General features: G+C 36.6%; 5 protein-coding genes and 1 non-coding gene across 10 annotated transcripts in view; 3 read left to right on the top strand and 3 right to left on the bottom strand.

Annotated features, from left to right (window-relative positions):
* Positions 1-2,620: 2,620 nt before the first annotated feature.
* LOC131159642 (myb-related protein 330-like) lies at positions 2,621-6,187 on the bottom strand. The gene is made up of 3 exons (XM_058114689.1): positions 5,775-6,187; positions 5,417-5,546; positions 2,621-3,149 (listed from the first exon to the last, which is right to left on the bottom strand). The coding sequence occupies exons 1-3, from the start codon at positions 5,902-5,904 to the stop codon at positions 2,726-2,728; spliced, it is 684 nt and encodes a 227-aa protein (XP_057970672.1). The 5' UTR covers positions 5,905-6,187; the 3' UTR covers positions 2,621-2,725.
* Positions 6,188-85,110: 78,923 nt separating this feature from the next.
* LOC131161069 (small nucleolar RNA R71) lies at positions 85,111-85,216 on the top strand. Its single transcript, XR_009138230.1, has one exon. It is a non-coding gene; the product is annotated as a small nucleolar RNA R71 (small nucleolar RNA).
* A 56,038-nt stretch (positions 85,217-141,254) lies between these two features.
* On the top strand, positions 141,255-242,214 carry LOC131159452 (pyridoxal kinase). 3 transcript variants are annotated; one of them, XM_058114376.1, is made up of 13 exons: positions 141,255-141,525; positions 141,613-141,715; positions 147,030-147,123; positions 147,272-147,376; positions 155,304-155,387; positions 173,124-173,197; positions 179,430-179,494; positions 184,554-184,617; positions 193,716-193,781; positions 196,341-196,391; positions 236,058-236,102; positions 236,187-236,240; positions 241,802-242,214. In XM_058114376.1, exons 1-13 carry the CDS (start codon positions 141,482-141,484, stop codon positions 241,958-241,960), a joined length of 1,008 nt encoding a protein of 335 aa, XP_057970359.1. In that variant the 5' UTR covers positions 141,255-141,481; the 3' UTR covers positions 241,961-242,214. The 3 variants fall into 3 exon arrangements, with proteins under 3 accessions (XP_057970359.1, XP_057970358.1, XP_057970361.1); XM_058114375.1 differs by having other exon boundaries at positions 196,335-196,391; XM_058114378.1 differs by lacking the exon at positions 196,341-196,391.
* A 7,284-nt stretch (positions 242,215-249,498) lies between these two features.
* On the top strand, positions 249,499-250,565 carry LOC131160778 (heavy metal-associated isoprenylated plant protein 32-like). Its single transcript, XM_058116663.1, has 3 exons — positions 249,499-249,534; positions 249,659-249,734; positions 250,030-250,565. Exons 1-3 carry the CDS (start codon positions 249,499-249,501, stop codon positions 250,563-250,565), a joined length of 648 nt encoding a protein of 215 aa, XP_057972646.1.
* Positions 250,566-260,464: 9,899 nt separating this feature from the next.
* LOC131159740 (uncharacterized) lies at positions 260,465-263,069 on the bottom strand. Of its 2 annotated transcripts, none has more exons than XM_058114885.1 (3): positions 262,871-263,069; positions 262,657-262,721; positions 260,465-261,444 (listed from the first exon to the last, which is right to left on the bottom strand). In XM_058114885.1, exons 1-3 carry the CDS (start codon positions 262,957-262,959, stop codon positions 260,654-260,656), a joined length of 945 nt encoding a protein of 314 aa, XP_057970868.1. In that variant the 5' UTR covers positions 262,960-263,069; the 3' UTR covers positions 260,465-260,653. The 2 variants fall into 2 exon arrangements, with proteins under 2 accessions (XP_057970868.1, XP_057970869.1); XM_058114886.1 differs by having other exon boundaries at positions 262,657-262,781; positions 262,871-262,964.
* Positions 263,070-275,959: 12,890 nt separating this feature from the next.
* The window catches only part of LOC131160196 (uncharacterized), a 79,470-nt gene continuing 67,071 nt past the window's right edge, over positions 275,960-288,358 (bottom strand). For both annotated transcript variants that reach the window (XM_058115599.1, XM_058115600.1), the window contains exons 9-13: positions 285,064-285,096; positions 283,799-283,936; positions 283,096-283,152; positions 276,517-276,612; positions 275,960-276,397 (exon numbers count right to left, since the gene is read on the bottom strand). In XM_058115599.1, the coding sequence (XP_057971582.1) occupies positions 276,338-276,397; positions 276,517-276,612; positions 283,096-283,152; positions 283,799-283,936; positions 285,064-285,096 (384 nt within the window). In that variant the 3' untranslated portion in view covers positions 275,960-276,337. The remainder of the gene's footprint in view (positions 276,398-276,516; positions 276,613-283,095; positions 283,153-283,798; positions 283,937-285,063; positions 285,097-288,358) is intronic.

Genomic DNA, 288,358 nt, shown 5'->3' with positions numbered 1-288,358 from the left:
TTGTGCAAGGATGAGGCAGGAGAGACACATGAAGCAAGAGGGGCTACGTTGTAGGAAAGACTTTAGATGACACTTGATTTTTGAAAAAGAAAGAAAAATATTTGGTGTATCAAGTCACAGACAAAGTGGGGTGTCTACACGACAAATCTTCAAAAGGCATATCTAACATCCTTGTATTTTTTATTTATTTTTTAAAAAAAACATTCAAAACTTAAGATTTTCTAAGGCTACTTTTTTCAAAAAGAGTGCACTAGGATTTTCCAACTCTATCCTTTAAACTCTTTTGTGATGACATATCATCAAAGGATTGAAAAAGGGATTTGTTCTATCTCCATCTTTTTGTTTAGCTGCACACACATGCAGTATACAATGGTAATTATTCTCAAGCTTCCTCCCCCCCCCCCCCCCCCTTTACCCCATGGTTTTTCGAAGGATTTTTAAAAGGAGCTAATGAAATGGAATTTATTGATATTGTTTTAAATGCCGCCCCTATGAAAAAAGATTTTTTAAAAAGAAAAAGTTAGCTTTAAGTTTTTGATACAAAAAAATTGAAAGGTGCCTAAAAGTATTAAAAAAGACTAAAATGGATGTGTATTTTTAGTAAATAGATTTACTTTTTTGAAACAATGCAATAGAGTATTTTGTTAGAGAAAAAGTTAGTTTTTAGGTTTTAAAAGTTTCAAACTCTTTACTTCTAAAAGCTCCCGAAAAAGCTAAAAGGCAACCTTTAAAAGTTGCAAAAACTTATTGATGAACATGCCAAACACATTTTTTGCATTCAAAAAGGAGAAAATGAGGCCAAAAAAAAAAAAAACGAGGACCAAACTCACCCTTAGAATGGGTGTCAATAGTGGTACTAGTTGACTAATTTTTCCTCAGAATGGGTAGTCAACCACCTTTATTACACACAATTGTACTCTCGAATTCATTCTTTGTATCGCAAATCTTTTAAAATTTTTCTTTATCTTCTCTTTTTACAAAAAAAAATAAAAATTAAAGTGACGATTTTGCTTTTCAATATTTGTGTTTGCTTTACTTAGAGTCTCTATCTTTCTCTAAGTTTTCTAATTTGGGGATCTCCATGCAAATCCCTCGTCAACATCTTGGACACAATCCAATGTGGACATATATTAATAGAATTGGGTGGCCAAAAGGAGGGGTTTGAACCTTTTATATAGGATAGCACTGGTTGGTCCCCTTCCACTAACTCAACTAAGAAAGAAAATGATGACGAGACCCTTCTTATTTCTCTAACACTCTCACCTACCAGTCCGTTCCAATATATCGATCTTAATCCTTACTTTAACGCTTTATTGACTCGATTGTAGAGCCACCAAGGTCTCCAGTAGAATAGCATCCTTAATGTAAAAGCTCTAGAGGTCAATGGCGGTGATTCCCATGATAGCATCCTCACTTTGGTTTGGTGCAAAAGATGACTGCTTGTTGAAATAAAGGAGTTGGTATAACTTAATGCATTAGCTCCTATAGGAGCTTTAACCCTTCATTGACCATGGTGAATTAAGAAAATTTCCTAAGGCCTTTTGGCTTTGATTTCATTTGGAGGCCTAGATCAAACCTGCATGCTTCCTTTTTCTTTCCCCCATATTTTTGTTCTAAAGAAGTACACTTTGTCAATTATTTTTTCACTTTTTTCTTTTTATAATGAATTTGGATGCATGCATATGCTTTTAAGAGTTTGTGGCTTAGGTATATGCTCTTTAATGGGGAAATCCAAATTCCATGCATGTGGTTTTTGTATCTATGTTTAATTGTTTTGTTGATTTAGTAGAAAAATATTGTTTTTTATCTAGGGTTTTTTTTTTTTTTTTAATGATTACCCATAGTTGTCCTATTCTTCACAGATGGCAAATGAAACACAAGATTGGACACATTTTTATAGCCAATTAGTCTAGTCTAATTCAATCGAAATAATCTTAAGGCCGCTAGCTTGTAATAGGTTCAAATTTAGATAAGAGGGCTAATAAGATTTATCTGGAAATCCTCATTCCCATGAAATTAGGATTGGATGTGAGGCTAATTTTCTAAATCAACCTTATAACAAGGAAAATGAGACCTTTTTTTTTTTTTTTTTTAAAGAATGATAAATTTATTAAAGGAGCGACAAGTAAAAGGTTTAAATCCAATACGTCAACTTGATCAATCTCTCTCTCTCTCTCTCTCTCTCTCTCTCTCTCTCTCTCTCTCTCTCTCTCTCTCTAATCTAAATTCTTTCATTTCTCTCCTTTCGCTTCTTATATGAGTTCTAACTTTGGATTTTCGGAGAGGTTGGTGTGAGATCCTGCAATCAACACCTACATCTACCACTACTCATTCACATTTTTCTTAAAAAAAACCTTGCTTTATTTAAATACAGTCCAATATTATGGATTTTTTAAAAATTAAGAAATTTTAGTAAAGTAAAATCATAAATCCCAAGGTGTGAATTTAGAATAAGGAATTAAAATATGTATAGTATTTTCTATTTTCAATTATATGTTTCAATTAGTGGTAGCAGCATTACAATATAAGTCCTTTTAAGTTGAAAAAAAAAAAGAAGCAAATTGTAAGGCCTTTTTTCCGATGCTATAAATTAATAGGACAAAAATTTACTACTAGCTTATAAATAAATGCTTCTCACTTATTTTTTCACCTTGTCTTGATGTTTTACAATAATTAATTAAGATGATAACTAACGACTAAAACAAAAATAATAATAACAGTCCAATTAGCTAAACAGAAGAAGAGTCGTAGGAGGTGGCTCGTCGGTCCCGACGTCCTCAGCTATTACCAACTTATCAACGATTTGACGCTTCTGCTGCACAGTAGTAGAGAGAGGCTTAGGAGAAGGGGCGGCAATGGTGAGATCGAGGTCAACGTGGGGCGCGGCGGCCGGCGTCTCGTCGTCGAGGCAGCTGGCAGCGTCAGAAATCCTATCGTTGTCGACGGCCGCGCAGGATTTCAACGGCTGGGATGCGTCGTTCATGGAGGCAGAGGGTGGATTTGGATAGGGAGTGGGAAGGGTTTGGTTCAAGCGGTGGTTATTTGGATCAATGCCCATGCTGATGAGCTTTCGCTTGATGTGAGAGTTCCAGTAGTTCTTTACCTCGTTGTCGGTTCTTCCCGGCAATCTACCAGCTATCAGCGACCACCTACCAGCCCATGCACGAACGTTAGACTGCATATATATGTTAATAGTAGTTTCTTTCATTCTTTGCTGAACGTTAGAGTGTATATGTGTTGCAGTAGTATCATTTATTTACGGCTAGCTAGCTAATTAATTAAATTCATACATAGGAAAATTTGTCCTTGGGAGCATCAGTGGTTAGAATTTGTGCTCAATTTAATTTATTGGGCAATTCGGATTCTGTATTCAAATATAGATGCAAAAGAATATAAGATAAGAAATAATGATCAACCTAGCCCCTTTGTACAACAACAACAACAACAACAATAATGGTAAAATTTACTTACATTTTTTCAGAGTTTTGAAAGTGACATTGCACCCATCATGTTTTTCAAAGTACTTTGAAGATTATGCTCTCTTACTTTATAAAGTTAGATATAAAACTTCAATCATGATTTAGTTGTTCAATTCACGGACTTTCTTACAATTAAACTATCTTTGTGATTTTCTTCACATTTGATAATAAATTTATTCACTTGAAGTATTATGTTCTATAACTTGCTTAAACAAATGAGAGTTAGACACACTAAAATATTGTGAGACCCACATAATTGGGCTCATACTTGTCACTTACATGGATCCAAGTGTTTAAGGTAGCATCTTGTGATTCGTGAATTTCAAATCTTGTGTGGATGAACCATTGCTTGTACATATTTCTATATTGCTTGTGTATAAACATATGTAAGTCAAAATGTATATTATTGTAGGTATACGCATGTGTGAATTTGAACATTTTGCATTTCTCTGAATTAGACACATAATAATTAGGCAGGTAGAGTTAGGTTTGTGCATTTCTATGTTAAACTTGAATCTTAAATAGTTTCGGCAGTGCTCGAGTTAGGAAATGTTAGGCTATTCTAGAATATGTTCTACCAACCAGTCATTTATATATAGAGTTAGGTTTGTTCATTTCTATGTTAAACTTGAATCTTAAATAGTTTCAGTAGAGCTCGAGTTAGGAAATGCTAGGCTATGCTAGAATTTGTTCTACCAACCATGATTACGCATCCATAGAAAACATGTACATGTATTTATAGACCCGAGCATGTGCCTAGAACGAGCAAGTCTTGTTAAGAATAAAAGCCTAAATTCAAGCCTACCAATTCCATGAGAATAATTTAATATGCAACAAACACACACACACACACATATATCTATATATAATTTTTTTCACAATTTTAAATTTCATAATATTTCTAATTTTAAATATTTTTTAAATATATTATGGCTTAACCTAGATATTTATAATCTTTTCTTAACCTAATCTAACCTAACATGTCTAATGCTCCGATCAAAAGAGGAAATATCTAAGTACTCATGTTCATGTATGCATATGCCTAGACACAAGTTATGTGGTCATTTTTAGAAATATAAATATAAATATAAATATAAATATTTCAAGTGATAATTATAAATAAATCTATTACCAAATTTGAATAAAAGGGAAAAAAGGCATTTAAATACAAATGAGTTCATAAACTTAGCATTAACTAATGGTAGAAGATTTTAATTTGTCATTAACTAATCAAGGGGTTCTAAATATTTTATTAAAAACACCAAGGGTGCAGTGTAATTTAAAAAAAAAAAAAATCCTAAGACAGTGTCAAGTTGATAAACCCAACATTTCGATTTAAATTTATTATTTTATATCGTTTTAATATTGAGGCCCTATTAAAAAAAAAAAAAAAAAACACTTGGGTACATTTTTAATCGTGTATAATCAACTCACATGCACTTGTAGGGTTTGGTTTGTATTGAGACGTTTAAGCTTCATGAGTTTAAATGGAAAATTGGAAACTAAATTTACAGAATTGCCAAATATTTGGGATAAAAGGTCATTACTTTCCCTTCTTGAGATACAGGAAGAAAATTAAGGAAAAAGAGTTGCATACTACAGGTTGTTCATTAAAATTGTGTTAAGTAGTTAGACTCTACAAAAGTATGCATAGCACGGTTTTCATGAGAGGGAGCATGATATCCTGATGGTACCAAAGTTTTTTTGAATGTTTACTAAGATCCTCTAGGGTTGTTCTCTTAATTAATTTTCAAAATTCATTTACAAATTCCTCTATATTAGAGATCAACTTGTCATTGTTGGGATGAGCTAAAGACTCATATTGAATGATTCTATATGGGTAGTATAACCCTTGAAAGTCATTTCCATTTGAAAGAATGCTACTGTTTAATAAAATTCAGTAGTTAACTAGAATAGGAGAGATAGACTTTGTATACCGGTTGCCAAGGAGGGCGTGGAGCTTGATAATGAGATCTTCTTCGTCTTGTGCAAAGTTTCCCCTCTTAATGTCTGGTCTTAGGTAGTTTATCCATCTCAGCCTACAACTTTTCCCACAACGATGCAGTCCTGATCATCATCCATCCATCCATCAATACACATATACATACATACATACATATATATATATATATATATACATACATATATATATATATATATTCATCAAATTAATTAAATGCAAGAGAACTAATTAGACACGGAGAATGAAGAAGGAGAAGAAGAAGAAGAAGATGATGATGATGATGATGATGAGTAACCGACGATGATGTTATGTAGGGATGTATGTATCTGAACCTGCAGCCTTAGGAAGGGAGCGCCAAGAGCCTTCCCCATGGGATCTTATGTAGTCAATGAGCTTCTGATCTTCTTGCTTGGACCATGCACCCTTGTTGGTCCCTTGTTTATCACAGCACGGCTTCCTCATTCCCCCAAATAAAATTAAGATCTCTCTCTTCAATTAGCAGGTTCTACAACTTCTACCTTCCAGAGAGAGAGAGAGAGAGAGAGAGAGCTCAGACCCAGAAGAAGAAGCGCGCGCACACACACACACATATATGCAATATATATTATTTCTTATACTCATATACTTTTAATGCAATATATGTATAATTTCTGGGTTGGTGATAGCTAATAGAGGCTAAGGGTAAAGAGAAGAAGTTGACCTTGGACCGGTTGTTTCGTCTGTTTAGGTGGGTCACACCCCCTCAGCCCTTCACTGTGCAGCTGTGGGTGTAGCTCTCTCTCTCTCTCTCTCTCTCTCTCTGTATATGTGTGTATGGTCATGCATAGTAGTAGTAGTAGATAAGGTGGCAGGGTGGTGTTGGTGTACGTGTGAGTTCCAATGGTTATTGCTTACCGTTAAGTATGCGTCCCTTTCTTCGCGCGGGTCAACTTCACCAATGCAAGGTAGCTCACAGCATTTTTTTCCTTTTTTAGTTTCCTTCTCAGCCATCCATGCATTGATCCTGTAAATGGATATTGTAGGGCTTCTAGCTCGCGCCCAACCTTGTCTCCAACTCAACCTTGGCTGGTATACCCAATATTAATATTAGGTCCACGAAAATCTATAACTCTCCATCACTCATCCATAATTCTTTTCAAAGGTAATTTGGTTATTTATTCTTTTTATAATTAATTATCTGGTATTTTAGATCTTAGATTTTCCTGCATTGTCTAAACTCATGCAAATATAAGTTAAAATTCAAACTACCAATCAAATGGTGGTTAATATTTTTGCACCCTAAGGAATGGAGGAGAATAGAGAATGGGCAAGTGAAAATTAATTGATGTCCTTGCAAAATAACCTTTTAATTTGTCGTGAAGGCACATCATACACAACCCCCTTAATTAATGTGATTTCAAAATTCATACGTATCTATGTGATGTGTATTACATACTTTCCGTGAGGGCTTTCTATGATATATATTTGTCATCAACTGAATATTTCACATCTTATGAAGGACGTTGCGACATTAGTTGTAACACACCAACTTAACTAATCAACCAAAACTAAATCGCGAATTCACCACATGAATACATTCACAACCATCAGACCCAAAGTATGCAACTCTAAGTAGTAAATAAACAAGTTAAGTGTAAACGCAAGAGTCGTGTGGGGAATGTGAAAACAACACAACACAACACAATTCATTTCATTACGTCTTTATAGGTAATGTGTGTCGTGTAATGAGGAAGACAAGTAGGCCAAACATGTTTACAATTAAAAGGTAACCAATTATAAAATTATTGATGAACATTTACCCTCCTCTAAAGAGTTTTTTTATGCATTCCTAGTCTAACATAAAGAAACATTAATATGACCGAGTAACTCCTTATTTTTTTCCTAGGCATTACTTTACTTAAAATATAATAGGACAAAAGACACTAACTTCTCTTCACTTTTCAAAAATTTTAGGGACCACCCTTGAAGTTTCAAAAATTCTAGGGACTTCCCGATTTGTGTCTTTTTGTGTTGTGAAAATTGAATGCACAGCAGATACAAATGATCTTACAACGCAATACTTAATAGTAAAATATACAGAATCACAATCATGCAAATTATAATGAAAGTAATAACAATGACACAAAGAATTACTTGGTTTGACAATGCTTACATCCATGGGAGCAATCGACAATATAATTTTTACTATCTTGTGTCCAAAGATATGAACATTACAGAGTTACAACATTTATTACAAAGGATTTCCCTCCAAAACCAAACCTGTCCAACATCTCAATTCAAAATTTGAAAACAAACCTTGAGTAACTAAGCCAAATCATCGATGGTTTAATACCGAGAGCAAATAGTTGAAGTAACTGACTCATAATCGTCGACTATTTCACTGCATTGGACCAAATCATCGATGGTTGTAGGGAAACCGTCGATGATTTCCTCATACAAGTTAGCATTCCTAATTTCTTCATGTTTTCTTTTTGTACATGTCTTCCACTCAATATATGAGTCACATATTACAACAATATCTACCTTGGTGAATATACGCCCTTTAGGAGAAAAATTTAAAATATAAACCTCCTGCTCCACCTTGGGACAATAGTTTGGGACTGCCTACTATCTACAATCTGGAGACGAAAACCAAGTCCAAGCAAAGCTTGAACTTGTTCGTGATTGTTTTAACTACTGCCAAAAATCCCGACTCTATTGTAGATAGTACAATTAGAGATTGTACCTTGAATTTCCAACAAATAGGTCTTCCCACAACAACAAACACATATCCTATTGTGGGCCTCTTGTCATTTGAATTCCCTGCATAGTTTGTATCCATAAATCTCACAACTAACGAATCACTTTGTTGCTGCTGAAACACGCCACTACACTATTATATAGGACTTTTGACATATCCCAAACATCACCGTTCGTCCATGGGCACTAAGAGGTATGTTGACTCTTTGAGTCTGATCTCTGTTTTGATGCTGATAAAGCATAAGGTTCTTATGTGTGTTTTTAAGTACTTAAACAGGTTTATATTTTGGCACACACATAAGACAAAGGGAAGATGGAAGCCTGAAGGTCTTACAAGAATACATCAACTTGGTGTATTCCAGTAGAAGAGCGAAGAAGAAGACATTTTCCATTTGATATTGTAAATGAATTTAGTTTTTGGTCTGTAATAATTACATGTCTTGCATGATATGAATGCTATGCTTAAATGACTATAGATAGACCTTACGGACCTAACCTTTCAAGAAAAACCTTTTTCTAAATTATCAAAATCATATAAAAGGTTTTAAAAATGTTTTAAGGTCAAATCAAGGCTAAAAATGATTTTTTACATAGAGCCCGATCAACCAACCACCTCACATTTTTAAAAGCTCAGCCGACTGACCTTCTACTTTTGGTTGTTTAGAAATCCCAGCTGAGCTGCCATCTTAGAAAAAAATAGCATCAGCCAATCGTTATTGTTCACTCAGCTGACTGGTAATTGAGGCTAGCCGACTGAACTAACAAAGGGTTGGGAATTGACTAAGGCCATCCAACCGATCCTTTCCTCATCCAACCGAACCCTTTAGAAATTCAAATCTTTGGCTTGGGTCAGTCGACCGACGATACCCTAGGTTGACCAAACCTCTCAGGTTTTGGTATTTTTTAGCGCCAAAACAAGTTAAAGTTTTAATTAAACAAATTAAAAAATACCCTTTGTGTCCCTAACGGTCATATTTTGGGGGTTCTCTATAAATAGCCCCTCATAACTATTTTCTAAACTAAGGCTTAGATCATAATTCTTCCAAAACATATTGTACTTATGTTGACCTAATTGGTCATAATCCCATTTTGATAATGTCAACTACAGTAGTACTCATGGTTTTCCTTGAGATTGCATGCAGGTTCACTCTACGCATTGAATTGAAAATAGTGTTATATCATGATCGTGTATAATGACCTCAAGGAAGAATAAAGAAGATTATGTTTATTTGTATTTATATTTTTATACTCTTCATTCTGAGTTGTAATTCAATATGGACTATAATATGGTCTGTAATAATCTGCATCATGCATGGTAGGATAGTATGCTCAGGTGGTCGTAGATAGACCATAGGTTCTCACACTTAGTACAAAAAACCCCACTATAGTTCACATGTTATTAGGGGTAAATTTAAAATCAAGGAATGGGCCTTAGGCAAAATTCTTAGAGGCTTCCTACGACCTAACCAAACAAGTCAAATTGTCTCGATCGACCAAAATGTGGATTGGTCAAAAAGTTGACCTAACTTCGGGCGACCGAACCCAAAAAGAACTCCACTGTCCTCGGTCAACCAAACATCCACTCTTACCTTTTCCATCGTCCCCGAGTGCCCAAACTCATAGTTCATTTTACCCTTGGGTGACCGAACTTGGAAGTTCAATAAACTGAATTCTGGTTCAGATGACTGAACCTTGGATAGAATGGAAAATCGCCTCGGTCAGCAAACTAAACCCACATTCAGGCACCCAAACTTCAAAATTCATTTTTCCAGTTGTGTCTATTTGGGGCGACCAAGCCTATGGGCTAGTCAATCGAAACTCTCGGGTTAAAGAAATTATTACCACAGTTAATTAGGGTAAATCAGGGTTAATTTCTTAAACTCATTTAAAACTTTTTTTAATAATTCCTTGTATGTCCCAAACGGTTATAATTTTGGCCTCCTCTATATATATGGGTTCATTTGCAAAAATTAAGAGAGATTAGCATATTTGATTAGCCAAAAACCTCTGTATTTTCAAGATCATATTTTTCATAGTACAAAACCCAAACACTCGTTACTTGTTATTCCTTTGACAAATCCAACTTCCTAAGAGTGTTATTAAGTGATTCATATTGCTAAAACTCTTCTTGTTATAGATTGCTTGTTCTCTTTGTTGAGAGTTATTAGTTAGGGTTTTTTCCCCAATTTAATCAAGAAATCTTTGTGTGGGAAAACCCTTGTAGCTAGTGAGTCTTCGCATCTCTATTGCAAGACTCATCAAGCTTGTGATTTTTGATTTGCAAAATATTTTTCACAAGCTTACATATTGTTTAATATCTCTTGAGCTATTATTGTTGAGAAAATCTTATTTGAGAGATTTTGATTATTCTTATTAATGGAACACTTTGAAGCTTGCTATGATTGATTTACATTGATACTTTGTTTCAAAGATTGTGTGGAAATACACTCTAGGTCTTGATTGCATATTTATATCAGATTGAGTGTTAAACACACGTTGTTAGCCTTGAACATATTTACTATCATTTGTGCTTGCATATTATCTGGACTGTATTGTGGTACATGTTTTCTTGTTAAGAAGCATGTTACTTGTACGTCAAATTTATATTGATTATTGTATTCCAGGAGTTAGCCAGAAGAAGGAGACTTGCCCTCGTAAAGTCTCAAATTGGCTTAAACCCGATTAAAAAAGGTAGATGCACCATCTTGGTAAGGTATTGTATTCGGCATCACTCCACCTGTGAAGTGAGCCTATAGTGGAATCCTTGTACTTGTGAGCCAAGGCGGGGACGTGGGCAGTATTGGTCAAACCCCGATAATATATCTTGTGTTGATTCTATTTTCCACAATTTACTTTATGCACCTGTATGTTTATGTTTATTGTTTAAATATCTCATTAGGATTGTGAATACATAGAAAGACCCTAGGTTTGTGAAATACTACCTGCTAGATTAGTTGAACCTAGGAGAAAATTTTTTTAATCTCCAATTCAACCCTCCCTCCTTTTAGGATTGCACCAAAGTCAACAATTGGTATGAGAGCATTGTTTCCTAAACTTAAACGTTATTTTGTAAAAATATCATGATGGCTGTTGGTAGATCCCCATCTTGTGAGGGAAGGTTAGTTATGATCCCTCGAGTATTTTGCGATGATAATTTCACTGTATGGAAATTTAGGATGACCGTATTTGTTAAAACTTTAAATTGGAGGTTCTGGAAAGAAATTTGTTAGCTCTGGTGTATTCCCAAGAGGGGGATGAATTGGGTATTTAAAATTATCACCTAGGTCAATCGGTTTAACAACAGTATTACTTAATGTAGGGTGTCTATACAATTATAAACACAACCATTCACAATAGTAAAATATAAACATTCATGTGCTAGAATTTAAAATGTCAAAATTAAAAGCACGCACAAGACATGTTATCAGGGTTTGGCCAACTGTGCCTATGTCCCCGCCTCTAGCTCGCAAGCTCGAGGATTTAACTAAAGCCCACTCAATGCGTGGAGCAGCACCGAATAAAATCAGGTCAATTAGCACAAGGCTGACCTCAACCTTTACAAATTCTCCTTGCGGGGCGGAGAAGGCCCTAACAATCCTTACGGGCTGGATTACCGCTCCCTCGGGTCATGCCTGGAAATACAACAGTATTATCTCAATCAAATGGTACAGTAATTATGCTTTCATGTAAAGCAGATATGCACCCAGTACGCGTAGTCACATACACATCAATGATATGAATATAGTGTAAGCTCAGTGATGCAAATAGTTGTGCTATCAACACTCAATATGATATAATCAGCGAAATGCTCAAGAGTGTTCAATACAAGCAATATCTTGGAATTTAAGTAAAGCATAGTTCAGTAGCAAATCAATATTCCAAAGATATGAATCAGATAATCAAACTAGTTCAAGAAGATTTTCTTCAGTGAAATAAGCACAATACTAATTTGAAAATATTTTGCTTGTTGGAAAAATATTTGCACAACAAAAATCAAAGCTATTGGACACTTGGAACAACAATGTAAATATCCTAAGCTCTCTTAGTTTATCCCAACACAAGATTTATAATATCAAAATCTATGGGATAAACCTAAGCTAAACTCCCCAAAAATAATATCACAATCAATCACTCAAATGGGAGTTTTTAGTAAAGTGTAGCAATCACAAGCACTCTAAATATGTTCTCACAATCTTAGAAAATATTAAGGAAGTGAAGATTTGAGAGTATTTGGAAAAAAATTGTATTTTGAAAAGAGATGATTTTTTGGTTAATCAAATTGCAAATTGTTACTAATCCTCACAAATGAGCCTATATTTATAGGCAAGGTAAAATAACCATTTAAGACTTGTTGGAAAATATTAAAAAAGATTCAAAATGATTAAACACACTTAACCCAATTTTACCACAATTAAAATAATTTTAACTCACCGAGGTTCGAGTGGCTAAACAGTGGTTCGATCGCCTGAATAGACATAGTAATAAAAGTCTTTAAATTCAGTTTGGTAGCCCGAGTTTGAGTTTGGTGGCCCGAAACAAAGTCAAAAATATTTCTTCGTAACTTTGGGTGTCCGGTCATAGGTTCGGTAGCACGAACTCGTGTGTTCGGTTGCCCAGGGCTCAATTTGAACTATATCTCTCGGTAGCCCGAGTTGGTGGAATGTCCCTTTCGAAGGGTTCAGGCGCCTGTGGATAGTATGCACAAATATAGTCGATCGCCCAAGAGCCTAAGTCAACTATTGACTTTTCAATAGTTCGGGCGCTCGAGGAGTTTTGAACTCCTAGGGTTCAGTCTCCTGAGCTCTCTCGATTTCCCTAATGATGTTCAATTTGAGTACATTTTTAAAACTCTTGTATTTAGTATGATATATGTGAGAGTGTTGGAACCTAGAGTCTTACTGATCTTACCATATATCCTATATGCATGATATGTAGGTAAGTTATACAGGCCATATCCCTAAGTTACTATTATAGACCCATATTACAATAATTGACTTAGAAATACAAACTAAAGTTTTCAGGGTCTTCATGCTGCTTCAAGTGTCATTCCTTGAGATGCTCATCTAAGCTTGCACAAACACTTGACAACCATCAAATACCTAAGTATTTGTCATTATCAAAACTGGGTGTGACCTATAAGGTCAACATTCTCCCTCTTTTTGATGATGACAAATGCATCATGCAAAAAATTGGGTATAGCCTTAGAAGGCTCCCCCTAACAATGTGCATCATGTAAAACTCTAAATAATTTTTCCTTTAAGTTCAATTCAATCCACTTTTCAAGTTAACCCAATTTTTGCCCTCTCTTATCCATCTCCCCCTTTTGACAACAGCAAAAAGGGCCATAAAACTTATAGCTTTAGGCAATGGGTAAGAATCATGTTTATACAAAAGAAGTTTGGGAATTTTAAAAAATTTCGGCAACATGCCGTTTGAAAATAAGATATTTACCAAAAATTCCTATATAAAAATGACTTGTTTTGAGTTTTAGAATCTAACAATTTATCCACAACTACTCAACTCAAACAGTTCCAATATGATCAATACATAAAACATAAATGAAATCATCATCATGCAAAAAATATGAGAATTGTGCATTGTAAAACATAACCAATTGTTATATTGATTGTTAGACTTTGAAATTATTAGAAAACTCCCCCTTTTGAATATAGCATTTGGGTATGAACAATTTTACAACCAAAGAATATGTCATTTAACCACACAAGCAAGAAAACAAGATACGTTGCATGTAAAATCATTTTTCTGCTAAAAACAAAAATATGTAATATAAATAGATAAATATATATCTCCCTTATGATTTTAAACAAATGCATAGGAGTAGTGCTTGCTTAAAAAAAACTTTAATTCAAAGATCAAGCAAGCAAATTTTTCTGGTGATCATTTAAACACAAAACAACTTTATGACTAGAAAAATTACAACCATATGTAACTTAAAGATAGACAATTTTAAGCGCAACATCATATGGTAAACTTTGAAATCGTTTGTGGCAAAACAATATATTTCAGCTTTAGGATTTTCAATGAGATTAATACATTTAAGCACATGCCACAATACAACTTAAAGCACTTCTAAGCTTAAAAATGGGTGAGCACAACAAGATTGTGATTTTAGTTTAAGGTCTCGCCCCATGAATTTGAATACTAGCTTAGATAAAATGAACTTATACTACTCAAAGATTTAATTCAATAAGCATGCCAAGCAGTATAAGCAATCAATTTAAATCTTTAAAATCAATTATACTGAGTATTTGTCAATTACATATTATCATTTGATTAGTATAGTTGTCCCTATAGATCATAGATGCATCAGAGAGTATATAATGAGACATGCAATAATGTTCATGACCCAAGAACATTCAATATCAAATCATAAGCCTTTAAGCACTGGATATAATGTTCAGGGATTTTTAGAAGAGCCTCAATATTTCAAAAAGTGAAGTGATGCATATAAGTCATTTATGTGTTTTCTATAGGAATGGAGCTATGCTCCTTAAATGCCTGATGATTATGTGAGAATGAAATTTAATTTTTATTGAGTTTTCACTCATCCTTTCAAAAATATTTGAACATTTATTGTATCATAATCATCTTTAGACAAGATTTAACTTGGGAAAATTCTAACAAAAATTCGACAGCATGCCGTTTGTAAATTGGACGTTTTCCCATAAAACTAGTACCTAATAGATTCAAACAAGCAATATATAGTTCAATTTGAGCATGCAAGAAACTATAATCCACTACCAACATGCAATTCTCATCAACTACATCCGTCATATAGGAGGCATTCTAGACTAAGCATGCAATCAGGTAGCAATCAACAAATGATACAAACGATAAACTATCAATTAGAAGATATACTCATTTAACGCATAATGAATAGTAAGAATTCAGTGCTTTTCATATGAAAGCATACGGGCATAATAGATAAAAATAATGAGAGCATTTAATGTATATATATATATATATATATATATATATTCATGAAGAGAAATGCTCCCCCTGAGTTATGCACTTATTCAATTTATGCCTTTTCTTATTTATCTACTTTCTCTAGCCAAGGTTATAAGATTTTTAATAATTTTAGCTTGGCTTTGAATGCTTAGCCTTAGAGAACCAAAAAATCACAAACATTATTTTTCAAGGTCATAAGCCAACCTTGCCTCTTTTCTTATGAATCTCAATACGTGTGAGGGAGGCCCAAGTTCAAATGGCTTTTCATTTTTAATGTTCGTGCATAGATTTCTTAGACATTTGCAATTTCGTATATGTTGAAATTTATAGCAATTATTAGCCATTTAACTTAACTAAAGATATGAAGCTTTAAATGATTTAATTTTAAAATTTGAGAGCTTTGTTTAAGCTGTAAAGGATAAATACTCTTGGATAACAAGATTATCATTAAGCTTAGAAGAGTATTTAGGTGAAGCAGGTCATTGTATAGTATAAGCAGGTTGGAAGGTAAGTCCTAGCTATTTAGATAAAGAGCATTTAGGAGTATATAGATATTCGAAGAACAATGCTCTCTGGAGAATAGAAAGTATGCTTTAGATATGATCACAATCAAAAGCAAGGATACTCATCAAGTGATAGGAAAAGTCTTTGCCGAAAATAATCGTGAAAGGGCAAAGAATTCTAATGGAAGAGCTAGTGAACCAAGATTAGAGGATTTTTATATTTTAAGCTCAAGGGGAATATTTTGATTTATGAGTTTTATTCCCTTAGAGGATGCCTCTAATTTGTTTAAGGCTATGAGAAGCATTCAATATATATTAGTCATTTATGATCAATAGTGCTTTAAGCTTAGAGTGATGACTAACCATTTTATTAGGCATTTAAGACTTACAAGATGAGTTTAGGACAAGATGTTTAAATAGAATAATTTATTTCCTAAAATTCAAACTTGTGCAATGGACAGAGTATGCTTAACTTTAGATATTCATATTTAAACGTGAGTTAAGTATTTTGAATTATTTACCAAGCAAATAATACTTTGTCTATTTGGAAGTGGGTATCATTCAATTATGCTACAACCAAAGTTTTCCTATTTTATCCAATCATCATGATATTTCTTCATTAAGTGATTAGATTGGATATTTTTCATGACATTTCGTATTGGCTAAATTTTCAAAGAGTTTTAAGTACGCATCACTTCCTGAGCCTATAGTCATCACTACTCCTAAGCCTAGAAGCTAAGGATGGATTAAATGATTATGTAATATTGCTTTAGGTCCATTTTTCCAAAGGTCCTATTAGGTTTGCTTTCATGATTATCCATTTCATTTTTTTTTTTTCTAAGCCAGCAGCACCTCTAACTAAACAATTAAACCTGTTGTGCCCTTTTCTTATATGTTGTAAGCAAGTTTTGAATTTTCGTGAAAGGCTATGCTTACTAATCTTATGTTTGCTTGATGAGGCATAAAAGTTTGTATGGGATTTATTATGTGATTTTGAACCTTTTTTGAAAAGATTTTTCTTTTTATGACTTGAGGGTTTATCCTCTCCCATTTCTTCCTCTTGACATATTATTTTCAATATTTTCTTCATGCTTTGCTTCTCTAAGGTGGCATGATAATCTTTTAATTCCTCTAACTGTTTAGCCAACCTTTTGTTTGAATTTTCAGAAATGTTCTATGATAAGACATTCCAACTAGAGACTTATGAATTTTAAATGAATCATTTTCTAGTTGTCTGTTCAATAACATGCTTTCATCATAAAACTCATAGCATGATTCAATACAAGATTTATCTCTATAACTATCATATGAATCATTGCATACAGTATCATTATCAAAAACAGTCAATGACTCATTATAAGATATATCACAAAATTTTTCATAAGAATCATCGCATGCATTAACAACAGAACTATCAATAGATGATTCAGCATATGACACAACATAGCATTCAGCACAAGAATCATCAATCGAGCTTAAGTGAGAATCTCATACCTTATCGCTGATTACTAGCTTATGAGTTACCTCCTTTTCCTAGGTCTCTCCATATCTCTTATTCAACTCAACCCAGATCTCCCTCGCATTCGTACATGCCATAATCTCAAGAAAAATATTAGTTTCTAAAGCACAATATAGCATGTCCATAGCATGTGAATTTGCATGCAACAGATTAATATCATTTTCTACTAGTACACAAATTCCCTTATCAATCACCTTCCAAGTCTTCCCATTCATAGATTTTACAAATATGCACATTCTAATTTTCTAGGTGGTGTAATCAACACCACAAAATAACGAAGGACTAGAAGGTGACTGTCCCTCTCCGAATGGGGATACACCATACTAAGTCATTGTGATCTTTTTGCAAAAAACTTTTAAGTCAAGTGCAACGAGGCTCTGATACCAATTCTTAGCTTTGGTGTATTCCCAAGATGGGGGTGAATTGGGTATTTAAAAATTATTGCCTAGATCAATCAGTTTAACAACAATATTACTCAACCTAGGGTCTGTCTATGCAATTATAAATCCAAACATTCACAATAGTAAAATATAAACATTCATGTGCTGGAATTTAAAATGCGAAAATTAAAAGCACGCACAAGAAATGTTATCGGGGTTCGGCCAATTGTGCCTACGTCCCCACCTCTAGCTCGCAAGCTCGAGGATTCCACTAAAGCCCACTTAACAGGTGGAGCGGCACCGATTAAAACCAGATAAATTAGCACAGGGCTGACCTCAACCTTTACAAATTCTCCTTGAGGGGCGGAGAAGGCCCTAACAATCCTTACGGGCTAAATTACCGCTCCCTCAGGCCACGCCTGGAAATACAACAGTATTATCTCAATCAAATGGTAAAGTGATTATGCTTTCATGTAAAGCAGATATGTACCCAATACGTGCAGTCACATACACATCAATGATATGGATATAGTGTAAGCTCAGTGATGCAAGTAGTTGTACTACCAATACTAAATATGATATAATCAATAAAATGCTCAAGAGTGTTCAATACAAGCAATATCTTAGAATTTAAGCAAAGCATAGTTGAGTAGCAAATCAATATTCCAAATATATGAATCAGAACATCACTCTAGTTCAAGAAGATTTTCTTCAATGAAATAAGCACAATACTAGTTTGAAAATATTTTACTCGTTGGAAAAATCTTTGCACAAAAAAAATCAAAGCTATTGGACACTTGCAAGAACAATGCAAATATCCTAAACTCACTTAGTTTATCCCAGTATAAGATTTATAATATCAAAATCTATGGGATAAACCTAAGCTAAACTCCCCAAAATTAATATCACAATCAATCACTCAAATGGGAGTTTCTAGCAAAGTGTAGCAATCACAAGCACTCTAAATATGTTCTCACAATCTCAGAATATATTAAGGAAGTGAAAATTTGAGAGTATTTGGAGAAAAAGTGTATTTTGAAAAGAGATAATTTTTTGGCTAATCAAATTGCAAATTGTTACTAATCCTCACATATGAGCCTATATTTATAGGTAAGGTAAAAAATATAACCATTTGAGACTTGTTGGGAAACATTAAAAAAGATTCAAAATGTTTAAACACACTTAACCTAATTTTACCGCAGTTAAAATAATTTTAACCCGCCCAGGTTCAGGTGGCTAAACCGTGGTTCAGTCACCCGAATAAACACAGTAAATAAAGTCTTTCACTTCGGCAACTCGAGTTTGAGTTCGGTGGCCTGAAACAAAGTTAGAAAGATTTCTTCATAACTTTAGGTGCTCGGTCATAAGTTTGGTAGCCTGAAATCGTGTGTTCGGTCCCCTGGGGCTCAATTTGAACTATATCTCTCGGTAGCTCGAGTTGGTGGAATGTCTTTTTTGAAGGGTTCGGGCGCCCGTGGAGAATATGCACAAATATGGTCGGTCGCCTGAGAGCCTAAGTCAACTGTTGATTTCTCAATAGTTCGGGCGCCCGAGGAGTTTTGAACTCCTAGGGTTCCGTCGCTCAACCTCTCTCAATTTCCCTAATGATGTTCAATTTAAGTACATTTTTAATACTCTTGTATTTAGTATGATATATGTGAGAGTGTTGGGACTTAGAGTCATACTATGGTCTTACTGAGCTTACCATATATCCTATATGCATAATATTCAGGTAAGTAATACAGACCATATTCCTAAGTTACTATTACAAACCCATATTACAATAATTGAATTGGCAATACAAATTAAAGTCTTTAGAGTCTTAATGTTGTTTCAAGTGTCATTCCTTGAGATGCTCATATAAGCCTGAACAAACACTTGACAAGAATCAAATACCTACATATTTTTCATTATCAAAACCGGGTGTGACCTATAAGGTCAACAATATTGATCAAGGAGATAGTATACTAGTGAAAGTCATTGATTGTGTTGATGTTCCTAAATCTGAATTTGAGCTGAATGATAATGATAGTAACTTAATGCAAATAAATTTTGATACCATGAACACCTTGCCGCATGCTTTAGATTCTAACATTCTCTGTGAGATTATGACATGTAATAATGCTAAAGAGATATGGGAAGAACTTGAAAATAAATATGGAGCAACTACGTAAGAAAAGGCAATCACTCCTTGTGACTCAAGCTTTATAGATTTTGAAGTAGGTAAATAGTGCTTTATAGCTCTAACCAACGATAAAGTAAATTCATCTCCCACTACTTTATTAGATAATCCTGATAATGATTCATGAGATAATTCTAACGATGCATCTGATACTGAATCATGTGATAGTTAGTGAAAGCATGCCTACTTATGAAGAATTGAAAATTGAATTTATTAGAATTCATAAGTCTCTTGTTAAAGCTAATAAAAGATATACTGCTTTGAAAAACAAGTATGAGGTATCTTTAAAAGAATGTGAGTCAAAAATTCTTGTTCAAATGGAAAATCATTTCAAAATTAAATAGTTAGTAAACAAGAATGAAAAATTAGAAAAAGAATCTTCTTATTGCTGAACTTGAATGTAAAGCAAACAACATGATGAAAGAATTTGTTAAATTACAAGATGTTTGCAAAGGTCTTAAGAATTTAAAAATGCAAGATCTGGAAAAGAAAGTAAAAGACCAAGTTAAGATCATCTATATGTTCACTAAAGGCAATGACAACTTTAATAAGTTGTTAGGATCAAAGAAGATGACCTTAGATAAGGAAGGTATATGATATAATGGAGTTAGAAATAGAAGAGGAAAAATATGTACATGGGATACTTTGTGAGAGAGTCTTATCATCATGCTAGTACCTCCTCCAGTCCTTATACCCATACCTATTGTGCATTATGTAAAAAGAAGGGACACACTAAGTTTGATTGTCTATTTAAAAGGAAAGGGGTCAAAATAAAGCAAGTGTGGAGAGTAAAAGAAAAACCTGAATCCATCTCTCCTTGAACCAAAAATGTTCCATGTGTCAATAGGGAAGAATAGGCGGACTCCATAGTCCTTAGGTTTTGTATTTGAATTATAGGTGGTCATGTTATACAAGAAAAGGTCAAAGGAAGGAAAGTCAACTTGGTTTGGTCAGCTAAACCATTTTAGCCTAGACCTTTTGGGCGACCAAACATGAAGTTTGACTGGTATATTGACCACATTCGGGTGGCTAAACATTTTAGTTCAAAACTTGTTCAAGCCACCGAACATGATGCGAGTGACTGAACTGATATTCGGGCCACTGAATCCTTGGTTCAACCTACCAAACTAAAATGAACTATTTTGGTTCAAGCTACCGAGTATTAGGACACTAAAAGACTCTTGAGATTCAGCCAACTAACCCAGTACTCCGCCAACCAAACAGACTTATAATCTGGGGCAATTATTATGGTTCAAGCGACCAAACCACGGTCTATATATATTTTTGCCTGCAAAAATAGTGTCATTTTTTCATTCCTTTTAAGAGATCTTCATATTTTCTCTCCTCCAGCCAGTCCCTACTTCTTTTGCAAGCCAATCTTATCGTAGGAAACCTACTCCTAATCATGTCAAGAGATCACAGGTGCACAGAATCCAGCATTGCTCTTGAGCAATGGTTCATTTCAACTGAGAAAAGAATCAAGTATGAGAGGGTTTTCCGGCTCAAGGAGCTAATTTTTGGTAAAGTTATGGATGTAGAATTCATGCAAACACACTTCAATAACTTGCTTGATATGTTTCGATATCAAGGGTGGTATGAGTTCATCAGCTATCAGCCTACGGGGATATACACCATTCTTGTAGACTAATATTCATTTCTACAATGCATATCTGGCTGAGGCTCTCAACATCCAGAGAGGAGACTTCAACTACCCCAACTCCATCTTGACTTGGATCATCAAGAAGAATTTCACTGCGAGTACATTTATGACTTTAGTTAACTAATCATGTGGTCGATCTCAAACACACACCAAGCTATAGGTCACTGTCTCTGAATGCTAAAATTGTTCACCATCTTATATTATACAATATCCTGCCAAAGTCTAGGTCTAGGGATCACGTCTTTTACTTAGACTGCTTCGTGATGTGGTGCCTATTTACAAGAAAAAAGTTAGATTTTCCTAGATTGATCCTAAAATGGATGTTCATGAAGACAGTAGGAAAGAGGATCATTTTACCATATAGAAGGATCCTAACTAAATTTTTTGTCAAAAAGAGAGTCACTAGGACTCTGTATGTTGTACCACCTTCTCCTCCACGACTCTGAAATTAATGGGCTACGAGCTGGTTGGCAATATGTGGTTGCCTACCATACTCGAGAGTGGACTAGGGCCTTAGGAGGTTCCTCAAGAGCAACCCCATATGCCATCCAATAGAGAACTTATGGTAGCTATCACTGGTCTCACTGCATCCTATGGTGAGTTTAGGACTTCTATCCAAAGTGAGATCAGAGAGGAGGCCTTCTCATTCCAGGTGGGGCATTCCACATTTTATTCAAAGTTCTCAGAATTCCAGTCTATGGTGAGGGTGAACTTCCACATCCTCAGTGAGCGCCTAAGGGAGATGAATGATGAGGATGATGGCGAGGAGCAGATGGAGGTGAGTGGCGATGAGGACGAGCATGATGATGGGGAGACCTAGAGGTGATCTTGGAGATCAACTGCTCTTATATTTTATCTATCCTATCTTTTACTACATACATTTAAGGGTCTGTAATAATTAAATAGCTTTTACTTTTACTTTTCAACTATGCACTCTCACTACACACACACAGTGATACTTATAGTTACTATTATGTGGTGATTGACTTTTGCTTATACTTATATATATATATATATATATACATATACATATATAATGGTTTGATGGCTTGCATGCTTTTATATATAATGTTTGCCTGATTAATGCCTCCCGTATGGCGGATGCAGTTGATGTGTATTACCTGCTGGTAGATTTGGTAAGTTCTCACATGCTCAAAACTGAATGATATACTATTTTCTTGAACGCTTTTTGTGCAGGTTGATATGGGAAATGTCCTATTTACAGACGGCATGCTGTCGAGTCTTTATTTGACATTTTTCCAATATTTTTCAAAACTCTTACTAAAATATTGATGGATGTACATGCAAAATCTGTTTTTGTTTTTTTAAAATTCTTGCACTCAGTTCAATTTAATTTCAAACGTCTGAAACTTGTGCATGTGCTTAAATGTTTTGAAATAGGTAGGTATTCATGGGAAAATTACATTATTAGACAAACTTCTACCGAAATTTTCTAAAATTCACTACACAAATCCTATGTTTTCATAAAAATCTGAACATTTTGAACCTAGGTTGTGTTTCCAGAACATCATCTTTTATGCATAATGAACATTTTCAGTATGATCTATTCTAGCTCACTTTAATCTTTTCACTGGACTTAACTTCAATATTTTATGGAAAATTGTATCCCCAAAACAATAATTGGTGTCATATTTTTAAAAAGGAAATTCTTTTAAAGTCATAAATGCATGAGCTAATGTTAAAAGATAATCTTGTGTCATGCTGTGTATGCTTAAAACATTTGTGTCATTTGCTAAAACTGTAAGATTAAAAAGCATGCACAATCTGAGGGGGAGCCACTTCATTTAGAAATATATGGCTCTGAAATATTAAATGCATCTCCCTTCATTCCTCACTAGAATTTATATCTTGTAAAAATACATAAATCTCAACAATAGCATATTAATCAACAATTGGTATCTTTCATTTTGTGTTGTATGATCATATTATGTCTTTGACTTGATGATTTGGGTGGATCAATACTCAACTGTTTGAGTTGATTGGCTATAAATTGTTGTATATGACTATTGAACTCAAAATAGGTTACTTTGGTACAGATTTATTTTGCAAAATGCTTTATTTTCAAACGGTTTGCTACCGAAATTTCTAGAAATTTTCCAATTTACACCTTATATCTAAATGACTATTACTCTTTTTTTGCCTTCATGTTATAATTATTTATTCTTGGCCCTTTTTTTTTTGTTGCCAAAAAGGGGAGACGAGGCAAAATTTGATACATTTTACATTAATAATTATTATTGAGCATTCAAATCTCTTTATGCATAGAGTCAGGGGGAGCCTTTCTTGACCGTACCCACTTTTGCATTAAGTATTTGTCATCATCGAAAAGGGGGATATTTTTTACCTAATTGGTCATATCCCATTTTGACAATGACAAATATAGTAGTACTGATGGTTTGCTCTGAGATTGCATGTAGGTTCACTCTACACATTGAATTGAAAAGAGTGTTATATCATGATGGTGTATGATGACCTCAAGGAAGAATGAAGAAGATTATGCCTATTTGTATTTGTATTTTTATATTCTTAATTCTGAGTTTTAATTCAATATAGACTGTAATATGGTCTATAATAATCTACATCATGCATGGTAGGACAGCATGCTCAAATGGCCTTAGATATACCTTAGGTTCCCACACTTAATACACAAAACCCCACTATAGTTCACATATTATCAAAGGTAAATTTAAAATCAAGTAATGGACCTTAGGCAAAATTCTTAGAGGCTTCGAGTGACCAAACAAAGCAAGTCAAATTGTCTCGATTGACCAAACCGTGGACTGGTTAAAAAGTTGACCTAACTTTAGGCAACTAAACCCAAAAAGAACTCCACCATCCTCGGTCAACCAAAAGTCCACTCTTACCTTTTCCATCATCCCTGGGCGCCCAAACTCATAGTTCATTTTACCCTCGGGTGACCAAACTTGGAAGCTCGATAAGCTAAACTCTGGTTTAGATGACTGAACCTCGGACAGAATGGAAAATCGCCTCGATTAGCAAACCGAACCCACATTTAGGCACCCAAACTTCAAAAATCACTTTTTTTCAATTATGTTTGTTTAAGCGGTCGAACCTATGGGCCAGTTGACCGAAACTCTCGGGTTGGCCAAATTTTTACCACAGTTAATTAGGATAAATCAGGGTTAATTTCTTAAACTCATTTAAAACTTTTTTAATAATTCCCTTTATGTCCCAAACGGTTATAATTTTGGTCTCCTCTATATATATGGATTCATTTGCAAAAATTAAGAGAGATTAGCATATTTGATTAGCCAAAAACCTCTATATTTTCAAGATCATATTTTTTATACTATAAAGCCCAAACAATTGTTGCTTGTTATTCCTTTGACAAATCCAACTTCCTAAGAGTGTTATTGAGTGATACATATTGCTAAAACTCTCCTTGTTATAGATTGCCTGTTCTCTTTGTTGAGAGTTGTTAGCTAAGGCTTTTCCCCTGATTTAATCAATAAGTCTTTGTGTGGGAAAACCCTTGTAGCTAGTGAGTCTTTGCATCTCTATTGCAAGACTCATCAAGCTTGTGATTTTTTATTTTCAAAATATTTTTCACAAGCTTACATATTGTTTAATATCTCTTAAGCTATTATTGTTGAGAAAATCTTATTTGAGAGATTTTGATTATTCTTATTGGAACACTTTGAAGCTTGTTGTGATTGATTTACATTGATACTTTGTTTCAAAGATTGTGTGGAAACACACTCTAGGTCTTGATTGCATATCTATATCAGATTGAGTGTTAAGCATGCGTTATTAGCACTAAACATAATTACTATCATCTGTGCTTGCATATTATCTAGACTATATTGTGGTACATGTTTTCTTGTTAAGAAACACGTTACTTGTACGTCAAAATTATATTGATTATTGTATTCTAGACGTTGGCCTGAAGAGGGAGACTTGCTCTGGTAAAAGTCCCGGATTGGCTTAGACCCGGTTAGGAAAGTTAGGTGCACCATCCTAGTAAAGTGTTGTATTCGGTGTTGTTCCACCCATGAAGTGAGCCTATAATGGAATCCTTATGCTTGTGAGCCAAGGCGGGGACGTAGGCAGAATTGGACGAACCCCGGTAACATATTTGGTGTTGATTCTATTTTCCTCAATTTACTTTATGCACCTGTATGTTTATATTTTTTGTTTAAATATCTAATTGAGATTGCGGATACATAGAAAGACCCTAGGTTTGTGAAATAGTGTCTGCTGGATTAGTTGAACCTAGGAGGAAATTTTTTAATCTCAAATTTACCCCTCCCCCCCTTCTTGGGATTGCACCAAACTCAACAGTTTAAATTTTTATTCTCTTTTTCATACTCTCACTACAAAAATAAAAAATAAAAAAACAAATTTGTTTTTAGAGACGAAACTATTAGTGACGAATTCAATTTCATCACTAAAAGTGACTATTAGTGACGGTTTTAGCAACCGTCACTAATACGACACTATTAGTGATGGATTTGAAACCGTCACTAATAATTTCGTCACTAAAAATAAAAAATATTGCAGGAAAACATTTTTCGCATAGAAATTATCTCGGAAAATTATTAGCAACGATTTCTACGGTATTAGTGAAGAATTAAGTCCATCACTAAAAGACACTTATTAGTGACGATTAACCATCATTACTATTATTTAAAAAAATAAATAAATAATTAGTTCAAAGTATTAGTGACGAATTTACAGATTCGTCACTATTGGCCCATTATTAGTGACAGATTTGGGAACTGTCATTAATATTTCCATTTTAAAAAAACAAAATATAAAACAAATTTAGTTCAGAGTATTAGTAACGAATTTACAGATTTGTCACTATTGGCCCATTATTAGTGACGGATTTGAGGAATGTCACAAATACTTCAGTTTTTTAAAAATAAAAATAAAAAACTTTTACTTCAGAGTATTTGTGATGAATTTGTAAATTTTTCACTACTGGCCCATTATTAGTGACAGATTTGAGAACCGTCACTAATACTTCCATTTATTTTATTAAAAAAAAAATTAGTTTAGAATATTAATGATGAATTTACAGATTTGTCACTATTGGCCCATTATTAGTGACGGATTTGAGAACCGTCACTAATACTTCCATTTATATATATATATATATATGTTTCAGAGTATTAGTGACGAATGTACAAATTTGTCACTATTGACCCATTATTAGTGACGCATTTGAGAACCGTCACTAATATTTCCTTTTTTAAAAGAAAATAAAAAATTTTGTATTTGAAACTATTAGTGACGAATTTACAAATTCATCACTATTTGCCCCTTCCTCCCAATCTCTTATTTCCCCATTTTTTCCCCCAAAATTTCCCTCCATTATCTCGCAGCCCCTCTCTCCCGATCCTCCTCCCTCCTATTCCTCCTCCCTTCCAATCCTCCTATCTCCGTTGCCATTCGCCGTTGCGTCGCCCGTTGCTGTTGGCTCGTTGTCGCTGTCACAACCAGCTTTCACCCATCGCCATTCGCTATGGAAGTTCATTTTTTATGCATAACACATGCCCTAACAAACATTGCAAAGTAAATTTCTGCGGTGCAGAAATTTTGAAGTCTAGAAGCTGAATGTCCAAGGATGGTTCCATCTTGGCTTGATTTAGAATTTTTGAAATATGATCACCACTCCAAACAAATTTTTAATTTAGTGAATTGCTGCATGACTCTGGATATTCAAGGATCTAGATCCAAATTCGAGGTCCAAAATTCATATTATATGGATTTTTGTCATTAAATATGGATTTGGATTTTGGTGGATTTGGACAAATTTTAATGCAAATATTTATTACATCTTATTCAAATCCAATGCAACTTCAAATTCATATTTTCTCCAAAGATAGGGTAATATATTGTGAATTGCATGTTGGCAGTGGATTTAGGTTCTCGCATGCTCAAACTCACTGGTATTTGCATGATGTGTATTATTGTGATTTGTTTGCTTGAATCTATCAAGTTTTAGTGCAGGAATTTTTTTGGAAATGTCTAATTTACAGATGTTATGCTACCGAAATTTCGTTAAAGTATTCCGGAATAAAACCATGTACCACTACCAAAAAAAAAACACCTAGTTTTTTTGGGCTAGGGGAGGGGGAGCCTAGGATTCTTTAACTTTATAGTTTAATCTCAACCATAATAAAATCCATGAACAAGCACTTAACAAAAATCAAAAGGTTAAACTTTGTTAATCTATCATAATTTAAATTTTAAGAAACAAAGTACAATTTAATAAAACTTTAGAGACATGTTAAATAATTTATCTTTTTTTTTTGGGAGAATTATTAGGCTATACCAATCAGAATTTTTTAATTACACCTCATACTTACTCAAATTGTTACAATCTGATGCAAAACCTCATTGGCGGATGTCAAATGCAGCAATTTCTTTTGGTAAATTTGAGTTTATTGAAGTCATTTTAAAAATGTTTGGTCTCCTTGTGAAAAAAAGGCTATCAGAAAGAAAAAGTTAGATTTTAGTATTTGATGAAAAAGTTGTAAGGTTTTTAAAAGTATATAATAACTAGAAAGAATATGTTTTTTTAGAAAATATAATTAATACATTGGTCGTGCTATAGTGTTAGAAAAAATTAAGGACAACAATAGAAAAAATAATTTGTTCGTGAAAAAAATTAGCTTCTACATTTTCAATTTTTAATTTTGTAACTTCTAAAAAGGTAAAAGTTGAATTTTAGAAACTAAAAAAATTATACCAAAAGTTAGACCTACCTTTATCTTTTAGAAAGGACAAGACAAAAGAGGGGCATCAAACTCACCCTAAATAGTTTAAATGTTTACCTTATTATTTATGAATTAATATATTATAATCATATATATATTAAAATGAAGCGCTCACCTGAGTCATCCCTACTGAATTTATTTGGTTTAGTAAATGAGTTTTAAAATTATATTTATGTTGAACTTTTCTAATCAGTAGGTGTGAATATTTTCTCATAATGTTATTGTTAAGTATGCTCCTCTAAAAAAATTTTGGTTTTCAACATAAATCGTAGGGTTTGTGTTTACTGGCTAATGCCTTCACGAACGAAGCCTCGGGTTGGCTCAAAGCATGGCCACTCACCACAATGCGCTGCCAAGCGGTAGAGGGTTCAAGACCCACCAAGGGGAGAGTCTTCTTCCAAGGGTCGAGCTGTACTGAGTTAGCATAAAAGGGTTTCGAATGAGACAAGAGCACCAAGGGTGACACTTGAGGAAGTGCAATTGCCCCCATCACGTTCTATTGTGCCACCCATTAGAGAGCAGTCCTCGAATGTTACCCCAAGGCTTACAAAGGATATGCCTGCTCATTTAGTGTAGTTCCATACGATTAGGCCGACCATGCCATATGATTGTGAGACTCCGCCTCCAGCGGATATTCTTGCCGATTTGCTACCTCGGGTCCTCAAGCCACGCAAACCACCACCCTCCGCTCTTACCCCTAAATTGCATCATCTTCTAGAGGAAATGACATGGGACCGAGACGCTGCTACAGCAGTAGCTGCCTCGCCTTGCTTGTGTAGTTTCGATTCTGATTTTGACTCTAATTAGGATAAACTAGATGCTTGGGATTTTTTATATGCTTTCTTTTTTGCTTATGTACTGTGCTCATGCACCCTTTACTTTTATTTTATTTCTTTTTATTTTATTTTTTTTCCAGTATTTAGTTTTACCATGCTTTTGATTGGTTGTACGCGTGCTTTGATGTGTTTATCTACATTGTATTGCCTTTGAAATTAATGAAAATACATGGAGTTTTTGATTTCTACCTATATTTTTTGCTTCACTATATTATTACGTTTTTCTAGGTATTTCTGGAATTTATGTGGATGTTACTTACACAGATAAGGTAGGCAGATAAGTGTTCACTTTTTTTTATCCTTATTGTGCATTCATTTGAGCTTGTGCAAGGTTAAAAAATCTTTGGAACAACAAAATATAAAATACATCGTTGAGGAAAAGACAACTAAATGTCATATGAAGTAAACTGCCAAATTAGTTATTGTCATTTATTGTGTTCATTGAAGCTTAGACCCGTTCAAGAATGGTTACTATACATTCATGCCTCATCTTACATATGAGACAAAACAATTATTAAAATTCAATTGATAGTCATACTATGTTGACTAATAATCAATTAAACATGTTAATTATTTGTTTCACTTACAATTAGTAATGTTTCTATTTCAACCATTCTTGGATTGTCCAATGTGGACAGTTCAGGAAATTGTATTTACATTGTGTCATCATTCACGCTTTGTCAATTGTCATTATATATTTCGAATACATCTCTGCTTGTGTTCTCTGGGTGTATAGTAGGGTGTCGTGACAATTTGTTAGTGATGAAAAACTAGCAACATGTTCACTTCTCCCATCTCGTGTACTTGGAAAGCCATGGGGAGATGCTACCAAAATTTATAATAACTGCGACAAAGGAATTTGAGCAATTGATCGCAACGTAAATGCAACATTCCTGAATGGGATAGGATCCTTTCCCTTTAGATGGAAGGTGGTCAATTATAGGATTCACGATGCATGTGTCATAAACATTATGAGAATGTAATCAACACCATTTACCTGCACGTGTTATAGGGTAATTAATGAACATGGATAAGAGTTGGATGAACGCTCGGGGTAGGTTTTTACCAAAATACGTGAAAGGGGTACATAATTTCATAGAGTTTGTGCGTCCTCGTGCAGTCAAAGCCAGTAGAATAAGGTGTCCTTGCAAGAAATGCCAAAACATAACTTTCAAACACATTGATTTGGTTCATACACATTTATTAGACTTTGGAATGGAGAAAAGTTACACAACATGGGTGTTCGATGATGAAGATTACGCAGTTCAGAGCAATGACGATGACGATGCAGATGAGGGGGCAAATATAGTAGGTGACTTGCAAAGGGGGATTGCAATGGACACGGACAATGTCGATGTGTCGCATACTAGTGATGAATCTACTACAGCAGGTACCATACCTTGCGATCATAGTACATTGAATCGACTTGGTAAACCATTTGCTAATCTCGTGAGGGATGCACAAGTGCCCCTATATCCAAACTATAAGAAGTTCCCAAAATTAGAGTTTCTGATAAAGTTGCTTCATGCAAGGGCAATGCATGAGTTATCTCAGAGCGCATTGAACATGCATTTAAGCCTCATTGAGGCGGCACTGCCTAATGGTGAAACACTTCCAAAGTCCTTTTATGAGGCGAAGACATACAAATGTGAATTGGGTCTCAGTTACACTCTAATACATGCGTGTAGGTATGATTGTGCACTCTTTTATGGTTAACATGAAAATGCGAACGAGTGCCCAAAATGTGGTGAATCGAGGTATACAACTAATTAGAAAAAGGGTAAAAAGGTCCCCCAAAAATTTTTGCGATATTGTCCATTAATCCCACAACTACAACCGATTGTACATGTGTACAAAGACTACTGCCATTATGAGATGGCGTCAAGAGAAACGTCTTCCAAATGGAAACACCCTTAGTCATCTAGCAGACTCTGAAGCTTGGGCTGATTTTGATAAAATGCAACTGTGGTTTTCTAGTGATCCTCGCAACATCAAACTTGGCCTTGCTTTAGATGGGTTCAATCCTTTTAGTAACTTGAACCCGTATAGCATGTGACCAGTTATGATGATGTCATACAATATGCCGCCATGGCGATGTGTGAAAGAACCTTTCATTTATATGTCTCTTCTTATTCCCAGACCAAGGGCACCTAGTAATGATATTGATGTATACCTGTGTCCGTTAATTGATGAGTTGAAAGAACTATAGGAAAAAGGGGTGGAGACATTTGATATAGAAATTGGGACAACATTTCGGATGCATGCTGCAGTGTTGTGGGCAATTAACGATTTCCCCACTTACGGCAACCTACTAGGTTGGAGCACAAAAGGTTACTTAGCATACCCAGTCCCTAATAAGGATACTAGGTCCTTATCCTTGAAGCATAGACACAAGTTATGTTTTATGTGTCATCATCATTTTCTACGACCTGGACATCCTTGGAGGACTCGTGGCGTCCAAAGCTTTAATGGAAAACCTGAACGAAGGTTGTAGCCAAAACGACTAAGTGGGGATGAGATATTAAACCAGCTCAGGTTAATCGAAGATGTGAAATTTGGGAAACCACCAACCAATAGAAAAAGTAAACGTGCTGAGTAGGAGTTGAATTGGACAAAGAGAAACATCTTCTTCAAGTTGTCATACTGGAAAGATCTTCCACTATGCCACAACTTGGATGTCATGCACATCAAAAAGAACATTTGTGAGAATGTCATTTCTACATTGTTGGTTATGAATGGGAAGACAAAGGGCACTGCAAATGCTCACTGGGATATGGAAAACATGGGAATATGACCTGAGTTGCACCTATTTCATGGTGGGGACAAACTTCTTATGCCATCCACTTGTTACACATTTTTGAATGATAAGAAGAATAAATTCTTCGAATGGTTGAAATCATTGAAGTTCCCTGATAGATATGCATCGAACATAGCTCGATGCATAAACACGAAGGAAGGGAAGATGTTAGGAATGAAAAGTCATAACTGTCATGTCCTTCTTCAACAGGTTTTACCCGTTTTCCTTCATGGACACTTGACTGAAGATGTTTGCTCGGTGCTGATTGAGTTGGGGATCTTTTTTTGATATTTGTGCTCTTAAAAATTGAGTGTAAACGTACTTGAACGATTAGAGGATGACATCGTGATCACACTATGCAAGCTAAAGAAAATATTTCCGCCATCATTCTTCGATGTCATGGTTCACCTAGCTATCCATTTACCAAGGGAAGCCATAATTAGAGGACCGGTCCAATATCGTTGGATGTATCCTATTGAGAGGTAAATTATAAAGTGCTTCTACTATTTTTGCATATAGGGAATATAAAACTGAACTTCTGGCCCAAAATGAAAGGAATGTCAATGAAAGACATAAGAAGGTGGGAGCCGTGTAAGTAACAAATACTTCCTGAGTACGAAGCAATGTACATTGTCAATGTTGACGATTTACTCATATAAACTCCTATTTATTTAATAGATAAAAGGCATGTATTACAATAAAGAACCAAAGATGAGTAAAGATTTGTACGCATTGGCATGTGGCCTCGATCAATGAGTTAACTACTATAGCGGTTGCATTATCAAGGAGTTACAATTTCATGCAGTCCCTTGAACTGAATGGAAGAACCCAAAATTGTGGAGTTATGGTGCTAGGTACAAAAGGAGATAAATAAATTGACTACTTTGGTGTCTTAGATGATATTATAGAGCTTAACTATAGAGCCAACAGAGTCGTCCACCTGTTCAAGTGTACCTGGTGGGACATTGGCAATAAAAGGACTGAGATAAACACATATGCCTACTTTACCAGTGTCAATTTTAGCAAGACGTGGTATCAAAATGACCTTTATGTGCTAGCAATGTAGGAAGAACAAGTGTTTTACCTTAAAGACACAAAATTGAAGGGTGAATGGCATGTGGCCCAAAAGATTCCTCCCCGAAGTTTGTATGCTATTACAAAAGTTGTAGATGGGGAGAAGAGTGTCAGTAAGGCTGCATTCCAAGAAGATGAGCCACCTGTCAGTGCAGCAGCGCAATTTACTTTCAATGTTGTCGAAGAAGAAGCCGATCCTATACCATTAAATAGGGTTTGTGCCACGGCAAAACACGTAGGGACTACTAACATTACAATTGAACCTTCTATAGACATTCACTTCATCGACGATGAGGAAATTGATGAGGAAATGAAACAGGGGTTGAGTACTATAGTGAAGATGGAGACACTTTAGAAAGTGAGGATGACACCGATATTGAGGACGTATAGGGGGTAAGCATGTTATGTTTGTCACTATGTATCTGACATGTGCAAATAACTAAAAAATATTTATTATGCATCCATCTAATATTCGTACTTCTTATATTTACTTGTCTAATATTTTTTAGACATGGCACCAGGAGGTCGTCATGGTCGACTTCCTTCCAAGCTCTCTGCTGCATGCTTGAAGATGTTCCAACATCCTCGAGACCAGTGGATCCTGTAGGTCATGATGCGGCACCATCATTATCTAATCCATCGGCACCTTGACCAGCATGGATACCTCGGCTTGGGATGACACGCAGGGTGAGTTGCCCACCATGATGAGCATCATTGGTAAGGTTACGATTAATTTATTTCGATGTAAACTATTAATTTTTATTCACGTGTTTGATTAAAACATTGTATTTAATTTAACTCTTCTTTCAGCATCGACATCCACGGCAAGGTCAAGCTGTGGTGTAGCGAAGAACACGGAACTTAAGAAGTACCTACAGAGGATAGGGTAGCATATTATGATCGACATTCCTCAAGGCTTCATCGCCTCGCGTGACGATTGGTGTCCAGCATGGACACGAGAGTTCAGCATTATATTCCGATAGTATGCTCCTATCACCGCCTTTAGCTGGTAGGTGACTAAGGCACAATGCATGGTTCTTTACATGCACTTCTTGGTAAGTAATCCCAAACCTTTAATTTTTTTTTTTTTGAATTTATATATTAGCAAAATAATAGTCTAATATTCTAACTGTATTACCTATGTAGGAGGAGTTCGACATGGACATTCTCCAAGCGGACCATGTGAATAGGCCGATTGATGTCTAACTGTGCAATAAATTTAAGACCTATCATGCAAATGCGTGAACATTTTCATGCGATGGGAGATTAAGCAGAAACCCACCCATACGATAAGATATCCTAAGAGGATTAGGAGGTGACGCATCACCATTTCCACAATCCACACTATTAGGTGATGTGTTTATATTATAATAACTACTTTAAGCTTTGATATGGTTAATAAGAAGTCATTACATCATTTTGTAGGCTATATGTGAAAAAAATGCCGCGAACCACATCAAACTCCCTACGACGCATTGCGGTGGGTCAAAGTTTTTCATAAATCATCTAAAGGTAATTGCTATATATTAGACTATCTAACCATTACCTGAATTAATAGTAATGATGTTTTATATGATAATGTAGCATGATCCCGAGAAGGGCGTAGAGGAGCCGCTACTAGATCTTTATAGGAGAACACACCATAAGCGCTCGGGGAGTGGTGTGATGGTGCGCAGGACAAACATGTAAGTCAAAGAAAATATTTAGTTTCTAATTTTATTCAAAAACATCAAAGTTGTATTCTTATTTCTGCCTATTTTTTATTTTCATGACTGAAAATAGGTGATGATGGTCGAGCTTAGGGATGCACCTATTGCAAAGGGGAGCTAGCAAATGACGAATTACCATATAATGGCTCAACTGCTTAAGGAACGAGCGAGGGGCTGGGTGAAAGGTCTTATAAGTGGATACATTACCCTACCAGCATCATCTTCGATGGGTGCGGCGACTCGTGCTAAGATAGAACGAGTGTGTCGAGATGCCGAGTCTCAGGAGGACAAGATGGTTCTATGGATGCATACAATGGAAATAGAGAACTAGCAATTAAGATACATGGTGTCTAACATCTTGACATAGAACCAGAGTTTGAAAAACATGATGTCTAATGTCTCAACGGAGAACTATAAAATGAAAGACAAGGTCTCCACCATTGAAGCCATGCTCGCCGCAATTCTGAGTAGGCAACCACAGTTCGAAGAAATGATGCGTCAATCTCGACTAGATGATGCAAGTGGCTCCTCTCATTAGAAGGTATGTAAAACGTAATTTCAATATTATGTTGGTAGTTCTGCTGCTTGTTTAATTGTGCTAATTGATTGAATGCGTAGTCTAGAATGCCTCCTGCATAGCAGATGCAGTGGATGTAAAGTGCAAGCTGGTAGTGGATATAGGTTCTCGTGTGCCTTGAACTAAATCATAAATTGCTTATTTGGACCTATCAGGTACAAGTTTTATGGAAAAACATCCAATTTGCAAACGGCATGCTGCCAAAATTTTGGTAGATTTTTTACCCAAAGTAAAACCTTGTACAAAGATGATTATGTTAAAATAAATGATAAAATATTTTTGAAATGATAAATAAAAACTAATTGAATATTAAATTTCATCCTATCATAATCCTTGAATAGTTAGAGGAGCTCAACTCCATCCCTAGAGAAAGAGCATCTCTCTCTCTTTCTCATATGCATCATGCTTTACTTTTTCTTTCCTTTAAGGATTCCTGGAGGGGTAACTCAAGAACTTAGGAGGGTTACGAGGAATTTTCTTTGGTCAGGTGAAGGGGAGAGGAGAGAGAGTTTGGTTAAGTGGGAGGTGGTGATATGTCATTATAAACAGCATTGTAAATTGATTTCCATAATGCATTAAATGATTGAATCTCTTTTATGGATGATTTATATGTTATGTGAATGGTTAATTGTGCTACTTGATTGCATGCGTAGTCTAGAATGCCTCTTGCATAGCGGATACAATAGATGTGAATTGCATGCTGGTAGTGGATATAGGTTCTCGTGTACCTTGAACTGAATCATAAATTGCTTATTTGAACCAATCAGGTACAAGTTTTATAGGAAAACGTCCAATTTATAGACGACATGCTGCTAAAATTTTGGTAGATTTTTTACCTAAAGTAAAACCTTTTACAAAGATGATTATGTTAAAATAAATAATAAAATATTTTTGAAAGGATGAGTGAAAACTAATAGAATATTAAATTTTATCCTAGCATAATCATCGAATAGTTAGAAGAGCTCAGCTCCATCTAGTGAAGCTAGGTCCATAAACCTTAAAGATAATTTCTTGGAGTTCATTTTTGTTTTCCTTTTCGAAACTATTCTTATTTCTTTTGGAGATATTGGAACTATATTGATTGTGCTCTTACGACTTGATTTATCTTTTCTGCAATATCATATATGTGTAGATAGACCCTAGGTTGTGTACTACTGCTATTGGCTTAGCTAAACCTAGGAAGCACTTTTGTGATTTGCAGGTTTGAGAAATGTTCTATTTACAGATGGTATGCTGCCAAAATTTTTTAAAACTCCAACGCTTTCTTAACCTCCTCCCAAATAAATCTTCCGAACACTATAACTTAGCCACTTATGAACATTAAAATCCACTAAAAAATCACAACTCAAAACCTCCTATATATTGAAAACTTTTCTAGTCAAACTCAAATTAGCAAATTAAATCCTAAGGACCAAAGATAGGCTCAAAAATCTCCAACAAACTACAAAAGGCAATCTTAAAACCTTCTAAAAATCATCAACAAAGTGTACATGAGAAATAGACTTCATTCCTACCAAGCAACAAACCTTCCACAAGACCACAAGCCTCACACCTAATTGGCACTCTAATTAAGACATTTACCATCAAAGTGAACAAAAAATGAAATAACATACTACCATGAAGAAAACGGAAGATGTAAACCAGGATTCCACCACTATCATTGAATAGAAGAAAAGCAAACCATAAGTCATTTCCTCAATCTATAACCAAAGCATTTTATGTCCATAACTGAATCCAAGAAACCCCAACTCAATCTATCACAAGCCTTCTCACAATCTAAGTAACAACTTCATGCACAACCCAAGCTGCATCAAGAATGCTTGAGAAGCAACCTTCTAGAAAAAACTAGAAAACCTTAGTCAAAATCTTGTCAAGAGTAGTCACAAAACCAGTAGGTCTGAAATACCTTGATATATCCTTCCTTGTTGGGCACTTATAGAAGTAGGACTCTTGGCTATATCATCATCAGCATGAAACTCCAATACGAGGGGCAAAACCTTAGTATAACATCCTTGACACTTTCCCAACTTAGGATAAAGTCCATCACAAACCCACTAGGTCCAGGAGCTTCATCTCTCCAACTCAAAGATACACTCCCATACTTTTGCAACTGCAAAAGTGGTCTCTAACCACCATTTAGCTTCTCAGAAAGAAAATTCCATTCCAAACCTTTTATTCATAGGCCTAAAGCAATTTTTCTCAAAATCCAACCTTTAATAAAAATATTGCTTACCTCCTTTACAATAACTACAAATTGAACAAACTCACTATTCAAAATCTCCAACTCCCAAATCATATTCATATGCTTCCTAAGAACAGCCACATGATGAAGGAGTTGCAAAAGGCTACAATCCCAAGGGTAGGACAATCTCAACATTCTTAATCTCCAAATCTTAATCTACATATTCCCAGCAAAAAAAAAAAAAAAAAACGACACCAGCTTTAGATACTTTGTGAGGTACCTTTAATCATAAAGATAGTAAAGCAGTGCATTCTTCAACTGTTAAAGCCATGTCAACTTGGTTGAAGGTGGAACAACGATAGTAAGGGTCCCATTTATCAGTTACTATGATGTTGATCAGCTCCATGGATTTATACTAAAATGTTCTTGTAATGGTTGAGTCCTAATCCTAACTTTGAAAGTTTCATTCGTAACCCACGCTTAAGCTAGTATGGTTGTTAGTCATCACCCATCACATGTTATCAACGGGAAAGCATTCAATCTTAATCTGTATATGTATATATATTTATGTGTGTGTGTGTGTGTGTGTGTATACATATATATATATATATATATATGTATGTAAGTATCTATGGATGTATGTATGTGTGTGTGTGTGTGTGTGTGTGTGTGTGTGTGTGTGTGTGTGTATATATATTTAAAGAGATTATAGTGTTTCAAAACTTACTTATTTCTTCTTTTTGTTTGTTTTCTACCACTTATATCTTTCAGACATAAATTGAATTAGTTGAATGGGCCTTTCATTTGACTGCCTAGTCCCTTCACCAAAAAGGGTTTAAACAAATCACCCACTCGCCAGTCTCCACTTAAAAGATCACCCTAGCCTCTAATCCCACAAATAGCTTCCGAGCCTCAACCCTCGCCTCAGCTCTCACAAGCCTTCTCACCTTCATGAGAACTCCTCGAAGGCTGCAATAACCTCTCACACCCCTCCTTCCTCCTCTTTTTCCTATAGCTCATTACTCTATTATCCTCTCTTAATTGAACTTCAAACAAGGGTTTACTGAACGTCAGCTCTCCATTATGCTTTCCGATTGTATATGCTCTTCTGATGGAATATGCCAAGTTGATGTATTCTTGTAAGACCTTCAGGCTTCCATCTTCCTTTTGTCTCATGTGCGTGCAAAAATATAAACCGGTTCAAGCACTTAAAAACATACATAAGAACCTTGTGCTCTGTCAGCATCAAAATAGGGATCAGACTCAAAGAGCAAACAATCTCCCTCTTTTTGATGATGACAAATACACATGAGCAAAATGGGTTAAGCCTGAGAAGGCTCTCCCTACGAATATGCATAACTTAAAAAATAAACATCGTAGATCAAGCATATTTGCGAAAGAGGATATTTAAAATGAATGCATGTAGTTTTGACATTTAAAGCATAAATACAAGATGCTTGCAGCTCAAATATTTAACCCCTTTAAAAATATTTCCCCCTTAAAAAATTTCAAATAATTTTTATTTTTCTCAGAAAACATTCTCCCCCTTTTGTCATTAGCAAAAGGGCTAAGTATTAAAACCATATGAACATTAAAAATTTTGGCTTAAAAAATAACTCTAAGCCAACTATGCAATATATATATATATATATATATATATATATATATATATATATATATATATATATATTGCCATCAAAACACACGACATATGATGGAAAGGACTAGGTTTGAAAATATTTCAATCTAATTAGTTAGCATGCATTTCCATAAGTAATCTGAGCCAGTTATGCAATTCATATTAATTAAAAAAATTTCCCCTTTGATGTTTTCAAAAAGTAGTGGAGATGATACTTGCTGAAAAAGAAACTTTAATGCAAGGCTCAAGCAAGCATCCATATTTTGGTTTGACATTTGAGCACAATTCATAATATACCAAAAAAAAATCAATCATATAGATCCCAAAGATATCATTAAATTTAAAAGCAGGGATCATATGGCAAATCCAAAGAGTATGTAACTAGGTATTATATTTTTCACTTAAAGTAATCAATAAAAATATTACAAATAAGCACATGCCACAATGAATTACAACACAGATCTAAGCCTTAAAATGTTGGTGAGTATATCAAGATGAAATTTTAATTTTAGGTGCTCCCCATTTCAATTTGAATTCTAGCTTAGGAGCAATGAACTGCCTATACTTATCAAAGCATAGATTCAATAAGAGTTTTAAGTCGTATAAGCGGTCATTTTAAATCTCTTCGAATATAAATGTACAGGATAAAGATTAATTTACTCTATTATACAACTAGTATAGTCTTCCTATAGACTGCAAGTGCATCAGAAAAGATATATTAAGGCATGATTTAATGTTCATAGCCTTGAAAACAATCCATATCTGATCATATAGCTTCAAGAGCCGGATATGATGTTCAGGGTTTTTTTTTTAAGAGCCTCAATATTCAAAAATTGAACATGATGCATATGATACCATGCTCTTTCTCTAAGGAAGGCGCTCAACTCCTCTATATTGTTCTCATGCATGCATTCTCAAATTAAGGATTAAGTTTAGTTGTGTGATACCCCATGAAAGAAACACTTAAAAGGATTAGATGTTACTACTCATATCAATAAGGTGCACCTTTCTTTTCAGGAAACTTCTCATAAGAGCTCCATAGTTAAGCATGTTTGACTTGGAGTAATCTTGGGATGGGTGACCCTCTAAGAAGTTTTCTCAAAAAGTGTGTAAGTGAGGACAAAACACACTAAAAAGGACACGTGTTGGTCTATGGAACCAGTCATTAGTCCGATGAGGCCCGCCCTGCTGTTGTCTAGTCTAGGTGGAGGAGGAAAGATGCAGTGCTCCTTGGCAGACCCAGGTTCGGACACCACAAAATGGTATCAGAGTAATTTCCCAACTAGAAGTATGATGAGATTCACATTACCTAGGTTTGGAAATGTGGGTTCGCAACGAGGACGTTGCATTCTGTAAGTGGGGGAGAGTGTGATACCCTATGGAAGAAAGACTTAAAAGGATTAGATGTTACTACCCATATCAACAAGGTTCACCTTTCTTTTCGGGAGCCTTCCCATAAGAACTCCATGGTTAAGCGTGCTTAGCTTGGAGTAATCTTAGAATGGGTGACCTTTTGGGAAGTTTTCTCCAGAAGTGTGTAAGTGAGGAAAAAATAAACTGAAAAGGATACATGTTGGTATGTGGGACTAGTCATTAGTCCAATAAGGCCTGCCCCCTGTTGTCTGGTCCATGTGGAGGAGGAGAGATGCAGTGCTCCCTAGCAGACCTAGGTTGGGGTGTTATGTAACGACCTGATTTTTCATACCATTTTTTTTTCCTTATAAATATATACCATGGAATTTCACTGAATACCTTTTATTATAAATCATACTACCACCATCACGGTCCAGATAAGACCCATGGAACGTGAGACACAATAAACTACCTAAATAGTGGGAAGCAAAATGCATACAACCATATTGATATATATACAATACCAGAGTGTTAGAAAATTTTCCAAAATACGTATACACAACCATTTTCCAAAATATCTTCATCTGGACCTAGGGACTACTCAAAAATGACTTCTTTAAATACTCACGCTATAGATAGGGTAGTACTGTAGTCCCCTCTGCTTGCGAGCCTAATATGCTCCCCTAATTGGATCACCTAAAAAATGTTAAATCACTGAGATGAGACAACGCTCAGTAAGATGAAATATACTATTGGTAGTGTGTGGCGGGTGAGTTTACATGTAAAATCTAATTTAGATCTACCATAAATAAATGAGTCTGAGAAAACACATATAAATATTACAATATAGCTCATACCTATGTTGCTTAACATAAAATGATTTTCTGAATATTCTATTCATAATACTTCTAGTATTTATAGGTATGTCTACAGTTTTTGTAAATTTGGATATATACATATATATATATATATATATATATATGTGTGTATATATATTGTTAGCCTTACAAGGCTTAAAATCTTGTTATCTTGTTTTGATGCTAACAAACAAGTGAAATTTAATGTATTTGTGTGAGTAATGATATTTCAGGGCTTATATATGAGAAAGCAAAGGTCAAAGTGTTCAAGAGGATCAAATGAAGCTTAAAAGAGTCCAAACATGGATTTAAAGATGATATATTAAATAATAGAGAATATGTAGACATGAATGAGTTGTTGAAAGCCAAGGAATACTAAAAGATCCAAAGAAAGGCAAAGTGATAAAGCTCAAAGAAGATGGAAGCTTGAAGAAACAAAACATGAAGACTTAAGAATGAGAAAAGTTTTAAGAGTTTTCATGTAAGTACTTTAAATGTTTAAAATATCGTTTGCAATATTTTGAAGCTCTTAGGTTAACTTCTTGGACCTAAATACCTTTTAAAATATCTGTAAAATAATTTTATAAATTCAAAAATTATTTTAAAAGGGTTAGAATCATTTTTGGAATAAAAAGCACCAAAAAAGGTTTTTCTATTTGTTGTCAATTTTGATACAACCTAATTCAGGTGTATTTTTTACTATCAAAACTTCATTATTTTAAAAAGTGATGAACATTAAAGTTTTAGGATTTTCTCTTAGCTTTCTTTTGACACCAAGAACACCTAATTTGGAGTTATACATAAAAAGGTATAGCTAAAACACTGAAGTAGGGTCACTGCTGTCAGTCAGCTAAACACTGTTCACGGAGGGACTTCAGATGACTGAACAAATGACTTCAATCGACTGAAGATTAAGTTCAGTCAACTAAAGATTTTCTGGACAGAATATACAGCAGGTAGTAGCAGTTCAGTCGACTGAACTTGAGACTTCAATCAACTGAACACTATTCAACGGGCAAAAAATTTAAAACTCTTGTTTTTAAAATATAGCCGTTTGAGTTCCAAACTTTCTAAAATTTTGGGAAACTCTCAAAGAAAACTTTTGCAACATGGAAACAAGTTTGAAAGCCTATAAATACATGGTTTTTCAAATCAAAACATATCCAAGAATTGAAAAATCTGCTTGTAAAGCTGAAAGCACTCTTGTTCTTCCAAAAGCACTCTTGCTCACTCATTGCAAATCTATTTTGCTGAGAAATTCTGAAGTGCTAATTATTCCTCCTTTGAATTCCTCCTATTGGTGAATTCTACACTTGAGCTTCATTGTATTTCATATTGGTATTTTACATTCAAAGTATATAGTGCTGAAATTGTACTAACTTGCTCTTTAGAGAGTATACTTGTATGCAAATCTTATCTTGTGTTTCTTATAGTTCTTTAACGTTCCAAGGGTTGTTTGGATCATTGGCTAAGCAAGGGGACATTGCTTAGAGAGGCGAACTCTAGCCTATGTAAGGAGTGACCGAACGAGGGAATATCGTTTGGAGAAGGCGGGCTCCAGCCTTAACCAAGGAGTGTTGTAATCGGCGTTGTTTCACCTGTCAACGAAACTGAACTAGTGAATCCTTTGCTGGTTTGCCAAAGGCGAGGACGTAGGCTGGGTATAAGCCGAACCTCGTAAAAATCTCCGTCTCATTCTCTCTTTCCCTTACTCTTTATTTTCAGTATATTTAAATTGTGTGGATGGTTTAAATTTGAAAATCATATCAACTACATATATTTGGAAATCAAACAAACTTAAGGTTTAATTTTGATTTGGGTTGCGGAAATTGAAAGGGAGTACGTTGGTTACATCATATCTTGCGGAAACCTTACGGGAGTACGTTACTTGGTTAACATCCCAAAGATAAATTTACCAAGAGTTTATTTGAGTTCTAAATATTTGGAAAGAGTGATTTGATTCATCTATACAGGGCTTTACATCAGCAAACATAAATTTTATTCATTACAGGGCTTGGTTCAAATTTGGCAAATATAAACAAACAACCATCTTGAGTTGCTATATTACCAAAGTGTTGAATACTTTATATCTTGGTTTGGTTGTTCGTTGTTTGACTTGTACTTAGAAAGTAAATTGATTGTTTGGTTTGAAGATTGTGTTTAATTGATTGGTTGTTTAATTAAGTTGTTGTGTGATTGGTGAAATTAAACAAATAACTTAAAGAATTGGTTAAGTGTTTAAAGAAGTTAAGGATTCTTAAAAGAAGTTAAAAGAAAGTTTTAAAACCCAATTCGCCCCCCCTCTTGGGAACTATTCCTAATTTCATATATAATAACTGAGAAAATTTCCCTAAATGGATAACTAAAAGTCATGATTTAACCCCTCATGACAGGGCTGTGCAGCCCGAAGGCAGGACCTATCTTGGCTGGCCGACCAACATAAGTCAACTGAACTCTGAAAGTCAGATCGGCCTCCTCAACCCTAATTGATGGGGAGCCTGTCCACAACATAGGCATGATCAACTGCTGAATATCTACATACTATCAAAGTTATGTGGTTGCACTCTGAACTGAAAATAGCTACGGTACCGTGCTTTGCTGATTGAATCTGGTCCATTAGGGTCTGATACTATATGCATATGTAACTGATATATCTATATTACTGCTTTATCATGATTTTGAAATAACCAAAACACTGTAAAACTAATATAATAATCTGAATAACTGACTGAATATTTAATATGTGTATATCTGAATATCTTACTGAAAATATGGTATTCTGAAAATGCTATAAATATATGTTTCTATACATATACTATAAATAATGGTATCAAGGAAAATATATAAATCATGGTATTCTGAATATCTTGTAAAATTTCTATCTATATGTATACTGAAAATTCATCATTTTATAGAACATATGATTATTCCATGATATTTTTTGTCTAGTATACTGTAAAACATGGTATTTGTAAACTGTATAAATACTGTACTAATATGTTCCAAGTTCATGCCACACAATTAAATAATAAGATTCACATGCTCAGAAAACTATATTTTCTGTTATACTAATATTTTATAATTTGAAAAAAAAAATAATCTAGTAAAACGTATATTTTATACTAAAAACCATGCTAGAATCTCCTAGCATAGCATATTACCTGACTATTTAAACACTACTTGCTATTTACAGTCTCACATGTGCAGCATTTATAACTTCAACATCCCAAGATAATACACATAATTTCCTAATAAAACAAATGAATTCACCTAAATAATTATCGCATATACACTTCCCCAAATCCGCATATGCTCAATTCCTAAACTATAATCCATATATCATTTTACTTGCATTTTTGAAATACCACCCACTAGGGTCCTCAACCCTTACCTGCAGGGTCCCAAAACACCATATTCCTGAAAATATAATACCCTGATTTTACTTCACAAATGAACAAAGTAATACTGAAAATACTCAAATAATCTACTTACCCTGGTTTTGGGATGGTTCCCAAGCTTCTCAAATCAATATTTCGCTCCAGCTATGTTGTAGAAAATCTCCCCAGGATCACCCTGGTAGCTTCTGATCGTCGAATCGGGGAGAGATGAAATCGGATTTTTAGAGAGAAGTTAGAGGAATAGTGTAAAGAAAGAGAGAGAGAGAGAGAGAGAGAGAGAGAGAGAGAGAGAGAGAGAGAGAGAGAAATTGATAAAATGAATTTTTTCATCAAAAATCCATTTTAGGGCTATATATAAAATGTTGTCCATGTGGCCTCGTTGATGAGCCATGTCACCTCATTTACGAGTCCAAGTTGTAGTCTCGTCAACGAGTGCCTACTCCTCATCGACGAGATTCAGGTCTGAAAAATGGCCCTCTCGGTAACTTCTTGTCGATGAGATGAATGTCCTCGTCGACGAAACCAAGAAGGATGCTCATCGATGAGCGCACTGTGTTCATCGACGAGACCCTGTAAATCCCCTTTAAAAATTTTCCTACTTCTCTCTCTTCTTTTATTATTTAACTACTATAATTCTTTGGGTCTCTACATTCTCCCCTCCTTATAAAAATTTCGTCCTCGAAATTTACTATCGGTATTGTACACCATCCTGAGCATAAAACCGGCTACTTATTTTTGTTACTAACCCTCATTTATGGTGGAGGAATATAGTGGTTACATAAGTAGTTCTAGGAGATTAAAAATATACTCATAAAAGAAAATCTCCCCAAACCAAAACTCTACATATCCTATATTCTAAATTACAATTACACATTTGTCACTCTATACTAAACAAAATAAAACCGTTATTTTTTAACTTACAAATCACTACTATACCCCACAAAATAGGTGCGGATATTTATGTATGATTTCTTCCTCAAGCTCTCATGAAGCTTCTTCCACCGCGTGATTCCTCCACAGGACTTTTACTAGTGGTATTTTCTTACTGCGCAATTCTTGTTCCTTTTTGTCTAAGATCTGCATTAGAATTTCTTCATATGCCAGAGCATCATTGAATTCTAATTCTGCATAAATGAAGACATGGGAAGGATTTTGGACATATTTCCTCAACATAGAAACTTAAAATATGCCATGTATTCCAAACAGTACCAATAGTAAAGCTAGCCGATAAGCAACTGACCCAACCTTCTAAAGTATCTCGAACGGGCCAATAAACTTAGGGCTCAACTTCCCATTTCTCCCAAACCTTGTGACTCCCTTTAATGGTGCTATTTTAAAAAACACATGGTCACCCACTTTAAATTCCAATTCTCAGTGGCGAGTATCTACGTAGCTTTTCTGCCGACTCTAAGCTGCATTAATTTTATCTCGAAAAGTCGGACTTTATTGTATGCCTACTACACTATTTCTGGCCCCAAAACTCGCCTCTCACCTAAATCATCCTAGTATAAAAAGAGAACGAAACCTCCTACTATAAAGCATCATGTAAGGTGCCTTTCCAATATTAGCCTAATAGCTGTTATTGTAGGCAAATTCAACTAGTGGCAAATATTGGGTCCAGTTACCCCTGAAATCCAATACACACGCTCATAGCATATCCTCAAGTACCAAAATCGTTCTCTTTATCTGACCATTTGTCTAAGGATGGAAAGCGGTGCTAAATGCTAACTGACACCCCAAAGCCTCCTGCAAGCTCTTCCAAAACGGTGATGTAAAACGTGGGTCATGGTCTGAGACTATCGATACTGGCACTCTATGGGATTGAATAATCTCCTGAATGTATATCTCTGCCAATCTATTCATAGCTAACTTTAATAGGTAGAAAGTGAGCTATTTTTTTCAGTCGATCAATAACTACCCAGATGGCATTCTGACCATGCGGCACCAACAGTGGCCCAGTGATGAAATCCATGGATATGTGGACTCATGGATGTAAAGTGGCTGCAACTGCCCTACCGGCCTCTAGATCTCAACCTTTACCTACTGGCATGTCAAGCATTGTTGCACAAATTCGGCAATCTCCCTCTTCACGCCACTCCACCAAAAATATTCTCGCAAATCCCTATACATTTTAGTACATCCAGGATGAACCGTGTATAGAGATCTTTGAGCATCCTCTAGAATCATTCTCCTAATATCATCATCTGTAGGCACACACAACCTAGAACTGAACCTTAAAATCCCGTTATCAAAAATGCTAAATCCTCTCCCTGACCATCCTGTACTCTAGCTCTTACCTCTGCTAATTCTAGGTCCTCTTCATGAGCAGCTTTAATTTTTCATATAGCGCAGGCTACAAAACTAGATTGGAAATAAGTGCTTGGTGACCATTCTCCACTAACTCCATGCTAAGCCTTTCCAAATCCATCTGAATTGGGTGTTGAATTACTGCTACTAATTGCGCTTTCTAATTTACAACTCAGCACATCAGCCACCACATTTTCTTTACCTAGATGGTAATTGATGGTGCAATTATAATCCTTGATGAGCTATAACCATCTCCTTTGCCGCATATTCAACTCTTTTTACGTGAAGAAGTACTTTAAACTTTTATGATCAGAGAATATCTCACATCTCTCACCGTACAAGTAACGCCTCCAAATCTTTAGTACATGTACCACTGCAGCCAATTCAAGATCGTGGGTAGGGTAGTTCTTTTCATACTCTTTTAACTATTGGCATCCATAAGCTACAACCCTACCATGCTGCATCAACAGACAATCAAGTTCTTTCAAAGATGCATCACTATAAATTACATAACCATCACCTCTAGATGGAATTTTCAGTACTAGTGTAGTGACGAGCCAATATTTTAATTCTTGAAAGCTCTGCTCCCTTTCATCATCCCATGTAAATCTGGAATTCTTCTTGTTCAATCATGTCAAAGGCCCTGATAGTCTTGAGAATCCCTCTATAAACTGACGGTAATATCCTGCCAGTCCCAATAAACTCCTAATCTCCTGAACATTCCTTGGCCTTTCCTAATTCACCACTGCCTCTATTTTACTAGGATCCATTAAAATTTCATCCCCTGATATAACTTACCCTAGAAATGCAACTTTCTCTAACCAGAATTAACATTTACTAAACTTGGCATACAATTCCTTTTCCCTGAGCATCTGAAGTACCAGCCGTAAATGTGTCCCATGCTCTTCAAAACTCTTCGAGTAGATCAGTATATTATCAATGATAACTACAATGAACTAATCTAGATATTGATGAACCACCTAATTCATTAAATCCATAAATACTGCTGGTGCATTAGTTAACCCAAACGGCATCACCAAAAACTCATAGTGCCTATATCTAGTTCGAAATGCTATCTTAGAGATATCTTCTACTTTAACCTTCACCTAATGATAGCCTAATCTGAGATCGATCTTAGAATAGACCTGTGTACCCTGAAGTTGATAAAATAAATCATCTATATGGGGTAGAAGATATTTGTTCTTAATGGTTACCTTGTTTATCTCCCTATAATATATGCACATCCTCATAGACCCGTCTTTCTTCTTTACGAATTGCACTGGTGTTCCCCAGGGTGATACGCTAGGTCTGATAAACCCTTTATTTAATAGATCCTGCAACTGGTCCTTTGATTTTCTTAGTTCAGATGGAGCCATACGGTAAGGAACCTTAGAGATCAGCGTTATCCTTGAAGGTAAATTTATAGAAAAATCTACCTCACGATTGAGAGGCAACCTAGGTAACTCTTCTAGAAAAACATCTAAAAAATCCCTTACCACTGGTGTCCTGTCAAAATTTGATTCATTTAATGACACTTCCTTTACAAAAGCCATAAATCTCATACCTCCATCCAGGAGCAGTCTGCTTGCTTGCATAGCTGACACTAATTGTGGCGAGGCACGCACACATAAACCAACAAATTTGTATTCTTGCTCACCTAGGGGTCTAAAATGACTTCTTTCTGATGGCAATCAATACTAGCGTGATTAGCTGCCAGCCAATCCATACCTAATATTACATCAAACCTCTACATATCTAATATCACAAGATCAGCTGGTAATACTTTCCCTTGAATGGCCACTAGAAAATTCCTAAGTACCTCCCTACGTCTCACAGTAGATCCAGTTGGCATGGCTACACCCAACTCAACATCTAACAACTGTGCTTCAATCCCAGCTAACTTAGCATACCCCAATGAGACAAAAGAATGGGTGGCACCTTTGTCAAATAAAACAATAGCTTGATATGGAAGAGCAGTAAAGATACATGTAACGATGTCTCTAGCCACCTCAGTGTCTCCTGGCGTCAACGCATAAATCCTCACCAGGCTACATTCCTCTGCTGGCCTTCCCGAGGTGCCTGGTAACCTCCTTGGTAGGGTCTGGGAGTTGGAGCCTGGATTGGTTGTCCTAGGCATGCTTGTGCCATGTGGCTGGGTCTCCCACACTAATAACAAATGTCTCTCCCAGCTTGGCACTCTCCTAGATGTCGCCTCCCATATGTCTGACACACAGAGTGGGTCTGCACACCCTGAATCTCATGAGGTCCCGTCATTTGCCTCTAACCTTCCCGTCTCCTCTCCATGGGCCCCAACTAGAACCTATTTGAAAACCCTGAGGCATGGGCCTCTTTCTTTGACTCTAAGCTGCGATGCCCCTCTACATGCCACTCTCAATAACTGCAGCCCTATCTACGACCCTCGCGAATGTCTGAGCTTGGAAACCAATAACCCACTCAAACAAGTTCTACCTCAGGCCTTCTTCAAACTTCCTCGCCTTCTTCTCTTCATCTGGTTCCAAATGTGGGGCAAACCAAGACAATTCAATAAATCGAGCTTTGTACTATGATACTATCATCTGCCCCTGAACTAAGTTCATAAACTCTGCTACCTTTGTGCTTCAAACGATAGCAGGGAAATATCGCTCAAAGAACAGTTCCTTGAATCGACTCTACATCACTGGCACTGGATCCGACCTCTGCTTCTTAATCAAATCGCACTAGTCTCCACTAGGGTTTTTCCTCTCCTATCAATTTGAACGTTGCAAATACTACCTTCTGTTCATTTGTACATAGAAGCACTGTCAATGTCTCCTTAATGTCATGGATCCAATTTTCAGCCACAATCGGGTTAGCACCTCTAGCAAAAGATGGGAACTTCATCCACATAAACTGCTTGATTGTACAGCTACGCTCCACCGAGCTCCTGGCCATCTTAGCCATCACATGCTAGGTGACACTGCACAATACCGCATCAGTATCTCCACCTGCCATATTGGAAGGTCCTGCTCCATCACCCCCAGCATTCGTACCACTACTCCCTAGGTCCATCCTGAAAAGACAAAGAATACTATTTAAGGACCCTATCTCCCATATAGATCTAATTTATTTCATTTAACTAAAATCTTATATTCACTATTAACTATCCTCTCTTATCTAAATTCAAAATCCAATCCTGTAACCTAGACACACGATCCGACAATAGTTTACTATGACTTTCCTAAAATCGTCACCCCAAGAAAGACACAGAAACCGTCATAGAAATCATGTACCCAAACCACAGAAAAAGCTTTAAATCCTTTCCTATACTCTGGTATTACTTTCGCTACACTTTAAAGTCTACAGAACCTAGCAACCTAGGCTCTGATACCAAACTATAACGACCTGATTTTTCATACCATTTTTTTCCTTATAAATATATACTATGGAATTTCATTGTCCTGATACCTTTTATGATAAAATCATACCACCACCATCATGATCCAGATATGACCCATGGAACCTGAGACACAATAAACTACCTAAACAGCGGGAAGCAAAATACATAGAACCATATCGATATATATACAACACTAGAGTATCAGAATATTTTCAAAAATATGTATACACAACCGTTTCCCAAAATATCTTCATCTGGACCTAGGGACTACTCAAAAATAACTTCCTAAAATACTCACCCTACAGACAGGGCAGTACTGTAGTCCCCTCTTCCTACGAGCCTAATTTATTCGCCTAGCTGGATCACCTGAAATATATTAAATCACTGGGATGAGACAACGTTTAGTAAGATGAAATATGTTATTTCTAGTGTGCGGCAAGTGAGTTTACATACTTGTAAAATCTGATTTAGATCTACCATAAATAACTGAGTCTGAGAAAATGCATATAAATATTACAATATAGCTCATACCTATGCTGCTTAACATAAATTGGTTTTTTGAATATTATATTCATAATACTTCTAGTATTTATAGGTATGTCTACATTTTCTATAAATCTGAATATGCATATATATATATAATAACTGAGAAAATTTCCCTAGATGGATAACTGAAAGTCATGATTTAACCCCTTATCACAGGGTTGTGCGGTCCAAAGGTAAGACCTATCTTGGCTGGCCGACCAGGATAAGTCAACTGAACTCCAAAAGTCAGATCTGCCTCCTCAACCCTAACAGATGGGGACCTCGCCCACAACATAGGCACGATCGATTACTAAATATCCACATACTATCTGAGTTATGTGACTGCACTCTAAACTGAAAATAGTTATGGTACCGTGCTCTACTAACTGAATCTGGTCCATCAGGGTCTGATATCATATACATATGTAACTGATACCATATACATATACAGCCGAGTCGGATCTCCTAGGTTCGGGTATTCCAAACCTGGCATAGGGCTTTCTTTTTTTTCTTTTTCTATAAAACCTCTTTTTTTCTTCTTCAGCTTCGACAAGCCCCCGCGCCACTCCTTGCTTCCCTCTCCTCTCATCACGGGTTCCCTCTCTTTTCTTCCTTTCTCCCCTCTCCTTCTCTCCCTCTTTTCTCTCGGTTCTCTTCCCCTTTCCCTCGCTGCTCTCTCTCTTGGCTCTCTCTCCCTCAGTATCCTTCTCCCTCTCATTCCTCCTCTTGTTCTTCCTTTTTCTTCTGCTACAATCTTCAACCTACCCCAACCGAGAACCCTACTGCTGTTGCTCATGAGGAGACCTGAACTCCAGTCCTGCTGTCGTGCCACTGCAGCTGCTCAAGAATAGCTGAGACTCCTCTGCTACTACTGTTGGTCCACATTGCTCCCGCCACCATCCACTCTCAGCCAGCCAAAACCTTGCTACTAGACCACACCCGAAGCCCCTCCTTCCTCCAGACTGCTGCTGGTTACTACCAAGAACTCTAGAAGACCCAAGCCACCAAGCCACTATTCATGGCTGCTGCACAACCTGGCATAACCACCGAGCTCTCTTTTTTTTTTTTGTTTTCTTTTTTTTTCCTTTTCTCTCTTTATTTTCTTTCTTCCCCCCCCCCCCCAAGTGTTGGTTTATTTCTTTTTTTAAATAGTTAGTTAAGTGTTGAGTTTTAAATTTAGTTCTGTTAAAATAATTATTTTTTTATTTTTTTTATTTTGTGAACTTTTATTTGAGTGATATTATTATTAGAGTTTGTTTATTTTTCTCTTAATTAATTTGAGCATTAAGTTTAAATATTACTTGAGTTATTCTTTCTTTTTCTTCTGATCAAAGTTCGATTTAGTTCTTGAAAAAAAAATATATAAAAAGAATAAAATACAAAAAGAAAAAAAAATTGTTTTTATTTCTAGAATTTGAATTAGTTGTTCTCTTTAAGATTTAAGTTTTGTTGAAGCTCGATTTAGTTTAGGGTTAGTCTTATTAAAGTTTTTATTTTTATCGTGTCTAGTTATTCTTTAAGTCATTAAAGATTTAATTTTTGTTCAAGTTCTTGTTTGCCTCAAATTTTGATTTGGTTCAAGTTCTTAATTCTGTTAAAGGTTTGGTTTTTATCGTTCACGTTTGTGCTTAATTGAGCTTTATTATTGCATGTTTTAATTACGTGTTAAAGTTACCGTATTTAGTTTCTATTTCGAGCTTTAATGTGTGTTTTGATGTCTACCTGATTAGACGTATGATTTTCGTTCTTGTTATTTAATTCAGTACATGCTAGGATTAGGGTTTAATTTGCATGTTTGTTTAATTTGTCAAAAGAAATCTCAAACAATTCAGAGAACCTGAATCTAAACTAAGTTCAGTAACTTTTTATTTTCAATTGGAAATACACAAAATTTGATATTAAACCGAATTCCTTAAGGAGATGATCTAGCCTTTGGGCTAAATATTACATGACAGAACTCCTATACTTGGGATAGCTTCCGAACTGCTCATTTTTTGAGTGAGTCAAGTTTTTGGCGTCGTTTTCGGGGAATGCCAGTTTTAATTTTAAATTTTGTGTTTTTTCAATTATTTTTTATTTTTCATTAAATAAAATCAAAATCAAAAAATAAAAATAAAAAAAATTTTGAAAAAATTGATCATGTTTGTTTGCTATTGTGTTAGTGAATTTTTGCTACTTGCGTTGATGTTTGATGCCCTGGGTTCGAGATAATTCGAATAAACTGTCAAAAATTTCACCTAACACTAGTAGGGACACACAAAGCACAGAATCTGACTGTTCTTCTGTTACTTTTACGAGTGATTCTGAAATTGATTTGAGCAATCTGTTTGACCAATTCTTTGAGGAAGTCATGGCTGCACCTGCGCCACATACACTTCAGGATTTTCTACAGCCTACACGCACATCTACACCTTCATGCATTGTGTTGCCACAAGATGCACCGATCTTCAATACTAAGCATGGTATGTTATCTGTAATACCCCAATTTCATGGGATGGATTCTGAGAGTCCATACCAACACTTGACAGATTTTGAGTTAGTCTACATCACTTTCATTAATAGGGCTGGAATTGATGAATATATCAAACTTCGCTTGTTTCCCTTTTCTTTGAAAGATAAGGCAAAAATCTGGTTTAATTTTCTGTGACCTAACTCTATTACTAGCTGGGTTAAAATGCAATGAGAGTTATTACATAAGTTCTTTCCTTTTCAGAGAACTTAATACCTACAAGAACAAATCAGTCAGTTCATGCAAAAAAGTGATGAGACATTCCAAGCTTGCTGGGAGAGATTCAAGGACCTAATGAATATATGTCCACACCACAAATTCGAATCTTGGAGGTTAGTGAATTATTTTTATACTGCTCTAACCCCTGCGTGTAAACAATTTTTTCAAACTATGTGCAATGGGGAATTCTTCCGCAAGGAACCAGATGAGGCTTTATCTCTCTTTGATTATTTAACTGAGAGTGCCCAACAATGGAACACACGTCATAAACGGGCACCAATAGCAGCATGACCTCTCAGAGCGATTAGTGGTGGAGGCAAATATGAGGTCAAAGAGGAAACTAGCCTACAGGCTCTTGTTGCTGCGTTGTCTAAGAAAATGGAGGTTATGAAGTTAGAAAAAGCAAAAGCTAAGGATTGCTCTATCTGTGAGACCTTAGACCACAGAATTCAGGACTATCAATTACTACCAGTATGGCAAGAGAGTAGGTCTGATCGGAAGCCATCGATGAATTGGGTCAACAAAATGCAGAATCAGCCATTCTCAAACACTTATAACCTAGGATGTAGGAATCATCTGAACCTCTCGTGGAGGAATGATCAGATCGGTGCATCATCCTCGCAGTATCAGCAAGTTCCTCAACCTTATCCACCACCTCTGTAATCGACATATCACCCAGTTGTGCTCCTCAACCGCAGTATCAGCCGCAATAGATTTCTCAAAGCTACGCATCACCGGGATTCCAACCAACTCTAGCTCCTACTCCAGCAAAGAAATATCCTAATGATAACATGGTGCAGATGGCAAACATTCTCCAAAAATTCATACAGAATCATGCTACGACCACCAGAGAATTGAAAGATGCCATAAACAAGATAAGTACACGGCTGAATACCCTGGAAAAAGGGAAATTCCCTGCACAGCCTCAGCTGAATCCCTAGGGTATATAGACAGCAACAACAACTGGTGCACAATGTTTTAGGGGATGCTTTTGAGTCAGCTAAGGCAGTTATTACCTTGTGAAGCGGAAAAGAAGTTGCTCATCCTAAAAAGCCCACTGATCAACAAACAGTTGCTCCAGCACCTGAAGTGATAGATAAAACAGATAAGGGAAAAAAAATCAGATGAAGCCAGCTCAAGTTTAACAAAGTCAGATAATAAGGAGGATGAGCCCGTTAAGGAGTATCAACCTGTGATACCCTATCCTTAGTGGTTGACATCTGGTCAAAAGGATAAGTATCACACTGAGATCCAAGAAATTTTCAAATAGGTGAAGATCAATATTCCACTTCTAGATGCCATACAGCAAATCCTTGCATATGCAAAATTTCTGAAAGACCTATGCTCAGTAAAAAGGAAATTGAACATGAAGAAAAATGCCTTCTTGACTGAGCAAGTTAGCGCGTTGATACTAAGTCAAACTCCGCAAAAATTAGAGACCCTGGTTCTCCCACTATTTCAATCATGATTGGTAAATCTCGTATTGGGAGAGCTCTGCTTGATATGGGGAGTAGTGTGAACTTGCTCCCATTTTCAATATATGAACATCTAGGTTTAGGTGAGCTAAAGAGAACTACTATGATGCTACAGTTGGCAAAAAAATCTATCAAAGCTCCGTGAGGTGTTGTTGACGATGTATTGGTTTAGGTTGACAAATTTTATTACCCCATGGATTTCATTGTTCTAGACATGCAACAGCCTTTTTCCACCATATATCAAGCTCCAGTCATTCTTGGGCAACCATTCCTTGCTACTTTTAATGCCCTGATTAATTGTCGAAGTGGAGTACTTAAGCTCACGTTTGGGAACATGACATTGGAAATGAACATATTCAATGCTTGCAAGATTTCAAGTGGGTGCGATGAAGCAGAAACACATGTAGTTGATGTAATAGATAATTTGGATATTTCAGAGCTACTGTCAGTACTTGATGTTGATGACGCGTTTGAAAATGACTCTTCTGAATAGCTTGAGGAATTCGATGAAAAATTGCCAGGATCAAAGGGGTAGATTCCAGAGATAGATGGTACCCCTCATGTGTTGGATGCAAGTTACACAAGTAGTTGGCGTAAGCCTACATTTGATGCCATCGATCTGCTATAAATTATAAAGTCATCAGAAGAAGAAACTCTAACACTCGGACTGAAACCATTTCTTGAAGAGTTGAAATATGTTTTTCTGGGTCCAGTAGATGACACATTCCCTATGGTAATTTTTTCTCACCTTACTCTTAAACAGGAACTTGAGCTATTGCAGGTACTAAATAAGCTTCACGGAGCGATAGGATGGACCATTGCAGACATCAAGGGTATCAACCCCTTGATTTGCACTCACAACATCTTCCTTGAAGGCAATGCTAAACCAGTTCGAGATGCACAACAGAGGCTGAATCCAACCATGAAAGAGGTGGTAAAGAACGAAGTGCTGAAATGATTAGCTACTGACATCATCTATCTGATCATTGACAGCAAATAGGTAAGCCTGACACAGGTAGTTCCAAAAAAATCTAGTTTGACTGTCATTGAAAATGCTAATGGAGAATTGATCCCATCTAGAAAAGTAACAGGTTGGAGAATGTGCATTGATTATCATAAATTGAATTTGATTAGCTAAAAAGATCACTTCTCATTACCTTTCTTATATCAGATACTCGAAAAATCAGCTGGTAATTCCTTTTACTGTTTCTTGGATGGATTTTCTGATTATTATCAAATTTCTTTTGCACCTGAAGACCAAGAGAAGACTACCTTCACTTGTCCCTTTGGTACCTTCGCCTTTTGCAGAATGCCATTCGGTCTATGCAATGCACTTGCTACTTTCCAGCACTGCATGATGAGTATTTTCTCTTATATGTTAGATGATATGTGTCAAATTTTCATGGATGATTTTTCTGTATTTGGTAAGTCTTTTGATATTTCTTTGAAAAATTTTACTGCTATTTTGAAAAGATATGAGGAAAAGAATTTGCTTTTGAATTGGGAAAAATGGTAAGTAGTAGTTTAGTACTTGGTCATTTGGTTTCTGAGCGTGGTATAAAGGTTGACAGGGCCAAAGTAGAGCTGATTTCCTAGTTACCTTTCCCTAAGAAAGTTAGGGATATCCGTTCTTTTCTTGGTTATGCCGACTTCTATAGGCGTTTTATTCAAGGTTTTAGTAGTATTGCTAAACCATTATGTACTTTGTTGTAGAATAAGACTAAATTTTTGTGGACTGATGAATGTCAACAGACTTTTGAAACACTAAAGAAACATATGACTATTGTGCCTATCATGCAACCTCCATGGTGGGACTTGCCATTTGAAATCATAACTTATGCTAGTGACTATGCCCTTGGTGCTGTTCTAGGTCAAAGAATTGATAACAAGTCGTCTGTCATTTATTATGCGAGTCGAACTTTGAATGATGCTCAGAAAAATTATACCACCACTGAGAAGGAATTGTTAACTGTTGTATTTGGCTTAGAAAAATTCCATTCTTATATCATTGGATCTGTTGACCTTATAGGTCACGCCCGGTTTTGATAATGACAAATACCTACTGTATTTGATGCATGCTTGAGGATATGTGCAGGTATTCCAGTTGGTAGATCATAATGATAGCACAAAAAGGAATTGAAGCTGAATACCCAATATATGTTGTATTTTATTTCATTATTATTTAAAGAGTCTGTAATAGTAAATAGGGTTTGGCCTGTAATAATCATACGCATCACCTGCATAAATTGTGAAGTAAGCTCAAACTAAAAAAACCTAGAAATGACCCTAGGACACTCACTCATGCATATATATGTTTGGACATTTTATTAGGGTGTTTTCACAAATTGAAAAGAACCGAAATGTATGAAAACTACATGTTTGGTCGACCGTACACCCATGTACAAAATCCTCCTGGTCGACCGAACACGGACCAGGTCAATAGATTGACCACATCCCGATCGACCAAACTTATCTAGTTCATTTATACTTGGTTGACCGAACCCACTAGGAGTCAACTTAATTGACCTTCTAGTCGACCGTGCCCAAAATGAATAACAACACCCTGGTTGACCGAGTTCTTATGTGTGACAACTTAACGGTCTGGTCGACAGAACTAAAATGTTCAAAAAGGTCTCGGTCGACCAAACCACGCTAAAAGGGAAAAATTGACCCGAACCTCCAAGTCCGGTCAACCGAACTTGTAGTTGAAATTGTTCCCGATCGACCGAACTTCAAGCAATTCGGTCAACCGAACTTGCCTCAGTCGCCCAGTTCTCTCGGGTTGCCCCAAATTTTTTACCACGGTTAATATTTTTATACGGGGTTAATTTAATTAAATAATATTAAAACTTTTATAATAGTTCCATTTGTGTCCTTAATGGCCATAATCAGGGGAAAGTCTATATATACCCCTTCATTTGGAATGATTAGGAATAAGATTAGCAAACTCAATTAATGATTTCTCTCTTAATTTCAAAATCATTCTCTCTTACTTCCAAACATCCTAAACTCAATCTTACCTTGCCATATTGCCAAAAATTCTTTGTAAGTTTGATTTGAGTGTTGATTGTTCTATAAGGTTTGCTCTATCAAGATTGTGCTTGCTTGAAATTGTTTTATTTGAGAGCATAACCTTAGTGTTCTTAGGGGACTTTATTAATAAGTCTTTCCTAAGAAGACTTTGTTTCAACTTCTGAGTATTGCACACACATTGCAATATCTTAAGAAGTGTGTATTTGATTTTGGTTGCTTAAATACTTTCAAATCATTTTCAAATATCTAGTGTGTTTCATATTGAGAAATATTTGAAGAGATATTTGACTATGTGATAAAGATCTTTGTTGCAATATTTATTGTGTGATATTATTTTTGAACAACAAAGATTAAACTCGTTTTAAAAACAAAATCTATACTTCTCTTGAGGCTTATATATTAAGAAATATTATTTGAGATATCTGAAGTATTGTTATCATCTTTGGTTGAGCATTATGATTGAAAATATTGTGTGATACAAAGATAGTATTATTTGCACTCTCACGCACTGATTACAACAATTGCAAATATATTTGAGAGTAGACATCTTAGACCACATTGAGCTTACTTCACTATATCATTTGGTGGTGTATGTGATTGAATGTATTGGGTACATATCTGCTTTACATGAAAGTATAATCATTGTACCAATTTCATTGTTGTGAAATTACTGAGTGTTTCCAGGCATGGCGTAAGGGGGCGGTAATCCAACTCGGTAAGGATTGGTTGTAAAGGTTGAGGTCAGCCCTGTGCTAATTGACCTGATTTGTTTAGGTGCCGCTCCACCCATTAAAGTGATCAAGTATAGTGGTAATCTTTGTGCTTGTTAGCTAAGGCGGGGATATAGGCAATTTGCCAAACCTCGATAACATTTCTGCATGTCACTTTCCTTTGCTGCTCTCCAGTGCATGCGTAGTTAATTAAATTGCTCCATTTAATTTTTTGTACATATTATAATTAATTTACATTACTTGCACTAGATTGTCCATAGGGTTGTGAATATACTGTTATCAGGATACTCACCTAGGGAATAAATAATTCACCCCCCCCCCCCTCTTGGGATCAAGGTAAAGTTAACAAGATCGCATGTTATTATTTTTACTGATCACTCTGCTCTGAAATATTTGTTAGCAAAGAAGGATGTTAAACCCAGGTTGATCATATGGATTCTACTTCTCCAGAAATTTGACATCATTATTCGAAATAAAAAAAAAAAAAAAAGGTGTAGAAAATGTTGTAACTGACCATCTCTCTCGTTTGCAGCTACCTGAGGTGCTTGTATCTCCCTCTCCCTTAATTGATGATTTTCCTGATGAGTTTCTTTTTGCAATGTCACACGCTATGTGGTTTGCTGATATTGTAAACTACCTTGTCACCAACCGAATGCTATAACATTAGTTAACTCAGGATAAGCGTAAGTTCTTTGCCGAGATAAGACATTATTATTTTGATAATTCGTACCTATTTAAATATTGCTCTAATCAGTTTGTGCGTAGATGTAATCTTGATGATGAATTCACTTCGGTGATGTATTTTTGTCATAGTGGGGCATGTGGAGGCCACTTTGCTACAAAGAAAACCATTTCAAAAATTTTGCAAAGTGGACTCTACTGGCCTACTATATTCAAAGATGTTGAGAATTTTTGTAAAACATGTGAGGCCTATCAAAAGTTAGGAAAAATCACTGCAAAGAATGAAATTCCTATGTCCCCCATTTTGACTCTTGAAATTTTTTACTATTGGGGAATTGACTTTATGGGACCATTTCCAAAATCTTTTAGGCATTCTTACATTTTAATTGTTGTGGACTGTGTTTCAAAATTAGTGGAAGCTATACCTTGTAGAACAAATGACCACAGGGTTGTCATCCATTTTCTTAAGGAGTTATTTGCACGTTTTGGCATACCGAAGGCGATCATTAGTGATGGAGGGTTGCATTTTTGTAACAAACTTTTTGAAAAACTCATGCAAAAGTATGGCGTGACCCATAAAGTCTCTGCCTCCTACCACCCTTAGACTAATGGTCAAGCTAAGTTGGCCAATAGAGAGATCAAAATTATACTTGAGAAAAACATGTGTCCTAATTGAAAGGACTGGTCTGAAAAACTTGTTGATGCACTTTGGGCGTACTGAACGGCTTTCAAGACAAACTTGGGAATGTCTCCCTATAGGTTAGTTTATGGTAAGGCATACCATTTACCTGTTGGAATTAAGCATCGTGCTAAATGGGCTATAAAATATATTAACTTTTCACTTGATGATGCCAAGGGTTTAAGGAAATTATAGGTATGTGAGCTTGAAGAGTCTAGGTGGGAAGCTTACCACAATGCTCGCTTAGCCAAGGAGTGGATGAAGTTGCTACATGATAGGAAAATCAAAGACAAACAACTTTTCCCTCTTAGCATGTGCTTCTCTATGATTCCAAATTGCATGTGTTTCCTGAGAAACTGAAGTCCCGATGGGACGACCCATACATCGTTGAAAAAGTTCAATCTCATGGCATGGTAGAGATTGTCAATCCAAGGAGTGGCAACCACTTCATAGTCAATGGACAGCATCTAAAGCCCTTCATGACTCCATTCGATCCCACTAAAGAGGGGAGTCCTCTGACCTTTCTATTTTACTATTTTCTTTTTCAATTTTTTTCTTTTCATCTTATTTGTTTCATTTGCATCTTTCTTTTTTTTTTAGTTGCATTAGTTGGTAGTGATGTTCTATTAGTTGTACACTCGTGCACAGTTTTTCTATTTCCCCTATGCTTTCATATTGAGGACAATGTTCCACTTTAGTTAGGGGGGTGAGCATTTGCATATGACACTGTACATGTATCCTTGCTGGGGTTTATGTTAATTTGAAAAAAAAAAAAAAACAAACAAGAAAGAAAGAAAGAGCATTGAGGATAAACGATTATGCCATGATTAACATTGAATTATACCCTTCACATACTTGCATATAACCTAAGAATTACCCACTCGAGTCATTTATGCGTAGTTTCTCTTTATATGACTTTGTAACCCCATGAAGAATTGATTGGTAATACACTCATGTTAATCTAGCTATATAAACTATTGTATTTACATGATATCTCACGAGACTGAATAAACACATTCGCATGATTCATTACACTTAGGGTTCCTTGTGAGCACTGAGAGAACATTCGTGGCGACTATGACACCTTGTGAGATATCCTTAAGCTATTTATCATCCCTTTTGAGTGTTAACATCAAATCAGAGTTCACGAAACTCAGTTCTCTTTTCTTCTGGATAATTCATTGTACACTAGTCTCTGTTTTTTATTTTCTAAATAGAAACCTAGGTCTTGTAGCCTACTCAAGATGTGAAGGCTAAGCCACCACTAGAAATAGACTTAGTTCATGGACCACTGTTCGAGCTTAATTCCCGTTGATGGTATGAAAACAACAAAAGAAGTGTAATGATTATCCTAATTGACCAAGAAAAGACAGAAAATGAAGAATGAGTAGAAGAAAGAATAAGAAATAGAAATGCACATGAAATGAAACGTCAATGCCTGCTCCACACAAGTACCACAAAAAGTCAAGGGCACGACACATGTTCTCCACGTATAAAGATTCTTCAACCGTTTAATACCTCATATGTATTCATGCCCAGTTTGTGAATAAGTTGATCTAGGGTGGTCTCGGTTGGACATGGCGAGTAGGTGAGAAGATGCTTGGGTGAAGGACTTGACACCTCACAAATAGGTTAGATCATTTTCAAACTAGTCCACTCCATATATTTAGCATTTTTTTCCTTTCAATATATAGGATATTTGATCATGACACTCCTCATCACATATGTCAAGTGAACCCATTCCTTTTGAGTATTCTTGAGGGTATACTAGTTAGGTCGAGTCAAAACGACCATTTATGTAGGTTTCCACAGCTATCTTAGGTGTAATGAGTCACACACATCACACACACCTCGAGATTTTACCCGTTATACTCAAACTTATATGACCGCATTAACTCTGAATTGTATCGCTAGTTAACTTCATGTGAGTATAATGTTCTTAAATGCTACATAATGATGAAACTTGCATGAGTGATGTGATTTGGAGTTGTGTGCATTGAATATGAACGAGCTTGTGTGAAATTCAGTTATATTCCTATATATGAAACAGTATGGTTGTGTTGCATGGGCATTAAGTACATGTTTTCTGGAATTAGTAATCGTGGACACCGCCCTTGAAATCATTCACGTTATTTGCTAGAGACTAGAAAAATGTTAGTTGGGGGGTGTGATTATGCGCTTAAACAGTGAAATTAGGCATTTTAATTTGTGCATTAGGGCTTATATTTTTAATTAAATGCCTAATTACTCGCAATATTTTAACAAGGTGTCCTATTTATAATCTCTGGGTTTTATTGAGTAATTTATGAATTTTTGGCATTTTTTTATCCCCGAAAAATTATCGAGAGCTAAAACCGGCATTAATTCATAATTTGCACATAACGTTTCCGTCTGAGCTCTGATCGAGACGATTCAAAATTATGGAAAAGATGAGAAGATTATCTACAACTTCCATTTTTTGTTCTTTAAGAGAAACAGGCTCTAAAAGGGTCAAAATCACTTTGTTCACCAAGAAACAAAAAGAAGGAAAAATAATAATAATAAAATATATTAATACGACCCGACCATATAGCTGGGTCAGATCTCCTAGGTCCAGGTATTCCAAACCGGGCATTGGGCTTTTTTTTTTTCTATAAAACCTCTTTTTTTCTTCTTCAACTCTGGCAAATCCCTGTGCCCCTCCTTGCTTCCCTCTCCTCTCATCTCAGCCTCCCTCTCTTTTCTTCCTTTCTCCCCTCTCCTTATCTCCCTCTTCTCTCTTAGTTCTCTTCTCCTTTACCTCGCTGCTCTCTCTCTCGACTCTCTCTCCCTCAGTCATCTTCTCCCTCTCATTCTTCTTTTTCTTCTTCCTTTTTCTTCTTCCTTTTTCTTCTACTTCAATCTTCAACCTCCCCCAACTGAGAACCCTGCTACTGTTGTTCGTGAGGAGACCCGTACTCCAGCCCTGTTGTCGTGCCACTACAGTTGCTCAAAAAATAGCCAAGACCTCTGCTGCTGCTATTGGTCCACACTGCTTTACCCACCATCCACTCTCGGCCAGCCACAACCTTGCTGCCAGACCACACCCGAAGCCCCTCCTTCCTCTAGACTGTTGCTGGTTGCTGCCAAGAACTCCAGAAGACCCAAGCCAACCAGCCACTGCAGCCACTGTTCACGGCTGTTGCACAACCTACCATAACCACCGAGCTCTCTCTCTCTCCCCCTCTCTCTCTCTTTTTCTGTTTTCTTTTTTTTTTTTTTCCTTTTCTCTCTTTATTTCCTTTTTTTTTTCCCCTTAAGTGTTAGTTTATTTCTCGTTTTAAATAGTTAGTTAACTGTTGAGTTTTAAATTGAGTTCAGTTAAAATAATTATTTTTTTTATTTTTTTTATTTTGTGAACTTTTATTTGAGTGATATTATTATTAGAGTTTATTTATTTTTCTCTTAATTAAATTGAGCATGAGATTTTAATATTACTTGAGTTATTCTTTCTTTTTCTTTTGATTAAAGTTCGATTTAGTTCTTGAAAAAAAATATATAAAAAGAATAAAATACAAAAAGAAAAAAAAATTGTTTTTATTTTTAGAATTTGAATTAGTTGTTCTCTTTAAGATTTAAGTTTTGTTGAAGCTCGATTTAGTTTAGGGTTAGTCTTATTAAAGTTTTTATTTTTATCGTGTCTAGTTATTCTTTAAGTCATTAAAGATTTAATTTTTGTTCAAGTTCTTGTTTGCCTCAAATTTTGATTTGGTTCAAGTTCTTAATTCTGTTAAAGGTTCGGTTTTTATCGTTCACGTTTGTGTTTAGTTGCTTTATTATTGCGTGTTTAATTACGTGTTAAAGTTACCATTTTAGTTTCTATTCCGAAGTTTAATACGTGTTTCAATGTCTGCTTGATTAGATGTACGATTTCCTTTCTTGTTATTTAATTCAGTGCATGCTAGGATTAGGGTTTAATTTGCATGTTCATTTAATTTGTCAAAAAAAAATCTCAAACAATCCAGAGAACCCGAATTTGAATTGAGTTTAGTAACTTTTTATTTTCGATTGGAAATACGCAAAATTTGATATTAAATCGCATTCCCTGAGGAGACAATCTGGCCTTTGGGCTGAATATTACACGATAGAACTCCTATACTTGAAATAGCTTCCGAGCTGCTCATTTTTCGAGTGAATCACTCTCTCTTCTTTTATTATTTAACTATTATAATTCTTCGAGTCTCTACATGTTACAAGTTGTCTATTCTTTTGATTCACTCATCCTTTCAAAAATATTTTCACATGCATTACATCATGGTCATTTTGGCATACGGTTTTGTTTTTGGGGAAAATCTAACGAAATCTCGACGACATGCTGTCTATAAATTGAACACTTCCCAAATTTGCATGCACCAAAAATCGATAGATTCAGGCAACAATATACAATAATCTAGATCATGCAGATACCATTCAGTTTTAAGCATGTAAGAACCCATATCCACTACCGGCATGCAATACACAAGATACTGCATCAGCCATGCAGTTGGCATCTCATATAAGTATGCATTTCAGTAGTTCAAATAGCAAATCATGCCAAAATATAATACATCTATTAAAAGGTATGAGCTTTGAGCAAAAATGGATAATTTGAGTTCAGTGCAATGATCATAATCAGCTATTCATCAAATAAATTAATCATTCAACATAATATGGATATTAATCAACAATGCAATTCATAAAGGCATATAAACATAAAGTATGATTGTGAAAGCAATTTAATTTATAACCATGAAAGAGAGATGCTCCCCCCCCCCCCCCCAAGTTAAGCACTATCATCATCTTATGCGCTTTTCATTTTTTCAACTTCTTTAACTTCTTAGCCAAGTGCATTTAAGTTTTCAAGGATTTTGACTTGGCTATGAATGCCTGGGCTTAGAGGACCAAAAAGTCACAAGCAATATTTCTTCAGGGTTATAAGCCTTTCTTTGCCTCTTATCTTATGAATTTCGATGTGTGAGAGGCACAAGTTCAAATGGCTTTTGGATTTCAGTGACCATGCATAGGTTTCCTTTGAAATATGTTTCTTCATCTAGATTGAAACCTAATGTAAATAACTTAGTCATTTAACTTAATTCATGAAGATGAAGCTCTAAATGATTTGATATAAATTTTTGAGAGCTTGTGAGGTGAGATTAGATAAGTACTCTTAACAGTTAAACTATCATTAAGTTCATTAGTGTATTCAAAAGTGAGCATGTGTGGAAAAAATTCAAAATATTTTCGTCCTAGAGAATATGTCCAAGCTTTTAGGTGAAGATCATTTAGGTAAAGAGCAAGTGGGAGTATATGAATATTTTTGAATAATGCTATTTGGTGATTTCAGATCTACCATAGTTAAATGGTATCCCTTGAATATGATTATAGTTTTTAGCTAGGATATGATCCAAGGAATAGGTAAAAATCTTTACCGAATGTGATCGTGGATTGGTAAAGATTTCCTATGGAGGAGAAGGTGAGCCAAACATAGAGCATTTTTACAAATTAAGTATAGAGGGATTATTTTTATTATGACTTAGTGAAAAGCTTAAATCCTTTAATGGATGCCCCTAATTTGATTGTGAGAAAGGATGTCTTTTAATAAGCACTAGTAGATTAGGAATCTATGATCATTAGTGCTTACGCCTAAAGTGATGACTAAAATCTTGATCAAGGCTTTTATGTTAAAAAAAAAATGAGTTTAGGGATAAATGATATATACCAGGATGGATTCCCTAAAGCTCAATTATGTGCAACGAATAAGAGTATGCTTAACTTGAGATTTTCATATTTGCATGGGTTAAGCATTTAGAATTATTTACCAGGCAAAGATGCCTTCGTCCATTTGGAATTGGGTTTTAATTCAAGCATGCTTCTAAGATATTATGAAGTAATGAATTTTATGTTATTCATTTTAGAAATGAAAGGTTCTAGATATTTTAGCTAGTTAAACTCTCAACCTTTACTTTGAACAAATAAGAGTAATACTGTGGATAATGTCGAGACTGACATCTCACTCAAGTAGAGATTACCACATTCCTTTTCAGTTCAAAGCTAGCATGTTATAGCCAATATTTTCATATTATAATCAATTAATATGATATGTATATATTGAGTTCATATTGGATATGTAGCTTGAATATTCGTATTGGCTTGATTTTCTGATGATTTTAGTATTCAAATATAAGTGAAGGTATATTCTAAGAATTTTCATTTTAATTACACACCACTCCCCAGCTCTCCATGTTGCTCTACATTCGTGAGTGATCTTCTGGTGAAGATTGCACTTATATAAGAGTATTGATCAAGTGCTGGTGTTCAGTAAATGCTTGCTTGAAGATCAATTAGAAAACTTGAAGAAAAAGTATAAAGACACTAAAGAGATGATCATTCGTTTGCGAGAGGATAACAGAGTAATGAACAATAGGTAAAAGAGGAGGAAGGAGGGATGCGAGATGTTATTAGGGCCTTCGAAGAGTTATGGTGAAGGTGAGAAGGAGGTTGTTGTTTATTTGAAGAATAAGATGAAGGATTTAGAGTGCACGAAGGCGAGAGCCGAGGCTGGGCTTGAGACTTTGAAGAAGCGGTTAATTTGTGGAATTAGAGGCTAGGGTTTTGTGCTTAGAAGAGGATACGACTTTGTTGATGAAGTGGGGAAATGAAGTACAAAACAGGGGGCTATGTATATGTGCAAAGGTTCAAGGTTAGTTGAATTATGCTTTAACTTTTATCATGGTAATATTATTTTGCAAGCCTTTTCAATTTTTTTTCCTTTTTCCTATCATCATACCTAGAAGAGACCTTCACACTATCCATTTGAACAAACACATAACTAATTTTTCCCCTTATCCTTCCTTCGTTGGCTCTCAAATTTGGTTTTCTGTTTGGTTTGAGAGTTGTTTAGGGACACTCTTCCTCTTAGTTAGGCTATGCAACATCCTTAGTTGTATGTTTTGTGTGTTTTACATTGTCTGCTAATATGAAGCTCTTGTGCACTCATAAAATTTATTACTAGTTGGATTGTTGTGAACTGTTTATTATAAACAACCAGGTTTGGAGCATATCTCTATGGAAAGTGTCCTTTTACAAACAAAATGCTACCAAAATTTTTCTAAACTTCTATAATTTTGGAAAACATGATCCTATGGACTTTCATGCACATTATTGTCTTTATTTTTGAGTCATAAGGTTGTCTTGAACACATTCAGTATATGTATGATGCAAAAATCTTCTGAATTGCATGCTTTTGTGACTTGCAGGTTTGAGAAATGTTCTATTTACAAATGGCATGTTGTCGAAAATTTGTTAAATTTTTTCCAAAATAATCAAAGTCATATACTATATTTGTGAGAATGATTATAGTGTGTTGAATGTTAAAATATTTTTGAAAGGATGAGTGAAGTTCAAATGAATTTTGAACTTCATCTCTAAATTTACTTTTACATATGCTAAGTGAAAATTCTATTAATCATGGACTCATTTGCATTATTTGATTATTATAGTTATTTTTGAGTCCTAAAAAAGTCATGTAAATCATGAACATCACATTTTGTTTTTTCATAGAACTATATTCTGATATAAATTGTTTGTGGGAGGTATGAACACATTACATTATTTAATACTTATTTTATGAATCTCTTATGCACTAATAAAATTCATTACAGATTGGATTATTGTGAACTGTTTAGTGTAAATACCCAAGTTTGGAACATATCTCTATGAAAAATGTCCTATCTACAGGCCCAATGCTGCAAAAATTTTTCTAAATTGATAAAACTTAGCTATTTAAAATTGTATCACTTTTTTTAACTATGTCTGAATGTCCAATTATTTTGCTTTCAAATCATTGATACTTATAGTACAAATATATATATGTTCAAAAATCGTATACCAATTTTTTTTTTATAATTCTTAATTTGTAGGGTTTGCAGCTGTCACAACATTAGCACGATGTCATGCACTACAATTGAATGCAACTTTTGATTTTTTTTTTTTTTTGTTATCTGAACATATGGAATTTGTGTATTTTAATTTTAATTTGTATAATGTATTTGTATTTGAATTTGAATTTGAATTTGTATGATGCATTTGTATTTGAATTTGAATTTGAATTTTGAATAATTTATGAATTTTTTTAGTAATTTTGTCACTAATAATTATAAGTAATGGCAGGTATGGCGACTAATTCAAAATCATTACTAATACTTATAAAACTTTCGCTAATACTATTAGTGACGGTTTTATGATTATTAGTGACGGTTTTGATCTTTCACTAATAACCTTATTTTTTGTAGTGAGAGTGATCATTGTCTTTTTACAAAATCTCAAAAGAAATTAGTGTCTTTTGCCTTAAATAACAAATTCTACATTAATATTTACATATATATGAGTAATAGATACTGACCACTCTTAAGGTGAGATTTCGAAAATCATAAAAGCTTCCCCTCAGATTTTAAAATTTTTGTAGGCCCCTTTTGAGGTTTGCCAAAATTAAAGACACACAGCTCTACTTATATTTGGCAAAAAAAAATAGTTTTTTTTAATGGAGATAAGTTTATCAAAAATCAAATGTCAATGGATGTTTGCAAAAATTTTAAATTCTCAAGAGAGGTTTGCTGGACTTTTGAAATTTCAAGAGAGGTCCTTGTCTTTTTGCCAACCTTAGGGGAGGTCAATGTCTTTTTTTCTTTACATAATGATTTCCCAATAATATGCATGAGACAAGTGGCTATAGGCAAGCATGCATAAAACTCTGAATAAATTGGCTTGTGATATGCATTCTTCCTCACTTATACGGTCAATGTCCTCATAAATTTTAACATTATATGAAAATTTGCATGCCTTTTGCTGACATTCAGATGATTCATTCATCACTAAGGAATTTCCAATTTACTTAGAACTTATGTCATTATTTTCTTAATAAGATAAGCTCTGTCTACAAGGATCTTTTCAACTTCTCACTTGTCAATTGCATAGTATTTAGTATTAGTGCTCTCTAGTTGACTGAATTGGAGTTAGACCTTTAGTGTTAACATTGAATAACTTAAGGCAGGTGAAGTGAAATATAGCGTGCAATTTCATGAAAGCTAGAGAATCAATCTTACAAGAGACTTCCCCGACTTTGGCAAAAGATGGCTAGAGACTAAATCTTCATCTTAATGAAGAAGTCTCCTATCTTGACTCAGCAGTAACCTAATATATATGTTCTGGATAGACCTTAACATATGAAATTTGATCCTCAAAAGCAAATATTAGGATATAAAAAATGTGCACAAATTTTGAAATTTTAATAAAAAAAATTATTATGGTAGGTTCTAAAACTAACTGTGGCTTTTAGTAATTGGGAAAAATGAGAACCCCAAAAATAAAAATTCAATAGGGCCCAAAAGTGGCCTTACATGTCCACCAGTGCATGGCCTAGAGGTAGACATTGCATAGTGTCTAAGATCATCTTTTCAATCTAATTGTTTGGTATCTAGGTCATTTTGACCCTATTTGCGAACACTCTTCAATTTTTCTCAAACTTTCATCATGAATTTGTGTTTTTTCTTTTTTCTTTTTTTTTTTTCAGATTCAAAATCTCCAAAAAAAAAAAAAAGACTAAATGAAATACATGCCAAAGGTCCAAGTTTTCACTTAAACACCTCAAGAAACCGTAGAAAATCACCTTGACCAAAACCTCCTCTGATTAAAATTGAACATCGTTGAAAATCCAATATAAAAATAGATAATTTTCATGATTTAATATAGATAAAAGAGAACAAATTGTTGAAACCAATAAACAAAATCTTACACCAAAAAAATCTTGAAGGCAAGAAACCAAGGAAAACATACTTTGCTTTGTCATGGTTCGATGTAGATAAAGACATACATCCGAAAAAAAAAAAAAAACAAAATTCTAAAGCGAAGAAACAAAATCTTTTATTAAGAAAGCAATATCCTAAAGCCAAGAAATCATGAGAAACAAGGAACGAGTATGAATATTTTTTCATGTACATATATAGCAATGAGTGATTGTGTTCTCTAACTTTGATATCAATTGATAAATATCATATATTATAAACAAAAAAGTTGTCTCAAATCATTGACAGCTTATGAGCAAGCTAGAAACTATTGACAATATTAACAATGTAGAGTCCCTTGGTTCCTGTCCAATGTGAATTCATGTATGTTCCTAAAGATTCTAATACTCTCTTTCCTTGCCCTTTCATTTTAACTTGACGAGGAATCACACAAAATTAGGGTGGGGGTAATAACTCTAGTTGTTATTTAAATATTCACAAAGGAAATCTTACCTGTCTTGGGTTCCTTGTGCGAACAAGGCATACATATTCTTAATTCCCATTATATAACGCATTAGGCCCAATACATATATGATAATCATGTATCTTATATGGGTCTGTTTCATTAATGTTTTTAAGAGTTTGATATTCATTTAGTGAGAGCTTTATAATTGACCTATATATGTAACACCATAATTAAGAACCCTAACAAGTAATGCTTCAAAATTATGTGCTTTTACACCTATTAGCATAGAGATTATTCTTTCCTTTACCATGCTTGTTTTTACTTACGACAATTCTATTATATACAAGCGGATAAAGAGGCATGACTTTATGTTAATTTCCTTCGCTTTCACATTGAAATTAATTAATTCTACATTAGTGGCACCTTTTGGAAAAATAACTTCTTTTGGTTCCATTGCTCCTACTACCATTGAAAATTAAAAAAAAAAAAAAAAAAAAACGTAACCCTTTCAAAATTTTCATCCTAAGATGTTAGTCTTATGAGACTTAACATCTTGTTTTGATGATAACAAACAAGACGAACTTAATATAATTGGTTAAGTGATGACATTTCAGGACTCAACTATGAAAATGTAAGGTCAAGTATTTACAAGGATCCATTACAAGCTTATACGTTAAAGAAGAATGATCACATGAAGTTTAAAACATGGATTCAAGGATGACTTAATAAAGCTTGAAGAATATGAGAACATGGATGTTAAAGAGCTTAAAGTATATCAAAGCTTGAAGAAAAGTAAGAGAGCCAAAAAAAAGTAAAATAGTCAAAGAAAAACAAAGTAAGAGAGTTTAAAGAAAAACAAGCATGAAGACTCAAACACTTAGAAAGCCCAAAGTCCTAGAAGTCTTTATGTAAGTACTTCATATTTCAAATATCTTTTGAAATATATTGAAGTTCATTAGGATGTAACAAAGACTTAGAGACCAATTTTTTAAAATCCTGGAAAATGTTTTTGAGAAGTCACATTTAAGTCTTTCAAATAACAAAAGGTTTAAGAGCTTAAAAAATTAGAAGTTTTGAAAAAATTGATTGGTCAGCCGATTGATTATTTTGAACTAAAATCAATCAGCCAACTAAAACTTTTTGCACTGTGTTCAGTCAACCGACTGACAAATTAATGGAATTAATTTCTAGCAGACAGCAGTTAGAAAGGTCTCAATCACTTGTCCAGCTGACTAACCATGTGTAAAAATGCTTACCCAACCGCCTGTCCAGCCGACTGACCCTACCAGAATTTGAATTTTGAACATCAACGAGAAAATTCTAAAAATTAGTTTTTCAAATGTGAACGTTATAAAGACTTGGTGAACACACCAAGTAACTTGGAAAATAAGGAAACTCACTCTAAAAAGTCTATAAATACTCCTTTAACCCAAGGAAATAATTACCCAAGCATAATATCAGCGTTCAAGCTCTCTAAATTCAATCTTCTCTTGCTCACTTATTGCAAAACTGATTTTTTGCGATAACCTGAAGTGTTGAATCCATCCTACTCTAGTTTTTACTACTGATCCTCATCAAGAGAAGGAATTGGTGAATTCTATACTTGAGTTTCAATTCTATTTCATCTTGATATTTAAATTCTTAAAGTACATAGTGCTGAATTTGTACTAATCTGCTCTATTTTGAGAGTGTTCCTGTATGCAGCATTTACTTCATATTTCTTGTAGTTCTTGGATGATTCAAAGTGTTTGGATCGTTGACCAAGAATAGGATATCGCTTGGAGAGGTGATTACTTTAGCCTATTGAAAGAGTGCCCAAGCGTGGGGTATTGCTTGGAGAGGTGCAACTCTAGCCTACTGAAGGAGTGCGTAACGGTTTTGTTCGGCTCGAAAAGTAACTGGTTTAGTGAATCCTCAGGTGGTTTGCCTAAGGTAAGGACATAGGCTGGGGATAAGTCGAACCTCATAAAAACCTGATCTCACTCTCTTTCCTTTACTCTCTTTAAATTCCAACAAACATATAAGCTGCGTGGATGTTTCAAATTCTTAATTATAAAAACTACATAGATTTGAAATTAAACCAAAGTTTAATTTTGATTTGGGATTGTGAAAACCCAAAGGGAGTATGTTGGTTAATCAATACTTTATGGAAACCTCAAAGGGAGTGCATTGATTGGTTAACACCCAAAGACAAATTAACTAAGAGTTTGTTTAAATTCTGAGTTGCTGGAAATTTGAGTTGTGGTTTGCATTGAAGAAACAAATTTCATTACTACAGGGCCTAAATCATTTTTATATACACAGAGCTATTAACAAAATCTAAGAATTACTATAAAGCTTTCTTGATTGAATATTGATTGATTGAATATATTGTAGTTGAATGGTTTAAAGTTTGGTTAATCAATTGGTTACTTTGTTGGTGAATGGTTGTGGATTGAATACTATTTTTGAGAATTGAATAAAGACTTAAGTATTTGTTATGTATTGGATAAATCAACAAGAAGTCAAGAATTCATTAAAAGAACTAAAAGAGGTTAAAGATTCTTGAAAAGAATTAAGAGAAATTTTTTTCAAACCCAATTCACCCCCCCTCCTCTTCGGACTACACCTTAGTTTTCAATTGGTATCACAGCGGGGTTATAACAAATCCTAACAAGTAGTTATATAAAGATCTAGATGGCACACTTAGGCATTGCTCCCTTTGGAGAGGGTCGATCCTCAACTAGGTCTCCCATCTTTTGTGGTTTAAACTACATATTTTGGAAACAATGCATGAGAATCTATCTACAAACCATAAATTGGAAAACTTGGAAGGTTGTCACACATGGTGACTTAATTCCTACTAAAATCATAGATGGCAAAGAAATACCCAAAGAAGAAAAAGAATGGACCGACAATGACCATAAGATGTTACAAGTGAATTCAAGTGCCATGAATGCATTGTATTGTGCCCTTGATATGAATGAATTCAATAGAGTTATGGCATGTAAATCAACAAATGAAATTTGGGATAAATTAGAAGTAACTTATGAAGGTACTATTGATGTTAAGGACAATCGAATCGATATGCTCACTAGAAAGTATGAAGTTCAGTAGAGAGTATGAAGCTTTTAGGATGAACCTGGATGAATCCATCACTAGTATGTACACTAGGTTCACCCACATAATAAACTCCCTAAATGCATTAGGAAAAACTTACACCACCTATTAGATGATCCAAAAAATTCTTAGAGAATTGTCACCTATATGGGAATCAAAAACCACTGCAATAACTGAAAGAAGAAATTGATGCACTTACTAAATAGTCAACACCTAAATATACACACATAAATATAAATATCTAACATGTTCACCCCAAACAAATTACAAAAGCAAAATCAAATCCTTATCCCTATATATATATATATATATATATATATATATAAGTCACAACATCATTCTACACCTATTAATTCGATTTCAGAATGAGATACATTTGGGTATTCGGTTTTCGATTCGATTATGAAAAAAGTGTAATTCGGTTAACCGGATTACCTGAATTTTAATTAATTAATAATTAAATATAAATTATTAAATTATATGATTTTAGGCTAGTTAAGTTTCTAAACTTCCAATGTTCCATTCATCCATTCCCAGATTCCATTCCCATTCGGCTATTCTCATTTCGACATATAAATTATATATTCATATTTTTTACTATAATTAATTTTTTATCTTATTTGAATAAATTTGATTAACTGAATTATTGATAATTCGGTTTAGCTATGGGATGGAGTTAACTAAAAAGTTTCAATTGATTCAATTAAGTGGCCGACATGATTGATTGCACACCCTACCTATATATATATATATATATATATATATATGCATATAAATACACTAATTATTTATATATATAAACAACAGTAATCCTAAGTTGAAACGGCGGAGAATAGTGACTAATCTTGAAACATAACCTTTACTACTTCCATGATTGATGACTGATGTTGTTGGTGATGATTCTAATCCTTTGGTGGATATGATTCAATGCAAACAATACCATAACATCGGGCTGTGGCCCCATGCCTTAGGAGGAAAAAATAATAATAATAATAATAATAAAGTACGTACGCATTATCATTTTGAAGGAAGCTGCATTAATGGCTGACACAGGAAGGCTATAAAGGTAGGTGGATATGGATGATGGAAGACTGCATTAGCTGCAGCCTAAATCCTAGGGAATGCAACCATCTTAGATATAACTTATTAAGCCTCACACCCCCACATGCACACACAAAATTTTATATATATATATATATATATTGACAGCTGCATCCACTAAACAAAAATAAATAAATAATTAAATATTTTACCTTCATTTCATCTCTTTTTGCCTTTCCTTTTTATTTTTAAAGAGGGAACAGAAAAATAAATAAATAAAATAAAATTAGTTTTGTTGTGAAAAATATTTTTTATTTTTTTTTTAAAAAATTTAGGAATTATGAAAGTTCAGCTTGTCTTTTTTAGTTTTTCAAAATTTGTGTTAAAATAGTAGAAAATAAAGAATTTATTTAATTGTAGCAAAATAATTTTTTTCATTTTTACTTATATTTCTTAGAATAATTATAAAAAAGATAATTTGTTTATAAATTTTTTAAAAAATTATATAAAATATATAATCGATACAAACTAGAATCTAAAACCCAAGTTCCATACTATGGCGTATAAAATAAGAAATCAAAAACTTTTTAAGTAATAAAAAATATTATTCACCTTTTTTGAGAGTTGAAAAGTAAGATGAGATCTTTGGAATTATTTAAAAATTAGAATAGAAAATATATTTATTGTATAAGACATGGACTTAAAATGAACCTGCATGGACGTCAACTAATGAGCATTGATTTTTGATCAACGGCTACCGGCTGATATTATAGTGTGAGATTGGCATTTGACCGTTTACTTTGTGCCTATATGTAAATATATCATGGTCTGCTTTGGACTGGTTGGTTTTGGATGAAACCCTACATCATCTAACAGTCCGATGAAACATGCACAAAACTCAATGATGGTGCGAAGTCTTGCAAGTCACGCGACGACCACCGCCCACCGGCCCTGCAGGCTTGCCGGATTCGTACATATAGTTGACTGTACAGCTGCCAACCGGTCCAGTCACCATTTCTTGTTTTGTTCATGCATGCAGCATACTAGTAATTAATCCTCCTCTTGATGATGATATATAGCGATGGATGGTGATGATGAATTTATATATGATGCTAGGTTGGTTGAAGAATTTTGAAGATTAGGTTAATCATCGATCTACAGCAAATTTCTTTTCTTCTTTTTTATTTTTTATTTTTTTCAGTCATCCTTTTTGTTTGATTTTTACACGGAAGCAAATGAAGCAAAATAAAAAGAAGGCTGATAAATTAAAATAAAATATTAAAAAAGAAAAAACTTTCCAACAAAATGCTTATAAGAAACGATTCCCCCACATAAGATTTAAAATTTAATAACTTTTAGGAATTGTTTGGACTAAAGATTTTATTGTTGGGATAACCAGTCAGAAATCAGAGATAAAATCACACACAAAACAACGCAATGATATACGTGGTTCGGCCAATTCCATCATACGTCCACGGGAGAGATAGCTATTGTATGTATTTGGGATAATACATAGGAGGAGGAGGAGGAGACAATTCTCACTCAAACTCTCTCAACTCTCACAGCTCCCTCTACCTACACTAAACTCACTTCCCTCAATTCGTTCTTCACTGATATGATTTACATTCACCACACACACACACACACACACACACACACACACACACATATATATATATATATATATATATATATACATGGAGAAGGGAACAATCACTCAAGAAATCTGCCACAATCATGCACGAATTCACTCCTGATTTAGTGGAGAAAAATTCGCAGGAGATGGAGAAGATTTGTGGTAAGATCACCAAGGCTTGGATCTTTAACTACCAAAAATAATAGTTATAACCTAACTAAGCCCAAGTTCAGTAGAACAAGGAGTGAGTTAGGTGTCGATCTTCAGAGATTCAGTGCAGTTGTTTAACAATTCTAACCTAATTTACTATGCTTTGCATAAAAGGAAAAAGATAAGATTTTTTGAGTTTTTTTTTTTCTAAACTACACAAGCAATGGAAGTAAATTGTAATTAAAGCTACTCCTAGAAAGCAAGTCTCAAATTATGAATCCAGTATAAGTTGTCGTTCGCGATAACTATGTCCGATCAACTATCCGTACTAGGTTAGACGGTCAAGTGAACCGCTCTAGTGGCATAGGGTAGCGAAGGTGCACCAATTGTCTAGAGCACGATCGAAAAACAGGGTATACCCTATCCAACAAACACGGAACCCTCAATAGGAATTGTAACCTATTACGCATAAGTGACTGAATCCCTAACTATGTTATCTTATCCCCTAGGGTTTCATCACAATCAGAGAACTAAATATGCAGGAAAGTAAATACATGATATTTAAATTTGAAAAATTGAAATCAAAGCAAAGTAAACAGACAAGTATTGAAAACGACATAAACTAAAGCTCGAAGGCTTGTCACTAGCAATCGGGATTACAATCAAGAACCAACTAATCTATGCGGTAGCACTCAGAACTCGAAGGTTATCACACGCCTTCGAAGAATCCGAATACAAACAAGACATAAAATTGAAAGAAAGCTGTAAATCTAATCTAAATGGGACTTAAAGACACTCTAGGTCTATCACTAACCAAAAAAGGGCCAAAGGGGAACCCTAATCACATATTCAAAGTTTGGTTTTATACCCAAAAGGGTTTACAAGCGTTTGAGTTCAAACCAAGAAAGTTTTGGTAGAAATCTCATGAAACAGGTTCTAGATTCGAACACAGTCAACCAGGTCCCACCCTAGTCTTCCCCTGGTCGCACCCTGGTCGAGATTCTCGAGAATTCTAGGGTTCAATCTACAAGCTTCCTCGACTTGGTCGCACCTCTAAGATCTCCTAGTCGCCCCCTGGTCAAAAATCTCGAGACCTCTACTTCAGTCAGTCTTATGTTCAGCTGACCTAGTCACCCCTCAAGGTCTCTTGGACGTGCCATTGGTCGAACCTCTCAGCATCTCCACTTCAATCTCCACTCTAGAGTTTTCATTTTGTAACCTGGTCGCCCCTTGTGTTTGCTGGTCGCACCATATGGTCGATAAGGTCTTGTTTGCTTTGATGAACTAAGGCTTTGGGGACTTGGTTGAACCTTGTACATCCCAATTACTCCCTTAGCTTCTTGTATTGCTTAACTCCTCGGTTTTAACTTCATTTTCCTAAAACATGAACAAACCACACATAACTTCGTACTATGATAAGAAAGGGTAAATACAAGATAAATGAGAAAAAAATATAGGTAAATGTGGGCCTAAAGTAGTGCATTTTAGGAACACATCACAACTCTCAACTTACACTTTGCTAGTCCTTCAGCAAAGTAAAACTAAGAAAACTATAAAAGATAACTAAATTCCTATCTACCTTCTCTTTCATGGAAAACACGATTGCATTTACCATATGCAACAAGACTTTAAACCCCTAGGTGACCCTAGTGAACGAGTTATAGTCTCGTGAGGATTTCTAGGGCGATACCCACAAACACCATTCTTAGTGGATATTAAGTAGGATCAACAAGTAACACAATCATGCCATTTCACGTATAGGAATATAACATTATTACAATCAGGCTCCTCCATAAATAACATTATAAAGACAACTTCGAAGCAAATCACTTATACATGTCTTAACAGTGTATAGCCATCAAGAAAATCATGACCCATAGAGAATCAACCAGCAATTACAACTCAAAGTTAATATCATCATACAAATTCAAGCATAATCACAAGACATGTGTAAAGTAAATGATTCATTGCCCTCGGGTCACGCTCGGACACCTACCGAATGGTCGTCTTGACTCAGCCTCACCGCTATACTCTCAAAAACACTCAAGAAGATGGGGTCACTCTCGTATGTGAGGAAAAGCATGCATGATCAAACATCTCACATACTTCTAAGAACCAACGATGAAAGTGGAGTGGACTAGTCTAATAAGAATGGAATCCAGCATATTAACGAGGTGTTGGGTACTTCACCCTAGTGCCTTTTCACCTACTCACCACATTTTACCAAGACCGCCCCAGATTGAATATTCATAAACCAATACGTGATACCATACATATGCGTCGAATCAACCGAAGAAGCTTCATACATGCAAGGATATGGTGTGTTGTGTCCCTAGCTTGACCATTTTGTATTTGGAGCAAGTATTCTATGTATTTTTCTCATTTCTCTTTTTCTCTCTCTTCTGCTCATTCTTTATATATATATATATATATATATATATATATTTCTTTTCTTCCATGGCCAACTAGGACAATTATCACAACTTATGTCATCTTCATGCTACCAATAGGGAAATAAGCTCAAAAAGGGAGTTTATGAATTATGTTCATCTCTAGGGGTGACTTAATTCTCACATCTTGAGTATATTACAAGACCTAGGTTTATATCTCTCCATTGGACATCACCTTTAAGCCAAAAAATGAAAATAAGGATACTAGCATGCAAAGAATATCCAGAGAATAAAAATTGAGTTTCGTGAACTCAGAGTATGTGTAAATGACTCACAAAAAATGAAAAACGCAACAAAACCTTACAAGGTGTCATAGTCACCACGACTGTTCTCTCAGTGCTCACAAGGAACTCTAAATGAAACAAACCATGTGAAAGTGCGTCCTAACCTTGTAAAATATCATGTGAATACCAGAACTTTTACAACAGCATTATATCAAATGAACTCCTAGTCAACCCTCATTGAGTGGCAAAACAGGTAAATTGACTATACTACATGAAACTATGCACAAGCAACTCACTTCATTGTTAGTGAGCATAATAAAGTCATCTAAAATACACAACCTATGATTGTAACATATAGGCTATTTAAAATTATTTAAAGGGCATCAAAAGTGTTAACATAGCATGCAGCATACAATGTTCACTAAAAATATAAAAGAACATGTCATGTTCTTTTTGTGCCCAAAATGAGTCGTGTAGTGCTCTCCTAACCCTATACCCCAAAATTAAAACTTCGGTATCCCTACTGAAGTAAGGACAAAAGGCACCTAGAAAGCACGGGAAGAAAGCACTGCACGGGGACCATAGAGTAAACAAGTGTACCTGCACAACTAAGCACCTATTATAAAACCAAGTTATATAAAGAAAAGCAATGGTACACTAAGCACAAAAGATAGTCAGAAACAATTAACCATGTATTCATTAATCACCTAGGTAGTACAACTGAAGATGGATACAATATGAGCAAAAGTACAGCCAAAGAAAAGTCATGGTGATACAAAAGAAACAGAAAATACAAGTAAAAGAAGAAAAGAAACAACTATGAGAACAAGCACAATACAAGTACAAAGGAGAACTCATATCAAAAAATCCTATATAGTCAACACTATTCCTCCTCAATAGAACCACTTGCGTCATAATCAGAATCGTTGCTCCCCAGATTGTCAGAAGCATCGGATAGGGTGCTCACATCAGACCGCGTGAGCCGCATCAAATGGCTTATGCGAAGTAATCGCATCATCATAAAAAAAAAACAACCCAACATAGTCAGTGACTTGAGCAATGCTAGAGTGGGGGTGGCATACAAATAGCTGGAGCAGGTGGTGGCAGAGTGGGTGCAGAAGGTGGTGTGCATGAAACTGGGGCTGCAGGTGGAGCACGAGAGGCTGGAGCTGCAGGTGGAGCAGTGGAAGATGTCCCAATGGCGGGAGCAAAAGATACGGCTGCCATGCTAGTGTCTATGGATCTTGATAGATGTGCCATCGCGCATCGTACGCTAGGAGTAGGAGCTATGACGATGGAAAGAGGTGCTAGAGGTACTAGGATATCTATCAGTAAGATAAGGATCATCACCAAGGAAGGATCCAGCTGGGCAAGCATGTCCTCTGAAGGCACTATGGTTGCAAATGAAGATGCTGGAGTATTAGCTCGCGCTGTGGATGGCTCTGTAATGGATGACACATCCATAAGTACTAGTGAACTGGCGGGGGATTGTGCCTCACCCGTAGAAGCAGATGCTAGTACAAGAGCCTCCTCCATAGGAAGCACCGGCTCATCCTCACTACTTATCTTGATCTCAATCATCACTCCTGGGCTTGCCAGCAGGGTAATCTGTGGCGCGGAAGCCTGATGGACGAGCTATGGTGGAGGGGACAGAAGAGTATAGGAGCCCGTGGAGATGGCAAAGGCTGAGTGAGTAGAGAGGACACTCACGGAGATTCCATAGGCTCAAGGGGACTAACAGGCACCACAGCGGGTAAAGGTAAGGATAAGGAAGATGCAAATCTTGGGAAATTGAATGCTTCTAACGAACTTGGGAAGCAGACTTGGAGTTCCTGCACAATCGCCCCAAATCCCTGAGCGATTGTCATCCTAGTCTCCGCCAACTCGTGCTGCACTTCTGATCTAAAAGCCTCGAAATTCTAGCATAGCAGAATCGTCCATCCCCTACTGGAGGCATAGTGGGGGATGCTAGCGGTGGAGGCACCCCCTCAAGTGGTGCAGTCAAGGTGGAAGGCTCAGAAGTTGCCCTCCTCTTCTTCTTCGGAGCTCAGTGAGGTGTGGCATTGGAGGGTGTGCTAGCTCCTCAGGGTCATAGTATAAAAGTGGTACCTCGAACTCAAAACCCGAAACACAATTAAATGGAGCCCACCTGTTTACCTTCATGCAAGCTGTGGCCACCAAACTCAAGCTCTAGCCCCATGTTTTCTCCGTGGTGACATCGCCAATCTATATATGTGCGCCCGAGTCACCTAGAATGGTCTTCTTCTTCATTAGTATGCCCATTATCAGCTGGGCATAAGGAATTAGGGGCTTTTTGGGCTCCCTAACTGTCTGGCCTCTCGTAGGCATAGGTAATGACTTCTTTAAGCGGGGATTCTTCCTGTGCCGCTCATAAGATGATCATCTCTTCGAAGATCAACATTGGGACATCCACCGCCATGCCCTAATGTACGGTGTACAACACCTAGAGATAAACACCATGTCGTTCTGAATGATGGCCAAATGCACAAATATTGCATTGTAGGATAAGGTCTAGGAGAAGCAAATAGTCTGGCAGGCAGTTCCTCACCATGCACGTCCCCCTCTACATATGGCCACCGTCGTAATAAAGGTTGCGAAACATACATCTGATGATGTTGTGGATGTCCAAAGAGTCAAAGGCTGCCCATGGTGTATCATCTATCTCCTCATCGGACCACGGCCGATCGATCAAGTCGAGTATTAGCTCGAATACGATGCCCTACACTATAGTGAGTCATACGCCCATGGTGGGGTTGTGCTGCATATGGGCATAGAACTCACGTACTAGTTGTGAATGACATGTCATATTCGGTGGGATCATATAATGGTCGAGCTTCCTCGTATGAAGGATCTCGATGCAGCACCACTTGCGCGAATGGGCGTGGGTCTCCTCAAGTTGGAATGTATACATCGGCTCGAGGTCATATTTGGTGAGGGTCATCCTCTACATCCTCTGCCCCTTACTAGGTTATGCCCGCGTGTACTGAGCTACCCAACCTGTCATTGTCGGCTGAGAAAAGGGACTCTGATCTTGTTCAGATGACGACTCATCCCTTGGCTAGTCGTCAACTCTCTTTTACTTGGCAGAGGCTCATGACGATCGGGGTTGCTTGGCAGCACCTTCAGCTTTGATCGATGTGATATTGCCTAAGAACAATGGATGTAGGTGGTCGGGAAAGTCGCGAGGAATATAAGCAGGGTGGAAGATTGCTAATGGAGAAGAGGAAGGGCTACGATCGTGATGAGGCGAGGATAAAAACCCTCGTGTGTAGGGGAGGTGAAGGGACAAACCCTAGGTGCACAAAGAGGTGTGTCTTGTGTAAGGAGTGAAGAAAAGGAGATAGGGCTGGTCACCGGAGGGTCGTCAGAGGTCTGGAAAGGTTAGGAGACCGAGGGGGAAGTGGGGTGCAATGAGGGGTTTGAAAGGGGAAGGAGTTTGGGAGAGTTAGGGCTTCGCGAGAGGAAATGGTTCTAAACAATTTTACAGTTTCGACCAAGTCGCACTAGCTTTGTGTTGGTCGCGCTCTGGTCACATCCCCACTGAATCAAGAAAATAGGATTTCGACCAGGTTGCGCCAAAGTGGAGTGTTGGTCATTCCCTAGTCGAACTCCTTTGGAATTTGAAAACTCAACAGATTTAGAGGCTCGACTAGGTCACGCCAGAGGCAGTGCTAGTCGCACCTTAGTCGAGCTTCTCAGAAATTGGGAATGCCAGCAGACTTATAAGGCTTCAATTAAGTCGCACCTATGAGTATCGGTCGTGCCCAACTCGTACCTCAACTAACCTATGACCTATTCTACAGAAGCCTCATGTATGCTATGCTTTGCACTAGACCTAACATCTGTTTTGTCGTAGGCATGGTCAGCAGATATCAGTCTCACTCATGGCAAGAACACTGGATTGCAGTAAAACATATAATCAAGTACCTAGAAAAGACTCGGGATTATATGTTAGTTTATCAGGCAGATAGTCTAGTACCCATTGGGTACACAGACTCAAATTTTCAGTCAAATAAGGATTCTAGAAAATCAACCTTAGGAAATGTGTTTACCCTAGGAGGTGGAGCCATTAGTTGGAGGAGTATCAAGTAATCATATGTTGCTGATTCCACTATGGAGGTCGAATATGTGGCAACCTTTGAGGTGGCCAAAGAGGCCGTTTGGCTCAGGAACTTTCTATTGGATCTAGGAGTGGTGCATTTAGTACAATCACCTGTTACACTTTACTGCGATAATAGTAGGGCGGTTGCTAAATCAAAGGAATCCAAGACCCATAAGAGGGCAAAATACATCGAGCGTAAGTATCACCTGATACAAGATATCACGTAGAGAGGTGATGTAATGGTGATCAAGATTGCATCGACAAGCAACCTGAGAGACTTGTTTACAAAAAGCTTACCGGCTAGTACTTTTGATAGTCAAGTAGAGGGAATGGGAGTGAGATGTATGACAGCATGACTTTGAGTCTAAGTGGGAGATTGTTAGGGATTTATACCAAAAGACATGCTTGCTGTAATCGATTTTAGTATTTGTTAATAACTTCAGTTATTCCATTTTAATGACAATCTTTTTGAGTAATGTTTGCCTGACATTATTTATTTAATGATTATGCATGTGTGTCTTTTATTCTATATAGTAGGTGAACTAGTGTGTAGAGTACGACTTATACACAAAAGATTAGATCATCAGTTCTTATAAAATATAAGTTTATTGTTCATAGTCTTAAATGAAATTAGACACAACATTGGTAGGACTGTAGTACAAGGTTTTAATAGGTCTATCTTGACTAATGGGAATGGTATAGTTCCAACTCCTTGTGCTAGTACACTTTGTATGTATTGAACATAATCGTCTTGGGGTAATTGTTTTTATACTGACTATATAAAACAATTAATACCTCATGGTTATTATAAGTGCTTATACTCTTAATCCTGATATGATTATTGGACACGTGCATATTGTGTTTATTACTTTGATTCATAGAAGAGTGAAATTCTTTATGGGTCAATAAAGTCAATGAGTTGGGTGATGACGTTATGTGTATGATGAACATTAATTATTGATGGAATCCATGTCCCGATATCGGGATTGATGATACCCTTTGAGGAAACTTATAAGTTTTGATTGTGTCAAACCATGCAAGTGGATTTTGAATCCAACACATCAAATATGTTAAGTGGAAGGGCTCAAGGAATTAATATGTCAATCAATTAAATTGTCAGTAATTTAATTTAATAGATGGGTATCTGTAATCTTTACATTGGGAGATAAATAAGCATTTAATGATAGGAGCTCGAAATTTAATTTTGAATATGACAAGGAGTGCAGTTATAATTGTTTAGTGGTATCAATTATAATTAACGTAATTAAGGGTGAATCCAAGTCAGATTAGGAATTTACATGGGAAGCCCTAGTTATATTTGCCCAGAGGTACCTACTGTAGCCTATATACACACGCTCCACTTAGCAGCTAGGGTTAGATGAGCGAACTCTCACAGAGGTAGACGTTTTCGTGAGAGAAGAAAACCCTAGCAGCCGCCTATGAGCCCACTCTCTCAGGACCAAGGCGTGTTCAAGGAATATAGTAGAAGATTCATGGTCGTCTTTAAGAGCTCGTTTTTGTGCTTGCAGATTCAGGATCAAACTAGATAGATCTCACAGGTATAATCCTAATCACGCAATTAGGGTTTGCATAATCAGATTAATTTTTTTTTGCTATCCGTATGCACTATAGTCAGATCTTAGGGCTATTCCTAAGTCCCTTCAATTATAATAGGTGTGAAGGGATCAAAGCAAATGGCACACTCCTCTTCACTTGCCACAGGCTGAGGTTGTTATCCTAAGGAAAGAATTAATCTAGTTTCTTCACAATGGTGTGCAGCATGGGTGCAAGGTCATGGTCTACAGCAAACTCGTAAAACTCCCTTAGGATGGGAAGAGGAAGGTTGGGATGGTCTACGAGCAACAATAGTATGCTGCTTAGATTTCTTGGTGAGGGTCTTAAAAAAAGTCCAAGCCTCATTCTTGGGCTTCATGAGGACAATACCTCCATTAGATGCATCTACTATGACTTTATCACGCTTAGCTAATTCTTCATAAAAGGTTTGAACTAATTGCCACCTAGGGACTTAGTGATGTGGGCATTTGCGCATAAGGTCCCTAAAGTGCTCCCATGTCTCAAAAAGTTGTTCCCCATCCAATTGGGAGAAACTAGTGATTGCCTTCCTAAGCTGGTTAGTCTTTCCTATGGGAAAGTACTTCTTCAAGAATTTGTGTTGCATGGTGGCCCAATTGGTCACCGAGTTTGGCTTTAAGGAATTTAGCTAATATTTAGCTTTGTCCTTTAAAGAGAACCAAAATAGCCTTAGACGGAGGATATCATCACCAAAGTGAGATATACAGATGGTGGAACAAATTTCAAGAAATCATCTAGATGACTGTATGGATTTTCATTCGAATTTCCAAAGAAATTAGGAAGCATCGAGATGGTAGAGGTCTTGATTTCAAACTACGCTGCCTCACGAACTGGATGCAAGATGGCGATGTGTATGCATAGGGTATGAAATAGTCCCTCAAGGGCCGAAGAGGTTGCTCTTCCACTGCAGGTTAACGGGGAGCAAGAGGTTCCGAGTTTTGGTAAGCAAGAACCAGTCAGGGTTCGGCCATGAATTTAGGTTCAGAGGACTCGGCTAACTCGAGGCTAGAGGTAGATTTCCTAATTGACCTATGGGATCTCTAAATCTTAAGGTCTATAGGCACTAACTCGGGAACCAAAGAGTGCAAACCCAACATATACAAGTTCAGCATACAATCAATACTTCAATTACCAAACAAAAATGAAAAAAATAAAATAAAGAAAAACAAAACATGTAGTACACTACACTAGAAATTGGCTTACTACTGTAACTAAGTTCCTGACAATGGCACAAAAATTTGGTAGGCTCGCCAAGGTTTGGGTGCTTAACTACCAAAAATAATATTTATAACCTAACTAAGCCCAAGTTTAGTAGAATAAGGAGTGATTCGGGTGTCGATCTTCAAGGACTCAGTGTAGTTGTTTACCAATTCTAGCCTAATTTACTATGTTGTGCATAAAAGGAAAAAGATAAGATTTTTGAGTTGTTTTCAAAACTACATGAGCAATGAAACTAAATTGTAATTAAAGCTACTCCTAGAAAGCAAGTCTCAAATTATGAATCTAGCTTAGGCTGTTGTTCGTGATGACTATGTCTGATCAGCTATAGGTACTAGGTTAGACGGTCAAGTGAACAGCTCAAGTGACATAGGTTAGCGAAGGTGCACCAATCATCAGGAGCACGATCGAGAACCAAGGTATACCCTATTCAACGAACACGAAACCCTTTATAGGAATCGTAACCTATTACATATAAGTGATTGAATCTCCAGCAATGCAATCTTTTACCATAGGATTTCATCACAATCAAAGAACTAAATATGCAAGAAAGTAAAGACATGATATTTAAATTGCAGAATTGAAATCAAGCAAAATAAATAGACAAGTATTGAAAATGACATCAATTGAAGCTCGAAAATCTATCAGTAGCGACCGGGATTACAATCAAGAACCAACTAATCTACGCAGGAACACTAAGAACTTGAAGGTTATCATAGGCCTTTGAAGAATCTGAATACAAAGCAGACAGGGAATTGAAAGAAAGCTATAAATCTAAACTAAATGGCACCCAAACACACTCTAGGTCTGTCACTAACCAAAGAGGGGCCAAAGGGGAACCTTAATCACATATTCGAAGTTTGAATTTATACCCAAAAGGGCTTACAAGCGTTTGAATTCAAATCAGCAAAGTTGAAATTAGGAATAGCTTCCCAAGAGTGGGGGGTGATTGAATTCTTTTTAATTTTAATGTTTTAAAACTTTTGCTTATGATACTAAGGAAAAAAAAAATTGATAAATGATACTCACACTTGAAAGTACAGAAATTTAAATTAACAAACCAATCAATGAAACAAAAGTAATTCAATCACTCAACCAAGAATATTAGTGCTGTTTGATAATTTCCTTGTAAATGTTTGCCACCTTTTTTGAGTAAGCTCTTAGTATGCACTTCTCTTGATTAAGATTTCCGCAGATTAACAAACGTACTCCCTTTTGGGTTTCTGCAAATGGTTAATCAAAACGTACTTTCTAAGTGTCAAGAGTCTTTGTTTCTTTCTTACTTTAAAAACTGTGCACTTTTAGATCATACAACAACAACAAGTACAAAATATAAAGTAAAGCAGAGAGAAAGACACAAGATTTTTTATGAGGTTCGACTTCAACACAGCCTACGTCCTCACCCTTGGAAAAACACCGAAGGGTTCAACTATAGCAGTTCCATTACCGAGTGGAACAACGCCTGTTTACAACCACTCATTGATCAAGGCTAGAGCCTACCATCTCCAAACAATATGCCCTTGTTTGGTCAACGATCCAATAGCCTGGAATCGTCTAAAATCTACAAGAGAGATATTAAAAATGCTGGTGTACAAGAGAAGCTCACACAAAGAGCAGAATAGTACAAATTGAAAACTATGTACTTCAAAAGATAAATATCAAGTAAGAAATAAACTTTTGAAGCTTTAACATAGATTTCATCAAATTCCTTTTCTCCAGATGAGAAATCAGTAATCTTTCTTCAGGAATTGATGAACAAGAGTTTTAGAATAACAATACTTTCAGCTTGCAAGAGTTTGATCAAGAGAGATTTTGAGAGCAAGAGATCTTGAGAGAATTTCAATGCTTGGCGTGATTTTTGATTAACAAGAACCATGTATTTATAGGCTTCAAAACATGTTTCCTTGTTGCAAGAGTTTCCATAAAGAATTTCCCAATTTATTAGAAATTTGGGGTTCAAACGGCTATAATTTAAAAAATAAGATTTTTAAAAAATTTGCCCGTTGAACAGTGATCAGACATCTGAGGATTCGAGGTTAGACGTCTGAAGTTCCTGAAACCCTTAAAAAATAGAACCAGATACAGGGTCAGATGTCTGAAGTCAGAGTTCAGACATCTGAGGTTCCAGGTTCAGATGTCTGAAGTTGCGAGTTCAGACGTCTGATCTGCTACTGCCTCTTTCTGTTTTGCTCCATAATATCTTTAGACGTCTGCACTTAATCTTCATATGTTTGAAGTAATTCTTCAGACGTTTGAACATGAAGTTTAGTCATCTGAAGTTGCCACTTTAGATATCTAAACTGAAAAGTTCAGTCATTTGATCTTTCAAGAATCTGTTTTTAAAAAAAATTTCTTTACAAACTGTTTTGCTCTCTTTTGGTTTTTACAAAACTTATTTCATAAAACTTCAATAGATCTTTTAAGACTTTATAATCTCTTGAAAGAGCTTCAAAACATATTTCCAATGATATTTTAGCTTTTGAAATACTTACAATATATGTTTTCTAATCCTTTAAAAGACATGCTTGAGTTCTTTCATATTCTTGTGCTCTTTGAGATGCAAATATCTTAGTTTCTCCTTGTATCATTGATCAGTCTTGATCCTTACTTGAGCCATGCTTTGAGCTTTACTTGAACCATACTTGAGCTTGATTTGAACCATACTTGAGCTTGAACCATTCTTGAACCATATTTCCTGAAACATAAAAACTCAACCTTTCCAAGTTAAATAGCCCTTTGTTTGTTATCACCAAAAACTGATTGAAAAACCTTGTTAGGCCAACAATATCCCCATTTTTTATGATGACAAACAAGGAGTAAAGATAAAGGTTTTATGAAAAATGAAGTACTCCCCCTTACTATGAACATTAATAAGTAAGCAATATGAAAATGAAGTACTCCCCCTTGCTATAAGCCATAGAAAATTTATCATGTGTTCCATAAATGTTGCAAGCCACTGAAATAGAAAGTTCATCATATATCCATCCATTGTTCACATCATGTTCTTTCATTTGTTAGAAAGTTCATATGTGGTTCATTTCTTATATGTAGTTAATTCTTAATTCTTTATTTATTTTATCTTTACTAAGCACTCTCTCCCCCTTTGTCATTAGTCAAAAAGAGTGACAAGATTATAAAGAACCATTAGAAAGTCATTCTTATAATAAAAGGTAATCAGTACAAAGAAGCAATACATAAAAGCTTCATATGTTTTCATACAAAAACAGAAATACAACAAAAAGCTTCATTGTAACATGATTACAAACATTTAAGATACATAGGACTTGATACTTTACTACAAACAAAGATTTTCATAGTAACCTAAGCTAAGTAGTTTCTAACTATCCTAATCTTCTTTTTCTGATCCATCTTCTTGCACTTCTCCTTCTTCTTCTTCTTTAGTTCCTTCTTCTTCAATATTCACCTTCTTTTTTAGAATCTCCTTCTACCTTCTGCAGAGTCATCATCATCTTCATCATCATCATCTCCACTTGGAGGAGCAGAGCTAATGTCCATGGGATCACTTCCTTTAGATGATTTTGCATGATATTGTCCTATATGAGTGACCCGTTTGTCAAGTGATGTGACCTTTTCTTTAATGTTATGAAGTCCGGTGCGTACTTCAGATGAAAAGTTGGAGAAATCCTTTTGAAAGGATAAGAACCATGAAGGTGTCACTTGAGATAAGCCTAGGTCCTATGTAGAAGAGGAGTGTGCTGCTGTTGAAACTAGAGCAGAGGTTGAGGTTGATGCTGAAGCTGAGGCTGCTGTAGAGGCAGGTGGTGCATGTGTAGTCCTTCCTGTTTTCAAAAACCATCCTGATCTTCCCTTGTCATACCCCATTTGCTTAAGGGAAGTTTCATTAAAAATATCATATCGAGTCCTTTTTATGAAAAACTCAGAAATATTGGTAATATTAAGATGAGTAAAAAGAAGAGTAATAATTCCTCCGAAAGGAAAAATGACTCGATTAGATTCCAGTTTGGTCCACATCCACCTAACAATTAAACTAGCCAAATCTAGTTTCTTTCCTTTAAGCAGACACCAAAGAACAAAGCATTCGATATAAGAAAGATATCAAAAGAGCCTTGTTTTGGTAAGATATTGTTTGAAACTAGCTTATGGAGAATTTGACCTTTTAAATTCAGTTGCTTGTACTGTGGAGGATGTGCAAAATAGACAGGCTCATTTTCCATAATCATGGGAAGAAAAGCTTCGGGAGTGAATCCTTGTTCTAGGATCCAAGATGGAGCAAAAATAGGACTATTAAAATCTCCTGGAGTAATTTTGAAAATGGGAGATAATATTTCAAAATTCAATAGTATTTTCTTTCCTTAAACCTCTAAAGAAAAAATCTCATTTTCATATATCATGTTTGTATAGAAAATTTTGACCAAATAAGGAAAACAACCTTTGGGTTGTTGAGTAATGAAGTCAAGCCAACGCATATCACGAAATAATGTAAGAATATTTGGAAATTCAGTAGAAGAAGGATACATCCAAGATTTTACCTAAGATTGGTTCTACAAAACTCAGTGAGTTTTGATAACGGATTCGAGCTCGAGGAGCAACCAGCCATTTTTCAATATTTTGAGTATCCTTCCCTAATGAAGAACCCTTGTTTGTAGTCTACTTGATTTGAGGCATGAAGACACAAGATTTTGGTTACCCTAGGTTTCGTGGGATAAATCTCTGTAAGATAAAGGCTTTGGATTGAAGTGAGAATGATAGAAAAGTGAGAGGGAGGTGTTCGGATGAATGAAGCAAATAACTTCAGAAGTCTAAAGTTAGGGTTTAGTGTACGAATAATATATAAACCCCGTGACTTCAGATGTCTGAAGATTATCTTCAGATGTCTGAAGTTTTTAAAACCTAGAATTTTAAAAGTCAGTAGGAGTTCAGACGTCTGAAGTCCTAAGTTCAGTTATCTGAACCCGTCTGCTACAGTGTTCAGACGTCTGGGGTGTGAACATCAGACGTCTGAAGTGCATAAAAACTTTGAATTTTCACTTCCAATATACTTCTCTGCTAAGAATTAGCCCAAGTTTCCTCCTAATATGTATGAATCTTTCTTCACTTAGAGGTTTTATAAAAATATCAGCCCATTGATCACTTGTGTTTATAAATTCAAGAATTATATCCTCTTTTTGAACATGATCTCTCAAAAAATGATGTCTTATGTCTATATGCTTAGTTCTTGAGTGTGAAATTGGGTTTTTAGATATGTTTATAGCACTTGGGTTATCACACTTTATTGGTATTTTTATATATTCTAGATTGAAATCTTTTAATTGTTGTTTCATATATAAGATTTGTGCACAACAACTTCCCGCTGCCACATATTTAGCTTCGGCGGTTGATAAAGCTATAGAATTTTGTTTCTGAACCATGATACTAAGGATTGTCCTAGAAAGTGACATGTGTCACTTGTACTCTTTCTATCAATCTTACATCCGGCATAATCAGCATCGGAGTAACTTATTATATTAAAATCAATGTCCTTTGGATACCATAAACTAAGATCAAGTGATCCTACCAAGTACCTAAGAATTCTCTTGACGGTTGTTAAGTGAGATTCCTTGGGGGCTGATTGAAATCTAGCACACATACACACACTAAACATAATGTCCGGCCTACCAGCAGTTAAATATAGTAAGCTACCAATAATTCCTCTATAGTGTGTGATGTCTACTTGTTTTCCTTTTTCATCTCTATCAAGACTTGTGGTTGTACTCATAGGAGTTCCTATAGGTTTACTTTGTTCCATATCAAACTTTTTGAGCATATCCTTGATGTACTTAGTTTGATTTATAAAAGTTCCATTTTCAGCTTGTTTTATTTGTAATCCTAAAAAATAATTTAGCTCCCCCATCATACTCATTTCAAATCCTTTTTGCATACATGTGGCAAATTCCTTGCATAGATCTTCATTTGTAGCTCCAAATATAATATCGTTCACATATATTTGAACTATTAGCATATCTTTGTTTTTGGATTTAATGAATAAAGTATTGTCAATCATTCCTCTTGTAAATTCATTTTTTAGTACAAATTTACTTAACCTTTCATGCCAAGCTCTTGGAGCTTATTTCAAACCATAAAAATTTTTTGTCAATTTGAATATATGGTTTGGATTTTTAGGATTTTGAAAACCTAGAGGTTGTTTGACATACACTTCTTCATTTATATATCCATTTAAGAATGCACTCTTTACATCCATTTGATATAGCTTAAAATCTTTATGGGCTGCATAAGCTAAAAGTATCCTAATTGCTTCCATCCTTGCCACTGGAGCAAAGGTTTCATCATAATCAATTCCTTCTTCTTGATTATACCCTTGTGCTACAAGTCTTGCTTTATTTCTTACAACAACCCCATTTTCATCCTTCTTATTTCTAAACACCCATTTAGTTCCTATGATTGATTTATCTTTGGGTTCAGGTATAAGTTCCCATACTTGACTTCTTTTGAATTGATTTAATTCCTCTTGCATAGCTATAATCCAAGAATCATCATTTAAAGCATCTTCAATGTTTTTAGGTTCATCTTGGGATAAAAAGGCATAATGATTACAAATATTTTTTAGTGAGGCTCTAGTGGTTATTCTTTTTTATGTTTCACCAAGAATTTGTTCTTTCGGATGATTTTTTTCATATTTCCACTCTTTAGGAAGATTCATATTTTCTGTAAGGTTATCATTTGGAGCATCATCATTCTTTTCTTCTTTTATTTCAAGATCTTTTTCTTTTTGTGAAGTATCTTCTTTTTCATCATTCATATCTTTAGTGTTATGATTATTTGATTCATCAAAGGTTATATGAATTGATTCCATAATTGTAGAGGTTCTTTTATTATAAATCCTATATGCTTTACTATTTGTAGAGTAACCTAGGAAGATACCTTCATTCGACTTTGCATCAAACTTTCCTAAATCATCTTTAGTATTGAGTATAAAACATTTACAACTGAATACATGAAAGTAGGAAATATTAGGTTTTCTATCGTTCCAAAGTTCATATGGTGTTTTATCTATTTTTGATTTTAATGATACCCTATTTATAATATAACATGCTGTATTTACAGCTTCTGCCCAAAAATATTTAGGTAGATTATTTTCATTAAGCATTGTTCTTGCCATTTCTTGTAGAGTTCTATTTTTCCTTTCAACAATTCCATTTTGTTGTGGAGTTCTAGGTGCTGAAAAATTATGAGTTATTCCATGTTCATTACAAAATTTATCAACTTCCTTATTTTTAAACTCTCTTCCTTGGTCACTTCTAAAGCTTGTTACATTATAACCTTTCTCATTTTGTAATTTCTTGTATAAGGTTATTAATTGGTTACAAGCTTCATCTTTGTTTGCTAAAAAGATTACCCAAGTAAATCTTGAATAATCATCTACAATTACAAAAACATATTGTTTTCCACCTAAGCTCAAAGTTTTAGTTGGACCAAATAAGTCTAGATGTAAGAGTTCTAGGGGTCTTTTGGTGGATATGAATTTTTTCTTTTTAAAGCTTATTTTTACTTGTTTTCTCTTTTGACATGCATCACACAACTTGTCTTTTATGAATTTAGTATTTGTAGTCCTTTTACAAGATTTTTCTTAGATAATTTGGATAGTAGGTCCATGCTAGCATGACCTAGTTTCCTATGCCATAGCCAACTTACTTCATTTTATAGCTGTCAAACAAGTTATGTATTGATTTGCTAATTTCTCAAGATTTATGCAATAGACATTATTTATCCTATGAGCCATAAACAAAGTTTCTTTATTTTTAAGATTTTGGATAACACATTTTTCTTTCATGAAAATTACTTTGAACCCTTTATCACTTAGTTAACTAAGACTTAAAAGATTATGTTTTAGTCCTTCTACTAATAACACATTATCTATAGTGAGTGAAGGTTTTTTACCAATTTTTCCGATACCGATAATTTTACCTTTGGCATTGTTGCCAAAGGTGATGTATCCCCCATCCTTTTGTTTTAAAGTAGTGAACTTGGTCTTGTCACCGGTCATATGCCTTGAGCACCCGTTGTCCAAGTACCATTTGTCCATTGTCGTTGTTGTCCTAAGGCAAACCTACAATGAGGGATACTATGTGTTAGTTTTTGGAACCCAAATTCTTTTAACTTTTTTTGTTTTGTTGTTAGTTCCACTATTTGCTTTCTATTCTCCATGAATTTTAACATATTTTCTCTTTAATGGGCAATTAAACATCTCATGACCTTTAGTCTTGCACATATAATAAGTGGTGTGTTCATGTTTGTTATTTGATGAAGTACTAGCATAAAACTTAGCTTCCTTAACAAAATATCACATTTATAGCCCTTTCTTCCTTTTATTTATTTTACCGTTGTAGCCTATTCCTTCTTTGTTTTCATGAAACCTTTGCTGTCCAATCATCTTTTCAAAGTTTTCTTTACCTTTGGTAAAATTATAGATAATCTTTTCTTTATCCTCAACCACCTTTTTGAATTCATTTATTTCTAAATCCTTCTTATTCAAGTCATCTTTATGAGTTTTATCTAAGTCTTGTTTTGCTATTTTTATTTCTTCTTCCTACTTCTTAATACAAGTATTTCTTTCCTCTTCAACAGCTTTGAATGATTCAAGTTGCTTTACTAGTTCTTGATTTTGATCTTTCAAAGTTATGTTTCTTTTAGAAACTTTTATGAATCTTTTATGTAGTGAGTAATTCAGCTTGTGATTCCTTATAAGAAAGCAAGCTATCACATGACTCATCACAAGACTCATTTTGAGAATCGGTTGAAGAGTAGTAAGAATTTACCTCTTCATCATTCGCCATGAAGCATATATTTGCCATCTCTTGTTCACTTGATTCAATTTCAGTTTCGTTGGAGCTTGAATCATCCCAAGTAGCCTTCATAGCTTCCTTCTTTTTCTTCTCGTCTTTCTTGAACAACGGGCAGTCTGATTTAATATGCCCTGATTTTTTGCAATGATAACAAATTGGTTTTTCATTCTTACCTTTATTATCTTTCCTACTTGTCTCTCCTTTTTCGGTTTTCTTTTTATCAAACTTTCTAGGAAACATTTTATCTCTTCTATAGAATTTTCCTAGTCTCTTGGTAATGAATGCCAATTCATCTTGATCTAGGTCACTTGTTTCACTTTCTTCTTCACTAGTGTTGTGGCTAGATGCTTTTAGTGCCATGTATCTTTTATGCTTTGGTTTAGGATTTCTTTCTTTTAAATCCATTTCATAGGTGAGAAGTGATCCTATAAGTTCATCCAAAGAAGTAGTCTTAAGGTTTCTACCTTTCGTGATAGCTGTAGCCTTTGGTTCCCAAATAGAGGGAAGGTCTCTTAGAATTTTTCTAATCATTTCATATGTAGTATAGGTTTTTCCTAATGCACTCAAGGAGTTTATTATATGGGTAAATCTGGTGTACATGCTTGATATTGTTTCATCAAAATTCATTTTGAATGCTTCGTATTCGCTTGTTAACATATCTATCCTATTATCTCTTACATCAATAGTTCCTTCATAAGTTACTTCTAGTTTGTCTCAAATCTCCTTAGCTGTTTTGCAGGCCATGACTCGGTTAAACTCATTAGCATCTAATGCACAATATAACGCATTTATAGCACTTGCATTTATTTGAAGCATTTTATAATCTAAGTCGGTCATATCTTTCTTTTCTTTTGGAATTTGTTTTCCATCAACTATCTTAGTGGTGATAAGATTTCCATCCATAACAACTTCCCATGCTTTCCAATCCATGTGTTGAAGATATATTTCCATTCTCTTTTTCCAAAAGGTATAATTGTGTCCACAGAAAATTGGTGGACGAGTTGAGGATTGACCTTCACCAAAGGGTGCTACTCCAATATTTCTCATTAGATTTTTTTATAGTTTCTTGTTAGGAATTTCTATAACTAGGCTCTGATATCAATTGAAATTAGGAATAGCTTCCCAAGAGGGGGGTGAATTGGATTCTTTTTAATTTTAATGTTTTAAAACTTTTGCTTATGATACTAAGGAAAAACAAAATTGATAAATGATACTCACACTTGAAAATACAAAAATTTAAATTAACAAACCAATCAATGAAACAAAAGTAATTCAATCACTCAACCAAGAATATTAGTGTTGTTTGATAATTTCCTTGTAAATGTTTGCCACCTTTTTTGAGTAAGCTCTTAGTATGCACTTCTCTTGATTAAGATTTCCGTAGACTAACTAACGTACTCCCTTTTGGGTTTCTGCAAATGGTTAATCAAAACGTGCTTTCTAAGTGTCAAGAGTCTTTGTTTCTTTCTTACTTTAAAAACTGCAACCTGCACTTTTAGATCATACAACAACAACAAGTACAAAATATAAAGTAAAGCAGAGAGAAAGACACAAGATTTTTTATGAGGTTCGACTTTAACACAGCCTACGTCCTTACCCTTGGCAAAACACCGAAGGGTTCCACTATAGCAATTCCGTTACCGAGTGGAACAACGCCTGTTTACAACCACTCCTTGATCAAGGCTAGAGCCTGCCATCTCCAAACAATATTCCCTTGTTTGGTCAATGATCCAACAGCCTGGAATCATCCAAAATCTACAAGAGATATATTAAAAATGCTGGTGTACAAGAGAAGCTCACACAAAGAGCAGATTAGTACAAATTGAAAACTATGTACTTCAAAAGATAAATATCAAGTAAGAAATAAACTTTTGAAACTTTAACAGAGATTTCATCAAATTCCTTTTCTCTAGATGAGAAATTAGTAATCTTTCTTCAGGAATTGATGAACAAGAGTTTTAGAATAACAATACTTTCAGCTTGCAAGAGTTTGATCAAGAGAGATTTTGAGAGCAAGAGACCTTGAGAGAATTTCAATGCTTGGCGTGATTTTTGATTAACAAGAACCATGTATTTATAGGCTTCAAAACATGTTTCCTTGTTGCAAGAGTTTCCATAAAGAATTTCCCAATTTATTAGAAAATTTGGGGTTCAAACGGCTATAATTTAAAAAATAAGATTTTTAAAAAATTTTCCCGTTGAACAGTGATCAGACATCTGAGGATTCGAGGTTAGACGTCTGAAGTTCCTGAAACCCTTAAAAAATAGAACTAGATACAGGGTCAGATGTTTGAAGTCAGAGTTCAGACATCTGAGGTTCCAGGTTCAGATGTCTGAAGTTGCGAATTCAAACGTCTGATCTGCTACTGCCTCTTTCTGTTTTGCTCCATAAAATCTTTAGACGTCTACACTTAATCTTCATATGTCTGAAGTAATTCTTCAAATGTCTGAACATGAAGTTTAGTCATCTGAAGTTGCTACTTTTGATATCTAAACTAAAAAGTTCAGTCATCTGATCTTTCAAGAATCTGTTTGTAAAAAAAATTTCTTTACAAACTGCTTTGCTCTCTTTTGATTTTTACAAAACTTATTTCAGAAAACTTCAATAGATCTTTTAAGACTTTATAATCTCTTGAAAGAGCTTCAAAACATATTTCAAATGGTATTTTAGCTGTTGAAATACTTACAATATATGTTTTCTAATCCTTCATAAGACATGCTTGAGTTCTTTCTCATTCTTGTGCTCTTTGAGATGCAAATATCTTAGTTCCTCCTTGTATCATTGATCAGTCTTGATCGTTACTTGAACCATGCTTTGAGCTTTACTTGAACCATACTTGAACTTTATTTTAACCATACTTGAGCTTGATTTGAACCATACTTGAGCTTGAACCATTCTTGAATAATATTTCCTGAAACATAAAAACTCAACCTTTCCAAGTTAAATAGTCCTTTGTTTGTTATCACCAAAACTGATTGAAAAACCTTGTTAGGCCAACAAAAGTTTTGTCAGAAATCTTGACTCACTTTAAAATGCGTAGCGCAAAGACTGTCCCAAGTATAAGAGTTATGTCGCGTAATAATTAGCCCAGAAGGCCAGATCATCTCCTCAGGGAATGCAGATCGGTTTCAAACTCACGTAAAATAGAAAGAAGAAAATGAGAAAACACAGTTTACTAAACATAGTTCAGATTTGATTTCTTGGGGTTTTTGAAAGTTTGTGGTGAAATTAAAACAAAATGAAACCTAAAATAAGAACATAACATGCATAATCAATAAAATAAATACTATGAAATTAAACTTTAAACAAACATATTATGCATCAAATAAACGATAAGAAATAACCCAAGCTTCAAATATTCAAATAACGAACCAAAATGAAAATTTCATTAATCTAATACGAGCATTCAACAATTAAAAATAAACTCAAACAATAATACATTAATCAAACATAATTTTAATCCAACATTAACTCTAAATAAGGTAAAGTAAACTTAACAATAAAGTACTTAAAACAAAGATTAAATTAACACAAGGTAAAACAAAGAGAGAACTTAAAAAAAAAAAAAAAAAAAACTCTTTAACCATGAAATAAATTAATGCACCAACTAACTTAAACAAACATTTAAACTCAACATTAACTCTAAATAAAAGTATTCAATGTGATAATTAACTGAAACTAAATATTAAAACATGTATTGAAATGACAAAATGAAAGAAATAACAATACACTAACTAACAAAAGAGACTAGAGAGAAAGAGAGAGAGAGATGATGGAGAGGTGTAGTCGAATGGTGTGTGGAAGAGAGGTCTCCCCCAAACCATCTGTACAGCGCCACTCTCCCTAAGAAATATCAAGCCCTAGCTCCTTAAAACCCTCCCAAAAAGAAAGCCTACTAAAAGCAATCCTTAAAAAAAGCAAAAACAACCCTAGCCTACTCTCCTTTTTAAATGCCTAGCCCACAACTTTTCTTTCTAGCCCCACTTTATTTCCTTGACTCCACATGGCTCCAGTGCCCCAAGACTTGTTCACGCATGGGCCGACTACGTGCATGGCCCATGCACTCACTTTTGCATGTTTGGCCCGGCTCCTTATGCTTGCTCACAGCCTCATCTTCACGTGCATTCTTGGCACAAATTCCAACTTCATTTAATGGCCCAGAATTATTCACATTTGAAGCCCAACGCACACACGGCCTTCACACATGCCTTCTTTGCATGGCCTATGCACATTGCATGGCATGGCATCCCACTTCACATGCATGCATGGGCCTCCTTCATGGGTTCTTCAATGCTTCAGCACATGCCTTCTTGCTTTGGTATTAAAGCCCAATTTTTTCACACCTTTGTTGGCAGCCCACATGCGTGCATGCATGGACAGCCCAACTTATTTGCATGCACAGCTCATTCACGTGCTTGCGCACACAGCCCGACTTCTTTGTTTAATGCATGCATGGGCCAACTTTCATTTAATTCGGTTGCCCTCTTCATTTCATGCTTGATTCATTCATGCACGATTCACCTACACACACATCCCATTGCAACGGCCACTCCTTTGCATTGCATGAGACGGATTCATGTGCACATAGTCTTCTCACACACGACCCACGTACATTTTAATTTCGACATTAATTTCCAAAAATTATCCTGTAATAATAAAATATGAATATTCATAAATTTATGACAAAAATAGGGTAATTAAGTATTCAAATGAGCTCAATGATTAAAATATTGGACATAATTAAGTATTTAATTAAAATGGTAACACTTAATTAGTGCATTTAAATACTTAATTACACAAAATTTGACGTGTAATAAAATCTCGTGAAACAGGTTCTGGATTCGAACACGTCTGACTAGGCTACACCGTAGTCTTCCCTTTGTCGCGCCTTGGTTGAGACTCTCGAGAATTCTAGGGTTCAATCTGCAGGCTTCCTCGACATCGTTGCACCTTTACGATCTTTTGGTTGCACCCTGGTCGAAACTCTTGGGATCTCTGCTTCTATCATTCTTATGTTCAGCCAACCTGGTCGTCCCTCGGGGTCTCTTGGTTGCGCCATTGGTCGAACCTCTCAGCATCTCCACTTCAGTCTGCACTCTGGAGTCTTCATTTTTTGACTCGGTCGCCCCTTGTGTTTGCTAGTTGCACCACATGGTTGAGCAAGGTCTTTTTTTCTGTAATGAACTAAGGCTTTTGGGACTTAATTGGTTAAGCACCTGTTTGAGCCTTGCGCTTTATTACTCCCTTGACTTCTTGCACTGCTTAACTCCTCGATTTTAACTTCATTTTCCTGAAACATGAACAAACCACGCGTAACTCTGAACTGTGATAAGAAAGAGTAAATACAAGATAAATGAAAACAAAATATAGGTAAATAGGGGCCTAAAATAGTGCATTATAGGGACACATCAACATGAATATCTTCTCCCATATTTTCTGCCTTAATTAGGGTATAGACCCATCAATTCTCCCCCTTTATACCCATAAAAGGAGAATGCATACAACCATTCTTCAATTGGTATCCATCTTGGCTATGTCTCTGTATAGCTCAAACTTCTCACGAGCCACTACTTTTGTCAACATGACTACCGAGTTTTTGTCTTTGTGGATCTTCACTAGCTTTTATAGCTGTTGTTCTATCACTTCGCATATCTAATGATAGCGAATGTCGATATGCTTTGTTCGGGAATTGTACATTGAATTCTTGCTCAAGTCCAGAGCACTCTAACTATCACAATGTACTTTATACTCTTTCTTTGTGACACCCAATTCTTGAATAAACCGCTTCAACTACAACATTTCTTTACTAGTTTCCGTTGCAGCAATGTACTCTATCTCTATTGTAGATAAAGCAACACACTTCTACAACTTTGATTGCCATGAAACTGCTCCCCCTACAAAAGTAAAAAGAAATCTTGATGTAGATTTCCAACTATCGAGATTACCTGCCATATCGAAATCAGTATATCCTTCCAAGACTATTTTAGCTCCCTAGAAACACAAACACATCTTTGATGTATTCTTCAAGTATCTAAAAATCCACTTAACTGCATCCCAAAGGTCTTTGCCTAAATTTGAAAGAAACCTGCTACAACACATACCGCATGGGCAATATCCATCCTTGTACAAACCATTGCATACATCAGACTACCAACTGCTGACGAGTATGAAATTGCTTCTATTGACTTTTTGAATTCGATTCCTGTTTTGATAATGAAAAATAGTAAGAATCTCATGTGTGTTTAGTCTTTGAACAGATTCACTATTTTAGAAAGATATACGGTAAATACAAATTTGGAATCCATGAGGTACTTAAAGAACACTTCACGTGACCCATTCCATGGCAACTTGAAGAGCAAAGGATGAAGACACATAATTTTTTAGTTGTGTTGTGTTTTAGTTTCAATTGTAAATGCATGCCTTACATAAACTGATTGGAAATCTCAATAACAACCATAGATTGACCCTAGAAACTCAAAATTTTCATGGAAAACCTTTACTTAAAGAGTTAAACTCATTAAAACGCTTATTGGCATGAAAAACAGAGGAATCGTTGACCAATGTGATGCATTTGTCGACTAATAATGACAGTAACTAAATTGATTTTTTGTCTAGGTCACTCATTGACGAATGGGCATGACTCATCGACAAATGGGGCTAACTCGTCGATGAATGCTAGTTGAGTCGTCAATGAATTTTTCCAATAGCTAAATATATTTTTCAGCCCAGGTGAATCATCGATGATTCGTATTGGGAGTTGAACTCCAACGGTCGAAAAATGGTTAGTTTTCAAAGTAAGTAATGAAATAAGGAATAGCTTCCCAAGAGGGGGGGGTGAATTGGATTCTAAAAATTTCTTTTGATTCCTTTTAAAATACCTTAAGCTGCTTTTATTTATTTTAACCAATTCTTGACTTGTTTTTTAATTCCTTAATCAATCAAGAACTTAGTTCTTTTATCCAATCAATTAAACACAATCTTCAAACCAAACAATCAATTTATTTGCCAAGTACAAGTTAAACAACAAACAACCAAACCAAGATATAAAGTATTCAGCAATTTGGTAATATAAGATCTTGAGATAGTTTGTTTGTTTATATAAGCCCTGTGATTATGAATTATAATTTATGCTTACTGAAGTAAAGCCCTGTATAAATAAATTCAATCACTCTTTCCAAATATTTAGAATTCAAATAAACTCTTGGTAAATTTATCTTTGGGGTGTTAACCAAGTAATATACTCCCTTATGGTTTCCGCAAGATATGGTGTAACCAACGTACTCCCTTTCGGTTTCCGCAACCCAAATCAAAATTGGATTTTAAGTTTACTTGATTTCCAAATATGCGTAGTATGTATAATTTAGATATTTAAATCATCCACGCAGTTGTATATGAACTAAAAATAAAGAATAGGGAAAGAGAGAGTGAGACAGATATTTTTACGAGGTTCGGCTTATACCCAGCCTACGTCCTCGCCTTTGGCAAACCACCAAAGGATTCACTAAACCTGTTCCGTTGACGGGTGGAACAAAACCGATTACAACATTCCTTGGTTAAGGCTAGAGCCTGCCTTCCCTAAACGATATTCCCTCGTTCGGTCACTCCTTACATAGGCTAGAGTCCGCCTCTCTAAGCAATATCCCCTTACTTAGCCAACGATCCAAATACCTTGGAACGTCAATGAACTACAAGAAACACAAGATAAAATTTGCGTACAAGTATACTCTCTCAAAGAGCAAGTTAGTACAATTTCAGCACTATATACTTCAATGTAAAATATCAATAGGAAATAGAATGAAGCTCAAGTGTAGAATTCACCAATATTCTTCTTAGAAGAGGATTAGCAGTAGCAATTCAAAGGAAGAAGGATCAGCACTTTAGAGTTCTTAGCAAAAGAATTTTTCAATGAGTGAATAAGAGAACTTAGGAAGAACAAGAGTACTTTCAGCTCCTCAAAACAGATTTTTCAATTTCTTGGGTTTTTTTTTTGTTTTGCAAAACCATGTATTTATAGGCTTTCAAATATGCAAAAGTTTCCTTAAAGAATTTTCCTATTTATTAGAATATTTAAGGTTCAAACGGCTATAATTTAAAACATTAGAATTTTAAAAATTTGCCTGTTGAATAGTGTTTAAATGTTTGACAGCAGTGACCCCGTTTCAGTGTTTTGGATATAAATTTTTCTATATAACTCCAAATTAGGTGTTCTTGGTGTCAAAATAAAGCTAAGAGAAAATCCTACAACTTTTATGTTTACTACTCTTTAAAATAATGTGTTTTGATAGAGAAAAATTCACCTCAATACAGCTGTATAAAAACTGACAGCATTTGGGAAAAACTCTTTTTGGTGCTCTTTATTCCAAAAATGATTCTAACCTTTTTAAAATAATTTTTGACCTTATAAGAATATTATTCAGGTATTTTAAAAAGTATCTAAGTCTAGGAAGTTAACCTAAGAGTTTCAAAATATTTCAAACGATATTTTAAACATTAAAGCACTTACATGAGACTTCTAAAATATTAACATTCTAAGTTCTTGAGTCTTCATGCTTTGTCCTTGGATTGAATTCATCTTTTCTTCAAGCTTCCATATTATTTAAGCTTTCTTACTTTGCCTTTCTTTGGATCTATTGACTTTAATATGCCTTGACTTTCAACAACTTATTCATGTCCTCATGTTCTTCAACAAGTAATTCATGTCTTGGCTCATTTAAGCTTCATTTGATCCTTGTGAGCACTTTGACCTTGCTTCCATCATATTTGATCATTGTGGGCACTTTGACCTTACTTTCACATATATGAACCCTGAAATATCATTACTCACACAAATACATTAAATTTCACTTGTTTGTTAGCATCAAAACAAGATAACAAGATTTTAAGTCTTGCAAGGCCAACAAGTAATTTTTTATATTAGCCAAACGGTCATATAACGGCTACTTTGGGTTTTTTCCTATAAATACCAAGCCCAAAACTCTTTAAAATACTTTTGCTAATCTCATATCATATTATTACATTGTTGGGCATTTTTCTCAAATCAAAAAAGCATTTTCACTCTCACATACTCTTCATTGCAAAAATCTTTTTGAGAGCAAATCCATAGTTTTCTCCTACTATTTTCTTTGAAAATATTTTTTCAGAAACCATTTGTTGCTAGTGAATCTTTGAGCATTTTTAATATTTCATTTGCAAGATTCAAGAGCTCATCCAATCTCTTCATTGAAAAAATTATTTTGAGAGCAAAGCGCTAGCTTCTCCTACACTGTAGAGACCCGAAGAATTATGGTATTTAAATAATAAAAGAGGGAGAAAAAGGAAATTGTAAAGGGGATCACAATAGGTCCTCGTCGACGAACGCTTTGCGTTTATTGACAAAGTGGCTAATTGAGATCATCGACGGGGACACGTGTCTCGTCGACGAGAAGTTAAAGAGGGGCTATTTTTTAGCTCTGAATTTCATCAACGAGGAATAATCATTCATCAACGAACTCCCTTCATGGTCTTGTCGATGAGGTGACGTGTCTTATCGACAAGTGCAAGTGTACAAATAGCCCTAAACTCGGATTCAGCATAGGTTTTTTTCAACCAAATTGGATTCTCTCTCTCTCTCTCTCTCTCTCTCTCTCTCTCTCTCTCTCTCTCTCTCTCTCTCTCTCTCTCTCTCAGTCTCTCTCTCTCTCTCTCTCTCTCTCTCTCTCTCTCTCTCTCTCTCTCTCTCTCTCTCTTGTTCATCCCCTCTACGTTCTCTCTAAGTTTCTGGGTCCATTCTTCACCGGATCGATGATCATAAACCGCCACGCTACTCCTAGGGGAGTTCTCTTCAAGTCTGCTAGAGTAGATTGTTGGTGGGGCTAACTTGGCCTCCATCCCAAGTTTAGGGTAAGGTTTTATGTTGAGTATATGGCTTTCCTACAGTTGTAGAATAGGTAGCACTCGAAGAAATACTGAAGTTTTGTTCGGGGCGACATTGTTTATAAGGTGTTAAACAAGGAACCCTACGGGTGCAGGACTGGTTATTTTAGAGGCTTTCCAGAAGTCAGATAAGGGGATAAACTAAATCAAGATTTCATGAAAATGTATTTATTATTTTATAGCATTTAATTTCATATAATTATCTATATTGTAGAATTATGTTGGAAATAATGTTGTTGATCAGAAATATGGATTTCATGTATAATAACAGAAATAAGATTATTATCTCTTTTGTGTGGTATAAGTAATATTTACCATGGAAATTATAATGATGAAATATTATGTTTACAAAATAAGTATGTTATTACTGCTTTCAGGAAAATGTCAAAATAATATAGGGATTTTTCAAAATAAGGAATTTATATGATATGTCGGCGTAAGTACCAAGGATTTTATACGATATATCGCCGTAAGGGCCGAAGATTTTATATGAAATACAGGCGTAAGGGCTGAAGGTTTTTATAATATGTTATACCGGCGTAAGAGCCGTGATTTACAAGATACAAAATGCCTGCGTAAGGGCCGTAAATTTTATATGATATGTTATGTAGAGTTTTATGAAGATATTAGTATGGCAAATATTACATGAGATGATTTATATGTATAGAAATTCAATATGTTATACCATGTTATGGTAAAATATGTTTTTCCCAGATATGTCACTAATAGTTTTAGCAAGTATGATTTACGTACTGTTATATGTATAGCACGAAAATACTCATATTGCCACACACTGATATTAGTTTATTTCCCTTACTGAAAGGTGTCTCACCCCAGCTATATAAATATTTTAGGAGCCCCAGATAGAAGAGCGGATAGAACTCCGCAGCGTTAGAGTTTAGCTATTCTACCTTGTTTGAAGGGTAAGTCATTTTGCTAGGGTCTGACAGATTTTTTTCAGTGGTGACCGTAGGCCACTTTTGGATAGTTTGGGATACATGTATGTATATGACAGTTGTAGTAAAACTTTGGTATTGTGTTGGTTGGATGATTGGTTATGTATATGTTTTTACGTTTCCCGCTGTTTAGGTGACAGTATTGTATTTCAGATATATCCCTAGTACCCATGGGTCCAGATTGATTATGTTTTGTCAGGATTATTATATTGATTATTATTATGGAAAAAATATATATATGCTAAAATAGGTAGGGCGTTACAGTTTGGTATTAGAGTCTAGGTTGCTAGGTTCTGTAGACTTTAGAGTGCAGCGGAAACGATACCAGAGTATAGGAAAAGGATTTAAGGTTTTGTTCTATAGTTTAGAGGCACAACTTTCGTGATGGTTTCTGTGTTTTTCCTGGGGTGATGATTTCAGCAAAACCATGGTAAACTATTGTCGAGTTGTGTTTCTAGAGTGTAGAACTGGATCTGGAAATAAGACGAGGATGTCAAGATAGGGGATTTTGGTTAGATGTGTAAGTTATAAGGATAGGGTCCCTAAGTCATGTTTATTGTCTTTTCAGGATGGACCCAGGAGGAAGTAGTGCCCATATGAGTGGCAGTGACGGTGCAAAGCCCTCGAGTGCAGACGGGGTTGAGTCTGATACGGTACTACGCAGCGTGGCTCAGTAGGTTATGGTTGAGATTGCTAAGAGCTCTAGAGAGCAAGGAGGCCGGTCTGCAGGTCATGGGTGCACAATAGAGAAATTTATAAAATTGAATCCTCCGAAATTTTTAGGAGGAGTTGATCATGTAGCCACCGAGAATTAGATGTAGGAGATCGAAAAAGTTTTGGCGGTATTGTAGTGTATAGAGGAGCAAAGGGTCCTTTTCGCCACCTATAAACTAATAGGAGAGGCCGAGAGGTGGTGGACTGTTATGAGACTTTTGGAGCAGCAGAGGATGATGTCGATAGCTATGACATGGGATCAATTTAAAGAATTATTCTTTGACAGATATTTCCCAGCCACTATCAGGGAAGTTAAAGTGGAAGAGTTCCTGAATTTGAAGTAGGGACAGCAGTCGGTACAGCAGTATGCGGTGCGGTTTATAGAGCTATCTCGCTTCGCTCTGTGTATTGTTCCTGATGAAGTAAAGAAGGCGAGACAGTTTGAAAGAGGATTGAGGCGAGGCATATACAAGCAGGTGGTAGTACTAAAAATACAAGATTTTTCTGAGTTAGTTGACAGAGCAGCCTTGGCCGAGGCTAGTGAGCACATGGATACAGAGGAGCAGGAACAGAAGAAAAGATATGAGCCTTCAGGCTTCCAGCAGGGATCTAGGCAAGGTCAGTAGAGGAGAGGAAACTATGACATAGGATAGAGGCAGGAGACTAGAGGTCATGAGGTTTAGGCGGTGCAGAATTTTCATGTATGTCAGACTTGTGGGAAGAGACACTTGGGAGAGTGTCGAGTGGGGAGAGTTGTCTGCTATCGTTACAGTAGGCAGGGACATATGGTGCAGGATTGCCTTACACCGTCGGATACCGCTCCTGCTCCTAGACCATATCGGGGAGGCTATCAGGTGCCCCGTGGTGGCCATTAGAGGAATGTAGCTCCAGCAAAGGTCTATGCTTTGACGCTTGGGGATGCTAAGACAGTTGGCGATATGGTGATAGGTATGATTAACATGCTTTCATTTAAAGTTATTGTATTGTTTGATTCAGGAGCCACACACTCGTTCATGTCTATGGGGTGTATTAGATTATGTGGGGCAGAAACACAATTGTTAGACACCGGACTGTTAGTCACTACACCAACAGGGTTAGTAGTAAGGTGTAGTAGAGTGCTTCGAGGTTGTCTAGTTGATATTCAGGGAAAAGTCTTGCCAGCTGATTTGATAGTATTGGATGTGCACAGGTTCGATGTAATTTTTGGTATGGACTGGATGGCAGCCAATTATGCCAACATAGACTGTCGTTTGAAAGAAGTGATATTCATACCTTCAGGAAGATCAAAATTCAAGTTCATAGGGTCACGAGTGTAATCCTCACCTTAGTTAGTTTCAACTCTTCAGGCAAGAAGACTGCTCCTGAGTGGTTGTCAAGGGTTCGTGGCCTTTGTGAGGAAATGTCAGGGAATGTATTAAAGCTCACTAGTATGCTAGTGGTAAAGGAGTTTATAGATGTTTTTCCAGATGAACTACCAGGCTAGCCACCTGATCGTGAGGTAGATTTTCCTATTGATCTACTTCCAGGTACAGCGTCGATCTCTAAAGCACCTTACCGAATGGCGCCAGTAGAGTTAGTAGAACTAAAGAATCAATTGCAAGATTTGCTTTATAAGGGATTTATTTGGCCCAGTGTATCTCCATAGGGGGCTCCAGTGTTATTTGTGAATAAGAAAGACAGGTCCATGATAATGTGTATAGATTATGGGGAAATTAATGAGGTGACAATTAAGAACAAGTATCCTCTACCCCGTTTAGATGATTTATTTGACCAGCTACAAGGTACACGGGTGTATTCCCGAATTGACCTTAGATCAGACTACCATCAGGTGAAAGTAAAAGCAGAAGATATCTCGAAGACAACTTTTACGACCAGATATGGGCATTATGAATTTCTCGTTATGCCGTTTGGTTTGACAAATGCTCCTGCAATATTCATAGATTTGATGAATAGAATTTTTCACCAATATTTTGACCAGTTTGTTGTTGTTTTTATTAATGATATACCGGTCTATTTGAGGAGCTATGAGGAGCATGAAACACAGTTGAGGCGGGTCTTACGGAAGCTCAGGGAAAAGAAGTTGTATGCCAAGTTCAACAAATGTGAATTCTGGCTTGAGAAAATTGCGTTTTTAGGACATGGCATCTCAGGGAATGGTATTTCTGTGGATCATAGTAAAATTGATGCAATAGTGAATTGGGCTAGACCGAGGAACATTCAGGAGATCAGGAGTTTCTTAGGGCTGGCTGGTTATTACGTCATTTTGTTGAGGGATTCTTAGCGTTATCAGGGCCTCTGACATGACTGACTGGGAAGAATGCCAGGTTTAAATGGGACAACAGTTGTGAGCAGAGCTTCCAAGAATTGAAGCAAAGTCTTGTCACGACACTAGTATTGATCATCCCGTTAGGGGATAAGGGTTATGTTATTTATAGTGATGGGTCCTTAAAGGGACTTGGCTGTGTATTGATGCAGCATGGTAGGGTGGTAGCATATGCTTCTAGGCAGTTAAAAGAATATGAAAAGAACTATCCTACCCATGATCTTCAATTGGCTACAGTAGTATATACATTGAAGATTTGGAGGCATTACCTATATGATGAACGATGTGAAATCTTCTTTGACCACAAGAATTTAAAGTACTTTTTCACTCAAAAGGAACTGAACATAAGGCAGAGAAGGTGGTTGAAGCTTATTAAAAATTTTGACAGCTCTATTAGTTACCACCTAGGAAAAGCAAACGTGGTAGCTGATCGCTGAGCAGGAAGTCTATGGGGCCAGCGCTAGTAGCTGTGGAGATTCAGTATCCGATCATGATGGATCTAGAAAGACTCGACATAGAGTTGGTCAAGAGTGATCCTCAGGCATGTATTGTCGATTTAGTGGTGCAGCCTACTCTGCAGGAAAGGATTAAAGCTGCTTAGAAAGAGGATCTAGAATTAGCAGAGGTAATTGACAGAGTACAAGATGGTATATTACAGATGATGGGGCTTTGCAATTTCTTTCTAGATTATGTGTTCCTACTGATGCTGATATTATAACAGCCATCTTAGAAGAGGCTCACAGGTCCTTATACACAGTTCATCCTAATAGTACTAAAATGTATAGGGATTTGTGAGAGTCTTATTGGTGGAGCGGCATGAAGAGGGAGATGATCGAGTTGGTACAGCAGTGTTTGACGTGCCAGCAGGTAAAAGCTGAGCACCAGAGGCCAGCGGGCCAATTGTAGCCTCTTTACATCCCAGAATGGAAATGAGATCATGTATCTATGGATTTCGTGATTGGTCTACCATTGGCACCTCATGGTCAAAATGCTATTTGCGTAGTTATCAATAGATTGATGAAGACCGCTCATTTCATTCCTATTAAAGTCAACTACTCCATGGACAGACTGGCGGAATTATATATTCAGGAGATTGTACGATCACATAGAGTGCCAATGTCTCTTATATCATACCGAGATCCACGATTCACGTCACGATTTTGGAGGAGCTTTCAGGAGGCTCTGGGGTCTCAGTTATCTTTCAGCATGACGTTCCATCCTCAGATGGACAGCTAGATTGAGAGGATGATTCAAATATTAGAAGATATGTTTTGGGTATGCGTGCTAGATTTTTGGGGTAGTTGGACCCAGTATATGCCGCTGGTAGAGTTTGCATATAATAAGAGCTACCAGGCCAGCATTGGCATGGCACCTTATAAGGCGCTCTATGGTAGGAGATGTCGTTCTCCTTTATACTGGAATGAGATTGGTGAATGGCGAGTTATGGGACCAGAGTTAGTACAACAAGCATATGATAAGGTTCAACTCATCATAAATATAATTAGTGCAGCTCAAAGCTGACAGAAAAGTTACGCCAATACCCGTCGCAAGAAATTGGAGTTTAATATCGGTGCACATGTGTTTTTAAAAATAGCTTCGTTTAAAGGGATTATGAGATTTGGGAAGAATGGTTAACTTAGCCCTAGGGTCATTGGCTCGTTTGAGAATCTAAAGAAAGTGGGGTCAATTGCCTACAGGCTAGCTTTACCACCTGTGTTGTCTAGGTTACACGACGTATTCCATGTTTCCATGTTGAGGAAGTACGTCCCGGACCCTTCTCACATAATTAATTATGGTGAGATAGAGCTCAGGGATACTCTGGCATATGAAGAGGTACCAGTTCAAATTCTGAACAGGAAAGAACAAGAATTGCGCAATAAGAAGATACCATTGGTAAAAGTCTTGTGGAAAAATCATGCGATAGAGGAGGCTTCATGGGAACTCGAGGAGCAAATATAACAAAAGTACCCGCATCTCTTCAGCGAGGATCAGTAGTAATTAGGAAAAGTTACTGATAAATATGTAAAATTTCTTTTGTGCAAGTTAATTAGACGTAATAATTATCTGGTAGTAAGTAGTATTTTGGTTATGGGAGAATTTTATTTTATGCGTATTATAATCTCCCAGAACCTTCAATGTAACCACGATATTCCTCCGCCACAAGTGAAGGTGAGTAATAAAATAAGTAGACTGTTTGTCTTCAGGGAATGGTGAATCATATAGTAGTAAATTTCGAGGATGAAATTTTTGTAAGGAGGGGAGAATGTAGAGACCCGAAGAATTATGGTATTTAAATAATTAAAGAGGAAGAAAAAGGAAATTGTAAATGGGGTCAGAGCAGGTCCTCGTCGAAGAACGCTTCACTTTCTTCGATGGAGTGGCTAATTGGGATCATCGATGGGGACACGTGTCTCGTCTAGGAGAAGTTACCGAGGGACTATTTTTTAGCTCTGAATTTCGTTGACGAGGAATAAGCATTCGTTGACGAACTTCCTTCATGGCCTCGTCGATGAGGTGACGTGTCTCGTCGACGAGTGCAAGTGTACAAATAGCCCTAAACTCGGATTCAGCACAGGTTTTTTTTTCAACCAAATTGGATTCTCTCTCTCTTGTTCATCCCCTCTGCTCTTAAAGATTCTAGGTCCATTCTTCACCGGATTGATGATCCGAAGCCGCCACGCTACTCTTGTGGGAGTTCTCTTCAAGTTTGCTGGAGTAGATTGTTGGTGGGGCTAACTTGGACTCCATCCCAAGTTTAGGGTAGGACTTTAAGTTGAGTATATGGCTTTCCTATAGTTATAGAATAGGTAGCACTCGAAGAAATACTAAAGTTTTGTTCGGGGCGACGTTGTTTATAGTGTGTTGAACGAGGAACCCTACGAGTGCAGGACTGGTCATTTTAGGGGATTTTCAGAAGTCAAGTAAGGGGATAAACTAAGTCAGGATTTCATGAAAATATATTTATTATTTTACAGCATTTAATTTCAAATAAATATGTATATTGTAGAATTATGTTGGAAATAATGTTGTTGATCAGAAATAGGGATTTCATGTATAATAACAGAAATAAGATTATTATCTCTTTTGTGTGGCATGAGTAATATTTACCATGGAAATTATGATGATGAAATATTATGTTTACAAAATAAGTATGTTATTACTGCTTTCAGGAAAATGTTAAAATGATATAGAGATTTTTCAAGCTAAGGAATTTATATGATATGTCAGCATAAGGACCGAGGATTTTATACGATATGCGGGCGTAAGGGCCAAGGATTTTATATGAAATACCGGCCTAAGGACCGAAGGTTTTTATAATATGCTATACCGGCGTAAGGACCGTGATTTACAAGATACAAAATGCCGGCGTATGGGCTATAAATTTTATATGATATGTTATGCAAAGTTTGATGAATATATTAACATGACAGATATTATTATGAAATAGCCATGTATCATTATTTGGAAATATATTATATGTTATCAGAACCTGGTTGGCTTGGTTTAGGCTTTCACGAAGCACGGTACCATAGCCATATGATCATGATCATGTATATGTTAGTGTTACCGCTTGCTGTAAGGGATAGCGAGCGATCGGAAGTCGATGTGGTTTATTATAGTGTAGGCGTCCCTCTAGTGTCTGGACTAGGAGGGGAAGACCCATCGTACTTATAGACTTATGTTGATCTACCGTGGTCGGTCAGCCATTGCTAGGTCTCGCCTTGGGGTCGCACAACCTAATCATATGGGGGTAAGACATGACACCAGCCAGCTATCCATTCAAGGTGTTTTCCATATACAGTTATATGAGATTGTTGACTCTATGAGTCCAATCCTATTTTGATAATGACAAATCACTCAATATTTGATCTGTGCATTGAGATTGTGAACAGGAACAATATTTAGCATGCACATGGAAGTCATAAAGATTAAAGTATATACATCTTGGCACAATTCATGGAACTAAAAAAGTAGAAGAATGAAGATGCAAGTGGAAAGTTCAAGATCGTCATGGGAATGGGTATCTAGAACTAAATGTATTTACAAATTTCATATGATTTAATTCGAAACTCAAAATATACCCTAAACTAACCTTGGGACTCATGCATCTCATGAAAATCTTTTATTAAAGAGCAAAGAAAGAGACCAAAACATATATTTGAAGCTAAAATGAAAATACCAGAAAGTGTACTATTGAGAAGACTAAAGTCTATGCTAAATCGTCTGAAGATTCAACTTTAGAAGACTAAAGTTTAAGCTCAGTCGTCTGAAGAATTTCTCCAGAAGACCAAAGATTAAGTTTAGTCGTATGAAGATTTATTGGTAAAACACATAAACAACCAAAAGCACATCAGAAGACTGAACCTTGACTTCAGTCGTCTGAACCCGTAACTTTAGAAGTCTAAACCCCAACTTCAGACGTCTGTCCGTGTGTCCAGATCAATTTTTCAAAGCTTTAAGGAACATCAGTTGTCTGAACCCGAGACCTCAGACGTCTGAACCTACAGGAAGTTTAAAATTTTTTTTTTTAGCAAGAGAACACGCGGGTTATACACTTGATCAATTTGATCCAACGGTCAGGACTTATCCTAAGGCCGAGAGTACCTATATAATCAACCTTTAAACCCTAGTGCCTCAACTTTTGGCATAAGATTGAGTGTATTGAATGTTTAGCACAACTTGAGAGAACATTGAACACACTGCTAAATTCTTGCTTGGGATTTTAAAGCTTATACGTCGAATTTGAGCTAAAGTTACATTGATCTTCAAAAGGCGTTCTAGCAGTTGTTGTGCATTCAACTTGGTATTGAGGTTTGGTAAATCGATCTATTTGTTACTACTTATTCTCGAAGAGTTTTTCATCTCAAAATCTATTATTGAATATTATTTGAGAGATTGATCTTAAGTGTACTTATATACATATAGATTATTTTGAAAAGATCACTACTTGAGAAAAGTTTTGCCAATGGTTAAATATTTTTTATTCAAGTGTGTATTCATTTAAAGACTCGATATTTTCGATATTACAAAACCACTTGATTAAATATCCTTAGAGCCCATAACTATATATATTATTTAGGGATATTTTCTGAAAAATATTATATTAGGTTTTGATCTTTGGAACACATATCATATATATACATATATACATATTCATATACAAAGATCACATTGTGTTTTGGATATTTGGAATAAAACTTATTGATCTAGATTTTCGAGAAAAACTGAATTTCATATTTGTATTGAGTTCATTTGGTAGGATTCAATATTTGAAGCGGAATGGTCATATTCTTCTAAACCAAAGATTATTAAAAGATTCAACTTCACTAATTATTTGATAGCAAGAACTTAAATCTTCATAATATTCAAGACCAATTTTTTTATAAGATCACATTCAGTATTCTTGCATCTAGAAAGTTGAACTAAAACCCTAAGTTCTCCAAAGCATTTACTTGTATAATTATTTTGGGAGATTTGATCAAAGGGAAATTTTGTGAAACATATCATTCATATAACGATTACAACGTAACATACATACTGAGCTTCAAGTTTTATCATATGGATATGTGTTAGGTTTTGTAACAACCTGGTCCTTTAATTAGACCTAGATCGCTACCATACCTACAGAAAACTTGTAGATAATAAACATACATAACTGGAATGTAAATGTTGCGGAAAACATAAACATCCATAGGGATTCTAATAGACATATACCAAAGTTCACTAATAGTATTCTCAAAAAAAAAACATTCATCCATACTTAAAACATAACCAGTTATTACATCCTCCTAAAAAGGGTATTCCAACTGAGTTTAATTCACAAAAAGAACACGTACGTAAGCTAAAACCAAAAACAACCTCCCAAGTCCCTCTAGCAACTAGGACCAACGTCCTAATGGACCTGAAAACAAAGGTTGGATAATGGGGTGAGACACTTCTTAGTAAGGCGAAAGATAATACAATCAGTGTGTGACCACATATGCTTATTTCAATTAAAAACTTATATGTACAACTAACATTTTCAATACTGTAATGCAACAAGAATATCGACAAAAATACTATAAATTTACTCCATATAAGCTTTTAAATAATGTATATGAATATTAGAACACCGACCAGCTTGGTATGACATATTATGCCAATTTACCCCGTGGCACGGGTTATGCACCACTAACTCTAATAATGCCCTATTCGTGCAGGCACTACCAAGTATCTATTATACAGTCCGATTGCCCCCACCTGGTCCATTGTTTCACCAGTGGTTTTATACTCCTACAAGCCAACCATCTACGTACCCACACTGATTCACATGTGTGGTTGCACTGTACTAACTAGCAACGGAACCGAGCCTTTAGTAACTGGAGTATCTTTCAACCCCTATGGACAAAAGTATGTTTCAACTCCGTCAAGCTGAAGTATCTTTCAACTCCTTTGGTAGTAAGCTGTGGTTCCATTTATCATATATACAATTTACAATAATCATAATAACCTGTGCAATTCCAGTATTTTCACAAACTCATACAATCACATCAGGTATAACCGGCACATACCCTCTTGGTTTACCCTTTTTATGTATATAGCTCGGTATATAACTGGCACCTGTTTTCCACATTTTCTGTATAGAAAAATAGAACTCCAGTTCCCATAATTCATACAAGTACTATAAAAGATTTCTCACATTCCATTTCAATACATATGTCACACTTGTTTGATCAAAAGTCCACTATAAAGGGTATTATTCAATAAACATCATTTAAATGAGAAATAAAGGATTTAAGCATCTCCTATAACAATATTAATGCAAATAAAGGAATTTTTTAAAGTTTGGAGATCATACGCCAAAATCCTCATTTTTACCAAAAACCATAAAATCGCAAAACCGACATTTTTACCCATTAAAATTTAGCAAATAAGCAGTCAAATCGTACGTATAAGTATAAACTATCTTTTTAGCAATTTAATTTTACAAAAAGACTATTGTAAACAAATTCCCTTTACCTCTAACCCGAAACTAGAAACACGAACAGAACGGTCCAAAACAACAACCCTGGATCCCCGAAACCTAAAAACCACAAAACATTACTTCTTTATAATCTCAACTACTATACAACTACCTAATCAAAATCGAAATCATATCCTTACCTTGATTTTTGGGAAAATATGAAAATATTCAAAACGACGATTCGATCCACTATATTTGTAGAGTTTCCTCCTCTGATTTACGCAGGAACCTTCGATTGTTGAAATAGACGACGAACGGCAAAGGATCGTAGAGAAAGAGAGAGAACTCGCTGGTTCTAGAGAGAAAGAGAGAGAGAGAGAGAGAGAGAGAGAGAGAGAGAGAGAGAGAGAGAGAGAGAGAGAGAGAGAGAGAGAGAGCTTTTGGGAGTATTTTAGCCCCTAAGCAACCAAATAGGATATTTATAGGGCCCTTGACCGAGTCAAACTCATTAACAAGGTGGCGCCTTCGTCGACGAGCCAGCCACGCAATTCGTCAACAAAGCCATACCTTCGTCGATGAGCCAGTCTGGATATTTTCTTTGGCTCGCTTGGTATTCCCTCGTCGATGACGCTCTGAATTTCATCGATGAAGCACTGAAGGGACTTGTCGATGAACACACTACCTTTGTTGACTAACCCTGCTAAAATACCCCTTATTCCCCTTTTCTTATTTATTTTCCTTATTTACGGGTTCGAGTTTCTACAATCTCCCCTCCTTATAAGAATTTCATCCTCGAAATTCATTAACCGTTGCTACGCATAATCTTATCACTCCATTCTACTGAAGAGTTGGCAGCCACCTATAAAACAGCTTCGACCCAAATTTATTACATACCCTCACATATGACGGAGGAATACTGTGGTTACAATGTAATGTTTTGGAAGATTACATGCACATACAAAACTCTCCCAAAATCTGAACCACCTATACTACTATACATACTTACGTACTATAAAATAACTATGGGTACTTCTAGCATATTTCAGACTCTAGTTCCAATGAAACTTCTTCCACTGCATGGTTACGCCGTAATACCTTTACTAGAGGTATCTCCTTAGTCCGTAACTGCTAAACTTTCTGATCTAATACCTGTACTGGTACCTCCTCATATGACAAAGCATCACTGATCTCCAGAGGTTCGTAACACAGTACATGCGATGGATGGGGTACGTACTTTCTCAGCACCGAAACGTGAAACACGTCATGGACTCTAGATAATGCTGGAGGTAAAGCCACTTGATAAGCAACTGAACCTATCCTTTCCAAGATCTCGAAAGGCTCGATATACCGAGGACTTAGCTTCCCCTTCTTTCCAAACCTCATCACCTCTTTCATCAAAGCGATCCTCAGAAATATCATATCTCCTACCTCAAATTCCAACTCTCGCTGACGAGTATCAACATAACTCTTCTGCCGACTCTGAGCACCTTAATTCTTAACCTAATCAACTCGACCTTTGTAGAGGCCTGCTGAATCAGTTTCGGACCCAATATCTATCGCTCGCCTACCTGATCCCAGTACAATGGAGATTGACACCGATGACCATACAGTGCCTCGTACGGTGTCATCTCTATGCTAGCCTGGTAACTGTTGTTATACGCGAACTTGACAAGCGGTAGATACCGTATCCAACTATCACTGAAATTCAACACACAAGCCCGCAACATGTCCTCTAGCATCTGAATAGTCCTCTCAGACTGTCCATCCATCTGCAGGTGAAAAGATGTACTGAACGTCAGTTATAATCCCAAGGCATCCTATAGACTCTTCCAGAAATGAGACGTAAAACGTGGATCTCGATCCGAAACAACAGAAATAGGAACACCGTGGAGTCGTACAGTCTCTTCCACATATAATTCTGCCAGCCTATTCAGAGAATAATTGACTGTAATCGGAATAAAATGTGCAGTCTTCATCAGCCGATCTACTACAACCCATATAGGATTCTGCCCATCCACCGCCGTAGGTAATCCCATCACAAAATCCATCGAGATGTGTTCCCACTTCCACTTGGGGATGCCAAGTGGCTAAAGTGGTCCTGCCGATGTCTGGTGCTCTGCTTTGACCCACTGACAAGTTAGGCACTGCTCTACAAATCGGGTGATCTCTCTTTTCATGTTGGACCACCAAAAAGATTCCCTCAAACCCTGGTACATTTCGTACTACCAAGATGTACAATGTAGAGCGACCGATGTGCCTCCTCCAGAATGACCCGTTTAATCGTGGCATCATTCGATACACAAACCCTGTTGTGAAATCTCAATATCCCATCGCTAGAGATACTGAAATCCGACTTCAACCCACTCTGAACTCCTTCTATAACCTCAACTAATTCTGGTTCCTCTTTCTACGCCTTGCGAACCCTCTCCTATAAAGTTGGCTGCACCACCAAGCTGGCAAGAGCATGCTGATGATTTCCTTCCGCTATTTCCAAGCCCAACCTTTCCAAGTCCATACATATCTGAAGCTAAACTTTCACTGTTGAGACTGACGCATCAACAGACTTCCGACTCAAAGCATCAACTTCCACATTAGCTTTTCTTGGGTGATAGTGTCGCGACGTCCCGGGAGCGCGTGTGCCCCGGGTGGCGAAATAAAAATCAATTTTAATATTTTCATGGAAAAACATGGAATGTCGGAGTCGCCATTAACCTTTAGTGTGGTTAGAACACATGATTACCACCCCGTTAAGGCTAGAATCGGTCTATGTTACCAGAGTTAGGCTCGGGAGTTCGGTTACGCGAGGGGAAGGTACGAGCACCCCCTACGCGCCCGTTCTTACGAACGGTACCTAATTAATTTAGAATTATCCCTAAGTTAATTTAAAAAAAAAATCTTTAAACTACTCCTTTTTATAAGTTTATAAATACATAGGAAAAATAAATAAATAAATATATACATATATTCCCTCAGTGCTTAGGGTACATGATGCCCGAAGGCTCATACCCCCGCAATAAAATCATAGGGAATATGAGTAAGAAAATATACTCCCAAAATTTTGAAATTGTATATAGAATTTTCATAGGAAAATACTTAGTATGGGAGGTTTTAATATATATATTAATAAGATAATGAACTAAGAAATTAAATTACCATAATACGTGTAATAATAATAGGGATACACATATGCTATATATACTATATAATAATAAATTGTTATAATACCTAATGACATATCCTAATAATAAACCCACCTAATAGATAGTAATGATATACACACAATAATAAGAATGATAATGTAATGCTAAACTTATAACAATAACGATAACAATAATAACAATAACAATAATAATAATAATAATAATAATAATAATAATAATAATAATAATAATAATAATAATAATAATAATGATATATCATACGTAATAATAATAATAATAATACACAAGCATATAGTAAGATATAATCATCCTATAAATATAATGATACTCACTTATGAATAATCAAAACCCTCAATATATGCACATATGGAAACAATTAATTCTTAAGATAAATAACGATATATACAATAATCATTACGGAAACAATTAACCCTAAAATAAATGTATAATATATACAATAATCATTATGGAAATAATTGAAACCTTACCATTAATATACAATAACAATGTGGAGACAAATTAAACCCTATAATATACATGCAATAAATACAATAATGGAAACTATTACACAAGTAATATTTTAGGAAGCAATTTAAACCCTAGAATTAACAAATATCACACACGACAATAATTATGGAAATAATTTTGAAACCTTACCATTAACATATCATGACAATATAAGAGATCAATCGATTACTAAATAAAGCATATGATGAACAAAACCCTAAATATACCATTAAAACCCTAAATACAACACGTAATAGTTTAAACCCTAAATACACAATATATACTAAAGTAAATAACATATCACAATCAATAACATAGTTAATTAAATGCTACAACACACAATATATTAATATACACCCAATGAATATTACCACATTTAGATACAAGGCAATAGACTACTTGCCTCTGCAGATAAAAGAAACCCTACAACAATGGAAACAAATCAATTAATATTTATAATAATAAACATAGACGTGGGTATTAAATATGAAAACAATTAAAAATATAGACATGGATATATATACATATTTTATCTTCAATATAACAATAATGAGGGTGATTCATAACAATAAATAACAATTATTAACGAAAAAAAAAAAAACTACCATGCGATATAAGTGTAATAATAATAACAATAATGCTACACATAACAATAGTAACATACAAACAATACCACAATATTACTAATAGTTTTATACAGAGGATATTAATATTTAACATGATCAACATAAAAGAAAATATATATATATATATATATATATATATATATATATATATACACATATACCTAGTTGGCCGGAGAAATCTGGAGGACCGCCGGCAGTGGTGTGGTGGCTGCTGCTGGTTATGGCCGCCGTGCTTGGAGATGGTTGCAGAGAAGGTGACCGGAGAGCTTAGGAGCCTAAGATGACGGTGGAAAGTCTGGGATGGTGTTCGGCGGTTGCTGGAGAAGGTGATCGGAATTGTAGGTTCGTCGGCGAGATGGAGATGAGAGGACTTGGAGGATGGCTGGGGGATTGAGGACGGAGAAAGAGTGGTGATGGCAGAGGGCGGCGGCGGTTGTTGGCAAGGGAAGAAGAAGAAGGAGAAGCTGTCGCCGGAGAGTTGCTGGGTCGTGGAGGTTCTGATGGTCGGATTGTGATAGAGTTGCAGAGGGTCTCGGCTAAGTTTGTGCTGGCAACCTATCTGGACGGGAGGACCTTCACGGCAGCAGGAGTGACGCGCGGAATCCTGGTGGGTGGCCAGAGATGATGGCTGGGTGCAGTGGTTGTGAGCAGGGGACTCACAGGGGAGTCGTCAGAGCTATGGCTGTGGCTGTGCAGCGCCCCCTTTTGCTGTGGTAAGGAGCCTTTAAATAGGCTCCAACCCCAAAACCCTAGGCTAAAAAATAAAATAAAATAATAATAATAATAATAATAATAGTAAAAATATTGAAAAATAATAACAATAATAAATAAAAATAAAAATAAAATAAGGTAATAATAAAGATAATAAAAATACCAATAAAAATAATAATAATAATAATAATAATAATAAAGATATTTAAAAAATAACAAAAATAATGAAAATAAAAATAATAATAGTAATATAATAATAATAACAATAGTAAGATAATAAAGTGATAATAATAATATTTAAAAATAATAATAAAAATAAAAATAATAAAAATAATAATAATAGCAAAATGATAATAATAATAATAATAATAATAATAATAATAGGAAATATAATAATAATGCTACTACTACTAATAATAGTAATAATAGTAAAAATAATAATGATAATAAAGTAAAAATAATATTTAGAAATAATAAAAATATTAATAATAATAGTAATTATAGTAAAAATAATAATAACAAAGTAACAATAATAGTATATAAAATAATAATAATATTAATAATAATGGTAATAATACTAAATATAATAATAACATTGGGCCTGGGTAAAAATGGGGTGTCTACAGATAGTTAATAGTATATAGTCGTAGTCTTTTATCAACTCAAACCACCTGCACTGTCTCATGTTCAGCTATTTCTGGGTGAAAAAGTATTTAAGACTTTTATGATTAGTAAAAATCTCACACCTTTCACCATATAGGTAGTGCCTCCAAATTTTCAGTGCAAACACTACTGCTGCTAATTCCATATCATAGGTCAGGTAATTCTTCTCGTACTCTTTGAGTTGACGAGAAGCGTAAGCAACCACTCTGCCCTGTTACATTAGAACACAACCAAGACCCTTTTTAGAGGTGTCATTGTAGATAACAAAGCCGCCATCCCAGGATGAAATAGTCAAGACTGGAGCAATAACTAGTAAACGTTTCTGCTCCTAGAAACTTAGCTCGCACTCATCAGTCCAATCATACCTCACATTCTTCCTCGTGAGTCACGTCAAAGGACCTGCTAAACTAGAGAATCCTTCTATGAATCGATGGTAGTAACCTACAAGACCCAGAAAACTTCTGACCTCCTGAACATTCTTCGGTCTGGCCCAAACCACTACTGCTTCTATTTTACTCGGGTCCACCGATACACCTTCCTTGGACACCACGTGCCCTAGAAATGCAATCTGTTCCAGCCAGAACTCGCACTTCTTTAGTTTAGCATATAACTTCTTATCCCTAAGCATTTGCAATACCAGCCTCAAATGAATTTCATGCTCTACATCACTCGTAGAATACACTAGGATATCATTGGTAAATACTACAACGAATTGGTCTAAACATTCGTGAAAGACCCTATTCATCATATCCATAAATGTTGCAGGTGCATTAGTCAAACCAAAAGGCATAACCATAAATTTGTAATGGCCATACCGGGTTTGAAATGCTGTTTTCGGAACATCCCCTGCTTTCACCTTCAGCTGGTGATACCCAGATTGTAGGTTAATTTTAGAGAAGATCTGTGTTCCCTATAACTGATCAAACAAATCATCAATCCTAGGTAGTGGATATTTGTTCTTTACCGTCACCTTGTTAAGTTCTCTGTAGTCGATGCACATCCTCATCAACTCATCCTTCTTTTTCACAAATAACACTGAACACTTGGTCAAATGTACCCTTTATTTAACAACTCCTGAAGCTGTTCTTTCAACTCTTTCAGTTCAGCTAGAGTCATACGATACGGAGCTTTCGATATCGGTGTCGTACCTGGAGCTAACTCTATAGCAAATTCCACTTCACGATCTAGAGGTAATCTTGGCAAGTCCTCTAGAAACACGTCAGGGAACTCGCACATTACTACAATCATCTCCATTTTACGTTCTTCAGTCGGCATGTCTTTCAAAAATGCCAGCTACCCTTGGCACCCTTTCAGGAGTAACCTCCTAGCTTGCAAAGCTGAAAGCATCCATGGTGCATAACGCACACACGATCCTAGGAACTTAAATTCCTACTCCCCTAACGGTCTGAACAACACCTCTCTCTTGCGGCAATCGATATTGGCATAACTGGCAGATAGCCAATCCATCCTTAGGATGAAATCAAAGTCATACATATCAAATACCACAAGGTCAACTGGTAGTACCCTCTCCTGAATTTCAATTGGGAAGTTACGAACTACTTTACTACACCCGACTACAAACCTAGACGGCGTAGCCACTACCAGCTCATAATCTAATAATTCCACCTTTAATCCACAAAGTTTAGCAAAATCTCGGGAAATAAATGAATGAGTTGCCCCATATAAATAATACAATAGCTTTATAAGAAATCATGTAAATGATACCTGTGACAACATCACTAGCGTTCTCCGCATCGCCTAGAGTCAGAGAATACACCCTAGCCTGGGTTGTACCCCCTTGCTGACCACTATGTTGCGCCTGAGTATTTCCTCTGTACGGCTATTATGAGGCTCCACTATTTCCCCGCATACGACAATCTCTAGCTAGATGTCCTTGCTTACCACACCACCTACAAGCCCCCGTAGTTATCCAACACTGCCCAGGGTGTCTCTTACCACAAAGAGAGCAATCGTGATAAGACGCGGTATTCTGAGACGTACCACCACTATTCTTCTTCCAGTTGCCCTGCCTTGCCCCAGATGAAGAACTAGCACACGTTGGCCTCTTTTTTGAAACTTGAACCTTTACGTCCTCTAGTAGACTCTCCTATGCCATAGTGGCTTTATCCACTAGTGCAGCAAAGTTTTTCAACTGCAAGATCGCTGTTTGTCTATAGATCTCCTTCCTATGACCCCTCTGAAACTTTTAGGCCTTCCTCACTTCATCTGGTATCATAAATGGAGTGAATCGAGATAACTCCTAGAATTTGGCAGCATACTGCTGTACCGACAGTGACTTCTGCGCTAGGTTCATAAATTCCTCCATCTTCGCGTTTCTGACTGTGGTCTGAAAATACCATTCAAAGAATAGCTCTCTAAAATGGACCCATGTCATAACTATTGGTTTAAGTTAGTTCTCCTTCATCTTCTTCACCGACACCCACCATCTTTCTGCCTCACTAGAGAACTTGAACATTGCAAAGGTCACCTTATGCTTCTCCGTGCAGTTTAAAACATCCAGGATCTTCTCGATCTCCTAGATCCAATTCTCAGCCCGACTAGATCTACACTTCCTACGAAAATCGAAGGCTTCGACCTGGTGAACTGATCAATAGAGCATCCCATCTCAAATGTGAGATGATCCTACCCCCTATTCGTTCGCACCACCTCAGCCATAAGATGTTTTGTGAAATCCCGTAATACACTCGTAGAGTCATTACTAGCCTCAGGGTCGGCACCCTCATTACTACTGCCTCCTACGTTGGCAATAATGTCCCTAGATTCCATCCTAAAATGCAAACGAAAATTCATCAAAAAGTACTAGCCTAAGTATCAGCTAACACTACCATACTATAGACTCAGTCCCCTAAATCCACATCCTTAATATTGACGTACTCCATTAATTTAACATCATGATTCAACTCAAGTTCTGCCCTTTCACTTAGAAACAACTCCATCAATAGATTGCCGTGATTTTCTAAACCCTTCGAATGATCCAGAAAAACACAAAAATCTGTCAATAGATCCTGTCTCTAGTTATACAAAACAAACCCCGAGGTCTTATCCATGTCCTATACTCTGGTGTATTCTAGACTACAAGAACTAGCACGTCCTAAATCCTGAACATACCCCTAACCAGGCAGCATGAGTTAAATCACACTTCTGACTGGTTAAGGCTCTGATACCAACTGTAACAACCCGATCCTTTAAATAGACCCAAATCGCTACCATACCTACAAAAAACCTGTAGATAATAAATATACATAACTGGAATGTAAATGTTGCAGAAAATATAAACATCCATAGGGATTCTAATAGACATATACTAGAGTTCACTAACTGTATTCTAAAAAAAAAACATTCATCTATACTTAAAAAATAACTAGTTATTACATCCTCCCAAAAAGGTTATTCCAACTAAGTTTAATTCACAAAAGAACACGTACGTAAGCTAAAACAAAAAACAACCTCCCAAATCCCTCTAGCAACTAGGACCGACGTCCTGATGGACCTGAAAACAAAGGTTGGATAATAGGGTGAGACACTTCTCAGTAAGGCGGAATATAATACAATCAATGTGTGACCACATATGTTTATTTCAATTAAAAACTTATATGTACAACTAACATTTTCAATATTGTAATGCAATAGGTATATCGACACAATCACTATAAATTTACTCCATATAAGATTTTAAATCTTGTATATGAATATTAGAACACCGACCAGCTTGGTATGACATATTATGCCTATTTACCCCGTGGTACGGGTTGTACACTGATAACTCTAACAATGCCCTATTCGTGTAGGCACTGCCAAGTATCTATTATACAGTTCGACTGCCCCCACCTGGTCCATTGTTTCACCAGTGGTTTTATACTCTTACAAGCCAACCATCTACGTACCCACACTGAGTCATATGTGTGGTTGCACTGTACTAACTAGCAACGAAATTAGTAACTGGAGTATCTTTCAACCCCTATGGACAGAAGTATGTTTTAACTCCGTCAAACTGAAGTATCTTTCAACTCCTTTGGTAGTAAGTTGTGGTTCCATTTATCATACATACAATTTACAATAATCATAATAACCTATGCAATTTCAGTATTTTCACAAACTCATACTATCACATCAGGTATAAATAGGCACACATCCTCTCGATTTATCCTTTTTACGTATATAGCTCGGTATATAACCGGCACTTATTTTCCATATTTTATGTATTGAAAAGTAGAACTCCAATTCCTATAATTCATACAAGTACTATAAAAGATTCTCACGTTCCATTTCAATGCATATGTCACACTCGTTTAATCAAAAATTCACTAAACATCATTTAAATGAAAGATAAAGGATTTAAGCATCTCTTATAACAATATTAATGCAAATAAAGGAATTTTGTAAAGTTTTGAGATCATACGCCAAAATCCTCATTTTTACCAAAAACCATAAAATAGCAAAACCAACATTTTTACCCAGTGAAATTTAGCAAATAAGCACTCAAATCATACATATAAGTATAAACTATCCTTTTAGTGGTTTAGTTTTACAAAAAGACTGTTGTAAACAAATTCCCCTTACCTCAAACTCGAAACTAGAAACACGTATGGAACGGTCCAAAACAACGACCCTGGATCCTCGAAACCTAAAAACCATAAAACATTACTTCTATATAATCTCGACAACTATACAACTACCTAATCAAAATCGAAATCATATCCTTACCTTGATTTTTGGAAAAATCCAAAAATCTTCAAAATGACGATCTGATCCTCTATATTTGTAAAGTTTCCTCCTCTAATCTACACAAGAACCTTCGATTGTCGAAACAGACGACGAATGGCGAAGGATCGTAGAGAGAGAGAGAGAGAGAGAGAGAGAGAGAGAGAGAGAGAGAGAGAGAGAGAGCTTTTAGGAGTATCTTAGCCTTTAAGCAACCAAATAGGATATTTATAGGGCCCCTTACCGAGTCAAACTCGTTGACGAGGTGGCGCCTTTGTCGACGAGTAGCTACGCAATTTGTCAACGAAGTCATACCTTCGTTGACAAGCCCGTTAGAATATTTTCTTTGGCTCGCTCGATATTCCCTCGTCGACGATGCTCTGAATTTCTTTGATGAAGCACTGAAGGGACCTCGTTAATGAACACACTACCTTCGTCGATGAACCCTACTGAAATACCTCTTATTCCCCTTTTCTTATTTATTGTCCTTATTTACAGGTTCGGGTCTCTACAGGTTTTCCATTGTACTCACTAGCTTTGTTAGAAGCAATATTTAGTTGTTTTGTAGATTTGAAATTCTATATTGCAATTACGGTTCTGGTTGTGAACCGGGTGAGGAGGAAGTTGTGCCTCTTGTAAAGTAGCAGATATAAGGGAAGCTCCGTCCTAGTTAAAGGAGCAGGGATTTAGTGGAATCCTTGAGTGGGTTGCTCAAGGTGAGGACGTAGGCTGAGTTGGTTGAACCTCGTGAAAACTGTGTTTGCCTTCTCTCTTCCCTTACTCCTTTTAATTTTTGCAATGCATTTCATTACCTATCTTGCATGTGTGTATGTTGAATAACCCCACACGCAATTGATAATTAATTGGGTAAAATAGAATTTATTGATATAATAATTTGAATCGATTTCAAGCCCTTGCAATTAATTTGTTAAATATAGAAATAGGGATTAAGTGGTAAGTAATCTTAAAGATTTTTAAAACACCCAATTCACCCCCCTCTTGGGATTACATATGAATTAACAGAGATGATTTATATGTATAAAAATTTAGTAGGTTATACCATGTTATGGTAAAATATGTTTTTCCCAGATATGTTACTGATAGTTTTAGCAAGTATGATTTCTGTACTATTATATGTATAACTCAAAAATACTCATGTTGCCACACACTGATATTAGTTTATTTCCCTTACTGAGAGGTGTCTCGCCCCAACTACATAAATATTTCAGGAGCCCTAGATAGAAGAGTGGATAGAGCTCCGCAGCGTTAGAGTTTAGCTATTCGACCCTGTCTAAAGGGTAAGTCATTTTGTTAGGGTCTGACGGATTTTTTTTGGGTGGTGACCCTAGGCCAATTTTGGATAGTTTGGGATACGTGTATGTATATGACAGTTATAGTAAAACTCTGGTATTGTGTTGGTTGAATGATTGGTTATGTATATGTTTTTACATTTCCCGCTGTTTAGGTGACAGTATTGTATTTCAGGTATATCCTTGGTACCCATGGGTCCAGGTTGATTATGTTTTGTCAGGATTGTTATATTGATTATTATTATGGAAAAAAAAATATGGTAGAATAGGCAGGGCGTTACATACACTCTCTTTTGAAAAACATTTTTTGTGGAGAAATCAATTATTGCACTTAACTCTTTGAGCACTTATCATTATACATATTTACTCACTCAAATCTACTCTCATTTATTTCAAAATATTTTTGAGAGATAAACCTTAAACTCTATTAAGCTTTAATCCTATCTTGTGAGAGTGTATTAGATTTTCAGTGTACAAACTAGCTTGTTGAATAAGCATTTCATTATACACAAAATGTTTTATTCTCATTTGTATTTTACGGTTCGGGTATGGAATCATGCCAAATGAGGGGATATCGTTTGGAGAGGTGGCTTCGCCTATAAGGAGTGGACCGAACAAGGGTATATCGTTTGAAGAGGTGGCTCTGCCTATAAAGAGTGTTGTATGAGGTGGCTCTACCTTGGCTAAGGAGTGAATAGTGGAATCCTCAAACGAGTAGTCTTGAGGCGAGGATGTAGGTGGAGATAGTTGAACCACGTAAAAATCTTCGTGTTTGCTTTCTCTTTCCCTACTCTCATTTACATTTCCGCACTTGTATGTTTACATTTTATTTTGTGGTTGTTATTGTGTATGATTAAGATATATTGTAGTGATTGTTTGAGAAACCCCAGGATAGAAATATTGTGTATGCTTAAATATTTATAGCTTTGTGATTATTTGATAAAGCATAAAATTGAGAGTGGTTGTGTTTTAAAATTAGGGCAATAAGTGACCTAGATTTTAAAATATCCAATTTACCCCCCGTCTTGGGATTACACCATAACTCACAACTTCCATTTCTTTCATTTCTTTCCTTGAAGAGGGACATGATATTTTACTCAACTTGAAGTGATTTACCAATGGAGTAGTGACTGGCTTTGCATTCTTCATGTTGAATTCTTTAAGCACCCGTTCAACGAAATTTTCCTGTGACAACAACAATTTCTTGGCTTTCCTGTCACGAACAATTTTCATGTCCAATATTTGCTAAGTTGGGCCTAGGTCCTTTATGTCAAAGGACTTGGACAACTCTTGCTATAGTTTGATAATTATACTGTTGACCTTATAGGTCACACCTGATTTTGATAATGATAAATACTTGTTGTATTTGATGGGTGTTTAAGGATATGTGCACGTATACAGTTGGCAGATCAAAATGATGGCACAAGAAGTAAAAGTTGAAGGCCTTGAAGATCCTACTTATGTTGCATTTAATTTCTATATTCATTATGGGTCTGTAATAGTAAATAAGATCTGGGTTGTAATAATCATATGCATCACCTGCATGATTTGATAGGTAAGCTCAAAACAAAAAATGTCTAGAATGACCCTAGGACACCCACACATGCATATATATATATATATATATATATATATATATGTATATATATATATATATATAGATATATGTATATAGTTAAATGGAATGGGTGATCACATGATTAAAAAGAACCGAAACGCACTTAAGTTGCATGTTCGGTCGACCGTACTGCTCAAGTACAACATCTCTCGATCGACCGAATCGATGTCGAGTCAACAGTTTGACCACTACTCGATCGACCAAACTTGCAAGTTCATTCTCACCCGGTCGACCAAACTCCCTCCGAGTCAACTATTTGACCATACGGTCGACCGAGCCTAAATTGTATACCAACAACCTAGTTGACCGAGTTCCCACATGTGAGAACTCAACGCTCCGGTCGACCGAACTACTCAGTTCAAAAGCTCACGGTCGACCGAACCGCGCTAAAAAGGAAAATCACCCCGAGAACCTGGTTGTCTGGTCGACTGAACTTGCACAACTCGGTCAATCGAATCTTGCTTCGGTCGATCGGTGCTCTCGGGTTGCCCCATTATTTTTACCGTGGTTAAAATATTTAAACGAGGTTAATTGTATTAAAATGTATTAAAACATATATAATAATTCGATTTGTGTCCTGAATGGTTATATTTTTGGGGAAGTCTATATACATCCCCTTATTTGGAATAATTAGTACAAGATTAGAAAACTTGATTAATGATTTTTCTCTGAACTCCAAAATCATTCTCTCTTACTTCCAAGTTTCCTACACTCATACTTACCTTTTCATATTGCCAATAATCCATTCGTAAGTTTGAATTGAGTGTTCTTGTCCTATAGGTTTGCTCTCTCAAATTTGTGATTGTTTGATATTATTTTGTTTGAGAGCAAGACCTCAAGTTTTCTTAGGAGACTTTATTGATAAGTCTTTCCTAAGAACACTTCACTTGAGCTTCCGAGTATTGCACTATCATTGCAACATCTTAAGAAGTTCTCATTTGATTTTGGTTGCTAAAAATATTTTCAAATCATCTTCAAATATCTCATGTGTTTCATTTTGAGAAAATTTCTTGGAGAGATATTTGTTTATGTTCTAAAGATCTTTGTTGCAATATTCCTTGAGTAATATTATTTTTGAGCACAAAGATCAAATCCTTTTGCAAACAAAATCTATACATCTCTTGAGGCTTATATGTTGAGAAAAATCATTTGTTGAGACATCTGAAGTATAGCAAGTATCTTTGTTTGAGCATTGTGATTGAATATATTGTGTGATACAAAGATCATATTATCTGCACTCTCATGCACTGATTGCAACACTTGCATAAACATTTGAGAGTAGACATCTTAGACCACATTGAGCTTACTTCATTATATCATTTAGTGGTGTATGTGATTGATTATATTGGGTACATATCTGCTTTACATGAAAACATAATCACTGTATAGTTTATTATGAACATACTGTTGTGTTTACAGGCGTGGCCTGGGGGGTGGTAATCCAGCCAAGTAAGGATTGGTTGTAAAGGTTGAGATCAGCCCTATGCTAATTGACCTAGTTTGTTTAGGTGTTGCTCCACCCGTTTAAGTGAGCATTATAGTGGTAATCTCTGTGCTTGTTAGCCATGGTAGGGATGTAAGCAATTTGTCAAACCTCGATAACATTTCTGCGTGTCACTCCTCTTTACTGCTCTCTGGTGCATGTGTAGTTCACTAAATTGCGTTATTTAATTTATGGTACACATTATAATTGATTTACAATACTTGCACTAGATTGACCATAGGGTTGTGAATATACTGCTGTTAGGATACTGACCTAGGGAATTAATTATAAAAGTACCAATTCACCCCCCCTTTTGAGATCACGGTAAAGCTAACACATATCTACATTGTAAGAACCCAAATTGTGATAAATGAATTTAAATAAATAAGAGAGGTGCAAATTAAAAATTTGGCACATTTCATCGACGAAGCCAGATTTCGTCGACGAAACCTTTGTTCTTCTCGTTAACAAAATTCAAAGACTCATTAACGAGGAGAAGCCGAGGAGTCTTGGAAAAATTAGTGATCTCAGATTCGCCGATGAGACCACTGATTCATCGATGAAGGTAGTGGAAGATTCTTCAACGAAGGCACCATTTCGTCGATGAATTGGGCTAGGTCAAAGGGCTATAAATAGAATATTCTTTACTTCCAAGCTAAGAAACTTCAATCTTATCTCTCTCTCTCTCTCTCTCTCTCTCTCTAAAACTCTCCCTACTCTCTCTCTCTCTCTCTCTAGATTTCTTCGCCGATCGTTCATAGAATCAGAAATTTGAAGTTACCACGGGGATCGTGGAAGGATTATCTACAATTTCTAAGGATCAGAATCTCGTTTCGGAGATTTTCAAGTTTTGGCGAAAAATCGAGGTAAGGCTCGATTTTCAATTTTAATCTAGTAGTTTTATAGGAAATTATTTTGTGAGCATATTCTGTACTGTGATTTGTAGGTTTTGGAACTTGGTTCGCTGTTTAGGGGCCTTGGAGTTCAGGAATTACTATTCGGGGGAAAAGTAAGGGGAACTACGTTTATAGTAGTTATTTTTGAAATCGGATTCGGTAGAACTATGGTTCACGGTCCTATGTGTGTTTTGGTTACTCATTTGGGGGAATCTAATAGGGGAAAACTATGGGTTTTTTATATTACAGTTTTGGAAGAAAAGGGGCAACGGTTTGCATCCCTAGTTTTGTTGAAAATCGAGTATATGCTGTGATATTGGGATGACCGTGCCTTGACTTGTTTAAACTGTATTTGTTAGAAAAACAGTGATTTAGATTACCAAATGGGTGTGGTTTGTTTGGTTATATGAGCATGCATATGTGTGTGATATGTTGAAATGCTAGTAGGAACGGGGTTTCGAATTGTTCCAGGTACTGAGAGTGTCCGGCTTTATATTCGAGGGTGTATGTTTATCGCTTGCCATGTAGGCAAGAGTGTCTGACTCTATATCCGAGGGCGTGAGCCTATTCCGGTAGATTAGGCCGAAGGGTATGGATCCACCAGTTAGCACCGGTACGATGCCATGGGAGTCGGGGACTAGCCATATGCCGGTGGCGCCGTGCTTCGCGAGTTGGCTATGGGCTAACGCCAGATTGTCACAGACCGGCTTCGAGCCGAAGGGTGTGACGACACCGGGATTGCTAATCATGTGTGTGTGTACGTGTATGCACTGTGTAAACTAGTATTGGAATGCATTTAACTGCGTGTATGTTGTATCATGATAACACTCAAATGCCACACACCGATATAGCTTGTGTTCTTCCTTACTGAGAGGTGTCTCACTCCTGCTGTACGTACATTTTTACAGGTCCTTCGAGTAACCGGAACTAGCATCCTAGTGTAGGGAGCGTAGTGGCCGGTGTACTGCTTTTAGCGCTTGAGTAAGTTCTAGGACTGTATTATGATAGGTTGCCATTTTGGGATGTGTTGGGCACCCAGTTTGTATGTTTTTGATAGAGTTATGTTCTGCTTTTGTATAGATTCTGGTATGGTACTGTATATGCTGATATAGAATGACCTTTTTTCCGCTGCGTATATGATTGTGATTGGATGTGTTTAGGGTGCCTGGGAACCCCTCGGGGTCGGACCCCCATCCATTATACTGTATCTTTGGATGTTTTATCAAATACAGGGACAGGTTAGGTTACATTCTCACCCCTGGGTCCCATTTCAGGGTTCGAGGCGTGACATCTTGGTATCAGAGCTAACCAGGTTACTAGATCTTGTAGACTTGGTTAGGCTTAGTTATGAGTACATACCAGAGTATAGGATATGGATATGGGTAGAGTTGGTTGAGGGTTGTTCGGTTGCTAGATCGGGATTTGTCGACGATATTCCGTGTTTTTCCTAGGATGACGATTCTAGTAAAACAGGGCAGATCATTGATGACTTTCATGTCAGTGTGATAGGACAGACCTAGACTTGGCAAGAAGTAGTTAACACGATTAGTGTAGATCATTGTGTTAACTGTATGTGTTGTAGGGATATTGATAGATTCCTATTGTGTTCCAGAATGGAGCCTAAGGATAATAACCTGGGAAGTGGCTCTGAGGAGACTGCGAGTGATGAGTCCCCTTCTGTTCCTCGAGGTTTGCGAGGCAGGTATTACGAGAGATCGGGCGGAGTATGAGGAGACGCGAGCGCTCTCCTACTGCTGCGGGGTGCACCATTGAGAGGTTCACGTGCACGCATCCTTCGACGTTCTCTAGAGGACCTGACCCAACGATAGCAGAGGACTGGATGGAGAAGACTGAGAGAATTCTGGAAGTCCTGCACTACACCGATAGGTAGCGAGTCCTCTATGCTACTTTCCAACTGTCTGGGGAGGCGAGTCGATGGTGGACTGTTGTGAGCCTGTTGGAGAAGCAGAGAGCCGGTCCTGAGGAGATGACGTGGAGCCAATTCAAGGAGGTGTTCTTTGATAGATACTTCCCGACTTTAGTACACGATGCGAAGGCGGATGAGTTTTCTGCTCTGACGCAGGGGAGTTTGACGGTGCAGGGGTGTGCGGCTTGGTATATAGAGTTGTCTCGCTTTGCACCATGTATGATCTCGAGCGAATATGAGAAGACTCGGCTGTTCGAGAAGGGTTTGAGGAAGGATATCCGCAGACTGGTGGGTATGCTCCAAATCCGCAAGTTCTCGGTGTTGGTGGATAAAGCCATGGTGATTAAGATTGGTATTCGAGAGGACGAGGCGAATTAGGAATCAAGGAAGAGGACAGTACCTTCTGGTTCTCAGATAGGATCTCATCAGGGATTGTGGAAAAAGAGGAGTAAGGGCTTGGGTTACCATTAGAATACTAAGCGCTAGGATTCTTAGATGAGCCAGACTAGTGGTCATTGTACTAGATGCCACAGGCGGCACGAGGATGAGTGCCGGTCATTTGAGGGTAACTAGTACAACTATGGCCAGCCTAGTCACATGGCTCATGATTGCCGTGCACCGAAGCAAGATGTGCCTGCATTTAGTGGGAACCAAGGGAGCAACCAAATACCTCGGGGAACTGCTCAGACGAATACAGCTCCGGCCAGAATATATTCTTTTACTCCAGCGGACGTTGAGCATGCAGGTAACGTGGTGACAAGTACCTTATTATTGCTTTCAAATAAAGCTTTTGTTTTGTTTGATTCAGGTGCGACCTATTCCTTTGTGTCTGTGAATTTTATGGGATGGTGTGGGGTTGAGATCCGAGACATGAATAAGGTGTTATCTGTTACTACACCATCTAGGAGTGTATCTTTCTATAGGAAGATGTTGGTAAACTGTCCAGTGGAAATTCAGGAGAGGTTGCTACCAGCGAATCTTATGGTATATGACATGTCGGGGTTCGATATCATTTTGGGGATGGATTGGTTGTTTTCCAGTTATGTTGTGATCGACTGTCGTAGGAAGGTGGTAGTTTTCAGACCTCCTGGAGAGCAGGAGTACAAATTCGTGGGATCGAGTGTGCATCCAGCACCACCGATTCTATCAGCTTTACAGGCGAGGAAGCTACTCTTGGATGGATGTTAGGGGTACCTAGCTTGTATAAAGGAACCTTTGTGGGATGAGTTGAGACTCGAGGACATTCGGGTAGTCAGCGAGTTCCCGGATGTGTTTCTAGATGATTTACTTGGTTTACCTCTAGATCGTGAGGTGGAGTTTGCGATAGAGTTGCTGCCTGGTAAGGCACCGATCTCTAAAGCTCCGTATTGGATGGCTCTAGCAAAATTTCGAGAGTTGAAGGAGCAGTTACAGGAATTATTGGACAGGGGATTCATTTGACCTAGTGTTTCACCTTGGGGAGCTCTAGTATTCTTTGTGAAGAAGAAGGACGGGTCGATGCGGATGTGCATTGATTATCATGAGATTAACAAGGTAACTGTAAAGAATCGCTATCCTTTACCTCATATAGATGATCTTTTTGACTAGTTGCAGGGGACGTGGGTCTTTTCGAAGATCAACTTGCGATCAGGATATCATCAGGTGAGGGTTAGAGCGGAGGATGTAGCGAAGACTATTTTCCGAACCAGATATGGCCACTATGAGTTCTTGGTCATGCCATTTGGGTTGACAAATGCTCCGGCGGTGTTCATGGATTTGATGAACAGGGTTTTCCATGAGTACCTAGATTGATTCGTGGTAGTGTTCATTGATGACATTATGGTATACTCAAGGAGTACGGAAGAGCACGTGGAATATTTAAGGATAGTGTTACAGATTCTGTGGGAGAAGAAGTTGTATGCTAAGCTGAAGAAGTGTGAATTCTGGTTGAGTCAGATTGCGTTTTTAGGATATGTGGTTACTGGGGATGGTATATCAGTTGATCCTAGCAAAATTGAAGCTGTGGTCGACTGGGTAAGGCTGAAGAATGTGTAGGAGGTTCGGAGTTTTTTAGGACTGGTGGGTTACTATCATTGGTTCGTAGAGGGTTTCTTTAAACTGTCTGGACCTCTGACACAATTGACCAGGAAAGGAGTCCAGTTTGAGTGGACCAGTGATTGCGAGCAGTGCTTTCAAGAGTTAAAGCACCAACTGGTTACTGCTTCAATGTTAACCATTCCTTCGGGGGATGGTGGGTTTGTGATTTATAGCAACACGTCTCTGAAAGGTCTAGGGTGTGTACTTATGCAGCAGGGTAAGGTAGTGGTGTATGCTTCTCGACAATTGAAAGAGTACAAGAAGAATTACCCTACGCATGATCTGGAATTGGCTGCTGTGGTATATGCACTGAAGATCTGGCGACACTATCTGAACAGGGTGTAGTGTGAGATCTTCACTGACCATAAGAACCTCAGGTATTTCTTCACGCATAAGGAGTTGAACATGAGGTAAAGGCGGTGGCTAAAGTTGATTAAGGACTACGATTACAGAATCAGTTATCACCCGGGGAAGGCTAATGTGGTAGCTGATGCGTTAAGTCGAAAATCGGGGCCTATGGCTGTATCTGCGGTTGTAACTCAGTGTCATATCATACGAGATTTGGAAAGCTTAGGTATAGAGTTAGTGACAGGTGATCATCAAGCCTTCTTTGCTAGCTTGGTGATCTAACCGACTTTGTTTGAGCGTATAAAAGCCGAGCAGGCTAGTGATGCAGAGTTGGCAGAGGTTAGGGAAAAGATACAGTAGGGACTGACTACAGAATTTAACATCTATGAGGGAGGTGTGTTGAGGTTTGGGACCAGACTATGTGTTCTGAATGATGATGAGATTAGAAGGACAATTCTAGAGGAGGCACATCGTTCTTTGTATATGGTACATCCTGGCAGTACAAAGATGTATCGAGACTTGCGTGAGACCTTATGGTGGTCTGGTATGAAGAGGAAAATTGCTCAGTTCGTGGAGCAGTGTCTGACGTGTCAGCAGGTGAAAGCTGAACATCAGAGGACAGCAGGGCTGTTGCAACCTTTGCCTATTCTGGTGTGGAAATGGGAGCATATTTTCATGGATTTTGTGATCGGATTGTCAATAGCGCTTCACAGGCAGAATGCTACATGGGTGATCGTGGATAGATTAACGAAATTTGCTCATTTCATACCGATGAAAGTTGGCTATCCTTTGAGTAGGCTAGTAGCTTTGTATGTGCATGAGATCTTGAGAATGCACGGGGTACCAATGTCCATTGTGTCGGATCGAGATCCGAGGTTTACTTCTCGATTTTGGATGAGCTTGCAGGAGGCATTAGAGTCGAAGCTTACTTTCAGTACAGCGTTCCACCCCCAGACTGATGGACAGTTGGAGAGGATGATACAAATATTGGAAGATATGTTTCGAGCATGTGTGTTAGACTTTGGTGGTAGCTAGATACGGTTTATGCCACTTGTAGAGTTCGCTTATAATAACAGCTTCCAGTCTAGTACAGGGGTGGCACTGTTCGAGGCTTTGTATGGTCGGAGGTGTTAGTCGCCTTTGTGTTGGGATGAGGTTGGTAAACGTCAGGTGTTAGGACCTAAACTCGTGTAGCAGGTGTCTAAGAAGGTGGGTTTGATCCGGGGGAGGATTAGATTAGCTTAGAGTCGGTAAAAGAGTTACGCATATGTTTGCCGCCGTGAGTTAGAGTTTGAAGTGGGAGGTAAGGTATTTCTGCGTATTGCTCCATTGAAAGAGGTGATGAGATTTGGCGGGAAGGGCAAGCTGAGCCGGAGGTATATCGGACCATTCGAGGAACTTGAGCGAGTGGGTCCGGTAGCCTATAGAGTTGCATTACCTCCAGCACTTTCGAGGGTCCATGATGTGTTTCACGTATCCATGTTGAGGAGGTACGTGTTGGATCCTTCACATGTTATTAGCTATGATTAGTTGGAAATTGGGAATACTTTAGCGTATGAAGAGATACTTGTTCAGGTTCTGAACCGTAAAGTTCAGAAGCTTCGTACCAGAGAGATACTATTAGTGAAGGTATTGTGGCGAAACCACGAGGTTAAGGAAGCTTCTTGGGAACTGGAAACAGAAATACGCCGAAAGTATCCACAGTTATTTTGAGCACTTGTACATCATCCTACTATGGGTTGGGATAGGTGGTTAGTCGTCAGGAGTGTGTGTGTGTGTATTGTGAACTCCTGAGACTGTTGTATATGTAACCACGACATTCCTCCGCCATAAGTGAGGGTATGTATGTGTATGTGTATGATGGGACTGCACTGTAGTAGTCGCCAGTTTCTTGTTAGTAGTTCATTTATGTGTATTCCGGATATGACTTTATGAATAAGAGATGGCAAATTTTAAGGAAAAAATTTTTGTAAGGAGGGGAGATTGTAAGAACTCGAACTGTGATAAATGGATTTAAATAAATAAGAGAAGGGCAAATTGAGAATTTGGCACATTTCGTCGACGAAGCCAAATTTCGTCGACGAAGCCTTTGTTCTTCTCGTCGACAAAATTCAAAGACTTGTCGATGAGGAGAAGCCGAGGAGTCTCGGAAAAACCGGTGATCTTAGATTCGTTGACGAGGCCACCAATTCGTCGATGAAGGTAGTGGAAGATTCGTCGATGAAGGCACTGGAAGATTCGTCAATGAAGGCACCATTTCATCGACGAATTGGGCCTGGTCAAAGGGCTATAAATAGAATATTCTTTACTTCCAAGCTAAGAAACTTCAATCTTATCTCTCTCTCTCTCTCTCTAAAACTCTCCCTACTCTCTCTCTCTCTAGATTTCTTCGCCGATCGTTGATAGAATCGGAAATCTGAAGTTACCACGGGGATCGTGGAAGGATTCTATACAATTTATAAGGATCGGAATCTCGTTTCGGAGATTTTTGGGTTTTGGCGAAAAATCGAGGTAAGGCTCGGTTTTCATTTCTGATCCGGTGGTTTTGTAGGAAACTATTTTGTGAGCATATTCTCTACTGTGATTTGTAGGTTTTGGAACTCGGTTCGCTGTTTAGGGGCTTTGGAGTTCGGGAATTGCTATTCGAGGGAAAGGCAAGGAGAACTATGTTTATATTGGTTATTTTTGAAATCGGACTCGGTAGAACTATGATTTACGGTCCTGTGTGTGTTTTGGCTACTCAATTGGGGGAATCTAACGGGGGAAAACTATGAGTTTTTCATTATTATAGTTTTGGGGAAAAATGGGCGACAGGCTGCATCCTTGGTTTTGTTGAAAACCAAGTATATGTGTGATTTATACTGTGACATTGGGATGGCCATGCCTTGACTTGTTTAAACTTTATTTTTTTGAAAAACCATGATTTAGATTACCAAATGGGTGTGTTTGTTTGGTTATATGAGCATGCATGTGTGTGTGATATGTTGAAATGCTAGTAGGAACGGGGTTCCGAATTGTTCCAAGTACTAAGAGTGTCTGGCTCTATATCCGAGGGCATGTGTTTATCGCCTGCCACGTAGGCAAGAGTGTCTAGCTTTATATTCCAGGGTGTGAGCCTATTCCGGAAGATCAGGACGAAGGGTATGGATCCACCAGTTAGCGCTGGTACGATGCCATGGAAGTTGGGGACTAACCATGTGTCAGTGACGCCGTGCTTCGCGGGTAGGCTACGGGCCAACTCTGGATTATCATGGACCGGCTTCAGGCCAAAGGGTGTGACGACACCGAGATTGCTGATCATGTGTGTGTGTGCGTGTATGCACTATGTAAACTAGTACTAGAATGCATTTAATTGCGTGTATGTTATATCATGATAACACTCAAATGCCACACACCGATATAACTTGTGTTCTTCCTTATTGAGAGGTGTCTCACCCCTGCTGTACGTACATTTTACAAGTCCTTCAAGTAACCGGAACTAGCGTCCTGGTGTAGGGAGCGTAGTAGCTGGTATACTGCGTTTAGCGCTTGGGTAAGTATTAGGACCATATTCTAATGGGTTGCCATTTTGGGATGAGTTGGGCACCCAATTTGTACGTTTTTTATAGAGCCATGTTCTGCTCTTGTATAGACTCTGGTATGGTACTGTAAATGTTGATATAGAATGACCTTTTTCCGTTGCATATATGATTGTGATTGAATGTGTTTATGGTGTCTGGGAACCCCACGGGGTCAGACCCTCATCCATTGTACTGTATCTTTGGATGTTTTATCAGATACAGGGATAGATTAGGTTACATTCTCACCCCTGGGTCCCATTTCGGGTTTTGAAGCGTGACATGCATCCCGTCCATCAACATGTCATCATTATAAAGCATCAATACAATAAAGTTATCATCAGGAAATTTTTGAATGTTGACGCGTTGATTCGTTGTAGTTCTCTTATAACCATGACCCACCATGAATGAGTCAACCTTTTTATAGCACTATCTCGGTGCTTGCTTGAGGCCGTATAGACTCTTTTTCAACTTGCAGACCATATGCTGCTTCCCTAAAACTTCAAAACCTTCAGGTTGTTCCATGTAGATTTTCAAGAATCTTGGTCATAAACGTATCTTCCAATGTCTTCAACAATTTCTTTGCAGATGTCTATTTCATAACACAATATTTCTGATTTTTAACGAGGCGTAAATGAATTGTACTACATGCCCGACGATTGATCTTTTCCCAATCTTTGTCGCCCATGTCCTCTAGTTTATCATCTAGAGTAATATCTAATTCCTACTGGTACAAGATGTCCATCATTGCCACATACCTAAATTATTGGAACCATCAAATTTCTCCACCTCAAACCAAGCATTAGCTATCCTCTTTGAAGATGATGATGAAGCTGTTGGGGTTGTAGTTTCTTCCATCTTCCAAAACTATATATCCAATAGCAAACCAACATAACAGAAGGCCTAGGATGAATAGTACCACACTTATCCCAACTGTGTCTACTTTGTATATTTTATGAACTCCTACTTTGATCAGGCCGACCTCCAGGGAGCAACTGATCTGCAATGGTCTTTGAGCACTTATTTAGACAATGTCTTTCTTAGACATAAAAAATGGAATCAAGGATCCTAATAGAGAAACACCTCCTATCGACACTATTCAACTTAGCTCTGATACCAATTGTTGTGCTGGACACCCCATTTGTGCCAAATACCAGTACTACAACTATTGCTATTGAACATATAATCTAAACTAAAGCATTACAGAAACTAATAATGAAAGACAGTAATAAAGAACATTACAAGAATTTACGAGGTTCGGTACATAATTACCTACGTTCTCGGGCGCCGGTGATCAATCCACTATTTCTAGAAAAATTACAACTTGGACAAATTTCAAATTACTAATAGTAATTAGAATTACCTTAGAGTACAAATACTATTTGTAACTCTACAAATTTGAGGTGTGATTACAAATGGTGAGAGAAACTCTTTATATAACTTCAACCTAAAGTTCAATAAACATTTCCCACCAATGTGGGACAAAAATCCAACAATTTTGATCATAGTGAAATTTGGAAATAGTTATTCTTCATTTATTTTTGGTTGTGAATAAAAAAATTTTCATATTGCTATTTGATTTATTGTAAAAACACATTTTTTTTAAAAAAAATTATCAAAATGTTATATTATAACTATTTTACTTTTAAAAGAACATAAATTTAATTAATTAAAAATAACCTTACCCAATATTTAGTATATTGAAATCGAATAAAATAAAAATAAAATAATATAAAAAGTATCTGATAAATATATAAAATTATAATCAATTCAATTCTAGTCTAACAAGAAAAACAAATCATTAGAGTTTGAAGGTTGCCCACAAAACATTCAAGCGCTTAACCTATTGAAAAATGAAAGCAACTTGTTTGACAATTGATGACAAGTCAGGTGGGAACCACTGACCCATGCCACGTCAGCTCTTGTTCCACGTGACGAGGGTAGCAGAACAGCTGGAGCTTCGAAATGACAAAACTGCCGATGACGAGGCGGTGAGCTGGCGAACTGTCATTGCTGTTTCCGCCAGCCCATACGTGCAGCCCCACACTACAAGCGCCTAAACCCTATGAATTTATTAATAATAATTCTCAGTTGGGACTTGGGAGTTCGAAAGAAAGAAGAAAAACGTGAAAGTACGGAACCACCCCGCATCCCCTACCTAACGTAGCCCTGCGGCGCCCGCCAAGCAGCACGCCGCCGCCGCCAGTGGCAATTCTGCAATTTAACCAACAAATCCCCGAAAGGCCGAAACTTTGTTGCCCTTTATCTATTTAACGCACGAGCTGCACAGTCCCAGCTCTTCCCGTCCATGTCACACTCTCTTCTCACACTCCGAACACTTAGCATTTTCCGGTGATTTTTCTTTCGGAATTCGGGAATTGGTTGAAATTCTGTATTGGTTTACTGCGTAATTTTGTGCCTTTTGTGAGGAATTTGCAGTTGTTGGAGCTCGATTGCATCAGTGATGCCGCCTCCGATTCTCTCGTTGACTTTGCCGTCCGAAACTGGTCGGGTTCTCAGCATCCAATCTCACACAGTTCAGGTAATGGACTATTTTCATTTATTTTTCGGTTGTCAATGGAAAAGGAAAAAACGGAAAAAGAAAAGAAAAGAAAAGAAATGAATTTCTAAGTCTTAACATTTTTTCTTTGGGTTTTCAGGTAAATGAAAAATGTCTTATTTGTGTTGGCCGAATAAAGAGTCAAGGTCGTTATTGAGTTGATTAAATCGTGTTACTTGTCTTTATTTTTTTGCTGATCTAATTAAGTATTTTGCTTAATTGTTGGTATTTGCATGTAACTGGCAGGATATGCTTGCTTTTATTGTTTTTTCATGGATGTGATTTAGAAAATTATTATGAAACATAAGGGGTGAGTCTTAATTTCTTTTGCTGCACTGCGGAACCTCACTTCCAAGGCAATGCTGATTTAAGGTGCTTTTGCCTTTGGGCTTTGGGTGATTTGTCTTGGTGAATGGTTGGGGGCTGAAGTTAAATGATTGGGGTAAGGGTTGTGCACGTTTGAGAAAGCAGCATTTTTTATGGCAGGGTGTGCACGATAGCTGGAGTTCTGTGGTTGTTACTATTCTATTCTTTATAGTACATGCAATGCGGAGCATGATGGGCCATTTTTAACGATTCTATGGAAATGAAATAACACGAAACAGAATGTGTTAGATTACCACTTCACCTAAAAGTTGAAAGTTGTTAGATTGCCTGCCAACTATGTATATCTTGCTATTGAAGAATACTCCTCATGTGTGAGCCCACCTTCGCATCTGGAGAGGCAAATAGATGAGCTTGAATAAGTTCAGAAACACAAACTAAACAAGGTACCTCATAACAGATTTCTTTGCTATTAGACATAAATTACAATAGTATGATTATAAAAATTATCATTGAAAAAATAAATTACTAACAACTTGAACAAGATAAAAACCAGAAAAGAACAGAAGATTGAAATTGATATACAAAAGGAAAAATGAAAGAAAATAAGAAAAAGTAGAGAAAAATAAAAAGAAAAGTAGTTTTAGTGCTGCAACAATCCTGTAGCGGCCATAGTGGCCCTATGGTGGCGCTGCTATGATTGTGATTTTTATTTTCCCAGTGCTATAATAGTGCTAGCATGGTTGCAGTCTTTGGGACCCCAGAAAATGTTTACTGTTGCTGCCACTATTTAAAATATTATATGCTCTCAAACCTCTTTAGAGGTATCAAGGTGAATGCACATCTCAGCAATTTGGGCTTCATTGAATTCCACAACAAAATAAAAATTTGAGCATCTTGTTCCCCCTTATACTTTTTTGCTTCATCCTCTTTGTGGGGAAGATTGCTCAAATACCACTGCTTACCTTGACCAGTTAAGAATACCCCTACAGCAGTCCGTTGTAAATAATTACTACAACTTAATTTGCGTTAGTAATTTGTTGAGGACCATGACTCTAGTGTACTTTATATGAAACACAACTGAACTTTGTTGATACTGCAGAAAACAGCAAACTACACAGACCAATGAACATTAAAACAAGTCAAGGCAGCAGATAGCCTCTGTGAATATATCAAAAACAGGCTATGAGATGGCAGAACAGTTTATTAATATATCAAAAATAAGCCATGAGATAGCAGAACACTTCACAAATTAACTTGAAATAGCAAACAATGTGCTGTACACTGCAAAACAGGGCAGTCTTCACCATGAAGCAGCATGAACATTGCTGACAACAACTAACCTTAGGTATAACAGTACAGAGAGCTTCAGAACTCCAAACTAATCCAGATTGGCAGCCAATAAACCAAAAAGCAACCAACAGCAGCAGAAAAAACACAGCAAGTTACAATAGAGGCACCTTAAAATATACTGCTGGAAACAGGGTTTATGGCCTAGCTTTGGTCTTCAAACCATAGAAACAGCAGCACCACCACTCTGTGACAGGAGGCAACCCAAACCAGTGGAGAAACCATACTCTTCAGACTACTGTGCTGACATCAGCATTGATGGCTGCTGTCATCAGCAACTGAGGAGAGTTTAGAAAACCTTTTCCAGCAATCTGCTGATGATTATGGCAACTGAGGAGAATTCAGCAACTGGTGTCAGCATTGATGGCTGCTGGCATCGGCATCCCCCTTTTTATTCATCCTTGCAGGCTGATGTGTTGAGTAGGATGGTGGAAAGAGCTTTGGAGAGGGGGTTGGTTAAAGGTCTAGAAGTAGGGAGAGAGGGAGTGGTAGTTTCCCCTATTTAGCTTGCTGATGATACCATTTTTTCCCCTGATGACAATAGCCCTTCTTGAGGAGAATTTTGGGTATTCTTCAAATTTTTGAGAGGGTGTTTGACCTTAAAATAAATATGGGGAAGAGTGGTTTAGCAGCTTTGAATGTGCTTGTGGAATGTGTCGAGGAATGGGCTACTGAAGTGGGCTGTGGCATTCTGGATTAGCCAATGACTTAGGGGTTCCTTTGGGGGGAAATCCTAGAGCTACGAATGTTTGGAATCCAGTAGTGGAAAGGGTGATGAAAAGACTAGACAGTTGGAAGGCGGGCTCCTTTCTCTCTAGGGGGAGGAATAACCCTATTCAGGCTTGTCTTTCTACTTTCTAGCATTCCATTATATTTCCTGTCTGTTCTTAAGATTCCCATAGGGATTGATAGCAGGCTTGAGAGAATTATGAGACTGGTGTGGGTATTGCTGGGACCACTTAATTAGCTGGGGTGAGGTTTGTAGGTTGAAGAGGAGGGAGGTCTAGGTCTAGAGATGTTGGTGCCTAAAACCACGGCCCTTTTAGCTAAATAGCTATGATGCTTCTTTCTAGAACAATCGTCTCTTTGGCATATAGTAATAAGAAGCAAATGTGTGTTGGTATGACAATGGATAGGATACCAATGTTAATTTAAGATGTTCTCTGGAGCGTCCGTGGAGCACAATATCTTAGATTTATCTTTCTTTCGTCCCTCACATCTGTTTTTGGAAAGACCCTTGGCTGGGCAATGCCTCCTTATCCACCTCTTTCCATCGTCTCTTTCAACTGAGTTTCGAGCAAAATAGAGTCATCATTCTTTGTTGGGGATTTGAGTAGACCATTGGTTTCGTGTAGTCTCCATTTTAGGATACCTCTTACCAATAGGGAGTTTCTGGAGTTGTCTTCTTTGTTTTCTCCATTTAATGGGAGTAATCTTTCTTTGGGGAGGGATGTTTGTTCTTGGTCTTTGGATCAGTCAGGAGTCTATTCTTTCTAATTTTTTTTAAGTTCTTGGTTCAATCCAATTCGTCTTTCCCACTCTATCATATCATCTGAAAGGCCATGGCTCTCCCAAAAATTAAGGCTTTCACTTGGTTTGTTGTGCTTAATAAAATTAGTGCTAATAACTTGCTGCAAATCAGGAGACTGGAGGCTCTCTCTCCCGGTGTGTTTGTGTGCTGTTAAAAAAATTCCGAGACAGATTCTTATCTTCTTTGCACTGTGAGCTTTCTTGGATGATTTGGAATCTGCTTTTTGGCATTCAGGAGAGAGCTGGGTATGCTGTTCTTTGGTGGGAGAATTGTTAGCTATTTCTTTTGCAGGCTTTGGAAGAAAGAAGGAAAGAGCAGTTCTATGGAAGTGTGGAATGCTTGCAGTTTTATGAGGGTTATGGTTGGAGCATAATGCATGAATATTCACTGGGAATAAATTAAATTGCACGATGGTTTGGGATAAAATTCATTATTTGGTCTCACTGTGGTGCGTTGAATTGGATTTTTCAGAGGAACTAGGTCCCAGGAATCACAAAGAGATTGAGGAACCTATTAGCTTGTTGATCTTCTCTTTTTTGTTATTTTTTAGTTGTTTTTTTCTGTATAGTTCTAGGCCTTTTACAGGAGATGTCTCATTCTTCCTCATGTAAATTTTCTTCCTATTAATGAAAATTTCTTTTGCTATGAAAAAAAAACTAATGAAAATGAAGAAAAGGTGAAGAAAATAGATGAGAAATGTAAAACTAGCTCCCTTACTTTATGGAAGTGACTAATAAATGTCCTGAAGTGCCGTTCAAAATTCAAATGTTGAGATTAACTGTGTAAGAGGAATCTAATGTGTTTGTTGCTAAGCAGATTTATATTTGTTGTTATCTTTGTATCTTGCTAAAATCATTGTATGAACTGTTACGCAATTTGTCATAGTTATCTCTTAAACTATGCAGATTATGCGGATAATTAATCGTTCCATGCTTGTATAATTTATTCTCATGTGTTAGTGTGCATGAACTTGCTCAATCACTAGAAGATATTTCCAACTCCTCTCTTGGGTTGAGACACAAGGAATGTGCAAGTGACTTAAATAGAAATTGGAATGTGCCTCTGCAACTCCTCTCTTCCTGGTTATTTAGTGATATTACTGTATATTAGTGAGCATGAGCTAGTGAGGGTACAATGGTCATTATGATATTGTAAATAGTAAGGGAGACCTGTGCTCGGTTTTCCAATTTTACTGAACTGTGTTAACATGTGGTCCTGAGACCTAAAATCCTAGAGAGCTGCCATCACTGCCAGACCAATTCAGCAGTAGCCAGAAAATCCTTGGACGAAGCTGCTGGATCAGAACCATAAAATCCCTTGTGTTTTTGGAAAACCAAGACCATAATTGCCCATCGACAAAGCCGATGGTCAAAGGCTGGTGGCTCCATGGCCATGCAGTGGCTTGTGGGGCTTCATAAAAGCCTATTTTTGCTCCAAGTTGACTTGTCATGCTTTTGAATCCTCATGTGGACCATGATATCAAGTTGGTGGCCATTGTCTTTAGCCCAAAGTGCCATCCTTTTTAGTTGTTCACTAATGGTCAAGTTGGTGTACTCCGTTAATAAGTGTCTGGTACCATTGGAAGCTGTCATTTTGTTTGCTAGATCATTTGAAGTTGATTGTCATTTTGTTTAGGAGAAACTTGTGCAGAAGTTGATTGCAACTGCTCTTGACATCTGAATACCAGTTGCTGATTTGTTTGCTAAACCTTTGGGGGGGGGGGGGGGTGCTTGGGTTCAATTCATTTGTAACAAGCTAGGGGCATATGATATCTATTCTCTAGCTTGAGGGGGTGTGTTAAGAAAGTGAAATAATGTAAGGTCATTGAATTGATTTAGGTGTCAAGTGCTAAAAAGCAAAATTGTTTTCATATGCTAGCATTATTTTTACGAGAGCTCCATTTATTTATTTTTATTTTTCTTTGCATGGCCTCTTTGTAAAATTCATGATTCAAAAGATTGAAGTGTGCCTTAAAAGAGGGCATCGAGCATTTATCCACCTCCTTTACTGTTAATGTAGTTTTAGGTATAAGCTGTTTGTGATATGTTATATTTTTGCTTAATGTCATTGTTTTCTTCTACTTTCTCTTAGGGATATGTCGGAAATAAATCAGCTGTCTTTCCTCTTCAATTATTGGGCTATGATGTGGATCCAATCAATTCAGTGCAGTTCTCAAACCACACAGGCAAGCTTATATCACTTCTCTCATACAGTCTGTCTGATGCCTGATATATGGAGCAAGGTCATTTGTCAACCTGTATGTTTTTGGGCATGAAACCATAGTGCAATATGTAGTATAAATCGTGTTTTAATCAAACCTAAAAAATGTGCAGGTTACCCAAGTTTTAAAGGGCAAGTTTTGAATGGACAGCAACTATGGGACTTAATAGAAGGCCTTGAAGCAAATGACTTATTATATTACACTCATTTATTGACAGGTGTGTTTTATATATACATTTTAAACTTTTTTGTTCTTTTATCTTTAAAATAATTTGGCCTTGGTAGCTGTCTCTCTTGATGGTTATCATGCACAATTGAACATTCAACGTACAATCATCTACTGACAGATAATATACTTGATGTTTTTTCTCTTTATCTTTTAAAATAAATTGTGTCATGTGCCATGCAAGCTTTGAAAAGTGAAGTTCCAGAGAGCTCCAGAGAGCTCTATGTTATGTGCCTGAGTTGTGCTTTGCATGGAAGTAACTTTTCTATAAATCACTGAAGGAACAAAGCATAGAAAATTTGATGTTGAGGGAGCTATGTTTGACATATATATTTGGAACACATTGCTGTTTATTTTCCCATCTTTTTTTAGACATTGAACAACTTTATGTTAGTCTTGGTAAATTCTTACCTGAAGGAGTGCTGAGGATGTCTAATCGTGGGGTTAGTGTGGGCAATTGGGTAGCTTTGGCAAATCCTCACCTGAACAAGTGCTAGGATGTATTCTCCATTCTTTTCTTTTTCCAGTTTTGTCGTCTTTTCATCTTTTCTTTTTTTTCCTCGGCTGTATATGAAACAATTTTATTGTCAATTTGAGATAGAGATCACACTAGTACCCACCAACCCATTACCATGAAACTCCCCAAAAAATATCAAGATGTCTTCTTGCAAGACCTCCCAATTCTCCTGAAAAATGACCATCATGAAACCATCAGGACCAGGTTCTTTCTCCTTAGCCTCGCTAAACTCAAAACACTGTTTCTTTAATTTCTTCAGCCTCGAAAGGTTTCTCAAGCCACTAAGATGAACTCACCTCCATGTAGCTCTAGAGGCCCTCCACCATCAATGTGTTTGGGAACTTCTTTTGTAACTGTTGTTTGTAAATTAATAATATCAGTCCTAACATGAGAGTGTCCCCCACCACATTTCATATATCTACTCCAACTCCTTGATAAAACCTTCCTCCTCCCAAAGGCCATCGTATGACATGCCTTGGAATTGCAGTTCCCCTCCTTTACCCACTTCACTCTCGCTTTTTGGCACCAATTCATGTCCTCTCTCAATTAGAGCACCTCTAACTCATTGCAAAGAGTAGACCTCCTTGCCCTTTCCCCCTTATCTAACATACCGACTTCAGCATATCTTACCCTATTTTAGAAAAAAATCGTGTTCGTTTTTAATATTCCTAAGGATCTCTGTATCCTAATGTTTCAACTTCATCTTGACATATTTTAATTTTTTCATCAATTTAAATCCTTCCCACTCTCGAACACACCACCAATCTTTCACACACTCCTGAAAGGAGGGGCCCATCAACCACATGTTCTCAAAATGGAAAGGGGTGGGACCCTTTTGCATGGGGTTGGATTCTAGGAGCATAGGGTAATGGTTACATGAAGGTCTAGCAAAGGAATAGTTGGGATTTATTTGAGACACATTTTAGACACTGCTTGTGGCTAATGAAACTCCTAGATAAGTTAAAGGCCATTGCAAAATCCTGCGAACCATAAGAGCACACCTAGTAATCACCTTTGGACTTGAGATATAGCAACTAAATCATAAACAAATTGATCTTAAACCCCAAAACAAACTCAAAAGTACTATGAAATAGTAAAATATTACCACAGAAGTCCTATCATATAATAGAAACGAAATATCGTCATCAACAAATTGCAAATGGATATGTGATACAACCATGGAATCTCTTCGTAATACAAAACCCTCTTCACAAATCTCTCAATCACCCAACTTGATACGTCCATGAACAAAATGAACAGAAAAAGAGATGGTGAATCAAATTTTCTCACACCCCTAGGAGTTGAAAACAAAGTATTAGGTAATCAAATAATAACAACAAAAAAAATCCATAAGAAAAACAACCGCGAATCGAACCTCTCCTTTGAGAGCTAGATCCCTTCTCGTCAAAGACTCTATCTGAAAAATTCCAACTCACCATATCATAAGCCTTCTCAAAGTCAAGCTTCAAACCTATGCCTTTCTTCTTACTCCCAACTTCCTCCACAACCTCATAGGAACATCCAAAATAAATGTCATGCGAACAACGCCTGATTGAGATCTAGAAATAGTACCTCCTATCATGGTTTCACCTCCCTATGTTTGTTTTTAAGGACCTTAGCAATAATCTTATACACTCGTGGTCAAGTTAATAGGTTGAAATCATTGACCATAACAAAACAATTCTTTATGAGAACTAAAGTAAATTTAGTTCATTTTGTACAATTCATCTTGTTAATGTATAACTCTTAAAAAATACATATTGTACAAATTGTAAAAGCATAGAAGAGGGGAACAAGGGAGGTAAGATTGTAGGTAGACTGAACGCGATGTTCTCTTAGTATGAAGGCTCACTCAACGTCTTCATTTGATTCTGCGAGCATGGTTGGTCTGACGTCTCTCCTCTTGAACCCTATTTTTTCTCATTCCCCATTGATACAATAATCAAGAAAGAGAAACCTAGCACTGTTAAACCAACATCAATCGAGCTTTTTTTCCTTTCATTTACTAGAAAACCCTTATGACTCCCAATAGAACATCCTAGCAGTTCTTCGAATTCCCTTCCAGCAAATCATCCTTGGCCTTTAGAGAGCAATTGAATTATCATTTTTTGGCTGTCGGAGATCCATTGTTCGCAAGTTTGAGTCTTCGGAGCGTTTGGTGAGCATGGTTTTTGGCTTCACAACTCTGGTTCTTCGGAGATTGTATTGTAGAATGGGGGAGACCCATTGCTTAGAAAAAACTGTTTGAGTGGGGAGGACATTCCTCACGTTGGGCCAATTTGTGCTAATTGTTTCAAGCTTTCAGCCTTCAGAATTTCGGAGTTTGTAAGGAGAAAATTCTTTCATATTTTACTAAACAAAGAGGAATTTTTCTGGATTGTTAAGTTATTGGGGGTGACTTGCGAAGGAAATCAAGGTGTTGACGAGCTTTCTTGATGAGGCTTATGCCTAAAAGGTGAAGGATCGTGGGTCTTGATCAATTTGTGATCCAATGATAAAGGGAGATTCCTTCGAGTAGAAAAAGGGGATTGCAAGAGTAAATTGAAGCATTATTTGTGTTTCTAAGAGTAAGAACAGTGAAGGATGGAGGAATCTCTTCGGAGCTCTACTGCAGTTTTCAATTGAACACAACATGGCGATTGTCTTTAGATGTTTAGACGATGGGTTCTTGAACATAATAAGACACAAGAGGTTAATGAAGGAGCAAAGTTGGGGCTCGAGGTAGCTGGAGTTGCGATCCTTTGTAGAAGTCATTGGCGACATGCCGATGAGGGGAAGGAAGGATTTGGGAAGGAATGATGGAGTATCTCATGATTTCATGAAATATTTTCTAACTTTCCTACCTATACAAAATTTTACATATGCTTCCAAATATAATATTGGGTGCGGGAGAAGGAACTTAGGGTTTATTACTAGTGGGCCTCTTATAGCCACTAAATGGGTAATTAAAGGGAAAGAGGATAGTGGGCCAAGCCTTATCCAAAGGGGTGTTGGGTCTATCTTAGAAGATAAGAAAACAAAGATTTGTATCCACATTCGAGAGAATACTGGAAAAAAACAGTAAGGAAAATATTGAGATAAGAACGGTGGAAGAAAATGCAGAAATCTGCCTAGAGGTGAAGGATTCTAGTGAGCATCTTAAAGGATAAACTTAGCTTCCCAAAGACTTGGGTATGAAATCAAAGGAGAGGGGGGGGGGGGAGAAGGTTGAATTAGCTGAAGGGGAAGTATAGATTACAGATGATTTATCTAGGCACCAAGCTAGTTTAGAGGATCTGGTACAACAATCAACATACCAGAAGGAGGGCAGCTCTTATGAAATTGACACAAGTTGCAGCAAAGGGCTGCATTCAGTTGTATATGAAGATTACCAAAATTGACAAGTTCAGTGAGGATGAGAGGTGCTTAGATGCAGATGATGATCTAAGTAGTTTTTGTGATTCTGAGTCTAGCTTATTAGTTGAGAAGTGAGTTAGACATGGGTGGAGTAGACCACTGGGAAGAACTTGTTGGAGATTTGGGTTTTAACAAAAGAGTGCACGAGGTATTACTTAGTAAGAAGCAACCACATACACCTCAACTTGCACACGTAGAGAGTTCTTTATTGTTCTCAAGGATATTGGGCAAGGGTTAGATAGTTCTATTAAGCACAAGTTTGATCAAAGTACAACTTTGATTGATGAGGGGTATATTTCCCTTGCTCCTAAGCTTATTCTTATTAAGGTGGATGTTAGTGGTAGTCCTTCAAGTGTTGGGAGGGGAAATGACAAGGAGACAACTGTTCCAATGGGCGATATGAATTCTTTAAAACCTGGAAAAGGTATTTTTCCTATTCCTGTTAAGTCCTCAATTTTTGATGATTCTTTATGCCACAATGAGGGAACTAATGGGGGGAGTGACTTTGGTGTTGGCTGATGGGTTAGTGAGAGGGACTATAGAGACCTACAGGAATTGAGGTTAAATTGGGGCCGAGTCCAAAAACTTAGGAGAGGAAAAAAAATGGGTGGAAAAAGAATTAAAAAAATTGATTTCTGCCTTCAATTATAGGGGAGGGATGGGGACAGGGAAATAGGGTAAGTGCATTAGATAATGAAGATTATTAGTTGGAATGTTAGGGGTCTAGGAGATGTAAGGAAGAGAAGTCTGATTAGGGAGGTTTTGTTAAGGAATTCGCCCGATTTGTACTAATCCAGGAGACTAAGTTTGAGTTAATATACGCGGAGGTAGTTAGAGGGATTTGGCAGGTGACATTCTAGTGTTGTGGGACACTCATTCTATTACCAGAGTGGACAATTTAGTGGGGTTTTTCTCATTTTATGTTTTGCTTGATATTAGAGATAGGGGTCAATGATGGATTTCCTATGTGTACCGTTCTTCTAGGCCTGCTCTTAGTGGGGAAATTTTGGGATGAGTTATGTTTTGTTTTTGGTTTATGCTCACCTAAGTGGGTTGTGGGTGGTGATTTTGACACAATCAGGTTTCCTCAAGAAAAGGAGCGTGGTAGGGTTAATGCCTCTAGGCAAAAGTTTGATTTGGTTATTAGGGAGTGTGGGTTGAGAGATCTTCGTTTTGGGCAAGGAGGTGGCTAGTAGAATCGATAGGTTCTTGTTTTCCAATGACTAGGATGAGGAGTTTCATAATCTTTCTCAAGTAGTATTACCTAGACCCACTTTTAATCATTTTCCTGTCCTGTTGGAATCTCGAAAAGTGCCTTGAGGTCCCACCCCTTTTAGGTTCAAGAATATGTGGTTAGAGCATGTCTCCTTTTAGAACTTGGTTAGGAACTCTTGGAATGAGGATGTGGAAAGGGGTTGGGAGGGAAGAATTCTCTAGCGGGAACCACCAAAGCGATTTAGCCAAAAGAGTTGTGTTTTCAGACACCAAGTTTCCAATACCCAAACCACCTCTTGTATAAACTGACCCACAACTCCCCAACTTACCAAACGATCCCTACAACCCCCTACCCCGACCACAAGAGCCCCTCATTATCTTCTCAATCTTGCTTGTGACCCATATTAGAATCTTTAAATTAAAAGAAAGTATAAAGGGATACTAGAAAGACAAGCCCGGATGAGCGTGATTCTACCACTGAGAGAAAAAAAGCACCTTTCCACCCATCCAGTCTCGTAGAAACCCTTTCCACAATAGGAACCCAAAAGGTGATAGATTTATGGTTAGTCCCCCAAAGGAACCCCTAGATAGAATAGCAGCCAATTCAAACACTACAACCACCTCTGTAGACAACTCCCTAACACTCTCAATAGGCATATTGATAGCCACAATACCGCTCTTTCCCATATTAATCTTAAGGCCTAGAAACATGGAGGCCCAAAATATTCATAAAATATGGTCAATGATCCTCTTAAAGAAGACAATATCATTGGTGAACTGAAGGTGCAGCACCTTGACCCCTCTCTCCCCACTTCCAATCCTTGCGCTAAACCTCTATCCACTGCCTTGTCCGCCATCCTACTCAAAATATCAGTCAATAAAACAAACAAAAATGGGGAAAGAGGGTCACCTTGCTAATCCTTCTCATAGCCTTAAACCAAGAATTAGTGAGTCCATTTACTAAAACTGAGAAGCTCACATTATGGAAACAGCCTCTAATCCAACAGTGCCATGTCTCACTAAACCCCTTCTCCACAAAATCTTATCTAGGAAATTCCAATTCACTCTATCATAAGCTTTCCGGAAATCCAACTTATAAATAAGTCGAGGATATTCGAAAATTTCATAGGAATTTAATGATAGGGGGACTGATGAGCTCTTCTCTCTCCTAGGTTTGTTAGATTCTTTTTTGTATTCTTGTGCTGGAGATATTATTCAGTGTTTGGATGATTCTCGTGTTTTTTTTCATGTCAATTTTTTATTCTCTAAACCAACCTTCCCATTCTTTTTGTCTTGCTAATGGAGTGTGGAGGGCTAGCATTCCTTCAAAGATAAATCCCTTTTTATGGGTTCCCATTCTTAATAGAGTTAACAACAAAAGTTTGTTGCAATTTCATAGAGCATACATGGCCCTCTCCCTTGATGTGTATGTTTTGTGTTATGCTAGTAGCGATGATATCCTGATTTACTTCTTTGTTTCTTTGGCTTGGTATTTATGAAATGAGTTTTTTTTTTTTATTATTATTTTTATTATTGTTATTATTATTATTTTTTTTAATTTTTTATTTTAAACTGTGTTGAAATTTGTCAATCTTTGACGATTTATTCTTGATTGATTTTTGTTGGCTTTGGGAGACAAAAGAAAGTGAAAGGTTTTATGGTGGTATGCAGTTTTTGCAGCTATATGGTTAATATTGTTGGAGGGGAATTCTTGAATTTTTTTATGATTGTGCTTCATCTATAGACCTGATTTGGGACAATGATGTTTTTTTTTGGCTTCCTTAGTGAGTGTTCACTACCATGTTTTTTTTAGTATGGGTTTTTTTATGATATTCAGCATGATTGTTTGGCTCTGTTAATTTTTGTTTTTGTTTTTATAATAGAAAGCTTCTGTTTTTGATTTTTTTTTTTATATGTGACGATTTCTTACACTCTTTCTACAATATTCTTTCTTAATGATTTTCTTTTTTTCCTAACAGAATTTTTTTTTTTATGCAAAATTGAACTTGCATATTTGTTGCAATACTTTATTTGAACTTTTTATGTCTAAATTAGTTATATTTGCATAATAACTTATATTTCAATGATTAGTTTCATTTATTCTAAATGCATATGAATTATTATGTTACAAATTTGTGCCTTATAAACCACGTACCTATCAATGATGTATGTTATATATAATATTTTAGTTCTACACCTTGCATTATTATCTTTATTTAGTCGTCCCAAAGTTTCATAAAAAAATCCATGCATTACTATTGATTTCGATCATTTTTTCTTAAAAAAAATAGAAAACATCAATATATTTCTTTATTTTTTTAGCCTCATAATTTAGTCGAAAATGAAATTTAAAACCTTGCACTTATAATGACCTGATGTTTTTAGCTGGATTTGGGAAAAAAGCTCGAGTTTCATTTTGCTTATTTTTGGTTAAGTACTCACACAAACAATTCATAAGATGTCGAACTGCGTTCTTTTTCTTTTGAACTACATGTGCCTACTATTTTTTGTAAATTCATTGTAGGTTCATTATTTGTGATCTCATTTAAACTGAATTAGCTTCAACCATGTGAAAGAGTTTAGCATGCACTTGGAAGCTTGTTCCCACTGCAAAATTTGCCGTCAACTCAAGTGAAAAGCTTTGTCAACATGTCAATAGACATTTTCTCATCATACTATTGCATGCCTTCCTATATTTTTCATTTTAGATGCAGTTCCCTCTCATTAATTCTTTATTTGGAAATCTTCATGTTCACGTACTGGTGGCTTAAACAAACTGATTTATTGGCAGGTTATATTGGTTCAGTGTCTTTCTCGGAAACTGTATTGAAAGTAGTCAACAAGCTACGCTCCATTAATCCCAAACTTACATATGGTGAGGAAATCATTGAATATTGAGAATTTGTCATGCTTTAAAATTCAGCTTTTCTTTCTCTGTTTATTTTTTTCCTCTGCTTAATATGTATTGTCTTTCCTTTCCTTTCCTTTCCTTTTTCTACCCAGCAGGCGATTTTGTACAACCTAGCTATTTTTTTTTTTCTTACTGTGAAAGCTTGATATACATTGTTGGCCTACGACCTAACAAGTTAAGCTTTTAGGTAAAGTGGTTTCTGACATGGTGTTAGAGGTGATCACCAGGAGGTCGTGGGCTCTAGTTTAGTTGCCTGCATTTATTGTGTTGTGTTTAAAAATTATTGTATTCCTTGTAATGGGTGTTATTTATCATATGTTTATCTCTCCATGTGCTGTTGGGCTGCACATGTAGGGGAGTGTTAAAACTTGATATACCTTGTTGGCCTACAACCTAACAGCTTAAGCTTTTAGGTAAAGTGGTATTGTAACACTTACATTAGCTAGGGGTGTGCCTTGACCCACCCAATGGTAATGGATAAACATACAAGCATCTTAGCACATCAAAATAATCCTGATTATTTTCACTTAAAAGAAAAATATGGAGATCAGTTAATTAGTAAATACATAAGAACATTCTGTGACTGGATCAGATAATGGTAAGATTGAAAGCATGTTTACCTTTAACAGTGTTACTAACTCTTTTATTATTATTGCTAATCTGGGGGAGAGAGGGGGCAAGAAAGATGAACATATGAAAAATGGGGTGGGGAGAGAGAGAGGTCATCTCTTTTACTCACTGTTGTGTTTATGCAAAGCATGATTGTGACATTACAATAATAACATCCTTTCCTAATTACTTATTAATAAACTACTTTTCTATCTAAAGTTACTTACTCATGTGTGCCTAACTTGCTAGAAGTATATTTTTCAGTCAAATTTCATTAATGTAAAATAAACCAAATCACTTCCTAGGTTGCCCCTTTCATGTATAAGTTATAGAAGACAAATACTTGTCTGAGCTTTCTCTCTCCCAGTTCTCTCTCTCCGGCGGTTCCCATCTTCCTTGGAACATCAGCATCTCATTGCTCCCTGAAAAAGGCTTTTGGCACAATATGGACAGAAGGGTTTGAGGATAGATTTGGACATAATTCTCAAGACATGCTTGGGTGAAGGTATGAAGGAAAAACTTCGCAATGCTCTCCTCTCAACTCCTGTGAGACTGCAAGCATGGTGAGAGCCTTCTCATTCCTTTCTCCTAAATCCTACTCCATGAAACCTCCCTTTATCGATACCCTAGTCCAGAAACCAAATCCTAATAACAACAAAACCTCAGCCTTCAAACCTATTCCTCTTCTACTTCCAGAAGTTTCCTTCAGCCATCAGAAAACTCAAGCATCAGCCCCTTCCTCTTCCATTGGCAAGTCCTCCTTTGCAACCAGCGATCATTCTTTTTATCACCTGCAACTACCTTCTAAGCACTTTCCAGTATTTTCATCATCATCACTCACCCTTCGGACTCCAGAATATGTTAGAATTAGTGGGAGGGGATTGAGGCAGCAACCTAAGGAAGATGTTCGTGTGGGGAGGACATTCCTCTGTCAAGGTGGAATGAAAGGTCTTCTGTGCAAATCGTATAGGGCCACTGCTTTTCCAGATTTCAGAGTTTGTTGGGAGAAAGTTTTCTTTTATCTTGCTAAACAGAGAAATTCAGAAAGAAGAATTTCTCTGGATTATTAAGTCTTTGGGGGTGATCTGCGTAGGGAAGCAAGGAGTTGACGGCCTCAATCAATGAGGACTGTATTTCAAAGGCAAAGTGGCTTGGGTCTTGACCAAGCTGCATTCCAATGGTAAGGGGAGATTCCTTCATTTAGAGAAGGGGTTTATAGGAGGAAATCGTCACGTCCTGTGCGTCCCTGAGAGCAAGAACAGCAAAGGGTGGAGAAGCTTGTTTGAAGCCCTACTGAATCTTTCGTTTGAGCGTGGCGAATATCTCACTATCAGATGCACAGAATGTGGTTCCTTGAGCCTAATAGGCCAGGAAGGGCTGGTGACTAAGCGGAGCTGGGATTCGAGGCAGTGGAGAAACACATTTTTGTAGGGGTGGTCAGTATGCGATGGGGAGGAGAGAATTGGGAAGACATGATTTTAAATCCTGTGATATCAGGAATGAAATTATCACTTCCCTTGCCAGTCCAGTTTTTGAACCAGCTGCTAATTATAATTCTGGGCTCAGGTGCGGGTGGTCTGGGCCTGATCCTAGTGGCCCTGCTAGGTCAGTCACTAAATGGATCAGAAAAGATAAAGGGGGAAACAGGCCAAGTCCAGATCAACAGGGTGATGGGCCTTCTACAGAATACAAGAAACCAGTTTTGCTAACCCAAAGTCAAGTGAAAACTGGAAATTCTGGAAATGTAGATACTGAGGGCAGAAACGTGGTAGAGAATGGAGCATCTTTATTGGAAGTCAGTTCAGGAGAAGATGAATCCAGCAATATTAACCGGAAGGATTTACTACAAGAAAAATATGATTGAATTTATTAATGTTCCTATTTTGAGGGTAGGGGAGGAGAAGGGTGATAAAGTTAAAAGGGGATGCAGAGTTTTCAGTCATTAAACTCCCAAATAGTGACTGAAAAGACAAACAGGAATTTAATTTGACACAGCAGACAGATGATTTTTCCCATTCGGAACATCCCAGTATTCAGCAGAAATTGAAGAGACGCAAGCGGAAGGGGGTGTGAGTATGCTTTTTCGTATTATGGCATGAGGGAGAGCTGAGTATGTCCATCTTCAGTGAAAGACCTTTAGCCATTTCATTCGTAGGCTTTGGTAGAAGGAAGGATAGTGCAGTTTTCTGGAGGTGCAGTTTTTTTCCTGTTTTGTGGGGAATATGGATGGAATGTAATGCTCAGATATTTTCTGGGAGAAACTTAAATTGGATGCTGGTTTAGGGAAAAATTCAGTACTTGGCCTCACTGGGGTGTGTTAGTTATGGATTTTTCAGAAGGGGGGGGGGGGGGGGGGAAGCTTTCAGGAGTTTCAAAGAGATTGGACGAACACATTGACTCGATGATCTCTTCTCTTTTTGTTTGTTTTTATTTGTTTATTTCTAGAATGTCCTAGTTTTGCTCGGGAGATATGTCATTCTCTCTTTTGTAAATTCCTTATCTCTTAATGAAATCTTCTTTGTTATAAAAAGAAAAGTGAAGATGAGGCAAACTCAGATTTAGAAGACGACCTAAGTAGCTTTTGCGATTCTGACAACGGTTTGCTTGTTGACCAGTTTAGAGGTGAGTTAGATATGGGAGAAGAAGAAAAATAGGCAAAAATTTCAAGAGGTCTTTGTTTATATGGAAGGGAGAGAGAAATATTTACTGTGTGAGATTCCCTTTCATGGAATACGACATATAGGATGAGAGAGTTCTCTAATGTCCTTTGACACCGGACAAGGGTTGGAAGATTTTGCTAAGCACAACTCAGACCAAAATATAGCTTTGTTTGAAGGGGAGTAATTGTCCCTTGTTCTTGAGCCTATTCCTAATAGGGTTGACATTATTTCTATTCAATTGAGAAGGGTAATGATGAAGAGACAGCAATTCCTTCGGATGATCAGAATTATTCAGAAGCTAGAAAAGTTATTCTTCTTGATCTTGTTCAATCCTCTTCTCATTTGGCTGCTTTATGCCATAAAGAGGGATTTTCTGGGGCTAGTGCTTTGATTTTGGTCTAGGGGATAGTGAGAGGGACTATAAAGATCCAAATGAACTTTTGAAGGACATAGGTTTGAAATTAGTGAGTCCCATTGAAGTTAAGGTTGAGTCCTAAAACTTGTAAGCAAGGAAAAAAGGAGGTGTAAAAAAAATTAAAGAATTTGGTTTCTTCCATCAACTATAGGGGCTGTAAGGGTACCAGGAAGGGGGGCAAATGTGTTAGATAATGAGGATTATAGGTTGAAACATTAGGGGGCCTAGGAAATGTTAGGAAGAGAAGTTTATTTAGGGAGGTCAGAATTCTCCTGATATTGTGTTAAACCAGGAGACTAAGCTTGACTTAGTTGATGGGGAGGATGTAAGAAGGATTTGGGAAGGACGTAGTAAGGATTGGGTTTATGTACCCTTTCGGTGGTCTACAAGAGGCATCCTTGTGTTGTGGGATACTTGTTCTATCACAAGAGTGGATAATCTAGTGAGACTTTTTTCTCTTATTGTCCTCCTACAAGTTAGAGACAAGGGTTAGTGGTGGGTTTCCTCTATGTATGGTCCTTCTAGACCGATTCTTAAGGGTCTTTTTGGGATGATCTTTATTTTGTCTCTGGCTTTTGTTCGCCTAGGTGGATTATTGGTGGTGATTTTAATGTGGTGAAGTTCCCATGGGAGACAAAAAAAAGGGGGGGGGGGGGGTGCCAGGGCTATTGGCACTATGTAGAAGTTTGATTTGGTTTTAGGGAGTGTGGTTTGAGGGACCTTTTGTTGGGCAATGTTAATTTTATATGGTTGGTGGGGGAGCTAAGGAGGTGGCTAGTAGAATTGACAAGTTCTTGCAAACAAATGAGTGGGAGGAGGTGTTCCCTAATCTCTCCCAAGGCATGCTATCTAGATCCACCTTTGATCATTTTCCCATCTTATTGGAATCAAGGAAGGTGCGCTCCTCTTAGGTTTGAAATTATGTGGTCGGATGATGATGACTCCTAGACTTCGATATGGAATTCTTGGTCTAAGGTTGTGGAAAGGGGGTTGGGAGGGGTTTAGGTTGATTAAAAAGTTGAAATAAAAACTAAAAGAATGGAATATGAAGGTGTTTGGAGATATTAGGATTAAAAAATTGGCATTTTAGGTGAATTGGAAAAGATAGATAGAAAGGAAGAAAACATTATTCTTTCAAGGGAGAAGGAGGTTAGAAGGGTTTCTTTGAAGAATGAGTCGAAAGATTTGATTTTCAAGGAAACGAGGAGTTTGAAGTAGAAGACGAAGTTTAAATGGGTAAGAGAGGGCAATTGTAATTCTAGATTTTTCTTAGGACAGCCAGTGGGAAAGTGAAAAAGAATTTGATTAGGGGATTGGAAGTGGATAGAGGGGTTATTATCTCGGATACTAGTAGGATTGCCTCTGAGATAGCTAATTTCACTCACAACTTGTTTTCTGAGGAGGATGAGAGTAGATCGATGGTGGAAGGGTTGGAGTGGGATCTTCTGTCTGTTGACAAAATAGTTTGGTTAGAGAGACCTTTTGAGGAAGCGAAAGCTAGATCTACAGTTTTGGGAATGGAGAGGGATAAAGCTCTTGGGCTGGGTGGTTTTAAGTTATCTTTTTTGTCAAGATTGATGGCCCGCTAGTGAAGAATGACTTGATGAAGTTTTTCAATGAATTTTACAGGAATGGGGTTTTAAGTAAGAGTGTTAATTCTGCCTTCATTACTTTGGTACCAAAGAAAAGTAGGTTGATTAAGATTTATGAATATAGGCCCATTAGTTTAGTATTTAGTGTTTATATAATGACCAAAGTACCGACTAATAGGTTGAGTGGGGTGCTTGACAAGACTATTTTTAAGGCCTAAAGTGCTTTTGTTTGTTTGGGGGGAGGGGGGGCGAGGGGAGACAAATTTTGGATGCTATTTTGGTTGCAAATTTACCTATTGAGGACATTAGGAGGAGGAAGAAGAAGGGCTTCATCTTTAAGCTGGATTTTGAAAAGGCTTATTGAAATTAGGATAGCTTCCCAAGAGGGGGGTGAATTGGGATTTTAAAAACTTTCTTTTAATTCCTTTTAAGAATACTTCACTTCTTTTATTGTTTAATCAATTCTTTGACTTGTTTGTTTAATTTGTCAAACACACAATAACTTGGTTTCTTTTATACAATCAACAACACAACTAATTAAACATCCAATCTTCAACCAAACTATCCAAACCAATCAAACACAATTGGAAAGCAAAACAACCAAGTCAAGATTAAGATAACTGCATCACTATTTAGATTGATGAAAGCATTCAAGATTCAGTACTCTTGGAATATAAACACACTCCAATCAATATCAAACTTTAAACAATTTAACTTTCTGTTTTTGTTTGGTTTGCAGCCCTGTAGTGAATTTGAATCAAACCCTGTATTAATGAATTTGCTTCTTCAATATGATGTTCAATATAAAATCCAATCACTCTTTCCAAATATTTAGAATTCAAATAAACTCTTGGTAAATTTATCTTTGGGTGTTTAACCAAGTAACGTACTCTCGTATGGTTTCCGTAAAGTAAGGTTTAACCAACGTACTCCCTTTCGGTTTCCGCAATCCCAAATCAAAATTGAACCTTAAGTTTATTTAACTTCCAAATTACGTAGTTTGTATGTTTATCAATTAAACAATCCACGCAATTGTATATGTACTGAAAGTAAAGAGTAAGGGAAAGAGAGAGGAACACAAGATTTTACGAGGTTTGGCTTCAACACAGCCTACGTCCTCGCCCTTGGCAAACCACCAAAGGAGTCTACATCCTCGCCCTTGGCAAACCACCAAAGGGTTCCACTATCGCAGTTCCTTTACCGGGCGGAACAAAACCTTTACACACTCCTTCAGTTGGTTAGAGTTCACCTCTCCAAACGATGTCCCCTCGTTCGGTCACTCCTTAATTAGGCTAGAGCCCGCCTTTCTAAGCAATATCCCTTTACTTAGCCAACGATCCGAACACCTCGAACCATCCAAGAACTACAAAAGATACAACCAATAGATGTGTACAAAGAGTGCTCACATAAAGAGCTGATTAGTACAATTTACAAACTAATATACTTTAAAGTAAATAACAATATGGAATTTTAACTTGAAGCTCAAGGAAGTATATCATCGATTAATTCTTTTAATGATTGAAAGATTTAGAATTTGTAGCACAATTCCGGTGGAAGAAGATCAGCAAAAACTCAGTTGAATTCATGCCCAATATGTGAGCTTGAGAGCCTTTGAATGATGAGAACAATTGAGTGAGTATTGAGTGCTGATTTTGTTCTTGGTTCTTAGTTCATTCAATGATCTTTGAGACTTATTTATAGACTTGAAAAAGTATGTTACTTGATCCCCAAGTGACTTGGAGTATTCCTTAAGTTTTCATAACATTTAGATTTAAAAAATTAATTTTCAGAATTTTCCCGTTGGAGGTCAAGATTTAAATTTTCGTAGGGTCAGCTGGCTGACCAGGCGACTAGGAGGTTGTTTATATAGGGTCAGCCGACTGGACAAGCAACTGGGTGCTTTCTGTCTCCCAAAAATTAGTTCTGTTAACTAGTCAGTCGGTTGACTAAACCAGTTCATTCTGGTCAGCCAACTGACCAGACAACTTTACTGTGTTGCTGACAGCTTTGACCCCCCTTCTGTATTTTGGTCATAACTTTTTTTATATAGCTCCAAATTTAATTTTCTTGGTGTCAAAAGAAAGCTAAGAGAAAATCCTACAACTTGCATGTTGAACACTTTTTAAAATAATGAGTTTTTGATAGAGAAAAATGCTCATCAATACGGATGTAGAAAAATTAACAGAATTTGGAAAAATCCCATTTTAGTGCTTTTCATTCCAAAAACAATTTTAACCTTTTTGAAACAACTTTTGACCTTATAAAAATATTTTCCAAGTATGTTAAAAGGTATTTAGGTCCAAGTAATTAATCTTAAGAGCTTCATGCATCCATATTGAATTTACTTGAAGTACTTACATGAAATTTCCTTAAAATTCTAAATCCTTCATCTCTTGAAGTCTTCATGCATGTCCATGCTTTGAGTCCATCATTTCTTCAAGCTTTCATATCAAGTTCATCCTCTCATAGTCATCAAGCTTTAATATATCAACCATTCCTTTAAGTATTCTTTAAGCTTCATATGATCATGTTCCTTTGTGAGTATTTGACCTTGCTTTCACATATATGAGATCTGAAATATCATCACTTAATCAAATATGTTAAGTTCCACTTGTTTGTTAGCATCAAAATAGGATGTTAAGCCTTGTAAGGCCAACACTTATGATAGATTGAGTTGGAGCTTTTTGGATAAGATTTTTATGAGTAAAGGTATAGGGAGAGACGGCGAAGGTGGATAAAAGGATGTATGTCTAACATGTTTTACTCGGTGATAGTGAATGGCGAGCCTCAATCTTGGTTTAGGGTTATGAGGGGGATTAGACAAGGGGATCCTCTTTTTTTTTTTTTTGTTTTTTGTTTTTTGTTTTTTTGTTTTAGTGGCTGGTTGATAGGGCAATAGATAGAGGGTTTAGTGAAAGGTTTGGAAGTGGGGAGGGAGGATTTTACGGTCTCACACCTTTAGTTTCCTGACGGTACTCTCATTTTCTTGGAGGATCACAAGCCTTCTTTTTGAATACATTGGGGCTTCTCCATATTTTTGAAAGGATTTCAAGGCTTAAGATTAATATAGGGAAGAGTGGTATCGCGGCAATGAATGTGCCTGTAGAGCATGCTAGAGAGTTGTCTTTGGAGGTAAGGTGCGTCGAGTTGGAGTTTCTGTTGCCTTATCTAGGGGTTCCTTTTTCTTTCTTTTTTTTTTTGGGGGGGGGGGGGAGGGGGTTGGGTTTAAATCATAGGTCATTTAGTTTTTGGGATCCCGTGGTTAAGAGAGTGCAGGGGAGCCCTTTTTCCCTTGGGAGGCAGGATTACTATAATCCAGGTTTGTCTTTCTAGTATCCCATTGTATTTTCTTCGTATTTTTAAAATTCTAGTGGGTGTTGCCAGTAAGATTGAGAGAATTATGTGAGATTTTATTTGGTCAAGGGTAGCACGTTTTAGGGATCATTGGTGTGTTGGGAGGTAGTTTGTGGACCTAAAACAGGAGGGAAGTTCGGGTCGTGGAAAGTTGGTGTCTAAAAACATGACGCTCTTGTCCAAATGGCTTTGGCAGTTCCTTCAGAGGATTCTTCTTCGTGGCATAAAGTTATTAAAAGCAAGTTTGGACTTTACGGGACTGGGTGGGATACCAATTTGGGTTTTAGATGTTCTTCAAAAAGTCCATGGAAATCTATTTCTTAGATTTATCGTCTCTTTATTCCATTACTAAATTTGGAAAGACCTTTGGTTGGGGAATATTGTTTTCCACACCTCTTTTCCTTGCCTATCTCAATTGAGCTTAGGAAAAAATGATCCCATTTCCTCTTTTCTTGTTGATCCAGATTATCCTCTACCTTCTTGGATTTTTCATTTTAGAAGATCCTTGAACAATAGGGAAACAAATGAGTTATCTTCGTTGTTGGTCTTGTTGAATAATTGTTGGGTGTCCTCAGAAGTTGATAGTCAATCTTGGTTGTTGGCTCCTTCAGGGGTCTATTCTTGCAAATCTCTTTGTGAATTCTTGATTAGCACCGACTTTTCCTTTCCACTCTACAAAACTATTTGGAAGGCCAAAATCCCCCATCAAATCAAAGATTTTATTTGGTTCATTGTTCTTAATTTGATAAATACTAATAACCTGCTGCAGATTAGGGGGCCTTTAAAGGCCCTTCCTCCAAATATATGGGTGCTTTGTTTTAACTGCTTAGAATCTGCTCTGCATCTTTTCTTGCATTGTAATTTTGCATGGAAGGTTTGGAACAAGTTATACAGTTATTTTGGAGAAAGTTGGGTTTGTCCAGGGACAGTGGAGGAGTTTATGGCAATTATTTTTGTTGGGTTTGGTAAGAAGAAGGAAGGGAAAACACTCTCCGGTTAGTGCTTTACTTGCAGTATTTTGTGGTTTGTGGAAGGAATGAAACTCACATATATTTTCAGGGAAGAAATTAGTGTTTTTGTTGGCATGGGAAAAGATTTATTTTCTAGCTTCTTTGTGGTGTGTGGGTAATGATAATTCAAGGGGATATGCTTTTCGGATATTCAGCGGGATTGGCATTCTCTGTTGATTTCCTTGGGCTGTTTTTTACACTTTCGGTTTTCTTATTTTTTTTTTGCCTGAGGTTTCCCAGACTTTGTTAAGGAGATGTCTCTTCTTCTGATTGTACATTCTTATTCTATCTAATGAATTTCCTTTGCTAGCAAAAAAAGAAAAAAAACTTGCTACAAATATAACTTACTTGAGGAATCCCAAAGATTTGGGGAACAGATCTTATTGGTCCTTTGATCTTGATAAGTAACCTAAAAATAATGTTGTGCATAAAACGTTCTGAAATAAGATGACAATCAATCAGTCCAGATACCTATATGATGTGTTTGGCTTCTAATGAAAGAAATGAACACTCTTTTCTTCATTGTCTGGTGGTCAGACAGCTTTGGTGTAATAATTTTATATTTGTTGGTGAGATGTGGGCGTTTCCTTGTGCTGTGTATGTTTTTTTGATGCAGTTCTGTGGCTTCAGTGAAAGTAGGAAAGAGGAAATGCTGTGGCAATGTGCTTGGTTTGTCTTTTTTCTTTTTTTTTTTTTGGAGCAGGGTGGGGATTTTGTGTATGGATACGGAATCTTTAAAGGTCTAGCTATGCCTTTCCTACTTTATGTGGAACAGAGTGGTTTTTCACTTTTTCTTTCTTCTCTCTGGGCTTTGGATTCTAGTATGTTTTTGGGGTATCCTTTGACTGATCTCTGAATGTTTTGGGGCAGGTATTTTATAACTGTTTTTTTCTAACTGTTGGGCATCTTGTTGTCTGGCATTTGAACTTCTCTTTCAATAAATTTCCTTTTCTATCTTTGAAAAAAAAAAAAAACAATAAACTCCAACATGCTTCACTTTCTCTCTCATGGAGCACTGAATTTTAGATATTATGAACAACTCGATTACTGCATCAAACTCATAGATTGATGATATTTGAACTCAATTTCTTCTAACACATAGTAGTTAAAGTCACGGGGTGAGGCATGCGCCTCAAGAAGGCGAGGTACACATTTATTATAACTTTGTGCAATGCCTTATATAATAGATACTTGATCTATGTTATTAGCAGTAATACTTGAATTTAAAAATACCAAAATATTCAATACAAAAACATGAATGCATCGAAATTATGACTACCAAGTACCAAGTACCAGTAAATTCCAGAAATAAGAAGAAATAGTCAACGTTCTTCCAGATTCCAGTCTCGAGAAACAACTAAATAAGCAGATATAAGCCATGTTAATTATGTTCATGTTGTAAATTCCAGAAAATTGCAACAGAAATAAGCAGCAGCCAGCAGGAAACAAAAAACAAATAAACATCATCATCCAGGGAAAATAAATGCATCAGCATTCAGCAATTCTAGAAAAGGCAGCAAAGTATATTTCCAACAAAACAGAAGAAAGCAAAAGAAAAATAAAAGTCTCAGACGCAGAGGCCGAGGCACATGACTGCTCTGAAATCTGGCTAAGAGCAGGCAGACTGGTCTGAATGTCTGGTTTTGGTGCAAATTGTAAACACTGCTCTGAACTCACTCAAATACTCAACAGGCAGAAGAAGAAGAAAAGAAGGAAGAAAAAAATACGTCAAGGAGATGAAAGAACCTGGTCTGAAATCTGAATGTCTGATTTGCTTGATAACTGAAGATAAAGAAAATCGCAAGTTGTGTGATGTACCTTTGAGCCTCCGACGGTAGAATCTGATTGAGTTTGAAATTAGAATAAGAAGAAGGAGAAGAAGTAGAAGAACAGATGACCTGGTTGAAGAAGAAGAAGGGGGAGGAGGAGAAGGGCATTGCCCAGTGCTCCTAGTAAAAGGTACAAAAGATTTAAAAAAAAAAAAAAAATGGTAATCCTACAACGTCTACATGTTTATGTGGCATGCCTTTCTGCACCTCTCAGCTCGCTGCACCTCACAGCACCTCATAGAGGTTGCCTTGCGTGAGGCCCTTTGAAATGCTAAGTTCTCGTCCCTCTGCACTGCCCCAAGGCGTACCTTTGAGAACTATGTTCTAACACAAGCTTCAACCACACAAACTCACAGATAGTTTGCACTGCCACTTCGTACTTTTGAGTGATGTCAACATCCTGCCGCAACAATTTGCTTCTTATTCAAGAACAAGGTTTCCTTGGTCAACAATGCAGCATCTAATAGTAGGCTTCCCTTCATGGAGATCCAGCGCAGTTGGCATCAATGCATTCCTTAATCCTCAAGCTTAGAATGACAATGGTTTTGAAACCAGAAACCATGGCATGACTTGCCTTTGAGATACCTCAAATGTGCCCAATGGTATCCTAGTGCCCAGTCCATGAAGCCTCCAAGAATGTACTTACAACACTTACTGCAATGGCAATGTCCAGCATTGTGTCAATTTAATAATCAAACCATGGTCTTAAATTTCCATGAAATTCCCTCTTGATTTTTATTTTGATCACCCTCGAAATCAAAATGGTAGTCAATTTATCTCTTGCATAATTTCTAGTGAAATTTCAACTAATCATCCGAAATTTGTCAAAAAGTCGAAATTTTAGTGAAACTTGTCGGAAATTTTATTATAGAATGAAATTTCATTGAAATTCAAATGTGAAATTTAGATGCAAAGTAAAATTTCTCTCTTAATTTATCTTATTTTTATTGAAACAAAAGATTGTTGCAAGGGCTTTTGAAACTATTAAATCTTGATAGGCATTGTTGGCCCACAACCTAACAACTTAAGCTTATAGGTAAAGTGGTAATGTAACATGGTATCAGAGCTGGTTACCAGAAGGTCCTGGGTTTGTTGCTCATGCTCATTGTGTGGTGTTTAACAAATTATTGTCTACCCTCTAATGGGTGTTATTTATCGTTTGTACATCTCATGTGCTTTCAGGGTGCTTGTGCAGGGCAGTGTTAAAGCTTGATATACATTGTTGGCTCACAACCTAATGGTTTAAGCTTTTAGGTAAAGTGGTAATCTAATAAAAATTATACAAAATTGAACTTACAACAATTTTTTTATTTAGTTAGCCATTCATGTCTAAAATATCATGATTTGTATATTAAATTCTGTTGAAATGATTTATGAATTTCACTTATATTAACTGAATATGTTCAATGAATATAATATATTGCAAATATGTTTAATACACATATTATATTACAATTATTGCACCTTATACACAGCATAGATGTATTTAGTTTTTAATCTATTAGTCCTAAAACTTAATATTTAAAGTTTCATAAAAGAAGTCCATGCTTTACTACTAATTCCCAACATTTTTTCAAATCAAAATTGAGGTTGAAATCCAAACCGAGCATTGAAATTCCTGTACTTTCCGAGCTTCTAAACTTTAGTCAAAATCGAAATTTGGGACCTTGAATTAAACTACCCAACAAACTCTAATTTGCTACATGATTTGTGCTAGCATCAACTAGAGTGCTTAGATGTTCACAAAATTTTCTTGAAAATTTGAGAATGGAATTGAATTAAACCAAATTTATGTTTCATTTCTTTTCTTAGTTCTTGGCCTTGGCATAAATTTCAAATTTTTTGGTTTTAGTTTGGCCATAACACAAAACAAATTGAAATAACCTAGGTGCTTTTTAGTTACTCTTTACTTGTGCTATACCCCTGTTTCCCTACCTTTTTTGCCTCACTTAGATACCCTCCCCTTGCCATGGGTGTCCTATCCACCAAAGTCTTTAACCATTATCCTTGGCCTTTTGTTGTTGTTGACTCATTCAACAGCCTATGACAGGTCTATTACATGACTTAATGTTTTTGATTAATAGCCTATTCTTTAGCCCTTGTGCTACTTATAACATAAGCCATGGAATTGGTTGAGCTCTGTACAAAACAATGGGCCGAATGATTTGAGGTTTTTTTTGGATTCATGTTTGGGTTAGAGAGTACATTTTTTGATCGAAAGAAAAATTCATTAATGAGTGAAAAAGTAAAAGCTGTGGACAGCAATACATCCTTCAAATAAAAGCTAAATGTAATTATGAAATTTACATTTATCTGATCCCTTTGGATATCAGACAAAGACCTCCCCCGAAAGGTTCCCAAAGCATGTGCCCAAAAAGAAGGGAGGAAAACAACTCTATCCCATAACAAATGGGGAGATGTTGTTTAAGCATTAAAAATCTTTTTATTTCTCCCAAGACACACTGTCCAAACAATAGTGTATGCTGTGCAATTCCCCAAAGTCTTACAAAAACCACAAAACCAACATGCAATCATTTGCATTTTGAGGTATTATCATGCTTCACTAAAAACATTGCAAAAGGTAGCCCAAAGCTTTCTAGCCACTTGACAATGTATAAAACAATGCGCATTTGTCTTATTGAACTTAAAACACGTCATCCTAACCTAGGCTGATACCCTTATACAGTCTCCTAACCATAAAATGTCATTTGCGTAAATCCCCTTAAAAGTCAAAGTCTTGTGAATTCCCTAATCTTAAAAGGAATCTTAGCCTTTCAAATAATATTGTTCAAAGGAAAAGGATGAGTGGTTGAAGGTTTAGGTTTCAGTTAATGAGGAAAGAATGGTTAATAAGAAAAAGAACCTAATTTATCCTCTATCCAAACCCTTAAATCGTACCTAACAAAAGAATCCAATACTCCCAATAAAATAGTAAGCTCATAAACCTCTCTTTCATTATGACTCCTAAAGAGTGAAACTCCCAAGAAAGGGAAGCCCTCTCCCAATAATAGAAAGATGTGATTGGAGCATTATGAATGAAAGACAATCTAAAAAGGCAATGCATGAAAACCTTCAACAAGACCTCTCCCACGCAAAAATCCTTCCAGAACTGAATCATGTTGCCACTACTAACTTTGAACCACCTAAGAGGAAAGAACAAATGAGCATCCTGTGAAATGTACTTCCATGGGCTTGTATGAGAAACATTGCCTCCACCTCTAGTACCCTACCCATCCAATGAACTCCATACTTCCTTCTTATAACCTTGTGCCTTAAGGAATTAACCTCTCAAGGAAACCTCCATTTCCTAACTAGAGAGACACAAAAATACCAAGTCTCTAACCCCCTTCGGACTAATGTCTCCTAACCACATGCCAACTAACAAGATGATCTCTCTTATTACCATGCCTACATGACCATAAAAATCTGTCATAAGCAGAACTGCAGCAACACTAACTGGAGTTCTAAAAGGGGATAAATATAGGAATATTGAAAATGAAGCACTAATGGGAGTCATAAAAATGCTCAATTAGAGATATAAGAAACTTGCATTTTGCTTAAAGCATTGGGAAGATCTAAGTCATGACACTCAGGAAGAGGTGGAATAGGTGGGGGTGGGGTCTGAGGATGGGTTGATGATTAGTTCTGTTGCAGATTTTGGGGGATACAGAGCTTCCTTGTGAATAAATCTGCCAATGTGGAAAATCAAGGATGTTCTTTTGTCTGAACAATTTTGGGACGACTCTATTAAAATTCCCATCTGTTTCTTTTTTTAAGAGCTTATTATTCACTCACATATTAGAAGTCATTTCATTATTAAAATGAAAATTTCTTTCCTAGCCCCTCCTCCCTTGCCATCTGATGCACATACACCTTGGTTTTTTCAGACTTATTGCATGTGCCAACTTTTATTTCCACATTACTTTCTCCAGATCTGTGCACCACCTCTGAGTGCAAACCATCAGACTCGATCCTCACCTTGAACTCCAGCAAACTGAAAATCCTGCCCCATCTGAGTGCTTCCACGGCTGGCAGCCTCCAAAGAAGCTCTCCAGACATGTCATCAGTAGAAGATTTATTAAACTCAGTTGACTCAATAGTCGTGTCAATTCCCTTCTGCTTATCCTCCCCCTCTGCAGCCTGAGACCCTGATTGAATTATAACTCTGTTTTTTTCCCCCTCTTTCCTGTTAATGAATCCTGTTTACAAGTTGAAGCATCGTGTGCCTGTACCTTGCACATATTCATCTGTAAGCAACATAGCTGTCTGAAATCTCTTGAGCCTCACTGCTGTTTGAACGCTACAGATATCCCTGGGCCTTGTAATCATGTGGCTAACCATAGGCCATTGCATAAGCCTCCTTGTCTCAAACAGAGTCATTTGGGTGTTGAGCCTGCTCACTATGTGGCCCATCTGGGAATTTTACGCAGCTCCTTTCCTATCCAATAGCTTGCCCAGGTCCAAAACCACTGTCAAACTCCCAGGCCCACTCTATCCCAATCTTCATCAGATTTGGAACACTAACTGAAACCCTATTTGCATCTGTTGCCTTGTAGCCCTGTATGAAACCCTAGCTGCCTCTGCCATGGGAGCTATGCTCTCCATACAAGAATGGCTGGCCATGGGCGAGGTATGTGTAAGCTTCTCTTCTTGCATCACACCATGACATTATGCACATACCTGAATCTTCTACACTGACACTACCAGGCTCCAGCTCCACGTATGATTGCCTCGTTGTATTCATTTGCCTACACCACCATTAGAAGGAAGGAAATCCCTGGATACCACACAAATTCTTTCACAACACGTCTCCAAATATTCCCTTTTGTCCCTGCAGTAACAAACATGGAGAGCCTCCTACAAAAAATTTCCCTACTTTGTTTGTCAAGTCACTGTCCTGTACCTCGCTTCCAAAATGATTGCTTTGAAACCACCTTCCTATGTTTCAAAAATCAATGACAATTAATCTGAGAACCACCTTGCTGTAACTGAAGAAAACCTCACCCGCCCATTTTGGGATGTGCTCTAGAACTAAAAGAAAAACTCCCTTACCCACTTTATTCGGTCTCAGATTGAAGGTCTTCCCTTTATCTGAAAAGAACACTTGCGATCCCCTCCTTTCATAATCTACTGCAGTGATGGGATACTGCTATGTGGGAAAAAAGAATAGAGAAGGAAGCTTCACAAGAGAGGGACATGGGAGCCAGACTGTAAGAAATCCCATTTTGTACCAATACCTCTTATTCACCTGAATCTCTTCAGTGACTACCTAATCTGTCAGTTTTCCAACCCTTGCAGCTGTTATTGCTTAATTTTCATTGATGCTTGGTGTGTCAAGCATACTTGCATTAGTCATAAATGTATTGAAAGGATTTCTAAAGTCCTCTTTGGCATTAACACTGAGAAGAATATGAACACGTGATCTAAAATTGAGTTTGAACTTTAGTGCAAGTGCATGAATGGTGGAAAACAACTCCAAATGATCTTTCATTAAATAAATTCATAGGAGCAATGGTCGAGAAATGCTGCAAAGCAACCAAATCCCATCTGACTATGGCTCCAAACACTAGAATAAATGAACATAAAAGGTTAGCTGGGGATGCAAAAGGAGGAGTGCTTTACCAAGAAAGATAAATTTCAATCAAAATCAAGCAAATGGATCCGACTGGGAGCATGTTTCTTAAAAATGTCTATGAAAGGTAGTCAAGGTGACACCATAGATGGAGGTGTGATAGGCTGCTACATGACACTTGGAACAGGATGAATGAGCATCTAAATAGTAATTACTGTTGGACCTCTGCCTCATCTTCAAACCCTGAGCAACAACAGAATTGGGTAAAACTGTAATAGAATAATTAAGATGCTTGGGCAATGTCTGCTTGAGTTAGATAAATTTTCGATGATGCCTTAGTTGCAAGTGAGGTAGTCAGGGATGCAAGGAGGAAGGGTAGGAGCACATATGGATAAGAATAAAATAGGAAGTTGGCCATTGATGTGTTCTTTTGCACTTGTTTTCTGTTTATATGTGGACTCCTGGTCCTCTTTTTTGTACATTCTTTCTGCCATTAATAAATTTTTTCTCTCTTTCCAGAAGAAGGGTTGTTCTATTATTATTATTGAATTGTCTTTGTTAAGTTTGGCTTCTGCATAACTGAAATATAAACATTATGAACTCACATAAATATTCTTGTTCATCTCTAATGTCCTTATAATAGGGCCTTTCTTGTCTAGTTTGTGATCCAGTGATGGGTGATGAAGGAAAGTTTTATGTTCCTGCAGAGCTTGTATCATTATATCGAGAAAAGGTTAGCAATCCGAATTGTTTGTTTGCACTTGTGTACTTGAGATCTATCCATTTATACTTGAATCTTAACACTATATTGATTAGGTTAGTTTTTGTTCATGGAATTTTGTGCTTTTTAGTTTTACATTGTGGACTAGAAGTTTTTGCTTTGCTGGTTGTGAAAAGAATTGCAGTTACCATTTATTGAATAAATTAAGTGAAATTATGTACACATCCGCACACAAATATTTAAAAGTGACTGAGAAGTGCTGCTTTATGTGTGTCTAATCTTTCTTGTATTGCTGGCTTTAGTTGGGGATATATCCTTCTCGTTGCTTTTCCCAGAATTTGAAAATTTTACAGCCAACAAATATTTATCCTTATGCTGTTGCTTGTTAGTTATAATTAAGTCCTAAGTTTTTATGCTGTTAAAAAATTAGGTGCTTCATCCAACCTCATTTTTGATAAAACAGTGGTTCAGCAATGAGGGCATTACTCTTAAGTCGTGACCAATAGAAGACTTTAGTTTTTTTGCATTTACAGCACACTTACAGTTTATTCTTTGAAGAAAGAGCATCAATTATGGATGGAAGCATAGTTACCTTTTTTGTTTTGTTCTGTTTTGTTTCTGTTTTTAGTTACTCTGATTGATTGTGCAACCTGTTTCAAATGACAAGAAATCTAATCCACATTTCCATTTTATTTTTTTGATAGGTATATGAGAGGGGGATAGTGAAGTTTGAACCCTGATCCATAGTTGTTACTTGTTAGAATCTTACGATTCATGATTCGATCATAGGATTCATATCAATTCCACACCAAATCAATTCGAATCTTACTAGCGAATCTAAAGATGACTGAATTATTGCCAAATCTATCGATTCACCTTGTGAATCTAATGAATCAATCTGAATCTATCAATTTACACAATTCTGGACCTATCATATCCTGACAAAACTCACTAGTTCAAAACCCTAAAAACAACATTTCTTTTTTATTGCCTTTCATTTGATTACCTTCCATTCCTTGTCTATGTTAGTTTTGTGCTAAAAAATGAAGTGGAAGTAGAACTTTAGGTCTTACAATTGCCTTCACAAAACCATTCATCACTCTTGGAGGAGTATAACGTTCTGCCATTAAGGGGCAGAACACTTGTTGGCTAAAGGTGGTACCATGTTTCGTTGTGTTGTCAAGATTCAAAAGCTGCTTTTGTTAGTAGTTTGTTCAATTATGACCATTTTTTGTGGGCTTTTTTTCCCCTTTTAATCTGAGTGAGAGTAAGCATGAAATATCATTATGTTTTATATGTTGATAAATGCTAAAAGTTTCTTGATCCTTTCCCTTAAACAGTATACAGTTCATTTTTTCCCTTACTTTTCATTTGTTTAGCGAAAGCAATGGATGAAATATGATGTTTTTATTGTCAAAACTTAAATTTATTTTACTATTTTGTTTCTTGTTTATATATCAATATATGCATGTCATTTTGAATTGATTTTGGAATTTGTATAAAAAATTCTACGATTTGATTCAATTCTCGATTTTCGATTGCCAAAATTGGAATTTTGCTACACGATTTGAATCTTGATTTGACAACAATGCCCTGATTTGTGTTTTTAAAATTTATTCTTTTGTAACTGGTGAATTTTTCTAAAAGCAAATGTATGTTGTGTGTTGATAACTGAACTGCATATGGAGGAAAAAAAGCAGAAGTCTTTTACAAACTTGTAGAAGCTAGTATAGGGGAACTTCTAGAAACCCCTAGAGTTCCCCCACAAAGTAAGGATTCAAATAAGGATGTCTTTTTCAACTTCTTTTGTCAAAGCTTTTGTATTTATTATTGTTTCAGACACATACGCTGTTGTCTGGAAAAATAGATTGTTCAGATTTGGGTTAGCGTCAATATATTGCTCCTTCATATGTTTTTGGTGTATTGACTTTGGGCTTGGATGTGTGTCATGCGGACTATCGTGTTATTGAACCATCTTTATGGCATATATTTGTTCTTTGAACATATGAGGATGAGTGTTAACAAGGAATAGACAGTACAGTAAGAACTCCATCAAAATGAATGATTTGGAGAAGGTTTAGGAGAGAGATTGAATTCTCTTCTTGCTTTCAAAACACATGCTTTTATTATAACATTTTTTCCCCTCCTTTGGATGAGGGAGAAAATTTACAATGTGAAAGGAAGAAATTTAAACAAGATTGAAAGTAGGGTATCTCTCTCTCTCTCTCTCTCTCTCTCTCTAAATGGCCCAGCCCAATTAAGGGTGTGCTTGGTATTGTTTCTGTCTTTGTTTCTATAAAATGAAGAAACAAATTATGAAAATGTGTTGGTTTATGTTAAAAAAAAAAAAGGGTTTGTTTATGTTGCTGATTTTCTATTTCTGTTGTTGATTTTTAGCTGTTTTCGAAAAATTGAAAACTAGATTTTATGGTTTTTAGTTGTTTAGGCAACCTATAGCCGAAAGTTTTAATATCTAGACTCATTTTTTTGGATAAAATCATTTAATTTATACATAATTTTTAATTAAATTAAAATAAAATGATCATATGAATTTTAGATATAATTAAAATAAAAATGTCTATAAAACTTTTTAAAAAATTTAAAACAAAATCCATTCACAAAATATTTTAACTAGTTTTCAATTGTAATGTAGAATAATTTTAACAATTTTTATTTTTATTATAGTATTTTTAGTTTGTATTATTTGCACTTTATTATTTTAATCATATTTTTAATTGCGATTTTATTCAAGGACAAAAATGAACAATTGTTTAATCAAGATTTTAATTTTTTGTCTTTTAGTTTTAGAAATATTAGCCACCTAAGTTGTTGGTTTCCAATTTTTAGTGTTTCTGGTTTTCAGTTTTTGTTTTTGGTTTTAGTTTTTATAATTTTTGACAATGATACCAAACAACCCCTAATGCTGCTACAGCTGATGACAGTGGGTCGTTAATGTCCATGGCTATGGACCACAGTAACCACATAGCAAGTTTTCTTTTCAAATGTTTAAATCACTCTTTCTCCCTTAAAGCAACCTAATTATATGTTCCATGGTCGACAGTCTTGTGTCTTTGGGTAATGTTTGGGAGCAGGATTTTCAAGGATTGGATTTGGAAGAAACTCAACAATTTTATACTACATTTTTTCTGAATCCACACAAACCTAAATGCAATATCCAAATTCCATGCTTCCAAATGTAGGGTCACTGTAAATTTTCTTACATAAAAATTTCTTTATATTAGAAAATGGCGTATGTTAGATTTAATAATTTAATTTTGAAGGGGTATTTTTAAAATAGAACTTCTTTCTCATTCTATTCCAGCAGCTATTCCACATGGATATCCAAATGTAGCAATGGCATCCTGATCTCAATCCATTCCAGTTTCGTTTACATATCTGTTTTTGACTCCATTCTGTGAACCAAATGTCGAGTTAGGGTGCTGTTGGTTTTCTATTGAGTATGCAACCAATAGAAACAGCCTGGAGAGGTCATGGATTTGTGGAGTTGAAACAGCCTCTTGCAAAAATGCAAGATAAGGCTGCGTACTATAGACCCATCGTGGTCTGCTCCTTCCCGGACCCCACATACGTGCGAGCTTTGTAAACCAGGCTGGCCCTTTTTTATGCAACCAATAAATCCAATCCTCCTTGTCAGATCTTAGAGCTGTTGTAGAATATTTACGGACCATAGTTTTGTAAACATAATTTCATACTTGGAGTTGGAGAGAGATTAAAAAATAAAAGCTTAAAGAAAACAGATACTGACAATTAGAGTCAGTGTATGATGATGCCTGAGTCAAGGTGTTGTTTATTCAGACCCTATCAGATTATTGATTAGGCTTAACCGTTAGATTGAAATTTTATGAATTAGGACTGGTTCTTAAACCTAATACTTGGGAAATTATTATTCATCACTTCTTGTAGGGTTTAGAATTTGGTCTGTCCAAAGACTTGCAGGCAAATATCTCTATGATAATTGCATAGAAAGGACACCATTTCTATCTTTCAAGTTTAGTGCATGATCTACACTGTTTGAGATATTTGAAGTAAGGTAGCGTTTGGTTAAAATCATCTTTCAACATTCCCAGCGAATGTGACTTCCATGGTATTACATTCCATGTTTGTTTTAGGGGCTGGAATCTGACATGGTGATAATCTCACATTTCTTTGGAATGAAGGATTTCCAGAAGACATGGGAATCCCTTTCCCATTCTCCACCATAGGTGTGTGTCATGGGAATCCCGTTCCCATGGGAATCTTGTGTTTAGGACCATATTGCCCTGACCATTTTGGTTGGTTGGACATTAATGCCCCCATAATATTGTACTAAGTACACAATATTGTTATATTTAACATAATAAATTACTGTTACAAAAAATACAAATTAATAAAAAAATGTTAGTGACATTTTTTTGATTGATAAACAAGAGGGAAAAAAAATTAAAAAAGAGCCTTGGATCAATGGTAAGGTTGCTTCTTTGTGAGGTCATGGGTTCAAGTCTCGGAAACAGTTTCTTTGCACAAAAGCAGGGGTAAGGCTGCATACACTGTGATGACCCCTCGCCTTACATTCACAAAGTGGGGGAGCCTTGTGACCCAGGGACACCCCCTATTGGTAAAATGGATAATTCATTAATGGGATCCAAGGGGTGCTGCCCAAGTACAGCAAGAAAACCAAAACAGGAATCAACGACAAAGTGGAATGTCCTTAAGTCTAAAACAGCAAAAGCATCAGGATCAAAACAGCCTCTAAACCAAAAAGTGAGAGTGGTGAACCATCTGTTTTCAGCATGAAAAGCAGCGTGGCTGGCCCTCTGGAGGTCCTTTTGTTTCTTTCCTTCCAGACAATCCAGAAAATGGTTATGGGAATGAGGGACAAAGCTGTTCTCTTTTCTTTGCTAGGATGAAAATCCTTTGAAGCCCAAATTTCCATCTCATCTGATTTAATTTTGGTTCAGTGCTGCACTGTCAAAGCAAGAGCAAGGTTCCAAAAGTTTCTAACCCATAGAAAATGGAGGAGGATGTGATCAACAGATTCAGCTTTGTTCTCACCCAGGTAACACCTATTTACCAAGGTGAGGCCTCATTTCTGCAGATTGTTGATAGTCTGCACTTCCCCAAGACGGCTTCCCAAAGCAGAGAAGGCAACTTTGGTGGGAGATGTAGTCTTCCATCGTCAAGTGCCTTATGGCTCTCCAATGACCATGTGAAAAGGAGGGGTTCCAAGGAGGCTGGTTTCTGTTGTTTGTGACCTGATGGGGAGAGATACCCTGTGGTGCTGCGATTGGAAGCTCCAACACAAAGAGCCAACTCCTTCACTACAAGGTGGATCTTTTTTCATCCTTTTGAGTCTAGGCCCTCAGGGAATGCAAGTTCTCACACTCCCCTTGAGTTGATTTTGGAAAAAGGAAATGAAGCTTCTGAAGGTATTTTCTTTAACTGAACCAGATGGGTTTTGTCTCCCGTTCTTGTTTTTCTGAACCATTGGATTGAGAGCTCCATAGTCCACAAATTCCTCCAAGTCAATTGTTCTTTAACTGAAACAGAAGGGTTTTTGTCTCCCTTCTTCTCTTTCGGAATCATTCAATTGAGAGCTTCATGGTCCAGAAATTCCTCCGCACTTGGAAAAGCCAGTTGAACTCCTCAACTTCCATGAAAATGGCGATCCTTTGACTCTTCCCTAATGAGGTCCACTTCTTCCTCAATTGAGCACCAGGTTGAAAGATTTGCACGCACAGACACACTGACATAGAGACAGACACAGGTGCAGAGAGAGAGAGACACGCCCGCGCACAGAGAAGAGAGAGAGAAATGAAATTTTTAGACCATATTGCCCCCAACTATTTTTTTTAATTAAAATTTGATGGTTGAAAATTTTAGGGCATGGATTTAGTTGGATACAGGGTTTGTTCTGAAAATATAATTGTTCTTCGTTTATTGTTTATGCACAAGTCAAGGGTATAATGGTCATCATGAAATACTTGGAAAGATTCCCCTGTTGAACCAAAACCTTGACATGGGCATTTTGTACATTTCTGGGAAGCTTACAATCTGAACCGAACAAAAATATTGCCATGAGGCAGGCATCCCATTTCCAGGAATGAGACTTCTTGGAATGTCATTCTGTGGGAATATTTTTATTTGTATGAACCAACCACCCCATAAGAAACATGATATGTTAAATTTGATCAGGTTTAGTTGTCATCCATACAGTTTTTCTTCTTTTAACACTCCTCATGTTTAGGTTGTTCCTGTGGCTTCAATGCTGACTCCTAATCAATTCGAAGCTGAGCAATTGACTAATTTGAGGTATTCTCTCATATGAAATATAATGACTGACAAAGCTTTCCTCATTCTTTTTTATTATTTTTTCTGTCATTTATTTGTGCTATATAACTAGTTCAGTGACATTTTACTGAGTTCTTTAAATTTTATGCTGGCTACTAAGATTAGTAGTAACTCAGAGGCTTATGGCTGAAAATTGATGAATGGGTTCAAAATTTATTGTAGTGTTAAAATGAGAAAAGAGAATAGATGAGTTTGTTGTAACATGAGAACCTACACAGCAGTAGGTGTGTAATCAAAATAGCCATCATGTACTTACTCATGCTCACTAACATACAGTAATAACACTAAGAAACTTTGAGAAATAGAACCATATGATCTGATTTGTTCTCAATAGATAGACTAAAAAAATCCGACCTGTATCACTTAACCCCTTTGTTCTTCGTTTTATGTTCTTTGACTGGTAGCAATCCCCCTCAAGCTGGAGCATGGAGCATAGATCTCATATGCTCCTAGCTTGTTACAAATGAATTTAACTTGGACATCCCCCAAAGGTTTAGTGAACAAGTCAGATACAATTAGATTTTGCAGAAGTTTCTCCTGAACAAAATTGCAATCAAACATAATGTGTTTTATCCTCTTGAAAAATCAGGTTGAATGCAATATGAATAGCAGCTTGATTGCCACACTTCAGCTCCATAGGTTGGGAATATTTCTTTTGATAACAAAAGAAGAGATTTCATTGATAGGGAGAAGAATTTACAAAAAGGAGAAAAAGACTTCTCCCATCAAAACTCTGGAATAATCCAGAAGAAATAAACTAATAATAAAAAAAGAACTGGAAAAAAATAATTATCAGAGCATATGATTCCTCCATTTTCACTGAACCTCCAAAAATCTAACTCCCTTACAGCAGCCAAAGCCAACACACCATAAAGAGGTCAGGTAATGAACCTTCTCCCACACCTGCTGCTAATTCAATTTTCACCTTTAAAAAACCCATGCATTATACTCGAACCATAATCCCCACAACACTGCAAAAAAAAAAAAAAAAAATTGCATTTCGAAAGTGCAAGCCTTTCCTTCCTTTTACCAAACCCCTCGTAAGAAGTGGACAACAATTCCTCCACTGACACTGGGCAGACCCAAGATTCTCCCATCATGCCAAATACTTTTCTGCAGATTCTCCAAGCATAATTACAGTGTAAAAATAAATGAGGTACCATTTCAGAATTCAAATGGAGATAAGGCCTTCCAAGGTAGAATCAGCCAAATGAAAGCCTTAATTTTTAGGGGAGCTTTGTCCTTCCTAAATTGATATAGTGGAAAACAGGAATTGGAAGAAGTCAAAAACTCAAAAAAAGATTTACAAGAATGCACTGAGGAATGATCCAAAACCCAAGACTAAGTATCCCTAGCTGAAGAAAGATGACAATTGTTTAATAACGAAACAAGGATGAAAGTTCCAACAGCTCTCTATCTTTAAGAGGTCTTCTAAAAATAAAGTTCCAAGAAACTAGAGGGCTACCCAAGTCAATCATAAAGAAGGAAATCTTACTATCTTACCCTGAGTTCAAACAAAAGAGACGAGGAAAAGATGTGGCTTGAACATCATTCCCCTACCATGGATCTTTCCAAAATCGAATCCAAGAAGCCCTCCCCACCACAAATTTAATGTGAGGAGTCAACAAGAGATAAATTTGAGAAATAGATCTCCATGGGCTCTCAGATGAACATCGCTAACTAACATTGGTAACCCACCCAATCTCACCCTAACCATACTTTTAATCACACTATGCCAAAAGGAGTGATCTTCTAGGGGAAAATGCCATAATCACTTAGCTAAAACAGCGATGTTTTTAGATACCAAATTTCCAAGACGCAGCCTTCCCTCCAATTTAGACATACAAACCTCTTCCCACCTTACTAAATGATCCCTAAAACCCCTTACTCTAGACCACAAGTAATCCCTTATGATTTTCCCAACCTTCTTAGCAATTCCTATTGGAATCCTAAAACAAACAAGCAATATAGTGGAATACTAGATAAATAGGTTTGGATATAGGTTATTCTATCCCCAAAGGAAAAATTTTTCTTACCATCAAGCTTGTTAGACACGCTTTCCATTATTGGATTCCAAAACTCCTCACCTCTAGGATTGACTCTTTGAAGGGAAAACCCTAAATAAGTCAAAGGACACTCCAAAAGATCACACCCCACAACAGAAGACCACTCCCTAACTTGTTCAACAGATACATCAATATTTTCTAACCCACTCCTCCAATATTTATTTTAAGCCCTGGTGTATTAGTCAAGTGTCCAAAGGGCCTCGGACACCATCTTTACAAAAAAAAAGAACTAAATAAATATTTTAAGCCCTAATATTCTCTCAAATACTTTTAAGGATACCCAAAACACAGCTGAAAGAAGGGCTATGATCCTCTAAAAAGGAAATAGTATCATCTGCAAACTAAAGATGAGAGACCACCACTCCTCTCTCCCCACTTCCAAACCTTTCACTATCCCCCTACCTGCAGCCCTATCCACCATTCTACTCAACACATCGGCTACTAAATTGAATAGAAAAGGGGAAAGTGGATCACCTTGTTTAATACATCTTGAAGCTCTAAGCAAGGACCTAGGTTCCTCATTCACTATTGAGAACCACACAATAGATAAACCCTCTTAACCACTTGCCCCAACGCTCACCAAAACCCTTTCTCACAACAATTTTATCCAAAACTCCAACTAACTATATCATAGGCCTTCTCAAAATCCAATTTAAAGATGAAAACCCTTTTTCTTCGTCCTACAAGTATCCTCCACCACTTTGGCAGCCACCAAAATAGCATCCACTTTTTGTCTTTCCCCCACAAAGGCAATCTGAGCTGTAGAAATTGACTTATCCAGCACCATGCAGCCTATTAGCTAGAACATTGGTGATGATCTTTTAAATACTAGAGACTAGACTAATAAGTCTGAAATCCTTTGCTTTAATGGATCTAGATTTCTTAGGCACAAGGGTAATAAAAGTGGAATTAATGCTCTTGCTCAGCCTCTCATTCCTTTAAAATTCAGCAAAAAATTTAAGCAAGTCATCCTTAATAATATCCTAGGAGTCTTGAAAGAAAGCCAAATTAAAGCCATCCGGATTCGGAGCCGTATCCCTGTCCATCCCGAAAACGACCCCTCTCACCTCCTCCTCATCAAAAGATCTCTTTAACCAAAGCATCTAATCTCTAGAAATGGGATTCCACTCTAACTCCTCAACAATCAATCTCCAAGGCTTTTCCTCAGGATAGAGGTTTTCAAAGAAATCAAAGAGCTTGGAAGCAATCTTATTAGAATCGTTAATAATTCTCCCTCACCCCACCTCCAGCTCCCTGATCAAAATTTTCCTCATTTTTCATTAGCAAGCCCATGGAAGAAGCTAGTATCACAATAACCTTCTCTGACCCACTTGACATTAGTTTTTTGCCTCTAGCTTCTCATTTCTTTAAAAATCACCTCTTTCAGCTAATTATTTAAAGAGATCCTTCTAGCCTCCTCACCCTCCGGGAGGTTAGTCTCCTCTTCCTATTTATCCAAAGATTCCAGCTCCCTAGGATTTTGGATTTTCTAACTCTAACATCACCAAACACCTCCTTATTCCAAGGTTTCAGCTTCTCCTTTAGATGTTTCAACTTCCTCATAAACCTAAAACCTTCCCAACCCCTCCCTATGTCCCAAAAGCTTCTCATTAATGGCTTAAAACAAGCACGGTCCAACCACACATTCTCAAACCTAATAGGAGTGGGACCCCAAGATACCCTACTAAATTCCAGCATAATGAGAAAATGGTTAGAAGTAGGTCTTGGAACAATAGTTTGAGAGAGGTTAGAGAATCCATTCTTCCAATCACTACAAAACAAGAACCTATTCAATAGCTAGCCACTGCCCTAGCCCTCCCTCTCAATCCCCACTGCTCGACCAGGCCCACTACCCATAGGGGAACAAAACCCAAAAACGTATGCACTCCTAAGAGTAGTCCTAGGTGGGCCATACAATGAGGAAACCCACCATTGACCCCTCCCTTTCACTTTGACGAGAATAGAGAGTGAAGAGAAGCCCACTAAATTATCCACTTTAGATATAGACTTAAGAGTTCCACATGACAAGAACACCACCTGAAGCACCTCAAAGATGGTAAGAAGTCCCATTTTCTACACCGACCACCCCAAATACTCCTAATGATCTCCCGATCAATCATACCCAATATAGTTTCCTGAAGCATGATAATGTCAAGGGAGTACATATACAAAACTTCTTTGATTAGGCTCCTCTTCCTAATCCCCCCTAAACCTCCCACATTCCAGCTGATAATCTTCATAACTTAACATGCTTACCATCCTTCCCAAGCCCCTTACCACCCTCATAATTAGTAGAAGAGACTATTTTTTTTTGTTTTCATTTTGTTCGTGACTAGCAAAAATACGCTGCAGATAGCAGAGAATCAAATCTATCATGACAAAAATTTACCATGAAAAATTGGCGAGAGAATGGCTTCAACAATGAGATTTTGACTGCATCACACTGAAAACTGTAATCTTCTGGATGATTTTTGAAGAATACTGCTGAGAAATTGAATCTGTCCATAAAAAATTGAGGATTTTCTGTGAGATTTTCAGACTCTAGAGAGAAATTGATTCTGTTAGCATAGAAACGAGTCAAACTTTCAGCTGTGATATTTTGAGAATTTCCTGCAAGAAAGTGAAGTAATTTTGAGAGTAATTAGCTGTCTGTGTGAGAAATTGAAACTCTTGCATGAGAAATTTTGTAAACTTTTAAGAAATTATAGAAAAGAAAGCTAGTAAACTTTTGTCAATCTATTATTGTCCTTTATTTTTTCTTTCTTTTTATGAGAATAAGTTTCTCCCTTTTTCCAAGGCTTGGTTTATCTACTTTGTAGCTACCATATTTGTTTGAAGCTCCGTGATCTTAAAGCTGTTCGAACTCAAAACTTAGTTGTTTTTATAATGCATTGTAAGGAATAATTTGTATTGCATCTGATGCCTTTTCATTGCCCGTCACTTATTTGTCACAGAATTTTATCTGAACAAGATGGATGGGAAGCTTGTAACATTCTGCATGCTGCTGGACCTTCAAAGGTGTTGTTATATCTTGACTGCTAACTGTTCGGAGTGAAACTTACATCTTAAAATGATTTCACTTCCTTTTGTATGCCATCTTTCTTGTTTAGTTCTTGATGTTTCTGTTATTTAGCTATTCTATTTAATTAATCTGTCTGAGTGGAGTATCCTGTGATGGCTGCTATACATGAAAAGATTCATGGTTAGAGTATCTTCTTACATACTGGGGTTTGCCATTTGTTTTCCTTGTGATAATTGGACTTCTGTTAGCATCACCAATCCACCATTTCATGAGTGGATCTAGCATATGTAATTGGGTTTTTATTTTGCCTGCCATAATGATCTTTTTGGAAAATTCTGACTGCTTCATCCCATCAGCAGTTTGTACCTCAACTCACTTGTGAAATTTCAAACACCTGAGATTTTATTACCTACTTCAACAAAATTTTAAGTTTATTTCCAAAGGGATGGTTTTACTGTCGCTTATAGAAAAAACCGTAATGACTGTGTTTAATGTACTAGGTGTATGTCATAGAGCATCATTTTTAGGTCGCTGAGAGAGAACACAAGCTAAAAGAGGACAAGATGTTTTTTAGTCTAAGGACGGACAAAATGAAAAATAATAATAATAATAATAATGAACAGCATCTTTAGGAACCATTCTTCAACTCCTGTTCATAATTAGTGGTCTGTCTCTCTTTCCCCATTTTTCTTATATCTGCCATAATCCGAAGTCATCTAGGAGAGCTTGAACTTCATTTTTTTTTTCCTCGGTAACTTTCTTTTGAATGCTATCATCTTTGAGACACTCTTCTGATTCTGATCCCTCTTTGCCTGATCAGTATTTGTATTTAATTATTCCCTTCATCCTTAAAAGGTGGCATGCTTTCCTAATCTAGGAGTCAGAGGCTCCTTCCAAAGAATAAGAGTCCAATTAATCATCAAATTCGTTGTCCCATACATCCTTAAGCCTTTATTTTTAGGCCAATAAGAAACTTAAAATTAAGTAACCAAAAATTGCAAAATAACTTTAAATTAACTAAAAATATCCAAAATAAGGCCTAAATTAAATTCTTAAATTGAAGCAAAAGGCCTAATTCGATATCAAGTATAATATGATCTCCTAAATTTAAGTAAAATACGATCCCTTGGTTAACTCAAACTTGATAGTTTGGAACAATTTCTACCAAGAGACAAGTGAAGACCTAGCATGAATTACACATCCTTAATAACCATGAGTAGGGAAAAAATAGATCCTTCTAAAGACACTTCACTCAAAAGTTCCAAATCATCCATACGATGGTTCACATGTGACAATGCCAATGGTGATAACATAAATAAGAGCTTGAACTTGAGAAGCAGTAGGTGATCTCATGAAGTCACATTTAAGCATAGAAAGCTGTTAGACCCTTTGATAAAGTAGCAAGAACTCCAAACGAGATATTAATTTAATACTCAAGTCTATGGCACATTTCAATTAAATATGTATTCAGCTCATATTCTAGAATTTCAGGAAATGTTTCATTAGATTTGGCAAAGAAACACACGGAGGGGAAGAAACTAGTGCGTTCACTGGATGGAGGAGAAGTCATCTCAAAGATATTGTTAATGAAAGCTTAATAATAAGGAATATTGAAGTAAATATACAGAATACATCATTATCCTTCCTTATGTTGGACTTCGTCCACATCAACCTAAACCTCAAGAAGTCCCAATGCTTACCATTTTAACATCAAAGGAAGCTGGTATTTAAGTAAATATATAGCAGACAATTATAATTTATTTTGTGGGTGAAAAGTGATGTTCTAGTTAGAAATTGAGTTATTAACTAGCATTTCAGTCCCTATAGTTGGCAACTTATCTTGAATTTCGTTGCAAGTGTTATTGACCAGGCCTAGTTAGAAGCCAAGGTCTGTGTCTAGTCTGGAAGAAGCATCGTGTATAGGCTTGCTTAAGACTAGTCTAGTGTCTTGTGATGATTTGAGAACTTATGACTCATATCCAACTTTAGAAAATTGTGCGCTAGTAATATGCAAATTATTAACATAATCTTATAAATATTAGAAGAAAGTGATGTAAAACGGTAAAGAGAGGGAATCCTTGTACAAAAAGGAGCACATCTAAAAGTAGAATTTCTAACTTCAACAATTTGAGTGGCCTCTTAAACACTTTGGATCTAGGAAGCACCAATACCAATACCGGATACGGATGCGATATGATATGGATATGTCGATATGACAATTTGGTAAAAGCAAGGATATAATGTGTCCAGGATACATTAGTTAATTAATATATATGTGTATTTAGGCATGATTTTCGTTAAGTAATAGGCATCATTCATGCTCAATTATGAATTGCATAATCGTTAAAGAACTCAAATAAACATTCATCAACAGTCAAAAAGTGGTCCAAGCCTCCAAGGCTTCCAAGCAAAATACTGAAAAAGTCATAATACATCCATCAACTATGACAAATCTAATTAATAAGTCATAAGACATCCATCAACTATGCATCATCATTTTCTCCACCATCTCTGAAAAGCGTTGCTTCCATATCTAGTTCATCAAGGGAAAGACTCGCAATCTCAAGCACTTCAGCACCTCCAAATGGCTCATTCCAAGCATCTCCTCCAATATCCCATAACTTGTTTGGTTCTTTCTTGTATTCTTTAGTTTATTGTGATAAAAGATGAAAATTTGTATGCATGTTTACCAAATCTTCAGCATGTTTTGCCACCATTTTGTTCCTATTCAATGAGTAGATAAATGAATAGGCACTCCAATTCCTCTCACAGCGAGAGGATGAGCAAGGTTGTCCTAGAATTTTCTGGGCGACACTGCCAGTTCGAGAACATCAAATCCACTATAGATTTGTCAAAACCAACACCATAGTCATCTACAAACGCTGCCGATCTGCCCCCCACTGAAATCCCATCTCCTAGCAGTGTCCCACACGCCCTCATGCACTGGACAAAGGCTGCCAGAGCTAACCCCACGCGCCAGCGCGTGAAGCCACTTTCAGGCATGTTTTGACCTAAAATGATCCAATATCTCTAGTAACATGTTTTTGGAGTTTTTTGTGATATTTTTTGCCCAAAGATTTCACCTTTTTTAATGCTCAAGTGTGGAACCCAAGGAATGGTTGTTTGATGCTTCGTGAAGCAATTTATTAATGGTTATTGAGTTTACTGCATCTAAAACAATGGGATTTGCTGTGTTTTTTGATTCAATGATCTAATTCCTTCCATATATCAAAATATCAAGCGGTTGGACATGTGTTTTGCTCAAAGATCCAATCTTTGTTTAACCACGCACTCGTGGTAATTCATCAGTTGTTGTTCGGTGTTAATAACAGTCATTGGTGACTTTCTTGGAGCAGTGACAGTGCTCATAAGCTGTTTTTTGTGAGGCTATGGCAGTGTTATATAAGTTGGTGATTTTTCCATGGTAGTTTCAGTGGTTCACTTCTCCAATTGTTTCAATGTTGTGAGTTGCTTTCTTGGGGCTGTGTTTGAGTTTCTCGGTGCCGCGGCAGTCTTGTACTGATTTATTTGTGACTTGTTCTGGTTGGTCACCTTGTTCGTGGTTGTTCTGATTGTTCCAACAATTAATCTCATGGTCATTGGTCTGAGTTTGTGAATGTTGGGATGGAGTTTGCAAAACCCAAAAGTATGGTTTCTTTTTTAATCACTTGTTTGAGTGAACCGTGTATTGTGGCTTTATCAGAGGAGTAGTATTCAAGGTTTCTACAGTATCAGTCATCTCAACGAGCATCTTCTCACATTGCATCTTTTGCCTAGAAAGGTAATCCTACAGTCTATATGTCGTTTGGTATCCTTCCTAAGAGTCCTTGGGTTATCGATTCTGCTGCCACTGACCATATAACAGGTGCAACCAACTTCTTTTATGATCTCTTGTATCCTAAAAATCTACCTCAAATTAGCCTTGCTGATGGGTCAACTATTGCTGTTAAGGGGATAGGAGCAGTAAATCCTACTTTTTCCATCACTCTTTCTTCTGCTTTATACATTCCTAAATCTTCTTTCAATTTCATGTTAGTTAGTAAGCTTACAAAGTCACTAAATTGTTCTGTCACATTCTTTCCTGATTCTGTGGTGATTAGGGATCTGAAGACACGAGAGACAATTGGCACAGGATGTGAGGCTTGTGAACTTTACTACTTTGAGTCGCTTTCTCCACCCATTGATCGCATAGTCGCAGCTACACGGACAAGTTGAAACATATGGTTCCTACATTAAGTTATGTGTCTAATCTTGAGTGCGAGTCTTGTCAATGGGCAAGCATCATTGTGTTCCCTTTGCTTCCCGAATCAACAAACGAGTGATTAGTCGTTTCATGGTAATCCATTCCGATATTTGGGGTCCCAGTCGTGTCACATCAAAGTTTGGGTTTCGTACTTTGTTACTTTTGTTGATGACTACTCTAGGATGACATGGTTATACTTAATGAAAGATCGTTCTGAGTTGTTTGATATCTTTTGTGCCTTCTGTTCCCAAATAAGGACTCAATTTTATGTCCTAATCAGGATACCTCATAGTGATAATGCTAAGGAGTACTTCAGTACCCAATTAAGTACTTATATGACTAGCTCTAGTATGATCCATTAGTCCTTCTATGCCCACACTCCGCAACAAAATGGGCTTGCAGAGTAGAAAAAAAGACATATTCTTGAACTCACTCGTACCCTATTGTATCAAATGAATGTTCCAAAAGTTTTTTGGAGTGCTGTTGTGCTTACAGTTTGCTCCCTCATCAATAAAATGTCATCCTCTATCCTTGGGGGCAAAATCCTATATTCGGTTATCTTCATGAAGGCTCCTTTGTTCTCCCTTCCTCCTCGTATATTCAGTTGTGTGTCCTTTGTCCATCAGTTAACTCTAGGAATAGATAAGTTGGGTCCTCGTGCTATCAAATGTATCTTTTTGGGCTAATCCTATACTCCAAAATGATATTGATGTTTTAGTCCTACTTTACATCGATTTTTTTGTCTCTGTTGTGTTGGGAATAAAGAACAAATTCCCGAAACCTGTGAGAAACAAAATAGAGGAAAAATAACGCCAAAGAAAAATCAATCACACGCACAAGACAATATTTACGTGGTTCGGCAATTTTGCCTACATCCACGGAGTTGCAGGGATTTCAATATTATCAGGAAGAAAACACAGAGAGTGCGGCGATACAATGCTCTCCCTCTCGCTCTCTCGCAGGTACAACCACACCAACACTAATCACCCAAAAAGCAATCCTTTTTATATGTTGCGCCTGGGGTTCCGTTCCGAGTGGGCTCCAAAATTTTCCCGGGGGGGTTGCTCCCGGACCCGCCCAAGCTTTCGCTCCATGGACTAAGTCTTAGGATAGAAATCTCTAATTAAATAGAGGTCGGGTCGTCATCCAAATTAAAACACAACTAGGCTCTACAAAAAGCCCAACATGCTGATGTCACCTTCTTTGAGTCTATGACTCTACACCATACTACTCCTATTCCTTGAGTGTTGTTGACCTCAATGAGTCTCTTTCTATGCACCGCCTTCCAGATCCAAACCTAGTATCTATGCCCAATCCTCGTTGCGAATCATCCCAATTTGCAGGTATACACACGGTGACTCAAGGGGGAAGTGCCTCCTTCAGCTTCTACTACTGTGCCTCTAGTTACCTTGTCAGATTCTCTTATTTCCCATGATGTTGATCCTCCTATAGTTGTTCGAAAAGGTAAACACACTTACCCAACATCCGATCTCTATTTTTGTTTGTCATGATTTCTTGTTACCCTCTTATTACTGTTTTGTTAATACTTTGTCTTCCATTGCTTTTCCAAAATCTATTTCTTATGCCCTATCCCGTTTTGGGTGGAGGACAGCAATGGTTGAAAAGATGCATGCACTACATGATAATGAAACTTGTGATTTGGTACCTCTTCCTCCTAATAAGTTTGTGGTTGGTTGTTGCTGGGTGTACACTATGAAAGTCAATCCTGATGGTTTTGTGGCTCATTTGAAGGCCCACCTTGTTGCTAAGGGGTATACTTAGGTGTATGGTTTGTATTATTAGACACATTCTCCCGATCACCAAACTTGCCTTAGTACATTTGTTCATTTCTTTGGCCACCACTTGTCATTGGCCTCTACATTAGTTAGATGTAAAGAATGCTTTCCTACATGGTGATCTTCATGAGGAGGTATATATGGAGCAACCACTTGGTTTGTTGCTCAGGGGGAGTCAGGCTCAGTATGTCAAATTAAGAAATCATTGTATGGATTAAAACAATCTCCAAGTGGTATGGTTTGGCCATTTTAGTGTTGTAGTACTTGAGTTTGACCTTCATCGGTGTGCAGTAGATCATTTTGTTTTTTATCGTCATACTCCATCTGGTAAGATTTTGCTTGTTGTGTATGTGGATGACATTGTGCTCACTAGTGATGATGATCGAGGCATCCAAGACCTAAAGCTTTTCCTATAGAGCAAGTTTCAGACCAAGGACTTGGGTCCATTGAAGTACTTCTTGGGTATAGAAGTATAGAGATCTCGTTTTGGAACTGTATTGTCACAGACAAAGTATGTTCTTGATCTTTTATATTAGATGGGGCTATTGGGATCCAAACCTGTTGATACACCCATGGATCCCAACAGCAAGTTAGTGCCAGATATGGATGATTTGTTGCCTAACCCAAGTCGGTATAGGAGACTTGTTGGAAAATTGAATTATCTCATAGTCACCCAACTAGATATATCCTTTGCAACAAGTGTTGCAAGCCTGTTTCTCGATTTCTTGAGAACAAGTCATTGGGATGCAGTAATTCAAATTTTGAGATATCTCAAAGGTGCACCAGGGAGAGGTCTTTTATATCAAGATCATGGTCACACTCGTATCCATGGATATATAGATGCAGATTGGGTTGGGTCACCTTCCGACCAAAGATCCACAACCTGGTATTGTATCTTTGTCAGTGGTAATTTGGCGTCTTGGAAAAGTAAGAAACAAACTGTGATGGCCAAGTCAAGTGTTGAGTCAAAATACAGGGCTATGGCGCACACTACATGTGAACTTGTTTGGCTAAAGAACATGTTGAAAGAACTAGGTTTTCCCCATTCTTAGGCTATGGAGTTGATGTCTGATATCTGAGCTACTACTCATATTGCCTCCAACCTTATCTTCTATAAGCGGAAAAAACACATTGAAGTTGATTGCCATTTTATTCGAGAGAAACTTGTACAGAAGCTCATTACAACCACTCATGTGAAGTCCGAGTTTTAGTAGCTTGATTTTTTCACTAAAACCTTGGAAGGTGATCGTGTGAAATTCATTTGTAACAAGCTAGGAGCATATATATCAACTTGAGGGGGACTGTTAATGTTATGTAGTCATTTAGCATTATTATTAATTGTTAGAGTTTGGTTTTTAATAAGTGTAAGTTAGTAAGGGTATTATGGTCATTCCTATTGTACTTGACATATATTATAAATAGAGGGAGAGACCTATCATTGAGTTTAGGTCTTCCATTTTACTTAATTATTCAACAAGCACATTGTCCTTGGTCAACAAACTTACATGGTCCAGCTTTTTATCTTCTTAGCCACCACTTGCCATTGAGCCTTCTCATGAGTTAGATGCGAAGAATATCTTTCTACATGGTGATCTTTAGAAGGAGGTCGATATGGAGTAACAACTTGGGTTTGTTGCTAAAGGGAACTTAGTATTGTGTTGTCTTAAGCAATATGGTTTGAAGCAATCTCCCTGGGCATGGTTATGCTTTGTGGATTCAGTGTTGTGTATGTGGATTATATTATGATTAGCAATGATCGAGGTATACAGAGCTTGTGGCTCTTGTAGAGGGACTATTCCTCTTACATGCATGGATTTTGACATTAAATTACCGCAAGATGTGGGTGATTTGTTGACTGACCTGGACCGATGACTTGTTGGAAAGTTCAACTATCTCACAAGCATTTGACCACATATATCTTTTGCAACTAGTATAGTGAGTCTAGATCAAGGTCACACTCATTCAGGGATATAGAAATGTAAATTTGCTCATTCATCCTCTAATAGAAGGTACACAATTATGTGTTTCTTGGTCTAGTAACCCGATATCATGGGAGATTAAGGAACGAATTGTGGGTGTTCGGTCAAGACTTGAGTCAGAGTATAGGACATGCCCCACACTACATGTGAATTAGCTTAGCTAAAGAACATGTTGATGAACTTGGTTTTCCAAAGTTTCAGCCTTTGGAGTTGATATGTGATAATCAAACTTCTGCTTTCATGCCTCCAATCAAGTCCTCCATGAGAGAATGAAACGTATTGAGGTCGACTGTCATTTTGTTACAAAAGAAACTTGTGCAGAACCTCATTGCAACCGCGAAGGCTTTAGGGGGTGCTCAATTAAACTAATTCGTGACAAGCTTGGAGCATATGATATCTATGATCCAACTTGAGGGGGACTATTATTCATTACTTAGTATTATTACCTATGTTAGTAATTGTGGATTGGTACAGGTATTAGTATTATTGTCATTAATATTATTTCCTTTGTTTGTAACCGTGGGTAAGGGTATTAGTATTATGATCATTCTGGTGTACTTGATATATATTATAAATTGAGAGGAAATATATTATAAATAGAGAGGAAGACTTGTCAGGTTTTCCTATTTACACAACATTATGTACCCCTTCAACTTTTCATGAATTTTACATTCTGGTGTTCAGATATCGACTTCCATTCGAAATGGATCTCCAAACTAGGTTCCCAATCAAGGTAGTCATGAGCATGCATCTTTTTCTATGTTAAGACCAATTACTTTTGCTAATCATTCTTCTAATCCACTTTGACAAGGATAACAATTTGCAAGATTATAGAATAGATTAACTTGATCATCATTGTAATCCAAATGCAGGGAAAATTTATTATTATTTTTGTTGCAATTTCTAGAAAACTGCGCACTTGATTACATAGCTAATCTTCAGGCATTCAATTATTAACCATTCTATGTAAATATTTTTATAAATTCAAGAAACTGTATAATCCCTTTAATGTTAATATATATATATATATATATATATATATATGCTTTGACACATTAATTTTAATCATATTTCAGGTTGTGATAACTAGCATAAATATAGAAGGAAATCTTCTCCTCATAGGCAGTCATCAAAAAGAAAAGGTGAGATCTTGTAATATGCAGAGAGACCCAAAAAATCTATCACATGCAAGCACACACGTACATGAAATAGACTTCTATTTTTAGATTGCATGTTTGGCTTTATATTTGGTCACTTAAAAAATTATGGTGCTTCTATGTTTTACATGATCATATAATGTTATATGACATCCATAATTCCCAATTATATCTCAAGTAATTTTGTATATAAATTGGTAAAGTTATGTTTGCTTTGCTTCGTTGAATATTTTCCTTCTCTTGCTCATGGGTATGCTTCATTGGACGTGGTAATGTCTGTTTATGCCAATAATGCCTTCTTTATCCTCTCATGGCTGTTGGTGCCTTATACCATAAAGTACACGTATGCGGGAGCACATATATCTCCCTCCACCAACTTGTTTCAGTTGATGTAAATGCGCTTGAATGAAACGTCTATCAGCCATCTAGCATGACTACTGATTTAATGGTTTTAAACTTGTTGAGACAAGGCTTGGCCTTGAATGTTTTATGATGCATGTGTATTATTTCTGTTGCATATGTATTGTAAATTTGCTAACCGAATTGAATTTAATTGAACTAGATTCATATGAGTTAATGATAAATGAAGTCAAAGTGAAGGAGATAATTCTAGGAAGAAAGCTGAGATGGGGATGGTAGGGAAGGTTGTCAATGGAGGGTAAATACTATCTAATTTGCAATATTATGATTAGGGTTTAACCTGTATTTAGCAGAACTGAAAAATACAATTGCATTGGAAAACTCTATCTCCAACAAGGTCTTAAATAGCAGTAATGGGTGGCATAACATAATGGTAATGGGTGTAGCTGATGTTACATAACAGGAAGCGAGTATAACAGCCGCGAATTTTTTTCAAGCACACACAACCTATGTATATTGTTAATTGACATGTTTTGAGCTCTTAACTCTTCTTTAAAAGAGTTTTGTTGTATTTTTTATCGTTCAGTTCAACTTACTAACATTGTTTAGTAAGGGGAACGGATTTTACATTTTCTGTAAACCGCTATTGATAGAAAAATTGTATATATACTTTTTTCACTTTTTTAACTGATCACATGCTTGATAAATTAATTAATAAAACAAGTTATATTGTGTAATTATGACCTACGCTTAACACTAGATATATAACTATAAAGTTTATCATTAAATAAATAATGTACTAACAAGTAACAACTTGAGCATGGTAAAAACTAGGAAAGAAAAGAAGGTTGGAATTGAAAAGCATACAAAATAAAAATCAAATTATTATCAAAATAAATATATTTTTTTAAAAATAGTGTCCATGTCAAATTATTAATTAAGGCATCTCCTAGGAATATTAAAAAAAAATTATTTTTTGTATCATTATCATCCTCATTAGAAGGCCCCCCTCCACATTGCTTATTGAGACTAGTTCATGAAATGGAGAAAAAAATTGAGAAGAATAAGTTAAAAAAAGTAATAAAATAAAATATATATATTTTTTGCCGTAAGGGTCCTATAGCGGTTATGTGATGGCCATTGCGACTGTTACTTAATGGTAGCGGTCCGTAACGGCCTTTGTGAATGTGATTTTTCTTCCCACAGATTTAGTGGAGTGTAATGGTACCGGGACCCAAAGAACCAATACGTAATGGGATTACATTATGGTTGCTGCTGCTATTTAAAACCTTGAATTATTCTCCAATTGCCATGTGATTTGCGCAAATAAATTATGATGCTTGTCAAGTCATTCGTATGTTGTTCTCTAATGGACTTCGACTTGCTTAGGAGCTCCTTTGGATGGTAATACTGGGTCTTTGGTTGTCTAGGATCCATTGTTGTTAAAGTATCTTAGCATCTCAATGACTGGTGTGTTGTCCTATTGTGTTTGCACATTTCATCCAGGCCCACCTTTCCTCAATTCCCCTTCATTTCCTATCCTTGTTTAAGATTCCTGTAGGCTGGCTAGAAAGAAAAGATTATGTGGGATTTCCTCTGCTTGGGTGTGGGAGAGAAGAGGGACCACTTAGTCATCTGGAAAACTATTTATAGGTCAAAGGATGAAGGGGGCCTGGGTATAGTTAATTTTGTGTCTATAATAATTGCCTTCAAGAGTACACATTGTCCGCCACTTTTTATGTCTTTTTTATGTTGTGAAATTCTTTTTTCTATAGAAGAAAATATTAGATTTGATTCATAACCATTTGAATTGTCAACTTTTTTTCTTATAACTGAATGCTGATTTTTTACTTGATTTTGATGGCTTTGATTATGATTTTCAGTAGAAGTTTGATCCATGGTGTGTTCTACAAACAAGATTTGTATTTGTGTTGTCCCATAACTTTATTTCAGTTATTTTATTGATGACTATATTCCAAAATTATTCGTGTACACTAACATTTCAAGATCAAAGTTGTGATTTTGACTTAATTGTGATTCTTTGCATGTTTGTACAATTCATAAAGTGTAGAACTCCAAGTTGTTATCTGTTTGCATTGTCATGTCCAAGTGTGTTTTAGAATTATTCATGCACCTCATTCAAAATTTCCAGTTTTGCCAAGTACGTCATTTTTGTAGGGTCAGGCTCCTGAACAATTCAAGATTGTAATACCAAGAATTCCTGCATATTTTACGGTATGCAATTTTTTTTTTTTTAAATCCTTCATTTTTCTGAACTTGTCGAGTTTTTGGTTGGCTGCTAATATCTTATTTATAAATGGAACTCCAATTCCTAATGCTACATTTATCACTGAAAGAAGGAAATTGGCAGTTCATTTCATCCAATATTCAATAAACCCTAGTTAATATTTGCAGCTGCTAGCATTTGAAAATTATATTTTCCATTTTTTTTTCCCTCCAGCATGCTAATATTAGGAAGGATCTTTTAAGTTAATATTATGTTTGTTAAATATTTAATTGCATCATCATTTTGTTTATAAAATAAAAATCTGTTATATTATGAGTAAGTATTGAGTCCACCCTGAAAACATCATAATATTCTTAAAGAAATATTGTAAAAGACTTACACTTCTTATATTATAAGCCTTGAGTCCACCATGAAAACATCATAATATTCTGAAAGAAATATTGTAAAAGACTGACAACTCTTATATGTAGTAGAAGAAACAAAACTGTCCTAATGTTTTTTTACCAAGTTTTAGTAGCAGGCATTTCATAGTGTAACAACTGTTACATAGCTGAAATTTGGCTTAGATCACTTTAGCAGTGGGAATAGAAATCACGGCCATAATGGCTGCTTTGTCACCATAACAGACCCCGTTTAGAGTTCTCTCGTAAAATAAGATTTGGAAGGGTGGATTTTTGAATTGTGATTAGGGTGATGAGAAAAGGATATTCTTAGAATCAGGGTTGGGGTGGAATCTGAAAAGGTTTTCTGCATTCTTCCCAGGCGATGTATGTGATGATGGTTGGAGGAGCTTTGCGAGAGAGAGTTTAGAATGTTGGAGGATTTAGGTAAGGAACTTTCTTGCATAGGAATGGCACTGATTTGAGACCATCAAAACTGGCCATAAAAGGAATATCTAAACAGGAGTCAGAACCTTGGACATGGAAGGAAGTTGTGGCACAGGAGAATGATCATCTCTGTGCAAAGCATGGCAAGATTTTGCAGCGGAAGATAATAGGGGATGATCTAAGGCAGCAAGAAGTCAATTTGCAGAAGAAAGCAAAAGGCGCAGGGCAGAGCTAGGGTTTTTACAAGAGGATACACAGGAGTTGATAATGAAGTGGTCTGGGCCTGGCGTGATTACGACTGTTTTAGATTGGGCAAATTAGTGGCAATGTTGGCTTCTCCCTGGTCAGGCATGGAACGGCCATGGACAGCTCCTGCCAGGACAAGAGCTTGATCAGGAATTTTCTTCTGTCAAGGATAGATGGATTTTGGATGCAGTGTTGACAGCCAATGAGGTGGTTGAAGAAGTGAAAAAGAGGAGGTTTTGGGGAGTCATCCTAAAATTGGATTTTGAGAAAGCTCTGGTGATATAGTGAGTTGGGCTTGCTTGAAAGAAGGGTTAGTTAAGGGTTTGTCTTTAGGATGTGGATAAAAGGGTGTTCCTTGACCAATATGGAAATTGTGAATGGATAGCCTCAGGAATGGTTCAGAACTTCTCTGGGGTTGACGCAAGGGGACTCGCCTCCCTTACTCCCTTCTTGTTTGGCTTGGTGATTGATGGGTTCAATAGAATGATTACTCTTGCTCAGAATTCGAGTGTGAGAGGTCTTAAGGTAGGTAAGGAGCCGGTGATGGTGTCTCACCTTCAGTTTGCATATGATATTATATTTTTTTTTCTTGAATTTTGAAAAGATTTTGGATTGAAGATCAACCTGGCTAAAAGTCGGTCACTCGGGTGAACAATATTAATATTAGATGGTTTTAAGGCTTGCTGGTTTTGAGGCTTTGACTTGGTCTTTGTCTCTCCAAGGTATTTCTTTAGAGGGCAACCCTACCTTAGCTGTCTTTTTGGATCCGGTGGTCAAGAGAATGGGCAGGACATTAGAGGAATAGAAAGGGCATAGTTGTCCTTAGGGGCTCATATTACTTCACTAGTGCTGCCAATTCGAGCATTCCTAATTATTCTGATCTCTTTCCAGAGTTCCTGTAGTTTTGGCAAGATTGATGAGAGATTTCTTATGGTATGGTATTGGAGATAATAAAAGGGAGTACCTTGTTAATTGAGAGTTGTTAGGAGACCTAAGTCTGAAGAGGGTTCGGGGCTTGGTAATGTGGTTTCTAAGAATATTTCTTTAGTTGTGAAATAGTTATGGAGACTCCACTTGGAGATGAATTACCTTTAGCACAAGGTCATTAGAAGTACGGTGTTGATCAAAATGGCTAGGATACCAAAGGGAGTGGTAGTGTTTCTCATTTGAGTCCCTGGAAGTTTGTTTCCCAAGTTGCTCAATTGTCTTTCCTCTTAGTAGATTCAAAAAGGGTATGGTAACTTGATTTGGTTTTGAGAGAATCTTTGGGCGGGGGAGGTTACCTTGGAGGCCTTGGTGCCTCATATTCTGATTACCTTCCTTTTTTATGCTCCAATCTCTTTTTTTTATTCTTTGCAAAGGGACCCTCTTACTTGGGATTTCCATTTTCTTATGAGTCTTGAAGAAAAATAGGTTGATGAGCTCATCACTTTGCTGAAAATTTGGAAATTTTTATTGCTCAATCAGGGAGTAATTCTAGGCTTTGGTTAGGGATTCTTTAATTTCCTTTTCGTCTATATCTTTCTTTACTTATTGAAACCTTCAACCCCCTCTTCTTTTCCTTGGAGTAATGTCATCTGGAAGTAAGAGCAGGGCATTCATTTGGACTTTTAGTCTAACACGATTAATACAAATTATTGTTGTAGATAAGGAGGCCCTGTAAGTCCATCAGCTCAAATATCTTTATGAGATGCTTAGAGTCTAATGAGACTAATGTGTATCTCTTTTTACATTGTCCGGTGTGGTGACAGCTGTGGTCTACCTTGTTCTCTATTTTTTGGTGAAACATGGATGGCATAGCCAAGTATTGCTGAATTCTTGTTGGTACGATTTGGGGATTTGGAAAGAGCAAAAAGAGGGCAGTATTCTTATTATTGACTTTATGCATGGAGAGATGCAGAATTAGCAATGCTAAAATACTTTTCTTTTCTTTGAGATAGAGCGGCTCTTTACACTTCATTTGGGCACTCTTTGAGAATCTTTTGGGGATTTTTCGTTGTCTGTCCTCCAATGGGACTGGAGGACAGCACTTGTAATTGCTTTCAGCTGAGTACAGGAAGATGTCTTGACCTCCAAAGCTTGTTTTATTGTTTATTTTTATGAAGGAAATTTTCAGAAAAGAAAAGGCCCCAAAATTAATGGTGTCATCTTGTTCTCTTTTTCATTCAGTGAATGGTGTCATTTGGAAAAATCTCCCTTGAGCATTTAGTCACCTAATGACAAATATCACTACGTATGGCTTACACTATACTTATAGCCTGATGCAGGGGCAGCATCAAGGTTCTGCAGCCATTGGAGAATTTAGAAGAAATAGAAGAGAGGAAGGAAAGGGAAGGGAGGAGAGAGCAGATACCAAGGGGGGGGGGGGGGGACATCACATTCAATTTCAATTCACATTCATCAATAACTGCCTACATCATGGCTTTCATACACTATTATAAGAAAACCTCTAAACACATGAAATTGCACACGTACCCCTAAAACTACATTGCATTACAAGCATACCCCTACTTTATACAAATATTAAAAACTAGCCCCCAAAATACACAATACTATACTAATTAAACTAAATACATATTAAACTACTAATTAAACCCAACAACTATCAATCCAGTTCTTTTTAGTCTCCAACATGGATCATCCCAAGGTCTTGCTTCTTGTCCTACATCATAGCCCTTATCAATCATCATGTTGTCATATATTCTGCTGATCATATTTATTCATATTATGTATTTATGATATGACCATGGCCTTAACTTTCCACAAAATTGTTGAAATTTCTTATTTCTGTCACCCTCAAAATCGAAATGGCAATCGATTTCCGTTTTACATAATTTCCGTTGAAATTTCAACGAATCATTCAAAATTTATCGAAATCTCAAAATTTTAGCAAAACTTGTCAAAATTTTAACTATAGAACAAAATTTCCTTAGAATTCAAATTAGAGGTTTAGGAGCGAAGTGAAATTTCTCTTTTAATTTATGTTTTTTTTTTTTTTTTATTGAAACAAAAAGATTATTACAAGGGATTTTGAATTTATATGAAAACATAAACTTGCAACAACATTTTTTATATAAGCATTCATGTCTAAATTATCATTATTTGTATAATAAATAATATTTAAATGATTTAGGAATTTCATTTGTATTAACTAAATAATTTTAATGCACATTATCTTATACACAAATTATATTACATGTTTTCCACCTCATACACCGCATAGATGTAATTAATTTGTAATATATTAGTCCTAAAACTTATGTTATTACGTCTATTAACCATTTCTAAAGTTTCATAAATGAATTCCATGATTTACTACTGATTTCCATTAGTTTTTCAAATCGAAATTGACATTGAAATCGAAATTTCCGTACTTTCAGAACTTCAAAATTTGAGTCAAAATAGAAATTTAAGACCTTGGATATGACCAGTGTTTGATTTAAAAAAATAAATAAATTTTTTTGAACTAAAGATATGTCCATTATTATAGAATCCTCCAGTAAGCTGCCATTGTGTAGAACCTTACTCCTGTCATTATAAACCTCAAAATGCTTATCATACCTGTTGATTTACAAGTTTATTATTTTGACTTAAATAGAAAAAGAACTGCAATGTAATTTGCAACTTTTTAGGAACCATTTTGTGAAAATGCTATGTAATTGTGTGTGTTTATGTGTTAAGGTCAGATATGGTTATTTCATATCATATGTGATGTAGGACAAGAAGCAAGACCTTGGGAAGATCCATGTTGGAGACTACTTAAGAAGAATTGGATCAATAATTGTTGGGTTTAGTTAGTAGGATTGGATCCCTTACTTTACACAAATATCAAGAATTGTAATGTAGGATTTGTTTGTAATTCATGTAGTTTTAGGGGTATGTGTTTAATTTTATGTGCTTAGGCTTTATTATAAACAGTGTGTGAAAGCCATGTTGTAAGCGGTTGTTGATGAATTTGAATTGAACAAGAGTTTTCCCCCTGGTATCTCCTCTCTCCTCCATTCCCCTTGCTTCTTCTCTTCTAATTTCTCTATGGCTGCAGAAGCTTGATGCCACCTGCAGCAATATGTTATTTGTATTTTATGGTTTATACATGTTTTGATCTATAAGAAAATTAATTAACATATATACTCCAGCCTTTGGCTCTAATGTCAACAGAACAGCAAACAACAAAATATTTCTTTCCTTATTTCAGCTCACAATTATTTCCTTATTTCTCCATTCATTAATTTGTACAGTTAGCATATATTTAGTTTACATGTATAGGGCTTGACAGATTATAGTTTACATGTGTAGGGCTAGAATCATGCTAGAACTTTTCTATGTATACCATTCTTGTAAAGTCTATATATAATATACAAAACTCAAGGCCAAACCATTCGGCCATTCACACAATACTTTGACATGGTATCAGAACCTGCCGACTGCTAATTTTTTTTTTCCCTTCGAAGTTTGTTTTCTTGTCTTCTCGGTTTCGGAGGTGTCTCTCATTTCTGTGGCTATTGTGCATCTATTCTCTTCTGGAATTTTTTGGTTCTCTGTTTTTTCGGTATTTCTGTGGCTGAGTGGCTGTCAGAACAGCTTTCTGTTGCTGTTCCAGTGCTTCTCGGCACAGCAGTTTGTTTTTGGTTTGCAATTTATTTTAGTGCAGGGAGGTTGATCGGAACAGCTTTCTGTTGCTGTTCCAGTGCTTCTCTGTCTTTGTGATTCTCGGCACAACAGTTTGTTTTTGGTTTGCAATTTATTTTAGTGCAGGGAGGTCGATCGGAACAGCTTTCTGTTGCTGTTTCTGGTGCTTCTCTGCCCTTGTGATTCTCAGCACAGCAGGTTTCTGTTGCTGTTTCTGGTGCTTCTCTGTCCGTCTGATTCTCAGCACAGCAGATTTCTTGGTTCAAGATTTAATTTTTTAGTGCAGAAAGGTTGATCGTTGTTCTTTTTGTTGCTAGTTCTGGTGCTTCTCTGCCCTTGTGATTCTTGGCACAGCAGGTTTCTTGGTTCAAGATTTATTTTTTTGTGCAGGCAGGTTGATCTTGGGTTTTTTTTTTTTTGGTACCTAAGTTGATTTATTTTTGGGCTGCTCGATTTTCTTCTTTATTTAGCATGGATTCCGCACCTGTGTGTGCCAAGTTTACGAGCAACAATTATTCTATGTGGGCTTTTCAATTTGAATTTTTCCTAAAGGGAAAAGATCTTTGGGGTCATATTGATGGCACAGATTGTGCACCCAATCATGATAAATCCAAGGATTCAGCGGCTTGTGCTTCATGGGATGTGCTTGATGCCAAGGATTCAGTGGCTCATCCTTCATGGGCTGTGCTTGATGCTCGGATTTTGTCTTGGCTTCTTGGCTCGATTAAGCCACATATTGTCCCCAACTTGCGACCTTTTCGCACCGCTCAATCCATGTGGACTTATTTAAAAACAGTATATCATCAAGATAATGGCGCCCGTCGTTTTCAGTTAGAGCATGCGATTGCCATGTTTCAACATGACAATCGTTCCATCCAAGACTATTATTCGGCATTTCTGACTCTTTGGAATGAATATTCTGATTAGGTTACCGCGGATGTTGCTGTTGCCTCTCTTTCCATTGTTCAACGTCTTTATGAGACTAGTTGTCGTGATTAGTTTCTTATGAAACTCCGCCCCTAGTATGAATCTGTCCACTCTTCTCTGCTGAATCACTCTCTGGTTCCTTCCCTTGATGTTTGTTTTGGTGAGTTACTTCGTGAAGAACAATGGCTTAGTACTCAAGTTACTTTAGCACAATCTCATGGTAGTTTAGGGTTCGTCCTTGTGGCTTATGTTGCTCAACAACGAGGACCGCCTGCGCATTCCAGCACCTTGCAGTGTTTTTTTTGCAAAGAATTTGGGCATATCGTTGCTAATTGTTCCAAGAAATACTGCTCTTATTGCAAGAAGGGTCACATTATCAAAGACTTTCGTATTTTCCCGCAGAATCGTCAGGCCCGGGCATTACAGACTTTGTTATTGTACCCCCTACAGTGACTTTTAGGGACCCTGGCTCTTCTTCAGGTGACTCCTCTGTTCCTGCACCTCCCACGGAGAATTACTACACACCTGAAATGGTACAACAGATGCTAATTTCGACATTATCAGCAATGTGGCTCCAAGGTAACAATTCTACTAAACTCCGATATGTGGACTCAGGTGCCTCTAATCACATGACGAATAATCCCACTACCCTAAGTTATTTTCGGCCCTACACTGGTCAATCTGCTATTCAGACTGCCAATAGCAGTTCTTTACTAATAGCTGTTGTCGGAGATGCCTCTTCCAAGTTCACTGATGTGTTTCTTGCTCCTCAGCTTTCCACGAATCTTATTTCTGTTGGTCAATTAGTTGATAACAATTGTGCTGTTAATTTTCTGGTAATGGTTGTGTTGTACGAAACCAGGTAACGGGGGAGCCAATCGTGAAGGGACCTAAATTGGGGCGCTTGTTTCCACTACTTTTTCCTGTTCCGACACTTTTTCCAGTTTCTTCTATTAAGTATTTTGCTTGTAATAATGTTTTAGATCTTAGTATGGTGTGCCATCGTCATTTAGGCCATCCCAATACTCAGATCTTATCTCATGTATTGGACTCTGGTTTACTTGGTAATAAAGAACTTTCTTCATCTCAAGTGTGCTTCTTGCAAACTTGGAAAAACCAAAAATCTTCGCTTCCCTTTGCATGCTAGTAGATTTTCTCAGTGCTTTGATCTTATCCATAGTGATGTTTGGGGACCTTCCCCAGTTAGTTCACATGAAAAATTTAAATACTATGTGACTTTCATTGATGATCATAGCAGATTTACTTGGATCTACTTTCTTCGCTCTAAATCTGAGGTTTTTCATACTTTCACTGAGTTTTTAGCTTATTTTGACAATCAATTTTTTGCTTCTATTAAGACATTATGCACATATTCTGATGGTGAATATGTGTCTACTGAGTTTCAGGCATTTTTGGCTTCTAAAGGTATTATTCATCAACATTCATGCACCGCTACTCCCCAACAGAATGGAGTATCGTCATCTCTTAGATGTGGTACGTACTCTCTTGCTGGAATCCTCTATTCCGTCCTTGTTTTGGGTTGAGGCTCTGAAAACGGCTACTTGATTAATCGTTTACCTTCTCAAGTCCTACTCATGGAGTCTCCCAATTTCCGCTTATTTGCCAAGCATCCTAGTTACGATAACCTCTGTACCTTTGGTTGTGTATGTTTTGTTCATTTACTTCCTCATGAGCGACATAAATTATTTGCTCAATTTGTTTGATGTGTATTCTTGGGATATAATATGTATCAAAATGGATTTGTTTGCTATGATCCTATATTACATCGTACATGCATTTCTAGGAAAGTTATTTTCTTTGAAAATCAACATTTCTTTCTTGTGTCCTCTGTACCCTCCTCTTCTACTATGATTCTCCCCTCTTTTGAGGAGTAGTTCTCGGATCCTCATCAAGTCAGTTCTCGTTTTAAACCAAGCATTGTGTAATATGCGACGCTCCTGCCCACAGTCTCTTCCGGTGGCTTATCCGATATCTGATCCTACCATGCTTTAGATTCAGTCAGTTGTAGCACCTCTAGAGCCTTTGGTACATCGCTCTTCTCGAGTGTTTGTACCCCCGGATAGGTAGGGGTTTCCTTTTTCCAATTTTGGCAATTCTATTTTAGCTCTTAATGCTGCTTTGTCCAATTTAGATATTCCCACATCCTACTCACACGCTGCCAAGCATGATTGTTGGTGACAAGCTATGCAGGAAGAAATTGCCACTCTAGAGGCCAATCACACTTGGGACATTGAGCCTTGTCTACCCACCATTGTTCCTCTGGGTTGTAAATGGGTTTACTCAGTCAAGGTCTAATATGATTGAAGTCTGCATCGTTACAAAGCTCGCCTTGTTGCACTTGGGAATAATCAAGAATATGGTGTCAATTATGAAGAGACCTTTGCTCCTGTGGCTAAGATGAATATTGTTTGTACGATTCTGGTTATTGTTGCTTCCAGTGATTGACTTCTACATCAAATGGATGTCAAGAATGCTTTTCTTCAAGGGCATATTAAATAGTGTATTTATATGAAGCCACCCCCGGGCTTGTTTCCCTCTCCGATTTCACATGTGTGTAAGCTTCGTCACTCTCTTTATGGTCTCAAACAAGCTCTGAGGGCTTGGTTTGATAAATTCCGCACCACTTTATTACAATTTTCATTCAAGCAAAGCAAGTATGACACGTCATTGTTTCTTTGGAAATCAAACATGGGTATTGTTTTTCTTTTGGTTTATGTTGGTGATATTGTGATTGCTGGTTCTGATTCTACTTTACTTGCTAAGCTCAAAACTCATCTCTTAAGAGTCCTTTCATATGAAAGATTTTGGGTCTCTCACATATTTTCTTGGTCTTGAGGTGAATCGTAGTCCCTTTGGTATTTCACTCAATCAACATAAGTATGCTAGTGACTTGGTGGCTATAGCTGGCCTTTAGGAGGGTACTCCTATTGATACTCCCATGAAATTAAATGTCAAGCTTCACAAAGAGGAGGGTGACTTAATTGCTAATTCCCAGTTTATACTGGAAGTTGGTGGGTAGTATTGTGTATCTCACCATTACTAGATCGGACATTTGTACAGCAAGTCAGTCAGTTTCTTCAGACTCTTCGTCATCTTCATTTAGCTGCTGTCCGTAGGATCATATGCTACGTTCAGGGCACTTCTGCCCATGGTTTATTCTTCCCTGCAGACACTTCTACTCGCCTTGCTGCTTATAGTGATGCTGATTGGGCTGGTTCTGCGGATACACGTCACTTCATCACTAGTTTGTATGTGTTCTTAGGTGATGCATTGATCTCTTGGAAGAGTAAGAAGCAAGACAAAGTTTCTAAGTCATTGACGGAATCTGAAGGCCGGGCGATGTCTCTTGCTTGTTCTAAAATTATTTGGCTTCAAGGTTTGCTTGCTGAGCTAGATTTTTCTAAGACCGATCCTACACCTCTACATGCCGATAATACAAGTGCTATCCAAATCACGGCCAATCCTGTCTATCATGAGCACACGAAGCACATTGAAGTCAATTGTCACTCTATCCGTGAAGCGTTTGAAGCTTGTGTTATCACTCTTCCACATATTTCAACTCAATTACAAATTGTTGATATCTTCACCAAGGCTCTCACTCGCCATCAACATTGCTTCCTAAGTAACAAATTGATGCTTGTTGATCAACCCGCATCAATTTGAGGGGGGCTGTCAACGGAACAGCAAACAACAGGAGATTTCTTTCCTTATTTTAGCCCACAATTATTTCTTTACTTCCCCATTCATTATTTTGTACAGTTAGCATATAGTTAGTTTACATGTATAGGGCTTGACAGATTATAGTTTAGCCCACAATCATGCTAGAACTTATTTACTTTCCATGTATATGAAACTAAATATGTAATCCCAAGAGGGGGAGGGGGTGAATTGGTTATTTAAAAATTATTTAGCGGAATCTCAGTTTATTTTAAACCTTTTAATTTATGCCAATCACAACCTCACTCCAATGTCAACTACAATATACTAATCAGCAAACGTACTATAACAATTGACAATCCTAGGTATATATGAAATTGAAAATACAATTCAATTTTTACCTTCAGCAATTTTAGAAATCTGTCCTGAATTCCAACAACAACCAACTAATTTTATGACAAGAATTCAGTAATCTAAATCAGATAATTTAGATGATTATGCTTTGAACAATTTAAACAATGACAAAAGCTTTTACCTCAACCAACCACAATCAGTTCAATGTTCAGTACTTGTCTGAATTTTCAGCAAGAAACATAAATCATACAACTCTTCAAGGAACCAATTTATTAACTTGAATCAAGAACAATCAAAAACTCAGCATTCAGCAAAATTCCCAACAATTTCAGAACATACACGCAGATTATAAAGTTCAGAATTTAAAGAGATAGGGAAAAAAGAGCGAACACCGGATTTTTTACAAGGTTCAACTTACCATCTACATCCTTGCCTCAAGCAACGTACTATGAGGATTTCCTTTACCACTTCGTTCACAGGTGAAGTATCCCTCTCTCCGTTGGTAGGTGGAGACCCCTCTCTAATGAGTAGACCCTCTCGCTAGGCAATGATTCAAAAACCCTGAACCGTCAAAGTTTGCAAAAACAGCAATACAAGATATTCGTACAAGATAATCACTCTCAGCAGGGCAGAATTTGTACAAGTTAAAGCACAGCATACTTTAATAAATCAATATCAAGTTGAAGCTCACAGATATCTGAAGTATTCTGATTGTAGGATGAAGATTTAGGAAAATTAAATCAAAATTTCATCTAGGGATTTCAGCAAAAGCTCACAGCAGATTTTCGGAAAGTATATCAAGAATATATGAAGAATTTGCATTGTATGTGTGAGTATGGTTACCCTAATTTGTGAAAAAGTAAACTTTATATAAAGTAGGGAAGATTGTTACCGTTATCCCTAAGTTTGGAAACCAGATCATTCGAATTTGGAAAGAAAATCAGCGCTCTTAGAAGTTTAAAACATAAACTTTAGTTGCTTGAACCATGAGGTCAGTCGCCTAAACTGATTCAAAATAGCGCTCCAGAAGAGGCAGTAGCAGTTCGGTTGCCTAACCCCGAGAGTTCAGTCGCCTTGTTCTGTTCTGTTTCCTTATTATCACTGCAGTAGTTTATTAGTCGCGTGATGAATAATCATCAGTTGCCTAAACACTATACTACTTAGTGTTTTTCACAATTTCAATTCCAAAACTTGTTTTTGTTAACTTTGAAAAGTATTTTATACCTTATAAAAATATTTTCCATGTTCTAAATCAGGTCTCTAAGTCTAGAATAAATCCTAAGAGCTTTAAACACAATATTGAAATTAGAAGTACTTACATGAGACTCTAAAAAGATAAATTCTAATAAATTCCTAAGTCTTCATGTCGGATAGCTTCAATAATTTTTCGAGCTTCGATCAATTCTTCAACACGCTACATATTCCTCATGACTTGTAGCTTTAAGTCTAAGCTTCATTCAACCTCTTCGAGTAGGACCACTTTACTTTGTAAAATACTTGATTCCTGAAACTTTACTTGAAAGATCACTTAGTAACCTTAATTTGTTATCATCAAAACGAGATTAAGCCTCGTTAGGCCAACAATCTCCCCCTTTTTAATGATGACAAATAAGGAGCAAAATGTGAAAGCCTTGATAAGGCTCCCCCTCACAATAAGATTGTCCTTAACAAGACATTATATGAATATTATCATTTACAAAGCTTACGACAGAATTTTAATATAACACATATCAAGCTAACATGTATTACTCCCCCTGAATGTAATATTTACTTAAATATCATTCAATGTTCAGTACATTCATAAGAGAAATACATTCAGCATTAACTTAATATTCAGTATGTATAAACACAATATTCAGAATTTAACATGAATATAACATGAGAAACTCATATCCTTTCATTATTCATATTGGCGACAACTTCTCTAACGCATCACTTATATTCATCATATGAACTACTCATGAACTCAATATTCAGTAAATATTTCATGAAAAAAATATATATATGAAAAACTCTTATAATCCTCACATTTTACCTACAGCTTCTCCCCCTTTTGATATCAACAAAAAGGGGATAAATCAGAAAATTAACATGCAAAACCTCATAGGACCAATAATCAGCATTCAGTTCACAAATACTAGGTCCAAAATTCAGCATGCAATTCTCAAATATTCAACAAGATGACCAACATTCAGCATGCACAATAATATCCATATTCAGCATGCCTTGCATAATATCCAGAATAACAGCAATAGGAGAAAGTGGCATTTAAGAGATGAAAATAACAAGAAGTTTAAAAAACAAAGAAAAATATCGAGTATCAAAATATTACAACCCAATTGTTTTCAGTGAAAGAGATTAATATTTAGAATCTAATCTACATCTTCATCACCACCATCAGAGGCAATACCTTCCTCCTCCTCATCGTCATCATCATCACCATCTCACGAGCTCATCTCCATGGGAGCCTTCCCTCTTGAAGTGGAAGAATCGCCCATATAGCTTTCAATGCACCCAAGCCGCTGATCAAAGGAAGTCAAGCTGGTCTGGAGTGCATCGTATTTCGTGTTCATGTCTCCACAAAACTCACACAACTGAGAATCCATACGATGATGATAGTCAATAAACCAGGTAGGAGCATCAGTATTGTGTATTGCAGGCACGGGTGGTGCATCCTGCTGTGGTTCCTGAGCTGGTTGCTGATCAGCTTGAAAACCTGCATCTTCTCTAGGAGCTCTACCATGCTCAAGGATCATTCTGAGGTCCCGATACTTTTTATATCCTATAAGTTTAACCATAGTAGATGAAAAGTAGTCATAGTGTGTGCGTTTAATGAACAATGTAGATGGGGTGGTAACTCCAAGATGATCAAAGACTAAGTTTAAAATTCCTCCATAAGGAAGAATTACCCGTCTTGCTTCTTCTTTGAATATCATCCATCTCAAAATTAGACTTGGCAAATCTAGGCGCTTACCTTTATACAGACACCACATTACAAAACAATCCAAATAGGATAGATGGTCACAAGACCCTATCCTAGGAAGAATGTTATAAGTAATGAGTATATGTATAATCCTAGCCTCAAGGTTAAGTTGCTAGTATAATGGAGGGTGACCAAAATAAATAGGTTCTTCGCTCATTATCAACGGAAAGAACTCTTCTGGGTCGAAGTCCTGTGTCACAATCCAAGATTGTCCTAGTTGTGGACATTCAAACTCACCAGCTTGGATCCTAAATCTAGCGGCAAGTGTTTGTGGAGTAAGAGAAAAAACCTTTTCCATTACAGTGGTCGTATATAGATTTTCACCCTTTTCCATATTGGCATAAAATATCCTAACTAAATTAGGATATAATACGTAATGAATCTCTCCCAACCTAAGACATTAAACATTTGTAGAATATTGGAAAAGTCCTCTCTCATAAAAGAAACGTCCAATACCTTACCGAGGATGGGTTTTGTGGATCTGATGTGCTCGTGGTACATTCTCCTAGCTGCGGGAGTGACCAGTCACTTTTGAATATCCTCAGTGTCATCCTTCTAGGAAGTTGAGCTTTGGTTTTGCCTTTGCTTAGTTTTTGGCATGGTTTGAGAGAAATATATATGGTTGAATCAGCTAAAATGAGTGAAAAAAGCAAGATTTGGAGGTTTTATGAAGATTAATCGGCTAAATCTTTGTGGGAGAACACTTGGAAGTCAAAGAAGAGCCTTTGGGAAAGGAAAGAACAGTGGTCAGCAACCTAAGGCAAGGTCTTAAATTTCAATTTCGACTCAAATTTCAAAGCTCCAAAAGTACAAAAATTTCGACAAAAATTTTGATTTCGATGTCAATTTCAATTTTGATTTGAAAAAATAATGGAAATTAGTAGTAAAGCATGGAATTCTTTGTGAAACTTTAGAATTGGTTAACAAACATAATATTATAAGTTTTAGGACTAATACATTACAAATTAAATGCATCTAAGTTTTGTATAAGGTAGAAAAGTTGTAAAATAGTATGTGTATCAAACATATTTGTAAGATAATGTACATTAAACATATTCAGTTAATACAAATGAAATTCATAAATCATTATTATTTATTATACAAATAATGATAATTTAGACATGAATGGTTAAATAAAATGTTACTCTAAGTTATTTTTTCATATAATTTCAAAAGCACTTGTAATATCTTTTGTTTCGATAAATTTAAGATGGAAATTTATCTAAAATTTGATCATATAGTTAAAATTGAAACAAGTTTCGCTAAAATTTCGAGATTGCAATAAATTTCGGATGATTCGATGAGATTTCGACGGAAATTATGCAAAATGGAAATTGACTGCCATTTCGATTTCAAGGGTGACGGAAATCAGAAATTTCGATGGAAATTTCCACAATTTCGTGGAAATTTAAGACCATGGCCTAAGGGATTGAAAAATTAGGGCTTTTACGAACAAAATGTATTTATATTTGCGTAGTTCAGGCGCCTGACCTGAAGTAGTCAATCGCCTGTCCTATTTATATTTTAAAACTCACAGGTCAGTAGCGAATCAATCGACTGATCTCGAATGGTTAGTCGCCTGATGTGCCTAAACTCAAAAAAATACGCTTAGTAGCTGTGTAGTCGACTGATGCAAAAGGGTCAATCGCCTGTTCTTCAGAAATTTTGACTCGCTTTTTTGACTCAAAACACTTATTCTAATGAATTTATCCTTCTCAAATCACTTCTCTACAGTGCAATAAACCTAATTCTTGTCGTATTGAGATGAACTGATCCTGTGAAAGAGGTTTTGTGAAAATATCTGCCCATTGTTCATCCGTGTTTGCGAATTCAAGAATAATATCCTCCTTTTGCACATGATCTCTAAGAAAATGATGTCTTATATCAATATGCTTGGTCCTAGAGTGAGATATAAGATTTTTAGAGATATTCATGGCGCTGGTATTATCACATTTTATGGGCACAACCGAATGTTCCAAATTAAAATCCTTGAGTTGTTTCATATACAATGTTTGTGCACAACAATTACCTCTTGTAACATACTCGGCTTCAGTAGTGGATAACGCCATGAAATTCTATTTCTTGGAAAACCAAGATACCAGAGAATGCCCTAAGAAGTGTGCCACTTGCACTTTTTGGGTCTATTTTACATCCAGCGTAATCTGCATCTGAATAGCTTATCATTTCAAATGTTGTATCTTTAGGATACTATAAACCTAAGTCTATAGTACCTATCAAATACCTCAAGATTCTTTTAACCGCTATTTGGTGAGATTCTTTAGGTGCCACTTGAAATCGAGCACACATGCAGACGCTATATAATATCAGGTCTACTAGCTGTCAAATAAAGCAAGCTACCTATCATGCCTCGGTAGTATTTAACATCTACCAGTTTTCTTTGCTCATCTTTGTCTAGACTAATAGAAGTGCTCATTGGAGTTCCCAATGGCTTGCCACTTTCCATGTCAAATTTCTTAAGCAAGTCCTTTATGTACTTTGATTGATTGATAAATGTTCCATTTTTGGCTTGTTTAATTTGAAGACTAAGGAAATACGTCAATACGCCCATCATGCTCATTTCAACCTCATCTTGCATGCATGTAGCGAATTCCTTGCATAATTCCTCATTTGTAGCACCAAAGATAATATCATCAACGTAGATTTGTATGATGAGCATATAATTGTTCTTAGATTTTATAAATAGGGTACTATCCATTTTTCCTCTAGTGAAGCCATTTTCTAACAGGAAGTCACTCAACCTCTCGTACCAAGCTCTAGGAGCTTGTTTTAATCCATATAGGACTTTTGTCAATCTAAATACATGATTTGGAAAATGGTTCTTCAAAACCAAGGGGTTGTGCTACATATACTTCTTCATTGATATACCCATTCAAGAATGCACTTTTCACATCCATTTGGTAGAGTTTTAAGTTCTTGTGAGACGCATAGGCTAGTAGTATTCGAATTGCTTTCATTCTAGCTACGAGAGCAAAGGTCTCACCAAAACCTATTCCTTCTTCTTGATTGTAACCTTGAGCTACCAATCTAGCCTTGTTACGGACTACAATGCCGTTTTCATCCTTCTTATTCCTATTGACCCATTTAGTGCCAATTACCGAATGATCAACGGATGTAGGAGCTAACTTCCAAACTTTGTTCCTTTCAAATTGGTTCAATTCCTCTTGCATAGCTACTATCCATGAATCATCATTGATTGCTTCATTTATGTTCTTAGGTTCCTCTTGAGATAGGAATGCACAATGATTATATAGATTCTTTAATGAGGATCTAGTGAACACCCCTCGTGATGGTCCACCTATGATTTGATCCATAGGGTGATTCTTCACAAATTTCCATTCCTTAGGCTCTTCAGATTGATCTAGAGAGTCATCATTCGATGGTATATTGGATTCGTTACTCTCATCTTTTATTTCATGAATTGCTAGGTCTTCTAAACTTTTCTTATTTCTAGATCATCAACATCAGCAGGTTTAGAAGAAAATGGATTTGCTTCATCAAATGCTACATGAATGGATTCAACAACAGAAAGGGTTCTTTTATTATAGACTCTAAAGGCTTTTCTGTTTACTGCATATCCTAGGAAGATTCCTTCGTCTGATTTAGCATCAAATTTTCCTAAGTCCCCTTTATCATTTAAGACAAAGCACTTACATCCAAATACATGGAAGTAAGAGATATTTGGTCTTTTATCCTTCCAAAGTTTATATAGGGTTTTATGTAGAGTAGTCCTGAGTAGTCCTAATGGATACTCTATTCATCACATAACATGCGGTGTTCACCGCTTCAGCCCAAAAATATTTAGGTAGGTTATGCTCATTTAGCATTGTCCTGGCCATTTCTTGAAGAGATCTATTCTTCCTTTCAACAACTCCGTTTTGTTAAGGTGTACGTGGTGCTGAAAGGTTGTGAGAAATTTCATGTTCGTCACAAAAATTTTCAATATCTCTATTTTTGAATTCTCCACCTCTATCACTCCTAATGTATAGAACACCATACCCTTTTTCATTCTGAAGCTTCTTACAAAGGTTGGTCGGCATTTTACACACTTCATCCTTGGAGGATAAGAATAATACCCAGGTAAACCTGGAGTAATCATCAACTATGACAAAAAAGTATTGTTTTCCTCCTAGGCTTTGTGTTTTACTTGGGCCAAACAAGTCTAGATGAATAAGTTCTAGTGGCCTGCCAGTGGAGATGTGTTGCTTTTTCTTGAAGCTGGTCTTGGTTTGCTTCCCAAGTTAGCAAGCATCACACACCTTGTCTTTTATGAACTTTGTGCTAGGTAAACCCTTGACTAAGTTCTTTTTAGCTAGCTTGGACAGCAGGTCCATGTTGGCGTGTCCTAGTCTCCTATGCCATAGCCAACTAGCTTCATTTAAGGTTTTGAAGCATTTAACTTCTTGAGATACCATGTTTTCAAAGTTTATGCAATATACATTTTCAACCCGGTTTTCAATAAATAAGATTTCATGCTTTTCAAAATGTTCAACTTTGCATTTGTCCTTTTTAAATGTTATGTCAAATCCCTTGTCACTTAGTTGACTAATGCTAAGTAGATTATGCTTTAACCCTTCTACCAATAAAAAATTATCAATTATCAAGGAGGGTTCCTTACCGACTTTGCCAATGCCGATAATTCTACCTTTAGCATTATCGCCAAAAGTGACATGTCCACCATCCTTTAGTGTCAAGTGTCAACGAGGTGAGCTTGGACTTATCTCCAGTCATATGCCTTGAGCATCCACTATCCAAGTACCATTTGTCTTTTGATGGGGTGGACGTAAAACATCTCGTCATCTCTTGCCATGAAGCAGATGTTAGCTACTTCTTGATCACTTGAGTCGCTTTCCAAGCTGCTTAAGCTGGAGTCATCCCAAGTAGGTTGCTTTCATTGCTTACTTCTTCTTCTTCTTAGCATCTTTCTTAAACTGTGGACAATCAGGCTTTATATGGCCTACCTTTTTACTGTTGTAACAAGTTGGGGGTTCAGCCTTTGTCTCTTTCTTACTTGATTCACCTTTGTCCGTTTTAGTTCCTCTAAATTTTCTAGCAAATCTTTTATTCTTTTTGAAGAATTTGCCTAGTCGTCTAGTGAACAGTGCTAAGTCATCATCATCCAACTCATTTCCTCTTCCTCACTTGATCTTTCCTTTGAAGCTTTGAGAGCAATTGATTTCTTATGTTTGCTAGCTTCAGTAGTTCTTTCATTTATTGCCATCTAATACGTGAGAAGTGACCCTACGAGTTCATCTAGGGAAGTGTTCTTTAAGTTTATGCCTTCAATTATGGCAGTGGCCTTAGGTTCCCAAATAGGACGAAGTTCTCTAAGGATTTTCCTAATCATTTCATATGTAGAATAGTTCTTTCCTAGTACATTAAGGGAGTTATTCATCCTAAAAGCCTCGTACTCGCTGGTGAGCACTATTTTATTATCCCTAACGTCTACGGTTCCTTCGTAGGTTACTTCTAATTTGTCCCATATTTCTTTTACAGATTTGCATCCCATGATCCTATTAAACTCATTAGCATCTAGTGCACAGTATAAAGCATTCATTGCACTTGAGTTTATTTGAAATTGTTTCATATCAGTTTCACTTAATTCAATTTCATCTTTGGGAACTTCCTTGTTATCTACAGTCTTAGAAGCTACATAATTGCCTTGGGTTACTACTTTCTAGACTTTCCAATCCATAGTTTATAAGAATATCCTCATGCATTGTTTCCACAAGGTGTAGTTAGCATCGCAGAAAATAGGACGTCTAGATGAGGATTTCCCTTCACCGAAAGGGGGTACACCTATGTTTGCCATTTAGATCTTTGTGTAACTACTAATTAAGATGTATTACAACCACCTATGTTTGCCATTTAGATCTTTGTGTAACTACTAATTAAGTTGTACTACAACCTAGGTTCTGATACCAATTGAAACTAAAGATGTAATCCCAAGAGGAAGGGGGGTGAATCGGTTATTTAAAAATTATTTAGCGGAATCTCGGTTTATTTTAAACCGTTTAATTTATGCCAATCACAACCTCACTCCAATATCAACTACAATATACTAATCAATGAATGTACTATACCAATCAACAATCCTAGGTATTTATGAAACTAAAAATACAATTCAAATTTTACCTTCAGCATTTTTAGCAATCTGTCCTGAATTCCAACAACCAACTAGATTTTATGACAAGAATTCAGTAATCTAAATCAGATAATTTAGATGATTATGCTTTGAACAATTTAAATAATCACAAAAGCTTTTACCTCAGCCAACCCCAATCAAATTCAATGTTCAGTACTTGTCTGAATTTTCAGCAAGAAACATAAATCATACAACTCTTCAAGGAACCAATTCATTAACTTATATCAAGCACAATCAAAAACTCAGCATTCCGCAAAATTCCCAACAATTTCAGAACATACACGCAGATTATAAAGTTCAGAATTTAAAGAGATAGGGAAAAAAGAGCGAACACCAGATTTTTTAGAAGGTTCGGCTTACCACCTTCGTCCTTGCCTCAAACAACATGCTATGAGGATTTCCTTTAACACTTCGTTAACAGGTGTAGTATCCCTCTCTCCATTGGTAGGTGGAGACCCCATTCTAACAAGAACACCCTCTTGCTAGGCAATGATTCAAAAACCCTAAACCGTCAAAGTTTGCAAAAATAGCAATACAAGATATTCGTACAAGATAATCACTCTCAGCAGAGCAAAATTTGTACAAGTTAAAGCACAATATACTGCAATAAATCAATATCAAGTTGAAGCTCACAGAGATATCTAAAGTATTCTGATTGTAGGATGACGATTTAAGAAAATCAAATCAGAATTTCGTCTAGGGATTTCAGCAAAAGCTCATAGCAGATTTTCAGAAAGTATATCAAGAATATATGAAGAATTTGAATTGTCTGTGTGAGTATGGTTACCGTAACCATAATTTTCGAAAAAGTAAACTTTATATAGAGTAGGGAAGATTGTTATCGTTTTCCCCAAGTTTGGAACCAGATCATTCGAATTTGGAAAGAAAATCAGCATTGTTATAAGTTTAAAACTTAAACTTCAGTCGCCTGAACTAATTCAAAATAGCGCTCCAAAACAAGCAGTAGCAATTCAGTCGCCTAACCCCAAGTGTTCAGTCGCCTGATCTTGTTCTGTTTCCTTATTATCACTGCAGTAGCATATCAGTCGCCTGATGAATAATCATCAGTCACCTGAACACTATACTACTTGTGTTTTTCACAATTTCAATTCCAAAACTTGTTTTTGTTAACTTTTAAAAGTATTTTAGACCTTATAAAAATATTTTCCATGTTCTAAATCAAGTCTCTAAGTCCAGAATAAATTCTCAGAGCTTCAAACACAATATTGATATTCGAAGTACTTACATGAGACTCTAAAAAGATAAATACTAATAAATTCCTAAGACTTAATGTTGGATAGCTGCAATAATTGTCCGAGCTTTGATCAATTCTTCAACACACTTCATATTCCTTATGACTTGTAGCTTTAAGTCTAAGCTTCATTCAACCTTTTCAAGTAGGATCACTTCACTTTGTAAAATACTTGATTCCTGAAACTTAACTTGAAAGCACACTTAGTAACCTTAATTTGTTATCATCAAGACGAGAGTAAGCCTTGTTAGGCCAACAATATAGCATTCTTAATTTATAAATAAATTATTCTCATTTTGGCAACTCTTAACTTTTTGTACATGTTGTTTCTTAGTTTTCCCCAACATTCTGAACCATAAAGCATAGATGACCTTATAGCTGTCTTATAAAAATTTCCTTTTAATTTTGAAGGCATTCCACAATCACACAACACACCTGATGCACTCCTCTATTTTACCCGACCTGTTCTAATTTTATGTACTACATCTTTAATTTTCCCTTCAGCTTGCATGATAGGTTTAAGATATCTAAATCTATTAGTACTATTAATCTCTTGATTATCAGGTTTAATCTTCTCTCTGTTGCTACTCCTTACATTACTAAAATTAAATTTCATATATTGTCTTATTTTTACTATCCTAAACCCTTTAGACTCTAATGTGGCTCTCTAAAGTTATAGTTTAGATTCCACTCCGTTCCTGCTATCATCAATCAACACATTATCATCTGTAAACAACATACACCAAGAGATCTCATTTTGGATATTCCTAGTAAGTTCATCAATTACTAAAGCAAAAATATAAGGACTCAAAGTAGAACTTTGATGTACACTTATTGTAATAAGAAAATCTCTAGATTCTCCTCTTGCAATCCTAACGCTAGTTACTACTCTATCATACATATACTTAATGACCTCAATATATCTACTGCAAACCCCCTTCTTTTCTAAGACCCATCAAAGGACTTCCCTAGGTAATCATATACTTTTTCTAGGTCAATAAAAACCATATTCAAATCCCTCTTCTTTTCCCTAAAATTTTTCATTAAACTTCTTAGAAGATAAATAGCTTCCGTTGTTGTTCTCCCAAGTATAAAACCAAATTGATTTTCAAAAATCTTCATTTCTAGTCTTATTCTATGTTCAATTACTCTTTTCCATAATTTCATCGTATGACTCATAATCTTAGTTTCACGATAGTTGTTACAATTTTGAATGTTGCCTTTGTTTTTATACAAAGGTACTAACGTACTTTTCCTCCATTCTTCTAGCATTTTCTTGGTTTTTATAATAGTGTTGAATAGATTAGTTAATCAAATAATTCTTTTATCCCCTAAACATTTCCAAACTTCAATTGGTATTTTATCTAGTCCTATAGATTTCCTACTTTTCATTTTTTTAATGTCATCTTAACTTCAAGAACTCTAATTTTACGAATAAATCTCCTATTTTTAGTCTTCTTATTTATCACTTCCAAGTTCAATCTTTCATTTTGGTTTTCATTAAACAACTTGCTAAAGTATTTTCGCCACCTTTCTTTTGTCTCTTCTCTAACTAAGATGTTATCATTCTCGTCCTTTATTCATTTTACATGACCTAAATCATTGCATTTTCTTTATCTAGCTCTAGCAAGTTTATAAATGTCCTTTTCTCCTTCTTTTGTATCTAATTTAGTATTTAAAGTATCATACACTATCTTTAGCTTCATTAATAGTCTTTTTTGCATTTTTTTTCTCGCTTATTATTTCTTTCAAGATTTTCTATATTTCTACAAGTTTGCCATATTTTATACCAATTTCTTTTTGTCTTAACAGCTTTTGGACTTTTTGATCCCACCACCAACTTTCTTTACTACTCGAATATTTTTCTTTGGGCTCACTTAAAACCTCTTTTGCTATCCTTACGATAGAATTTGCCATTTTATTCTAATCAATATTTGCATCTACCTTATCTTCTATTGCCCAAGCACACTCTTTGATCATTTTATCTTTGAATTTTACTATATTATCTCCCTTCAAGGTCCATCATCTAATCCTCTTATGTTGATTTATGTTAACCCTCTTCCATTTTTTAATGTGCATATCTAATACTAGGACTCTATGTTGCGTAGCCAAACTTTCATTAGGGATAACTTTACAATCCTTACAAGATAGATGATCCTCGGTCATAGTTAAGAAGAAATCTATTTGACTTTTATTATACCTACCCTTAAAAGTTAAGAAGTATTCTTCTCTTTTTATAAAGCAAGTATTCTATATAACCAAATCGTAAGACATTGAAAAATCTAAGATTGTATCATTGGCCTAATTTTTATCTCCATATCCACGGCATCCATGTATCCTCTCATATCCTATATTATCTTTTCCAATATGACTATTCAAATCAGCTCCTATGAATGTCTTTTCAAACATTAGTGTCTCTTGTATAATATTATCCATATCTTCCCAAAATTGTCTTTTAAGATTTTCTACTAAGCCTATTTGGGGAGCGTATGCACTAATGACATTCGCTATCTCCAAGCCTAAAGCTATCCTAATTTTAATTATCCTATCCCCTATTCTTTTAACATCTACTGCATTATCTTTTTGGTCTTTGTCTACAATAATTCCCACCCCATTTATTTGTTTCTCTAGTTTTCTCTCCTACCCATTTCGTTTCTAGAAGGCAAATTAAGTTAATTTTCCTTCTAAACATTATTTCCACTATTTTCATAGTTTTACCCGTAAGAGTCCCTATATTCCAAGTTGCTAATCTAATCTTAGTTTCTTGTGCTAACTTTATAACCCTCTCCCTTTTGTACTAAATCAGTCTATTCCCTTGACCTATGTGAATTTGGTACGAATTCATGATAATAAGATCTGACAAAATTTTATATTCGCTGTCAACTACCTAACACAACCCTGCTCCTTTATCCGGGCTTAGGACTAGCTATGTGTACAAAGAATTTGTGTTACATAGGCAAAGTACACGTTTCTGTATTTTTTATTTTTTCTTCGCGAGACAATTTCCTTAATCACACCCTACAGCTAGTAGAAACCACACACACAATACAATGCATTAAAAAATAATAAATTTAAAGCTTGCAATTTTGGGTGTGAATCCATGCTAGCCTACAATTAAAAAACCATGCAATAGTACTTTTGGAAAAAAAATTATATTCCAAAACTTTCCAATGAAAAATCACAAAAACACAAGAACGCATATAGTAAGCCTACAAATCGTAAACACAAAATCTCCACTACTAACCAACTATTGGGAAAAGTATTATTAATAGTAGTAATAAGAAAAGAAATAACCAGAGAGGAGAAGGTCTCACCGGTGATTGAAACTAAAAAGATAAGGGCAACCGCTTGAAAAATACCATAGTAAGTTCCCTTTGACGTAGGAAATTTGATGTTGCATATGAATATCAATTGAAGAATATTTAAGCAACTAGGGTTTGCGAGAATTCTTCATTCTAAATTCAAGATTCAAAGCCAAGAATATTGAAGAAACAAGATTCCTCAATCTGAAAATCTGCTTGTTAGAATAGCAAATTATGATGAAGAGCTAAGGGTTGTGAGAAAGGAGATTCAGGTTTCAGAAGAAGAGATTTTTAGGTTGAATATTGAGCTTCAGAAATATGGGTCCCTGGAATTCTGTGATAATCTGCAGGCAGGAGAATCATTGCAGAAAGATGAGGCCAAACAAGAATTGGAGAAGAGACAGGTATTGGGATTTCAAGAAAGAATTCATCCAGATGTGACGGATCACAAGATTCAGATGCTAATGGAAGAGCTAAGAGTCACCAAAGAAAGGCTTCAAGATTCAGAGAAAGACATCACTAAACTACAAGGCCTGGTTGATTTGGCTGGAAAAGGTATTGCAATGTGGCGACACAGCTTGATGCAGAGAAAAGAGAGGTTTCAAGCTGCAGGAAAGAGTTGTGAGGTACAAGAGCAGTTTATTGAACAGGGCTAATGAGATCAGGGAATTGAAAGAAGCCCTCTCTGATGTCGACCAAGGCTTTTCTCTTGAGAAAACACAGCTCAATGTCATAATCTCGACATTGTCAGGACTGTGTTCGTCTTGAAGAGAGGCTCCTGAGATAAAGAGGGAGAAGAGTCAGAGTCTCGGAGATCGGAGGAGTCTGAAGGACGCCGGCAGACTTGGTGGTTCAGAATCACTTGAAAGAAAGAAAATTAAGGGAAAAAGCTCGAGAACAGAATAAAAAATGGCAAGAAAAAGAAATGCACCGAATACAGCAGAGCAGAAATTTCATGAAAAAGTTGCAGAAATTCCCCTAAAAAGAAACAGCAAAAGCAAAAAAAAAGCAGCAGAGCAGGCCAGAAGAAAGAAGATTGAAAGCACCAGAGCAGAACCAGAAAAAGTAGCAGAAACTCCCAAAAAAAAAAAGGGGCAAAAAATGGAAACAAAGAAGAAGAAAGATAAAAAATGGGGGCTGCCGCAGCTATGACTGAGAGGCAGAATAAAGATAAAAATTGGGGTCACAGCGGCTATGACTGAGAGTCAGCATTATCACTAATTTTTTTGTCAAGAAGAACAATGAGAAAAAAGAAGACAGAGGGGAGAAAGACTTGGTTGATCAAGTATTGGTTGATAAAGAGGGGGAAAAAAGCCATTGTAATAATCTTTGGTTTAAATAAATAAGATAAATTAATAGAGAAATTTTATTTTGCATTTAAATCTCACATTTTAATTCTAAGGAAATTTCATTCTATAGTTAAAATTTCTACAAATTACGCCAAAGTTTCAAGATTTTGATAAATTTAAATGCTTCGTTGAAATTTTGATGGTAATTTTGTAAAATGGAAGTTGACTGCTATTCTGATATCAAGGATGATGGAAGTCGGAATTTTCAATAATTTCGTGGAAATATAAGACCATGCCCACATCCTTGGTTTTAAAAAAATTGCCTCTATTGTTACGTGATGCAATTATGTAATGATATTGGTGCCTTTTGATACTTCTAGAAGAAAGTAAAAGACAGAACTGTACATGAGGAAGTGAATATCACTTGGGACTAAAAACTATACACTATGTTCACTAGTCACCCTCAAGCTGAAATGAAGATGTTGACAAGTCAAAGCTTGGAGAGAGCGATTTGTAATAAACCTGGGCCAACAAACTTGGTGAAGACATCAACAACCTGGCCTTTGGAGGAGAAAAAATGGGGAGAGATAATCCCAGAATGAACTTTTTCCCTGATGAAGTGAATATCCACCTCAATATGCTTGGTCCTCTCATGCAAAATTGAATCAAAAGAGAGAGATATAGCAGACTTATTGTCACAAAACAATAAAGAAGAGTCTGTCACAGGTTAGCCAATCTCAAATAGGAGAGAGCGTAGCCATAGGATCTCACAGGTACCCTGTGCCATAGTGTCACGAGCTAAGCTTGTTTAGGGCATTATGCTTGCCTGTGACCGCTTATCTTGTGTGCTTAGGATGGGTTTCCATCATGTAAATACTAGTGTAGGTTTCTGCTAGTAGAGTCTTTGTAAGCCAAATAAGGCAGTATGACTCCTCGGTCACTTTGATGTTTCCTAGTGTCAGGATGATAATTACATAAAAATCTCTTTAGGAGAGGGTGAGTGTTCATCAGTCATTGTAAAACTCACTAGCAATTGTCAACGTGCTTAGCCTACTTGCCTCCCTCGCTAAGTACAACATGTCAACGGAGGATTTGTTAATGAATTACGTTTGCTTCAATGTTTATTGCTTGCTTGCCACGACTTTCGTGAATTGATTACTATTTCCGCTACTATCTAAATGAATGTTAATGAAAGTGCTTCGTGGATGAATGTTGGTAAACGATAGGCTGGCTAGTTAAGCAAAAGTGTTTTAGCTAGCGCCGCACGGCCTTTCACAACGGTGTGAAAATAGTCGAACCGTGACATTTGGTATCAGAGCCAAGTCGGTGACACTTGGTGAGAGCCCAAGGTTGAGTTGCTACGTGAATTCGATTGCCTTCGTTGTTGGATTTGGAAAAGCTTTGGCAAGTGACCATGGCACCAAACACTGCTGAGAGGATCAGCGTGCTGGAAGCACAGGTTGAGACAACAACCAAAACTATGGCCGCAGAGGTGGCCCAGATGAGAGAACTTGTTGATGAGGTGATGGGATCACAAAAACATCAAGCAGGTTTGATAGGTGACTTGTCAAAGGACTTTCGCCACATAGTTGAAACTTTGCAAGCCCGGATGGCAGATCTGGATGCAAAGATGAATGTGATGGTTCTTGCTATGGGAAACTCCAACACTTCAGGAGTTAGCAAGACCAAGGTGCCAGAACCCAGGACGTATGGGGGTGCCCGAGATGCCAAGGAGTTAGAGAACTTCTTGTTTGATGTGGAGCAGTACTTTTGCGTTGTGAGGATGGCCTCAGAACAGGCAAAGGTGAATATTGCGACCATGTACTTGGTGATGCCAAACTGTGGTGGCGTACCAAGTACAAAGAAATTGAAAATGGAAGCTGTGTAATTGATAGTTGGGCAGACTTGAAGAGAGAGCTCAAGGCCCAATTCTTTCCTGAGAATGTTGAGTATAATGCAAGGAGAAAACTGAGTGATCTCAAGCATACGGGGTCGATCAGCGAATATGTGAAACAATTTTATGCTTTAATGTTGGATATCCGGGATATGTCGGAGAGGGACAAGTTGTTCTATTTTTTAAAGGGGATGAAACCGTGGGCAAGAACTGAACTTCATAGGCAAAGGGTTCAAGACTTGTCAACTGCACAAGTGGCTGCAGAACGCTTGACTGACTACGCTGGTGATGATACCGCTTCATCCAAACAGTTTGGCGGAGAGGGAAACAGTGGAAAGTCTTTCAAGAATGGCAAACCCAAGAGTGGGGGAGCCGACTCTAAATCATCAACCTCAAAGGAAACTTCATCGTCTCAAGGGTTCAACACACGCAATAGAAAGGGGAAGAGCAAAATTTCGTGCTACTTGTGTAGTGGGCCTCATAGAGTTTTTGAGTGCCCTCACAAAACATCACTTAATGCTTTACAGGCTTCCATTGTAGAGTAGGCAGTGGAAGACGATGTGGAAAAGGATGATGCCCCGAGGGTGGGTTCAGTGCGGCTGGTGAGCGCATTGGAAAAGCAAGAAAAAACACCAAAAGTTACACGAGCAAAAGTGTTAATGTTTGTGGACTTGAGGATAAATGGGAAGAGTACTCGCGTTATGGTGGATATGGAGGTTACTCATAATTTTTTTTCGCAGTTGGAAGCATGGAGACTCAACTTATCCTTAGAGAAGGATACAGGACGCATGAAAGCAGTTAACTCTATAGCCCAGCCTACTCTGGGAGTAGCTAAGCAAGTGGTTATAAAGCTTGGATAGTGGGAAGGTCATGCGAATTTCACAGCGGTGCCATTGGATGACTTTCCAATCATCCTAGGAATGGAGATCCTAAAGGGGATGAGAGCAGTGATGATGCCTTCGGCTGGTTCCCTATGTCTGATGGGAGATCACTCGTGCATGGTGTAAGTCGTTGCAACGAAAGGAGATGACGGGAAGTCCCTTTCAGCCATACAACTCAATGAGGGATTGGGTCAGGGTGAGCAGACACGTCTAGCCACGGTGGTGATAGACAAAGAAGTAGGCTAAGAGCTGGAGCCTACGACCATTCAAGCGGTGTTGGATGAGTATAAAGAGGTGTTGCCGGATAAGCTACCTCACAATTTGCCTTCACGACGGACTGTGGAGGATGAGATCGAGTTGTTATCAAGAGTGAAACCACCTGCTAAAGGGCTATGTCGAATTGCACCTCGAGAGATAGTAGAGTTGGGGAAGCAACTTGATGAATTGGAAGCGGGATGTGTTCGCCCTTCCAAAACACTATTGGGAGCATCGGTGTTGGTTTAGAGGAAACATGAAGAGCATCACGGAAGGTGTTCGACAGGCTGAGGGGAAACAGTCTGGATGTAAAGAAGGAGAATTTCTCTTTCGTTCGGCAAAGCAACAAATTCCTTGGTCAAGTGGTTGAACAAGGTCGTATCCGAAGAGGTATGGAGAAGGTAAGGATGATTCAAGAACAGGAGATCTCCCCGACAGTGAAGGAGTTGCATTCCTTTCTTGGTCTTACTAAATACTACAAGAAGTTCGTTGAGGGGTATTCGCGGAGAATGACTCCAATGACAGAACCACTGGGGAGATATTATTGGCCGCACACGTGGGATGATGTGGTTGATTATACCAAAACTTGTCTCACTTGCCAACAAGACAAGGGGGAGTGGAAGGAGTATGGTACTTTCATGGCCGCACCAAAGTACTGTTCGGCAGAGGAGATGACACAATTGTTCCTTGTGACTATTGTGAAACATTGGGGTGTTCCCCAAGTTATTATTTGTGACCGAGACTTAATGTTCACTGACAACTTCTTGACAGAATTTTTCAGGATATTCAAGTCACATATTGACATCTCTTCGAGTTCTCACCGACAGACAGACAGACAGATGAAGAGATTCATAGAGCTACTAGATGAGTACTTGTGCCATTGTGTCAACGACAACCAAAAGAATGGCGCGCAACTACTTGATGTGGCTCCATTCTGTTGCAATGCCCAAAAGCGCTCAACAACCAACAAGAGCTCTTTTGAGCTTGTTACAGGCCAGCTACCGCTGTTACCTCACACAGTGGGCAAGCCGTACAGACGAAAGAGTCCCAAGGTGTACATCTTCACCAGAGAATGGAGACTGAATGCAGAGTTTGCCCAAGCCTATCTGGAGAAAGCTTCTAAGCAGATGAAGAAGTGGGCAGATCAGGAGAGAAGACCGCAGTTTCATGTCAACTGCCTCAAGCCATTCAACGCCAACACCAACGACCTGAGCAGAAGTCAATCAAACAGCGCAGAGTTGAAGACAGTGCAACTTGACAGACATGAAGTTGAAGAGATCCTTGCAGATTGAAAGTTCATATCCTCAAGGAAGAAGCGGCAGAAGTTCCTAGTGAAGTGGAAGTGCCTTGATGACAAAGAAATCAGCTGGATTTCTGCGGAAGATATGAAGCCATTCGTGGACAAAGTTGAAGTGTACCTATCTCCAAAAGTCTACGAGGACGTCGACCGCATAAGTGGGGGAGAATGTCACGAGCTAAGCTTGTTCAGGGCATTATGCTTGCCTGTGACCGCTTATCTCGTGTGCTTAGGATGGATTTCCATCGTGTAAATACTAGTGTAGGGTTATTTTCTACTAGTAGAGTCTTTGTAAGCCAAATAAGGCAGTATGACTCCTCGGTCACTTTGATGTTTCCTAGTGTCAGAATGATAATTACATAAAAACCTCTTTAGGGGAGGGTGAGTGTTCATCAGTCATTGTAAAACTCACTAGCAATTGTCAACGTGCTTAGCCTACTTGCCTCCTTCGCTAAGTACAACATGTCAACGGAGGATTTGTTTACTGCTTGCTTGCCACGGCTTTCATGAATTGATTACTATTTCTACTGCTATCTAAATGAATGTTAATGAAAGTGCTTCGTGGATGAATGTTGGTAAACGATAGGCTGGCTAGTTAAGCAAGAGTGCTTTAACTAGCGCCGCACGACCATTCACAACGGTGTGAAAATAGTCGGACCGTGACATTAGCATGGTACTTGGCCTCAGCAGAAGAACGTGAAACCACCACCTGCTTCTTACTCTTCCAAGAAAGAAGAGGATCGCCCTTGAAAGTGCAAATACCTGAGGTAGATCGCCTGTCAATCTTGGACCCAGCATAGTCAACATCAGTGAACACGGAAAGACCTAGTTATATTCCAGATTAATAGAATAATCCTAGTCCAGGTGAGGTCTTCACATGCCATAAGATGTGATAGACGGAATCAAGATGTGAAGTTCAAGGAGAATGCATGAACTGACTTACTAGGCTCACTGCGTAAGCCAAATCAGGTCGAGTGTTGGTCAAATAGATGAGGTGACCAACAAGTCTTTGATACACCGAAGGGTCTGTCAATAGATCGCCAGACTCTACAGAAAAGGAAATATTAGGATCCAGGGGCATAGAAGCAGGTCGACATCCAAACATACCAGTGTTCATAAGGAGATCTAGGACATATTTCCGCTGAGAGAGGGAAATGCCCTTGCGGGAGCATGCTATCTCAATGCCCAAGAAATACTTGAGGGGTCCTAGATCCTTGATGTCAAAGGTGTCCCCCAAGTACTTTATAATCTGAGCAATTCCAGACAAGTCATTACCTGTAACAATAATATCATACACATGGACAGAGATAATGGTGCAAGGACCATGGGAGAGACATCTAATAAAGCAAGTGTGGTCGTACTGGCACTGAATAAATCCCATTGAGAGAACAACATCACTAAATTTTCTGAGCCATACACGAGGTGATTTCTTAAGGCCATATAAGGACTCGCGCAATTTGCACACCTTTCCAAAATAGCCCCCCTAAGCAGAAAAACCGGGAGGGGGATCCATGTAAATAGTATCAGTAAGATCACCATTCAAGAAGACGTTCTTGACATCAAGTTGATATAAAGGCCAAGTGAAAGAAGCCTCCAAAGAGATCAAGAGGCGAACAGTAGTAAGCTTCGCCATAGGAGCAAATGTAGCATGGAAATCTTGACCTGGAATCTCCATAAAACCCTTGGCTACCAAGCGAGCTTTATACTTGTATAGGGTAGCAAGGGTGCACCAATCATCTGGAGCACGATCGGGAACCGGAGTATACCTTATCTTAACGATCACAAAAACCTTTTTAGTATCCGTAGCCTACTACGTATATCTGACTGAATCGATAGTAGTGCTATCTATCCTTAAGAGTTCATCACAATCCAAACATTAAAAGTGCATGAAAGTAAAAGCATGATATTGAAATCAAAGCAAGTAAAGTGCACAGTATTTAAATGAAAGCATATAAAGGAAAGCAAGTAAAATATGGCTTCGATTGTAACTTAATAGTTTGTCACTAACAATCAAGCATACAACCAAGACCCAAGACAAGAATTTAAATGAAAAACATGTAAATCTAATCTACTGTGGCTCTCAATGACATTTTATGTCTGTCACTAACCCAAAAGAGGCCAAAGAGGAACCCTAAGAGCATATTCGGAACTAATATACCCATTTGGGCGTACAAGGTTTGAATTTCAAAATAAGAAAGTTTGTAGTAAATCTTGCACAAAAGATTGTTGCTGTCGACCAAGTCGCACTCATACTTTCGCTTGGTCGCCCCCTGGTCAAGGCTCGCGGGAAATCAGGAATTTAAACTTCAGCATCTTCGACTTAGTCGCACCAATGGGTCTTGATGGTTGAGCTGCTGGTCGATACTTGCAGTATCTCAATCTTTAGTTCAGCTCAGGAACTCGACTTGGTCGCCCCTCAAGGTCTCCTTAATCGAGCAGTTGGTCAAGACTCAGTATCTCTGACTCGGTAATCTTCAGTATCTTGACTTGGTCGCCACTAAGGGTCCCTTGGTCGATCAGTCGAACCTTGCAGTATTTCTTCTTTAGTCTAAACCTTGGAGTCTGCATCTTGTGACCTAGTTGCTCCTTGTGTTGCTGGTCGTACCACATGGTCGAATAGAGTCTTTTCTCCTTTGATGTGTGTTAAGGCTCTAGAAGCTTAGCTGAGCATCTGATTTAGGCTTTATGCACTCCAATTACTCCCTTGGCTTCTCGTAATGCTTAACTTCTCGATTTTAATCTGTATTTCCTGAAACACTAATAAACCTTACATAACTCCAAACTATGTTAACAAAGGGCATATACAAGATAAAGAAGACAAAACAAAGGTAAATAGGGGCCCAAAGTAGTGCATTTTAGGGACTCATCAAACACCCATTTACAGCTTACTGTGTGTGCACCTGAAGGAAGGGGAACAAGATCCCAAGTATGCTGCTGCTGTAGAGCTTCGATCACAGTATGCATGGCTACAACCCATTTGGGGTCCCGGAGGGTCTCATGAACTGAGCAAGGTATGATAATAGTATCAACCTGTCCCAAAAAGGCTCATTAACTCAAGGAAATATCCTGATAAGAAAGATACTGAGAGATAGGGTAGTCAGTAGAACAAGCTAAAGAAAGTCTATCAGGAGCTTGATGGATTCAAGAAGGATACCGTGAGGAGGGAATAAGGGGATCAGGGCTATACGAAACATATCTTAGCTCAGTGAAGATGCTGGAAGATGCTCCAAAGGGCGTAGTCGGCGAGTGTAAACTTGTAGAATGAGAGAGATATTGTCCTACCCAATGAGGGTAGAGGTAGGAGGCTCAGAAGATGAAGACGCCACTAGAGAAGAGGGCACTGGTACAGATGGGAGAAAGATATGCTCAGGTCAAGGAAGTGGAGATGGCACTGGCGGAAATATGGAAGGAGAGGAGTTAGTGTAGAAGGGGGTAGACTCATGGAACATGACTTCGAGAGAGTGAGTGTGCCGACCAACAGGGTCATAACTGCAATATCCCTTAGACATAGAGGAATACCCTAAAAAAGGGACCTGTTAGGATGCAGAAGATGAAGTGGAGCAGAATTCTGCAATGCACGACTCGGTGTACGATTGAGAAAATAGGCTGCAGTGAGAACGGCATGAGGCCAATAAGACTTGGGGACTTGCATTCCCTGAAGAAGACAACGAACAATAGACATGATGTGGCGATTTTTGCGTTCAATCACACCATTTTGTTCAGGAGTGTAGGGACATGTCATCTGTTGGAGAATACCCTATTGACACAACTCAGCACGAAACTCATTACTAAGGTACTCACGGCCATTGTCGGACGTCAAGATACAAACCATGGTATTATATTGAGTCTTAATCATTCGCAGGAAAGCCTGAAAATGAGTGAAAACTCTGTATTTACTTTTCACGAGGTAGACCCAGGTACAACGAGAGTAATTGTCAATAAAGGTGACATAATATCGATGCTAAGTGAGTGAGGAGACAAGGGAGGGACTATGAACAATATCAAAAGCTGCAAGAGAACGGTGCATACGAGACAGATAAGATGAACGAACATGCTTAGATAATTCGCAAGTAGCACACTGAAAATTAAAATTCTTGCAAGCTTTATTTAATTCTGGAAATAGCCAACACAAATATTTAAAATTTGTATGTCCCAAACGGGCATGCCACAAATCCAAGGTTTTTAAAGAAAAAACAGAGGAAATATCAAAAGGCAAAACAGATGCCTGAAAGCCAGAAGAGGATGCAGGACAGGAAGGCAGATCACCTAAGTAGTAGAGCTCCTCCCTTTCAAAGCCCCTGCCAAAAATCTTCCTCGAGCTCAGGTCCTGCAAGTAACAAGAGTTGGGTAAAAAAACCACAGCACAATTATATTGTTTGCCAATACGGCTAACAAATAACAAGTTATAGGAAAATTGTGGAACATAATAAACAGGGAATAAAGATGGAGTCGAGGATAAACAGGCAGTGCCTTGGGTATGAATGGAACGAGAGGTACCATTGGCAATACGAACAGTATGAACCAACAAAGGGACACGGAATGTAATGAAAGATGCCTCACCAGTCAAATGGTTGTTCGCCCTTGAGTCTAGTATCCAAACGGGAGTGCCACTGGGCATGCCAGACTTACTTAAAAGGGCAGTAGGGTTACCTGCAACAAAGGTGGTTGTAGAGAAGGATGCTATTGGTGCAGTAGAGGCAAGGAGGCCTGTTTGAGATTAAAGCTGAGTAAGCTGAGCGTGGAGATGAGAGAAATCTGAAATAGCAGCAGGTGCAGGAATAAAAGAAACCAGAGGTGTAGGAAGAGATTCTGCAACAACTCCAATGTTAGAAGGTCCCCGACCTTTGCCACCACCACAACCATGAGAGGCATGTTTGGCGTAACGCTCATGCAGCTCAAGGGGAGAATGAAGCAGCACTCAATGGTGTGATTATTCCGTTGGCAGTGCTCCCAGAATCAAGTCTTGTGGTCAACAAACCTAGCACCAATAGGGGCTGCAAGGGCAACCTGCTCGGGCACACTAGAAGAAGCAAATCAAGGGAGAAGACGTCGACGCCGATCATCACCATCAATCATTGCAAAGGCCTCATAGAAAGAGGGCACTGGGGATGTGTTCAAAATCTGAGTCCGGAGTGATTTGAACTCAGGTTTTAAACCCATCCAGAACTGGTAGGTATGCCGACAATCCTGGCGCTTTGCCTCAATAGCTGCTGCCTCAGTAGGAAACCCAGAAAGAGACTCATACTGGGTGAGCTCCTCCCATCGAGACTAAAGATAGCCGAAGAAATCAGTCACAGATAAACCCAAAGAAGCCTGGGTCGCCTGGTGGAGCTCCCGATAAAGCTCAAAATCCGAGTCTCACACCTTGTGTGGGCGAACATTTTGGTCAAGGCAAACCAAAGGTTATGAATAGTATCATGAAACATGAACAACCTGTAGAGGCGGTCTTCCATAGAAGCAAATATTCAACCTAGGATGACACAGTTGTCAATGGACCACTTTCAATGAGTCGGATCAGTATTAGAAGGGCAAAACTCCAATCCTAACAACCACTCAGCCTTGCCATGGCCCCCAATATATAAGCGAAGGGACTATGACCGGGCATGAAAGTTGCTCTGATACCAAGAAGAAAGTAAAAGAGAGAGAACTATACAAGAGGAAGTGAATATCACTTGGTGTACTTAGCTTTCAACTTTGAGATGCATATATAGCTATACAAGAGAGTGAGGTTATCCTAACATTCCGATGTGAGACTAAAAACTATACACTATGTTCAATACTTCTATAGGACGATATCTTGTAAGCATAGTCTTAAATTTCCAAGAAATTATCAAAATTTCCATCAAATTTTTTGTTTTCCGTCACCCTCGAAATCAAAATGCCAATTGATTTCATCTTTCATGATTTCCATCAAAATTTCAACAAATTATTTGAAGCTTATTGAAATCTCGAAATTTTAGTGAAACTTGTCAAATTTTAAGTGTAGATAGGGCTGCAAACGAGCCAAGCCGAGCTATCACGCGTTCAGGCTCAGCTCGGAAAAAGAATAGCTTAGCTTAGGCCTGGCTCAGTACAATTCAAGCTCCAAATATTAAGCTCGAGCTCGACTTGGTTTAAAACTAGCCAATAAATCATGCCCAGCCAACCTAACTTTTAAAGGCCTACCTCAATCACTCGGCCTGCTAGGCTTAAAATGAGGTGTTGAAGCCCATCAACAAACAGGCACAAACACAACTCAAATTACAAAAAAATAACCCACAATAAATAAATAACCCCACAATTGTAAGGAAATATTAAGCAGGCTTGCATTAAAGCTGGCCCACAGCTGTGGGAGAGGTGGAGCAAATGTGTAGTGGGCAAGAACTTTTATTAGCTATTGAGGAGGTAAAGAAGTTGTGGATTTCTGATGTGGGACAAACCTGAACAACAGCCGTGCTCTTTCCCCATGCTTTCCCTTTCTCCCCGCTTCAACTCCATATCCCACATCGGAAGATTGAAAATCTTTTGGGTGAAGCCCCTTTTAAATTAGCCATTTAACCTCCTTTGTTTCACATTTATTTTATTAATAATTAAATAAATTTCTTAATAAATAAACTAATAATTTTTAGTTTTTTGAGTTTATTTTGTTGACTTATCTTAAGCAATATTTAATGAACTTAAATAATAAAATAAAATATTTTTAGAATTAAATATAAAATTGAGCTCATTATCAAGCCTAACCGAGTTGCTCACGAGCCCAAACAAGTTGAGCTTGACAGTGTTTAGGCACAGCTTGTTTATTAAACGAGCCTAAAAATCACTTGTTTAGACAATAAACAAGCCCGAACAAGCTCTTGTCGAGCTGAGCTCCCGAGTCGCTCATGAGCAGCTTGGTTCATTTGCAACCCTAACTGTAGAATGAAATTTCCTTGGAATTCAAATGTGAGATTTAGATGCAAAGAGAAATTTCTCTCTTAATTTTTCTTATTTTTTATATTAAAACAAAATATTATTACAAGGACTTTTGAAATTATATGAAAAGTTAAACTTACAACAACATTTTATTTAACCATTCAGGTCCAAATTATCTTTATTTGTATAATAAATAATATGTAATTGGTTTATGAATCACATTTATATCAACCAAATATATTTAATACACGTTATATAATGAATATGCTTAATACATATGTTATCTTACAACTATTGCACCTCATACACAACATAGATGTATTTAACTTGTAATATAAGTCCCAAAACTACATTATTATGTTTAGTAACCATTTCTAAAGTTTCATAAAAGAATTCCATGCTTTACTAAGTTCCATAGTTTTTTAAAATAAAAAATCGAAATTGACATCGAAATTGAAATTTTCATATTTTTTGGAGGTTCAAAATTTTAGTCAAAATCGAAATTTGAGATCTTGCTTGTATCTTAATTTACATCTATATCACCCAATATGGTCCTGCCACACTATCATAATACTGTTTGCTATAGGTTGTTATCATGGTTTTATATCGCGGTTGTGGGTAGCGTAACATAACGGTAATGGGTGTAACGGGAAGCAGGAGTAGCGGATGTTACATAACGGGAAGCGGGTGTAATGGCTGAGAATTTTTTTGAAGCATGCACAACCTTGTGCATATTAGCGTACTTGCATGTTTTAAGCTTTTAGACCTTCTTAGAAAGAGTTTTAGTGTATTTTGGATCCTTTAGTTCGAGTAACTAAGTTATTTGGTAAGGGCAACAAGTTTACATTTATTTTAAACCACCATTGATAGAAAAATTACGTGTGTGTATTTATACTTCTCATTGTTCTTATCTATGATAAATTCTTATGTGTGCTAAATTAATTAATAGAACAAAATACATTATACACTCCATTAATCTATTAGACACATAAGACATACGAATAATACAAATATAAAATAGCTAGAAAAGAAAGAAGGTTGAAGTTGAAAAATATAGAACATAAATATCACATTAATATTATCAAAATAAAATATTTTCCTAACAAGTTAGTATTTCAAATTGTTAATTAATGCATCTATTGTGAGTATTTAAAGAAATAGTAAATTTTGTTTCATTGTCATCCTCATGATAATCTTTTTACCCTCTCGCCACATGATATATTGAGAATGATTTATGAAAGAGAAGGAAAAAGTGAGAAGAAGAAGTAAAAAATAAAATAATTTTTTTGGTGTAACAGTCATGTAGAGGTTACGTAATGGCTATAGTGGCCTTTACATAACAGTCGCGATCCGTAATGGCCGCTATGGCTGTGATTTTTTCTTCCCACCGATTTCGCGGTGTGTAACAGTATTTGTAACTCAAAAAACCGATATGTAATGGTGTTACATAACGGTTGCAACCGTTATTTAAAACCATGGTTGTTATGCCTCCAGACTTATTCTAAACTGCTTTAACAATTTTTTTGCACTAGTTTTGTACTAGTTAAAAACATTTTGCATTTTAAAACTTGAAGCAGAATTTAAACTATATTCATCATATTTAGTATCAAATAGTCAAGATTTTAACCCAACTTAATTCAAAACAAACAAATTGTCTGTTATGTAGGAGAGCAAAAAATTTTAGAATTTTTTTCTTCTACTGGTTAAATATAAGATCATATTATATTTATAAAATACATCTAAAACAATTGCTAATATAACTGGATTAAAGCTTAAATATGAAGCTGGGTAGTCTTTAGTCTTTGCTCCATACTAATTATTTCTTTGATTGATTATGTTTTCATGTGGTTATGCTATAAAACATGAAATATAAATGTGTTCCATTGTTTATGTTTCATTATTTTATGATATTTTTAGTTTAGAGTATATTTATACTCAATAAAATGGTGACTGGTAACAGCTATCTTTAGTGACAAAAGAAGCAATATGACGCTCAACACGCTGAGCATGTGCTATGTGTTACTTGATTCAAAATTTTTGTAATAATCATTTAAGTATGCAAGATTTGGAGAGAATATTTGACTGTAATGTTCAACACATTTGCTAACCTCAAATGAATTCACAAACACGGCATCCGTTGCACAGACTGAGTTAACAGCTTAAACATGTAATAATCATATTTGCCCACAATTTAACAGCTTAAGCTTTTAGTTAAGGTGGTGACTCAACACCACACAGACACACATATACACCCAGAGACAAACCTTTGTGTTTATATGAGATCCATGTAATTGTTTTCCTTTTTTTATTGGAGCAACAAAACAAAGAAAAGAAGATAAGCATTCCATTATGGCTTAATTTTTAAACTGATGCTAGGAAAAATTTTAATATTTTTTGTAAAACTGCTAATTGTTTTTTACTACTAAGCGTAGTACTCGGGTGCACTGTGTTGCTTATGTTGGCAATAAATTTTATTTATTTTACTTTTAGATACCAATATGGGGCGGACCTTGACCCAATGGTAATGGTGTTAAGCCATGAAAACAGTCCCCCCAGTGGTGGAGGTAAGGTGCTTAGATCATGCCCTCTGGAGACCCCAGATAAGTCTCGGGAGTTTAGTGCATTGGATATTGTGATACATTTTTCATTTTTTGACTTTTTAATGACAGTATATTGGACCATGGCCCAATAGTTTTTTTTTCCTGGACTCAACATATCCATAGTTGCAACAGCAACGCCATTTATGAAATGTTGTACAATGATGTATATTTTTAAATATTTGTAGGGAACAGGAGATCTAATGACTGCACTTTTACTTGGATGGAGTAATGTAAAGCCCCTAAATTTTTGCCTTCTTTATCCCACACCTGAACTATTTTTTCCCATTTCTAATTGCTTCTTGTATTATTTTCAGAAATATCCTGATAACCTTGACAAAGCAGCAGAGCTTGCTGTATCAAGCTTGCAGGTATATCATGTGTTGTGTATATCTTTTCTTGAGTTACTATGTTTTTTTTTTTTTATCTCCAGAATATCTACTTAAGTTTTGGTGGAATAAATTTTTATCTAGCTTACCTTTTGAAATTTTGGATGAATAACCCATTCTATGCTCTATGGAGAGGTGCTCTATGCACCTGTTTGGTACCTATTAAAGCTTGATATACATTGTTGGCCCACAACCTAACAATTTAAGCTTTTAGTTTAAGTGGTAATCTATCATGGTATTAGAGCTGGTTGCTAAGAGGTCCTAGGTTCTAGTCTTGTTGCCTGTGTTTACTTCGTAGTGTTTAAAAAAATTATTGTATTCCCTGTAATGGGTGTTATCTACCATGTGTTTATCTCTCCACATGCTGTTGGGCTGCACATGTGGGGCTAAATCTTGATATACATTGTTGGCTCAAAATAAAATATTTTCGTTGCTATACAATGAAGAAACAAATTTTGAAGCCATGTTTTTTTTTTCTTGCCTGTTTTTGGCTGTTCTTGCAAAAAGTGAAAACCAGATTTGATGGGTTTTCAGTTGTTTTGGCTACTTGTTGCCACAATACTTAAATATCTAGGATTAACTTATGTAGATCAGATCATTCATTTTTATATATAATTTTTATTAAAATTAAAATAAAATGGACATGTGAATTTTAAATATAATTAAAATAAATGTATCCATAAAATTTTTTAAAATTTAAAAAACCAGTAATAAAATTCATTCAAAATTTTTCATTTTTCTATTGTCATATACAATATGAATCACACACAACCTCGACAATGGTAGCAAATCGAAAACACACGACAAACAGTATACTTTTGGGATTCATGGACTCCATACCAACACAACCTTCAACTGGAACAAAACAAGAAACGGATAAGATAAACCAACTAAATGAATCACAAAAGCAGCAAATACCACCACTTCAGGCCCCAATGAACTCAATAAACATTGACAAACAGCTTCAAGCAGCACAAAACAATCATTCCCAGTGTGTGCATATGAGCAACTATAAAAAGGTGAGATCTTTGAACAAAGACCATCACCAAAAACTCAATAATTTGTTCACAGAGGGATTCGAACAGTATAGGATCAACTCAGCCCAAAAAATGCATGTACGAAGCTTCATGTGCCAGCCCATGGGGTCGGCCCTGCCCGCTTTTGACCGGCGAGTGAGGGCATTTGACCGGCAAGTGAGGGCACGTGGGACCAGCTCTGACAATGTGGGCAGATTGAGATGTTTGTGAGTGGCTTTGGTGTTGGTTTTGCAAAATCTAATGGGTTTTAGTGTTCCTGAACTGGCAGATCATCCAGGGAATGGCTTCCGGCAGCAGCTGGCTGGTTTTTAGGCCTATGGTGGTTCTAGCAATTCTCCTACAATGGCAGACATTCAGTGGATTTGGGATCTAGGCTTCAATTTGACAGTGGATGTGGCAATTATGGTTTAGGTCTCAATCATACTCTTGCACCATGTTGAAGAATTGAGTAAATTGGAAAACCTGATCATGGTGATTGGTCTTTCCCCTATTTTTAATATATGCCAAGGACAAAACGATGACCATATTTCCCTTACAAATGCACCAACTCATGCACTAACTCAAGCTTACTAAGACTGATAGAACACAGCAGTAAATAACCACAGTAATTCAACAAAAGTAGATCTTTTTGTGGTTTTTCATGAGAAATTTTTTTTTTCTGGAAATTTAAAATTCTTGAAGGCAGAAAAAGATAAGATTATCAAGGACTATAGCCAGGGAGGTCTGGGGATTCTTATAGTTACATTTGCTTAATTCTTGGACTTGGCAAGTTGCAAAGGAAGCAGCTACATTGTTAACTGATCGTGATGGAGGTACAAGAAAAGGGGGAGCATATTGTTGATGCTTTGGGAGGTCTGGAGATGCTTATAGTTATAGTTGCTTTATTCTTGAACTGGGCGAGCAGAAGCAGCTACATTGTTCACTGATCATGATGGAGATACGAGAAAGGAGGGCATTGCAAAGAAAACACAGGGCAGTTATGGAGATGACATGGCTGCAAAGAAAACACAGGGCAGTTATGGAGATGACATGGCTGTTGGAGATGGTACTATGGCTAGGGTAGCATTAAAAATAGGTCATGAATTAAATGATGAATGATGTAATAAAAGAATTGGATGATCAAATGGCTATCAATGCCAAGGGAATAGAGGCTGTTGGCAAGGATGATTGTGAATTCATGAGGGTGATCAGCAGTGTTATGAAAATCATTTACATTTCCACGGTGATTTAATCACACATGTGACCAATTACAGTGACTACAAAATCAATGACAGAATAACCTTTCCTCAGAAATGCTTTCCCATGAAGGACTTCCTCCTGAGAAAGTTCTGTCAAACTGTACAAAGCTGAGGGAAGTCTTCCCCAGAAAGAGTTGATGTCAGTTGCTTGGGGATCAAACTTGAGCCTTCTGCATTCACTATCCGAAATCTTTGATAAGGAAACAAGCAGCATTACAGCTGCGATCTGTCATCTGTGAACATTGTGGAACTTTATGTTTGAGGAGTACTTGAACTGAATTTAAGTTTCTATTGGTGGTCAGCCTACATTTTACAATTGGTGTCATTTGTTCCAATTTATTGCTGCTTGCAGTGGTTGTAATGTAAACTCATGTCCCCACTCTGGTAGCCCATAATGGTGGTTTTCTGGCTGAGGAATCATTGAAGCAACATTCCCAAACTGCCAGGAGGTAACTTTGGTTTCCAATTTTTTGTGTTTATGCAAGCTTACAGGCATAAAAAGTGTTTGGAAAATTGATTTCAAGTTGTTAGAGGTGAGGGGTGTTGAAAATCTGAACTTGGTGAAAAACAGAGAAGACAAAGAGAGAAAGATTAGATTGTTTAGTGAGTTTGGAAACAAATAGTTGATTAAATGAAAAGTGAGGAACACACTAAACATTGTGTAAAAATAAGGAATCTGAGAGACATACAGTACCAATATGTGTAGCTGGAACTGTAGTACCATTAGGAAGATTTATGGATGCAGCAATTGGTTTAGGTGTAGAATGATATAAAAGTGGTGAACAGATCATATGATTTGTTGCACCTGTGTCAAGAATCCAATATAAATTGGAATTTGGCTTAGAAGCAACAGAATTACAAGAAAATAAAATTGGTTTAAGTGTAGATTGCATTTTACCAGAAAATTGAGAGGTGGTGACAAGGTTAACAGCTGGTTGGACATTATTCTGGTTGGAAGAATTTTGCTGTGCTGAATTGGCAAATGCTATTAGTTTATTAAATTCCTCTGGAGTGAAACAAAACTTTTTTTGTTCATTACTATTTTGATTGTAGACCACTGGAGTTGTAATGGCAGCATGAGCAGAAGCAACATTTCTTTTTCCTTTTGGTCCATTCCAGCCAGGGGGATAACCATTAAGTTGAAAACATTTGTCCACTGTGTGACCATTATAGCCACAATGAGTACAGTGTAGGGAAGATTTCTTTGATTTGTCTTTGAAAGACTTTGGCTGGTAATTTTGCTGATTGAATAGCTTTGCCATCAAAGCATGAGTCTCATTATACGTAGCAGAATTTGTAAGCTGCCTCTGACTTTCTTTTTGAAGCAGTAGAGAGAAAACCTTGGACATGCTTGGTAATGGAACCATTAGTAGCAGTTGGCTTCTGATAGAGGCATAAGAATCATTCAGCCCCACCAAGAATTTTAGTGCATAATCAGATTGCTGTCGAATTTGTAGAAAGTCGAAAAGTTCACGAGTACATGTTGCCATCTTGCCACATGTGCATGTTGGAAATAGCCTATAGCTAATGTACTTGTCCCAAAGAGTCTTAAAAGTACTGAAATATTCAGTAACAGAGAGAGTACCTTGACTGATGCAACTCAAAGATTTTTCAAGATGGAAAACCCTTGGTCCATCACTCCTGAGATATTGGCTTTAAGTTCATTCCAAAGATCAACAACAGATACCACAAACAAGAAGCTATTTCGTATTTCTTTTGAAATTGAATTCATCAACCAAGAAAGAACCAGATTATTTGCCCTTAACCATGCTGTGTTTAACAAGTTGATCGGTAGATTGAGAGGCAATCGAACCATCTATAAATTGTACCTTGTTCTTGACTGTCAATGCAATGACTATCGAACAACTCCATGCAACATAGTTCTCTCCATTGAAGATTTCTGATACTAAAAAAACACCAGGGTTGTCACTTGGATGTAGGTAATATGGACTCGATGAGTCGTCTGAAGGATTAACAGAAGATGGACTGACAAGAGGAGAATTTCCAGAGCTCATTTTCAATAATTTTATTCAATAAAATGCAAGAAAACGTAGGATTCTCAAGGAAGAAAAAAATTCTCGAGCAGAATTTTCAATGCAGATTGCAAAAATTAAGAAAGAAAGTATGTGGAAGCAATTATGGTTTAAATCTGATTTAGGAGGGGAAATGAAATTTACATGCAGGAAAGCAAGTATGCTTTGCAAGAATCAGAGGAATAATGCTTGTGCTGCTACTGCTGTTACTCGTGCATTGTCTCTGATACCATGTTGAAAATCTGAACTTGGTGAAAAACAGAGAAGACAAAGAGAGATATATTGAATTGAGAATGAATCATACATTTACATCAGACTTGAATCCTATTTATAATACATCAAAATAACAAAATAAACTAATAACTAATCTTTTCTACCTAACTTCAACTACTCTCTGCTAACTCTTCTCTTCTAACTTTCTTTCTATTTTAAGTCTTTCTTCTTTCCTTTTTAATTCCATGTTCTCAATATGAGATGGAGCACTCCAACAAGGGGGAAACATTATTTACTAGTGTCCCAAGACTGAATTTCTTCTCTTCTCCATGGATTCAGGCGCACTGTCAGGCCATGTGAAATCTTGTTTGCTATATCCTTGTGTTGCCCTTCCATTTTTCTTTTTTCACTGCTTTAGTGGCTATTGCCAATGTTTGGTTTTACATTATTTACTAGTGTCCCAAGACTGAATTTCTTCTCTTCTCCATGGATTCAGGCGCACTGTCAGGCCATGTGAATTCTTGTTTGCTATTCACTAAATTCGTAGTGTAAAACCAAACATTGGCAAGAGCATCTAAAGCAGTGAAAAAAGAGGATATTTATCTACAACATAAGATTCCCCATTTATGCATTGGCTAGCTCCTGTGTTTGGTTTTACACTAGTTTAGTTAAGCAACATGGAAGATATCTATCTTCACTGTAAGATTCCCCATTTATGATTGTAACGAATTATAGTCGAATGACTTTGGGTCGTTTGCCAATGTCAGCAATCAATGATTATACAATTCAAACAATTTTGAATTCCCTTCAAAAACAAATACAAATGAAAAATGGATGAAACCTTGATTCAAGAACAATTACCAACCACTAGGATTCCATTTTTTATCTAAGGAGTAAGGTTTTTCTCTTTTGACTTGGTGAATAACTATAAATTTCAAAGATTGATTAGTTGGGGGGAATTGCAGCTTAATTTCAATTTCTTTTGCCAACATTGAATGGTCGGCTTGTATCAATATTTGCAGGCACTTTTACAGCGGACAGTGAATGACTATGAACGTTCTGGATTTGATCCATCTACAAGCGGCTTAGAGATTCGCTTGATCCAGAGCCAGGATGACATTCGCAACCCACAAGTTAAATTCAAGGCTGAGAAATACTGCAAAGTAGCCAGCATGCATTGATAAATACTAACCATTATTGTTATAATCTACCCGCGAGATGCTTTGTGCTAATGATATCTTACCATGACAAGGCTGTGCCATAGTCAATATTGCAAAAATGTCATAATCATTTTTTTTTTTTTATTACACTGTTTTTTTTTCTAATGTTTGCATGGGGGAATGGTTATTTTTTGTTTGCAGTTGTGCAAATCTCATAAACAAGCTGCAGCCAGCCTTCTTTAAGTTGTATAAATAGCAAAATCCTTTGAATTTCAGTTGTCCTGTTATTGCAGTATGTATTGTATGCTTGATATTTGAAACCTTTTGGCATGGAACTTCCATGTTGGGGAAGGTGGATGGGTCATTCCCATTGAGGTGAGCATGCATTTAGGGTGTCTTACTACAGTACCATTTCTGTAACAGCTTAAAGTAGTTTGCAATTTTTCTTGAACGGAAACCAAATTATGGTTCTTATATGCTTGGCAGCTTGCCGTAGAAAGGCATTCAGGGTCAAATTAAGAACCCAGTGCGTAGCTCCATTTCAGTTTATATTAAACTTTCCGTCACGTAACATTCTCTACGATAATCCTCATTCGCTTCCTTTGCAGGATTGAGAAGTCCATATGTATTCTTTCCTGTCAAAACCAACATGCCATATAAATGTTGACATTACTCCCATTTATGAATACCTAGATTAAAAAGATACATCCCTCCTAGAGAGTATTTTCAATTTTAACCTAAAGTTGCAGTATTAGGAGCTTAGAAGACTTACATAATTTTAACCTAAAATTCAATTCGTATTTTTTGTCTAAAATACAAATTTTTCATGCTTATTTTTTGTGGGATATCTTGGTTAAGCAATGTGGACCCAAAAGCAAGAGACTATAAAGCATGCCACGATAATTAACTGTTGCATCCTCAAACCTGCATGTGATTGTTTTCCCTGCATGATCTAGTGTTACGCATAAGTTGTGAAGTTATTTGCATGATCTTATTTGTCCATTCTCATTTTATTACCTAATCCGTATGCATAAGAGAGATTGGATTCAATTTCTTTGAGGCTGAGATGAACAAAGTGGTGGAAGATTTTCGGTTTGTGTTAGTTTTGAAATTTTTGCACTCTAGGCAATCTATTGACATTATACTTTTGAATATCATAAAGTCTTGGGGCCTTTCGGAGATCCCTTCTGTTAGTTTCATGGATGATTTTCACGTACTAGTTCAGATAAATAATAAACGAGATTTTCTTTGTGGATGGTCTCGTGAAGGAAGGATTTTAGCTTGGTTTTTGTTTCGTCTTTTTCGATGGACAAAGGATTTCAATCTGAAGCAAGAACCATCCTTGACCCCTCAATGGTGATTTCTCCCTGATCTTCCAAGCACATGTACAAGCCTGATTGTTTACAAATTCTAGTCACAAGGTTTGGTCGATATCTGGGAACTAACAATTCTATGCTTAACCGAACTAGGGCTGCGGGTGTGAGAATGTGCATGGAGGTGGATTTATTGCCAGATCAGGTGGATGTTTTCCCAATTGTTGTTTCTACAAATCAAAAAATTTGGCAGGAAGTGAGGTACGAAAAGTAAGGATTTTATTGTGAGAAATGTCATAAACTAAGGCATTCAAAGGTAGTATGCTGAGTGAGTGAAAGGAAATAGAAAATTGGGAATAGACGTAAGGATACGAAAATTGCTAGACAAGAAAATTGACAAGTTTGGCTAAGAAGCATTTGGATAAAGGGAAAGAAGTTCAAAGAGAATTGATAGATCCATGTATTGTTGAAGAACTTCTAAAGATGAATCATGTTCAAGAGGGTGCAATGACATCACAAATTTTGCCAGTGGTTGAGACAGTTATACAAAGTCAGATGGAAGAGGGGGAGTTTATTCTTGAAGAACCAAGGCCTGAAGTGGAGATTTTGTAGATGAATACAAAATAGTATGAGATTGAGCAGAGGGAGGAGATTGTTGAACCAGTCTTGGGTGCTCCTGACGCTGATATGTTGATAGTGGAAGATGTTATAGTAGTGCGTGATCAGATGATTACATCTTGTAACATGGGAAATCTTGGAACAAGATTGTACAATCATACCCAATTATGTTCTACATAATTGTGAATCAGATAGGGAAATGGAGACAAATACTTTGAAAAAACTCCCATTGGAAAAAGGCTATTGTTCAGATGATGATTTACATGTTCTGCTTGTTAAGTTGAAGGATATTAATGGGCAAAGTGAGAAGAAGTCTCAATAGGTTATTACCCGTCTAAAGAAACTTGATTTATGATTAATACAATTCTAGTGTAAAACGTACGGGGTTTAGGCACGTCTAAAAGCTGTTTGCAAAAGTTAATGAGAAAATTTCCGCCTTCTATTTTGGTTCTTTCAAAGCCATTTTCTGATGAAAGTTTGATGTCGCAATGGGCTGGTTTTCTAAATTTTTCAAATTTTTGTGCGAATGCATCCGTGGGGGATAAACTTTTGATGTTTTGGGAAGAGAAAGTGCACTTTGAGTTACAACATATGTCTGATCAAGTTATTTCGGGTATTTTTAGTTCTGTGGACCAAAATTTCTTGACTTCATTTGTGTATGCTAAATGTCGTCAAATAGATCGCCGGGAACTTTGGAATGATTTGGAGTTTGTAAAGAGGGATGATTTCCCTTGGTTAGTGGTGGGAGATTTTAATATCATCCGTTCAGATTCAGAACGTAGTGGTGGTCATACGAGGCCATTATCGGCCATGGAGGAATTTAATACTTGCTTGGACAATTGTGGTCTTATGGATGGTTGTTACTGGCAACAACATATCTTGATGTAATGGTCATAGTGGAAATTCTCAGAGTTGGGCAAAACTAGATAAGGTCCTCTATAATTCGACTCTTCTTCAATCTTTTCCAAATATTTATTTTGAGTATGGAAATTGGAGGACTTCAGATCATAACCCATTGATTATTCGATTTCATAGAAATTTGCATCAGTATGATCCTTCTCCCTTCAGGTATCAGAATATGTGGAGCACTCATCAATCTTTTAAGTCTTGCGTGGAGGAAGCCTGGAGGAAGGAATCTCATGGCACGGGTTTAGTTAGACTTGTTGCTAAATTGAAGTATACGAAAATTGCAATCCGAAACTGGAATAAGCAAGTATTTGGACATGTGCATCAAAACATTAAAAAACTAGAGGAAAGTATGAAGGTTCTAGAGACTCAGCTTCAGGAAGGGTATTCATCAAAAATTGAGGAAGATTTCTTCCTTTCTAAACTCAAGTTGGAAGCTTGGGAAAAAAAGGGAAGAGATTCGTATTTCTCTGCTAGCAAAAAAAAAAGTGGTTGGAGGTGGGGGATAATAATACAAAGTTCTTTCATGCATTTGTGAACAAAAAGAGGAAGAAGACTATGATTCATTCATTGAAGCTTCCGAATAGAAAGTGTTGGATTCTGTGGAAGCTGTTCATGAGGGTGCAGTAAGGTATTTTCAAACTTTCTTAACAGGTGCAGGATCCAGTCAAACAGCTTACCTTGATGATATTATATCTTCTATGGTTTCTAACGAGGAGAATATTGCTCTTTGTTGTGCTCCATCTGAGGTGGAGGTAAGGGATGCTATTCTTTCTATCCCGAGAAATAGTAGCCTAGGTCTGGATGATTTTGGTTTGGCTTTTTTTCATGATTGTTGGGATATTGTAAAAGAAGAGGTGATCTATGTAGCTAGAAATTTTTTTGCTGGGTCTCCTCTTCTTAGATTTTATTCTGCATCTTACATTGTTATAATCCCAAAAGTTCAGAATCCCCATAATTTTGACAAGTTTTGGCCTATTAGTCTTTGTAGTGTTATCTACAAAAAATTTTCAAAAATTATTGTTGCAAGGATGACAAGTTTATTGTCTGCATTGATTTCTTCAGAGCAGGAAGCTTTCATTCCTAGTAGAAGTATATTTGAAAATATTACATTGGCACAAGAAATGGTTCATTCTCTACATAAGAATTCTAATGGTGGAAATGTAATGATCAAAGTAGACATGACTAAGGCTCAAGATAAGGTTGATTGGGATTTTTTAAACTTGATTCTTAAAAGCTTTGAATTCTCCTAGAGATTATGTGATTTAGTGGCGGAATGTGTTTCCTCTCCTTGGTTCTCCATTATGATGAATGACACTTATAAAGGTTTCTTTAAACCTTCTTGAGGGCTTCGCCAAGGAGACCCTCTATCTTCTTATCTGTTTATTATTTTTTAGGAAGTTCTTTCTCGGCTTCTAAAGAAAAGTTTTATGGAGGATAAGATAGAAGCTTGGTATCATCCTTATGAGGCGCATTTGGTATCTCACCTCCTCTATGCAGATGACATTCTTATTTTTGCATGGTAAGAGAAGTTTCATTCCAATGCTTATCAAGACTCTTAAGAAATATGAGGATTGGTATGGCCAAATGATAAATAAAGACAAGTCAAGTATTTTTTTTGTCAAAGAGAATTGCTTATACTCGGAAGCGATCCTTGTTAAGGTCGGAAGGAGGGTTCCCTGCTACATACTTAGGTGTTCCTTTGGTATCGGGTTATCTCACGGCTCGTAGTTTAGGGCCTCTAGTTGCTAAATTGAAGAAAAAGATAGTGGGTTGGAAATTTAAGCTTTTATCTCAAAGGGGTCGCTTAGTTTTAATCAAGTTTGTATTATCATCAATTGCAGTTCATCAATTAGCAGTAACTAACATTTATAATATTGTCTTCATAAAGTTAAATTCTATGTTATCGATTTTTTTTTTTTGGAGTGGAGTAAATGATAAAAGAAAAAGGAAAGAGTGTTCCTGGCCTAATAGATGTAAGCCTGTTTGTGAGGGTGGTTTCGGTATTAGGGATTTTTTGGAAGTAAAAAAATCATTGCATATGAAGTTTGTGGAGAGATTGTAAACTATGGATAATCTGTGGACTCAATTCTTTGAAGTCAAATATTTAAATAATAGACACCACTTGAGAGAAATGAAGCCAAATAAAGGAACCAGATTTTGGAGATCGACTGCTCGTGTGATATCTGAAGTATTAGAGCATGTTCGTGTTCAAATTAAAGAAGGGTCGGCCTCTTTCTAGTTTGATTGATGGTTAGCCTCTGGTCCCCTTTGTGCTAAGGTTTAGTAAATCAGAAACTATAAGCTACGAACTCGAGATTCTTAAGATAGAGATGGGTGGAATGTTAATTTATTAGTGGATCCATTGGGTGAAGAACAGGCTGAGGAAGTAATAAACTCCGCTATTTCTTGTAAGGAGGGTCCAGATACAGTAATTTGGGAACTTTCAACAGATGAGAAATTTACCACCACAAGTGCTTGGGAAATTATAAGGGAGTGTAAAGAAGAATTCTTAGTTTCAAAATGGATCAGGCATCCTATGTTGCCAAAATGAGTGTCAATTTGTATGTGAAAGTCTTGATTCGCTTGTCTTCCGGTTGATACTCATATTCAAGAAGTAGGTATTCAGATGGCTTCTCGATATGATCGTTGTTCAAATGCCAATATTGAATCTATATACCATGTGTTTTGCACGAGATTTTTTGCTCAGGAGGTATGAAAACAAGCAACAATGGCGTTGGGTGTTAGTTGTATGACAACGAATACATGGAAAGCCAGAGTTAATTTCTGATTTAGTTGTGCAAGAAGGGCCTCACAGTTAGACATTTTGGTAGGACTCAAACCTAGTCTCATCATTTGGAGACTTTAGACTCTTCAATGTAGAGCCAGGATGGAATCAATTCATGATTCAGTGAGAATTGTGTGGCTGGATATTAAATATTGGCTGAGATCCATTTCGGACAAATTAGCTAAATGTGCACCTGCTTCTTGCACGAATATTGCAGTCTTTCGTGCTTTGGATATTCAAATTTAAAATGTGAGGGTTCGTCTTCCTCGTGTAGTCAGATGGTGTAAACATGGGATAGGTTGGGTTAAGTTAAATGTGGATGGAAGCTATAGAGGTAACCCAAGTAATTGGGGTGGCGGAGGCGTGATAACAAGAGATGAAAGAGGATTATTTAAAACAGCTTTTTCCTCATTACTGGGTTATGGAACCAATAATATGACTGAATTGAAAGTGATTATTATAGGGATTAATTTGTGCAAAGATCTCGGATTTGATTAAGTGGAGATTGCCTATGATCCTGCTTTGTTGGTTCAGTAGATTAATTATGGGAAGTATTCGACTTGGAACTTATGGGAATTGAGAAGAGCTTGTGTTAGCATTGAGAGACATACATTACAAAGTGGAACATGTTTACAGGGAGGCGAATCAAAGTACAAATTTCTTTGCCAAGTATGGTGAATTTGGTATATCTCGATCATATAGTTACTAAGATGAGCTTCTACAGCAAGTTAGGGGAATACTTCGATTGAATTTGTTGGGATTTCCTTCCTTGCGCTCGTGATGTTTTGTGCTGGTGTTTGTGAAGGTTGGAGTGATTGGTTTATTCTTCGAGATCTTCCAAAATTTTGTTTGTTTTCCACTTATAGTTGTTTAGTTATTATTTATTTGTTTGGTTGTTGGTTATTAGTTTATTGATTTTGAATAAGTTGGTTAAGTCAGTTTTAAATTCTTGGGATTTAATTTTGTTTTCCCCAAGTTTCAAGATTGGAACCATGGTATTCTTCTGCCATAAGTAGGAGATTTTCTAATAAAGATAGGAGGTGTCGTCCTTTTTTTTAAAAAAAAAATTAAATAAATAAATAATAAATAAAAATAAAAAAAACATGAGAGCTACAAGATAATAAATCCAAAAATGTTAAGATAGATACCTCCCCAGTGTCTTGATATGAAGCCCCTCTTTCCAGAAATTACCAAGAAATACCTTCCTTTAAATTAACAACCTACAAAACTCACGAAAGAAATTTTACATGCTCTATTTTGAAGTCTTATTGGAACCTTTCCACTATTTGACATGTTCTATTTTCCAGCATTTCTTTGGTAAGAAAAAGATTTTATGGGGGAAAAGACTTTGTATGATTTAACTTAATAATAATTATTTGAGAGAGAGAGAGAGAGAGAGAGAGAGAGGGGTGGGAACTTCCACTCCAAAGTTTCTCAAAACTCTATTTGCATTATGAATATTATGAATCAAATTATGAAATTTTGATTTGCTACATTTTTCTAATATTTTGAAAGATATTTGTTAAAAACTTTTTATTTTACCCATAATCGAACTACCACCTAAATCACAAGAAAATGCTGCAGTACATCTCTGCCATAACAGGATACGGGTGCACTTCTCTGCCATGGATAAAGATATGGTGTACTATATGACATGAAGGCATGAAGATACGTTTACTGTACACAGAGCATGCCTGCCAGAATGTCAAGTCTCTGGTCTGCAAACCCTACCACCACCCTATCCCTATTCTTTTATTTCTCCCTGTCCTTTAATTTTTACTGAGGTCTTGGACTAAATTTTCTTTCAGCAGCTAGAAACCCCATGTGAAGCAACTGTGGTAGAAGCAAAAATAGAAAGGACCTATTAAGGGAGCCTTCTCTTTTCCCCTTTTGGTCCTGAGTGATCTTTCTTTACAAACAGCAGCACTGTTAACATGTCAAAAATTGATTTTGAGGTTGGAAAAATAGAGGTATCTAATTTTCTTTGCAGCAACTTTATCCACACTTGTTCTTTAATTTTCATGCAGCCACTTGAAAATTTGATTTCCCTTATGTCTGGAGTTTGTTTCATATGTACCCTTTCCTTTATTACAGACGTGTGTTCTCAGAGTACACATTAACTGCCATGGCTGCAAGCAGAAAATAAAGAAGCTCCTGCAGAAAGTTGAAGGTCCTTCTTGGCATATCCCCGCATCTTTCTCATTACATTCCCTCCCCTCACTTTCATGAGTTGCTTTATTTTTATATTTTTTTCAAAAAAAGAAGTGAAAAAACTTATTAGCCTTTCATCACTCATTCTCACTGCACTCGCAATTATTATTATTATTACCATGTGGGGAGCATGTGTCATATGCAAAGATCTTTCTTTCCAGTTTCTCTATACATTACAACTTTAAGCTAAAACCCACAAAAAATTTCCTTATTAATTTGGGTGAGGATTATGAAAGTTTAAACTTTGGATTCAGGCGTTTACACTGTGAGCATAGATGCAGACCAAGAGAAGGTCACAGTTTCAGGGAATGTACAAGCTGCCACTTTAATCAAGAAATTGATCAAATCTGGTAAGCATGCAGAGCATTGGTCTCGGAACCAAGAACAAGAACCCAACTGCAAGAAAGATGATAAGAACCAAATGCTCTCTCTGAATCCTATCAATGGCCGCAAATCAGCCATAAAGCAGCACAGGAACTTGCGCAACGCCTCTGGCACAGCACATGATCAGGGTGACTCTGGCTGGGACTGTGAAGGGTACCCAAACCAGAACATGGAAATGAAGAGCATGGCAGGTGACTCCCAAGCAGGCTTCCATGGCAGTAATGCTCCTTCTGCATACCATGGCTTTGAAGGTTTTCCTCAAAGCCTACCACCTTATGATTTTGAGCATCCACCATCCATGATGATGGGTGACTTGATGATCAACCATGCTTTACCAGTGGTCTCTCCTCATGTTGATGGTTACTATAATTTTAGTTCTGATCTGGCATACCACTTGATCAATTAGACATGCAGTTCTGCATGGGGTAACTTCATGTGGTCTACAATATATGTTAGTTTTAAGGAGTAATGTTTGGTTTTGGGACGGTGGTAACTGGTAACCCTTGCCCTCTGAAGGGTTTATTATGGTTATGGAGCTCTTAAGAATGATGATTTGCTTTTTCTGCTTTGTCAATGTGTCCATTTGTTTGCGAGGGAGAGGGAGTTCACTTTCGAATTCATTTTTGTTTCATTCTAGTGAGAGATAATGAGTTGTTAATCTGAGTAGAATGATAGAAATAAATTCACATAATCATATAATAAATCCCGTGCAGCGAGATAGTCTAAAAATAAATTTTGACCAGGTATTTAACTTGGGGATAAAATGGAAAAACATCTGTATTGACCCTACCTTTTGTTTTCTAATGAAAAGAATGAATCTTCGTACCCAAGTGCAGTTCAGATTTCTCAGCTATTTTAACGGAGAACATCGTTTATGCTTTTAGCCTTGTCTTTCAGTATTCTGAACTTCTTATATAATTTTGTCCTGCCCTTGCCTTCTAGATTTATGGTGTTCATTGTTGATCTCATTTTATTTACTTTTACAAGTATTCAAGCTTCTCATTAAAGTAATCTAGAAAATTGCAATTTCCAATCAAAAGAGAACTTTTTAGGTAATTCCGGAAACTTTTATCTGATGTTTAATATCCTAGATTTCAGGAGTTTTTTCCCGTTTTATAATTAAAAGTATATAAAATATAAAATAATACTCTGAACAGGGAATTTTTTCCCAAAATAATGCTCACGTAATCTCTCAGCTTCATGCTGCGAGATTTAAACTGGTGGCCACTCCGCCATCGACGCGTGGCAAAGAACGAAGCAGGGGTAATGTGACGCGTGGCGACGGGTGAATAAATCTCGCAGGTCGAACCTACGAGATTTTAGAATGGAGCGAACGGAGGCGACGCGTGGCTGGTAAGCAATCGTGACACGTGGTGAATCTCGCAGGTTGGACTTGCGAGATTTAAGAAGGGAGTGAACTTAGATCGTGCCACGTGGTAAATCTCGCAGGTCCAACCTGCGAGATTTAAGGAGCGACCGTACGGAGAACCAAAGGAATGAACTTGGAGCTTTTTTCCGTTTTATAATTAAAAATAAATAAAATATAAAATAAGACTCTGAACAGGGGTAATTTGTTCTTGTTGCATCGTAAATTATAAAACAGAAGCTCATTTTAAGTCATTTTTCTGGGTTGACCTTAAAGAAGAACCACGTGGGTTGGCATCGTAAATTATCAACAATTGTTCTTAATTTCATGCATCTTATTCCTTACTAATATTGTGATAATGAACAACTTCAAAAGATCTCTCAAATTCTTTTGCATTTAAAAAATGAGCCTAATCATTCCAGAACTTGACCACATCTTCCCTGGTCTGTAAATGGTCATTCCAAAAGATATGAACTTAAAAATGTTTAAACTTAGAGAATCTTTTCAACCAATATTCAGTAATATTATTATATATAAATGACATCTCTTCCAATTTTTTCATCCACTATGTTAATTAAGAACAATCTCAGTTTCGAATTGGCCAAACATAGATCATTCCGCTTTGGAGTTTGAGAAGTCGAACTCATTAACTAGGTCAGCTTCAAAGTATTTTGCCAAGATTCTCTTAATTAATTGTGATTAATATAGTTAAAATTTTTTTTTTATATTTTTAAATAAAAAACACTAGTAGTGACAGTTTAGTAAATTCATCGCTAATAATAGACTATTAGTCACAGTTTCAATAAATCGTCCCTAATAAGAGACTATTAGCGACGGTCTTTCTAAAAAGTCAGTAATATAGTTAATAAATTCTTTATATTTTTTAAATAAAAAACTCTATTAGTGACAGTTTAATAAATTCGTCGCTAATAATAGACTAAAAGCGACGATTTACATAAATCATCACTAATTGATTTGACTTTTTTAGTATCAACAAATGCATTCTTAGTGACAGTTTTATAAACCATTACTAGTACAAGACTAATAGGGACGGTTTAGAAGAATTGTGACTAATATTGTAGTATTAGTGACGATTTCTTAGAACCGATACTAATCGTGTTGACTTTTTCTTAGTCAACTATTATTATTAGTAACAGCTTAGGCAATCGTTATTAATATGATGCTATTACTGACGGTTAATAAACTGTCACTAATATACCAAGAAACGTCGCCAATATTTTTGCGGGATAATTTTCGCGCAAAACCCTGAATTCCCACAATGGTTTGAGGAGGAAAACTGGTTTTTAGTTACGACAGTATTAGTGACAGTTTGAAAATCTTCACCAAAAGTGCATTACTAGTTATGGTTTTTAAAAACCGTGACTAATATGCGCTTGTAATAACAAATTTAGAACCGTCACTAATACTTTCGTCACTAAAAATCATGTTTTTTGTAGTGATTATGAATTACAATAAAATAACACAATTTGCTACAAAATTTAAAAATTTGTGAAAATTTTAAATTCATACAAAATAATAGCATTTTTTTCACAAAATGTGCTCCATGTGCGGAAACACTTAATGGATTTGATGCACAGAATAAATTGTAAGAGAAATGAATTTTGAATACAATTTTAATGGTTAGAAATGGGATAGAACATTTGTTTTTATTTTCCCTACACTCTTCATGAGTTATGATGTATCTCTTATAGTATGTTATTGATGACATATTTTTTCTTTAGAAATATAATGTCTAAATGTGAACGTATCCAAAGCATGCTCAAGTTGTTGAAATAAAATGAAGTAACACGTGCATAATTGCAACTAGGACTATTATTAAAAAAAAAAAAAACAGGTAATACTAACAATTACGGTAAAAGAAACAAACCTACCTTGAGGTTTGGCAAACCGATAGGAGCTCCCCTAAGTTTCCAAAATCCTATTTATTTGCCCTAAAGGTTTCAAAATTGTTAGACCTCCCTTGAAATTTACTAAAAATAGATAAATCTTCCGTAAAAGACTTATTTTTTTACAAAAGACGAGAAGAGGTACATGTTTTTTTAATAAACCGCAAGGGAGGTCATCATAATTCTTGAAAGCTCGGGAAAGGTCCTTAGAATTTTTTAAATCTCAATGAAACTAATAAATTATTATTATTTTAAGGATAATATTAAATATAAATTCATTAAAAATCAATAACAGCACTAAAAATGTATAATAAAACTATTAATAATCACTATTACAAATAAAAAATAATAATTATAAAATTATTTGATTATGCTTTAGGGGTATTTATTAAAAAAAAAAACTTATTTTTTATACCATTATAAAAAAGAATACAAAATGTTGGAAAGAAATAAAAATTTGAATTACTTACTCCATGTCAGTAATCAAATGCAGTAATTGCATTCCAAAAATAGTTCAATGCCTGCCTTAATTACATTCCTCCCTTGAGCATCATCCTTTGGTAAGGTTCAACGAAAAATTATTCCCTTGGAAATTCTATTTTTTATGCCAATTGCTTTCACTATTTTGATTCATTGGACATCAACGCTTATAATATAGAATTATTACACATGCGAGGGTTTAGAGTGCTGAAACACGTTTGCATCTGACGACGCACGTAAATGCATGCAGACATACAAATTTTAGCAATATGAATGTTGTAGTAAAAGACAACTGAATTTAAGGAATTAACTTAACTAGACATGCAAATTTAGACGATACGAATGATGTGTCATTATTTAGATTTGGCAGTATTGAATTCTTTAGATATACGAATTATTAAATGATATATACAAAAGAAAGAAAAAAGTAATCAATTATATACAAATGAAATCAAAACAATCAATGATATACATACAAATAAAATGCAACTAAAGTAATGCTAAACTACTCTGTGCCGCAGCGAGGTCGTCTCCGGGGTCGTGCTGGCTGCCGTCTGCGTCTACCCTCTCCCTGCTCGTCAACATCATCAGGTGTCCTGGCCCGTCGTGCTGGATGTGAATCCTCTCCCCCAAGAGGTGCTGCATCATCATCATCAGCCATGCGTAGCGCATGCGGTGAGAAATGATACGATGTCTCGGGACGAGAACGAGGCGGCCTAGAGGGTGCATCGACCTCGACCCCATCGAAAAGATCGTCCAATAAAAATGACATCGATGGGGTAGCAGCAGAGTCGGATGGGGCATCAGTCGGTCTGCTCGACCCTGACGGTCTGTAGGTCCCTCCACTGGTCCGGCAGTGCGACCTATGACAGCTCGCCCATCAATCGGCAACCCGAACAAAACAGCTACGTCCTGTAATGTGACGGTGGCCTCACCATGAGGTAGGTGGAACGTGTGCGTCTCGGGTCTCCATCGCTCCACCAATGATGTCACAAGATTCCAGTCAAGCTGGATATGAGCAATCCGATAAATGCCATAAAACCCCGCCTCGCGTATCAGCTGAACAATGCGGGGGTCCGCCTCTAACCAACGCTCGGCGAACTGCGTGCCCCCTCGGCAGCACAGGGGCTCGGCATGCCCCTCAGCCCACGCTCGGCTAGCCCTGTGATGATCGCCCATCGTCAAGACGCTCGGATCAGAAGGCCCGGGATCAATCCTGGAAATGCACAGTTGCATCAGCATAGGTATAAATAAAAAATAAACGGTGTGAAATACTATAAAACTGCATACGAAATCATCGCGACGGTCCCGCTGCATCGCCCGAGTGGGTCCTTCTCGGACACCTTGTGCGATTATGCCCTTCTTGATGACATATACTGCACGTGCTCCTTTTCCTACCTTCCCTAGCGTCCATCTCATTGTGTATACGGGAGCTCCTTGGACGACCTTTATGTCGAGCATAGGCTGGATTTGCCTGTATAGTCGGCAAAAACGATGCTGGCCAGTACGCCTCATGCATAATCGGCTGAAAATCCGCCGCATATGTCGCATAATGTTCGGCGGTGGTCCAACAAGGCTGAACGTACTGCATGGGGTTGAGTCGTGTCTCCGCACATGCAGCGAGAAGGTGGGAGCATGGAAAGTGTAAGGCTTGCCACTTCCCACACGAGCAGCCGTGCAAATCCTGAATGCGAAGCGTTTGCACGTTGTTTCCTTTATGAGGTCCCAACTGCGCAGTCGTGATGTTGAAAGTACCTCTAGACCGGTTGAACGTCGTCGCGCGATGTCCGGTCGCCTTCAACTTCCTTCTTTCCATCGCAAGCAATATATGAGGAGTTAATGCATTTCCTCCTGATATTGCATTACGAGCAGCCTCACGTCGGCTATTGAAATAATGTGCAACGCGATAAAATGCCAGTTGCACAAGGGCAGTGATTGGGAGGCTACGAGCGCCCTTAAGGACGGCGTTGAAACATTCGACGAGGTTGGTCGTCATGTTCCCATACCTTCTGCCCCCGTCGTGGCACTGAGTCCACATATGAGGAGCGATTTGATCGAAGAACGTCTTTGCGGGTTCCCCACCCTCATCGAAGATCTTCTCCATCCACATGTTAAACTTTCTAACCTGATGCTCCCTTCCCGCGCGCTCAGCCATTCGCTTAAGATTGACACTGTGCACTTTCGTGCTGAAGTTGCTTACAACGTGTCGAAGGCAGAATCGGTGGTGCGCACGCGGTGGCTGCCAATCGGGATTGTGAGACACTGCGGCGATGATCCCTGGATGCCTATCTGATATTAGGCAAATTTCGTCCCTATCGGTAATGGAACGAAGACAACACAGAAACCAATTCCATGTGTCCAAACTTTCCTCTTGCACAATAGCAAATGCAAGGGGAAATATTTGCCTATTTGCATCCGGGCACGTCGCAATAAGGAGTTTTCCCTTATACTTACTGTACAAGTGTGTCCCATCTATACAGGTCACAGGAGGACAGTGGGGAAAACCCTGAATAGATGCTGCGAACGCCCAAAAGACTGATACAAATGTTACGGTCTGATCGCTGCCCAATATAGGGTTCCACCTCCACTTTACGACAGTACCAGGATTATAAGTGCACATTGCTTCCATCCACCTAGGCAACGTCTGATAAGACTTCTCCCAATCGCTGAATACTTGGGCAATTGCCTTCTGTTTGCCTAACCAAATTTTCTTATATGAGATGGAATAGCCAAAACGACGATTTATGAATTCTTTCAATGTAGCGATTGAGGTCGACGCATCACCCCTTATCATATTCACAACCTCACTAGCAATAAGGGACGACGTAATTTGGCTATGGTCTTGCGAGAGGAGTTCATTCAAGCATGTGTGCGGACCACCATATTGAGTGATTTCGAAGAATCGATGTTTCTGACGATACATCGCACGCAGTCTCCAACAGCATTCAGAGTTCTTACACCTAACAACCCATAATAGTGGGGTCGACTGCAGGACGTAGAAGTCATGGTGCGTTCGAGCGTGGTATATTCGCACAGCAGCTATCAATTGATCTTTCAACCCGAATAGCATCCCTTGACTGAGTTCTGATGATTCATCCCAACGAGTTACCCGTATAGGAAGCTCGTCACCATGGGACAAATCTGCAGCCTCTACGTCAATTACACCATACATAGGAGGTTCGTCCATGAAATCTGCCGTATCCGTGCCATCGTTCGATTGACGGGGGGGTCGGTCGACATCATCGGGGAACTCATTCGTCCCTTCACCAATTTCCTCCTCGTACGTGTCATCTTGTAAATGAACATCGTTTGTGATGTTCATCCCCACGTCCAGCGCGTTGTTCGCTATTACGAACAACGATCCTGGTTGTTCTGCTGAAACATCTTCGCAAACACCATGAAAATTCGTATGGACAGTAGTTCCTTCATACGTCTGCTCCTCGAATGACGATCGTGGACATTCGTTCATATCCACAACAGGCATCCCACCAACATCTGCATCTTCTTCCTCCGCTTCAACCACGTGCTCAATAGACGTTCCCGGCTACCCATGTGCGGCGACACCCATTTGAGGAATGAGTTCAACATACAGTTGCACAGTCAAATATGTCGTCCCTACGCAGTGTGCATCCAACACCATGCGTAAACCGTAATCACTAGTTACGGGAACAACCTCACAGAAGATTGTATCATGATGCCCCTTAATCGGGTATCTCGCGGTTAGCCGCAATGCATTTTGATTTATTCATTTGCAAATACTTGTATATCTTCGTATGCAATTTAGTTAATTTACACCTATGACCAATTCTAATAGGTTGAACCGGTGGAATACTATAACTAACACCGGTTTGGCCGGTTATAATGTTACCCCCCATGTACAACAATACCGGAACCGGAATACTGCTTGAACTTCCTGCCATCTAGATTGACGCCCGGTAAATATAAACGACCTACGCAAAACAATAATTTTATGTATAAGTTGTATGTTAAGTGAATAGTGAACAAAAATAATTTTCAATACATTAATGTGCACATTATATTCTTTAAATGGGTTAGGGTACACTCATGTAATTATATGGGTCATAAATGGGTGACCCATTTAGACCCAAAAATTAAATTAATAAAACGGGTCTACCCACTTAAACCATCGGCCCATTTAAATTTTCAACCTAATCATTTATAATAGTAATTTATTTAATGTATCACATTTAAAACTATACTACGAGCAAGTAACTAGTATAATAATTAAAATCTCTACGTGCATAACATAATTATGGATTGTTCAATTTGAACATTTATACAATTACATAAACAATTATGAACGTAGTTTGACTTCGTTCGACTTTCTCTTAATTAATATGCATGCATATTCATAATTGCATCATTCGTTCAGTTTACATATGCCCGTAAGTATGTTGGTTTTTAATTCTACTATTGGTTATACCTATTATTTGTAATTAAATGACATAATTAAATAATTAACATTATAATATTAAAATCTACATGCATGATTTTATAATTATGGACCATTAAAATATAATATATGCATAATTACATAATTACGTGTACGCATGTAATTTTATTTCGTTCGATTTTCCAAATAAAAAAAACTAATAAGCATGCATGAACATACATTACATATTTGGTTCAGCTTAGATATGCTTAAAATTTTGTACCTAATTATAATATTGGCTACACCGAACTATCATTTGAAATTAAACTACATAATCACGTAATTAACATAATAATTTGAAAATATATGTACCTAATTGTTTAATTATGAACAATTCAATCTGAATATGTACGTAATTATCTAATTGGTTTGATTTAGATAAGCATAATTAATAATTTGGTTCAATTATCAAAACCATCTAACATGCATGCATGTACATAATTATATAATTGATTCGATTTAGATACGTCAAAAATATGTAGGTATGTAATTATAGTAGTAGGTACATATCATTAGAAATTAAATTACGCACATAACTACATAATTAAGATTATTATTTAGAAATCTAACCACATACATAACTACATAATTAACACTATTATTTATAAATCTATGTGCATAATTTTGTAATATGAACAATTTCGTCTCAACATGTACGTAACTATACAACTATATAAATATATATATGTACGAAATGGTTTCATTCAGTTTTCCAAACTTTTTTTTTCAAAAAAAAATAATTTATGTTCTAATCTCATTTGAACCTCCTTTGTTATTTCAAATTTTCAGATTATATTGTTTCCGCATATACAAATACCATTAAAGACATAAACTATAATGACATTATTAATTAAAAAAAACTAACCTTCCTCTAGATGCAGCAACGAACCAAAATACTCAGAACGCGGCGTGTGATATCAAACCAACAGAAAACATAAACAATTATCTCATGTAAATCTAAATAAAATATTCACGTTATTTTTCAAAATATTAAATAACATACCCCATCTTCGGCTTTTAAATAGTCTCGCCGCGCCTTCGCCCGAGCCCGAACGGTCACCTGCACCTCCAACGGTCACCTGCAGCACGCAACGGTCGTCTGCAATCGAAGGCTTCGTCTGCAACAGGTCTCCTCTTCTCCTCTGCCTGAATGAGTTCTGAGAAGCCTCAAGAAGGATTTTACCACGCAAAACAAATCTCGCAGGTCCAACCTGCGAGATTCAACACGTGTCAAGTAGCACGTCATTCACCAGCCACGCGTCGCCTCCCCGTTCGCTCCCTTCTAAAATCTCGCAGGTTCGACCTGCGAGATTTACCACGTGTCGCCTCACCGTTCGCTCCCTTCTGAATCACCAGCCACGCGTCGCCTCCCCGTTCGCTCCCTTCCGAAATCTCGCAGATTCGACCTGCGAGATTTACCACGTGTCGCCTCACCGTTCGTTCCCCTCTAAAATCTCGCAGGTTTGACCTGCGAGATTTATTCACCCGTCGCCACGCGTCACATTACCCTTGCTTCGTTCTTTGCCACGCGTCGATGGCGGAGTGGCCACCAGTTTAAATCTCGCAGCATGAAGCTGCGAGATTACGTGAGCATTATTTTGGGAAAAAATTCCCTATTCAGAGTATTATTTTATATTTTATATACTTTTAATTATAAAACGGGAAAAAACTCTAGATTTCAGACCAATTTAAATTTATACAAATTCCAATATAAAATTATATTAAACTTTATTTAAATTCACAAATTAAATTTTAAAATTTCCGAATTATTTATGAGAAATCATTACACATGTTCCAAGAATGTCAAAGTCTCATAAGGCTAAAGCCCTTCTTAAATTTCGCATTTTGACTTCAACTTCAAACTAAGGCGAAAAAATACAAGCTATAAGTTGTAATTTGATCTAGTGAACTCACTGCATTATGAATATTGATAAATAAGAAAAATAACTTAGCAAGTAAGACATCTAGGTTAAGTTATTTGATCATATTCCATAAAACAACATATTCCCATTACATCAACAGGTTAGGTCATTCCAGCTAATTTACCACCTACAAAGAATAAATCAATAAGGTAACAAAAGCCATAAAAAACTCTCCTGTTTTCAGCAATAGTATGTGCAAGTTAAAATCACTTTGTAACTGATTAAGCTTCTGAAGCAATTCAGTACATATAATTATAGAAATACATAAGATATTTAGACATGCCCAACATAATTTTGGGGGCCAAACAATACACAGGCCACTAGTTTAAAAGACAAATTTTTAAAAATAAAATAAAATATTGCAATTCAACGCTTCTGTGCTTTCCTCCGTCTAGACTGTGCTTTCTGCCATTTCTTTCTCGAGACAAATTTGCTCTTTGGTTTCAATTTCAACTCAGGCGAGAATTGGTAGTTTGGATCTCTCATACGTGCTTGTATATCCTTGAAAAACTGGATATTTAATTTCTTGGGTCCACCTTGTCTAAGCTCGGCATACTCAGGTCCTGAGACAATATTTTCAAATGCTCCTATCAGAATGTCCAAATCAGTCATAACCTCCCACACATTGGTATAACGCCCATCAGGCCCTTTCTTCAACTTTTTCAGGGCATTCTCAACTGCTAGTTTCCTAGCTTGCTTTCCTGGTGACAACTCCTCTGGTTCGTTTTCAGCTTTTAGCAGTTCTGAGATTGTTCTATATTTAGGAGTTTCCTCAAATTCAAAGAGCTTATCTATATATGGATCACTACTCTCATTTGCATAGGCTTCCGTGGGAATATCCTCGTCGTCATCACCTTCACTACCAGTCCACAGTGTCTTCTCCTCATCACTTCCAGACCATACACCTCTTAACTCATCACTGTCATCAGCATCAATGAGGTCCGAGTGCTCCTTTGCCTTCTGTTTTACTTTCCTGATCTCTTCTTCAAAACGATTTCGACCCTTTTCATCATCACTTTCGCCTTCACTTCCTGTCCACAAGCAAGAATCTTCATCCATTGCATTCTGCCAGGATTTCCTAAATTCCTCATCTCCTGGTTTTCCATTGCCAAAGAGATCATAATGTTTATGTCCTCCACGAGAATATGATCTCGATGCTGCAAAACATTCAATATATTACATATTTAGCCATATATAAATAATGCTAAACAATATCATGCATCTAAATTAGAGAAGAAAATAATTTGGTTTGGTTGATACCAGTTGTTTGAAGTCATTTGGGTCCAACCAATACAATGCTTCTATAATTTATTTTGGTTGAAGCTTGGGACTTCCATGTCACAGTTCTCATGTCCAAATCATGGGAAGGATGGGAAGAGGTAAAGGGATGGGAGATGTGCTACACCGATCCATCTAAATTAAAATATTAATTGTTTAGAGGCACACTATCTTAGTTAGTTTTTAATTGTAAGGCATGGGATTTAACGCTTTTTTTAGCTACGAGCAGGAAGGATTAACTCCAATACTATATTAGATTGGTATTAAGTTGGGAAAAGAAACAATACTGCTGCAGCATTGAGGTTCTAGAATTTCTTCAATAGCTTACAGCAGATTAGACATCATTTGAAAACTATGCTATGAGACCAACAAAGAAGGCTAGAAAATTGAATAAAATGAACTGAGATACTATGAGAGCATTTCCCAAATAGATACAATTAGTTATTACCAGGGGCAATTGCAACTTCAGATATATTTAGTATCAGACGTCAGAATATGTATGTTATGGGGTGACAAGTTGGCAATTAATCCATCTATCCTGTTTTCAAGAGCTCCAGCCTTTTCTTTTTCCTAGAACCTACTGGGATAAAGAAACATTAGGATAAGAAGGAAGTCCTCGAAAAGTTTAAAGTTTAGGGACTCAGCATGAAAGATAGAACATTGAAGCAAAGCATAGGATTGAGAGGATTACATTTACTTTACATGTACTTATTTGCACGTTAAGAAAATGTCCTAAGCAAATTTCTGTAGCAAAAGTTGTAATTCCTGGAATAGCATCTTCAATTATTTTACCATCAGAACTGTTGTTAAGTATGTAAAGGAATCAGTCCTAGCTCCCTCTCAAAAAATAAAATAAAATAAAAGGCAACCGTGCCATCTTTGAGGACTTTCTGCAAGTAGGTAAACGACACAACACACAGCCTAACCATTAACCAATTCATTAATTATTTGACCACAATCTGGTTCCAGAAGTAAATATATATGAACAAATTCAGCAGGGTCTGGAAGCTCAAACTGTTTAGACTGCATAGAAACTGTAAGAAATCCTCTTTACTATAAAAATTGTATAAATTCAATGGCGGAAAGCGAACCTCGTAAATTTAGGCGAAACCCAGAAAAAAATAGACTTCTGTAACTGCGATCAACAGATTGCCACCTAAAAAATCGACCAAAAGGGGTTTGTCAGTTTGTTTCGGCGATGCCAGTCGTTAACCTTCTGCACCATAAAAACTTAGACAACATTAAAGAGGGCAAAGAAAAGAAGCAGGAACTTTATGAGAGACGCCGGAAGAACAACAATTCAACCTGGAAAAAGGCGATGGTGGGAAATGGGGCTTGGGAGTTGCGCAAAGAGAATATAAAAGAGAAAGGCGGGAAGAGAGTCTTCGGGCCATTCGCAGATCAAACGGATTTTGAGCGCTTAACGAAGTGGAAAACAGTTCTTACGATGCACTCTGCTTAATAGGAGATTCGACAAGAGTAATTTATACCATTTTATTTTTTGGAGGAAGAATATCTTAGTCTTTAACCATTAAATCTTCTATGGTTTACAAAAATTAACTTAGATTGAGGGGTTGTTTGGAAATATTATTGATTGACACTATAATTTTTTGTAAAAGTTTAAAAAATAGATTTTATGATTATCTATTGTTGACAATATGTTATTATAGTAATTTAATGTTCAAAATTAGCTTTTGTAAATTAAATCATCTATGTTTTTAAATCATTAATTAAAATAAAAATAAATAATTATGTCAATTTAAAATTCAAAACTAACTTTAAGGGCATATATAATATTTGGAGTCAAACTAGTTGTTTTCTACCAATTAGAGTTTATCAAGTAGCACGAATAGTTAACCTATGCTTTAGACTGGTCGATCCTTCATTAGTTATTGGACATATGTTGCCCAAGATTCAGTCAATCGCCGTAAAGACTAGTCAACTGGGCAACCATTCCGACAAAGCCGATTAACCAATCCACGGGGGGTGATCATCGATTTTGGTTGGTTCGCCCACATTAGTATACTTCTATCTGTTTTCATTAGTTGTTCCTTAATATGATAGTCCTATGAAGTTTTAATAGACAGAACATTACAAATGAGAGATTACAAATATAAATAGATAATTAATAAAGTCTTTAAGATCTCTCAATTATCCAACTCTAATGGCTTGAAATTTTATTCAATCACAACTTAAAAATGAGATCATTAGTTTAAAATAATTTGATATCATCAAAACAAAGCTGATGAAACCTTCAAGCTTACAAATTGAACCAAAACACATAATAGTGTTTGATCTTCTTGCTGAGAAAATGTCAAACCTAAAGGTTTCCTTGATCTTGGAGCATTCCAAGACTTTGGTGAAAACTCTAATCCATATAACAAAAAATCACCCTTCCAACAATTCGCACTTTGAGTCTCACTTGGAAGCCCTGTGGAAAAGATCTATTCCACAAAATTGCTACTGGCCCTTCACCTGTTGGTGCCATGCTCGTCATGGTGACCAATTATACTACAGTGGAGGAGAAGATCATATAAACAGAGAACAAGATCCAAAGGGAAGGAAAAGGAACTCCAAAAGGATTTTCAAGGGAATCACTCTACCTTGATTGCCTCATTATCTATCCAACAACTATAGGATATGATAACATACGCAATTCATGAATATTATGGTGGTTTCTCTTAAAATTCCCTCATGTACGTACTTGAAGTCACACATACAACACATTGATAACATAAGAATGCCAAATAAATACCAACATCTGAAGTTCAACCAATTTGATTGAAGAGGCAACCCCAAACAACATGTTGCCTATTTCATTGAAAAGTGCAAGAATCTTGGAACTCAAAGAACCTGCCTTCTTGTCAAAAAATTTCTTTGGTCTCTGTGAGGTAACACATTTGATTAGTACACAGACTTAGAGTCTAAATACATCAATAGTTGAGAACAACTCACAATGTTAGCTTGATGGAGCTAACAAACACCAAAAAATAAAAATAAAAATTATGCCAGCATAAGCTATTTTAACAGATTTTGTGTGATTAAAGTCTTAATTGCAAAGAGTGGATCTCAAAAAAAATTTCTATAGAGATGTCCATTCAAGGCATGCATTGGGGATTGCTTTATATCCTTAAAAGGAATTGGCAACATGTGCATATGACGGCAACATGTGCATATGACTTAGAGATAAACCATGGTAACCAAATTCCTCCCATAGTTGATCACAAAAAAAAAAAAAAAAGGAAGGAAGAAAGTAAAGAAAAACATGAATCCTTTAGAGAGTTTGACCAAAGACTCAATAGTTGTGAACATTGCTTCGACCAAGATATCAAAGAGGAGTAGGAAGGAAGAAAGGCAAGCAATCGAACTATGATTAAACTAAGTGAAAGGAGGTGCCCTAACTTAAAGGAGTTAACAAGAGGAGAAACAATACCTATTCACTGACTCATATAATTTCAAAATGTTAATTTGATCAGTTTTTGAAAAGCAAATTCATTGAGATTCCAAAATAAAATGACTTGAAGAAATGGGGAAGGTAGAGAATCTAATTAATTGTTGTAAATACCATTGAATCCTTATTCATCCTCTCCAAAAATGTTTTCTTTTTAATGATCTCATTATAAAGCTTACAAAGGATAGAAGGACAGATATTCAACTTAATGATGTAGTTGAATCTAATCATGTTACCATCACCATGGGGGCAAGTAGCACTACAAATTTTTACCCTTTACTTAGTGAATTAACACAAAAAGTTACCTCAAAAGCAAAGCTCAAGTTTATCCAATTGCATGCTTGAGCTTATTATAATTGAATGCTAACCAAAAAGGTTGGAAATTAAGTATGACAAAATTGTTGGGTCAACATTAGAAGATGAATGGACTTTGGTAGCATAATGTAGGATAGAGAAGCCACATCCTTTCCAACTAAGGCCAACTCCATCAACACTAGACAAATCGTCAACACTAGGCTCAATTGCCATGTCAGCACTAGGCCCTACTTGCCACATTAGCGCCACTTGCCATGTCAGTACCATGTCATCACTGTGTCCCACCTGTCACGTTAGCAGTTTGTTAACAGCGTTAATTAACGTCGATAGTAATGGCGTCAGAATATTCTGTTAAGTGGGAGTATATTCCGTTAAGTTAACGAAAAGTTGACCGATTTTGACCACAAGGTTTGACCATATTTTCTTTGAACGACTTGAACCCTCTCTAAGGTTTTCAGCTGTTTCGAATCCAATCGTGTTGTTCATTTGAGTTGATTCCATCTCTAAATTGACGAATCGAGATTTTGAACGAAAATAACTCAAAAATCGAGATATTTAACGGCACCAACTTCAATTTCTAGAAGATGCAGATTGAAGACTACTTGTTTAGTAAGGAGTTGCACTTACCATTGAAGGGAAAGCCAAATTCCATGAAGGAGGACGAGTGGGAGTTGCTTGATCGAAAAGCTCTCAGAGCTATCAGGATGACGCTGGCAAAGTCTGTTGCCTTTAATATCAAGCACATGACAACCACCAAATCTCTTATGGATGTGCTCTCCAACATGTATGAGTAGTCATCAACCACCAATAAGGTACACTTAATGAAGAAGTTATTTACCATGAACTTGTTCGAAGGTGAAAGTTTTAGTAGACATCTAAATAATTTCAACGAGCGATCAGATCAACTCGCCTTAGTTGAAATCAAGTTTGATAGTGATATCCATGCCTTACTGATCTTAGTCAGTTGCCTGAGAGTTGGAAAGGTATTGTTACTATGATTATTAGTTCCGCAGGAAAATCAAAGCTGAATTTTGATGAAGTCGTAAGCATGATTTTGACGTAAGAAATCAAGATGTCAAACACTGCTTCCACTTCGAGTTCAGCATTGAATGTGGAAAGCCGAGGGAGAGATTCATGGAAAGGAAGCGGGCATGGCTGATGAAACAATCGCAGCGGATCTAGGTCCAGGTGATCCAAATCTAGAAATCCCAAAGGTTCCTAGGGCACAAAGAACATTAAGTGCTAGAAATTTGGAAAGTTTGGTCATTTCAGAAACCAGTGCAAAGGTCCAAGAAAGGAATATGAGGCGAAGACAGAAGCAAATGTTGCTTCAGAAGAAGGTGATATGTTGATATGCTCTTTGGAGAGCAAGAAGGAGTCTTGGGTCTTAGACTCTTGAGTCTCATTTCATGCCACTTGCAGTAAAGATTGCCTAGAAGAGTATATACCAAGTGACTTCAGTAAAGTATACCTTGGCAATGATCAACCTTACAACATAACTCGCAAGGGAATCGCAAGGGAATTTTGAAGATCAAGATGAACGGGTCAGTATGGAAGCTGAAGGATATCATATATAAACCAAACCTGAGAAAGAACTTGATCTCAGTTGGTCAACTGGTAGATGAGGGATACATCACAACATTCATTGGGGATGAATGAAAGATTTCAAAGGGTGCATTGACGATTGCACGAGGTAAGAAAAGTGGAACACTTTATGTGACTTCTAATGCATGTATGTCTATTTCATTTACTACAGGGAAATGTCAATAGCAACATTTGACATCAACGACTTGGTCACATCAGTGAGAATAGACTCAAGGTGATGCACTCAAAGGGAAAGTTGAGTGATCTATGGTCAGTAGAGATTGATATGTGTGAGGATTGTATACTCAGGAAATAGAAGAGGGTTAGTTTTCAGACATTCACCAGTACCCCAAAGAAGGAGAGACTTGAACTAGTCCACTCAGATGTATGGGGACCGAGGACTGTCTTATCCTCAGGTAGAAGGAATTACTTCATGACGTTTATTGACGATTATTCATGGAAGGTATGGGTTTACTTCCTGAAATACAAATCTGATGTCTTTGATGCTTTTAAAATTTGGAAAACAATGGTTGAAAATGAAATTGGTTTGAAAATCAAGAAGCTGAGAACCGATAACGGTGATGAGTATGATAACACCGGGTTCAAAAAATTCTGCTATGAGCATGGTATCAGGATGGAAAGAACTGTGCCAGGTATGCCTCAGCACAATGGCGTAGCTGAGTGGATGAACCGAACATTGATTGAAAGAGCCAGAAGCATGCGTACGCAGTCAGGCTTACCAAAGCAATTTTGGATACAAGCAATCAATACAGTAGCATACTTGATTAATAGGAGTTCATCAGTACCATTGGACAACAATCTACCAGTAGAAGAGGTATGGAGCAGAAAAGAAGTAAGACTTTCACATTTGAAAGTTTTTAGTTGTGTAACATATGTGCACGTTAATGATCATGTCAGAAACAAGCTTGATCCAAAGTCCCGGAAATGCACCTTCGTTGGTTACGATGAAGATGAGTATGGGTATCGCATTTAGAATGATGAAAACAAGAAGGTGATCAAAAGCAAAGATGTGATCTTTAATGAAAAGGTGATGTACAAAGACAGACACACAACAGAACCAACAGAACCTGCAGAACCAGTTCAAAATGAAACAACCTATGTAGACTTGGATGATCTCCTAGAAGGTGTCAGGACACAACAACGAAACACTGAGAATCCTTAGGCAAAGGAGACACAACAGCAAAATACCGAGATTCCTCAAGCAAAGGAACATGTGGAGCATATTGTCGCACCACCATCTCCTACTCCAGTTTCGGAGCTTAGGAGATCTTCTCAGCAGCATGTACGAAATAAGAGGTATATGAATTATTTACTTTTTACAGATGGAGGAGAACCTGAATGTTATGATGAAGCATGTCAGGCGGGAGATTCGAGCAAGTGGGAGCTTGCAATGAATGATGAGATGAAGTCCTTCAACTCCAATAAAACGTGGGAAACAGTTAAGTTGCCCAAAGGTAAGAGACTCTTCACAACAAGTGGGTATACAGGATCAAAGAGGAGCATGACAGATCCAAAAGATACAAAGCCCAATTGGTAGTCAAAGGCTTCGAGCAGAAGGAAGGAATTGACTACACTGACATTTTTGCACCGGTTGTGAAGTTAACAACCATCAAACCAGTCTTAAGCATTGTTGCCTCAGAGGGTCTACATCTTGAGCAATTGGATGTGATGACAACATTTCTTCACGGTGATCTTGATGAGGATATTTACATGCACCAACCAGAAGGATTCTCAGTAAAAGGTAAAGAGGATCTTGTGCGCAGATTGAAGAAGAGCTTATATGGTCTCAAACAAGCTCCCAGGCAATGGTACAGAAAATTTGACAGCTTTATGCACAAAAAAGATTTTGAGAAGTGTAATGGCGACCACTGTTGCTACTTTAAGAGGTATCATTCAAGTTATATTATACTATTGCTATATGTCGATGACATGTTAGTTACAGGACCAAATATAGGAGAAATCAGGAAATTGAAGTAGAAAATGTCAAAGGAGTTTGACATGAAGGACTTGGGTTCAGCCAAGAAGATACTTGGGATGCGGATCTCTAGAGATAAGCAGCAGGGAACGTTGCAGTTATCTTAGTTGGAGTATATTAGCCATGTTTTATAGAGATTCAACATGAGCAACGTCAAGGCAGTAAATACGCCATTGGCTGGTCACTTTTGTCTCTTCAAGGATTAGGCTCCCTAGACAGATAAAGAGAAGGACTTCATGGCTAAGGTATCGTACGCCTCAACCATTGGAAGTCTTATGTACGTCATGGTTGGTACCAGACCGAACATTAGTCAAGCAGTGGGAGCTATCAGTAGGTTTATGTCAAATCCAGGAAAGACTCACTAGGAAGCAGTGAAGTGGATTTTGAGATATCTACATGGCATTATTGATAAGTGTCTATGTTTTGGCAAAGGAGATTTGAAAATTTGAGGATATGTTGATGCTGATTTTGCAGGTAAAATTGATCTTCGCAGAAGCACCATAGGATATGTGTTCATTGTCGGCACAACAACTGTAAGTTGGATGTAACAAATATAGAAGATTGTTGTTTTATCCACAACAAAAGTTGAGTATGTAGTAGTGACAGAAGCCAATAAAGAGATGATTTGGCTTCAAGGTTTGTTAACAGAGCTCGGAATAAAGTAGGAAAGAAATGTTTTGCACAGCGACAATCAGAGTGCGATACATCTGGCAAAAAACTCTGCATTTCATTCCAAAACCAAACACATTGGATTACATTATCATTTTGTCAGATCTCTATTAGAGGATGGAGTGTTGACACTGGAAAAAATCCAAAGTACCAGGAATCCAGTAAATATGTTGACATAGGTGGTGACTACAGAGAAGTTGAAAGTTGTGCTCATTTCAGTTGGTCTTCATACTTGAAGATAGATTTGAGCACATCATTATCTATATACTGGTTGAGATAGTATCTCTTTTTCCAAGTGGGAGATTATTAGGCTGAAATGGAAATAGGGAAAATATGAAACGAAGAAAATGGAAACGCCTTGAAGAGGATGAGTTACAGCGGAGAAGAATGAGCGTGCCAAATTCATTCCATAAAAAAACACAATTATCATGTGCTCAAATAATCCATTAAAAACCATGTGCTCATTATCCATTAGAATGCAATAACTCCTTTCCTTCTATATTTATCCTATGTATCTATAAATAAGAACATTTGTATTGTGTGAAGAGTGCAAGTGAAATGAGTGAGCGAGGAGTGTGAGAGTGCTAAAGGTGAGAGGGAGAAAAGTGTGAGAAGAGTTGAGTTGAGTGTGTGTCTCCTTCTCTTGTTTTTCTTCCAAATTATAGTATATTTGGTGTGTTCCGTGGATGTAGGTCAAATTAGACCAAACCACGAAAATCTGGTGTTCTTATTTTGTGTGATTATTTTTCTTGTGTGTGTGATTATTGTTCCTAGATCCCTAACAAACTAATTGTCTACCATCTCTTTCACAAATGAAGACCTTTAATTGGGCTTGAAACCCTATAATCAATCACTATTTGTCTTAAGCTACATTTATGAAAAAAGTTCAACTGAATCCTTGTTGATGGGGATTTGCAGTAAACGTCATACCAAAGTCAATGATGAATAATGAATTATCCTAAAGTTGCCTAGTAACCCAAGGTTTCAACAAAGGTGATTAGAGAGCAATTGCCATGATTTTCTTGGAGATCATCGTAAATGATCTAAATACAAATGTTATATTTCATGTCTTGACGTCAAAACAACTTACAAATTGTTGTTAGAATGACCATGGACCCATGAAAATGGCGTTGTGTCTTCAACTCTTTATTAATGCTTCAAATTTTTTACAAGTTGTTCTTGGACCTAATATTTTTGCTCCTCTACTTTAGGGGTGTGGCAGTATATAGGAAGTTTATTATTGTCCTTTAATTTCCAAGAATCTTTAAGAGGATGAATTTTCCTAGTTCTCTACTTTTGGCCGAAGTCTAGTTTCCACCATGAGCAAGTTTTCTTGGACTTTTATCACGTTTGGAAAGCTAGAAACTATGTGTGGTAATCCTTTTTTTAATGTTGTTTTTCCCAAAATTGTATGACATATTCAAAGTAGGCATGCATGATTTAGAAACTAGAGTAGGTTCTTTGGACAATTGATTTTGTAAGGCTTCATTAGACTCAGGGGCGGCTCTGCCTTTAGGCCATTGAGGCCCCCGCCTAGGGCCCCTAAATTTTTGGGGCTCCTCAATTTTTTTAATATAATAATATACTTTTTGGGCCTCAAAATTTTTTTAATTAAATAATATTAATATTATTTATTATGTTCTATTCTCATAATTGACTTCCCAACTAACAAATAAATAAAATTATATTTTAAAATAAAAAATAAATATAATTTAATTCTTTTTTTTTTTCAAGTCTTATACTTCCCAACTAACAACTTTATTGTATTTCAAATTATCTATTACTCCTATCTCTCTCTCTTAGTCTCTCTAAAATTTTTTTTTTCATCTCTCACACTCTCTCACTCTCATGTCTTGGTCTCTCTATGATTTTTGCTCAAACTATTGTGTTCATCATCTTCGGGTCTCTGATTCTCTTTAATTTTCTTCAACTCTAATTTTGATTTCAATGTTTGTATATTATTTTTCTATTATTTTCACTTTGAATTTTTTTTTTCTATTTTTTCTTAGATTTTGGAAGCTTTGAGGTTAGAGCGTTGTATCCGACAAGCCGATCTATTTGCAATAATAATAATAATCAGGTTATATTGTTTCAATCTACTATTTCTATAGATTTATTAAATTTATTTTTATTTGTTTACATAATTTGTCACTTTATAGTGTTAATTTTGAAATTTAACTATGTCAACGAGAAAAATATGAATCCGGATATGAAAAACGAAGAAAGAAAAAAAAAATAGAAGAATTAGTGTCATCTCAAAAGGAAGCTCTTGATAAATTTATTTTTAGTTCTAAGTAAAATATAAATGAGCAAGATGAATGGATTTGCTATGTTATCAATAGAAAAAGAAATACTTGAACATCTTGAATATAAAACTTTAATTAGTGATTTTGCAACTCAAAAAGTTAGAAAAATTAATTTTAAATAAATTTTTTTTTTTTTAAATATTAAGAGTCATTGATTAAATCATTCGCCTAGGGCCCCATATTGTGAAGAGCCGGCCTTGATTAGACTTAGCTTTATATTTTTCTTTCTGAAATTTCCTTTCATCGCAATATATGATTCTTATCTTTTTGCTATATATATATATCATATTACTGAGAAACATCTTTTAAACTCTGTTCAAATTAAAGATTTCTTATTGAGTGATTTGGGATGTATATAAACTTTGAAATATTATTCATTAATAGTTTGAATCATATATAGGTTACTAAGAATGCATTTTTTGTAATTGCATATGATTGTGTTCTATAACTAAATTAAATTTTCAATACTTTTTAGTAGTTTATTATTTCATCATGGGTACAATATTTGTTACAATCTTATCATATAATCAAAGATTATATCATCAACTTTCTTGAACTAAAAGCAATGTTCATTTAATAGAGAGAAAAACTAGATTTCTTTCTACTTTTTTTGTTTGATTCATGTAAGATGGAAAGAAAAGAAAAGAAGTCATGAGAAGTGGAGAGAAGAAAAAATGGAAAAAAGAGCTGCTTTCTTCTTCCTAAGACAAAAAGAGATGGGGAGAAACTAAACAAGAGGACTAAAACAACCCTAGATGTCTTATGTAATATAGTGGGGGAAATTCTTGTAAATGCCATATGAATTTTATTTTCTTTCCTTATGTTTCTCTCCACTCACTCTTATTAAAATTAAGGGCAAAAGACATTGACCTCTACTAAGGTTTCAAAAATCCCAAGGACCTCCCTTGAGGTTTGAAGAATTTCATAAACCTCTTCTAAGGTTTGCCAAAAGGACACAAATCTCTCATTGTATTTTTCAAAAAAACAAATCTTTTGAGGGGAGGTTTGTGTCTTTTTGACAAATCTCAGGGGAGATCCGTGCCATTTTTGAAATCTCAGATGAAGATCCTATTTTTTGACAAACCTCAGGGGAGGTGAGTGTCTTTTGCTCTAAAATTAAACAAGGTGTGGAGGCGTACTTCTATCATATAAAATTTTTTATCTTCTCTACTTCACTCCAATCAAATTGGCTGTTAAAACTTTTTTTTTTTCCTATTTTGAGCATAGAAAACAAAGAGTCTATATACAATTTTGTAATGGGTTCTAATATAGGACATATGACTAGCACTACATTTTATAATTTACCTATAATGTCAACATTTTTAAGTTTAGAATTTCTTTAAAGCTTTCATAATTTGATTGTTGCATCATATATATTATCTCTAACATAAAGCTTGGTTTTCAATAGACTTGAAGTAAGAAAGAGTTGAGGTGAGAATCGAATCAACATGTTACAATATTTGGATATTGGCACAAAATGACTATCAAAATTGTAATTGTAGTTCTTTTTAAATGTTCAATATTCTTCGATAGTTGCCAAAATGGTATGAAAGATAAGCTATTTTACATAATTACCTTGGATATGGAACTATTTATATTTTTGAAATCAACTACAAATTTGGAATTTCTTTGTAGAAATCATGTATTCTACAAAAAAGAAATAGAGGAGATCATGAGCAAATGATTTACCTTTGATTGCAAACTTCCAATGTTCACTATTTACCATGATAATGGTACCAGAAAGGAGTAGAATCATGAGATGCTAGAGAGTGGTTTAGTCATGGCGCTAATTACAGATGCAAAATGGGTTTTAGAGAAGTTTAAGAATGAACAAAAGACCAATAAACTTGTTGCTGAAGGAAGAGCTTATAGCTCAATTGTAATTTTGATATGGGTGTTATGATACAAGTGCCTTAGAAAGTGATTCTTGCAAATTAAAAAAAGACTCATTATTACCCCCAGGGTATGGTTCAAATGTAGTGCGGGCTGGGAGTGCCTTTCACGAGGTCAGGTATTCAAATCCTCCTATACTTGTTTCCGCTCCTGAACTCCTGAATTTACCCTCCCTTTAGAGTTGTGGGGTCAACTTCAAGGGGTGTAGGATTAGTCATGTGGACCGTAAAACGGACGCGTGGATATCCGGTGCGTAATCCAAAAAAAAGACTCATTATTTTATTAAATGAGGATATCAATATTTCACACAAATGTGATTCTGCAATCACTTACGAACACTAATAATGCAATGAGAATTGGGACGTGACTTTAATTTTATTATAGTCTTTTGTTCGCAAATCAAATGTCCCATAAGTTTTAACATATTAAGCATATTTATGTGTAATCCTGATTTAATGTTCAAATAACCTTTATTTAATGTTAGTTATTTTTATAGTAGCCCGCTCCATATGTTTAGTTTGTATTTTAGAACTATAATACAATTAGGTTAAAGAATTTATATTATCGTTTAAACTTATTTATTTGTAAATTGCTTCATGGAATCCAATGTCACATTTTTAAATTGATTTGAGATTTTATGTATTGTAATTATAGGTATGATATTTGTTTAACATCTATTACAAAGGGAATATCATATTATTCACTCAAATTTCCTTTACCATGTTTTAAGATAATTTAAAGTGCTAGAAAAAAATCCCCTGTTTTCATAAAATTTTAATTTATCTATACTATATAAAAGTACGAATAGTGAAAGCCATTTTGTAGAATTACTAAAAATTTATAAAAGATGTCATTATAAATCAATTATGAATTTTTAAAATTAAATTTTCTATAAGACTAATATTCCTAGAAGAAGTAAATTTGTATAGTATATATAAAAGTATGGATAGTGTAAGTCATTTATTGATAAAAATATTCTTATCTTTTGAAAGTAAGATCAAATATTATTAAAAAAAGAAGTAAATTTATATTATAATATAAAGTAAATTCAACAAAAATTAGATAAAATTATTTTTAAAATGTCTAAAAGTTTGTTTGAACTAAAATAAAAAATTATTATTTGGTTAAAAAATAAAATAAGCTAACATTACATATAAATATCTACATTTATAGATCATTTTGTAGTAAGAATATTCGAATATTTTAAAAACAATACAAAACACTCCTAAAAGGAAATATATTCAACCAAAATTAGTTAGATAAAATTACATTTATAAAATTTATTTTAAATGTGTTAATGTTTAAACTTAAAACAAAAATCTATTTAAATTTGATTCTAAATAGGTCAAGATTTGGACCGAAAAAATTTACTTCTTTCAATAAAATAAAATAAATGCAAACATATTACAAATGTTAGATAAAATGTATACCCCAAACTTGAATAGGTGAACTCCTTGATGTCTTTTAAAGTTATTGTGCAGTGTCTAACATTATTTAGATTAATAATATAATTTTTTAAAAAGTAAATTTAGAAATGAAATTGTAGACTCAGGAGTCAAATACACTTCAAATGACAAATCTAACATTTTTTAAATTAAAAAAAGAAAAAGAAAAACTCATTAGTTGATCTAATAAAGTTTTGAATATTTTCTTGAGAAAAATTCATACATTGAGGATTTTGTAAAATAATGAAAAATTTACTTATAAAATTTTATCTATAATGTTATGTAAATATTAAATATTAATATTTCTTATAATTTAATTTATCTATAATGTTATGTACTTCATAATTTTAAACAAAAATATTAATTTTTATAAATATCTTCGAATATTCACACTTTAATATTTATAAACTAAATAATGACAATATATTACTAAATTATTTTTAAAAATATATCTAATTTTTTTTTTAAATTATTAAAATATATAATATTATTTACGTACATGCAATGCAAGTCGCATTTTTGCTAATATTTCATAAAAATAAAAAAAAAAATCATGAATTATTGGAAGACAAAAAAAATCATCAAATCAAAATCTAACAAATCTAATAATTTGACTTCAACTTAACAAGTTTTACCAAAATATTTTACTTTTTTATACATTTCTAAATATTTATTTTACATTTATTTTGTTTGAAATATGTAATATCTAATAAAAGAAGCACTAAATGGAAGGAATGAGAAAAATTGGCTCTCTAGAAATGGTTGGATGCCATTATTCTAGCAAAGCACTCATTTATTTTCCATTCTAACAAAGACAACCTAGTTTATTTATTTATTTTTAATTAAAAAAAAATACACTGAAACTTAGGAGACACTGAGACGTGCATTATTACATATGAAACATTTAAAACATCTTCCCTACTAATGGTGATAAAATGGCTCTACAAAATTACGATATCTTAAGTGAAAACTAGCCTAATAGCCTAATACCTCTTCCAGTTAAACGGCAGAAGATGGCAGACAATTTAGATTAATTAGCCAGAAGCTTGGGATTTCATGTAAGGATCCTTCTGATATTTGTCGAGCACCGATAATGGATTTATACCAAAATGCCTACGCACCTGGGGCTTCATTAACACACTGGTCATCCAACATCTCAACTACAGGAGCATACTGCAAATGTCGAAATTACCATTAAGAGAGAGAGAGAGAGAGAGAGAGAGAGAGTCTACTAGGCACGAGTAGTGAAGGAATGAAACATTGTTAAAACTGCTAACATATTGAATGCAGACCTCATCATCTCCTGCACAGTACATTCCATCTACTGCACTGCTCTGCTGGAAATCCCATCCTAAAGCATTCTCAAGCAGTTCTCTAAGTTTCCTCGTCTATAAAAGGAGGAAGACTGAAATCAGAATTTCTCATCCGCATGATTACATTATTAAATCAAGCTGAAAAAACCATAGCATCATTCTACTGGTAGTCAAATTTAAATTACTCATCAAATAGGGGTAAGAAGTACAAATGAGAACAGCACATAGAGAGCTTCACTCGTTGTTTGTAGTTCAAATGTCTAACATGCCATGAACAAAGATGGATTATCATCAAGTAAATATAAATTAAGAATGCATAAATATATGAAAATGGAAAACAGTGCTCCTGTGCTGAGAGATCGAGAATGAAGTGCACAGCAGTGCTACAATCTAAATGACGTTACTCTATGTAAAGGGGGAATGAAATTTATAGTTGCTCATTGATATTGTCCATGTTCATGAGCAAACATAACCATGAGAAACTTTCGAGCATATAATTGAAGGTTATGGAAGAAATTCAACTCTTCAAATGAAATTATCATAATGTGAAACAACTAATAACATAAAATCATATTTCAGATATCCTAATTATAAACCTATGATCTGAACAACAAATAAATGTGAAATGTCACATTAATTGTCTTTTTGCTCCTTGAACTTGCTTATTTTGTTTTCAAGTGATGTAATGCTCGCTTAAAATTGGGCTGTGATTAAGACCTACCCACACACTAAGCAAACTGATAGCTTGGTTGTTTATCTATTGGGTTTAAGGGAAAATGGACAAAAATAATAAATAAATGAATAAATAGAAGCCAAACTCTCTCTCTCTCTCTCTCTCTCACACACACACACACACACACACACACATACACATGCATGAGCACTATGCAAACTGATAGCTTGGTTGTCAATCTTATTGGATTTAAGGGGAAAATGGACAAAAATAAATAAATAGAAGAGAAATTCTCTCTCTCTCTCTCTCTCTCTCTCTCTCATGAGCACTATGCAAACTGATAGCTTGGTTCTTTATCTATTGGGTTTAAGGGGAAAATAGGTAAAAATAAATAAATAAATAGAAGAGAAACTTTTATCCTGGTAGTCCAGAAATATTAAAATTGGGCTGTGATCAACACCTACCCACACACTAAGCAAACGGATAGCTTGGTTGTTTATCTATTGGTTTTAAGGGGAAAATGGACAAAAATAATAAATAAATGAATAAATAGAAGACAAACACATGCATGAGCACTATGCAAACTGATAGCTTGGTTGCCTATCTTATTGGGTATATCTCTCTCTCTCTCTCTCTCTCTCTAACTGCAACCTACCTCCCATACTGCCTGCTGGTGCTTTTAAATTATAAAATTCCACATTTAGATCTCAATACTAACTGCAACAAACCACCCATAAATATATAATGGCAGAATGGTTTGGCCTTGAGTTCTGTATATTATATATACACTTTACAAGAATGCTATACATGGAAAGTAACTCTCTCTCTCTCTCTCCACTAACTGCAACCTACCTCCCATACTGCCTGCTGGTGCTTTTAAACTATAAAATTCCACATTTAGATCTCAATACTAACTGCAACAAGCCACCCATAAGTATATATACTAATTGTCAAAGTATTGTGTGAATGGCCGAATGGTTTCACACTTTACAAGAATGCTATACATGGAAAGTAAGTTCTAGCATGATTCTAGCCCTATACATGTAAACTAAATATATGCTAACTGTACAAAATGATGAATTGAGAAATTAATAAGGAAATAATTGTGAGCTGAAGTAAGGAAATAAATCTTTTGCTAGGAAATAATTGTCGGCTGAAGTAAGGAAAGAAATCTTTTGCTTTTCTATTTGCGGTTCTGTTGACAGCCTCCCTCAAATTGATGCGGGTTGATCAACAAGCATCAATATGCTACTTAGGAAGCAATGTCGATGACGAGTGAGAGCCTTGGTGAAGATATCCGCAATTTATAATTCATTGGAAATATGTGGAAGAGTGATAACACGAGCTTCAAATGCTTCACGGATAGAGTGACAATTGACTTCAATATGCTTCGTGCGCTCATGATAGACAGGATTGGCCGTGATTTCGATAGCGTTCGAATCTAGCTCAGCAAGCAAACCTCGAAGCCAAATAATTTCAAAACAAGTAAGAGAAATCGCATGGTATTCAGATTCCGTCGATGATTTGGAAACTCTATCTTGCTTCTTACTCTTCCAAGAGATCAATGCATCACCACACACCAACCAGTGATGGAGAGACATGCATCCGCACAACCAACTCAATCAGCGTCGCTATAAGCAACAATACAAGTAGAATTGTCTGTAGAGAAGAATAAACCATGGGTAGAAATGCCCTAAACATAGCGTATGATCCTACGGATAACAGCCAAATAAAGATGACAAAGTTTGAAGAAATTGGCTGACTTTTTATACAGCAAAAGAAATGTCTGGTCTAGTAACAGTGAGATAAACAAGACTACCCACCAACTTCCGGTATAAACTGGGATCAGTAAATAAGTCACCCTCTTTGCGAAGCTTGACATTTAATTCCATGGGAGTATCAACAGAAGTACCCTTCTGAAGGCCAGCTGTGGCCACCAAATCACTAGCATACTTATTTTGATTGAGTGAAATACCAGAGGGACTACGATTCACCTCAAGACCAAGAAAATATGTGAGAGATCCAAGACCTTTCATATGAAAGGACTCTGAGAGATGAGCCTGGAGCTGAGCATGTAAAGCAAAATCGGAACCAGTATTCACAATATCATCAACATAAACCAAAAGAACAACAATACCCATGTTTGATTTATGAAGAAACAATGAAGTGTAATATTTGCTCTGCTTGAATGAAAAGTGTAATAAAGTGGTGCGGAATTTATCAAACCAGACCCTCGGAGCTTGTTTGATACCATAAAGAGAGCGACGAAGCTTACACACATGTGAAGTTGGAGAGGGAAACAAGCCCGGGGGTGGCTTCATATAAATACACTCTTTAAGATCCCCGTGAAGAAAAACATTCTTGACATCCATTTGATGTAGTGACCAATCACTGGAGGTGCTACAACTAACTGAATCTGGAGCGTGGTAGGATCAAATATCAGATGAGCTACTGGAAGAAACTGTAGGCAGGAGCATCGCATATACACAATACCTAGTTTAAAAAGAGAACTGACTTGATGAGGATCCGTGAACTGCTCCTCGAAGGAGGGGAGAATCACAGTAAGAGAAGGGTACAAAGGACACAAGAAAGAAATGTTTATTTTCAAAGAAAATAACATTCCTAGAAATGTGTGTACGATGTAATATAGGATCATAGTAGAAAAATCCCTTGACACACATTATATCCCAAGAATGCACATCGAACAGATTGAGCAAATAATTTATGTTGCTCATAAGGAGGTAAATGAACAAAACATAAACAACCAAACGTACGGAGGTTATCGTAAGTAGGTTGCTTAGCAAATAAGCAGAAATAGGGAGACTCCATGAGTAGGACTTGAGAAGGTAAATGATTAATCAAGTAGAAGTTTTCAGAGCCTCAACCCAGAATAAGGATGGAACAGAGGATTCTAACAAGAGAGTACGTACCACATCTAGGAGATGACGATTTTTTCGTTCAGCTACTCCATTCTGATGGGGAGTAGCGGGACATGAACGTTGATGAAATACCTTTAGAAGCCAAAAATTCCTAAAACTTAGTAGACACATATTCACCACCAAAATCTGTGCCAAATGTCTTTATAGAAGCAAAAAATTGATTGTCAACATACACTAAAAACTCAATGAAAGTACAAAAAATCTCAGATTTAGAGTGAAGAAAGTAGACCCAAGTAAATCTGCTACAATCATCAATGAAATTTAAATTTTTCATGTGAACTAACTGGGGAAGGTCCCCAAACATCACTATGGATAAGATCAAAGCACTGAGAAGCTCTACTAGCATGCAAAGGGAAGGGAAGAGTTTTGCTTTTACCAAGTTTGCAAGAAGCACACTAAAGAGATAAAGAAGAACGTTCTTTATTACCAAGTAAACTAGAGTTCAATACATAAGATAAGATCTGAGTATTGGGAATTGGGATAACCTAAACGATGATGCCACACCATACTAAGATCTGAAACATTATTACAAGCAAAAGCCTTAATAGAAGAAATTGGAGAACGTGCTAGAACAGACAATAGTAGTGGAAACAAATGCCCCACTTTAGGTCCCTTCGCAATTGGCTCCCCTGTTACCTGGTCCTACACAACACAACCATTACCATAAAAATTAATAGCACAATTGTTATCAACTAACTGACCAACATAAATAAGATTCGTGGAAAGCTGAGGAGCAAGAAACACATTAGTGAACTTAGAAGAGGCATCTCGAACAACAGCTATTGGCAAAGAATTTCCATTGTCAGTCTGAATAGCAGATTGACCAGCATAGGGCCGAACATGACAGAGGGTAGTGGGATTATTTGTCATATGATTAGAGGCACTTGAGTCCACACACCAGAGTTTAGTAGAATTGCTACCTTGGAGCCCCATTGCTGATAATGCCGAAATTAGCATATGTTGCACCATTTCGGGTATGCCCAAATTCTTTGCAGCAAAAACAATGCAAGTTGCTAGACTGCGCAGGTGGTCCTCGTCGTTGAGCTGCATAAACCATAGGGATAGACCCTGAACTACCATGAGATTGTGCCAGAGTAACTTGAGTACTAATTCGTTCTTCATGAAGTAACTCACCAAAACAAACATCAAGAGAAGGAACGGGAGAGTGATTTAGTAGAGACAAGCGAACAGATTCATACTTAAGGCGGAGTTTCATAAGAAACTGATCACAATGACTAGTTTCGAGAAGACGTTGAATAATGGGAAGAGATGCAACAGGAACATCCATGGTAACCAGATCAAAATATTTGTTCCAAAGAGTCAGAAACCCTGAATAATAGTCTTGGATGGAACGATTGTCATGTTGAAACATGGCAATCGCATGCTCAAACTGAAAACGATGGGCACCGTTATCTTGATGATATACTGTTTTTAAATAAGTCCACATGGATTGAGCAGTGCGATAAGGTCACAAGTTGGAGGCAATATGTGGCTCAACCGAGCCAAGAAGCCAAGACATAATCCGAGCATCAAGCACAGCCCATGAAGGACAAGCCACTGAATCCTTGGCACCAAGCACAGCTCATGAAGGACAGGCCGCTGACTCCTTGGATTTTTCAGGATTGGGTGCACAATCTGTGCCATCAATATGACCCCAAAGATCTTTTTCATTTAGAGAAAGTTCAAATTGAAAAGCACGCGTACAATAATTGTTGCCCCTAAACTTGGCACACACAGGTGCGTAGTCCATGCTAAATAAAGGAGAAAATCGAGAAGCCCAAAAAAAACAGACTGTGCCAAAAGAAAAAGACTACCAGAAAATCTAGAAGCCGAAAAAATAAATCAACGCAGGTACAAATAAAACCAAGAACAACCTGTCTGCACTAAAAAATAAATCTTGAACCAAAAAACCTGCCGTGCCGAGAATCACAAGGACAGAGAAGCACCAGAAAAAGCAACAGAGAGAACCAAGACCAACCTTCCTGCACTAAAAAATAAATCTTCAACCAAGAAACCCGCTGTGCCAAGACAGAGAAGCACCAGAAACAGCAACAGAAAGCTGTTGCCTGCTGTGCCAAGAATCACAAGGACAGAAACCTGCTGTGCCAAGACAGAAAAGCACCAGAAACAGCAACAGAAAGCTGTTGCCTGCACTAAAATAAATGGCAAACCAGAAAACCTGCTGTGCCAACAGCCACTCGGCCACAGAAATACCGAAAGAACAGAGAACAAAAAAATTCCAGAAGAGAAAAAAAACCACAACAGCCACAGAAATGAGAGACACGTCCAAAACCGAGAAGACAAAAAAAAATCGAAGGGGAAAAAAAACTTAGCAATCGGCTGGCTGTGATACATGTCAAAGTATTGTGTGAATGGCCGAATGGTTTGGCCTTGAGTTCTGTATATTATATATACACTTTACAAGAATGCTATACATGGAAAGTAAATAAGTTCTAGCATGATTCTAACCTTATACATGTAAACTATAATCTGTCAAGTCCTGTACATGGAAACTAAATATATGCTAACTGTACAAAATAATGAATTGAGAAATAAGGAAATAATTGTGGGCTGAAGTAAGGAAAGAAATATTTTGCTTTGCTGTTTGCGGTTCCGTTGACACTAATACTGCAGATAAATGAGGTGAATATATTCCTAACTAAACAGTGAGCACCATGCTTTACCTCTCACCATATGGATAGTATTTAGAGTACAAACAAAGCTATGGTTGCATAACACCTAATTTTTTTCATACGGGAACAGGACTGACTTCTAGCAATGAATAAAAAAGGATCCTGTCTATGTGTAGCAAAAAAGTATGGCACAATGGCTGTCATTAACTGCCCAAGAACAAACAAGAAAATTCATTTATATCTGGAAAATAGAACAACAGATGGTACAATGGATTTGAACGCACAAAATTGGAACCAGGTTTAGAATACAGACCCATGACAGAAGGTCACCATCAACTCCTGAAGCCTCTAGCACCATTGAAAAGAAATCCTGCAATCCGCAATTCATAATCAAAAGATTTGGAGATTTTTTTTTTCTTTTTTTGTCTGAAAAGATGCCCAGACTAGTCAACTATTCACTGACCCACTAAGTCTGAAAGAACATAAAATGCATGTGATTGCTCCATTGTTTTTTTTTTTTTTCTTAATGCTCAATTTTTTTTTTGGGGCCTCAATTGAAAATACTATTTTAAACAAAAATTCTAGGAAATTAAGAAAACACCATGTCTGAGAAATTAACATTATCTAAAATGATGATACTAATTAATGATTATCTGTGACATTAAAAGATAGTATTAAAGATACTAATTAATTATTATCTGTGACATTAAAAAATAATATTATCTTCAAAATTTTCTGCTGAGTTTCTTATTTGTAAAAATAATTTCTTTTTCTTTTTTCAAATGTATATTTTTACTGTAAAGCTTGAAAAAATATATATTTTTTACCTCTTTTGTACAATTGATAGGAAAATATTGACTCATACATGACACTTGCTCCTATTAAAAAATTAAAACTTCATTTGAGCATAGTTGGCGAGTGAGATCAATACATTCCAACAAAATGTCCTATGATCAAATTATCAGGCTTTCCACTAGGGGGGGACATGACTAATTAATTTAATCATGGATAACTACCTTGCAAAGGTGATGCAAAAAGCAATCAGCAGATAGCCAGGATTCATCTAAAATTGATGTCCCCCTCCCAGCAACACTAGTGTCGGTCCGGTCATTTTGAAGTCCATACTTCAGCTGGTAGTAGATTACTCTGATAAACTGAGTGAATCAAATGTCAGAAATCAGTAACAAGGAAAGCATACAGAACCACTACCACTGATTCACAAATAAAAATTTAAAAGAAAATGAGAATTATGCATGGCTACTTATGGACATGGTCACGAGAAATTTCTTTTTGGTTGACCAGTAAAATACTGAAAATAGATCGGATTAATGGTCACAACCCATTTAACCAACCAATCAGATCCATAATGAAAACTTGAATGATGGAATTACCAATTTTATGGTAAGGATCTTCAATGGTAAAATAACCAGAAACCCAAGAAGGCATGAAAACTGTTACAACAGAGGCATAATGAGAGACATAATCATTATTCCTCCTCATCATCTTGCAACATGAATAGAAGGGATTACAAGGAGATAACTATGAGTAATTGGCCTCCTTATCCTGAATGTAATAGACATAGGAATAAATAAATAGGCAACTAGGAGACAACTAAGATAGTTCCACAGTATCTTGCATCCTGCATCCGCAAAGGATGATTACGCAATGGTCATCTTTGAAGTGGGGCAGTAGTAATCCAAGTCCAAATCAAATATAAAGATAGAATTCAAGACAAGCTAGAAGAAGCACCAAGGGCATGATGAGAAAGAATGAAGAAATAGTTTATGCAACAGTGATCAACGCCCTTTGCAACAGTAAGAAGTGACAAAAAAAAGTAAAAGGCGCTCGACGGACAAAGTAAATGCACAATGAATTTAAAAATCTGCTACATGAACAATTTAATGCCAAAATGGAAATAAACTCAAGGTGTGAGAGGGGCAGAGTAACATGCCAAAATTGATGCAAATCAAGACTGTGAGGGAATGGAAAAAGACGAGAGGGTATAACCTCGTGGTATGAAAAATAACACAAAACTGGAAAAAGAAGAAAAGTATTCAGGTGTCAGCCCCAACATTTGGGATAAGTTCTAGTTGTGTAGAGTTTAGTTGCTTTTTTTTTTTTTCTCTTTATAGTTCACTGAATGATTGCATCCCAAATACTCAATAGAGCGATCCAAGAAGATAATAAAAACTATTCAAAATAAAATAAAAATATTCAAATTTCTTCTTTCTCAATCAAAAAAAGTTATTTTAAAATAATGATAATTTTTTTAGAATCATACCTTGGTGAATAGATGGCTCCTTGTATGTAAAGGCTGCAAAGAAAAAGAAAATGTTGAAACAAAAAATTATTACATAGATATAAAAGTTTATTAAAAATTTATTAAGAGATGACTGATGAGAAATATATATATATAAAACATCAAGCCAAAAAGCTATTCACTGGACATCTGAAAAGCACACCCTTTTAAAGCAACCAGAAGAGAAAGCTTGTAGGGAAGCAAGATAGCTGATTCTATCGCAAAGCAATTGCAGAGGAAAAGAACTACAACTATATGCGCCAAAGCACTGGAAAGATGGTGAAACTATACAGTTTGGGCATCTTTAATGAATTCAAATTATATAAGACAAGATGCAAAATATATTGTGCAGTAATCGTCCGCACTTAACTACTTATACTAAGAATGTTTAGTTCAATATTAATTTAAATTATATAGCTATTCAAAAAGTGAAAGTTTCCAAGATGAGAATCCTTAGATGGATGAATGGTATAACATTGAAAGATAAATTAAAAAATGAACATATTCACAGTAAGTTAGGTGTAGATCCTGTAGAAGATAAGATAAGGGAGGAACGACTCAGGTGGTTTGGGCACTTGCAACGTAGGCCACATAGTGGGCTAGTAAGGAAGAATGAGTTAGTTGTCATGAGGGGTGATAGAAGGGATAGGGATAGATTTAAAATAACTTGGAATGAGATAGTGAGTAGGGATTTAATAGCCCTGAATTTGTTGAAAGAAATTGACCACGATTGCACAAATTGGCGGAAAATGATTCATGTAGCCAACCCCACCTAGTGGTACGTAAGGCTTGGTTTTGTTGTTGTAGCTATAACTTTTATTATTTCGGTTTTTTACATTCTGAATCAGAACCGAAACGAAACTGAAAAATTGAACCAAATAGTGAAATGGTTTGGTTTTGTGTTTTTCGGTAATATATGTACACACCTAACTTCCAGTCAGATGCTTTGGAGCAGAGTGGTTCTCTTGGCATCTCTTTGGTGTTCAGCTAAGGGATTCTTCTGGCATGTTTCTTTGGAAGACATTGCAGCAAGGATTGGCTAGCTCTATTGTTTTGAATTGCTGTGTTTCTTGATTGTATTCCTCCTCTTTCTTTAATATAATTCTTTGTTTATAAAAACAATAATAAAAATAAAAAAGGCAACCGGAGAATTATGCAAGGAAGAAATTCTAAAATGATGGGGAACCAAGGTTGACAATGGAGTTTCTCCTACCCAGAGTCATCACAAAAAGCGTTAGTATGTCAAACATCAACCTTGTATTGAGTATGAGGTAAAAAAAAAAGTGACATAACTCAGAGACAAAACTTCATAGAACTTGCATGATTAGCATAAATACCTTTTTTAACTTGCCCATTATGATGAAGACCCATTCTTGCCCTTGTAGCCATGTGTCAAAGACAGCTAGTTCTAAATGAAACCTCCACAGTCATTTTCCCATTAGAGAAATGTTCTTATACACCAAATTCCAAAGTCCCAAACCCCTTCTGACTTAAGCTTCCTAACCACATCTCAAGTAACAAAATTATCCCTCTTAATGTCCTCACAACCCAATACCATCCTCTCTAACCTCCCAACTACACTAACAAAGAATCTAAAAGAGATAAAAATAAATAAGTGGGAATATCTGAAAGATAAGCACTAATCTTTGTGAAACAACCCCCTAAGGAAACTTAGGCTCTCTTCCACCCTTCTAACCTCCTATGCACTCTCCCAACAACCAAATCTCAAAAAGACAAAGGTCAAGGAATGTCCCTTTAAGGTAGATCAAAGTTTTCTCAAAAATCTTTAGCAATGCCAGAATTTTCCAAAATTTTCTCAAAAACATCTTCCTAAAAGAGAATGTTGTCATGAGCCAATTAATTATTTAACACTCCCACCTCATCCCTTCCAACCCTAAGCCCTTTAATCAACTCCTAATATCGGCACATGTGAGACCATTTTTCTGAACACATCCCCTACTATCCCTATGCAAGAAAGGAGAAAGAGGATCCCACAGCCTTCACCCTCAAAAGGCTCATAACCAATTTATTCTGTTTGTTCATGATCATAGGATTTACTCAAAACCAGCCCAAAACCCTTCTCCAGCACACTCCAAAAAATCCCAGGCACTCTACATCATAGGCTTTATTTAACTGCCATAAAGAAGAAATGGAATTGATATGCAACAAAAAGACAAAAACACTGGAGGAATTTAACAAAGAAAAAGGTATTCCCCACCCACACATTTTTCCGAAAAACAAATCCAAGAACCATCACCCACTTTATATTTTATAGAAGAGAAGAACAAAGAAGAGACCTATGAGAATTTCTCAGGACTCTCACAAGTAACTTTAATACCAATATTATCATCACAAAAATTCTCCTACAAACCAAATTTTCCATTGATAACTTTATGCCAAAGGGAGTTAATCTCCAAGGGAACCATCATAACCATTTTCCCACAATAGAAATGTTCTCAAACACAAAATTACCAAGACCAAGACATTAAACTTACAAGCAACCTAAATGATCCCTTGTCTTTTCATCAGCAAAAATAGAATTCATTAAAGGGCACCAAAGGGGTGCCATCCATGTACAAAACAGCGTTGAATGACAAATAATAATAATACCCGTCAAAGAAGTCAAGAACAGCATGGGAGTCTATCATGTACAATCCACTATGCCAGCTAGTATAATGAGACGATGATAATTTCTTTAAGAAGAAATGCCAAGGGGCATTTGTGTATTGTGGAATCTCCAAATATTCAGAAGTTCGATTCAAATGAGTAGATTAGTAAAGGTGATGGTCCAAAGGAAATAAAGAATTGGGGCAATGTGTCAGATGATGAACGTGATTGCATTACTGCATCTGCTTGTGATGGTGGTTTATTATTGGATGAGGTTGAGGAACAACATCAATATGCTTCTGATTCATCCAATTCTCTTTGGGATATGTCTTTTTTGTTACCATCTCCAATTGAAGGTTTTCTAGGTGTTTCTATTTTAGGAAGATGGCCTGGATACAAAACAGCAGTGAAGAGATGGGGTTTTTCCTGGGCCAGCATAGGAGATTACTGGGAAGGCTTTAGAAGCTCAAGACCTAATGGATAAATGTTCTTGTGGCCATCTGATCCTGAACAAAAAGAAATTCGGGCAGATGCCCATAAAAGAATGGAGAAAAAGGCCAGTGCGATTAGCAAACTTGCAATGTTCTGCAAATTGCAATAGAAAGAACGTCAAGATAGGTTTTCTTATTTAGTTCCATTAGATTTAGTTTCTTTTGTTTTTCTGTGTTGA

Source organism: Malania oleifera, chromosome 7, assembly GCF_029873635.1.
Source record: "Malania oleifera isolate guangnan ecotype guangnan chromosome 7, ASM2987363v1, whole genome shotgun sequence".
Lineage (NCBI taxonomy): Eukaryota > Viridiplantae > Streptophyta > Magnoliopsida > Santalales > Ximeniaceae > Malania > Malania oleifera.
The sequence above is the reverse complement of the archived record's forward strand: the minus strand, read 5'-3'. Positions and strand labels throughout refer to the sequence as shown.

Bases quoted from the DNA above. Each gene is read 5' to 3' on its own strand.
- LOC131159642 (XM_058114689.1), bottom strand. From the start codon at position 5,904: ATGAGGAAGCCGTGCTGTGATAAACAAGGGACCAACAAGGGTGCATGG. The intron at 5,547-5,774 runs GTTCAGATACAT...GATGATGATCAG, and splicing joins CTCCCTTCCTAAGGCTGCAG to GACTGCATCGTTGTGGGAAA. The intron at 3,150-5,416 runs GTATACAAAGTC...ATGGGCTGGTAG, and splicing joins CACGCCCTCCTTGGCAACCG to GTGGTCGCTGATAGCTGGTA.
- LOC131159740 (XM_058114885.1), bottom strand. From the start codon at position 262,959: ATGGCCCGAAGACTCTCTTCCCGCCTTTCTCTTTTATATTCTCTTTGC. The intron at 262,722-262,870 runs GTTGAATTGTTG...TCGATTTTTTAG, and splicing joins CCACCATCGCCTTTTTCCAG to GTGGCAATCTGTTGATCGCA. The intron at 261,445-262,656 runs GTTCGCTTTCCG...AATGTTTTGCAG, and splicing joins GTTTCGCCTAAATTTACGAG to CATCGAGATCATATTCTCGT.
- LOC131159452 (XM_058114375.1), top strand. From the start codon at position 141,482: ATGTCACACTCTCTTCTCACACTCCGAACACTTAGCATTTTCCG. The intron at 141,716-147,029 runs GTAATGGACTAT...ACTTTCTCTTAG, and splicing joins TCCAATCTCACACAGTTCAG to GGATATGTCGGAAATAAATC. The intron at 193,782-196,334 runs GTGAGATCTTGT...TCATTTTTGTAG, and splicing joins GCAGTCATCAAAAAGAAAAG to GGTCAGGCTCCTGAACAATT.
- LOC131160778 (XM_058116663.1), top strand. From the start codon at position 249,499: ATGTCAAAAATTGATTTTGAGGTTGGAAAAATAGAG. The intron at 249,535-249,658 runs GTATCTAATTTT...CCTTTATTACAG, and splicing joins TTGAGGTTGGAAAAATAGAG to ACGTGTGTTCTCAGAGTACA. The intron at 249,735-250,029 runs GTCCTTCTTGGC...CTTTGGATTCAG, and splicing joins GCTCCTGCAGAAAGTTGAAG to GCGTTTACACTGTGAGCATA.